We start from the raw sequence: 288358 nt of genomic DNA, 5'->3' as shown, positions 1-288358 counted from the left end.
TGGGGTTCTCAAGGCAAGAATACTGAAGTGGTTTGCCATGCCCTTCTCCAGTGGGCAACATTCTGTCAGACCTCTACACCATGACCTGTCCGTCTTGGGTGGCCCCACACGGCATGGCTTAGTTTCATTGAGATAGACAAGGCTGTGGTCCGTGTGATCAGATTAGCTAGTTTTCTGTGATTATAGTTTCAGTGTGTCTGCCCTCTGATGCCCTCTCCCAACACCTACCATCTTACTTGGCGTGCTGCGATTCATGGGGTTGCAAAGAGTTGGGACACGGCTGAGCGACTGAACTGAACTGAACTGAAGGGCGTGCTGGTCCCTCGGAGCCTAGTCTCTGAGCTGCAGGAAAGGAAATACAAATGTGTGCTGCCATGAGTAGACTTGCCCAGTCCCTAACAGGTCCTGTCAGTATATGCCCAGGAGTAGGAGACATCTGACCTCTGGGATAAGATGGGCAAAGAAGCCGTTCAGTACTTTGAAATTTTGTAAGTAAAGCGTACAGCAATCCACTAGGAGATAATAGAGCTCATAAGATTACAACTCGGGTCTTTTGATGCCACACTACCAAACTCCTGGAAACTGAATTTGCTCAAAGTAAAATTTGCCTTCAAAACTATGATAAACAGTTGTTGTTTAGTTGCTAAGTAGTGTCCGACTTTTTGTGAACCCATGGACGGCAGCCTGCCTGGCTCCTCTCTCCATGGGATTTCCCAGGCAAGAATACTGGAGTGAGTTGCCATTTCCTCCTCCTGGGGATCTTCCCCACGCAGGTCTCTTGCATCTCCTGCATTGGCAGGCAGATTCTTTACCACTGAGCCACCAGGGAAGCCCAGGATAAACAGTAGCTGAAGTCAAAGTTTTAAATTACACAACCCTATAGTTGGCAGTATATACATTTCATATAATGACATTTATATGGTTTATGGGACTTATCTGGGTTAGGGGTTCCTTTTTCTGTAAAGGGCCAGAGTGTAAATAGATCAGAGTTTGTGAGCCCTATAGTCTCTGTCTCAAATACTAAGCTCTGCTGCTGTAGTGTGCAAAAGTTTAAGGAGTGGGATGGCTGTGTTCCAATAAAATTTAATTCAAATACAAAGAGTTTGAATTCTTTGTAATTGTAGCATGTCACAAAATTGCACTTTTTTCCCCCTCACAGGTCATACAACAGGCATTAGGCCAGATCGGGACCACAAGCTATAGTTTGCCATCCCAATGAAGTCACTCTGAGGGCAGAGGAATACGAACAAGTGTGTTTTGGATATCCCTGAAGCAGACACCACAAGCTAGACATTTTATGAAGGTCTGTTTATCACACTATCAACTAAAGTACACATTCATTTTAATGAATTATTTTAGTAGATATTTATGTCAGCATTAATGAAAAACATTCAATTACTATATTACATAACCTTTCTAATCAATTTTTGAATAAATTAATGCTGCTTGGCTTTATCTGCAACACAATACAGGGTAATGTTCAATATTTCCAGTCACACAAACCTGTTTGAGAAAGGGAAATGATCCATTATAGTATGAGGCAGGACTGAAATCAGCCGTTTTTCCATAGCAGGTACTGTCTTATTTTAGTTCTGTAACACAGAAGATGGCTTGATCACGGTAAAATCTGACTATCCAACTTCCCAGCAATTAAGAAAGTGTTTTTCTCTCAAGTCCAGTGATTCTCCCTTAATGATGCTCAAGCCTCCAGCATGAACTGTTTATATCATGTTTTTCTCTATTTACGACACATCACAGTCGAGTCCTGACCCCCTGAGTGCTGGGTTCATTGAGTCAGCCTTTAATCTTCATGCTCTGATCTGATTAAAGCAGCACAAATAAATTCATATAAATGTTAAAACCCATGCCATCATTTCACAGTATGTTTCAAGCTCAAGATGTCTCCAGTAATTTAATACTCAGTCAAAAACAACCTGCTGCATTTTGCTTCCCATTCTATTTTATCCCAGTACTTAAATTTTGGAACCTTATTTGGGTTTTTTAAAAGCAAAGCTTCCTAGAAGCCTAGTAAATGTTCAAGCATAGGTTTCATTACTTTTCCTATTTTGCAAAATGTAGCATTTAACTGAATCTCTCCAATTTTATACCAAATGATGAAACACAGCTAAACTGAACCCAGCCCCTACTAGCTTGTTAATATATGAGATTTTGTACAAAAAGTCTGCCATGTCCATCCTGTTGCAGAAATAACCACCAATCCTGGGACCACCATTTGTTGCAAGGCTCTCAAACAGTACTAAATTTATTACTTGTAGTGGAATGTGTAAATTGGCCTGGTCTTTCCACACACCCACACCCTGCATCCCCTCATAGCAAAATTTGTCTCTCATATCTATTGTATGTTCATACTCAGAACAAGCCAATGCCAAAAAGGAGAGCGATAGCAAATGTTTTAACTTTTTATTAAAACGCTTAAGATACAGATTGACTCTTTTGTAAATGACTGTTTTACTTTTCCTGAAATAGGACATATACGCACTCTGATAAAACAGAATGAAAAGTCTCAATTCATGGGAGTTCCTGTACAAAGCTCTGATCCTAACTGTTAGGAGCAGAGCTCCTCACAGTAGCTTCTTTCCTCTATTTTATTATAGGAACTGTGTTTTCTGTGGGGCAAGAAACCGACAGGCGCCACTTGATTTTTCAATCCTAACTCTTTCTCCGGTGGCCAAAATAAACCACTTTCACAAAGAGCTGCCCTGTGTAGAATCCATAGTTTTCTAGCTTGCTAAAAATTGACTAGGGACAAATAGAAAAAAAAAATAATAAGAAAACTAACACTGAAGCAATCACACCTCTCATATTGCTGGATAGAGAAGTATGGGTTACCTTTAGCCAAAGGAAATCAAAGTATCCAAGTTAACTACCTAGTTCATTCACCATTAGCTAGATTTGTTCACTTAAGGCTTTACCCCTTTCCAAACCAGCTATGCTTGCTAAGAAATGAAAGACTTGCTCTTCCCAGCTTTATGCTTCGTTGAGCCTCTGCATTTGGTACCTAGCTGTGAAAAAGTATGCTTTCCCAACAGGTCAGTACTGAAGACTAACAATGTGAAATCCAACTAAAGAAAAATACTCTCACCTCAGGAATGTGTTATCCACACTTTCCATGCTCTCACATTAAAAGCAAGAATCCACTGAATTTAATTCAGTCCTCTGCAAATAAGCCTCAACATCACAATTTTCAGTTCTGAGAAAAATACCTCTAACTTTTCATTAAAGAAGATATCCTTCCACATGAAGACCATCTCTTATCCCTTCATCCTTTACTACAAAGGTAAAACATTGGTTAAGATCATGAAAATCCAATTTCACACGTGGCATTAGGAAAATGGAATGCTATAAAAATAACCCTCATCACACCGCTGGGGACGCTGAGGCTTTTATACCGGGTGCTAACTGACAAGTTTGCTGGCTCAAAAGGAACAGCTCAACACACAGTTCTTGGATTAGAAGATCCCCAGGTTATTTCTGGCCTGGAGAAAGACAATTTCATAACACCTCCCACCCACCCACCCCCAAAATCTGGAAAAGTTAACAGATGATAACCTTTAACGCCAAAAAAAAAAAAATGATAACCAATACAAAAAAACAGAGTTCATGAAGAGTCCAATAAAGAAACCAAATTCTGCAAGTGGAATAAATCTTTCCTAGCTTCAAACAAATGCTACAATATCAGATGTTGAAGTTCTTAACTCACAGAATTAAGAGTCCTTAAGCTGTTAACTTTGTCCTGTGTGACTCTCCTATTGAGAAAAAAATTTCCCCTAGAATTTGCAAAAATGACTGAGACACATCTACAGTGTGTGACAACATGGGAGATGTTCTCAAATCTTAAATGAGGTGAAAGTCACTTTTTACAACTGAAAATGAAAAAGGTGCTACAGAAAGAAATGATATTTTAAAACTGCATAAAAGCAAAAACTGGCTGAAATTGGTAACTTATTGAGTAAAGACAGTAACAGTAACCCACGCTAGAACTAACTCCTCCATAGTGACCCATCTGCTATCCATGCTGGGATGAGACATGACCGGAGCCCACCAGGGTGGAAGCCAGCCTCAGCTGTGAGGCTGGAGTTCTGCTCTTTCCTAGCGCTCTGTGCACAGGGTGGTACCACCTACTAAAGGCAGTCAGGGAGATGGGGGAGCCTCTCTCACCAGCCTGCTGTTCACTGAACTGAGCTCTGGACTCCAACGTGTATCCGTACATAATTTTATGAAGTATCTAAATGCCATTCACTAGATTAAAAAAAAAAAAGAAAACTCTGGACCAAGTATATTGTGAACTTTAAAAAAAAAATTATGAGGAGGGTCACCAATTACATTAACAACACTTTCTTTAAAAAATAGAATCACTTTCTTTTGAAATCAACCACAGTGGTGAGACGTGTTTTTCTTTCCAGGTGGCCCGTGATGGCACACAGCTCTACTCGACAAATCCTGCCACCTCCAAGTCCTGGGGTGCTGACCTGCACCAGCATGTGGGGCAGCATTACCTCCCAACAGTGTGGAGAAGAGCACATGTCACCACTGGGCGATGAGAGAGCAGACAGAGCCTCTTGGCTTCTCAACGCCAGACACGGTCGGAGAGCTTTCCTTGTTCTATTAGAAAAGTTCATGAGGAAGCTGTGAATAGGATCAGTCCAGAGAAGTAAAACTCTTTATTTTCACTGTCCAAACATCAGTCAATATACTGGGAGAGCCAGCGGAAGCCCTCGCCATATCCTTGCCTCTTGAGCACACTGCACATGAACACTTCCATGGGGCGGGCATTCAGCTCCTTCAGGGTCACATTCCCCTAGGGGAGGCAAAACCAAGATGTTAGCATTTCCATGTGGAAAAGCTTGCAAGGGTGATGACAAAAATCACTTTCTCCATTGCTCAGAAGCAAATCTGAGCAGGGATTAATTATAGAAATGTGGTCAAGGCCACTGGGTTTCATGCTTTCAGGAGAGTCCTACTCCCAGATTCTCTCACTGTGAAGCACCTTTGCTTTGAACACACCAACTGGTTCATCTGGAAAGCTATGGCAGCAAACCAGGAAAAGCATGTTCTCTTTTGGACAAAAGAAGTCCAGGATTTCTTAGAAATAAGAACATTCTTATTAATACAAGTATTCAGAAATATTACGAATGACAGGTTATGTCAAGAAAATTAAAAATTCACGTGTGTGTAAAATGGAAAACTAAATTAACAAAGTATTTCTAGAAAGAACTATATAACCAAGAAGAGGCAAGACTAAGGAACCATGCAAAAAAGTCAGGAAGTTACAGATTCTAGAAAAGGAAATTTTTAAAAATTAAATATACCAAACCTTATGCTGAAAAGACCAGAATTCCTATAAACTAGAGCTGTCCCAGATTTTTCTCTCACAAGCATACTTTTCTGCAACAAGATTCTACTGATGTGGAAGATTTGGGTTCTATTCCTGGTTTTATCACTGACTTGCTGTGTAGACCTGAACCAATCACTCTTAGTTTCCTCATCTCCAAACAGGGGTAACAGTCCTACCTCTCTCAGCAGGGAGTACAGAGAATAACCCAGTACTCTGATTTCAATGCTTGGAAAATGATATAAATGAGCACTCTTCATAACCTAAAACTTCCAGTCCAAAAAAATTTCTAGCTAAAGACTCTTTCAAAAGTGATCTCTCAAAACTAGATTTGAAAGCTAGTTAGAAAATTCTTAAAATGGCAGAAAAGTTTTACCATTTTCTTCATTCTCATATACCTGAGGAAAACTCTCATTAGAAAACAGGGGAAGAAAGAACATGCTCCAGCCTTCATAGTCTACAAATCACCTCTAGTACAACAAATGTTAAGCCCAGTTACTTTTAAAAGACAAGTAAAATCTAGATTGCAAAACGTGAATGTTTCAAAAGCTGTGAGTTGCCTTTATAATGTATCTGCTGAAGAGTTTTTCTCTTACCTTTCCTGTGGTCTGTCCATAAAGCCCAAATATCTCACGGAGTTTTTCTTCACTGATTGCATCTGTTCTGTCAATTTTGTTACCCAAGATAAGGATTGGCACGTTGGATATTGTCTCATCTGTCATTAAAGCCTAAAGCCAAGATTTAAAAACAGAGCTGGGTGAGGAATCTATAAAAGCCCACCAGACAATGAAGATAATTTTGACTTTCACTTGACTACAAGGTACCAGATGCAGAGTGAAAATCTGATCAGATTTATACTTGAGTGATTAACTAAAAGTTAATCTTGACATTATATAACACCCTTATCTTTAAGCAAAAAGCCCCTAAACATTACCTTGACATTAGTTACAAATTCCCCAAAAGCTTCAAAACAATTATAATGTAAAGTTGTGTCTATCTACAAAGCAGCAGAACCTTAACTCTGAGCTAAATCACTCAACCACAGACCATCCTCAGCTCTCCACTAAGCATTGTTCAGGAAGAACAAAGCTCTGGCTACAGAGCCTCAAAGATGACTACAGGAAACCCCAAGTATTCACTAGATGCCCCCTGTGTGCAACGTACCATCTCCAACAATGACAGGAAGACAAAAGAAAGATAAGACGCATCCCTGGCTCAAGAAATCCTCACTCTATGTTCATCTCTCAATAAAGCAAGGCAAGTGGATGATTAACTGTCGCAATGAATAGGAAGAGAATACAAATACTAAAAAGACATTCAGGAAAATAAAACGGTGACGTGGACTTAAGCAAAGTCTTAACAAATATGTGAAAACTAAACTGGACTCTGAAGGAGGGGCAGGGTTTGGATAGGCAGAACCCAAAGAATAAAGAAGATAAGCAATGGCTTTACAGTAGGAAGAGTTCACAAAGCCATATGGAGTATCACCTGGCTGGATTAAAGCATTTATGTTGATGTATCTTGACAGAGTAAGTGAGTTGGGATAGTATGACAAATATTAGGGTGCCAGTCTGAGAAGTTAGCTGGAATAGACCCTAAATCCAGGAATTATTAGAATCTACACTTCCAGTACAATGAATTCTCAAATAGTATCTGTGGTGCTCAGGTAAGGGGTGATGATCTAGCCTAAGATAGCAGCACGTACTGAATAGTGCAGCAAGCATTCCGGAGAAAGAAGTGAAGAGACTGATGTCTAAATGATAAGACAGACAACACAGGAGTCAAAGTTGGCAAAGATTTCAAGTCTGGGAATCTATTTCACTGACAGGAAGAGCTGGGAAAGGAGGGAAGAATTAAAAGGATAAAGGGAAACCTACTATGAACATCTCAAGTACCAAGAAATGTTAGACAAAATCAGAGTAAGAATGTCATTCATTCATTCATTAAATAGTAACAAAGTGCATATTATATGCCCAAGGCTTTACTAGATATGGACGTTTCACAAAGAAATAAGACAAGATCCCTACATCTAAGTTCCAGTGGGAGAGACCTAAGAAAATCAGTAAAAACAACAGATGCTGGTAAGATGGAGAGTCTAACAGTCTGAGAGGTCAGAGAAGGCTCCTCAGAAACAGTCATACCTGAAATCTGGGATCTCTTAAAGGACATTTAGAAATTTACAAGCAAAAGGGGGTAAGAGTCAGGTAAGAAAACCAGGCAGAGACAGTTACTTCTGAATACTCAAGGGAGGGCAAGTTGTTATCTATGTTTGGAATGTAGTTCAAGGTAGGCAATAGAAAAGCTGGAGAAATAAACAGAAGAAAGATTGTGAAAGATCGTATGTGCTATGCAAAAGAGCTGTAGATTTTATCCCCAGACTGATAAGAGATCTACTGAAGGATATTAAGGAGGGCAAACACAAGTAGCATGTGGCAGGGTGGTGGTGAAATCTATAGTAATTCACTGCATGTCCAGGTACAGGATGGGGAAGACGAATAGTTCCATTCTGGGAGAACAGAATCGGTAGGCAGAGTTTCTAATAAGTAGCACTATGTATGAGGTTGGAGCTCAAGAGAGATTTAAATAACAGAAACCCATTTAGGAGTCACTGGCATGATGGGTTGCAGATGAAAGAATGGGAGAAGCCTGGACCAGCCTGGGAAAAAGTACAGACCCTGGGGAGCACCGAGATTTAAGGGCTAAGCAGGGGAACGGGTGCTTGTGCCAAGAGTCAGAGAAGTATCAGCCAGAGAGAACACCAAAACCAAGAATGTAAAGGGGAGTTTAGAGAGAGAGAGAATGATGAGTGCCAAGGGGCCAAGTAAGGGAAGGATCGTAAGACTACAGCTTCAGATTCAACGAACATACTTACAGCAGAGAGAGGCTCAAATTGCCAGGAACAAGAATGCAGAGAGTTACAAATCAAAGAGAAAGAAGAGGCACAGAGTGACACAGTATGGATTACAAAGGCAACGTTACAGAAATTATCAAGACAAGAAAAATGCAATGTTGAAAAAGGAAAAAATCTGACGTGAATCCTAGTTAGTATCAAACAATGCACGTGACCAACACTGAAGACAGAACAGCCTGTTAAGGTCTGGGAAGTCACTCAGTGCCAACGGTTGGGCAGGTACAACCTGAGAACGCAGATTCAAAAATGCAAGGAACTCTAATATCTCCTTTAAGGTTTCACTATGCCAACACACCATAAAGAGTGAACACATGTGATGCATGAAAGAGAAAGACATTAATTATGCTGGGAAAACAGGCATTAACTGTGGAATGTCCTGAGCAAACTGCGCATAGAAGCACCCTATGATAAACTTAAGCAAAGTTAATTTACTTGTGTTCAAGACAAGTTTCCTCAGAACATTGAAAAACAATGTTTTTGATTTTAAAACACTTTCTTCCTGTAGCTAGGACTTTTACCAAATGTTAACTGGAATGATTAAGTATTGGCACTACTAAGTTGTATTTCTTAAAAGAAATAGAAGCCAAGAAAAGAAAAAGAAAATATAAACATACATTAAGCTCAACTTTGGATTCCATAAGTCGAGGATGATCTGCACAGTCCACCAGAAAGACAATCCCATTAATTGCTGGGAGGTAATTTTTCCAAACCCGACGTGCTAAAAGACAAAGTTTGCAGTTGCATCAATTTAAAAACATACATGATGAATACGAATAACCTAATGGTCTATGAAGTAGGCAAATTCTGGCCAGGTTTCAATAGCATTAAATTCTATACAGATTCTTCAAGTCCTAGCCAGTGTTAAGTCAGAACAGAGGACAAATAAACTGATGGTCCATGAACTGAATCTGATTTATTTAAATACTAAAATCAGAGTTTTCTGCCTGATTTTCTGAAAAAGTACATCATCTGGCAATCCCATGCCTATTAGTCCACATATACTGGGTGGATAATAATCAGTTGGAACTGAGTGGCGGCTGCCCCTTTACATGCTGTCTCAGTTCAGTCTGTCAAAGTTTCCACCACTTCCTACTGTCTCACTCCCAATTTCACTCACTTAAATGACCTAGCTCACCCCGGAGCCATTTTAGTTTGCAACTTCTGAGTTAGAGTATCAGGATGCAAATTATTTATCCATATAACTTTAGTCTCAAGTTAGTTCCTAACTAACCAATTTGTAAGCGTACTGACACTTTCATCTACTCAGCCCACAGGGAGACTAGGCTTGCCAGGTGGTTGAAGTTTCCAGGCCAATTACCTCAGTCTCCTAATTTAACCCAGTGTGCCTTATAAATTTTAATTTTTGGTTTATAACATGATGTGACAATGATCTGCGAAGCAGTGCTTTAACTGTTTTATAATTTATAAGCCATTCATTTCTATGGGACGATTAAGGAAGCATTTCTACATCAAACACTTAACAGTGGTCACCTCTGAAGAGTGGGACTGGGAAGGAGAAGTTGGGGGAATTTCACTTTTACCTTTCAGATTTGTATACTCATGGTATACTGAATTTGCTACATTAAGCCTGGACTACTCTTATAAGTTAAATTTTTAAGTTATACAAAAAAAAAAAAAGAAAACCTCTAAATATACAGCATCTCAGTAATTTGTGTAAAATGTAGCAAGGTTATTATGGAAAAAATGTTTCTGTTAAGTAAATTTTCCTCAAACAAAACTATGGACAAATCTTTCTTTATAATGGGGTTATATCCAGATAAATCCACTGTAAGTTGAAAATCTCCTAAGTCAAAATGTATTTGATAAACCTTACAAATACAGCTTAACCTAGCCTATCTTACGGAGAAGGCATGGCAACCCACTCCAGCACTCTTGCCTGGAAAATCCTATGGACAGAGGAGCCTGGTAGGCTGCAGTCCATGGGGCTGCTAAGAGTCAGACACGACTGAGCAACTTCACTTTCACTTTTCCGTTTCATGCACTGGAGAAGGAAATGGCAACCCACTCCAGTGTTCTTGCCTGGTGAATCCCAGGGACGAGGGAGCCTGGTTGGCTGCCATCTATGGGGTCGCAAAGAGTCGGACATGACTGAAGCGACTTAGCAGCAGCAGCAGCCTACCTTAAAAGTGCTCAGAACACTTCTATCAGCCTATAGTTGGGCAAAATCATCTAACACAAAGCCTGTTTTATAATGTGTTGACTCTCTCATGTAACTCATTGAATAATGTATGTTTGCATGAAATACTGTATGAAAAAAAGAATGGTGCATGGGCACAGAATGATTTTAAGTGTATCAGTTGTTTACTCTCGGGATCATGTGGCTGACTGGGAGCTGCCCAGCATGACGAAAGGCTATTTATCATAAAGTCAAAAATCCTAAGTTAAATCATGGTTAAGTTGGAGACCATCTGTACATAAATGCATTTCCTTTTCTACTCTATCAAAACCTGAAAGCTAAATTTATCACACCAAATAATATACAATTCCCAATTCAGGTATCTAAAAACACCTCATCCTTCTGCATTCTCCAGATGGTCTCAGTTCAGCTTACAACTATTTCATCTCTGAATTTAAAACTGTAAGTAGTTACAGATACTTTTGAAAGAAGCAGAAAAGATACCATGCACCGTTCTCTACCCGAATGAAAATGATACAAGCTCATTATAGGAAAAAAGGAAACAAGATCATCTGTAGCCCCCCATCAACACATAGCCACTGCTAATGTTTTATGTACATGTTCTTTCAATCACTTTTCTGTATAGGTATTTTATGTGCTGATGATTTTACATATATGATTTTGTAGGATATAAATATTACATGAATAAAATAAGTGTAATGTTAATGAAATCACTGACTATAAAGTCATGCCAAACATCAAATGGGCATCCATCAGATAAAGATGCCCCAAATTCTACATAAACACCAGATAGGAATCTGGGAACCAAGTGGACATAGGCTGAGTAAGGCACAAAGCACTGAGGAGAACAAGGCAGAAACTGTTCCACCAACAGCCCCAAATGGGGAGAATACACAAAATATCAGTTCAGATCAAAGTGATCACAAATAGTCACTGTACTATTTTTGCAACTGACAAATTTAAAATGACTTACAAATTACAAATAATTTCCTACATACACTCCACTGAATAAATGATAAAAAAGAGACATGCTTAAATTCGACATGTGATATTGTACTGGATCTTGTTTAAGAGAGGAAAAATGTTTAAAGGAGCTTACCAGAACAAATGACCAAAAAAGGCAGTATACACTATAGAGTAGATAAATAAAACCTTCTGGGTTTAACAATTATTATGATTACATAAGGGAATATCCATGTTATTAGAACAAGCAATTTAAAAGGTATATATGAGACTCTGCTTTGAAAAGGGGGAACAAAATGATCCAGAAGCCAATATCACCCTTCCACTGAATCATCTTTTACCTTGCTCATGCCCACCAAGATCAAAAGTTGTAAAAGTCATTCCAGCAATTGTCAGCTCTTCTGATGCTGAAAAATAAAGGAAGGAAATAAACTTCTCCATCCAACAAGGCCAAGCTACCAAAATTATAATCCAATAAAAACGTAAAACCTAATGAAGCTTTCACTTTGTGAAGAAAAGGATACAAGGGTGAAAATACTCTTCAATTATTTTAAAAAGCCAAGTCTCTTTTTCTCCAAAGTGTTTGCTACTCCTCAGAAGTAGATATGGGAGATGTGTTCCATGGAAGGACTAGTGAGAACAGATAGTGACAAAGTTCCAGAGGTCTTTAGATTCATGGGTATTTGACTTGGGTGTATCCTATAGAGAATTTTTTGTCAAGTCTTTCGGGGCTTCAGTAAATAAAAGCACTGCATCAACTGGAGATCCATCCTCCAACCCTGACACTGATCCTCAAATACCAAAAGGTCACTAGGTATTTTCAAACCTACTTGGATGTAATGTTGGAACATGCTGGCCCAGTCTGTCATCTTTGAGCATGTGTAGAAGAGTGGTTTTGCCTGCATTGTCCAAACCCAAGAATACAAGTTTTCCAGATTTCTTGTAGAGTCCTAAAAAACAAAATAATAATAACAACATAATTAGCTCCTACACACCAAAATCTACCTATATTTAAATTGTTTCAGGAAATGCGCAGCATTTGCAATGTGTATTTCAAGGAAATGGCTTTACCTAGGAACTGGAGCACACTGCTGAAGCCATTGTAGATCCACTCAAAGATGAAAGACATTATTAATGCTTATTCCTGTATAAAATAGGAAAGCAGCAAACATTAGCTTTCTGAATGCTGGTACATTTCTGGACACATTAACTCTCATTTGCTGGCCCTCATGCATGGTTACAGCCCCATGTTTTTGGACCTAAAAAAAACAAAGGATTTTGCACCCTGGAGGGAAATCTCTGGGGTACTCAGATCTGCATAAACTCCTGATTTTCTAACAGTTCCCAATCTATAATACTCAGAGGACTAGGCATTAAAGATACACTTTCTTCTTTCACTGTATGACTCATTTCTCCAGGCAGCTGCTCATTCACGTTCCCTAGATACACCACTGCTGTCTACCAGTTAACAAAACTTCTGGGAAATCAGCCTCATCGATAATCTGGATCAAAATGTCACACTGATGTGCTAAGTAGAAAACAAGAATAAAAGGCATATTAACCTGAATGAAAAGCATATTAACCCATCCTTGTAAACAACTCTAAAAAACAAGGTCGCTAAAATCCTACTAGCTGGCACAACTGGCACTGCTCCATTTACCAATTCCATCTCTTCTTAGACAGTATTTGTTTAACCTCTTTTATAGATGTGTCTCAAGTTAGAAAAAGATGACAGCACTATGTTGGAGAGCCTTGAAGAGGTTAAGAGAGTCCAATCATAATGTGAATAACTAAGACCCACCTAACCCATTTTATAAATACAGACTTTCTTAAAATAAGAAAATTCTTTCAGGACATAGAGGTAGGTTCCTACCCAAGTACATACTTCAATACTGATATTAACATCACTTTTTCTACGGTTTCCCATAAGCCTAGACAAAACAAAAGATGACCCAAAGCTACTAAAAGGTGTACATATACTGGGAATAAGCAAGAGGACCTCTAAATGTAACAGAATAGAATCTAGAGCCAATGGTGGGTGTTTTAGTTTTCTCAGAGTCAGCATAACCTGATCACACTGAATTTTTGCCTCAACACTCAAGATTTGGTGCAGAAAAAAGAACGATCCCCCACTTTCACTCCTCTCCAACAGCAAGAACACCTGAACACAAGGCTTTATACTAGATGTGGCCAATTGCTATCAAGCAAATTTCCTGAGGTTTTATTTTTTTTTTTAAAGTAAACAAAGGTTTACTGTAAAAGGGTTTAGCTACAAAAACCTACCTATACTCATTTAAAGAATGAGACAGTATATGTTAATTCTCTTTTTCATCCAATTACTGTTTTTGTTTTAGTTTGGTTTTCTTTATCAGGCCTGTGGCCTGACCTGTAAACTTTCAGGACTGCTTAGTGCTTATCTTCTATGGGTCAAAAGAAGCTTGGGAGTTTGGGTGGGGGTGGAGACTGAGGGAAAAGCTTTTATACAAAGATACTAAATAAGGATTTTTTTGCCTTCTTCAGCAACATCAAAATATATTTTGGTAGAAAAACCAAATTTAGTAGTTAAATAATAGTTTTGTCTGGAAACTTAGTCTCTAAGAAGTCCAATGACTTAAATACACTTAGGAAGTTCCTGTGCTTAAGTTTCCACTGTTGGTAAGTAAAAGAACAATGTGCCTCTCCTCAGCAATCCTACCAAACCAGTCATCCTTCCCTATTTTCTTTTTCTACCACTTGAAGAAGCACGTCTCACCTTTAGAAAGCACGTCTCATTAAGGTCACTCCCACTGATTTCAACTTAAAACCCAACACATATATTCATTTGTACTACACTGGTTTGCAGTCAGTACTTTATAGACATTTTGTAAAGTTTTACCACATCATTATAGAAGTGTTCCCAACTAGATAAATTCTCTGGAGGTGACAGAATGGTGGAAAATCCCATTTTAGGGAATGTTTCATAATTAACTGAACTACTTTAACTTTTCAGTTTATATTCCCTTGATATCCCCGTTTGAATAATCCTATAATTCTTCCCTCCAAAATGAAGGTGATGTTAAAAAATAATAAAACCCCTTATTGGACCCAAAGAGCCTCACAGTAGTGCTACCCAAAAAGGAAATGGCTCTGATGGTGCCTCCATCCTTGAGATCTTAGGCTTTGCACCCTCGAGTGAGTAGTTTTTCAGTTTATAAGGTGCCTGTACATACATCTCATTTCAGCCTCACACTAACCCTAGGAGGTAGGGATCCCTGGCTTCATTTAACAAGATGAGGGCGCTGATGGTCCCAGATTAGTTAGCTTAACCAAGAGAGCTCAGCTGAAAAGGTAACAATGCCAAGACTCAAACCCTCCTCTTTTAATGCCCAAATCAAAGCCTTTCCTTTTAATATCACATAAAATTCCAATGCAAATCACAAAACTGCTTTTAAAAAAAATAAAACTTTCTTAAACCACCAATTACACCTATGATAATCCAGTTTTCTTCCTTACAACTCATCACAATTTTTAAACCATAAGCTAAATAACTAGCACTTTCTTTCTTTTCTAGCCTTGATCCACTTTACCACCTTATGGCATCTTATGGCAAATTAGCTTAAGGGCTCTAACTACCAACAAAGACGGTGCCAACGTACCTAAAATTTGCAAATTTAAGAACGGATGATTCAAATAAATAAAGAGCACTAGACTGACGATCAGTCAATAAAAAACCTATGCATCACTTATATTGCACATACTCGTTACTTATATATGCTCCGAGCAACTTGAAGACACTATTTCAGACAGATTTGAGATAGCAAGCAGCTAGCTTTTGGCTAGGAAACTCTGCTTAGCTGCAGGGTAAACGTCAAAGGTCAGCCCCACTGCAAAACTCTGTAAAGCCCCCTGTCACAACCTAAACAGATGTACCGAAATAAAAAAAACACAAGAACAAGGGAGAATACTAACCGAGATTTTTCCCCATGCACTGAAGAGAGGGAAAGGGGGGGAGGCGGAAGAAGAAAACACGGGGTTCAACCCAGGACAGCAGATGATAATACACGACTGAAGTGGGGGTGGGGAGAGCCCTGGACTAGGAGCCAGGATATCTAGTTCGAACGGTCACACTTGCTATCTACGGGGTCTTGAGTAATTCACTATGCCTCTACAGGCCTTAATCTCTGTAAAAAAAGAATAATTATCAAGGACTTCAATCCACCCCACCGAGGGCTGAGGATCATCCGAGACAGGGGATGTAAAGCCGATTCGTAAACCGGGATGCACAGTAAAGACAGGAAAACTGGTATCCTGCCCAACAGCTGCCAAGACCCCCGAGCGAAATGCCGATGGACCCGATACCCGTGAGGCCGGCAGGGAACCGAGCAGACCCGGCCAAGCCGGCCCGTCCCCGCCCAGAACAAGCCCCGCGGCCCCACAGAACCGCCTGCGTGTCACTTCCTCCCCCAACCTCGCCTGCGCCGGCCTCCACCCTGACCCTCCCTGCCCGCCACCTTCGCGCCTCCGGCCCCAGCTCCCTCCTTCGCCGCGGCCCCCTGACTCACGGCCCAAGGGGTTCCTCCGGCGGCACCAGATGGCTTGGACCCTCCCTCAGAGCACAGAGCCCAGCAGCACCCGGGACCGCCAGCTACTCGCCGGATATACGTAACACCCCCTCCCCGGAATTTCCGGGCGCGTGCTCGTCCCCACCCCTTCGTAGCGTCACGGCGCTTGGCCATTCGCCGCCCTACCAACGACTGGGGCCGTGGAGGGACGGGCCTCGGCGTGACGAATCGCTCTGGGGCGGGCCCTAACTAGCCCCGCCTCCTCTCGTAGGGAGCTCGGGATGCGCGAGACGTGGCACCGCTGCAGCTCAATGGGTGGGGTAGGGTTCTGGAGTCTCGCAGCGAAACTAGGCGTTCAGTCTCGCGCCTTCAGATACGAGTGCGTGTTTTTCTAGACGCTCGGGGAAAGTCAGAAGTGGCGACCAGCGGGTAGGTAGGTTCTTGGAAGAAAGAGTTGACCTGAGAGCCCTCGACCTAAGATGGATTTCCGTAAGCTTCAGCGTTAAGTCACAGTTCTCTGGGATAACCTGTTTTCTAGAAGAACAGCTAATACTCATTGAGTACTTATGTTCCAGTTCACTGACTACTTTGCACGCCTCCTTTCATTTGACCCTTGTTACAGCCTTGTGAAGCCGATACTGTTGTTATCGCCAGTTTACAAATGAGAGAATCAAAGTTCATAATACTCTGGTAACCAAACTCAAGTTCATACCCTAGGAAGTGGCAAAGCACTTCCAAACCAAAACATTGGTTCCTGTTATACTGTCATTCACCTACATTCCCCAATTAATTATGAGGACAGCCCTATGAGATTGGTATTATTGCTCTCATCTTACAGGTAAGAAAATTGAGTCATATGGAAAGATGAATGATGCTTTTGGATAAGAAGACGCAATATAACGATCTCAATTTTCTGTAAGTAAAATTACAAATTTAACATAATTCTTATAAAAGTACAAACAGGATTAATTAAACTACCCTGTTTGTTCCTAAAATTCAAATGGAAAAATAAACAAGAATAGTCAGAAAACAGTCTCTGAAAAAGAACGTGGAGGGGGATCTAGCACTCAGATATTAAAACATTATCAGTTCAGTTCAGTCGCTCAGTCGTGTCAGACTCTTTGTGACCCCATGGACTGCAGCCCGGTCCATCACCAACTCCTGGAGCCTACTCAAACTCAATGTCCATCACATCTGTGATGCCATCCAACCATCTCATCCTCTGTCATCTCCTTCTCCTCCTGCCTTCAATCTTTCCCAGCATCAGGGTCTTTTCCAATGAGTCACTTCTTCGCATCAGGTGGCCAAAGTATTGGAGCTTCAGCTTCAACATCAGTCCTTCCAATGAATATTCAGGACTGACTTCCTTTAGGATTGACTGGTTGGATCTCCTTGCAGTCCAAGGGACTCTCGAGAGTCTTCTCCAACACCACCAGTTCAAAAGCATCAATTCTTCAGCACTCAGCTTTCTTTATAGCCTCAACTCTTTATAGTCTCAACTCTCCTGGAGTAGAGAACGTCTTTCTGTTTGTGACTGAAAATCCAGAAGCCATAAAAGATTGCTAAATTCAACCACAGAAAAATTAAAATATCTTGTATGGCAAAACAGCAATAATAATGACACCATAAACTCAAAAGATTGATAATAAGTTGAGAAAAAAATGTGTGTAATCTCATCATTGTTGTTGTTGCTGTTAGTCACCTAATCATGTCTGACTTTTTTGTGACCCCAGGGACTATAGCCTGCCATGCTCCTCTGTCCATGGTATTACCCAGGCAAGAATATTGGAGTGGGTTGCCATTTCCTTCTCCAGGGGATCTTCCTCACCCAGGGATCAAACCTGCTTCTCCTGCATTGGCAGGTGGATTCTTTACCAGTGAGCCACCAGGAAAGCTGTAATTACATCATAGGCAAGTGGACATTTTATATGAAAAAGATTTGTTAAAAAAAAAATAGGTAAGGAGAGAATCAGATGATTGCCAGGGAAGGACATGTAAATGGCTCTTAATCATAATAAACTCACAATAAAAGTATAGGTTATAGAAAATAATAAAAGTTAATAAATGTAAAACTCAGGTGTCTTTTATTTAACTTATATGCAAAGTACATCATACAAAATGCTGGGCTGGATGAAGCACAAGCTGGAATCAGGATTGCCAGGAGAAATATCAATAACCTCAGATATGCAGATGACACCACCCTTATGGCAGAAAGTGAAGAGGAACTACAGAGCCTCTTGATGAAAGAGGAGAGTGAAAAAGCTGGCTTAAAACTCAACATTCTAAAGACTAAGATCATGGCATCCAGTCCCATCACTTCATGGCAAATAGATGGGGAAACAATGGAAACAGTGAGAGACTAATTTCTTGGGCTCCAAAATCACTGCAGATGGTGGCTGCAGCCATAAAATAAAAGATGATTGCTCCTTGGGAAAAAAGCTATGACCAACCCAGACAGTGTTTTAAAAAGGGGAGACATTACTTTGCTGACAAAGGTCTGTCTAGTCAAAGCTATGATTTTTCTAGTAGTCATGTATGGATGTGAGAGTTGTACTATAAAGAAAGCTGAGTGCTGAAGAATTGATGCTTTTGAACTGGTGGTGTTGGAGAAGACTCTCGAGAGTCCCTTGGACTGCAAGGAGATCCAACCAGTCCATCTTAAAGGAAATCAGCCCTGAATATTCATTGGAAGGACTGATGCTGAAGCTGAAGCTCCAATACTTTGGCCACCTGATGCGAAGAAGTGACTCATTGGAAAAGACCCTGATGCTGGGAAAGATTGAAGGCAGGAGGAGAAGGAGATAACAGAGGATGAGATGGTTGGATGGCATCACCGACTCGATGGACATGAGTTTGAACAAGCTCTGGGAGTTGGTGATGTACAGGGAAACCTGGCGTGCTGCAGTCCATGGGGTTGCAAACAGTTGGACATGACTGAGCGACTGAACTGACTGAGATAACATTTTCACTCAGGTTGGCAAATGTCAGCCTGTTTACTGGTGGCAAAGCTATTGTCAAGGAAGGCCCCACCACAATGCCATTTGGAGAGGACCTGAAGGACATCTGGGGGTGAAATGTTCCAGGCTAACAGCAGAGCATGTTCAGAGGCCCCAAAGAGGAGTGTGCATGGCAAGTTCCAGAACAGCTGGGAGGCCAGCATAGCCAGGCAGGGTGTCAAGGTAAATAGTAGCATGAGATCAGGTGAGAAAAGTGTGGGGCAGACGGTTAAGAATTGAGAAGGTTCTGAGACTACTTAAAGAGTTAGCTAGGCACACTTCCATGGATACTGGCAAACACGAGACTCCTGGGGCAGAGATAAAGAATTTTATTACCTCAACCAAAGCAAGTAGCATGAGCTTCATGTTGATGTGTTTTGCACTTGCCCCCCTACCAAGTCCTTTGGGGGTGATGTAGAGCAGCCCAGAGTGGGTTTGCATCACAGCTGAAGAACCCAGAGCTTAGGGAACCCCAGTCTTTCATAATGGACTGCAGGTAAACCTGGCTGACTTTTGACCTAGATAGAGACAGTATTACACTGGCCAGCAGAGAGACCTATCCCTTGCCAAGATGGAGACTCTCTTCCAAGGCTGTTCTGTATCTAAACATCCTTGAAAAAAAAACATGGTTGAAATAAAGGCCTCTAGGACCTCCGCTACAAGAAGTACAGAAACATGAGAGATTCATGGAGAGTTGTCTCTCAATAGGGGCAAACCTTTAGAGCCTTGTAGGCCACTGTGAAGATTTAGCTTTTTTTGTGAGTGATCTGGAGATCGAGGGTTTTTGTTGAGGAGTTTTATGTAATTCTCCCCATTCTAGTCTTATTCCCCTACTCATGCTCAACATTAGGTAGACAGGAACTCAGAAACTGAAATGGAGACTGAAATGCACCTGTGTTAGTCAGAGTTCTCCAGAGAAAAAGAACCAATAAGGTATATAAATCTGTATAAGCAGAAATTTATTAAGGAGCAGGCTCACTTGGTGATGGAAGCCAAGAAGTCCCACTATCTGCAGGCTGAAGAGTCAAAAAAATTGGTGAAATAATTCTAAGTGTGAAGGCCTGAGAATCAGGGGGCTGTTGGTGTAAGTCTTGGAGTCCGGAGGCTGTGGAACAAGGAACTCTGACTCCCAAAGGCAGGAAGGTAGATGTTCCAGCTCAAGAAATGAGAGAGATTTTGCCCTTCCTTTGTGTTTTTGTTCCATTTGAGCCTTCTGCAGATGGATGATGCCCACTGACAGTGGTGAGGGCACATCTCTTTACTTTGTGTACTGAATCAAATGCTAATTTCTTCCAGAAACACAGACACACCCAGAAATAACGTTTCACCAGTTATCTAGGTGTTTTTTAGTCCAGTCAAGTCAACACATAAAAATTAACCACTTACTGAAATTGTTAGCATGGAGGCCATGGATGACCTTGATACATGCAGTTTCAGGGGAGTAACAGGGATAGATGCTGGACTGGAGTGACCTAAGGAGAGGCCAGGAGGGGAAGAAAGCGGGCAGTGACCCTAGACAGTGCCATTTGAAATGTGGCTATGAAGGAGAGGAGAGACCAGGGAGCCAAAAGGGCATGGATGATGAAAATTAGTGATTCCTACCTTCATTGAGCATGGTAAAAACTGGAAAACCATCTGTGTTAATATGTAAAAAGTCATTCAGCTCCTGAAAAGAATGTAAATGTTTAGCGTTTTATTAGCCAGAGGAATTCATATAATGCTAATTAGAAAAATCATTCTGAAAAGCAATCAATCTAAAATTTGAGGACGTAAAGTCTTAAGAGTTCTAAATGTTTTCCCTTTAACATAATCTAGAGTGCAATTTGGAAAAAATTTTAATTCTTAAGCTAATTGTATGTTCCCAACGTGTGTACTGTTGGCGGGAATGTAAAATTGTGCAGCCCCTATAGAAATCAACAGGGTATTTGCTCAAATATAGGAAATGCAATTACCATATGATCCAGCATTCCACTTCTGAGTATATAACTTACAAAATTGAAAACAGAGTGTCAAAGAAATATTTGTACACTGATGTTCCCAGCAATAGTGTTCGCAGCAGCCAAGAGGTGGAAGCAACACAAGTGTCCATCATTGGATAAATGGATAAACAAAATGTCATATTATTCAGCCTTAAAAAGGAAGGAAATTCTGACAAATGCTACAATATGAGTGAACTCTGGGGACATGCTAAGTGAAATAAGCCAGTCACAAAAAGACAAATACTATACAATCCCCTTTATACGATTCCATTTATACGAGGTACTAGTGTAGGTACTGAGAACTAGAGTTCTCAGATTTGCAGAGACAGAAGATAGAATGGTGGTTACCATGGCCTGGGAGAGGGCAAGAGTGGGGAATTATTTCAGGGTTATGGTGGCACTCCTGCCAATGCATGAGACATGGGTTCGATCCCTGGGTGGGGAAGATCCCCTGGAGGAGGGAATGGAAATTCACTCCAGTATTCTTGCCTGAAGAATCCCGTGGACAGAGGAGCCTGGCGGACTACAGTCCATAGGTTCACAAAGAATCAGACACAACTGATGAGACTTAGCACACACATAGTTTCAGTTTTGCAAGATGAATGCTGGAGATCTGTTGTACAACAGTGTGAATGTACTCAACACTACTACACTATACAGTACACTTAAAAATGGTTAAGATGGTAAATGCGTGTTATGTATATTTTACCACAATTTTAAAAAACATTTTTTTATTTCACTTGGTATCCCTAGCACCTTCATCTTTCTGTGCCTGGTCTGACTTGGCATTTCCATTTTTTTCAGGGTTATTCTCATTCTCGCCGCTGTCAGCTTTCCCCCCTTTCTTTTTGGGTCCCTTTTCTCCTTTCTTTACAGGGGTCTTTTCAGGCTTGGGTTCTGTCTTTGGAGGATCAGGATTAGCAGATAATTTTGCTCTTGTTCATGTTACAGATTTAACCCAACACTTACAACATACTATCTTAATATTAGTAGAATAATTAATAGTAGTTTTTAATTAAAAAGCATTAGTTGAGGTCCCCAAGAAGCATTAAGGATACAACAAATGAAGATTCCTTCCTTATATTGTGGAAATTCCAACCACCTCCATACGTGCAGAAAAGAAAAAGAAAAAAGCCTGAATATGGAAGCTTTTTTTTTTTAACAACATTTTTAACTATCCTATGATGACTGACTAGATTTAGTAAAATACTAAGTTAGAGTTCTCAGCGAACTCCAGAAATACACATTTTAGTTTGTGAATGCCCAATTAGGGTCTTATCTTGGTACATAAGTATTTCCCTTCAGGAAGCAGTGAAAGAATTTGTATTTTGGATAAATTCATTCATGAAGTACATGATATACGTGAAGACATATGCTAGGTGCTAGAAATACAGAGGGAAGCAAAAGAGATAGAGCCCCTGACCTCATGAGGCCTCATGAGGCTTAGAGTCTAGAGGCACTTGGAAATCACCTCCTAGATTTTGAATGACCCCACTGGAGGGCCCTCTAGCACCTCCAGAGAGCCTTGGACCCTGCTTCGGAAATCACTGCACAACTTGGTACTCCCCTCCACTGCCTCCCATGGGGCACCTAGCAAATGCTTGTGGAACATATCCAATGACATACCATACTAAGACCACTCCAGTATTTATAGAGGAGTTATGCATTCAGTAAATACGGTTGGACATTTCCTAATGAGAAGGGTATGGTGGGGAGGGGGAAATATTATCAAATAGCACTGCAGATCAGCAGGATTCCTAGAATTCTGTACCCATTACAGAAATAAGATAATAGTTGTTTCCAGCTATAAAAACTGTTGGTGCCTCTTGAGGTTCTCCTAAAGTCCAGGGTCTCTAGCAAGTCCTTTCATTACCCAATCCTTGCCTACCTCTCTTGCCTGCCCCTCTTCTATTCTCCAACTTGTAACCGGCATTCCAGCTACCTACAACACATTAGATTTCAGAAACATGTCATGCATGCTTAAGAATGTGTTCAACAATACACCAGTTTAAAAGAATTAGGTAGCATCTAGGACTTTCCTCGTGGTACATTAGATAAGAATCCACCTACCAATGCAGGGGACATGGGTTAAATCCCTGGTCCAGGAAGATTCCACATGCCGTGGAGGAGCTAAACCTGTGTACCACACGTACCGAGCCTGCACTCTAAAGCCCCTGAGCTGCAACTACTGAGTCTGCGTGCCACAACTACTGAAGTCCATGCACCTATAACCTGTGCTCTGCAACGAGAACACACTGCAATTAAGAGCCTCACACTGCAACTAGAGAATAGTCCCAGGACTCTGAAACTAGAGAAAATCTGCTTGAAGCTACAAAGACCCAGTGCAACCAGAAATAAAATAAGTAAATAAATTATAAAAAAAGAATTAGGTAGCATCCATAAATAATAACATGAAATTTCAAAATATATATAATAATTATGATCCCATAGATACTTAAAAATACTAAATTGTATATTTATATTCAGATATATGTGTATAAAAACATAAAGAAAAATCAAGAAAGATTCATATTGAACTGATAATAATGCTTAATTGTTTAAAAAAAAATTGTTAAAAGGGAGTGAGATTGACGGCAAGCATGGAGGAATTTATCTGTATTTTTTTTGAAATTTTAACATAAAAATTTGTGTAATTTAAAAAATAAAATACATTTAAAAATACATTAATGCAACAGTATGTTAAAAGGGCTGTACACCATGATCAAGTGGGATTTATCCCTGGAATGTAAGGATGGTTCAATATCCACAAATCAGTCAGTGTGATACACCACATTAACAAATTACAGAATGAAAATCATATCATCTTAATAGATACAGACAAAGCTTTTGACAAAATTCAACATCCACTTATGATAAAAATTCTTAACAAAGTGGGTATAGAGTGAACAAACCTGAACATAATAAAGTCCATATATGATAAACCTACAGCCAACATCAAACTCAATGGTGAAAAGCTAAGTCGCTATTGTTCTTTAGTCACTAAGTCATGTCTGACTCTTTGCCCCCCCCATAGACTGCAGAACACCAGGCTTCCCTATTCATTATCTCCTGGAGATTGCCCAAATTCATGTCCATTGAGTCAGTGTTGTTATCTAACCATCTCATCCTCTGTCACCCCCTTTTCCTTTTGCCTTCAATCTTTCCCAGCATCAGGGTCCCTTCCAATGAGTTGGCCCTTTGCATCAAGAGGCCAAAGTAGTGAAGCTTCAGCATCAGTCCTTGCAATGAATATTCAGGACTGATTTCCTTTAGGATTGACTAATTTGATCTCCTCACTGTCCAAGGAACTCTCAAAAGTCTTCTCCAGCACCACAATTCAAAAGCATCAATTCTTCAGCACTCAGCCTTCTTTATAGTCCAGCTCTCACATCTGTGCATGACTACTGAAAAAACCATAGCTTTGACTATATGGAACTTCTTTGGCAAAGTGATGTCTCTGCTTTTTAATACACTGTCTAGGTTTGTCATAGCTTTCCTTCCAAAGAGCAAGTGTCTTTTAATTTTATGGCTGTAGTCACTGTTGACAGTGATATTAGAGCCCAAGAAAATGAAACCTGCAGCTGTTTCCACTTTGTCCCCTTCTATTTGCTGTGAAGTGATAGGACTGGATGCCATGATCTTAGTTTTTGAATGCTGAGTTTTAAGCCAGCTTTTTCACTCGCCTCTTTCACCCTCATCAAGAGTATCTTTAGTTCCTCTTCACCTTCTGCCATTAGAGTGATACTATCTGTATATCTGAGGTTGTTGATATTTCTCTCAGCAATCTTGATTCCAACTTGTGATTTGGCATTTCCTCTAAGATCAGGAAAAGGACAAGGATACCCACTAGATGAAATACATAGAGCCTATAGCCTCGGGCCCAACACTTAGGAAGTGTTCACAAATGGGAGCTATCATCATTGCCACTGTTGCTGTGGTAGATGTTTGCTGGGTTATCTCATGCTGATCATACTAAAACCCCATGGGAAATTTTTCCTGATCTCTGAGACTTAAGACTAGAGCACTAGTTTCAAACATAGAGGTATGTTTGAATCACCTGGGGAACTGGTTAAAAATCAGATTCCGGGGCCTAGTCCCTCCCAGTCCTTATTCAGTATGTCTAAAGATACATACATACATATGTATATATATATATATATATATATATATATATATATATAATACATATATATATAATATATAATATAATATATATAATTAATATATATATATACAGCTAGAAGCCCCCTGCCACTAGTTGTGCTAAGCACTGTCCATTGGTATCCTTCTCATACTTTATTTTATTTTCTTTTAAAAAAATTTAAATCTTATACATGCTTTTAGAAAAACAACCCAAAGAGCATCAGTTCAGTTCAGTTCAGTTCAGTCACTCAGTCGTGTCAGACTCTTTGTGACCCCATGGACTGCAGCACGCCAGGCCTCCCGGTCCATCACCAACCCCCAGAGTTTACTCAAACACATGTCCATTGTGTCAGTGATGCCATCCAACCATCTCATCCTCTGTCATCCCCTTCTCCTCCTGCCTTCAATCTTTGCCAGCATCAGGGTCTTTTCCAATGAGTCAGTTCTTTGCATCAGGTGGCAAAGGTATTGGAGTTTCAGCTTCAGCATCAGTCCTTCCAATGAATATTCAGGACTGATTTCCTTTAGGATAGACTGGTTGGATCTCCTTGCAGTCCAAGGGACTCTCAAGAGTCTTCTCCAACACCACAGTTCAAAAGCATCAATTCTTCGGTGCTCAGCTTTCTTTATGGTCCACCTCTCCATACATGACTACTGGAAAAATCAAAGATTTGGCTAGACAGACATTTGTTGGCAAAGTAATGTCTCTGCTTTTTAATAAGCTGTCCAGGTTGGTCATAACTTTTCTTCCAAGGAGCAAGCACCTTTTAATTTCATGGCTGCAGTCACTATCTGCAGTGATTTTGGAGCCCGAGAAAATAAAGTCTCTCACTATTTCCATTGTTTCCCCATCTATTTGCCATGAAGTGATGGGACCTGATGCCATGATCTTAGTTTTCTGAATATTGAGTTTTAAGCCAACTTTTTCACTCTCCTCTTTCATTTTCATCAAAAGGCTCTTTAGTTCTTCTTCGCTTTCTGCTGTAAGGGTGGTGTCATCTGCATATCTGAGGTTATTGATATTTCTCCCAGCAATCTTGATTCCAGCTTGTGCTTCATCCAGTCCAGCATTTCTCATTATGTACTCTGCATATAAGTTAAATAAGCAGGGTGACAATATACAGCCTTGACATACTCCTTTTCCAATTTGGAACCAATCTGTTGTTCCATGTCCAGTTCTAACTGTTGCTTCTTGACATGCATTCAGATTTCTCAGGAGGCAGGTAAGGTGGTCTGGTATTCCCATCTCTTTCAGAATTTTCCACAGTTTATTGTGATCCACACAGTCAAAGGCTTTGGCATAGTCAATAAAGCAGATAGATGTTCTTCTGGAATTCTCTTGCTTTTTTGATGATCCAACAGATGTTGGCAATTTGATCTCTGGTTCCTCTGCCTTTTCTAAATCCAGCTTGAACACCTGGAAGTTCACAGTTCATGTACTGTTGAAGCCTGGCTTGGAGAATTTTGAGCATTACTTTGCTAGTGTGTGAGATGAGTGCAATTGTGCAGTAGTTTGAGCATTCTTTGGCATTGCCTTTCTTTGGGATTGGAATGAAAACTGACCTTTTCCAGTCCTGTGGCCACTGCTGAGTTTTCCAAATTTGCTGGCATATTGAGTGCAGCACTTTCACAGCATCATCTTTTAGGATTTGAAGTAGCTGAACTGGAATTCCATCACCTCCACTAGCTTTGTTTGTAGTGATGCTTCCTAAGGCCCACTTGACTTCGCATTCCAGGATGTCTGGCTCTAGGTGAGTGATCACACCATCGTGATCACATTATCTGGGTCATGAAGATCTTTTTTGTATAGTTCTTCTGTGTATTCTTGCCGCCTCTTCTTAATACCTTCTGCTTCTGTTAGGCCCATACCATTTCTGTCCTTTATTGAGCCCATCTTTGCATGAAAAGTTCCCTTGGTATCTCAAATTTTCTTGAAGAGATCTCTAGTCTTTCCCATTCTATTGTTTTCCTCTATTTCTTTGCATTGATCACTGAGGAAAGCTTTCTTATCTCTCCTTGCTATTCTTTGGAACTCTGTATTCAAACGGGTATATCTTTCCTTTTCTCCTTTGCCTTTTGGTTCTCTTTTTTTCATAGCTGTTTATAAGGTCTCCTCAGACAACCATTTTGCCTCTTTGCATTCCAAAGAGCATAGAAGCTTACAAAGTGGAAGGAAACTCCCTGGGCCTGACTGCTTCTGTACAGAACTCATTCCTACTCCTTGAGATAACCATTGTTGTCTGTGGTTAATTTTTGTCTGTTTGTCCCCAGAAATTGTCTATACCCATATAAGCAGATCCACTAATGTATCTCTTTCACCACCCCCTCAATGCTTCCTTTATAAGAAAAAACACAAAGAGGATCATAGGATAGAGCAAAAATTGGCAAAAGTTTTTGGTAAAGGGTCAAGCAGTAAGTATTTTTGACTTTTCAGGTCATATGGTCTCTATCCCAACTATTAAATTCTCTCTCCATTGTAGCTAGAAGTCAGTCACAGCAATTCATAAATGAACGGGTGTGCCTGTGTTCCAGTAAAATGTTTTTTCCAAACCTCCAGCAGGGTGGATTTGGCCCACAGGCCATAGCTGGCAGCTGTTGAGTACTACAACTTTCTCCTTTCACTTGGATTTTTTTGAACATCTTTTCCATATCAGCACATGCAGTGATGTCATTGACTGCTACATGGCATGAATATTTAGCCATTCCTCAGCTGGACTGCTGGATATTTTTTCCAGGTTTCATTATAATAAACAAAGCTGCCATAGGCTGTATGCCTGCTTGTCTATTCTTAGTCAACTAGCATGAATTCTTATAGCAGAACTGGTGACTCAAAGGGTAAAGACAAATTTAAAATTTTGATAGATTGCCAAATTGTTTTCAGGCTCTTTAAAAAAATTCAGATTGCCACATACCCTTGTGATTTTTATTGCTTAATCTTATTCCTGGTGAATATTTTCTGTTAATTTAACAGTTTTGTAATAACTAAAGGAAAGATCCCAGAGACAGAGGGAGCAATAAACTCTGAGGCAGTTGACTCGACTTAATAACTCTTCAATAAATACTTGCCATCATGAAGCAATTTGCACAGCTTTCTTGTCAGTGTATGGAGAAGGAAATAGCAACCCACTCTGGTACTTTTGCCTGGAGAATTCCGTGGTCTGGGCAGCCTGGTGGGCTACAGTCTATAGGGTCGCAAACAGTCGGACACAACTGAGCAAGTTCACCTTCACCTTCACCTTGTCAGTATAAAGGCAAATTCCCTTTGGCCCAAAAGCAGTGAGGGCAGCTGTTTTCCATGTAAAGAACATTCTGTGCAAAAGCACAATATAAGCCCATGAGTGGCAAATATACTGATTAGATAGGACTTAATTGCCATTACAGGTGCAGCATATGCAGGCCTGGGCTCAGGGATGGTGAAAATGAATTTTGAATTTCCAATCAGAGGTCTCATTTGGGCCCTTTATATAACTGGGCCAATGCTTCAGATTACCTGAAAAAAAAAATGCATTGATCATGCAGTGTTGCTGAGGGTACAATATTTTTAAAAAATTTTATTTTACATTGGAGTACAGTTGATTTACAATGTTAAGCGATTCAGTTATACATGTATCCATTCTTTTTCAGATTACTTTCCCATATAGGTTATTACAGAATATTGAGAGTTCCCTGTATTATACAGTAGGTCCTTATTGATTATCTGTTATATATATATATATAATCTGTTTTATCAATTTTATAAACAGTAGTGGGTGTATGGGCTTCCCCAATGGCTAGGTGGGTAAAGAATCCACCTGCAGTGCAGGAGACACAAGAGACGTGGGTTCAATCCCTGGGTTGGGAAGATCCCCTGCAGGAGGCATGGCAGTCCACTCCAGTATTCTTGCCTGGAGAATCCCATGGATGGAGGAGCCTAGCAGGTTACAGTCCAAAGGGGCACAAAGAGTTGGACATGACTGAGTGACTAAGCACGCACACAGTGGGTATATGATAATCCCAATCTCCTAATTTATCCCTCCTCTTCACCTTTCCCCTTTGGTAACCTCAAGCTTGTTTTCTAAGCCTGAGAGTCTGTTTCTGTTTAAAATGAGTTCATTTGTATCATTTTTTAAGATTCTACATATAAGTGATATCATATGATATTTGTCTTTGTCTGATTTACTTCACTAAGTATGATCATCTCTAGGTCCCTCTATGTTGCTACAGCTGGCATTATTTCCTTCTTTTTTATGGTTGAGTAAGAGCCTCTTGGAGAAGGCAATGGCACCCTACTCCAGTACTGTTGCCTGGAAAATCCCATGGACGGAGGAGCCTGGTAGGCTACAGTCCGTGGGGTTGCTAAGAGTCGGACACGACTGAGCGACTTCACTTTCACTTTTCCCTTTCATGCACTGGAGAAGGAAATGGCAACCCACTCCAGTATTCTTGCCTGGAGAATCCCAGGGACAGCGGAGCCTGGTGGGCTGCCGTCTATGGGGTCGCACAGAGTCGGAGACGACTGAAGCGACTTAGCAGCAGCAGCAGCAGCAAGAGCCTCTTGATGAAAGTGAAAGAAGAGAGTCAAAAAGTTGGCTTAAAACTCAACATTCAGAAAACTGAGATCATGGCATCCAATCCCATCACTTCATGGCAAATAGATGGGGAAACAATGAAAACAGTAAAAGACTTTATTTTGGGGGGCTCCAAAATCACTGCAGATGGTGACTGCAGCCATGAAATTAAAAGAACTTGCTCCTTAGAAGAAAAGCTATGACCTACCTAAACAGCATATTAAAAAGAAGAGACATTACTTTGCCAACAAAGGTCCATCAAAGCTATGGTTTTTCCAGTAGTCATGTATGGAATTGAGAGTTGGGCTATAAAGAAAGCTGAGTGCCAAAGGACTGATGCTTTTGAACTGCGGTGTTGGAGAAGACTCTTGAGAGTCCCTTGGACTGCAAGGAGATCCAACCAGTCCATCCTAAAGGAGATCAGTCCTGGGTGTTCATTGGAAGGGCTGATGTTGAAGCTGAAACTCCAATACTTTGGCCACCTGATGCGAAGAGCTGACTCATTGGAAAAGACCCTGGTGCTGGGAAAGATTGAGGGCAGGAGAAGGGGACGACAGAGGATGAGATGGCTGGATGGCATCACTGACTCTATGGACATGAGTTTGAGTAAGCTCTGGGAGTTGGTGATGGACAGGGAAGCCTGGCGTGCTGCAGTCCATGGGGTCACAAAGAGTCTGACACGACTAAGCGACTGATCTGAACTGAATATTCCATTGTATATCTGTATGTGGAAAAAGAAATACCACATCTTCTCTTCCCATTCCTCTGTCAGAGGATGTCCAGGTTGCTTCCATGTCTTGACTATTGTAAATAGTGCTGCAGGGAACACTGGAGTGCATGTATCTCTTTGAATTATGGCTTTCTCCAGATTTATGCCCAAGAATGGGATTGGTGGGTCATATGGTAGTTCTATTTTTAGTTTTTATAGAAACCTCCATACTGTTTTCCATAGTGGTTGTACCAGTTTAAAAACACTCCTACCGGTAGTGTAGGAGGATTCCCTTTTCTCCACACCCTCTTCTCTAGAGTACAGTTATGAACAACCAGTCTTCACTAAGCACCCACTATGACCCTGGCACTGGGCTAAGTCCTTCACCTATTTCCCTGTGATGATAGTGATATCACTATTTTAGAGATGGGAATACTAATGCTTCAAATAGGCTAAATCATTTAGCCATGGCAATATAGTCGCTCCTTTTGACTTCCAGGCCCATGGGGGGGAAAATGCAATTATATGCTGCATTGAAAACTGGCAGAAGCCTTGCAGAAAACAAAATAAGAGGAACAAAAATGTCTGTATTCCATGATCTTACAATCTACCCCTGGAAATTTTTCCTCAGAAAATAATCCCAAACGAAAAAAGTTATGCCTAAAGATACTTATAACAAAGAACTAAACAATGAAGTCTAACAAAAGAGAAATGACTAAGGAAATAATCAGTTTATGGATTAGTAAGTACACATTTTTTCTTTTTTAAAAATTTATTTATTTTTTAATTGAAGGATAATTGCTTTATAGAATTTTATTGTTTTCTGTCAAACCTCAGCATGAATCAGCCATAGGGATACCTAATAATGACTGTGAAAACCAAGGAACAATGTGAAATAGTGGGAAAACCCCTGATCTTAAAGTCAGGTAACTGGATTAAGTCATCATATACCATCTGAGTGACCTCGGGTGAGTTACTTAGGTTCTCTGAGTCTCTTTTTTCTCAAAAAAAAGAGATTACTCCTCTGTGTATGAATAAGATAAGGTTTCAAAGTATTTGCAGTCCCACTGTATGTAAATAGTACCACTTTATTCCATGGTTAGGCATGGCCATGAGGCCTGCATTAGCCAATGACCAAGAGCATCTATGATGTGTGTCACTTCAGAGCATTTAATCACCAGTGTGAGGCTCCAGCCCTTTCTCCCTCTGTGTGATGGTGATCATCAGGAGAAAGCAAACGTTAACAAGGTGGGCCAAGGCCAAGTTGTCACAGGGAGGACAGCTGCCCAGAGGCAGAGATGACTTTGTGAGCAGTAAGGAATGAACTATTGTTTTCTTAAGCCACTGAGATTTGGTTATTGCCAAACACAAGGGGCCTATCCAGATGATGTGAATAACCTCACCAGTCTGCTTATTACCACTCTCCCCACAGGATGTGAAACAGTGCCTGGCACAAAGCCAAATCTCAGGGTAGAATGACTGTTGTCCCAAGGGTTAGGCTTTCTTTGAGGCTTTAGTATGCAGATAACCCTTTTCCAGCACCAGTGATGAAGAACTTTACAGATGCCTGAAGTTGTTACGGGTTATTCTGTCCCACAAAAATTCATATTTCAAATTCTTAACACCCAGTCCTCAGAATGTGACCTATCTTGGAAACAGGACCATGATAAGTGTAATTAGTTCAGATGTCGTCATACTGGAGTAGAGTGGGTACCGTGTGTGTGTGTGTGTGTGTGTGTGCGCGCGCGCGCGCGCCATGCAGCTTACAGGATCTTAGTTCGTGTGTGTGTGTGTGTGTGTGTGTGTGTGTGCGCGCGCGCGCGCCATGCAGCTTACAGGATCTTAGTTCCCCAAGGAGGGAACCTGGTTCCCATGGCATCAAAAGCGCTGAGTCCTAACCACTGGCCCGCCAGTGAAGTCCCCTGATGTTCTTATAGAAGGGGAAATTTGGAAATAAGCAGACAGGGAGAATGCCTTGTGAAGATTAAGGATATGCTGCCACAAGCCAGGCACTACCAAAAGCAGGGAGAGGCCTGGAATAACTCCTCCCCAGGGAGCACGGGCCTGCTGATACCTGGATCTCAGACTTCCAGCTTCCAAGACAGTGAGACAAAACATTTCTGTCATTTAGCCCATCCAGTTTGTGGTACTTGGTTATTGCAGCCCCAGTAAGCAAGTATAAGAGTATTTTACATTTCCTTACTTGAACAGAGGAATGAAAGCTTTCTACAGAGGCGCTCATAATAGGAGAACTGTTATTGACATTTCTTCTGACTAGTGTTCTGTCCCTTGTGTCCCTTCCTTCCCATAAAATTGGGGTGGGTGATTTCCTATTTATTGGACCAATACTTGTGAAGTCCCCTACTTTGTATAGTCTTTCATTAGAAAACAATTTTTATCTTAACATATCACTTCAGAAATCACATGACTGAGGCAGCATTTAGAAACAGAACTTATAAAAGAATAAGAGAAATACTACTAAAGTCTGAATGCTGATGTTTCTGATTCTGGTCCAGACAAGAAGACATAGACCTGTTTTTCCCTGCTTCTGCTAAGCACAGCTAACAACCTTGGAGACAGCAAGACACAACCAAACAACTCTGAAAGGTGCTAAGAAGGCTTGCTGGTTTGGGACCCCAGGGCCGGAGCACAGCAGCGACAGGGCACATACAGTCCTATCACCCAACAGGAGGAGAGTCCAGAAGGCAGCCCAGATAGGCTTACACACCGCCTCCACCCACAGAGATTGGGGGTCCCCCTGGTGGGCATGACACCTCCTGGCAACGGGGTCACTGGGGACCCAGGTGGAAATAAACAACCAGAGAGGCACTCTCCTTCCCCACAAGGCCTGAGACTCCCCTTTTCCACCAAGAGTTACCAAGATAGGTGGGTGGACTGAGCCAGAGGGAGAAATCCAGTCATAATAGGTAGCCAGTTCAGGAAGCTTCTTTATCCCTGTAGCCTAAGACTCTCCTGCTCCGCTAGTAAATACTCAGCCTCCTCAGGCAGCACCAGCAGGAACCAACAGAAACCCCACTGGCCACAGATGAACCAAGCTGACCAAAATAACACTGCAAAGCTGCTGAAAATTAAACTGCCATTGAAACCACAGTCCACAAAAGTAGGCCAAGACCCATGTGCTAACTCTAAATAGGGTGATACTTGCTAAAAATAAAAGATTTAAATGGGTCCTAGCATCTCCTAACATACTAGACAAAATGCCTAGGATATTGTTAACAGTCACACATCATACCAACAACCAGGAAAATCACAAGAAACAGAGAAAACATTCAATGGATGCCAATACTGAGATGAATCCTGACAAAGATTTTAAAGCAGTCGTCTTAAAGCTGCGACTAGATTGCCAATTAGAAATTCTCTTGAAATAAGTTAAAAAAGAAAAACTCCCTGCAATGAAATAGAGGTTATAAAAAAGAACCAAATGGACATCACAGAACTGAAAAATACTACAACAGAAGAAAAACTTGCTGGCTAGGTTCACTATTAGATTGGAGAAGACAAAAGATAGATTCAGTGAACTTGAGGACGGAATAATAGGACTGACCAGTCTGAAAGAGAAAGAAAAATAGACTGGGAGAAAAACAAGAGCCTACATGCCTGTGGGACAATAACAAAAGATCCAATGTTCATAGTATCAGAGTCTCAGAAAGAGAGGTGAGTGTGGCTTGGGCTGAAAGAGTATTTGAAGAAATATAGTTGGAAAATCCCCAAATTTGGTAAAAGACACAAACTTCCAGGCCAAATCCCAAACAGGATAAAGCAGTAATTAGCTTGAATCTAAATGGTCTAACTATATCAATTAAAAGACAAAGATTGGATAAAAATGCAATTCAACTATATGTTACTTATAAGAAACTCACTTCAAATTGAACATATATAGGTTGAAAGTAAAAGAATAGAAAAAGATATAACATGCAAACAATCAAAAACAAGGAGTGACTATATCAGTGTCTGATAAAGTAGATTATGGAGCAAAGAAAAATACTTGTATTTTGTTGTATTGATACAATGTATGATACATTGTATGATACAATGATAGAAGGATTAATCCACCAGCAAGACAAAGACCCTAAATGTGTACACACCAAACAGCAGAGCCTCAAAATACATGAAAAGGCTGATACAGCTGAAAGGTAAAACAGACGAATCCATAGTTGTAACTGAAGCCTTCAGCACCTCCCTTTCATCAGTTGATAAAACTAGAAGAAAACCAGCAAGGATACAGAAGATCTGAAAAATACTACCAATCAACAGGATTTAGTTAAATAGAATATTCCACTCAACACCAAAATCCACATTTTTTTTTCTTTAAAGCAACTATGGAACATTCCCCAAGACAGACCACATCCTGGGCCATAAAACCACCTCAGCAAATTAAAGAGAACTGAAATCATATGAACTGTGTTTTCTGAGCATAATGGAAGCAAACTAGAAATCACTGACATAAACACATTAGGAGTCTAAACACATGGCTAAAACTCATCTGTAGGCTTAATGCAATGCCTATCAAAATCCCAGTAAGGATTTTTCCCTCAGCATAGACAATAGACATAGTCCAAATGTATTTTAAAATTTATATGAAAAGGCACATGCCCTGGACTACAGAATAAAGTGGAAGGAAGTACTCTATTTGGTAGTAAGACTTACCATATAGCTAGAGTAACCAAGGGAGTATGGTTCTGACAGGTTAGACTCATAGATCAGTGGAACAGACTGAGCACCCAGAAATCGACCCACACAAATACTCTCAACTGATATTTGACAGAAGCACAAAACCAGTACAGAGGGAAGAATAACCCTTCAACAAATGGTGCTGGAGCAGTTGGACATCTGTAGCAAGAATTAAAGAGCCTTGCCCTAAACCTCATACCTTATACAAAAATAAACTCAAAAGGGATCATAGACTTAAATGTAAAGTTATAAAACATTTGGAGACACTCTTTGGGATCCAGGTAAAGAATTCTTAAACTTGATATCAAGAGCATAATTCATAAAAGGAAAATTTGATAGACTTTATCAAATTTAAAAATCTGTTCTGTAAAAGCCCATGTAAAGAGAATGAAAAGTCACAGAATGGGAGAAAATGTTTGCAACTACATATCTGACAAAGGACTTTCAACAGTTAACGGTGAAAAAAAAAATCTAATCAGAAAATGCATAAAAGGTAGGAACAAATATTTAACCAAAGAAGATGACAAATAAACACAGGAAAAGATGTTTTATGTAATGCAATTAGAGAAATGCAAATGAAAATCGCAACAAGATATCACTACACACCTAACAGAATGGCTAAAATAAAAAATAGTGATAAACCAAACTCTGGCAAGGACGTAGAGAAACTGAATCACTCATACATTGCTATAGGAAGTGTAGAATAGTATAGCCACTCAAGAAAACGGTTTGGCAGCATTTTATAAAACAAAATCTATGCATCTATGAGACGACTTAGCAATTACAGTGCAAAGTTATATTGACACAAAAATATGTACATGGATATTTACAGCAGCTTTGTTATATTTATTTATTTGGCTGTACTGGGTCTTAGTTGTGGCATGTGGGATCTTGATTGTGGCATGTGAACTCCTGAGCTTCAGCATGTGGGATCTAGTTTCCTAACCAGTGAACAAACCTGGGCCCCCTGCACTGGGAGTGTGAAGTCTTAGACACTGGACTACCAGGTAAGTCCTTGCAGCTTTATTTTTAACAGTCAGAAACTGGAATGAGCTTAGATGTCCTTCACAGGTGAAACAGTTTATACATACCATAAAACAGTACATACATCTGGGGGAGAGGGTGTAAATATCACGCTAGGCCATACCCATATCTGCAGGTCTCCAAGGTGAACAGCCTCTGACATACGTAATGTACTACTCAGCAATAAAAAGGAATGAATAAAAAGAATGAACTATAGATACATGTAATGAGAGGTGGGCATGGTTATAAAAAGATAAAACCAGGGGTCTTTGTGATATTAGAAGTGTTAAGTATCTTGTAGGATACAGGAGCCTACACAGGTTATTATACAGAAAAACACACTATACAGATGAGTGTAAGTAAAACTGGGAAGTCAGAGGAAGCTGGGTAGACTATCAGGGCCATATCCTGGTTGTATTATTATACTGTAGTTTTACAAACTCTTACCTTTGGGGGGGGAAGGTATAGAGAAAGTCTATTATTTCTTAACAACTGCATGTGAATTTATAATGATCTCAAAAAAATTTTCAATTAAAACAATTTGAATGCTTCATAATGCCTTTACACAAAATTGCATCTCTTTTACAAATGAGGGAGCTGGAGTTGGGTGTTTGGTACCTGACCTGAGATTACAGAGCTAAGTAAGTAGATGATGTAGGATTTAAAACTCAGGTCTGCAGAGCTCCGAAGTCCACAAATTTAATCACAGAATATTCTGACTGATGGCTCACAATGGGACGACAGGAATTAGCTAAGAGCAGAGTATCAAGAACTACTGTAAATATAAGGGATTTCATTTTCAGGTGCCTAAAAAAATAAAGTCAGTTTTTAGTCTAATAAAACTGAATTATAAAATCAGTCATAGAAAGCAAATACCAAAGAGCACCCAAGCCTGCTTGGTAGTGTTAGGCTTCAGATTAAAATAAAAATATCATAAACCAAGTTGAAACAAAATAATTTTTATTTCCTAACCCATGGCAAACATATACATCCAATATGTACTTATCTTGCATACTGAGTCACAGATGACTTCCAAACTACAACCGCCTTGATATTTAAGCAGGAACTAAAAGTTACCTTAGTTGACATGACAAATGCTCTTAGATGGATAACATATGAATATATTGGACTGGTGACAGCAGAATCTGACTGATTAGTTCTGTCAATTTAAAGCTTGGAAAAGCTACTATTTTCACATCTAACACTTTCCAATAAGTAGGATGCAGCAATATCAGCTTGTATTCCAGAGAAATTTCCTTAGTTTTTCTGGTGATGGAACCACTTATCCACTGTAGTCAGGAAAAAGAAAAACAAATTAGAATCCCTGTTAAGAATCAAAATTACACCCAACATGTAACAGTGAATAATATACTTGCTTTAATATATCCTGCTATGGATTACATTAAAACAAATCTACATACATGCATAGCTTCACTAAATTACCAAAACACAGGTAATTTATCAGTGTTTTGTTTTAGGCTTCCTTACTCTTGTGGAGAAGGAAATGGCAACTCACTCCAGTATTCTTGCTTGGGAAATCCCATGGACAAAGGAGCCTGGTGGGCTACAGTCCATGGGGTCGCAGAGTCGGACACGACTAAACAGCTAAATATCCTTTACTCTTGATGGCTGATCCTATGGATAGGCAATTCTCACCAGAAGGACCTTACAGAGAATTCTAATATCTAAAGATGGAAAGAACTGTTTTCTGGGTGAGTCAGCCTGTGGCCAGACAGGGATGCAGAGCCCAGCCTGCTCCAGCCTCTACGAGGCATCTACCAGGAACTCAGAGAATAGTGGGTCATGATTTGGAAACTGCTGTCACAGGGGGTGGCACTAAAGGTGGTACGCACAGCCATCTCTTTCCCACATATGCCTCAAAACACTGAGAATGCTTCTTCTCCTCTTTCTCTGTATATATGTGGTATGTAAGATGTATCTATAGATATACATGTAATTTTCCCACACATACGCATAATGTTTAATGTAATTCTACTAGAATATAGATCTTACCATCTGTTGGTATTGTGCAGGCAGATTCACATGGTGGTGGTAACTAAAATACAATATTAAAATGTATTAGTCTAATTCCAGAAAAAGAATAAGCTAAAAAAAGTATATTGACAGAAAGATTAAAAGGAATGTGAACAGAAGACAACTATCTCAAATTTTAAGTTCTAAAAATAATTTACACCAGATGGGAACAATGCAAAGCTTGCTCTACTGCTAAGAAATGCTAACAAATTCAAAACCTCTTGGCCTTTAATGACATACAGTAGAATAATTAATAAAAATGTTTTTTTGAAATAATTAAAACACCAACATGTATATGTAGACTTTATATATACATACATATATATAAAATGTAGGCAGAATGTTCTTATTGAAAAGTAATGGTTGTTAACCAATGGTTGTTTCCCTTCTAATTTATCTCAACTTTGTCAAAATTTATATACAAATAAAAATAAATCTAAATGTACTGGCTTCATCATTAAATTGTCTTTTTCCCTTGTACTACCTTGTTTACAAGTCAGTAGTCAGACCTCAGTTTGTATTTCTCATTTAATATTATAAATGAGAATAATTTTAGACAAGCTTCAGTCTTTAGGTTAATCAAAATCAATTCTTTCTTTGATGGATGATTTATTACCTCACATGAAAGTCTCTCTAGGACTATAAACCACTCTTGCAATGGTACCTGAAATTTGATGACTTTCTCCATCCTTGCTATGACCAAGCCAAATAAGTTCCCATTGGTACTCTTGTGAAAAATGGCTTATGATAAGTACCCAGGCACTTGGATTATTTAGAACGTTCTAGAGTCATTTTGAGTCTTATACACTGTCCTACCTTGCTATCTGCCCAGGTTAGGGTTGACTAGGATTCTGCTCAGGTTTCCCTCAGTCCAATGTCTACTTGAGTTTATGGTTTGTAATTTCAAGACCTCACACCGTAACAGATGTACAGGACACCCTCAAATATTTATTGAACGTACTTTCCCTCCCCATTCAACACCATATTTTTTGGCCGCCGGGTGTGTTTTTTTTCCAGGAAACCTTTACTTACAGCATCCACAATGGCTTTGGCAGCATCAGGATCACACTGGAAGGGGCTCTCAGACACCGTGGTGTTCATGCTGTTACACAAAGGGAAAGTGTCACACTAACAAAAACTTCTCTCATTAACACTCATGTTAAAAATAACAAGTTGAAGCTGGTAGGTCAGGTGAGATTTAAGTTTGGTGTCATTGAAAGATTTCTCACCTATGTTAAACATTCTGATTATTTATTTTGGCAAGATACAGCTATTCTTAAGGTAGATTTTACTCAAATACTTTAACAAGTTCAGATTTTAAAATCAGACTGAGTGCTCTGTAATTCTTTGAAAGAGCTAAGAAATGCAAATTAAAATGAGAAGCCTATCTTTCCTAATTAGATAAAATGAAAAAACAAAAATCTGGTTTCTATCGGTGTTGACACCTGGCAGGAGCAACACCTGGTTCAATATTCCTGAAAAATAATCTGGTAAAATATGTCCACAACAAAATAAAAAAAGAAAAAAAATTTTAAAACCACCAAAAAAAAATTGTGTCCAAAACCTTTTAAAAAGCACATACACTTTGATAGACAAATTCCACCTCTCCAAACTCAGAGATTTAAATAATTACGTACAAAGATGTTCAACATACATGACTTCACTATTGATAAGATCGAAAAGCTGGAAGTAACCAAAATGTCCAACAGAGATGATTAAAAATGATTTACCCATCAGACAGAACAATATACAGATGGAATATTTATATTATAAAAATATTACATACTTAATGACATAACAAATGCTTGTAGCGTTAACTTTTCTAAACCACAAAACAAAATGTATATATTATATATGTGCGTATGCTTAGTCGCTCAGTTGTGTCTTACTCTTTAGGACCCCACGGACTATAGCCCACCAAGCTCCTCTATCCATGGGATTATCCCAGCAAGAATACTGGAGTGGGCTGCCATTTCCTACTCCAGGGGATCTTCCCAACCCAGGGATTGAACCTATGTCTCCTGTGTCTCCTGCAATAGCAGGTGGATGGATTCTTTACCACTGTGCCACCTGGGAAGCCCATATATTATACATACAATATGATTATTTTTGAAAATATACTTTAAAAGGACTGTAAAAAGAGAAAACTCTACATGTTACTAAGAGTATCTATGGAAAAACAGATTAAAGTGATTTTTTAAAAACTTTTTTTTGGTTAACTATGATTCAAAATTTCCTTCATATTGAATTATTGTATACTATTATGTGGTTATGGTCAAAAATATTCTATGAAAAAGAAAAAATACTCAGCTACCTGTTACTCAACATGAGCTAAGGCCATTTCCATAGAAATAATAGGATACCACAAAATACAGAAGTTATTAAAAGCAAAGTCTTATGATTGTACATTTTCATACAAAGGTGTGTGTGTGCTCAGTTTTTCTTATGTTTGTGGAGAGACAGATGTTCTTATTTTACAAGACATTATCCCAACTTACAGGAGATTCCTGAGAATTTCCTCTAGTTCTTTACTCCCTCCAGAAAAGAAATTTATAATATAAACAGATGCTGGGGTGTGTATGTATATCTTACTTTGCATAAGGGGGATCACACTATGATACGTATACTGCTATGGACTTTGTTTTTCTCATTTAATATATTTTGGACATCATTCCATATCAACATATAGAGAATAATGTGCCATATACTGTTCTATTATATGAACTGCTTAATCATTACAATTTGGTTGTTTCTAATTTTTTTGCTATTATAAATGACACTGCAATGAACATCCTTGTACATGCATCTTTCAGGACTATATCTATAGGGTACATTCCTAGTAGTAGTGCTACAAAGAAATACAAGAATTTAAAATTTTGAGATTAATGGCTGATTTACATGTTATACAGCAGAAACCACCACAACATTGTAAAGCAATTATCCTCCAATTAAAAAAAAAAGACACAAAAAAACCTCGGGACTGAATACTGTCAAACTGCCCTCACAAGGGCTGTACCCATTCAAACTCTCACAATTACATGTAAATGTTGCCACTCCAGGTTATCATTTAATTTTTAAAAATTTGGCAGATCTATTGAAGGATAACACTATCTTTCTGAGCTGCATTTTAAATTATAAAGTGAGGCTGCACATCTTCTTATATGTAAACTTACTTTATATTATTCTCTCCCTCTATTCTTTCTTCTTATCAATTTGAGTAAGTTATTTTTAAATTAAGAAATTTAGTCCTTTGTCAGGCGTTAAGAAAAAACTGGGACGAACTGCCTCCTGATACATAAAAAAATCATAAGTAAATCTTTCTTTTCTGGATTTTGAGTCTGTCTTCTGTTTAGAAAGGTCTTCCCTACTACAAGCTAATGAATTAAATTCACCTAGTCTTTTTCTAGAATTTTCTCACATTACAATTTATCTGTCTGGAATTAAACACTGATATAAAACAAGAGTTGCAAACTCATGCTGGCAGCCAGTGCCAATTAACATGTGGGTATAAAGTAGCTGAGGTTAAGAACACTGGTTGGTGCTGGGCTATTTGTACAGGGCACTTGTGGAGCACCTGCCTGGTTACAGCACCTTTCAGAAATGAAAAACAGACACAGCATGAGAGTGGTTGCCAGTGTACATATCTGGAGAAAGAAAGGAATGTAAAGGGCAAGATAGAGATCTAGCCTTATTTTCTTCTTAAATAGGCAGTTGGTGCAAACCTCACCACCACCACCCTTGTTTTTTTCAGGATTTCCCTCACTATTCTGACATGCAGTTTTTTTTCTAGATGAAACTGAATGTTATTCATGAATATATGATACCTTTCTATTTAACATCTTTTATATTTCTCTATAGAGTTTCAAAGTTTTCTTCTTCTGGGTCCTTCAGATTTCTTATTTATACTTTTTTTTCTTAAATACTATTCTACATGGGATCTTTTCCTCCATTATAGTTTCTGTTATGTTCATATACAAAGCTAGCAATGTGCATATATACTCATTTTGTAATCATCCACCTTACGGAATTCTTTTTTCTAGGGTTTTCTGGGTACACAGTCATATCATCTGCAACAATTTGCTCCCCCCTTTTCCAGTATTCCTGCATCTTATTTCTATTTACTTCATCAGCTAGTATTTTCAGAACAACACTAGTTAAGTGGTAATGGTGGCCATTCTCTTATAATCTTTAAAAGAGGGAGTATATTATACTAAAAATAAGCTGGGGCCACACAGACTTGGATGCGAGTCCTCACTCCAAAACACTTACTGTGGTATGACCTTGGTTAACCAAGGTATCTCTGTTGCATGCTTGGCAAATATTAACTGCTCAATCAGTATTAGTTAGTAGTAGTAGTAGTAGTAAATTCAGTGTGCATGGTAGATCCTGGTTTCATTGTGATGAATCCTGCATATTTACATCAGAGAATACCAACCCTTGCACTGAACCCTTTCTGAGCACCCTGATGCTAGGCAGTTTGCCCCAGTTACCCTCACAAAGCTCTGATCTCACTCTCCCCTGTATAATTTTAGTTTGTACTTATTCAGAGTATCTTTGTGGCATTTTGCTTTTACTTTCTGCAAAGAAGACAATGTTGCCTGCTATGTTCCAGCTCTACATGGATCAAGCCATTAACCACTACAGTCACCTCCTGACAATGTGCCCTGAGGGGAATTCGGGGTGGAGAGGAACATGAAAGATTTGGGTCTACTGGCCCCCAGATGGTTAACACGAATTTCTAAGAAAAAATTTCAAGTGACCCCAGATTCTTGGCTCTTCTCATACATAGAAAAGCACTGAAATCATTAGCTTGAGATGCCTCTTCTTTATGATCAGCAGTCATCTTTTTATGCTTGACTACATGTTTTCCCAGCCAAAAGAAAAAAAAAAATGTTTCTATCTCTCTTGGCTCCTCCCTTACATCTCTGCAGTAGTTCTTTAGGGCTATCTGAGAGGCTGTCTCCTGGGCTATAGTCCTCAAATAAATTGTAACTCACAACCTTTATGTTGTATGGTTTTTCTTTCAGTCTACACTTCCTATTGACTTAAGTTCTGATAAAACCAGTTATCCCTAAGTGAATGTAACACTACAATATGTTAAGGTTATTAATGTATCTGGAGTAAGCTAGTCTGCTTTGTGTGTTAAACATGGAGAAAAGAGTTAATGCTTACCAGCTGATTCCTTTTCCATCAGTTTTCTTAGTCACTAATGCTCTCCAATAGTCATGAGTGCTTTCAATAATGTCAATTGCAAAGTTCTATAATTTAAAGAGATATTCATTAGAATAACAGAAACAAGTTCTTTCCGTTCCTAATTTTGGGCACGGTGCACAGTATGTGGGATTAGTTCCCCAACCAGGGCTAGAACCCATGGCACTTGCAGTGAACGCAGAGTCTTAACCACTGGACCACCAGGGAACATCCCTGTTCTTTTCTTATTATCAACATTTTACCAAAGCATGATAGCTTCTTCTCTTTTGAATCATTTCCTTGTATCAAAAATGGAAGAAAACCATTTAAATGAACAGCAACATAAAGCCTGTCTTGTGTCTTTAACATCTATTTTATGGTCATATAGTCTTTAGACGGTAACAATATGGTTAAATTATGTCTCAATACAGATAGGCCTAAAGCCACAGTTCTGAGCGACACCTTACCTTATCTTTAAATTCTGCATTGAAAGCAAACTCGTTCTCAGGTTTTCCATCTGGAACCTTGTACCTCCGAAACCAGTCCACAGTAGCTTCCAGATAGCCAGGTTTCAGTCGCTTGACATCATTAATATCTAAGAAGAGAATAAGATTCTCTTATCAGATTGAAAGATGTATATGTAATTATTTATACATTCAATAAAAATACCAAGTACTTTGAAGAGCTATAGGATGGACTGTCAAAAAAGTTCAAATAATGTTAGAACTAACATCTTTTTGAGAAGAGAACATATATACACATTAAAAGGAAATCATCTAGTGTCTTAGAATAGCTGACATTAAGTACTAAGAGAACAATCAGTACCACGATAATTCCTATTAAATAAGAGGAGGGAGAAATGAATGGGGGCTGCATGAGAGAATAGTTTGGCAAGCGTATGTAACTTCCCAGGGCTCAAACCTGTGTCTCCTGCAATGCAGGCAGATTCTTTACCACTCAGTCACCTGGGAAGCCCTAAGAGAAGGATGTGTGTTTCAGTTGCTCAGTCGTGTCCAACTCGTTGCGACTCCATGGACTATAGCCCTCCAGGCTCCTCTGTCCATGGGATTCTCCAGGCAAGAATACTGGAGTGGGTTGCCATTCCCTTCTCCAAAGAGAAGGATGAAAGATACTAAAAAACAGGTTGAGGTTATGCTTGAGGATCATGCCCCAATGATATACTAAAAGACAAGAAAAAAATGCATTACATATGTTCACTGATAGGTTACTTATTACATGTGAATAAGCTTTCCTTACTCTACAGTATAGGCATTCAATATCACAAACTATAGTTCTGGCCAAAAAAAAGTGTCCTCTGTAAAAAAAAAAAAGTTTTTAAGTTTCTGTATAGTCATCAATGTCAAGCCTCAATGCCATCAAACTCAAGTTTAAATGACCAAACTGCTTTTCCATGCAAACAAATAGAAGATACAAGTACAAAAAAAAATCCATCAGGAAAATTGTAATTGGAAGGAGGAATACATTCAACAACAGCTTATTTATAATATAAACTTGGCTTAAGCCCAATTTATAATGTATATAGTTAAAGAAAATCATGCATTTTATTATCAGAGTACCACTTAAAGTAGGGAAAGTTTACAAGTGAACTGGGAAATGTTTAAACACTGATAAATTTCAAGGAACTTATAATTCACCTAAAAGGTATCATCTGATACAGAAACAGTTTGAAAATCCAGAAATCCAAAATGCAAGTGTATGTTGTCTTCCAACAAATTTCCCATCCGATTCTATTCTTTAGGCACCAAATGCAAGTCTGACAATTCAGTTCAATAATGACACTGACTAATGGAGTCAGGTCCCACAGTTAGAGGGCTCAGTTCCACAAGAGTGATCCCACTTCAGACGTTGATGGCAAATTCCAAGCCATGACCACCTGCTATAAATCAGTTTCCTGTAACTCTCTCCTTGGGTTTGATAATTTGCCAGAAAGACTCATAAAATTCAAGAAAACACTGTGCTTATGTTTACTGGTTTAGGATAAAGGATACGACTCAGGAACAGTCCAACTGAAGAGATGCACAGGCCCCAGTATGGGGGGCAGAGGGAGGCATGCCACCCTCCCAGCACTGCAGTGTGCTCGCCGTCTCAGAAGTGCTCCACATCTCAGGATTCCAGACTTTTCGTGGAGCCTCCCCTCCCAGTCCCAGGGGTCAGTGGTTGGGGCTAAAAGTTCCCACCCTCTAATCATTCAGTTTTTCTGTTGACTGAGCCTATCTGAGGCTAGCTAGGGGCCCCACCTTAAGTCACCTTATTAGCACAAACTCAGGTGTAATGAAAGGGGCTCACTGTGAATAAGAGACACTCATCACTGAGGAAATTCCAAGGGATTTAGTTCTTTGCCAAAAACTAGAGAGAAAAGATCTAACATATTTCTGTATTCTATCATAGTAAGGAAAAGATGTAAGAATTGATGAACTGTTTGACTTTTTTTGAACCAGATATTGAAAGGTATGCTGGACCCAGACTAGGGAACCCTGGACACCAGACCCAGGAAAAAAAAAAAAGTAGGAAAAACCTCAATTTTTCTTCCTCCTGTTGTACTTTATATATCAATTCTGTGCTGTTCCTTGGGTTCAGCCTCTAATCAGCCCACAACCATGATGAGCAAGAAATGCTCACTTTCCTGACTCCCACAACTGCAGCAGGCGGGTGGCTGGCTGTCACGGGCCCCACAATGTCAAAGAGGATCAACATGGCCAACCTGGTCGTTTTAGTGGGTAGGCCATCCTCCCCCATGGTTCCGTGTGTATTCCTCCCAAAGTTGTGGCTTGCCAAGTGCTCTCTTTACTTAATTCTCTTCCAGTTATAACAGATGACGGAAACTGCCTTACACTGACTTTTAAGGAAAGCTGTATACTGATTGCACCACCCAGAGAAACATTCAGGGTTCTAACAACATCGACTGCAGGGAAATGACACCCAGAAAATGCTGCTGATGTAATGATGGTGTGGCTTCAGTAACTGTGGCCAAAGCACACTATTTTAGCATGTGTACTCTTGGGTACATATCTCTGTGTGGAAATATCCCATGTCCATGGTCAGAGAAACCCCAGTAAGATGGTAGGCACTGAAGTGGCTATGAGGAGATACCCCACGTCCAAGGGCAAAGGCGAAGCCCCAGCAAGACACCTTGTCTAACTATGAGCCATGCCGTGTGGGGCCACCCAAGACAGACGGGTCATGGTGGAGAGTTCTGACAAAATGTGGTCCACTGGAGAAGTGAATGGCAAACCACTTCGGTATTCTTGCCTTGAGAACCCCATGAATAGTATGAAAAGGCAAAAACATAGGACACTGAAAGATGAACTCCCCAGGTCGGTAGGTGCCCAATATGCTACTGGAGATCAGTGGAGAAATAACTCCAGAAAGAATGAAGAGACGGAGCCAAAGCAAAAACAACACCCAATTGTGGATGTGACTGGTGATGGAAACAAGGTCCAAAGCTGTAAAGAGCAATATTGCATAGGAACCTGGAATGTTAGGTCCATGAATCAAGGCAAATTGGAAGTGGTCAAACGGGAGATGGCAAGTGAACGTCAACATTTTAGGAATCAGCAAACTAAAATGGACAGGAATGGGTGAATTTAACTCAGATGACCATTATATCTACTACTGTGGGCAAGAATCCCTTAGAAGAAATGGAGTAGCCATCATAGCCAACAAGAGAGTCCAAAATGTAGTACCTGGATGCAATCTCAAAAATGACAGAATGATCTCTGTCTGTTTCCAAGGCAAACCATTCAATATCACAGTAATCCAAGTCTATGCCCCGACCAGTAACGCTGAAGAAGCTGAGGTTGAATTGTTCTATGAAGACCTACGAGACCTTCTAGGAGTAACACCCCAAAAAAGATGTCCTTTTCATTATAGGGGACTGGAATGTAAAAATAGGAAGTCAAGAAACACCTGGGGTAACAGGCAAACTTGGCCTTGGAGTACAGAATGAAGCAGGGCAAAGGCGAATAGTTTTGCCAAGAGAACGCACTGGTCATAGCAAACACCCTCTTCCAGCAACACAAGAGAAGACTCTACACATGGACATCACCACATGGTCAACACCAAAATCAGACTGATTATATTCTTTGCAGCCAAAAATGGAGAAGCTCTATACAGTCAGCAAAAACAAGACCGGGAGCTGGCTGTGGCTCAGATCATGAATTCCTTATTGCCAAATTCAGACTTAAATTGAAGACAGTAGGGAAAACCACTAGATCATTCAGGTATGACCTAAATCAAATCCCTAATGATTATACAGTGGCAGTGAGATATAGATAAGGGACTAGATCTGATAGACAGAGTGCCTGATGAACTATGGACAGAGGTTCGTGACATTGTACAGGAGACAGGGATCAAGACCATCCCCATGGAAAAGAAATGCAAAAAAGCAACATGGCTGTCTGAGGAGGCCTTACAAATAGCTGGGAAAAGAAGAGAAGTGAAAAGCAAAGGAGAAAAGGAAAGATATTCCCATCTGAATGCCGAGTTTCAAAGAATAGCAAGGAGAGATAAGAAACCTTCCTCAGCGATCAATGCAAAGAAATAGAGGAAAACAACAGAATGGGAGAGATTAGAGATCGCTTCAGGAAAATTAGAGATACCAAGGGAACATTTCATGCAAAGATGGGCTCGATAAAGGACAGAAATGGTATGGACCTAACAGAAGCAGAAGATATTAAGAAGAGGTGGCAAGAATACACAGAAGAACTGTACAGAAAAGATCTTCACGACCCAGGTAATCACGATGGTGTGATCACTTACCTAGAGCCAGACATCCTGGAATGCAAAGTCAAGTGGGCCTTAGAAAGCATCACTACAAACAAAGCTAGTGGAGGTGATGGAATTCCAGCTGAGCTATTTCAAATCCTAAAAGATGATGCTGTGAAAGTGCTGCACTCAATATGCCAGCAAATCTGGAAAACTCAGCAGTGGCCACAGGACTGGAAAAGGTCAGTTTTCATTCCAATCCCAAAAAAGGCAATGCCAAAGAATGCTCAAACTACCGCACAATTGCACTCATCTCACACGCTAGTAAAGTAATGCTCAAAATTCTCCAAGCCAGGCTTCAACAATACATGAACTGTAACTTCCAGATGTTCAAGCTGGTTTCAGAAAAGGCAGAGGAACCAGAGTTCAATTGCCAACACCCGCTGGATCATCGAAAAAGCAAGAGAGTTCCAGAAAAACATCTATTTCTGCTTTATCAACTATGCCAAAGCCTTTGGCTGTAAGGATCACAATAAACTGTAAAATTCAAGAGATGGGAATACCAGAACACCTGACCTGCCTCCTGAGAACTATGTATACAGGTCAGGAAGCAACAGTTAGGACTGGACATGGAACAACAGACGGGTTCCAAATAGGAAAAGGAGTACCTCAAGGCTGTATATTGTCACCCTGCTTATTAACTTATATGCAGAGTACATCATGAGAAATTCTGGGCTGGATGAAGCACAAGCTGGAATCAGGATTGCCGGGAGAAATATCAATAACTTTAGATATGCAGATGACACCACTCTTAGGGCAGAAAGTGAAGAAGAACTAAAGAGCCTCTTGACGAAAGTGAAAGAGGAGAGTGAAAAAGTTCGCTTAAAGCTCAACATTCAGAAAACGAAGATCATGGCATCCGGTCCCATCACTTAATGGCAGATAGATGCAGAAACAGTGGAAACAGTAGCTGACTTTATTTTTGGGGGCTCCAAAATCACTGCAGATGGTGACTGCAGCCATGAAATTAAAAGACGCTTACTCCTTGGAAGGAAAGTTATGACCAACCTAGACAGCATATTAAAAAGCAGAGACATTACTTTGCCAACAAAGGTCCATCTAGTCAAGGCTATGGTTTTTCCAGTAGTCATGTATGGATGTGTGAGTTGGACTATAAAGAAAGCTGAGCACTGAAGAATTTATGCTTTTGAACTGTGGTGTTGGAGAAGACTCTTGAGAGTCCCTTAGACTGCAAGGAGATCCAACCAGTTCATCCTAAAGGAAATCAGTGCTGAGTATTCATTGGAAGGACTGATGCTGAAGCTGAAACTCCAATATTTTGGCCATCTGATGCGAAGAAGTGACTCATTTGAAAAGACCCTAATGCTGGGAAGGATTGGGGGCAGGAGGAGAAGGGGATGACAGAGGATGAGATGGTTCGATGGTATCACCGACTCAATGGGCATGAGTTTGAGTAAACTCCGGGAGTTGGTGATGGACAGGGAGGCCTGGCGTGCTGCAGTCCATGGGGTCACAAAGAGTCAGACATGACTGAGTGACTGAACTGAACTCTTGTGTAAATAGCACGTGTGAAAATGGACACTGTGATCAACAGGATCAGGACTAAATGAAGGAATGCACTCTCAATGTATAGAATTTAAATAATACAGAAATATCTGAAAGAAAAAGTCAGTCTCCATCTTTTTTTTCCCATTGCACTATTACAGGGTTGGTGTTGAGTCTTTTTTAAATGAGCTTATATATATAATCAAATATGCACATATTTAAACATATATGAGATGGTACTCTGAAAGGTAAAAATAACAGCAGAAAGGAATAATATAAGAGCTAAATTTATAAAATTCTTAGAAGGAAACAACTTCGTGACCTTGGATTAGGCCATGGTTTCTTAAATATGATACCAAAAGCACAAGAAATAAAAGAAAAAATAGACTACGTCAAAATGAAAAGCATGAGTACTTCAAAGGACACCATTAAGAAAACAAAAGGACAAATCCACAAAATGGAAGAAAATACAGACAAATCATATATATCTGATAAAGGTCTAGTATCTAAAACATGTAAGTATTCTTATAGCTCAAAAATATGATGATACACCCCATTAGAATGGCTATACTTTAAAAAGATAAATAACTAGTGCTGGCAAGGAAGTAGAAAAATTGGAACCCTTTCAAGATTGTAAGATGGTGCAGCTGCTTTGGAAAAAATCTGGCAGTCCCTCAAGGGGCTAAACATGGGACTTCCCTGGTAGCTCAGTTGGTAAACAATCCGCCCACAATGCAGGAGACCCCAGTTCAATCCCTGGGTTGGGAAGATCCAGAAGAAGGAAATGGCAGCCTACCCCAGAATTCTTGCCAGGAGATTTCCATGGACAGAGAAGCCTGGTGGGCTACAGTCCATGGGGTTGCAAGAGCTGGACTCGACTTAGCAACTAAACCACCACCAAGGGGCTAAACATTAAGAGTTACCGTTTCACTCAGAAACTCCACTCCTGGGTATATACACCCAGTCAGTCAGTTCAGTCGCTCAGTTGTGTTTGACTCTGCGACCCCATGGACTGCAGCACGCCAGGCTTCCCTGTCCATCACCAACTCCTGGAGCTTGCTCACTCGAGAGGATTAAAAATACATGTCCACCCAAAAACTTATACAGGTATGTTCATAGCAGCAGCATCATTCCTAATAGCCAAAAAGAACCCAAATGTCCATCAAAAGATGAATGGATAAATAAAACGTGATATATATCCACACCACAGAATATAACTCAGCCATTAAAAAAATAAGTACTGATACATGCTACAACATGGATAAACCTAGAAAACCTAAGTAAAAAGAAACCAGACACAGAAGGCCATATATTTTACAATTCCATGTATATGAGATATCCAGAATAGGCAAATTCACAGAGACATAAATAGATAAGTGATTGTCGGGGCCTCGTAGGAGAAGAGAACAGGGGGTGACTAAGTACTTAAAGGTACAGAGTTTCCCTTCGGGGTGATGAGAATGCTCTGAAATGAGGTAAGTGGTAATGATTGCACAACATTGTGAATGTACTAAATGCCACTGAATTCTACACTTTAAAATAGTCAAGATAGTGAATTTTATGCTATGTTAATTTTCCCACCAGAAAAGGGGGGGGATAAAGTACTGATACACATTACAATGTAGATGAAACCTGAAAACAGTATGCTAAGTGAAAGAAGTCAGATATCATGTGATCCCATTTATGTGAAATGTTCAGATCAAGCAGATCCATAAAGAGAGGCAATATGTAGGTGGTTGCCAGGGCCTGAGGGAAGGGGGCATAGGGAGTGACTGTTAATGCATGTGGGATTTTCTGTTGGAATGGTAAAAATGATCTAGAATCAGATAGTGGTGATGGTTAGCAAACTAGTGCATGTATCAAACCCATGGAATTGGAAACTTTAAAATGGTGAATTTTATGACATGTGGCATGTATATCTCATTAAAAAAAAAATAGAGCAGGTAAGTGCTAGCATGTGGGAAAGGAAAGAAGAAAACAGGAAAGACAAACTACCAGATTTCTTCTTTCCTGGCATGAAGGAGAAAGCTTACTTAGTTAACCAGAGGTCAGTAGCAGAAACCACCATGCTTTGTCAAATGTTTTGCTCCTCCACCCTTGAACAGTTTGAAGGCATGGGCTTAACGACTCTGTCATTACAGGTTAAGTCTGGTACTGGGTTAAGGTTCAGACCCTACATATTTTCTTACCATTATAATTGGCTGCATCAGGATCTTCCACATTAATGGCAATGACTTTCCAGTCGGTTTCCCCTTCATCAATCATAGCCAGAATGCCCAGAACTTTCACTCTGATAATTTCCCCTCGTGCACACACCTGAGAGTCAAAAACCACAGCTAGGTCAAAACTACAGAGTCAAACTTTGGAGGAAAAGTTTTACTTGGTGGATAATAGGAAATGAGGAAGACGCCAAATTTCTACAAACTTAAGATGGTTCCTGTAAGCAATTTTTAAAAACCTAAACAAGTAAATGTCCATTAATCCTATCAGAGTTGAGGGTGATTCATGTTTTTTAAACTGTCATTGCTTGTGCTGAAGAATAAGTGCTCCAGAGTTTGTTTCAAACACCTATTTTAATGCACCCTCTTTACCTTTTATTTTACAGAAGTCACTGAGTTAGGCAAGTCATACAATAAGCCTGAACTTTATGACTTAAGCAACTGAATGACAACTTTCTTTTCAGTTGCTTACTCTTTTCTTGAGGCTGGGAAAGATCATAAAGAAAATAACCATTAAAAAAAAAAGGAAAATAACCATAGTTAGAACCTTAGAGCAACTCTACTTGATCGAGGAATCCCTAGCATAAACCCCCAACACATGGGGTTATTTAACCCCCATGGGGCCAATTCACTAGTCACTCCAAATCCTGAGGCAGGGTTTGCCTTGTTGCCTCCTGGTACCCTTCATCCACTGACTCCTCATCTGCCTTTTAAAGCAATGCAGAACATGTCCAGTTCTTCCACACACATGCATATAATATGCATCTTTTCCTAGGCTAGGTTTAAATTACAAATTATAATGTACAAATGCTTAGAATGGAATGGAAGCCTTTATCACCCAAAGAGACATCATTACTTCACTGGTATTCATATATTTTATTTACAATGTTTTTTAAAGTAAGAACTTTGTAGATTTCATTGCTCTCAACACTAAAGAAAATATTTCAGATTCTATTACCTTGCTTCCAATTTCACACACATCAATTGGGTCATTGTCACCACAACAGCCAGTGTGTTTGTCATTGTGTCCTGGGTCTTCCCAAGTCTAAAAAAAATAAAAATAAAACTTAAGAGTGTATTATTCCTATATGTGTTAATGACAAAAGTGGATCACGTTGGCACTAAAAGATAACATCCCATGATCTTTCTGCAAAAATAGGAATCTTCGGCTATTTATTTCTCATTAAAATGAATCCTTCATTCATACCTTAACTACCACAATAACCTTAATTAAATGCTGGGCTCCTGTTAAGCACATAATGCTAAACTAAGTTTAAACTTTAAAATGGATAATGATCCTATTTTAAACAGAAAAAACCCAACTATCTAATAACTGAGCCAATATGCAAACACAAATGTAGACCCAGATGTTCACTTAAAAAAGTGGATTCAAAGAAAACTGCTTTGGTGAACTCTTAGTACTTACTCTATTAACTAGACTTTCTTTAAAAGATGTCTCCAAGCAGAGACAGGTAGGTGGTAATATCAAGATGGAAATGACATGTGCTGATGGCAAAAATGTCATCACTGGTCAGGATCAAGAATGAGAAGTTTAATCAGGATTTGCTGAAAATTTAAATGGCTGGGTTTCTTTCCTGCTAAACTGTGAGACAGAGTCCTCACAGAGCACGGCGCAGGGGAAAGGATGGGCTGTGCTTGTCAGGAAGTTCAGTCTGAAGTGCAGCTGCTGCTTTGCTTCTTTTCCCTCCCAACCCAGAACATGTTTCTTGGATTTGTTTGCTTACTCAGCTGGAGTAAAGGCAGGGAGATAAAAGTGATGGGGAAAAGGAGACCAAACCCAACAAAACCAAATTTGACCTACAGAAGAGTGAAGTATTTCAGCAATGTTTTCCCAGAGGGATGACGTTTCAAGGCTAAACAGTAAATCAACTGAAGCACAAGGTGAAGTGCTGTAATCAGACTTGGTGATTACCTCACAAGCTAGATGGGGCTTCCCTTGTGGCTCAGCTGGTAAAGAATCCACCCGTAATGCGGGAGACCTGGGTTCACTCCCTTGGTTGGGAAGATCCTCTGGAGAAGGGAACAGCTACCCACTCCAGGATTCTGGCCTGGAGAATTCCATGGACTGTATAGTCCATGGGGTCGCAAAGAGTCGGACACAGCTGAGCAACTTTCACTTCACAAGCTAGATGGGTTTGCCCTATGTTTTAGTAACTTATAGGTTGTTTCACAGTAGATTCCACTTAGTAGACTTAATGGTTAATAAAAACAAACTATCAGCAGGAAGAAAATAAACTGAATATTTAGAAATCTTAAGTGTCATAGCGTTGGTTTAATCAAACCAGAATTCAGTATACATTCAGTAATGTATACTGAATTCTAGTGATTCTTTATTCAAATATGAAATAAGAGCCTTTACAGATTGCTATTGTGCTAGGGATAAATTGGTAAGCAATGCAGATATCCCCTCACCTCAAAGGGGTGACTGTTTAGGAAAACAGAACTCCATTATTACTTTACCACAAAGAAGAAGAAATCTGGATGATAGAGATAAAAGTCAACAGCTGTGAGAACTTACATGTGCCAGGTTCTAAGTGCTTGATTCCTCAAACAACCACATGAGCTACGCACTAGGAATATTTCAGGGGGGAATACTACCATCTCAAGGAGGAAGAAGCAGAAGCAAGTTAGATAATCTAGAAAGTGGCAGACTTAGGATTTGTAGCCTCTTCTAGGTGGTGCAAAAAAAGCAGTGCTTTTAAGCTCTAGTTTCTCAATAGATCTGCTACTCATTCTGTAATGAAAGAATTTGTGTAGTATATAACCACTCCATATTAAGAAAAATAGATATTTCAGAGATGAACAAACTTTCAAATGTGAAATAATTACCTTTTAGTTTATCTTGAAAATAAGTTATTTAAGGAAGTATTAAAATGAGTTAATTACCCCCTAATGTTTTTATAACCTACTATAGGAAAAATTTTTTGTAGATGTTTGTCTTTTTTTTAAGTAGTAGGTTAAATTTTTGTAAGCTGAAAAGTACATTTCTTACAACTGCACAGAGACAGACCTGAGGGATTGCACCGTAGTTCCAGATATATCCTTTATAAGGAAACAGATTTGCAACATAACGGAGTTTTCCTTTCTTCACATCTTGTTTAATTGGGTTTAAAGGGTCCTTTGTAGCAATCTGAAATAAAAAATTTCAAATCATTGTATATTTGTATGTGAAATACTATTCAAATAGGGATTTAAGGAATTATGAAATAGGCATCCCCTAGTTCCACTTTCATGATGTATTTTTCCCCCGAACACTTTCATAATTTAAAATAAAAGTTTCATCATAATCAGCCTGTAAGTGGAAAATTTATTTGAGGTACACAGGAACGAACAAGATGGGAAAAAGAACATTTACTAATTCCAGAAAGCAAAAATTAAAATTAGCTAGAATAAATCCTAACATTTGAGAAAAATATCTAACTTCAGCTTTCCTTTAAAGCATTTAGAATTATTCAAATATTTATCTATTACATATGAAGTTTTATTACTGTCAAAAAGCTTAAGTGATAGCAAATGTTACGGATATCCACAACAAAAAGCCAAATTTATTAGGTATTATCAGAATAAATTAATACAATGTGACAGAAATTCCAGTAAAATTATTTTTATGGCTGGGCTGACTGAAGCAAGCCTGTTGAGTACATGGAGGAGTCAACAAAGGAGTTAAAGAGAAGACAGAAGAGAAAAAGGTGATTCTCGGTTTGGGGAGTGCCAGAAGCAAAGGCGTGGGAAAGGGAAAAGTGTAGCATATCTGCACATAGTAAATGGTTGAGTTTAGTTGGGGCACAGAAGGAGGACAGGCAGGCAAGGGGAGATACAACTGGAAAACTGACTGAGATTAGAAAGACGACAGCCTTGGACTTTAGCTGTTTAACCCTTGAGCAAATCGGTGTGACCAGATCAAAATTGATATCCTATATCTGACTAGCAAAGGTGAAACATACCTCCATTTTTGCATTCGACCAGCGTGGTACTTCAACCACCATGTGAAACACTTCCTGAAAAACAGAAAAGGGGAGATGGTCACTGGAGCTCATCTGTCCTCTTACTTCAATAAACATACTAAGTTTTTCTTAATAAAATGTAAGGATAGAATGGAAAGAATGTTCCTATAAAGAAAACTGTTTTAAACATAGCAGAACTTGTATCTCTGAAGAGGGCCATCTTCAAAGCAACCATCTCCAAAAGCTATGCATTTCCTCCAGCGACAGTGCAATTACTCAAAATGCTTTTGGAGCTTCTATCTCAGAGGCGGTTTATAAGACAAACCCCAAATCAGAACAAAAAAAATCAATCAGCTTGATTACCCACATTATTCTCCCAATTTTGCTGTTTTTATGTTTTTTAAAAATAATTTTATTTATTTTTGGCTGTGCTGGGTCTGCATTGCTGCATGGGCTTTTTCTCTAGCTGCAATGAGTGGGAGCTACTCTCTAGTTGTGGTGCTCTGGCTTCTTATTGTGGCGGCTTCTCTTGCAGAGCACGGGCTCCAGGCACACGGGCTTCAGTAGCTGCGGCACATGGGCTCAGTAATTGTGGCTCCTGGGCTCTAGAGCACAGGCTCAGTAGCTGTGGTGCACGGGTTTAGTTGCTCCACAGCATGTGGGATCCTCCTGGGCCATGAATCAAACCCATGTCTCCTGCATTGGCAGGCAGATTATTTACCACTGAGCCACCAGGGAAGCCTCAATTTGGCTGATTTTAAAAATCAGGTACTCCTCAAAAGACAAGAAGTGTGGCACTGGAGATAAAATAAAAAGTGAAATGTTAGTTGCTCAGTCATGTCCGACTCTTTGTGACTCCATGGACTGTAGCTCATTAGGATGCTCTGTCCATGGGATTCTCCAGGCAAGAATACTGGAGTGTGTTGCCATTCCCTTGTCCAGGGGATTTTCCCAACCCAGGGATAGAACTCAGGTCTCCTGCGTTGCAGGCAGATTCTTCACCATTTGAGCCACCACAGAAGCCCTTTTAAAAATCAGGTATGGTTAAAATATTTTTGGAACATAGTTATTTTACCTTCAGTGTCAAACTTCTTGTCATTTTTAAAAATCACTGAAAGACGCTCAGTCGTGTCCGACTCTTTGCAACTCCATGGACTGTACTGTCCATGGAGTCCCTCAGGCAAGAACTGGAATGGTTAGCCTTTCCCTTCTCCAGGGGATCTTCCCAACCCAGGGATCAAACCCAGGACTCCCACACTACAAGCAGATTCTTTACCAGCTGAGCCACAAGCGAAGCCATTTTAAAAAATCAGGTACTCCTCAAAAAGACAAGAAGCTTGACAATGCAGATAAAATCATTTCAGTGCAGTTGCTCAGTTGTGTCTGACTCTCTGTGACCCCATGGACTGCAGCACTTCAGGCTTCCCTGTCCATCACCAAATCTGGGAGCTTGCTCAAATTCACGTCCATCGAGTCAGTGATGCCAGCCAATCATCTCATCCTCTGTCATCCCCTTCTCCTCTTGCCTTCAATCTTTCCCGGCATCAGGGTCTTTTCAAATGAGTCAGCTCTAGACATCAGATGGCCAAAGTATTGGAGTTTCAGCTTCAGCATCAGTCCTTCCAATGAATATTCAGGACTGACTTCCTGTAGGATTGACTGGTTGGATCTCCTTGCAGTCCAAGGGACTCTCAAGAGTCTTCTCCAACACCACAGTTCAAAAGCATCACTTCTTCAGTGCTCAGCCTTCTTTACAGTCCAACTCTCACATGACTACTGGAAAAACCATAGCTTTGTCCTTTGTTGGCAAAGTAATGTGTCTGCTTTTTAATAAGCTTTCTAGGTTGGTCATAGCTTTTCTTCCAAGGAGGAAGCATCTTTTAATTTCAGGGATGCAGTCACCATCTGCAGTGATTTTGGAGCCCCCCAAAATAAAGTCTCTCACTGCTTCCATTGTTTTCCCATCTATTTGCCATGAAGTAATGGGACCAGATGCCATGATCTTAGTTTTCTGAATGTTGAGCTTTAAGCAAACTTTATCACTCTCCTCTTTCAATCAAGAGGCTCTTTAGTTCTTTGCTTTCTGCCATAAGGGTGGGGTCGTCTGCATATCTGAGGTTACTGATATTTCTCCTGGCAATCTTGATTCCAGTTTGTGATTCATCCAGCCCGGCATTTTACATGATATACTCTGCATATATAAGTTAAATAAGCAGGGTGACAATATACAGCCTTGACATACTCCTTTCCCAATTTGGAACCAGTCTGTTGTTTCATGTCTGGTTCCAACTGTTGCTTCTTGACCTGCATACAGATTTCTCAGGAGGCAGGTCAGGTGGTCTGGTATTCCCATCTCTTTCAGAATTTTCCACAGTATATTGTGATCCACACAGTCAAAGGCTTTGGTGTAGTCAATAAAGCAGATGTTTTTCTGGAACTCTCTTGCTTTTTTGATGATCCGACAGATGTTGGCAATTTGATCTCTGGTTCCTCTGCCTTTTCTAAATCCAGCTTGAACATCTGGAAGTTACAGTTCATATACTGTTGAAGCCTGTCTTGGAGAATTTTGAGCATTACTTTGCTAGTGTGTGAGATGAGTGCAACTGTGCTGTAGTTTGAACATTCTTTGGCATTGCCTTTCTTTGGGATTAGAATGAAAACTGACCTTTTCTAGTCCTGTGGCCACTGCTGAGTTTTCCAAATTTGCTGGTATATTGAGTGCAGCCCATTAACAGCATCATCTTTTAGGATTTGAAACAGCTCAACTGGAATTCATCACCTCCACTAGCTTTGTTTGTAGTGATGCCTCCTAAGGCCCACTTGACTTTGCATTCCAGGATGTCTGGCTCTAGGTAAGTGATCACATCATTGTGGTTATCTGGGTCATGAAGATCTTTTTTGTATGGCTCTTCTGTATATAAAATACTATGAAGTATTTTATTGTATTCTGTATATAAAATACTATGTATATTCGGTATATAATATTATGTATATTCTGTATATAAAATACTATGAAGATAAAATACTATGCTCCAAAAATGTTTTAACCTATGGCAGTTCTACTGTAATCAGTTTACAGCCTTAAATTTACTATTTGAAATTGAATGCTATATTACAAAAAAATCTTACTTATCTAAAAAAATGCTTACTATCTAAAAACCCAATTAAAGAAAAATCACTTCGTTACCTCCTTTGTATACCAGAGTCAAGTATCAACTTGAAAGAGTCTCTAAATAAAACTATGCTTTAAATGGTCATAAAATTAGTTTTTACCAAGGAATAAAATTTTAAATGCATTTTTCAGTTTAAAACTTCTATAAAAGGGCACACATGATGCCAAATCTGCCATTATTTTTATAAAAATGCATATTTTAAACAATGATTTAAAATGAAAATCACTTAGTGACACACTTATTAGAATTACTTCTTTGCTACTTTGCATCAAAAAACAGGGACTGATATGATCAGTACAGGAAGTAAGCCAAAGGTTTCCAGACAGTCATTACCTTGCTGCTATTGTGGCTAAGCAGAAAGTTACACAGATTTATATTCGAGGCTAAAACTTCTGTCACTTTTTTAAGTTGTTGGTCAAACTAAGGGAGACTACAGTATTCCTCAGTTTCTGCTCCAAGCCTTATGACACCCACTCTATACAACATAAAAAATCACAAAGAATGGTGCTATGCTGTGCTTATTTGCTCAGTTGTATCCAACTCTTTGCAAACTCATGGACTGTAGCCCACCAGGCTCCTCTGTCCATGGGGATTCTCCAGGCCATAATACTGGAGTGGGTTGCCATGCCCGGATCCAGGGGATCTTCCCAAACCAGGGATTAAACCAGGGTCTCCTGCATTGCAGGCTGATTTTTTACCAGCTGAGTTAACCACGGAAGCCCAAAAAAATGGAGACATTATTTAAATCCAGGACTCAGTAAACTGCTCTATCCCTGAAGTCATAACTGTGTGGTTTTAGAAAAAGTAACACATTATTCATGGGTAGGAAACCTCAGACTCAATATGTGATTACATGTCATTCTACTCATTGGAAGCATCTAGTAGCTAGCACCACGTTTATGCCTCAGGTGTTAAAATGAAAGATCTGCACATCCGCAAACAAGTCAGAACTTGAAAGTGTACACTAGTAATACCCTTACGGTCCGCAAGATGGTGCTGTTACTACATGAAAAGATCACCTGAGACCAGAACACCAAGGAAACTGGCTTTTTTTTTAAACTTTGTTTTGTATTAAAGTATAGCTGATTAACAATATTGTGATAGTTTCAGGTGGACAGCAAAGAGACTCAGCCATACGTATAGATTTATCCATTTTCCTCCAAACTGCCCTCCCATCCAGGCTGCCACCTAACATTGAGCAGAGTTCCCTATGCTACACTGTAGGACCTTGTTGGTTATCCATTTAAAATATAGCAGTGTGTACATGTCCATCCCAAACTCCCTAACTATCTCCTCCCCTCATTCTTACTTCCTGGAGACCAGAAGTTTGTTCTAAGTCTGGAATACTGGCTAGTCTTTTAAAATAAAATATCAACAAATAAATAAAACGCCTCAAGTAAAAAAAAAAGGAGCGATTAAAAATCACTGATTCAAAGTTTGGAAAATACATTGAACACTTTATTAAATGATAAATATATAGAGATCTTCAAAAGCCACATTATCTAACACTACAAACCTATATAAACTATTAAGAATGTAGAAGAAAAGAAAGAGAAAGAGAAAGAAACAACATTACAGGAAACAGAACATCCTTCAGGAAAAAACTACTGAAAACAGAACTCTGAAAGCCCGAAGGTTTGGTACTTCTTAGAAATTAGCTAACCCAAAAATAGCAAGGAGTATCCTGCAAGAAGCCTCAGAGACTATTCATTCATTTTTCGTCAACAGATATGTATTGAGCATCACTGTTTTATGCCAGATACAAGCAGTGAACAGATTTCAAGCTTTTTCAGCTCCCTAAGAGTTCGGATTTCTAAACCATATCACTTAGCTTACAAGCCTCAGGCTGTAGCCTGAAGTCCACACATCTAGGTGAGGGACTATGTAAAATGAATGTTTAGCGTACTTTCAAGTGTAGGTAGCTACTGTAGTGATTACTGTATCTTTTTTTAAAGCAATGAATGTGTAATAACTCTCAGTCACTACTTTCCCCATCAATTATTATCAAAAGAGGGTGTTTTTCAATTATTTTGATATTTAAAAAGGGAGGATGTTTTTATTCTTTAGAAGGAACTACTAGTAAAGAACAGTTTGTTTCTCCTAGACACCATGTCTACAGTTCAGGGAGCTGCCACTAGGTACACGATCATACTCAGGATTTTCAGGGCAACTGATATGAGAAATTCAACCAATCACTCCACTCTACTGGGAAAAAACAACAACACTTTTTCTGTTAAAACAGTATGCATTCTATTTGGAACTCTTGTGCACTGTTGATAGGAATGTAAAATGGTATAGCCACTGTGGAAAACAGTGTGGTGGCTCCTCAAAAAATTAAAAATAGAATTACCATATGACCCAGCAATTCCACTTCTGGGTATATACCCCCGCACCCCCAGAATTGAAAGCAGGTCTTGAAGAGATCTGTACACCCATGTTCATGGCAGTATCGTTCACAATAGCTAAAATGCAGAAGCATCCAAGTGTCTGTCAAGGGAAGAATGGATAAGCACAATGTGGTATGTACATACAACAGAATACCATTCAGCCTTAAAAAGTTAAGAAATGCTGACACATGCCACAACAGGGATGAGCCCTGAGGACGTTACACCAAGTGAAATAAGCCAGCCACAAAAAGACAAATTACTCTATGATTCCACTCACGTGAGGTATCTAGAGAAGTCGAATTCATAGAGACAGAAAGCCGAATGGTGGTTTCCAGGGTGTTGGGGATGGGGGAGAATGGGGAATTATTGTTTAATGGGTATATAGATGTAAGTTTTGCGAGATGAAACGAGTTCTGGAGATGTAGAGTGGTGATGGTTGCAAAATAAGATGAATGTACTTAATACCTCTGAGCTGTACACTTCTTAGTTAAGATAGTAGATTTTATGTATATTTTACAAATTAAAAAATTGGAAAAAATTATGCATTCTAGTATTTCCAATGTTTATGGCATTTAAAATAATGAGACAAGATTTTAGGAAATTTAGTACTACCTAAAAATTCATGCTTGCTTTCTTTAATCCTAACTGGTTTCAATTATTACTTAGCTCAATCCTGGATTTATTGTCTTGTTATTCCCATTGTTAAGGCTTCTCAGAACTGTTCTCCACTTCTACTGTTTTGGATTCTAAATCCCTGCTCTGGCATCAAGCTTTCAGCTCCCTATTTACAGTTCCAGAGAAAGAAAGAAAGAGGTTAGTATTCCTAGTAGGATGACCTTGACAAGGCTGTAGGAAGCAGGGGAAACACAAACCACAGCTTCCAAAGTCTGAAACATAGCAATCAGTCTGACTGCCCAGATTTATAATCATTTCATCAGTAAGACAAGAATGTTAATGCTATAGCTGTCCTGATTCTAAGGAGATTAGAAATTCTAAATCATAGCATTCCATTAATCAAAAAGATTTAAAATAAAATTGCTTTAGAAATAGAAGAAATCAACCTATATCTCAATCAGGTTTCTAACTTCATTGATTAAACAGGAGTATTACAGTGAGCATAGGCCTCATTTCCAAACTGGTGAATTTTCTTGTGAATCAAGTCAGTAGTCCGACAGGTCATTTACTAATAAATAGGCTATGACTATTAGGTAAGCTGTTATTACTAACATCATTAAGTACATATATAGGGAACATATTCTTAATTACATCCCATCCATGAATCTTAGTAGTAACATTAAATGTGTCTTTATTGGGAGACTTATGAATACCTCATCACTTATGATCTTTTCCCAACACTGGATCTGAAGTCTAGTGAACACGACATGCTGTACTGCAAAATTGCAAACATGGCTTAAATTAGCATTTCCATGTTGATTCTTCATGTGTTTCTCTAAATAACTTCAGAAATCAAGTAGATACCAGACTTCAGAAGAAATACAAACTCATCCTGATTCCACCATCCTTTTATTTTTCTGTTTTGCAATAAAATTTGGAAAAAAAAAAAAGTGGTGATAGAATTTTCTTCTAAATTTATCAAGAGTAGATATGGAGGAAGAGGCTAAAAAAAAAAAAAGGGCAGCTTGCCTTATTTTTTTTCCTAACCTCTAGAATATTTTTGAAATAAAAAATTCCTATCAGAAGAACCCATGTATTTAGTGAGGAAATGCTCTACTCCCATAAAGGTGCTTTTGTAAAGTTACAGCAGATATCATTTCTAACAGTATTTTTATCCTACTAAGTACTCCCTAAGTAACACCTGGTTTTAAGTTTTGACTTCAAAGTCAGTTCTGTGATTACAGGATATATACTAAGTTGTTAAAAGTAAATGAGTTCCTCCTGTGCACTGTTGATGGGGCTGTAAATTGGCCCACCATTATGGAAAACACATGGCAGCGCCTCAAAACACACACAAAAAACCTACCATATATGATCCAGCAATCGCACTTCTGGGTGTTTGTCCAAAAGAAAGTAAATCAGAATCCTAAAGAGGTATCTTCACTGCGTTGCTCACTGCAGCGTTATTCACAATAGCCAAGATATGGGAACAATCTAAGTGTCCATCAGTGGATGAGTGGATAAAGAAGATGTGATACACGTGCACAAACACACACAAATGGAATATTCAGCCTTTAAAAAAAAGGAAACCCTGCCACTTAGGATAATATGGATGAATGTGAAAGATACTATGCTAAGTGAATTAAGTCACAGAAAAACGAATGCTACATAATCTCACTTATATGTGGAATCTAAAAAAGTTGAGCTCATAGAAACAAAGTAAAATGATAGTTGCCAGGGGCTAAAGGGGTAGGAGAAATGGGGGGAATATTGATCAAAAGGTACAGACTTTCAGTTATAAGAATGATAAGTTCAGGAGACCTAATGTATAGCACGGTTCCATGAATTCTGCTAAGATAGTAGATCTTACCACACACGCCCAAAACAAATGAGGTGGATGGAGAAGTTAACTAACATGATTAAGGGGATCATTTCACAATGTTTACATATACCAAAACATCGCACTGAACACCTTAAATACAATGACTATTCGACAATTATATCTTAATAGAGCTGAAAAATAAATTTTTAAAAATGGGCTCCTGAATTCTTTCAATGACAAGTAACAAAAGTACTGCAGAAGCTGACACAAAAGAAATGTGATTACCAAAGTTCACTTGTGTGCCCCTTATTCATTTAGAATTATAATTTCACAAAGGAAAACATGATTTACATCAACCAAAAAAATTTTGCTCAACAAATTAAGTGTCCAGGGGAGATAGTTAACCCATTAAAATTTAAAAACAAACACGTTTCAGTAATGCTCATTTGTTTTCCAATCACACAAATTTTTACTCATAGCAGTTTCAAAAAACTCTTATTTGGTAATGCACACTGCCATATACCACACACATAGAAAGTAGTAAAACTTAATTGACATAACTAACAAGCTCCTATTTTTTCCCTTCAGATGAGCTTTAAGATGACTAAATTTTGGAAATAGATATCCTAACCATATCTGTTTACTTTCTTATCTTTATAAAATCAAGCAAGAGTCTGCATATCAAGCTGTCAACCTTTCCTATGATTTGCAATGACTAAGAATTTTGACCATAGAACCTTTTTCAAGAAAAATGCACACTTACACCAAACTGCAATTTCAGAAAGATCTCAGAACCTCAGAAACCCATCGATGAGTATTCCAGGGTCTCAAGGCCACCAACAATCCCCAAACTAGAAGACTTTATAGCCTTCCCAAATGAAAAACGTTCTTACTCATTTCTTTTGAATTCTAAGTTAAAAAAAAAAAATTAAGCAAACTTTTTTTCTGCTTTCCCCCTTCCCTTTTTTTCTTTATAAATATCAAAGAGATATCAACTGTAGAAAATCTGGAAAATACCAAAAAGCACAGAGGAAAATCCACCACCCATTCTCACTTGAGCCAGTGTGGCTCAATGGTTAAAACAACAGGTTTTAACACCTGGGTTTGCATCCTGCCACTGCTGCTTATGAATACTGGTTGGTAATCCTGGACAACTAAGTTTATGAAAGAACCCAGCTTGGAGATTGGAATGACGGCTAAAGGAGATAATCCACATAAGGGCTTTAGCATAGTGCTAAATGTAATCTAAAACACCCACTAAGACCAACAGTGCTCAGAGGTGAAGCAACTTGCTCAATATGACCAAAGCTGCTGCCGCTGCTGCTGCTAAGTCGCTTTAGTTGTGTCTGACTCTGTGCGACCCCATAGACGGCCGCCCACCAGGCTCCCCTGTCCCTGGGATTCCCCAGGCAAGAGTACTGGAGTGGGTTGCCATTTCCTTCTCCAATGCATGAAAGTCAAAAGTGAAAGTCAAGTCGCTCAGTGGTTTCCAACTCTTAGCGACCCCATGGTCTGCAGCTTACCAGGCTCCTCCATCCATGAGATTTTCCAGGCAAGAGTACTGGAGTGGGGTGCCATTGCCTTCTCCGATGACCAAGCTAGTTAGTGGCAAAACCAGGACTAAAACCAAGGTTTCTTACTCCCAGTTCAGTGATCTTTCTACAATAGAGCTCTGAAAGGCTTCAGACAGAACCAGTCATTGTGGTTAACATCATCATCCTATTGTGGGGGTTTTTTGTGTGTTTTTTTGTTACTGTATATTGAGACTTTATAAGCCAGGCATTATGAATGCACATTACATGCATATTTAATCATAACTTTTTTTTAGTCAAATCCATCCAAAAAATTGTCTTTTTACTTATTTTTTGATTGACATATAATTGACTTAAAATATGAGCTTCAGGAGTACCACATATTTATATATTTATATACATTATAAAATCACCATGATAAGTCTAGTTGCCACCTGTCACCATACAGAGTGATTACGATATTATTGACTATATTCCCCATGCTGTACTACATCCCCATAACTTATTTTAAAATAACTGGAAGATTGTACCTCAATCTCCCATAACTATTTCCCTCATCCCTGTTCAGGCAACCACAAGTTTGTTCTCTTTATATGAGTCTGTTTCAAGTTTGTTTTGCAACTTTACCTTTTTGACAAAATTGATAAACCAGAGATTATGGTCAGGATATGTTTTTAAAATTTAGCCATCTTAAAGCTCATCTGAGGGGAAAAAACAGGTGTTTATTCTCAGTTACATATGACATGCCAATTAAGTTTTAATTGTTATCAGTTTTCATCTATGTTCCCAGTTCGAACTTTGGTTTGGGAAACATAAAACAAAACTCCAACCAGTCTATATACATATAATGTTGGAGAAGAGGAACAGTATTTAAATTATTAATTTAGTGACATTCTTTAAAGTTTCATTTATAAAACTGTCTATAAAAAGAAAATTCAAAACAAAGCAAACCCTGTAAGGAAGTGAGTACCACTGACCCTTGGAACAACACGGGTTTGAACTCTGTAGGTTCACTTATATGTGGATTTTTTTCAATAGTAAATACTACAGAACTACATGATCTGTCAATTGAATCCCCAGATAGGGAGGAATACAGGGGGCCAACTGTAAATAAGCCAGTAGGGGCCTTAACCCCACATTGCTCAAGGGTCAACAATAATCTAAAAAGCATCCACTTGGGTGGCATACCTCCTCTAGAAATTTCAGGTATAGTAAGATAGTATCTTTAAAAAGTTAAGAATGGTACACAACTGCAGAAAATATCCTGTTCAGTTTCTAGAGCAACCACCCATTTGACTAGAAGCTTGGCTTTTTTTTAAAGGCGAAAAGTTCCATATTTACATATTCTCCCAACAGTCACCTGAAAAACATTACAGAAGCCTATATGGTTATAACTGGTATTTAACATAGAAGTTTAAGATATGGAATAGAAGACACCAAACTTCTAAAATTAGAACATCAACTCGTGATACTTGAGCACTTTAAGATTTTGATAAAGCTTTTTAATCTACCCAGTGTTTCACACAGTTTATCCTGATTATGTTTTGGATACTTAAATTTTCTGCTATCTCAGAAGTTTTAAGTCAGACTACACTTTGAGCTACAAATGCTTTTATATTTGATCCCAAAATAGACCCAGAGCAAAGGATATCCCTACAATTAAATATCCAGTGAGTCCCTCCTTCACTTTCACCCAATGGATTTGGAAATAACCCAAGTAGGGTATCCGAGTCACAAAGATCAACTATCTAATGACACGTAATAAGAAATCAAATACTTACTGTCCACTTTTGTTTTTTTTTGGCCTCGCCATATAGCATGCAGAATCTTACTTCCCCAACCAGGGATCAAACCCATGCCCCCTACAGTTGAAGCAGGAATCTTAAGCACTGGACCACCACAGAATTCCCAAATTCTACCTACACTGAAAGGTCCTGATGTGGAGTAGAATACAAGCCTTTGGGCATTTTTTCCTTATAGAGCTGAGCTGTGTTAAAGGCACATTCCCTCATTATCATCCCTCAAACTGCAGGGCACATTAGGGATAAAGTCTATGTGTACCCACACAGAAATGTATTTACATAAACTTAAATCATACTGAATTTTTTTTTTTTTTTCAAAAATCACACTCGTCTGTAACCAATGGAATTAATCAGATCTTCTATTTAGGCTAGAATCCAAAATAAGTTATGTGTACTACACCCATGTTTTGTATAGACTAAACTTCCTTAAAAACAAAACAAAAACAACTCTTTCCTGCCTCTAAGGCAGAAGTCTTGAGTTCACTGAGGTCTGGACCACTGGTGAAATCCATTGTCATTGCAAGAACTTGTGCTTTTGAGCCAGCCCAGGATAGTACAAAGGGGCTTCCCTGCTGGCTCAGAGGTAAAGAATCCCCTGCATTGCAGGAGACCGCCTGCAATGCAGGAGACCAGGTTCAATCCCTGGGTAGGGAAGATCCCCTGGAGAAGGAAATAGCAAACCACTCCAGTAGTCTTGCCTGGGAAATCCCATGGACAGGGGAGCCTGGTGGGCTACATACAGTCCAAGGGGTTGCAAGAGTCATACATGACTTAGCAACTACACCACCACCACCAGGATAGTACAAAGGCAGACTCTTCACTTGAATAATCCCAGATTATAGATACAACCAGTCCTGTGTAAGACATCAAGGAGTTGCAGGGTAACCAGAGTGAAGATGTTTTACACAACATCAAAAAGTAATCTCAGCTTCCTATTTTGGGGTAACTTGTAGCAGCAACAAGATTAGGCACCATAACTGCTATGATTTTTCTGGTCCTTGGCTAGAATATTGTCCAATAATTTACAGCTATGGGCTAAATGTTTCTGTCCCTCCAAAACTCGTATGTTGGAATCTCAACCCTCAAAAGTGATGGTACAGTAGGTGTGACCTTTGGGAAATGCTTAAGACATAAGGGTGGAACCCTTGTGAATGGGATCAGTGCCTTATAAAAGAGGCTCCAGGGAGATACCCAGCTCCTTCCACCACATAAACAGCTAGAACTCTGTGACCAAAAAAGGGCCCTTGCCCAGCCATGCTGGCACCCTGATCTCAGCCTTCCAGCCTTCGGAACTGCAAGCAACAAATTTCTGCTCTTTATAAGCTACCCAGTCTAGGTATTTTGTTACGGCAGTCCAAACAGGCTAAGATACTATGAACATACACACAGACACACAAAAAACCCAGCTATATGTCAAGAAAATAGTTTCCTTCCTTACTACATCTGTATGCCAAGATATCATCAATAAACTTAGGATCATCATTTTATATCTCTTGATTATTCAAAATGGTCTGAAATATAACTGCAAAGTACTTTGATATACATACTAATTATACAAGATAATTCAAGCCAACCAAATGATGCCAAGTCAACCAAAAGACACCAAGAGGAAAGAAGGATTGCAGTTCATATCAACTCCCAGGAAATCAGATATAACAAATTAAAAGGTTCTGAATAAGTACAGCTTTGAGAATCCCACTGGAGAACACATGCCAATTAGAGGTCTCTCCTGTAACTATACCACATAATTGGCCTTGGGCTGTTTGCTCCACCACCTCCAGTCAGAGCCCAGCTCAGGCAGGCTACTCAGAAGCAACACACATTAGATTTTCTGCCAGTGTCCAAGTGACAGGACAGAACTGTAGCAATCTTCCTGGTAGAAGTACAATGAATTTATCTTCTTCCTGGTAGAAGTACAATGAACTTATCTATTTCTGATAGTCCAGCACAGAAAAAAAGTAAGACTCAGAACACATAAGGATAAGATTCCATCTTTATTATTGCAGACAAACACTGGAATGTGATATTCACAGGTATTACGTATTAACATCTAAGAGATTTGCATTCACTGTAAGTCAAGTCTCCTGGCTGAATTAAAAAAAAAAAAACCTTAAAGGTATAAAAAAGAATCAGACATTTGTCCTTGTGTCAGTTCCTAAATATGTATAGTATAAACTTTTCCTATTGGGAGAGAGCATAAAACAAGCAATGGCTTTTTTAAAACTATTTAAATTTGCACAAATAATACATGCTCTTCAAAGAGAAAAAGAAGCATAAGGACACTTACTCAACAGAAACGTCTTTAGGTGAAGGAGCGGAACAATATGTCAATAGCATCTCAGATTGACCATTTCTGATGCTTGTCAGTATTGCCTTCAGAAACTGAGTGACTTTCAACTTGGGTATAGACAGTAAAGAACTGAAATGCTCACTACTCAGAGTGATTTGGAAATGTTAATGATTGTATAAATGTCATATAATTAATTTCCAATGGAGTATGTATTAAGTAAAAGTCTGTAAATATGTTAATGAGGCCAAAAAAAAAAAATACATGCTCTTTGCAAAAAGATTAGGAAATATAAAAAGGCAAAAATGAAAATAAAAACTAAGAGAGTTACCAGCAATTCTGGTGTTTCTTTTTTTTTTTTTTTAAACCCAGGCAGCTTTAATACATTTGTTTCTGTTCCTCTACTCCTTCTCCAAATTATAGCTGCTTCTTCTAACCAAAAAATCTGAATTTAAGACAGTCTCCTTTTTAGTCAATGCACCTTTAACTCGTAGCACAATGAGGCATTTTAAGCACTTGTTAAGACATATAAGAAAATCCGAATGTCAAACTAACTGAGCTGAGCAAAGAGACTATGGTCAGAGAATGAGGTCTTACCTTATCTGCATAAATTGGAATATCATGAAATGGAGAGATATATTGTCCTTTTTCATTTTCTGCAAAATCAATTAGAAAATGTTGTTACTTCTATTGGTTAATTACATTTCCAGATGCATGAAGTACACATTTTACAAGACTTTTCTAAGAGAATGTTTAGATTTACAATAAAATTGAGAAAAAGGTACAGAGATATCCCACATACCCTCTCCTCCCAATATTAACACCACTCACCAGATTTTATTCCCACCCCAGAGAAACTGGTTTTATACTTGACTGCTCCAAGACCAGGTTAGGTTTTCATTCTACATGTTCCTTAGGGGTCTAAAAGGTACTAACCTCTCTGGTGAGGGTGGTGACTGCTTTACAAACCTGTGTACCCCAGAGCCTGTCTGCAGTGTCTGGTATACAAAAGGCAAGCAAATTGTTTGATCTTACATCAGTTAACAGAGTTAATGACATACCTGGGTTCAGGAAGAAGGGAGGGGACCAATTTGTCAAATTATAAACCACGTTGCTTTAAGTGGTGTTTCCAGGGAGACAGAGCCATCTGAGATTATGATTTTTCTTAAGGATAATCTAGTTGTAACAACACTTTAACAGGCAATTTCTGTATTCTAGAGAACTAGCTACCATATCCAAAAAGTACTTCTAAAACTTCCTCTTTAGGAAACCTAAGGCTTAGTCCACATTGCATTCCTTCATGATTAAAAATCAAGGTGGAATAGGAAAAATTGAGCAGTGACCACCCCCAGTGACCCTTCAGAGTCAACAGTGACTTGTGATCCAACCCACTATCAGTTTTAAAAAGATTGGCAAATTAACATTATAGAGGTTAAAACTTCTCCTATTAAAGAAGGATGCTAAGAAGTCTATAATTTTTTTAAATTAAAATTATATAGTACTCACTACCCATGCATAATCTGAGTAAAAACTGTATTTCTTCTTAAATATAACTTGAAGACAATTACCGTAATCATCCCCGAACCTTCAAACTAGAGTCACTTCTCTAAGTCCCTCCTACAGAGAAATTCTGGAGCCAACACTAACTCCAGAAAAACTGCTCAGTGAATTATTTGTCAAAGGTTTCTGCACTGCCCTTGTTGCTGAATCCCAAAATTCATAAAATGGGTGGGGGAGGTCCCACACTTTTTTGGATTTTAAATGGCAGTCTAAACTTCAACGAGTTGTATAACTTTACAGCTCACTTTCCTTTTCCTCTAACACCAGGCTACTTTATGCTAGGAGCTTTGTTCTTTCAGTATTAACCATGTATCCCCTCTTCCCCTCTCTTTACTGCTCTTCATACCGGGAACTCATAGAACTCAAGGCACCTGCCCATTTCCTTTGGAACAAAATGGTGAAGCAGTTAAAACAGAAACGCCTCCGTTATCTCTAATAATCTTGGAGGGGTGGAACGGGGCGGGGGGGGTGGTAAGAAGATAAAGATAAACCAGAGATAGCTTTCCCCCACCTAGGAGGCTAAAGGAAAGCAGAGCCTGCAGCCTTTAAGTGCAGACTTTGGATGGCTACCCCTTAGACGCGATCCCCCGGCCCAGGGGCCAAAATTTGGCACTTTCTTACTCATGCTTGCCCGACTGACGTCACCTGTTTGATGGGAGGGGAACAGCTTTCTGTTTCATAAGGCATCTTTCCAGCATCAGGGCTACGGGAAAGCAAGCGGCAGGGAGACAGAAGCGCCACTGGGACCTCAGAGGGACCAGTCCAGTCCTCTACTGACCGCTCCTGATCCGGGCCTCAGTTTCCCCGTCTGTAGGACGTGGGCCTGGACTTGACCCGTCCAGGTACCCACAATCTGAGCTACAGTGGAGGAATTAAGGTCCTAGTGTGTCACCACCATCACCTCCTCTCCCCCACCCGTTCCTCCGAATTGAATAATCCTCTCACGGGGATGAGCTTACCCCAAGACACCTTATTTACGGTGGTCAGTGGTTTCGTTTTCCCATCAGACACTGCCTGAGCCGGACACCTGCAAAATTAGCCTGGCGCAGGTTCAGGTTCAGTCAGGCGTGTGAAAGGGGAACGCCTACCCACGTCGTCCGACGCGCGTGCAGGACGTGTGAAATGAGGGCCAGGCCCTCCCAGACCCGCCGCCCAAGTCCCCAGGACCGAAGGAGGAGGCCGGCCGGCGCCCGGGACAACGAGCCGAGCGCGGGCCGCAGCTGCTGGAGCGGGAGCCGAAGCGAGGCCCGGGAATGAATGGGCGGGCTGGCAGGGAGGGGCCGTGGGCCTCCGACACTTACTGAGGAAGACTCGGTACTCGAGCGTGAAGGGCGCCGCGCGCTCCTCGCTGCTGAAGCCGCTCATCCTGCGGGACACCAGCCGCCGCCGCCGCCGCTACTGCTACAGAGCCACAAGCCCGCACGCGGCGCCGACTGACAAGAAGTGAGCTCCGCGCCTGCGCACTGCGGAGACTAGCGCGGCTAGCAGGGCGGGGAGCCTCCTTTAACGCCGCTGGCTCGCTCCAGCCCACCCCGTGCGCAGGCGCACTTCGTAAGGCTGGCGAGTCCCGGCGCCCTAGCTCCACCCCTTCGGGCCGCGCCTCCGCTGACCGCCGCTCAGCTCGCCGGCTGGGCCACGTGGCTGGCGGCCGGCTCTGACCGTGATCCTTCTGACCTGGCGGGCTCTGTGCCTCTGACCCAGGAGGGTAACCAGTTCTCAGCTTGGACCACCTAAGAATTGACTGTCGACATCTCGCGCACACTGGGAACTCACCTTTGACTCACACACCCTCCTCCGCAGAGTAATTCCTTATTGCAAAAGAAGTTTAATAGGAGTCAGCTGCTTGACCTGACGATCTGTGCCAGGCGGGAGCAGTTTTCTGATCCGTTTAAGCAAAGTTAAGGCATATTACTGACACCCAGCTGGAATGGCTCCCAGCTAGGTAGCAGCTCCATCACTTTCTAGCGTGTGACATCGACCAAATTGCTGTTAACCTCTCACTCAGTTTCTCACCTGGGAAATGGAGCTGGTCAGAGTCAAGATTTCAGAGGTTGCAAGGATGATGAACCGAGTTGATGGACGTGAAGATCCGGGGGAGGAACATCCCTACATGTCCAGTGGTTAAGACTCTGCCCTTCTAGAGAAGGGGGCGCGGATTCGATCCCACGTGCCACGTGGTGTGGCCAAAAAAATTGCAAACGAGGAAAAGAAAGGAAGAGCTGTCTTGTAAGCACTCAGGAAGTGTAACTTATTATTCCCACCCTTATTTGCAGAGGATTTAGTCTGCACCCTCGACTTGCGCAACACTCCCCATGCCCCTAGGACTTCAAATGGAATCCGCATTGGAAAAGTCCAGGCCTGAACTCAAGAGTCCCTTGAGGACATTTCTCTCAGGCACAAGCTCTTTGAAGCTTATTTTTATACACTGTTTCATGGTGTTAGGCCAGCCCCCAAAAGCTAAAGTCTGATTGAGGTTATGGGCAGATAATTTACATCACTTACATCACTAGTTCTGTATGTTGGGTTTTTTATGTAAATTTCAAAATCCTCAAACTAAGCAATAATTATTCACTAATTTGATTACAAAATTATTTCAGAGAATGCCTAGTTTTATTTAAAAATTTTGATGAGTTGGGCCTCTTTAAATAATCTTGATTTTCTAGGACATTAAAGATAATGTGCCTCAAAGATATTTTGATTTAAACTCTTTTTCCCCAAAAAAACAATGTCTAATATGTAAAATGAGATGTTCCCTGTATTAAATGAAAACTTAGTAAGATAATTTTCCAGTTAGTGGGAGTATCCTTCCCTTGTCTCCATCCAAACTCTCATTAATCTTCAGAAGGCCATGACTCTGACCTTTTACACACTACACCACACAGCTTTACCTTAGTTGGAACACAAGGGCATGAAAAAGAAAATAGTAGAGCAGTAGTTTAGTCAGTAATGCAACACATTACTGAAAGCTAAAGGTATCTCTGCAGAGTAAACACTGAGTAGACTCACCTTCAGAGAGTTTCTTAAAAGGGTGCAGAAATTGAACTGTGCTGTCAGTTTTCTACCTTTGAGCGGATGGAGCTAGTTTTCTTAGAAAAACCCCAGAAATCATGTGTAACTGACTTGTGAACAGATCGAAATGATGCAATAGTGTGCCACATGCACTTTTCCTTTTGCTTCCTGCTGCTAAGAGCAAGAAAATAAAGTCTTGCTGACCTCTGGGCTTGCACACTAGCTCTTGTTTTATTGAATGTCCTGGGAGAGCCAATCAGTACCAACCCCAGTAAAGAGCCAAATCCTGCCTTTGCTGGGGCACAAGTCAGTGCTGTGTAACTTTCCCTTCCAGGCAGGTGCGGTGAGCCCCATAGGCCCTTTGGACCTTGTTCTCTTTCTCATACTTGTACTGGAGCCAAGTACAGTGCCTGGCCTAGAGTAGGTGTTTAATGACTCTTTGCCAGACCAACAGGTAGAGGAATTGATGAAAAGGAGAGCAAAAATACCTTCTTAAGTATAATAGTTTGACAAAGGATGAACCCAGCTGTTCTCAAATGTTGACTCTCTTGCTCTGTAACTGATTCCAATGGTTCTTTTTAGTCCATATCCTGCTGTTTGCTGTAGTTAGCCCTGTTAGGCACCTCCAACTTCCTGATGCCTCTCTCTTCTTTGGCTTTATGACTGCATTTTCTTCTGACATCCCTCCTACTTCTCCAGCCACTTTTTTCTCATTCTCCCCTTTAGCCATCTCTTCCTCTGGATCATCACTATTTTTCTAACTTCTCATGTTCTTTCTCTCTAGAGACACCCTCTCCCTAGATTATCTCATATATATGTTTGGTGTCAACTACTACCTATAGGTCCTATAACAGGAAAACTTTGAAATTTATAACTACGTTTTATTTAACACTCGTGACTGTTGTCGCTGCTAGGTGGTAGGAAAGTAGTACTTCAAAAGACATGGTTGTGGGCCCCACAGAACTTATAGTCTGAAGGGAAGACAGACTTCAACAAATACTTGCAATAAGTTTGGATAAGTAGAGGGTGTTCCCTGGTGACCTAGTGGTTGGAATTCCAGGATTTCGCTGCCATGGCCCAGGTTCAATCTGTGGTCAGGGAACTTATTAATAGATCCCACAAGCTGTGGGGGCAAGGCCACAAAAGAAAAAAGGTTTGGATAAGCAGAGTGATAAAGGAGGTACAAGGCTTTGCATTATAGGAGCAGGGAAACTTTTCAAAGAAATGATCCTTAATCTATGACCTAAAAGATAAGAAGTGGTTAATAAAGGGAAAAGGAGAAGATAGAAGCCAGAAAGAGTGTATTAAGAGATAAAACCAGAGAAGAGGGCAAAGTTAAATGAAGGAGGGCCTTGGAAGGCATGATACAAGGATTGAACTTTTTCTGAAGGAGCATTGAAAAACCTGTAAGTGTTTTTAGCAGGAAAGTGACATGATGAGAATTGCTTTTAAAAGTGGCTCTGGGGACTTCCTTAGTGGTCCAGTGGTTAAGAATCCTCCTTGCAATGCAGGGGATTCTGGTTCCATCCCTGGTTGGGAAACTAATATCCTACATACTGTGGAGCAACTAAGCCCAAACACCACAACTACAGAGTCCATGTGCCTCAGTGAAAGATCTATATGACACAGCAAAGATCCCACATGCCACAACTAAGACCCAACGCAGCCAAATAAATAAATAAAACACACAAATATATATTTTTTAAGTGGCTCTGTTAGCAGCTTGAAGCCTGGAAGTTTGGGAAGAACAGGCAGAGAGAATCATGAGAAGTCTATTGCAGTGACGCAGGTAAAAGATGGTGGTGCCCTGGACTTGGGTGGCAAAAGAAATGAGTGATTACAGAGCTGTGTTCAACATAGATTCAGTGGAATTGATCACTGGCTGGACAGAGTGGAAGATGAGCAAGGTGGATTTGAGGATGATTTCTAGGTTTCTGGCCACAACAACTGGTTGAATGGTGTGTCATTTACTCAGATAGTTTGGTAAGGATGGAGGGTAAGAAAAATGATGACTTTAGTTTTAGGAAACACTGCTAGTTGCTGCCCAATAACCATATCACCTTCTCCTGTCTAAAAGAATCCTAAATTTGTTCAGGAATCTATTCCTCTACGCATACCTTTGCTTCAGGGCAGCCAGCCCCTCCACTGTCTTCAAGGAATGCATTTTATTTATTTATTTTTTATTGAAGTATAGTTGATTTACAACATAGTATTAGTTTCAGGTGTGCATCAAAGTGATTCAGTCATACATATATATCTATCTATTCTTTTTCAGATTCTTTCCCCTTACGCATGCCTGTGTGCTCAGTCACTTCAGTCATGTCTGAGTCTTTGTGACCCTATGGACTGTCGCCTGCCAGGCTCCTCTGTCCATGGAATTCTCCAGGCAAGAATACTGGAGCGGGTTGCCATGCCCTCCTCCAGGGGATCTTCCTGACCCAAGGATCAAATCTGAGTCTCCTGTATTGCAGGCAGATTCTTTGCCGCTGAGCCACCAGGAAAGCCCTTTCTCCTTATAGATTATTGCAAAATATTGAGTATAATTCCCTGGCTATACAGTAAATCTTGTTGCTTATCTATTTTATACATAGCAGTGTGTATATATATTAACCCCAAACTCCTAATTTATCCTTCTTTCCCTATGCCCACAAAGAAATGCATTTTAAAAAAGCTAAGACAATCAAGGTTGTCAGTATTTGTTTCAAGCATGCAAATGTGATACAATTCTTCCCAATGGGATGAAGGGAAGGCTTCCCAGAGTGTTTCCAGGAAAGGTTTTATCTTAAAAGGAGAGTATAATTCTGAATACTTGTTTGAAGCCACAGAAATATTAAAAGTTGTTGTAACATCATAATCTGGGCTTCCCAGGTGGCTCAGTGGTAAAGAATCAACCTGCCAAGGCAGGAAATATAGGTCTGATCCCTGGATTGGGAAGATCCCCTGGAGGAAGAAATGGCAATCCACTCTAGTATTCTTGCCTGGAAAATTCCATGGACAGATGAGCCTGATGGGCTAGAGTTCATGGGGTGGCAAAGAGTCGAACATGACTAAGCAACTGAGCATCCGTGTGTGCATGCATAGCATCATAATCTAGCCAAAACTGACCAATACAAATAACTAAAACTGCTGTAGCCCTCTTATGAGGCATCAAACATCAAGAGAGTTTGCCTGAGAACCAAGCGGACATGCAGAGATTAGCAAATCAAATGATGGAAAGAACTTGAGTTCTTAAGATGTCTTTGAGCTACTGACTTAACTAAGCCTGGAGTTAGTTTGCTTCTGAATCTCTTACTGCATTAGATAATAAACTTCTTAGAGTTTAAACCTGCTAAATTGGGGATTTCAGTTACTTGAAGTCAAAACATCTTGACAAAATAGACAAATAGCCTGAAAAAGGAATGAAATCCTAACTCATGCTACAACATGTTCTACCCTCCCTGAATAGAGAAAGACAGGGGGCAGTGGGGATTAATTACTCCTCAAACTGAGAATGATTTAACACCACCACTGGCTATGTGACAGATAAACTAATTTGCTCAAATCACCAAGCTTGGGTTTTTCCACCCACATTTATTTGGTTGCTTACACATGACAATAGCAGCGTTTGTTGGTATTGGCATTCAAAGGCCTGGGCATTGCAGTTAGCAAGAAAATACAAATAACTCGAGGCCAGTTCAGCAGCTTTCATCTCATCAGTGACCCCAGGGCAGAAGCATCAGGAGGATAATTTCTTTCAGCCCATGGCTGCCATGAAGGCTTGACATGGTACTGAATCAGACTAAATCTACATCATTTACTTAAACTGCTGGTATTTTTTCCAGCTCAAATCTGTGGAAGCCACTGAATGTGATGAAAATATGGTCTTCTGGCCAAAACAGCAGTCTGGAACCTAGCTGGTTTTATTTTTTAGGATTAAAGGGGACTTCCATCAAGCCTCTTTCTTTCATTTTGAACCTGTTTCCCAAATATAGGAAGGAGAATTCACAGCAGCTTGTGAGAGTGGCAAAAATCTGGGCTTCCTGGTCAGATACACCAAGATTTGAGTCTCAGCTTCAGCACCATCTAGTTATGTGACCTTCGGTAAGTTACTTAACTTCTTTGAGACTTGTTTTTTCCATCTATAATATGGGAATAATTTTAAAATACCTGTTTATGTAATTATTTCATTAATTCAACAGACATTTACTGAGTGCCTCCTATGTCCCAGGCAGTATCCTAGATCTGAGTCCACAAAAGTGAGTGAAATAGACAATAGTTCCTGTCCTCATGGAGCTTATGCACTGTTATGAGAGATAAATAACAGTAATAAAGCATTCAGTACAGTGCCTGGTTTTTAACAGGCCCTCAGTAAACAGTTGGAGTTGACCAGAAATATAATTTTTGAAATTCAGTACCATTTTGATATGCATTAATTCCTTCCCTATTGATTCCTCTCCTATCTCAGGGCCTTTGCACATGATATTCTCTGGTTGGGTTGTTCTTTCCTCAGCTATTCCCATGGCTCTGTCTCTCACTTGATTCATATCTATATTCAAATCTCAATCCTTAGAGAGGCCATTCCTAATAACCTATTAAAATAGCCCTCCATCCCTAAACACCTTCTATCCAGAGGATCCTTTCAAAGGATCTGTCTTGTTTTAGAGGATGAGATGGTTAGATAGTATCACTGACTCAATGGACATGAATTTGAGCAAACTCCAGGAGATAGTGAAGGACAGGGGAGCCTGGTGTGCTGCTGTCCATGAGGTTACAAAGAGTTGGACAAGACTTAGCGACTGAACAACAACAAATCTTGCTTTAGACCCATTCTTGATAGATTTTTAAATCTTCTATCAGTAATAAATTCCTCTTAGACTCAGGGCATGTTTTTATACTAAAGTCTCTATGATATAATCATATTGTATAATTACATTTTAACATAATCATATTTTTAAAGATAGATTTGAAAACACTGTTAATAAAAGACATAAGAATGACCAATAATCATATGGAAAGATGCCCAGAATTCCTAGTCATCAGGAAAATTTTCTAAACACTGATACTACTCAGTGTTGGCAAGAACAACTAGAATGCCTGTACACTGCTGATGGGAATGCAAAATGGCACAGCAACTTTGGAAAACACTTTGGCAGTTTCTTGCATAGTAAAACGACACACTTACCCTCAACCCAACCCACTCCTAGATTACTCAATAGAACTGAAAACATATATACATATAAGGACTTATGTGTGTCCATAACAGCATTATTCATAATTCATAAATTCATAAAAGTGTTAACAACTCAAATATCTATCCACTGATGAATAGACAAATAAAATATCATAGAGCCATACAATGGAATATTACTCAGGTACAGAAAGGAACACACTACTGATTCATGCTCCAACATGGATGAATCTCAAAAGCATTATTCTAAGTGAAAGAAGCCAGATCAAAAAGCTACATAAGTAGATGACCTTCCAAAATCAAATGAGTGGTTATCTGGGGCCAGGAAGAGCAGAGAGTGTTGACTACAAATTGGCACAAGGGAATTTGGGGGAGATTCTATAAATATCTTGAGCGTAGTGGTGGTATACAATATACAATACAATAGCTAGAATTCATCAAAATGTACAGTTAAGAGGGGTGAATTTTACTGCATGTAAAGTATGCTTTAATAAAGCTGTTATAAATTTTTAAAACATATATACACATAGAAAATTATTCCACATTATCTCTTGTGGTTAGATTTGGGTGCTTTTTGTTTTCTTCTCTTCGTTTACCTAAATTTTGTAAAATTTCCACAATGGAGTATTTGTGTAGAGAGAGAAAAAGAGAAACAATAAAATGTCATAAACATAAATAATTGGGTTATTCAACAAGGACTCTATTGTTGATTCAACATTGTTTGCTTGCAGTGAAGCCCATTTGGGTCACCTCCTTCTCATTTGTCTTTCCTCAGTGGCACTTCTGAGGGGTGAGCTGAGGAAACATGCAAAAAGGTACAGTGCTTAATAGCAATGCTTTGTCTATCCAGCTCTCAGCTTGGCTCTCACCTGGATTTCTGGATGAATACACAGTAGACTAATGATAGGGGGGCTCTCATCCGACTTTGCCAACTCTGCCCTCCATTCCAACCCAAATCATGCATCCCCTGGGCCCCAAGAGAAAGTCCTTGGCCTAAGGCTGGCAGACTGTGGTGTGCAGGGCCCAGGCTGGGCATCCGCCTCCAGCTCCTGCTGGCCTGTTGCATGCTGCGTGGCCTTGGTGAAGTCAAGAGGCCATTCATCAGTAGAGACCCATGATTAGAATGATCGTTCGTGCTGCAAATGGCAGGACAAGACACGGAGTCCCTCCAAGAGTTCCTCTGGGGTGGGGATGCTCAGTGTCCACAGGCCTTTGGCCCTTTTCCCCCATCACACACCCAATTCATTTCCAAACTTGCTGCCTGTGAAAAGGCAGTCACCTTAGGAGACCCAGCCAACCTGTAGGCAAATGGCAGCAAATGGGCAGAAGTCCACATTGCTTACCCTTGTGTACCCTGGGGTAACTGGACAAGGCCCCTGAGAAGGCCCAGGTGTTGGGTCATAGGATACCAGCCAGAATAATAAAGCTATACTTAGAAAAATATCTTCATAAGATAGCATCTCATGGAGGGAACATACAATTTTCTAGCCACTCTGGTCAAGAAGTAAAACCTAGCTCAGAGCAGCTGGGGTGGGGTGGGCTAGGAGAATAAGACAAATCATAGCTTTCCTTGAACCACTGCTTCATCACCCATACCTGCCAAGTCGGAAGAGATCCTGGGTCCCAACCTGGGGCCTCTGTCCTCAGGGCTCACATAGACACTATTCTCAGAAACTACGGCTAGCATCTGAAACCTCCACACATTATTCACAATAGTCAAAATGAGGAAGCAACCCAAATGTCCATCGGTGGATGAATGGATAATGACTGGTATATCCATACAATGGAGTATTACTCAGCCTTTGAAAGGAAGAAAATGACACCTTCTACAACACGGAAGAACCTTGAAAACATTATACTCAGTGAAATAAGCCAATCACAAAAGGACACATCCTGTGTGATTTCACCCATACAAGGTACCTAGAGTGATTGAATTCACTGAGACAGAAAGTAGAATGGCAGTTACCAGAGGCAGGAAGAAACAGGGAGTTATTGTTTAATGGGTACAGAGTTGCAGTTTGGGATGTTAAAAAAAAGTTCTGCAAATGGACAGTGATGGTTATACAGCAGTGTGGAGGCACTCAATGTCACTGAACGTACACTTAAAAACAGTTACGTGACAAATTTTATGTTGTATATGTGTTTTGCCACATACACAAGAAACCAAACACTCCACAGATACCCACAAGGCCTCACCTCTCATAAAAGCATCAAGTCATGCCTGAATCAAATCAAATCTGAACAAGCAGACACAGCCTTTGATGGATTTTTTTAGAAAAGAAATAAAAATACCAGCAAACATATGAATTATGGCCTACTGCAATTTTTTTTTTTCTTTTGGTCAACCCAGTCTTTCAAAGCATGGCATCTTTGGGGAAAAGTGAAACAAAGGGGCCTTGATAGAAGGTTGGCTTGGGTGAATGCCCTGGTCTCCCCCTAGGCTGTGATTCTGTGGTTGGGGAGGCCATGCTAAGGGAAAAACACGCAGCAGAGGAAAGACCAGACAGTGTCTCCCAACAGATCCCCCCAGCCACAGGGACAAGCCTTTGGATTTAAGATGGCCCTTTCTCTGGTCTGTTTTTAGAGCCTGGAGTCAGAGTTCTTTACGGCAAGCAGCTGGGAATTCTCCAGCCTATTCTCCAGTGACACAGAACACTGATAGAGGACCAGAAGTGGGTCCCAGACACGTACTAGCTAATGAGGGACAGGATGGCACACCCTTTCCTGAGACCCTCGTCCATTATTCCTAGACACCTTGACCGGGGTGGGGTCATGATGGATCTTGGCAGCCTGCTCCATACATGGGTTATAGATAGCATACACGGAAGAGCTCAAGACAGATATTACAAGAGTAAACACAATAGACTCTCCTTTCCCAGACCAAGAGCTTGGGGCGGGAGGATGCGATTGTTGGTTCTGTGAGCATTCTGGCTCACCATCAGGCAAACAGCATTTGTGGGAATTTCCACCTCTCCTCCCCAATCCACTTTCCTTGAGAGGCAGGAACGGGCATGGGAAGAAACCATCAGAAGACAAATTCTAACTCAAACCTTGCTCCCCCTGTGGCCCTTCCCCTCTTGGTCCCTTTGAGCCTCAGTTATTTTGAGAACAGCAACATCTTCTTCAGCCCGTTTGTATGGATCAAACATGTCTGGGGACATGCCTGGAGAAAACACTGTACAATGGCTTAGGAGTTTTCTTCTGCCCCTACATCTAGTACTTAGAGTAGAGTCAACAGGGTTAAGTCATCGTGTGTCAATTAAGAAAACCAGTGGAGCCTCAGAGTCACATTCTCTGCCCTGGAAATGTTTCTTTTTTATTCACTAAAATTCTGGCAACAGTGTGTGTTCTATAGAGATGAGGGGGAAGTATCCAGTTAACTACAGATGACTGGGGCCATGCAAGGATCACAGGGTAATCCCAATTCCTCCCACCTCCTGGAGAGGAGCCTCTCTCTTCAAGGTGATGCAGGCATGCTGGGTGAAAGCCAGAGCAAACAAGGGGTGGATCCCATCCTTTTTTAGGGCACATGAGTTATCCATGCTGGGGAGAGGTTTAGTGTTTGTCATCCTAGAGGTCTCAGGGGACACTGTAGCTTTAGTTGGCCAACTTCTCCCCCACAATCCCCTGGAGGGAGCAGGAAAAGGCCTTGGGAACATTGTATGCTTGCAGTTCTAGTGAGCAGATATATTTTGGAAGGCTGAAAGTGGGTGCTCTGCCCTCCTTTCCTCCCATCTGTGAATAAATAAACTGATGCTTCTTGTGACCCTGCAGCTGCCTGTCACATTGTGAGCTCTGACCTGGGTCTGGGTGATGGTGGTGGGTCCTATGAGAGAGGAGGGAGGACAGACACCCCCTTCTCTGGGCTCAGACCCAGAGTGTCTGCAACTGACACAGGCTCCCCAGGGATTGTTCTGCAATTGCTCAGGCATCAGTTCAGCTCAGTTCAGTCGCTCAGTCGTGTCCAACTCTTTTCGACCCCATGGACTGCAACACGAGGCCTCCCTGTCCATCACCAACTCCCGGAGCTTGCTCACTCATGTCCATCGAGTCAGTGATGCCATCCAACCAACTCATCCTCTGTTGTCCCCTTCTCCTCCTGCCCTCAATCTTTCCCAGCATCAGAGTCTTTTCCAATGAGTCAGTTCTTCGCATCAGGTGGCCAAAATATTGGAGTTTCAGCTTCACCATCAGTCCTTTCAATGAATATTCAGGACTGATTTCCTTTAGGACTGACTGGTTTGATCTCCTTGCAGTCCAAAGGACTCTCAAGAGTCTTCTCCAACACCACAGTTCAAAAGCATCAATACTTTGGTGCTCAGCTTTCTTTATAGAGCTCATGCTCAGACGTGACATCCTGTTAATGGTACTTTGGGGAGAAGGGAATGGCCCTGGACACTTCTTGAAACAAACAAGAGGAAACCTACACAGAACACAGTGTTCTCTTGGGAAAGCATCCGGGGAGTGGCTTCAGTCATACACAGGAGACTCCAAGACAGGGACACCAAGCATCAGATGGACAGGCCAGCCTTACTTTTCACTTCTTCCCAGATGTCTAATTAGATCACATTTTTCACTGTGTTCTGCCCTAAGGGGCCCTTCTCGAGGCAGCTGGAAATGGTCAAAACCAGACAGGCAGGCACTGGAGTCATGCAAGCTCTAGTTGAGAGACAGACTAGTCTCATCTCCTCTTCCAGCCTCAGTTTTGCACCCGTAAAAGGGGTATGTTATTGTTGTTTAGTTGCTAAGTTGTGTCCGACTCTTTTGCGACCTCATGGACTGTAGCCCGCCAGGCCCCTCTGTCCGTGGGATTTCTCAGGCATGAATACTGGAGTGGGTTCCCATTTCCTTCTCCAGGGATATTCCCCAACCAGGGATTCAACTGGCATCCCCTACTTGGCAGGCAGATTCTTTACCAGTGAGCCACCAGGGAAGCCCCAGAAGGGGGATAAGAAAAGCTATTCCCAAAGTGTGAGAATTCAGGGAGATGATGCCTAATGATGACTGTGGCTTCTGCTGCAGAGGGTTTCAGGGAAACAGCTCCTCTCTCTTTCCACTCCTCTGCCTCTATCTGAGGGGGAAGGTGACGGAGAAGATTCCACTAACAACTGCTCACTGCCTCGTGTTTGAGAGCGAGACATATGGCAGCGTCTCCTAACACCACACCAGACGCTGTCATGCCTGAGTGTCACATGTGCGGTCGTGGCCCGCGGGTTCAGAGGCCTGCGCTCCGCATCCCCTTCAAATGTCCCAGGCTGGGATGGTGAGGGGCAGATGGGAGCAGCCGGGACCCTCGGCGGCCAAGCCATGGTGGGCCACGCGGCCATTGCGCAGCGGGAGACGGCCGGGCCTGGGGGCCCCGCTGCTCGGGCCCGACTCGGAGGGCAGGCCTGAGTCGCTGGGCTGCACCTCCACGAACACCCGCGTGCGCAGGAGCCGGCTGGCCCGCTGGGAGTAGGCCTCCCGGTGGCTCCCCCACGGCGGCGCGCAGAGCTGGACGCGGAAGGCGGCCTGGAAGCCTTGGCGGAAGTTCTCGTTGAAGTAGCCGTAGATGATGGGGTTGGCGCTGCTGTTGAAGAAGGCCAGCCAGTGGGCGAAGGGGAAGGCGTAGGCGGTAACCAGGTGTAGCTGCGGTTCGCTCAGCTGCCCGTAGTCGATGAGGAGCAGCAGCGCCCAGAGCGGCAGCCAGGACAGCGTGAAGAACAGCGCCATCATGACCAGCATGTGCACCACCCGCGCCCTGCGCCGCGCGCCGCGCCCGCCCTCCCCGGCCACCTCCTCGCCGCCGGCGCACGCGGGCCCCGGGGCCTGGCACAGCTTGCGGGCGATGCGCGCGTACATGACCACGATCAGCGCCAGCGGCGCCAGGTAGATGTGCGAGAAGAGCACGGCCGTGTAGACCTTGCGCATGCCCTTCTCGGGCCAGGCCTCCCAGCACGAGTAGAGCGGGTAGGAGCGGTTGCGGGCGTCCACCATGAAGTGATGCTCCTCGCGCGTGACGGTCAGCGTGACGGCCGAGGGGCACATGATGAGCAGGGCCAGCGCCCAGATGACCACGATGGTGACCAGCGCCTTCCGCAGGGTCAGCTTTTCGCGGAAGGGGTGCACGATGCAGCGGAACCTGCAGCGACGGAGGAAAGAAAAGCAGGGGGTCTGGGAGGGTCCCAGGGGTCCCAGGGATGAGCGTCAACCCCATGGAGGGCAGAGGGCTGGGGGCTGGCGGGGTTGGGGCACTTCACCTCCACCATTGCCCCTTAGGCGGTATCAAAGAAGGCTCGGGTGTTCATTACGTTCCTTGACAAGCAGATTGGTTCCTCACCTGTTGCGCAATCAACTCCAAGGTTGTGTGGCCATGGAACAAGACAAAAGGGCAGGTTTCACAAACACTGAATCCTGTTCGTGCATTTTGGAGGATAAACTGAGTAGCTGGCAGCTAGCAGTGACTTAGTTGGCAGATTCTATCCCTGAGTATGTCGATTGGGTAGGTGTATCAAAGAAAACAAATTTTAGCTGTTTGTGGCTTCTCCAGAAAACCTTGGGAGCTCAGGTGTGGAGTCTATGTGACAGGCTCTCCCTATACCATCTTAGCCAGCATCTTTCCAACAGTGCCTCCATAGTATCAAGACAGTTTTGCACCATTTCCTCCTTAGAATGTCTCAGCTGTGATTATTATTACACCCTTACTTTACATATGAGATTCAGAGGTGTTAAGTAACTGGCTCAGGGTCACACAACTAGCTAGTACCAAGGACCAGACTTGAATTTGTCTTGCTCCACTATGCCATATAAACTGGCAGCTATAAACCCTCACTGTGCATTAGAATCTCCTGAAGCATTTTAAAAATACCTGTGCCCAGTTCTCCTGGTCAAAGATGCCCATCTAGTTTAGGAAAGTCATGGGGCAATTTAAGGGCTAAACCTGCACTAGAACACAGGCCTACAGCTGACTCCCAGCCAGCTTTCCCAGAGCAAGTGGACTTCTTTCCACTTCACCAAACTGTCCTGCTCGCCTCCCTCCTATCCTTTCCCCCACTTGACAGCACTTTCCACTTCTCCCATAGCTTGTCTAAAGCCTTATTTTCTCAGCCTACCTGACTTTGGCCTCCTGGTTTCATAACATCAAATACTTAAGGAACTGCCAGAAAACAAATAATTCTTAAAGCACATAGTACTGGCTCTAAGTGCAATAGCACTTAATGAATGGAGAAGGATCCTAGGACAGACTAGGAAGAGTTCCCAGAGGAGATAGGAACTTGAAGAATACCCAAACACCACTGGGAGACGTCATCGTTAACAATGACAACAAAATAAAGACCAATGAAGGACTTCTCCCAATTACCCAGCTAATTAGTGGCCTTCCAGATGGGGACCCAGTTCTTTCTCCCCAGCTGCCTACTTCACTGGGTCACAAAAGACTGGATTTGATGAGGGCAGAAGTGGAGGCAGGATGAGGACACTAGATTCTAGGAAGGGTGGAGCTAGTAGTGCCTGAGTTTGGAAGAAGACAAGGAGGAAGGTGTGGGTGTAAAGATGAAATAGAATTCTATTAACTGCTGACATAAGGTCTCCATACCAGGTAGTATGTATCAGCTTTACAAACAGAAGTTCACTGAAGCCTCCCAGCCACCCAGTAGGGTATGGACTATTTGACAGGTGATAAAACAGAGGCTCAACGTAGTTAAATGACCTACCCAAGGTCATCCAGCCAGGCAGCCCTCCAACTTACCTGCCTGCCTCCCTTGCTCTGGGATAAGCACCCTTACTGAAAGGGCTCATGGAGAGGGAGGAGGACCCCCTTGCAACTGGGTCAGTTGTGTTGCTTACAAAGCAAGGTGCTTGGTCCCTGGCTCCATTCTATTAGCATACCCACGCTTATCAGAGACTCTGATGGAATCTGAGGCTGAAAGACCAGAAGCAGCAGAAGATGGTGGAGATGGGGAATCAGGGACCAGCAAGGAGGTGTACCGCTCAGGAGACAAGGACTGTCCCCAAGCTCCTCTTAGGGCCCAGGAATACCTTTTAAACATCCTCAGGAGCTTCCTCCAGGTCTTCCAGAAGGTGACAGTATTCTCTGCAGTCCCCCAATTCTAGAGGGCAGGCAGCCCCAACACCCTTCCCTCTGTGGCTCAGGACCATGGACTGCAGAGCAGTCCTGGCCTTCTAGCAGGCTCAGCAGTGGAAACAGCAGCTAGTCCTCATGCTGTGCCTCAGTCAGCCCAGGATAACCCAGCCAGGAACCCTCTCACCTTTCCACAGCAATGGCCACCAGCGTGAAAACGGAAGCAGACACAGACATGCCCTGCACCAAGCCGCTCATCTTGCACATGGCGTTGTCGAAGGGCCACCCTGCAATGACAGAGGCCACCACAGAGTGAGAGATGCCTCATCCACAAAGAGCCAGAGACCTCCAGCCATCTGGGCCAGTCCCCTCTGTGGTTTGTATCTTTCCTCCGGTTGAGCTAGGTTGTCATTCTACCTCTGCTTACATACTTCCAGGAGTGAAGAGCTGACTGGCCGGTACCTCCATGGAAGTCCTACTAGAGACAGCCTTTATACTGACCAGCCATTTTTCTCCATTAACTTTAGATCTATCCAGCCCTGCCTGGCTTTCTGCTCCCATAGCCCAGCTCCAAGCTCCAAGGCCAGTAGTTCTCAAACCTGGCTGCTCACTAGCATCAACTGAGAACTTGGAAAAGGATCAGTGCCCAGGACCATGCCAGACTAGTTACAAACAGAATCTCTAAGGGTGGGACTCAGACCACCATATTTTCCAAGTCGACCCAGGAGATTTAAGTGGCAGCCAACGTGGAGACCCACTAGGACAGATCCATCCTGACTCACAAGTGGGGGGAGGTATAAGCAGCTCTAGCCCATCGTACCTGATGTCCTCACTCTGATCCCTGAGCTTCTGCTTTCTCATAAGACCTGGGTTCCACCTGCTTTCAGGACTGGTAGCCAAGTTCACATCTTGGCTACCTAAGGCCCTGTGTTGGTAACTACCTGGTGTTTCCAACCCTCTAGGCCTGGGATGGGGAGGGGCAGCTTGTTCTTGTCTGTTGTGCCTGTGGACAAGAGTCATTTCCCAAGACTAGGGTCTTCTTTCACCAACGGCCTCTGCCATGCTGATTTTCTGTCTGCACCCTTACGAGGTACCAGGCACTGGCCCGTTCAGTCCTCACTACAGCTCCATTACTGTCTCCTTTTTACAGATGTGAAAATGAAGGGGGAGAGTAATTTACAATCTCTTTGTCTCTAAATCACTATGGATCAGTGCTGAGAGTTTGATCTGGGTGCCAGGGAGTTTAAATGTCATGGAAAGTCAATATCGCTGTAGAGAGCAGATGGAAAAACATGAAAAAATGTTCAAACCTCATTCATAATTAGAAAAACGCAAATGATACTTGCTGTTGAGAAATAGGAGCTCTCAGACATCACTGGTGGGAATGCAAATCATTACAGTCCTTCTGGAGGGGAACTAGGCAATGCCTAATTTATGCACTTGGCTTTTGATCTAACAATCTCACTCTACTCTGAATATACATCTCTGATGACACGAAATACATATGCACAGGGTTATTCATTGTAGCATTGTTGTAACTGCAAAATATCAGAGAAACTCTAGATGCCCACATAAAGAAGTTGTTGAGTAAACAGTGGTTTATACAGATAAAAAAGGACTGGCAGACACTAATGTAACCAACTAGTGACCTCGCCACACTATTCTTAACTGGTGAGTGTGCATGCATGTGTGCTCACCTTTATGTGTATGCACATGTGTGTGTGTGTGTGTGCATGCATATGTTTGTGTGTGTTTTGGGAATAAGGATGCACAGCCTCTGTTCAGCATCCCTGAAAGAACCTGTGATTCAGCTGTGATTAAAGATCCCACCAGGCTTAGCCAGAGGACAGCCAAGGGGAAAGTGACAGCCCTGGCTTCACTTTCTGGGTTTGTGAGTCCCCCAACCTCACATCATCTGTGGTGTGTGATAGTGTGTGCTCAGTCATGTCCGACTCTTTGTGATCCCATGGACTGTAGCCTGCCAGGCTCCACTGTCCATGGGATTCTCCAGGCAATAATACTGGAGTGGGTTGCCATTTCCTCCTCCAGGGGAGCTTCCCAACCCCAGGGATAGAATCTGCATCTCTTGTATCGCCTGCATTCCAGGCAGTTGCTTTATTGCTGAGCCACCTGGGAAGTCCAAATGGCTGGAGTAAGGGGGAGCATCCTTAGGTGGGCTCAAACCACTAGCCTTTCAGTTAACAGCCCAACATGCTAACCGACTATACCACAGAGACACCAAAGTCACTCCAGATGGGGCTGTCCAGGCTCTGAATCCTAAGTTTCTGGGAGCTCTGAGCTCAGAAGCTGCAGGCACAGACCTCTAGGGGTCTCCCCAGCTCTGGAAACTAGTCCTTCCCACTTAGACTCTGTGGCGCCTTACTCGGAAACAAGAAAGGTGAATCCTGGGAGAAGGTAGATGACAGTGGGATCCTTCTGACATTTTTAGATACTGGGCAGGAAATTAGAAGTCAGGTGGCCTAGTTCTGCTTGAATCCCTCTACCAGATCTCTGCTAAACAGCCAGCCAGTCCCTACTTAGACACTCCCAGTGACAGGGAGCACAATACCTGTAGGCAGGAACCCTTTTTTGGTGGAGAACATCTCAAATTAGTTTTTAGGTCCTTATTCAGAGGAAACCTGCCTCCTTACCACTTCTTCCTGCTGGTTCTAGTTCTGCCCAGAACTAGATGGGAGCTTCCTGGGAGAGTAGGACTGAACGGTGCAGTGGTTACAAATACAGAAGTGAGAATGTGGGACTTGACACTTAGTTGTGTAAACTACAGACCCGCCCCTTAATCACTCTGAGCCTCAGTTTCTCATCTATCAATTGGGGATAACAATAATGCATACTTCATTGGATTGTTGTGAGGATTAGTTAAAATAATGCAGGAAGAATAAGTCACACAAAGACTGGAACAAAGCAAATTATTAATTCATTGTATCTATTATTTCTAGTCTAATTCCTCAGCCACAAGACTGGGGAGTTTGAGACAATGGCACCTTGGCCAGGAGACCAGACCATCCATGATTTCAGGGGGAAGCTGCCTCTATTTCCTCTACTCACCAGTGATGAGGTTGTCCACAAGGGTGGTGGGCATGCAGAAGATGCCCACCAGCAGGTCGCTGATGGCCAGGTTGAGGATAAACATGTTGGTGACAGTGCGCATGTGCCGGTTCTTGAGCACGATGAAGCAGACCAGGGTATTGCCCACCATGCAGAGGAGGAAGATGAGGACGTAGGCCACAATGAACATGGCAGCCACCGGGGAGGAGTGCTGATAGTAGGAGGAGAAGGTGAGGTTTGCAGCTGGGGTGGCCTCAGCATCACTCCCATTCTCGCTTAGGGGCCAGCTGCTGTTGGAAGGCTGGGAGGGCTCCCCTAGGCGCAAAGGAGCACATAAGTCAGGATCTTAGGTGAAGAGAGATGACTGACTTCTCACCACTGAGAGATCCTTCTGTGCTGCAGACCCTGACCATGCCCAGCACCCGGACATGAGCTCAACTCCAATTGCAACTGGATTCAACGATCCAAGACTTTCAACCCCCAGCCACTCAGACCCTCATCTCACACCTCCCAACCCGCTTGTCCACCTCTCATTTCATTTCCCAATGTTGGTCGCTCTCCATTTGCACACAGTCCCGCTGTGCCGCATCCAGGCCCCGTACTTAGCCCTGCTCTCTGCCCCAGAGGCTGACTTCTCAGGAACCTATGTCAGCCAGGTTCCCTTGCTCTCTGGGTCTTTTTTTTTTTTTTTTAATTGGAGTCCAGTTCATTTACAGTGTTGAGTTTCTGCTGTACAGCAAAAGTGAGTCAGTTATACATATATATAAATATATATATCCAGTCTTTTTTAGATTCTATTCCCTGCCTTCAGGTTTTTTAACTGGGTTTCAGCCAATGGGAGGCACTGAAGGAGATTGAAGGAGTGGAGGGGAGAGAGGTCAGGGTATTCATCTTCTGATTCCCTCCCTGCCTGGACCAGGTCTGCCCATGGGGCTGTCTTTATGGGTACAGCTCCAGCTGGGTGACTCCTCTTCCACGGTTCCAGATCCTGAAGGGCTACCATGACAAGGTTCCCCCTCTGCAGTGACAGTTTCCTGTGATTGCCAGTCCCTGTGTGCATCACCATCCCGTGCTGGTTCTCTTGCCCTCCTCTCCCTGCTGTCAAGTTCTCTACTAAACTCTTCAGTTAAACCCTTCCTGAGTGCAGCACCTGTTTTCTTCCGGGATCCTAACTATTACATCCTCAGTATCTTTGATGTCCCTCCTCATCATTGCCACAGACAAGAAGGCAGTAGAGGGAGGAAGACTAAAAGGGGACTCTGAACCAGGGCTGAGGATCAAAGGCACACATTCAATTCTTCAGACCATCCAAAGCCAAGGCCACCACCCATCCTTCACCTTCTCCCATCGTGGTATCAGCTGCTCCATTTGCACAGCTTTTAACCAAGAGTTTCCATATCTACTGGGCTTCCCTCGTGGCTCAGATGGTAAAGAATCTGCCTGCAATGTAGGAGACTCAGGTTCAATCCCTGGGTTGGGAAGATCACCTGAAGAAGGGCAAGGCAACCCACTCCAGTATTCCTGCCTGGAGAATCCCATGGACAGAGGAGCCTGGCAGGATATAGGGGTCGCGAAGAGTCGGACATGACTGAGCAACTAACATTTTCACTTTTCCATATCTGTTATTTGATTCAATCCTTCCTGCTGTCTCATGAGGTAAATAGGTTAGGTATTAACCCCATTTAAAATGGCAGGACTGTGATCAGAGGGGTTCCCAGACTCGCTCAAGAGAACACTAGTCTCTGCAGCTGAGCTAGCATGGTTCTGTGTCTCCAATGTGTCTCAGGCTTCCGTGTATGTTCCTCCAGGCACCTTTGGAAGGAGTGGCTGAATGTCCAACCACAGCTCTTCTGGGAAGTCATTAGTTGTGGTGACTCATGATATTGTCTTGTAAACTCTCCTCCTGCTTTCCTCTGGGACTGAATGGGGCCTGTTCCGGAGGTGAGGAGTCTCTGGGGAGTCTTCTGTTGCATACAGAGCTCAGCCACTGGGACCAGAGACTAGAAAGACCCTGGGGGAAGCACAGGCCAATAAGCTGGCACAGTGGGACCACAGGGAACAGCAGGTGCAGGGGGGCACTCGGGTCAGAGGCGAAGGGTCTGCCGGTGGATGAGGAGACGCTGGAAGTTTTGGGTGCACAGTGAGAAAAGCACTGGAAGTTTTGGGCACACAGTGAGAGAAGGAAATGATACTACTCTGCTTAGGCCCTCCAGGGGCATCCAATTGTACCCAAACATCTTTATTTTAATGACAAACATGTACAAGAGAGAATGTAAGAGTGAATGTATATAAGAGTATATAGTTTAATGAACCATGACAAGAGAGAGAAGAGTATGAAGAACCTCCCAGCGTACATTATTCACCCTCAACAATTACCATCTCAAGGCCAATCTTGCTTCATCCATACCCACACCTCTCCTTGGATGATTCTGAAGCACAATCACTTCTCTTTTGTTAATAAATATTTCAGATTGTGTTTCTAAAATATAGGACTCGAAAAATCCATAACCCAGTATCAAAATTAACCATTTTGTCACAATATTATCAATTATCCAGCATTCAAAATTCCCTCATTGTTAGATTTTTTTAACTAATTTATTTTTTAATGAAGTTTTTACAGAATTTTTTAAGTAACTGGTTTGTCTAAGTGAGGATCCAAATGAGATTTCCATTTCTATTATGTATTATTATGTGGCAAACCACCCCAAAATCTAATGACATGGCACTGTGGTTTAGTCATCTGAGTGGCCCTTCTGCAGGTCTCTCTTAGGATCATATAAATGTCTGGGTCATTTGTCTGTAGAATTTCTCGCAGATTGGATTTTGCTGACTGCCCCCTCTTGATATCATTTTACACGTTTTGCTCTCTGTCTGCTGTATTTCCTGTAAATGACAATTAGATCTAGAGGCTTGATCTGATTATGTCTGGTGGACTCTCTCTCTCCCTTTTTTTTTTTTTTTTTTTTTGGCTGCAGCTTTGCAGAATCCTGGGCTGCAATAGTGAAAACCTGGAATCTTAACCACTAGGCCACCAGGGAACTCCCTGGTGGTCTCTTTCTTAATGCTAAGGTTGAACAGCGGGCTTAAGTGATGTCAGCTTGATCCCTCCTCTATCAAGTTCCCCATTAGCTTTTCACCAATGTTTTCAGCAGGAGCCACTAACAGTTGTTATTGCCTAGACTCCTCACTGCATCTCAAAGTACAACCCAAACTCCTTACTGCATGGTCTGATTCCTGTTGCCATCGATCTGTCCTTACCCCCCTGCTACCCTCCCCTTTGTCTTCTGTGCTCTGGTCCCCTCGTGATGCCTCCAACGCACTCTTGCTCTTTCCAATCTCAACGCCTTTATCTCTTCCTAGTCCCTCGGCCTTTCACCCTCCTTTAGCGTTCAGCTTAAATGCTGTCTTCTTGGAGAAGCATGATCTGATTATTTAATTTAGGTGCCCACTATTATCTCTCATGGCACCTTGCTTATTTTCTTCCATCTGCCAATATTTTTTTTTTGCTCCGAGGCTTATTGGATTTTTTTTTCTCCAACTTTGAAAATCAGCTCCTGGAGAGGAAGGATCTTTTCTTTCTCATTGATGGGAAGATATCCTCAGCATCTCAGCAGGACCTGATCATTGTGTTAATAAATGGTTTACTAAATGGTTGTTAAGTGGATAAATATGTGTATGAAGAGAAAAAGGAAGGAAAGGCGGATACTGATGTCAGGTGACAGGGTCCTGCTCAAGGCTGGCATTGCTAGTGTTGAGAGGCCTTTTCCAGGGTCACCTGGAAAGAACCCCCATCACAGTCTGTTGGAAGCCTCCTTAGTTAGCTCACTCTTGCTGAGCCTCAAAATCTACCTGAGTAACTTGGGGAAATCTGTGGGTGTGGATGAGTAGAGGAAATTGTCAAAACCTGCCCAACTAAATTCTAGCCTGTGTGTTTGCCTCACTGCCTTTCACCTGGTTTCAAGTGACTGCTTAGTGAGCTCATATTCCAAAGGCTGGCCCTGAGAAGTATCTGGGAGCAACCCTGCCCATGCCTGGACCCTTGGATGAGCCTGAGCATCAGTCTCTACATTTAGGACAGTTTCCAGCACTGTAGACTGATTTATTCTCAATTTATTTAAACTCCTTTCTATTTCTGGCAATTCCCCTGGCTGGTGGTGAGATGGGTTGGAGGCAGGCAGGCCTTCCACCCCATCTGGACCCCATACCAGAAGCTGGAGACCTCATTAACACATGGACTTTTCCTTCTGGGGATCTGCCTGGTGCCCTTGTGGATACATTACAGCCTGTGAAAATTTCATCTGCTGGACCCAATTATGCCATTCCCCTTTCCTCCAGGGAATTCTGATGATCTCAGAGAATAAGCTCTGAGCCACTGAAAGTCTGGGGCCAGAGAAGATGAGGAAGCCCTAGTTCTCAGTGTGTAGTTCCTGACCAGCAGCATCAGCATCATCTGGGACTTGCTAGAAATGCAGATTCTCAGGAATCACCCCTGATCTAAGGAACCAGAAACCCAGGTATCTGTGTTTTAATGTATCTTCCCCATGATTCCAATGGACACTCCAGTCTGGGAACCACAGAGCTGAAGTTCTTAGACCAAAGACCCTGGAGGTAGTCGATGCACATAGACTGGTAAGTCCCAGCTCTCTTTTCTCCTGACTTCAGGCAATAGACAGAATATTTGTGTCTCCTCAAAATTCATACCCAGTGTGATGGTATTTGGAAGTAGGGCCTTTGAGAGGCATAGCTGACCCTTGAAAAATGCATGGGGTGGTTCGGGGCTCTGACTCCTGTGTGGTCAAAAATCCAAATTTGACTTTAAATTCAGCTGTCAGCCCTGAATATAAATTTACAGTCAGCCCGGCGAATCCATGGATCCACATCCCTGGATTCAACAAGCCTCAGATCATGTAGTACAGTAGTATGCATCTATAGTAAAAAAAAAAAAAAAATCTGTGTATAAATGAAGCAGTGCAGTTCAGACCCATGTTGTTCAAGGGTCAGCTCTAATTAGGTCACGAGGACAATCTGTCATGAATGGGATTAGTGCCTTTATTTTAAAAAGACCGCAGAGAGCTCCCTTGTCCCTTCCACCACATAAGGATACAGGAAGCTGTGTATAAACCAACAAGAGGAGCCTCACCAGACACTGAATCTATACCTTGATCTTGGACTTTTCAGTCTCCAGAACTGTAACAAGTCAGTTTCTGCTGTTTAAAAGCCACAACGTGGCGCAGTGGTAAAGAATCCGCCTGCCAAGGCAGGTGACCACAAGAGATATGGGGTTTGATCCCTGAGTCGGGGAGATCCCCTAGAGTAGGAAATGGTAACCTGTATTCTTGCTGGAAAAATTTCATGGACAAGAGGGGCCTGGCGGGCTACAGTCCATGAGATCGCAAAGAGTTGGACGCAACAGAGTGACAGAGCATGCACACAGGCATAAAAGCCACCCAGTCTATGGTATTTTGTTACAGCAGCAAAACTGACTGAGACATCTCCTCATCTGTGTGGGAGGTTACTGTTCTTTAGAGTGGAAACACACAATTCCTGGCTGTGACCTCGGGCAGGTCATTTCACCTCTCTGGAAACCAGAGTCCTCACTAGTAAAATAGAGAGAAAGTGAGAGAAAGTGAAAGTCGCTCAGTCGTGTCCGACTCTTTGCTACCCCGTGGACTATACAGTCCATGAAATTCTCCAGGCCAGAATACTGGAGTGGGTAGCTTTTCTTCTCTCCAGGGGATCTTCCCAACCTAGGGGTCAAAGCCAGGTCTCCTGCATTGCAGGTGGATTCTATACCAGCTGAGCCACAGGGGAAGCCCAAAATGGAGATAAGCTCACACTTACTGAAAAGAGTGAGATAATATGTGAAGAAAACTTGACACAATGCGGGACATACAACACTCAATATGTGTTAACTCAGCGGCAGCTGTGCTGATGGTATTAAACTGCACAATGGATCCGAGGATAATATTTTATAATACTCTTGTTGCGGGCCTCCTTGAAAAGCCTGGAAGATGTGTGAGAGAGAAAGCAACACCAAAATGAAGGTCCAGAGCACGGAATCCAGCTGAGTACTCCAAGTTCACAGTTCTCCCACTAATAACTGTATCATTAGCGCCACCTACTGGTCTTCCCTGGTACCACACGGAGCTCAGCCCTAGATTCAGTTCAGTTCAGTTCAGTCGCTCAGTCGTGTCTGACTCTTTGCGACCCCATGAATTGCAGCACGCCAGGCCTCCTGTCCATCACCAACTCCCGGAGTCCACCCAAACCCATGTCCATCGAGTCGGTGATGCCATCCAGCCATCTCATCCTCTGTCGTCCCCTTCTCCTCCCGCCCCCAATCCTACCCAGCATTAGGGTCTTTTCCAATGAGTCAACCCTTCGCATGAGGTGGCCAAAGTATTGGAGTTTCAGCTTCAACATCAGACCTTCCAATGAACACCCAGGATTGATCACTTTTAGGATGGATTGATTGGATCTCCTTGCAGTCCAAGGGACTCTCAAGAGTCTTCTCCAACACCACAGTTCAAAAGCATCAATTCTTCGGTGCTCAGCTTTCTTTATAGTCCAACTCTCACATCCATACATGACTACTGGAAAAACCATAACCTTGACTAGACGGACTTTTGTTGGCAAAGTAATGTCTCTGCTTTTAAATATGCTATCTAGGTTGGCCATAACCTTCCTTCCAAGGAGTAAGCGTCTTTTAATTTCATGGCTGCAGTCACCATCAGGAGTGATTCTGGAGCCCAAAAAAATAAAGTCTGACACTGTTTCCACTGTTTCCCCATCTATTTCCCATGAAGTGATGGCACCAGATGCCATGATCTTAGTTTTCTGAACGTTGAGCTTTAAGCCAACTTTTTCACTCTCCTCTTTCACCTTCATCAAGAGGCTCTTTAGTTCTTCTTCACTTTCTGCCATAAGGGTGGTGTCATCCGCATATCTGAGGTTATTGATATTTCTCCCAGCAATCTTGATTCCAGCTTGTGTTTCTTCCAGCCCAGCGTTTCTCATGATGTACTCTGCATATAAGTTAAATAAGCAGGGTGACAATATACAGCCTTGACGTACTCCTTTTCCTATTTGGAACCAGTCTGTTGTTCCATGTCCAGTTCTAACTGTTGCTTCCTGACCTGCGTACAGGTTTCTCAAGAGACAGGTCAGATGGTCTGGTATTCCCATCTCTTTCAGAATTTTCTACGGTTTATTGTGATCCACACAGATTAGAGACCCAGTTATACCATTATGACCAACCTAGACAGCGTATTAAAAAGCAGAGACATTACTGTGCCAACAAAGGTCTGTCTAGTCAAAGTTATGGTTTTCACAGTAGTCCTGTATGTATGTGAGAGTTGGACTATAAAGAAAGCTGAGCACCGAAGAATTGATGCTTTTGAACTGTGGTGTTGGAGAAGACTCTTGAGAGTCCCTTGGACTGCAAGGAGATCCAACCAGTCCATCCTAAAGGAAATGAGTCCTGAATATTCATTGGAAGGACTGATGCTGAAGCTGAAACTCCAATACTCTGGCCACCTGATGCGAAGAATTGACTCATTGGAAAAGACCCTGATGCTGGGAAAGATTGAAGGCGGGAGGAGAAAGGGATGATAGAGGATGAGATAGTTGGATGGCATCACTGACTCGATGGACATGACTTTGAGCAAGCTCTGGGAGTTGGTGATGGACAGGGAAGCCTGGCGTGCTGCAGTCCATGGGGTTGCAAAGAGTTGGACACAACTGAGTGACTGAACTGAACTACACCATTCAGCGCCCACTTCCTGAGAGCCTCAGGGTGAACACCGCCTGACCCACTGAAGAACACAACACAACACAGTACAAATGGCTATAAACACATGAGATGAAAAGTTCATTTGTAATCAAAGAAATGCAATTTTAAAAGAACACTGGGTAAGCATGCCATCAATCAGACTGGCAGAGAGGAAAAGCACTTGGTGACACCAGAGGGTGGCTGTGCACTGTGGGGATTGGAAGGACACACATCAGCTCAGCCTTTGCAAACAGGGCACATCCATCCAGCACCTGATGCAAGACCCACTCCCAGAGCCAGCCAATCCACTTCTAGGGATATACTGAAGAAATAGAACAAGTTCTAATGGTGGGAGGATAATGCTGACCAATGTGGTAATGGTTACAAAATAGTAGGTAAAAGCATTATAAACTGTGTTCCATATAAAAGGGTGTGTGTGTGTGAACAAATGACCAAAAAAACTCAGAACAAACAAAAGACGTTAACAGTGCATAACAGTGCGTTTTAAGTAATTTCTTTTTCCTTTCTACTAACTTGAGATCCAACCTTTCTAATCAGAAGGAAGCTCTGATAAATATGATTAAAATATTCACAACAGCAGTGGTTCTCAATTCTGACAGTGCCACTGGCAGCATTTCTGGGGGCATGGAAAGCAGAACTCACCTGGATTTCCAAGAAATTTCTGTGTCCTGCACTGGAGGGAAACCAGCTAGTTTGCTCCTCTCTCTGGCAACATTTCCCTGCATGGGCCACTTCTCCACAGGTCACCCACCACCAGGCAGTGTGAGCAGACATCCTCCCTGCCTCTGGCCTCCCTCAGCCACAGAGCTCCCAGGCTGGGCAGGCAGCTGTGGAGGCTGCCAGAGGCTCTGAGGAAGCCACTAGACTGGGGCTGGGCTGGGAGTGGAGTGGGAACCATGCCCTCTGCCGACTCACTGCACAGCATAGCACGCAGCCAGGGCCCAGTGTGGAAGGCCTGAGAGGGACTCTGCAGGAGGACGGACAGACTGCACTGTCTGTCTGCAGGCTCTCAGAGATCCTCCAGGCCCTATTTTGGTCCAGCCACCCAAGAATACCTCCTTCTGCCCTCCAGTCAGTATCCAGACAGTCAGTGACCCTTGCTTAATGAGACCTGGCAAGGACACAGATTCTAGGCCAACTCTGAGTGACAGAAAGTTCTTCCTATTGTTGAGTTGTCTTACTGCAACTTGTCCCCCACCTGTTCCAGTTCTGCTCCTTGAACAAGAATGGGCCCCTGTCCCCAAGGTCATCCCCCTCTCCCGGCCTGTTTCCCCCACTCTGAACATCTCAGGATCTTTACAGTAAGTGGGAGTTTTGGGCCCACGTCCATCAGTCAGTTGGTTTTTATCTCCCCAGAAACTTTCCTCAAGATTACAAGCCAGGTCTCCTCTATTTGAAATGTATGCAATTGATTTTCTTGGACCTAAATTCAGGTCTTTGCAATTCACTTTACATTTCATTTTCTTGGTTTTGATCCAGTGTTCCAGAATGTTAAGATACTCTAATTTAAATTTTGAACCTGTTGCTATGTGGATGTTATAGCTCTTATCCACAGATTTGATGAGCATGCCTTGTATTTTCCCTCTCAATTATTTAACATCAATGTCAAGGTCAAAGTCTGAGGGACCTCTAAGCTGCATTAAAGTTTATAAAAAGTCTTGTCATCAGTCCTTCAGGCCCCTTGCCACAGCTCAGTTCACAGGGCTCTCATGAGAGATCTTAGCAGGCTCTTGCTGAAATCTCGTAATTCATCTTTCTACCTCTTAGAAACCCAGTGTGAAAGAGGAAATGTGGGAGGTTTAGCCTGAGTTGTTTTTAGCACTAATATTGGCCCCTAATGACTACTACATCACTACATTTTTTTCTTTCTTTTTGAAAAAAAAATTGTTTTTATTAAAAAAGGCAATATGTTTACTATAAAGCAGTTCTGTGCACTACAAAAGAAAAGAGTGAAATAAACATCCCTGAAATTTCACACCCAGAGATGCCCCCATGGCCATTGCCTTTGTGATGCTCCCAGCCACGTCCCAAAGATTCTGGCCAAGTTGACTGTACCCTGCATTTCCAGCATCTCATCAAGCCGACACCAGAGCTCTCTGTTTTGCTTTCTTTGAAGCCACAAAAGGGATCAACCTAGAAGTGTGGGAGCAGAGTAACCTTCAACTGGTGAAGAGGAACAAACAGCTGTCAGCTACCCATGGCTGTGGGGAAAATCTCCGGTGCCTTCTGCACTTTTCTCAGAAGGCGTCCAGAGAAATAGAACCCAGGTGGCCCACCACTAAGCCCAGTTCATCCACATACTCAGTTCTGTTCTTGCCTTTTCTCCTTTTCCCATCTCAGTCTCCTGACCTCTGCTTTCAGGCATCAGCTCCTTCTCTTAGGGTAAAATTTCAGAAGCAGGAGCACCCAAAGATGTTTGTGACCATCTCTTTGCATGTATTTTACATATACATTCAATAATTAGCCTATTTAATTTTGCATAAAGGGGATCATTCTACACGTGTGTTCTAAAGCCTGCTTTTTAAAAAGTTACTCACAGTAGGTAATAAATATATTTTCATACCAGTAAATAAGATCCTAAACACAACTCATACAGCATACTATTGCAAGTGCTCTCATCATTTAATTTACTTAACTTAGGGACATTAGATGATTTCTAATTTTGCACTGTGATGAAAATGCTTATGCACATATCTTTGCAAGTGTACAGGATGCCTCCTTTGAAAAAATTCTGTGATGTCTGATTGCTTTATTGTCTTCTAAGTCAGCAAAAACAAGACCTGGAGCTGACTGTGGCTCACAACATCAGCTCATTATTGCAGAATTCAGACTTAAATCGAAGAAGGTAGGGAAAACCACTAGGCCATTCAGGTATGACTTAAATCAAATCCCTTATGATTATACAGTGGAAGTGACAAATAGATTGAAGGATTAGATCTTGTAGACAGAGTGCCTGAAGAACGATGGACAGAGGTTCGTAACAATGTACAGGAGGCAGTGACCAAAACCATCCCCAAGGAAAAGAAATGCAACAAGTCAAAATGGTTGTCTGAGGAGGCCTTACAAATAGCTGAGAAAAGAAGAGAAGCAAAAGGCAAAGGAGAAAGGAAAAGATATACCCAACTGAATGTAGAGTTCAAAGAATATCAAAGAGAGATAAGAAAGCCTTCTTGAGTGAACAATGCAAAGAAATAGAGGAAAACAATAGAATGGGAAAGGCTAGAGATCTCAAGAGAATTAAAGATACAAAGGGAATGTTTTATGCAAAGATGGACACAATAAAGGACAGAAACAGTAAGGACATAACAGAAACAGAAGAGATTAAGAGGTGGCAAGAATACACAGAAAAACTGTACAAAAAAGATCTTAATGAACCGGATAACCATGATGGTGTGATCACTCACCTAAAGCCAGACATCCTGGAGTGTGAAATCAAGTGGGCCTTAGGAAGCATTACTACAAACAAAGCTAGTAGAGGTGATGGAATGCCAGCTGAGCTATTTCAAATCCTAAAAGACGATGCTATTAAAATGCTGCACTCAATACACCAGCAAATTTGGAAAACTCAGCAATGGCCATAGGACTACAAAAAGTCAGTTTTCATTCCAATCCTAAAGAAGGCCAATGCCAAAGAATGTTCAAACTACCAGATAATTGTGCTCATTTCACACGCTAGCAAGGTAATCCTTCAAATTCTTCAACGGTACGTGAGCCAAGAACTTCCAGGTTTACAAGCTGAATTACAGAAAAGGCAGAGGAACCAGAGATCAAATTGCCAACATCTGTTGGATCATAGAAAAAGCAAGAGAATTCCAGATAAACATCTACATATGCTTCATTGACTATGCTAAAGCCTTTGACTATGTGGATCATAACAAACTGTGGACAATTCTGAAAGAGACAGGAATACCAGACCACCTTATCTGCCTCCTGAGAAATCTGAATGCAGGTCAAGAAGCAAGAGTTAGCATGGAACATGGAACAATGGACTGGTTCCAAATGGGGAAAGGAGTATGTCAAGGCTGTATATTGTTACCCTGCTTATTTAAGTTATATGCAGAGTACATCAAGCAAAATGCTGGGCTGGATGAATCACAAGCTGGAATCAAGACTGCTGGGAGAAATATCAATAACCTCAGATATACAGATGACACCACCCTTACGGCAGAAAGCAAAGAGGAGCTAAAGAGCCTCTTGATGGAGGTGAAAGAGGAGAGTGAAAAAGCTGGCTTAAAACTCAACATTCAAAAAATGAAGATCATGGCATCCAGTCCCATCACATCATGGCAAATAGATGGGCACAGAGGGCAAATAGATAGGGAAACAATGGACACAGTTACAGACTTCATTTACTTGGGTTCCAAAATCATTGCAGACAGTGACTGCAGCCATGAAATTAAAAGACGCTTGCTCCTTGGAAGAAAAGCTATGACAAGACCAGACAGCATATTAAAAAGCAGAGACATTACTTTGCCAACAAAGATCCGTCTAGTCAAGGCTATGGTTTTTCCAGTAGTCATATACAGATATGAGAGTTGGACTATAAAGAAGGCTGAGCGCCAAAGAACTGATGCTTTTGAACTGTGGTGCTGGAGAAAACTCTTGAGAGTCCTTTGGACAGTGAGGAGATCAAACCAGTCAATCCTAAAGGAAATAAACCCTGGATATTCATTGGAAGGGCTGATGCTGAAGCAGAAGTTCCAATACTTTGGCCACCTGATGCAAAGAACTGACTCATTGGAAAAGACTCTGATGCTGGGAGTGATTGAGGGCAGGAAGAGAAGGGGATGACAGAGGATAAGATGGTTGGATGTCATCACTGACTCAATGGACATGAGTTTGAGCAAACTCCGGGAGATAGTGAAGGACAGGGAAGCCTGGCATGCTGCAGTCCATGGGGTCACAGAAAGTAGGACATGACTTAGCGACTGAACAACAAGTGTTCACAAGTGTTTGATAATTTATTCTGAAATTTTAAATACAGGTCAATATTTTTCTTAGCAGTTTAGGGCTTGATTTTGATCTACCTTTTCTTTCTTTCTGAAAATCAGGACACTTGCCCATCTTCAGTCTTCTGGCACTTCATTCTCTGCCATTTCCTCTAAGGCAAAGATTACATCGGAGAATGCCTCCAGGTCCCTGGGATGTTATTTATCTGAGCTTAGATTATACGTGGCTTGATGCCTTATCCAATCACTTGTGTTGGGCTTCAATCTCCTCTTTATGTCCCTCATTTCACCATTTGAAGTAAAATTGCCTGTGCGGCCTGCTAGGCTGCCCTCCCTTGTGTGTTAAGGTTACATATACCACAAGCCCAAACCCAATGCAGGTTCCTCTGCTATCCTTATGCAAACTTTGAAAACACTTTGCTCTGTCTCTACCAGTTTTTCTTGGCTTCTGTTCACTGAGGTTTCAGTGCTTTGCTAACACTATCCTTCCAGATCCCACTAATCTTCTAGATGCATCTTGAGTTCTGCATTTCTCATTGCATCTTGTGTGCATGCACTTTTCAACCCTAGCTCATTGGAAAGCAACAAGTGCAGCTGCACACAATGTTCTGTAAAACTCTCGTTTCTTTCTTGCCAGCCATGTTTGCAATTGTACTGGCGTGGAATTTCCAGGTTTTATTACCTCCTGAAGCAGCCTTCTTTTACCATATGATTTTATTCAACACATCTTGTCTCATTTTTACCCTCACAGCCACACTGTGAATCCAGCTGAAAGTAAGTTTCTCCATTCAAGAGATAGGTAACCAGCTGCACAAAGGCCGTGCGTGATAAGTCACATGACTCTTTGTGACCCTATGTACTGCAGCCCATCAGGCTCCTCTGTCCATGGGATTTTCCAGGCAAGAATACTGGAGTGGGTTGCCATTTCCTCTACCAGGGGGTCTTCCCAACCCAGGGATCGAACTCATGTCTCTTATGTCTCCTGCATTGGTAGGCAGGTTCTTTTTTTTTTTTTGGTAGGCAGGTTCTTTACCACTAGCACCACCTCACACAGAGAGATTTAGGCAAAACCCCAAAGACACCCAGCAAGCCAGTGGACCATCCCTGGATTCTCCAGTTTCTTAGCTGAAAGATGGTTTCCTTTGCCCACACCGGCTGAGACAGGAGTCTGGCCCCCCATCTGGTAAGGCTGGAGCAAACAGCTTTATGGAAGACAATTTTTCCACAGACCAGGACGGGGGTGAGGGGTGGGGGTAGCGGGGCGGGATGGTTTGGGGATGATTCAAGCACGTTACATTTATTGTGCACTTTTATTTCTATTATTATTGCATCAGCTCCACTTCAGGTCACCAGGCATTAGATCCCAGAGGTTGGGGACCCCTGCCTTAAAGTTCTGGAGCTCAGGTCCATAGTTCCCTCTCCTTTCTCCCAGGGAGGGAAATTTTGCATGGAGGAGACCTTGTCTAGAATTCCATCTCTCCGACTTGGCCGCCTGGAACGGATGACAATTCCTTTAACCCCAATAGGCAAGCTGCCCTCACCTGGTTTCAAAGGAGCCCCCTCTCAGGCAGGAGGGAGTGTGCTAGGCACTCGGGGCACAGAGGCTTCCAGGTCTTTCCCCTACCTCTCTTGCAGTCTCACACACACATATTCAGGCACACACTCTACAGAGCACTCTAGGTCTTTCTCCCTCTCTCAGTGTGTGTCTGACTGTCACACACACACACTCAGAGTCACAATGTTGGGCTCTGGACAGCCCTCTGCTATCAGAACAACCCCTCCCCTCCCCTTCCCTCTCTCTTGGCTCACAGCTCCTCAGTACCCATCCACTCGCCCCTAGCCTCAGCCCCGGGGTCACTCACCGTCCATCCGGCCCACTCCGCCCTGCTCCAGGACGGTCCCCGACGGAGGGAGGCAGCGGGCCCCTGCGTACCGGCAAGGGACAGGGGGTCTCCGGTGCTGGGTTGCTGGCGCGCGCCCTTGCCTCACAGTCCGGCGTTCGCAGGCCCCAGCCCAGAGCGGGATCCTCCTTCCCGAGCCGCGCGGAGGAGACCGTGCAGCGGCCGGGATGGAAGTCTCCCGAGTCGCGCAGCTGCCCGCCCGGCTCTAGGCTCTACTGCCCGCTGCCGGCTGCCCGCCGCTCGCGCTCCCGGGCCAGGGGGAGGGGGCTCGCGCCGCGCCATGCGGTCGTCATGGCACCCGGCACACCAGTGTCGTCGCAGCGCCCCCTTGCCCGCGCTCCCGGCCCCCGGCCTCTTCCCAGATGTGGCTCCCTCCGCACGAACGGAGCACCCCTCCAAAGCAGAGGACAACCCACTGACCACTGCAGCCCTGGCTGCGACAAAACTCTGTGTCCCTCTCCCTGTGACCCCCATCCCAGCGCCTGTCCCCTACTCCTTGTCGACGCCGTAGAGGAGCCTGACCCCCAGCCAACCACCCCTGTGGACAGGACACTGAGGCCCTCCTGAGAAGGGGATGAGAGGCAGCTGTCATACACCATAAGGCGAGGAAAGCAAGGGACAGTGTGTTGGTAGACAGTTAATTCCACGACTCTGGAATTAACTGGCCAGGCGCTCACTAGATGTCTCCTCCTGGGCAAGTGTCTTACTTGCAGCTGAGCCTCAGTTTCTGCGTTTGTGAAATTGTTTTGAGGGAAGTAAATGAGATAATGTCAAAGTTTCTGCCCAGCATGTAGTAGATGCCCAATATGTGGTCCCTTGGGCTGGATGGGAGGCTACCTCCCTCCCACCATTCCAGCCCTGGTCAGGCACCACCATAGACTTTTGTCATTTGAATGAAGATCCCAGGTTCCAGGCAGATGGAAGAGAGTGAATGGCCCAATCTTCCCTTTAGTGGGGAGCTCTGAGGTTTATTCTGGAGGGGCTCTGGGGAAACGATTTCCACCAGGCCACTTCCTAGCCTCCCTTATCCCTCTAGCCCATTCTCTGACCCAAATGGCTGGTGGAGTCTCAGGACTAGAAAGGCCTTAGAGGACACTGAGTATAACCCTGACCTCGGCAAGTGTCTTGATCCTAATGGCCAGCAATGGGTATTTCTGTCTTCCATTTGCTGTCTTCCCCAGGACAGCCCTTCAGAGAGCCTGCAGAAGGGAGGCGCCCTCTCAGGCCTGCCCTTCTGCAGGTGAAACATCCGAGTTTCTTTGGACTTTTGGCTTCCTGTGACTTGCCTCAGTTTCATGTGTAAATGGGGATGATAGCCTATCTCCTAGAGTTGTGAAGATGAAAGAAGTTCCTCTGTGTAAAGCTCTTGGAATAGCACTTGACACAAGAGATCAATATAAGTTGGCTATATCATTACTACCTTGAGTCCACCTTCCTGAGGAAGTGCTCAAAGTTTCCCTGACAGTCAGGACCCAGAACTGGGACGGGTCTTATCAGGCCCTTTAGAGCAATGCAGAGTTCAGGAAATGGCTATAAAATCTGCATACCCCAGCTCTGCCATTTATTTTATGTGACTTCGGGAAAGTTATATAACCTCATTGCACCTCAGTTTCCCTTCATTTACAAAATAGGGATGATAATAGTACCTGGTAGTGCTAAGTCGTGTCCAACTCTTGCGACCCCACCAGGCCCCTCTGTCCGTGGAATTTCCCAGGCAAGTATACTGGAGTGGGTTGCATTTCCTTCTCCAGGGTATCTTCCTGACCCAGGGATGGAACCCGCATCTCCTGCACTGCAAGCAGTCTTCTGCATTACAGGCAAATTCTTAACCGCTGAGCCTACCATACTGTAAAGCACTTAAAACAGTGCCTGGCATAGTAGGTGCTAAATAAATGTGAGCTATATTTATTACGTGGGCTTTTAAAACTTCAGTTTCACCTTTTTCGGTTTCTCCTTTTTCCCCCTCCCTTTCTTCTTTCTTTAGCAGCCACATCATTTTAGTGCATTAACGTAAGCTCATGATCAGCTCCCCCCACTCACCCTATTTTTTATTTGAATGGTTCTGAATCAGAGCCACTTTCCCGACCTTCTCTCTCCTCTTCTACAGACTTCTTTCTTTCACCATCAGAATCTTTGTGCCATGCCCAAGGACAAGTGGTACCATTCAAAACAAACTCAGCAGTTCAGCCTCTGAGGGCCAGGCATGGCAGTGCCATGGACAGAAAGACATGGGTGTGAGTTCAGTTTCCACCATTTATTACCCTTGCGGCCCTGTGTAAGTCATTTAGGCCCTTTAACCTCATTTTCTACATCTTTAAAAAGAAATTTATCATCTTCTTCTCAAGACTGCTGTGAGGATTAAAAGTCAAGGGCCACAGACACAGTGTCCTTCCTTCTCCCCAAGGTTATGGGTGGAGGCAAAACAGATAGCTTGAGTAAAAGCCCTTCCATGCAAATTTTAAAAGTGTCACCTCTCACTCCCCTCCCTACTCCAAAGAACCTCCCGGGAAACCTGCTCACTACTGCTCTGTTTCAGACCATGCCTCCTCCTAGGCTCACCTGACAGTCAGTCTGGGGTACTGCCAGCCTTGAAACTTCAGTCAAGCAAAGCATCATTGCTCCTATTTAACACGTGAAACCACTGAGGTTAATGCCTTACCCAATATGACACAGCTGGACAGTAGAGGAAAGAGCACTCCTAGGGACTCCTAGGGCATTGGCTTTGTTGCCCTTCACACTAGCCTAACTTCAAGCTTCTTGGCCATTTGGGAGCATCTGAGAAATTATGAGTGTGGTCACTCAAGCCTCAGAGGCAACTCCTGCTCATTTGGGGAGCCCTTTGTCTTTCAGGGGTTCCCACTCTACCCATTCTGGTCAAGCCCTTCATTTCAGAGATGCTGCTCCCCATCCCACCCCACCCCCAATAGCTGTAGCTGGACCCCTGCATTGTGTCCCTGGGAGTGTTCTAACCATCAGTTCCACCTTCCTGGAAACTGATTTTCATCTGAAAAGCTGGGTGCCAGGAGGTGGCAGGGGGCCATGGGATTGAGAAGGCCCTTGAAGGGAGAAGAGCTTCCTGTGCTGACTGGAACCTGTGTGGACACCTGCTTGGAAAAGGGTCTGAAGGGAAGAGGGAGGAGATAGAGAGAGATCTTAAATCAAGCTTTCTGGGGGACACTGAGGGAAGTCAAAGAGGCAAGAGCCTGAGCAAAGCAGTAACAACCGTCAGCCACGGGAGGGAGGGTTTAATGGGCTGTGGTGAATGTTGGGGAGCTGAGGCTTAGCCAGCAACCTGGCTGAGGTTCAGGCTGACAGTGTGCCATGTGTTAGCTTGTGTGATGCTGTGTCTGGGAGTCAGGTGCCTCCAGTTCTAGAGCAAGTTCTATTTACTGTGTAACCTCAAGCAAGTGGTTCAACCTCTCTGGACATCAGTGTGAAGAGGGAGATGGATTGGAAGCAAATCATTTGGTGATTGCTAATCTGGTCTCCCAGTCCTCGTGTTCCTAGCTCCCAGTGAACACAACACGGGAAAGTTCTGCCTCTTTCCAAATCGGCTCATCATCCTTCCCGTCCCCTGCTGGCTGTTCCTCCTGCTGTGCTGTCCTTCCAGGGAAAGACCCCCACCTGCACAGCCTGAACACTAACCAGGTGACAGACTCAAGGCCCTACGGGGGCTGGACAGGGAGGCCAATGCATAAATGAATGTGGCCAGGCGTGGCCACAAGGGCATTCCTGCCTGGCTTCTGCCACCCAGCTCCTGGAGATCGCTGCCATCAGAATGTAGGCTCAGGGTTGCCAGTTTTCTGATTTTTTTCAGAAGCCAGAAACCCAGATATTTTTCATGAATTTCAGCTCTCAATTTTAAATGGTTGGGCAACTAACTCAAAATTACTTTTAAACATTGTGCAGGCCAAACAAAATACATCTGTGGACTGAATTCAGCTCAAGGCCCTTTTGCAAGTTCTTGAATCTCTACAGGCCAGTGGTTCTCAACCTTGGCTGCACATTAGAATCCTACACAGGAACTTAAAAAAAAATAAAAATCACCAGTGCTGGGACCATAGTGTGGACCAGTTGAATCAAGTTTCTGGCAGGCAGAGCCTAGGAATCAGTACTTTTTCAAAACTTTCTAGGTGATTCTAATACATGGGCAAGGTGGAGACCCGCTGCAAGCCCCTTCTTGGCTTTTCCCCTTCCACAAAGGTCCTGGTCTCGTGGAGCTCACCATCAGCTATGGGGAGAAATGAATGAGTGAGTGAGTGAATGAATGAATGATCCCGTTGTCTGTGGTTCACCCCCATACTATTCCCAAATCATGAATCTAATTGTGCCCCTCCTGTGGACATCCAGGTACCTCCCAGAGTAAACCTTAATTCCTCCAGGGACTTCCCTAGTGGTCCAGTGGTTAGGACTCCCTGCTTCCACTGCAGGGGGCATGGGTTCAATCCCTAGGCAGAGAATTAAGATCCTGCATACTTCGAAGCCAAAAGACAAAACAAAACCTCCTCCATATGCCATACAAGCCCCTCACAACCTGCACCCTCGAGTCTTCCTGTTTCTCCCTTGATCACCCATACTTCCCTCAGCGAGCATCCCTGCTCTTCCTGTTTAAGTGCTCCATGCTTTTGCTGTGCTGTTCCCACTGCCTGGCTACCTCCTGATGTCCCACTCCTTATCTCTCCTCACCTGCCCATCAGCCAGTCCCTCGTCCCATCCTCTCTGCTCCCACATCTCTAGAGTAGCTATTAGACCAACCTTTCCCTGTTAGTCTCACCTTGGAGATTTTAAGCCCCACCCGCTCCATGCTGAGGCCACACCCTATACCAATTACATCACCAGATAATAGTTTTTAAAGATCCCCAGGTGATTCTATTGTACAACAAACTTTGAGAATCACTGTCTTGATACTGAAGTACTATTTCCCTTCCCACACCTGTCTCCCTAACTAGGCTATAACCACTCCTTCTCTGCCCCAACCAGGAGCAGAGATCCTAGGTCGTTTGCTGCCATACCCTAGCATCCTTCCTTGGTGGGTGGGGTGCACAAGGCCTGTGCTGGCCTCTCCTGGGCACCCCCTGTCCTCTAAGCATATAGAAGTGTGCTCTGAGATGCCCAAGGGAATTGGGAGGTGCCCACGTGGAGGGCTGACATGAAGCCGCAGAGTGCCCTGTGGGATGTCTCTCCAGTGGCAGGAAAGCCAGCATCTCCATTGGGAGACTTGATCTCTCTCCCTGGCTGGAAATGCATCCAGCCTTTGGGGTGAGGAAGGCCACTGGTGTTGCCACCATTTCAAAAATGATCAGAATCCACAGGGGAGGGGAAGGGGGTCTCAGCCTGGCGGCAACATGGCTCTCAGGAAGCAGTGACACTGCTAGCATTTTCAGCATCTGTTTGGTGTTGGGGGCAGGACTAACCCTATGAAGAGTGAGGCCAGGGGAGCTTCAGAGAGACTGAGTTTTAGGCCCGAGTGGGCTCCCTTCCTGGGAGTCAGGAGGTGCCTCTCTCTCCCCTTCGCCAGCCAACACTTCCTTGAAACTGCTTTAAAATGCTAATTAATGAGCTCTCCCCAAGGAAGAGTTATCTGCATTTATAAATGACAAGCCAAAGTGCTAATGGCTGACTCTTTTCTCACAGCACAGCCAGGGCGAAGGAGAGGCCAGAAGTGCCAAGCAGAAGAGCTCAGGACCCAGCAAGGACCCCAGAAAGAACCCAAGGCCGGAGCCAGAAGCCTGAGCATTCTTCTGGGCTCTGTGCTGCATGTCGTTGGGTAAGGGCTCCACTTGCTCTCTGGAACACTCTCTCTGGAGCTCAGTGTTCCCATCTATAAAATGGGAGAGCTACGGGCCAGAAGCGGAGAAGGCGATGGCAACCCACTCCAGTACTCTTGCCTGGAAAATCCCATGGACGGAGGAGCCTGATAGGCTGCAGTCCATGGGGTCACTAAGAGTCGGACACAACTGAGCGACTTCACTTTCACTTTTCACTTTCATGCATTGGAGAAGGAAATGGCAACCCACTCCAGTGTTCTTGCCTGGAGAATCCCAGGGACGGCGGAGCCTGGTGGGCCACCGCAGTCTATGGGGTCGCACAGAGTCGGATATGACTGAAACAACTTAGCAGCAGCAGCAGCAGCATGGATCAGAAGAACTTCCTACTCTGGGGTCTACCTTCTCTGAGAACCCAGGCTAAGGAGTCCCCTCAGGAGGAGGGGCTGGGGCCACACCAAGGAACTCCAGCTCTCTGGCTGGGGTCCTATGCCCTGAGGAGGGGTGAGTTGAAGGCTTCTAGGTCAAGGTGGGGTCAGGTCAGCATCACAGGACCAGAGAAATAATGGCAAATTGTTGAGGCCTTTTGGGAGAGGTGGGTAGCTCTCTGGGGGCAGCAGAGCCTCCTTCAGGCAAGATAGAGCCTTTGTAAACCATTTCCCAGGCCCTGGACACCAATCCCTGGAAATATGGACTTGGTTTGGATCCTGGTTGCCCCACCGATTAATGTCTGACCTTGACCAGGTTCTCTGTCGTCTCCAGTTTTCAGTGTTTCACCTGGAAAATTGAAATAAAAACAGTAGCTCCCTCTTGTGCTGTGGGGAAGTACTCTGCACTGTCACAGACGCGTGGTGAGCTGCTGGTATGGATTTTATTTTAGCAACTTTTCACCTCCTCTGTGCACCTCTGGTTCTTTCCTCTCCCCTCCAGCTGTGGATGGTTCCCATCCTTTACCAGAAACCCAGAGCAGGTGGTTCAGCTTGGTTCATCTTGGTGCCAGGAATATTAACATCCTTGCAGGAGAATCAGTCATTAGAAAAGAGTACCCAAAACCTAGAGATGAAGCCAAGATGGTAACTGCATGTATGCATGAAGCTCTGTTCAAAGGGCTTGCCCACGAAATGTTCCCCTGTGGCTCTGTCAGTTACCATTACTTAAGGGCACAGATGCTGAGAGGTTACATGGTAATTTGTGGATTTGTGTCCAGTAGAAAAGAATGTCAACCCCACTGTTGGCTGTTTATTGCCTTGTAGGACACTGACCAGTGTTGCATGTAACAGTGATCATATTCCAACATTCTTTTTTCTTCCAAGATTATACAAATACCCTGGGAATCAGCTTTACTGTCTTGGTTCCCTCATTAACTAATGAGCTGAATAAAATCTTTGACACATGATCATCCTATATTTATAAAAGTCTTGTTTTTATCTTCTGAAAATTACACTTTGGCATTGCCTATCACAGGGACTTTGAGAATATGAGAGAGGATCTCAGAGTCATCAAAAGTCAAGCTTCACAAACTTGAATATGTCCACGGATCATGTGAAAGTCGCTCAGTCGTGTCCGACACTTTGAGACCCCATGGAATTCTCCAGGACAGAATACTGGAGTGGGTAGCCTTTCTCTTCTCCAGGGGATCTTCTCAACCCAGGGATCAAATCCAGGTCTCCCACACTGCAAGCATTTCAGGTGGATTCTTTACCAGCTGAGCTGCAAGGGAAGCCCTTGTGAATCATGTTGGGGGAGGGGTGGTGGTCTGGGCTGCAACAAGTTGAGAAGATTGGGGAAGAGGTGTCCTCCTTCCCACTGAGCTCTCTGAGTTTCTGGGCTTGGCCTGCTTAGGACACCCTTCTTTAGAGCTTAGAGTCTGAGAGAAATGGCAAATATGGATAGTGATTCTAGGCATCTTCTCATCACTGAGGTAGATCATGAAATAAATCCTAGACCTATGAATATCCAGTTTGATTCATCAGATATAAGATCCAAAATGATCTGTATGTTTGTATGTAAAAGGAAATATATATGAATACGTTTTCTCACTTATATTTGACTTTTTAGACTAAACTCCGTGTCTCTGTCAGGGGTGGCTGACGACTGGATAAATTTTGGCACATTGATACAATGGAATATTTTTCACCCATTAAAAAGAAGCAAGTGACTTTATTACATATCAAAGTGGAACAAGTCTTCAATTAATTTTGTTAAATGAAAAAAGTGAAGTGCAGAGCAGTCAGTGTGTATAATATACTGCCATTTGGGTAAAGACATTAACAAGTTATATATAATGTGTATAAGTGAGTCTAGGGGAGTAAATAGGAAACTGTTAAGAGTGTTGCCTCCTCAGAAAGAAACTGAGTGCTTGAGGTGGGATGCGTGGCAGTTACTGTTAGATAAATACCCAACTGTTCAACAACCCCACCTATTCCTTGAACTTCCCTTTTTCAGTTTTCTCAAACTGTTTCCTCTTCCATTTCTGCCAGGACCTAGGGCTTTCTTACTCAACTCTGTGTGCCCAGTTTTTCTCAGAGAATTCACTCAAAAATTCACTCTAGACAATGCTTTGTAAATTATACTTTTTCTTCCTCCCCTTATTCACTAATGCTTATCTATCCTATTCGTGCACAGCCCTGTTGTCTGTTCAATGTTATAATGACAGAAAAATGCTGATTTTGTTAAGAGTCGAAGTAGTTTCCAATCCAGGAGATGAAAGAGGATTGGTTTAAACTATTCTTGATAATCCTGTTTCCATTTTCCAGATACTTAATTTTTTAGTCTTTTTTAGCAGCTTGAGGAGTATGAAATTTATCATATGAGAAATGTATCATTGTCCTTTAAAGTGACCATCAGATAAGATAATGAAATGAATCTTGTAATTTTCACTTGCAAGTTTCAATATCAGTGAATAGGACTAATGAATGCTGATTAAATGCTGATTAAAATTTCAGAATTTTCTTGAAAACAAAAATGCAGATTCTGATTCAGAAGGTCTGGGGAGGGACCCATCCTCTGGGTCTAACATTCCCCCAGGTGCTGTTGATGCTGCTCATCTGAAGACCACACCAAGAGCAAGAGCCCCTCCAACCTCTCAACTTTGTGTACAGGAATCCTTCTAGAAATCCTATCAAGGGTGGGAATAGGATCACAGGGAGAGGGTGATGCTAAACCGAAAGCAATGGTCACAGTGGTAGGCTAGTGGGGGAGACCAGAGGATCCCGCCCTCAGATCATGCATACTGGCCACCCGGCACTCCATTAGGAAAAGCCCAGCCACAACACCATGGCTTGTGAGGGCATGTGTGTGTGTGCGCTCAGTCGCTTCAGTTGCGTCCGACTCTTTGCAACCCTATGGGCTGTAGCCCACCAGGCTCCTCTGCCCAGGGATTTTCCTAGCAAGAACACTGAAGTGGGTTGCCCTTCTCCAGGGGATCTTCCCAACTCAGAGATCGAACTTGTGTCTCCCGCATTGGCAGGTGGATTCTTTATTGCTGAGCCACCAGGGAAGCCCGGTTTGTGAGGGATGAAAGACCAAAGCAAAGACTTCCTACTGCTTGTCAGTCCCTGGGATGACAGAGGCCCTGAGGCACGTGCACACTTGGGGTGTTGGAGGACCAGTGGGAGGCCAGTGGGCCCCCCAGTGCAGTGAAGCACAGTGAAGAAGGGGGACAAAGAGGACCAGAGAAGGAATGGAGGGAAGATCACACCTGGTCCTAGAGACCACAGTAAGGACTTGGCTTTTACACTGAAGTGCCATGGAGACCCTGGGGGATGTGGGGAGATAGGGACTTAGGATTTAAAAGGATCCTCTGGGGAATTCCCTGGAGGTCCAGTGGTTAGGATTCCATACTTTCCCCACCAGGGCCCAGGTTCCATTCCTGGTCAGGGAACTAGTCAATCCCTGCTCACAAGTCACACAGCACAGCTAAAAAAAAATTTTTTTTAAATAATAAAAGGATCCTCTGGGTGCTGTGTTGGGGAGAAACAGAGACTCTTTAAGGTGCAGAGGTGGGGGCCCTGCTTTGAGTCTGGTTTACGGGGGCTCAGGTGGTTTTGGAATCTGCATCTTAAAACATCCCAGTGACTTAGTCTCTTATACAGTCCGGAGATCCAGGACCACCCTTGTCCAACCCCCAGGGCCCATGCATGTTATTTTCTAGGTTCATTGAAGGGTTCATTCCTAGGCGTGACCTGCATGCTCTGTCATGTCTGACTGTTTTGCGACCCCACAGACTGTAGCCCACCAAGTTCCTCTGTTCGTTGGATTTCCCAGGCAAGAATACTGGAGTGGGTTGCCATTTCCTACTCCCGGGGATCTTCTCGACCCAGGGATTGCACCTGCATCTCCTGCTTTGGTAGGTGGCTTCTTTACCACCGAACCACCTGGGAACCCATTTTCTAGGTAACTGGTGCCAATGAGCTAGAATGCATCATGACTGGCACCCATCAGAGTTGTGTCGTGTGGCAGTTCTGCAGGGTCCACCCCTGAAGACACCTTATTTTAAGTGTTTTCCGTCTGGAGGAGAGAGGGTGTCCAGGTACCCTTGGCTGGTAAGAACTTGGATGTACACAGAGTAGCATGAGCCTCAGCTGACTCCTGGCCAAGGCTCTGAATTGTACAAGTTATTAGATGTCTTTGGTGGCCCAACGCAGAACCCCCTGGATTCCTGAGCTGTGAAGATGGGGGACCATCCCTCTCATTTCCTGTGGGATGAAACCTCCCATCAGCATCCAGATGTCCTCCAGGGATGTGTGACAAACAGCTCTGTGCTTCCCTGAGAGACAGGTTCTTGTCAGGGCACTCGAGTTGAGCCCACACAAGGGCTGGTGTAAGCAGAAGGATGAGGAAGCTCTTAGGTGTATGAAGAGGGCATAATGCTGACCACCAAGGGCTACTTACCTCTACCACCTGAGGCATGATGGGAGGCAGTCTTAGCACCCATTTTATGGCTGAGAAAAGCAAGGGTCAGGGGCTCTTCATAGGAACGTGATGGGAGAAAGAACATGTGAGTTGGAAAAAGCAATTGCATCTCCCATCCCAGCCAGCCTCCCAGTTCAAACCCCAGCTCTGCTTCTTCCAAGGCACACACTAACCCCTAGGCCCTAAGGCTGTCCTCATCTGCAGAGTGAGGACCGAGGGCGTGTTGCTGACAGTAAACAAGAAGACATAGCAGTGTTGCCCAGAGCTGATTAACAGTAGGGGCCCAATGAGTGCTCCTGCCCAGACCTAAGCAGCTGGACTTGTGCCCCTTTTATGAGGGACAGGTTCAGCCCACTCAGTCCTGAGGCTCATGTGCACAGAGTGATCTGACTGCTCTTGGACCCAGCCCAGCTCATGTCCTGCCTAGTGGCCCAGTGATGCAAACTCCCAGGACTGTCCTTCTTGGCCTTGGCATCTCTCCCAGTGCTCTGGCCAGAACTTCTGGGCCCCTGCTAATGCTCACCCTTCCAGGAACTGCTCCCCACCCCAGGGCCAGCTTTCTGAGAAGGGACAGGCATGTTTCACGTAAAGGGCAGCTCCAAAGTAAGGCCTAGGGTCCAACACTGAATCTGGGGGAGACTGAGATCATGGCATCTGGTCCCATCACTTCATGGGAGATAGATGGGGAAACAGTGGAAACAGTGTCATACTTTATTTTTTGGGGCTCCAAAATCACTGCTGATGGTGATTGCAGCCATGAAATTAAAAGATGCTTACTCCTTAGAAGGAAGGTTATGACCAACCTAGATAGCATATTTAAAAGCAGAGACATTACTTTGCCAACAAAGGTCCGTCTAGTCAAGGCTATGGTTTTTCCAGTAGTCATGTATGGATGTGAGAGTTGGACGGTGAAGAAAGCTGAGAGCCGAAGAATTGATGCTTTTGAACTGTGGTGTTGGAGAAGACTCTTGAGAGTCCCTTAGACTGCAAGGAGATCCAACCAGTCCATCCTAAAGGAGATCAGTCCTGGGTGTTCACTGGAAGGACTGATGTTGAAGCTGAAACTCCAATACTTTGGCCACCTGATGAGAAGAGTTGACTCATTGGAAAAGACCCTAATGCTGGGTCGGATTGGGGGCAGGAGGAGAAGGGGACGACAGAGGATGAGATGGTTGGATGGCATCACCAACTCGATGGACATGGGTTTGGGTAGACTCCGGGAGTTGGTGACGGACAGGGAGGCCTGGCGTGCTGCGATTCATGGGGTCACAAAGAGTCGGATACGACTGAGCGACTGAACTAAACTGAGAAACAAAACCCCCTATGTGTGGTGATGGATGTTAACTAGACTTACTGTGATGGTCATTTCACAGTTTATACACATAGGGAATCACTGTTATACACCTGAAGCTAATATAATGTTATATGTCAGCTGTATTCTCAAGCAAAGCAACCCTCTAGCCCCGTACATCTTACTACCAACATTAATACGTCTTTGTATCTCATCATATTCAACACAACAGTACTAATCCAGGAAATTCTTGCCCAGAAAGTAAAAGTTGTAAATCACTGTATTGTTCATTCTAGGAAATTCCTGAAACAATCATTTAAAGGAACATCAAACTGCCTAACTCTTTAGTAAACGGCATCAAAAGAGAGCTTACAAGGACTTCACTGGCCATCCAGTGTTAAGAAACTGTATTCCCAATGCAGGGGGCACAGGTTCAATCCTTGGTCAGAGAACTAAAATCCCACATGTCACTCAGCACAGCCAAAAAAAAAAAAAAAGAAAGAAAAAAAAACTTACATCTTTTTTCCTTTTAATAAATATTTCTTTTTTTTTTCACTTTTTTTAATTGAAGGATAATTGCTTTACAGAATTTTGCGGTTTTCTGTCGTACATCAACAAGAATCAGCCATAGGTACACCCATTTCCTCTCCCTCCCAAACCTCCCATCTCCCTCTCCATCCCACCCTTCTAGATTGTCACAGAGACCCTGTTTGAATTCCCTGAGTCATACAGAAAATTCCCGCTGGCTATCTATTTTGCACATGGTATTGTAAATTTCCATGTTTCTCTCTTCATACATCTCACCCTCCTCCCCTCCCCCTGTGTCCTTAGGTCTGTTTTCTATGTCTATTTCTCCATTGCTGCCCTGAAAATTAATTCACCAGTACCAACTTTCTAGATTCCATATATATGCAAGAGCATATGATAGTTACATTTCTGACTTACTTTACTCTGTGTAATAGGCTTTAGGTTTGTCCACCTCATTAGAACTGACTCAAATGTGTTCCCTTTTATGGCTGAGTAATATTCCATTGTCTATATGTACCACAGCTTCTTTATCCATTCATCTGTCAATGGACATCTAGGTTGCTTTCACGTTCTAGCTATTGTAAATAGTGCTGCAATGAACATTGGGGTACATGTGTCTTTTTCAATTCTGGTTTTCTCAGAGTATATGCCTAGGAGTGGGATTGCTGGGTCATATGGTGATTTTATTCCTAGTTTTTTAAGGAATCTCCATACCATCTTCCATAGTGGCTGTATCAGTTTACATTCCCACCAGCAATGCAAGAGGGTTTCCTTTTCTCCACACCCTCTCCAGCATTTATTGTTTGTAAACTTTTTGATGATGGCCATTCTAATGGGTGCGGGGTGGTATCTCATTGTAGTTTTGGTTTGCATTTCTCTAATAACGAGTGATGTTGAGCATCTTTTCATGTTTGTTAGCCATCTGTATGTCTTCTTTGGAGAAATGTGTTTAGGTTTTTTTCCCACTTTTTGATTGGATTGTTTGTTTTTCTGGTATTGAGTTGTATGAGCCGCTTGTATATTTTGGAAATTAATTGTCAGTTTCTCCCATTCTGAGGGTTGTCTTTTCACCTTGTTTGTAGTTTCCTTTACTGTGTAGAAGCTTTTAAGTTTAATTAGGTCCCACTTGTTTATTTTTGTTTTTATTTCCATTACTCTAGGAGGTGGTCATAGAAGATATTGCTTTGTCATCAAGTGTTCTGCCTATGTTTTCCTCTAAGAGTTTTATAGTTTCTGATTTTACATTTAAGTCTTTGAGAGCTTACATCTTAAGACTCTTTGAACCCCTTGCCTCAAAACATCTCCTTGTTGTGTCCACCAATTCTAAACTCTATCACAATCTTTATGCTATCCTAGTCGAGGCATCCTCCCCTGCACAGAAAGCCCCACCTGAAAACAGACTCAGAATCTCCTCATTCTTGTGACTGTGCCCTCCCTATGCTGGCACACTGGGAAGGCGTGGTAAAGCTCTCTCTGACCCGGAGAAGAGTTGTCTCAGTTCTGTCTGACCAATAGCTCTCGACCTGTGATATTTCTGGTGAGCCAGCATTCAGCAAGAAGAAATGGAGTCAGGGGGAGTCTTCTGTTTGACCTTTGGGGAGGGGTGCGTGGCAGCCTGAGTCCAGGCCGGCCCAAAAGATACAGCTATAGTGGAGCCCCCAGAACCACAGAGTGAGTTCTGGAAGGTCCCTTGGGGATCTCCTTACAGCCCCTTCCCTTTACAGACAGCAGAGTCCAGAGAGAGGAAAGGAATTTGTCCAATGCACAGAACTCACTGCAGTTGTTAGGTAGATTAAATGAGTTAATATCCGTAACGTGCTTAGACACTGCCTGGTGTGCACAAAGCTCTATATGTGTTTGTTAAACAAAAGTGATGGCAAGGCTGGCCTAAAACTCAAGGCAAACTTGGGCTGATCTCCCAGATTTAGAAAACAAAAACTGACTTAAACCTTGAACCCAGGAGCAGTTTCTCACTTGCATCAGAACACCTGGAGTTAAAGATTATTAAAGTGGAGTGCTGGGCTCCACCTCCAGAGCATCTGATTCTGTAGCTGTGGAGTTGGGGTGAGATCTCTAACCAGCTCCCTGACTGGTCCTGAAACCCCTCCTTGAGAACTTTGGACCCTGAGAAGTGAACCACTAAGGGTATAATTTCTGGCATCAGTCAGGGAGAAATGGCAAGGCGGGGACAGTGGGCCCCTTCATCCTTCTGCAGGTACCAGGTCCCCCCAGACTGTTTAGACCTCTGCAGCCACACAGCGTCAGGGCAGGCATCAACTCTGCCTGGCTGTGCCTCTGCCCACTGTGAATATTCAAGCTGCACTCGGGTCAAGCTGCTTTACCCCATAATTTCAACCAGAGGGGCAGCCCCTCCTCTTTGCTGATGGATGGGGTTGCCACCTGGGCCACATGAGATCTGTGCCATAAGAATGAATCAAACACCAACAGGCAGATGAAACCAATGCATTCTTTATTGCAGACTGAAGCGAAGGGCTCACTCACACAGTGGGCTTTGATTTGGGGCCTTCTCTGACTGCCCAAGCTTTCCCAGCAGGCATGGGCAAACTCTCCAAGCAGAGTAGAAAACAGCTTCCAGAAGCCACCCCGTCTAGGGGCCTTAGGTGACGACCTGGGGAAGCAGCAGAGGTTACCCAGGAAGGCCAGGCAAAGCCAGCTGTCCTCTCTTGGCAGCTTTGGGTCAGTCCCTTCACTGGGAGCACCATGCAGCCTCTGGAAAGATCGAAGGGGCCCAGGGTCTCTGGGGGCTGGTTTAGGGGGCATGAGCAGACTCAGACTCCACCAATGGTGCAGAGGGAGAGCCGAGAACCTTCACCCTCTACTCTGAGAATGTCCCCAGGATTGCCCCAGGCTCGGGCTCGTGGTATCAGCTGGCGATCTTCTGAAATGCAGTTTCTGGTTCCAGAAGTCTAGAATGGGGCCTGGGATTCTGCATTTCTATCGAGCTCCCATGGATGCCAACTCTGCAGGCCCACAGACCACACTTGAGCTGCAAGGCTCTGGCCATACAGTATCTTCCTGCATATCGGAAAAGTGCACCCCTTCTTTGACAAGGAAAAATATCACTCCAAGACACAGTCTAGGGTATCCCAACCAGCCTGGGCTGGACTGCAGGCTCACTCGTCCCCACCGTCCATGGCTGAACTCCAAAGCCCTAGAAGATCCCATTTCAGCCTCCTCAACCTGAAAACACTTTCCCCCAGAGCTTCACCAGCCAGGCCTTGGAAGATGAGCAGAGCAAACACTGATCATCCAGCAACGGGCCAACAGTGGCCCAACCAGTCAGCCTCTTGCCGAGACCAAAGGCCTGGGCAGGGGCAGGCCGTGGAGCCGGGGAGGGGGAATGGGCCTGGGAGCATTCTGAGAAAGGGTTAGTGCTCTGAGCGGTGGTCTGAGCTCTGAACAGCCTAACCTCAGGACGGGAAGAGGGCCACTAGTCCACAGATGTAGGATCTGGGTAGTCTGGCTTGCTGCAAGTCCAGAGGCCTCAGCCGTCTCCTGTAGACCAGGCCAGGTGGGCTCTGGGCTCTGAGTCTGCTTGCTCCACAGATGAGAAGGTGGGAGGTAGATATATCTGGGGATCACAGGGTCAGCAGTTGTCCAAACCACAGGTGTGGTCAGGAAGCCAGAGCCCCAGGCCCTGTGGAGGGACCAGTTGCCCGTTTGCCGGGTGCTGTCCCAGTGTTAGCACTGAAAGTCCCACGTCCCAGGAAACCCCTCAGCCCCAGGCAAACAGAGATGGTTGGTCACACAATTACCTGGCCACAACCTAGACTCCAGATCGAGGGCCTAGAGATGACTAGGTCATCAGGGCTCTGGGTGCTGGTGGCCTGGGAACTGGCTGGTCACAAATGCAGGTCATCAGGGCTCTGGGTGCTGGTGGCCTGGGAACTGGCTGGTCCATGGTGCCTTCTGCCCCAACATGGACCAATGACAAGGCAGCCAGACAACTGTCTGAGGGCAACTGTGTTGAGGGTGGCACAGGTGCAAACGGCTGTGTTTCTCTCTGGGCCGCCATTCCTGCAACAGGACTGATGCCAGGCAAACCTGGTCACCACGGGGGAGGGATGGAGCGGTGTGGACTTCCAGCCCCGCTGATTTCCTAGTCATGGGTAAGCACAGAGCCCCCTGCTGGTCCTTGGGCCCCTACACAGACATTCTCAGCCGTGCCACAGCGCTGGGCCACACTCTCTCTGTAGCTTTCCCGTGACTCCTAGTTCCGGTTCGCGCCAATCCAGGGGCCCAGAGGGCTGAGGATGGGGCACAGTGGAGGGCCTCATCCAGGTTGGTCCTCAGGAAACAATAAATAGATGGAGGTTGTCTTCTGTCACTCTGAGGGCAGCTGCCAGCTCTCAGCACTAGAAACAAGGCCTCAAACCCACAAGGGCCCGGAAAGTGCGCAGCAATGCTCATCCATGGGCCCAGAAGGTATTGATGACTTGAAGGTAACTTGGAGGTATGTGTTCCCCCAAAAGTCTTCAAGGAGCCAAAAGGAGGCAAAAGCCCCTGCCGTTGCCCCCTTTTTCAAATTGTAAGGCTGAGGACCTGCCCAGGTTTGCGCAGAAGCTGTGAGTGCCGGGAGTCTGGGCTCCAAGCCCCTCCTTGCCTCCTCCATCCAGGTACTCCAGGGCCCACTACTGCTCTACGCTATCTATCCAGGACCGCTGCACCCTCCCACCACGCGCTACTCAGCCCGCCCGCCCCCAGCCCCCCAAGCTTGGCCTCACACAGGCCCACGGGACTCCCTCCCCCAGGGCGCCAGGCCAGGTGGCCTCTGTCCCTTGCTGGGTGGGCACGAGGAGGCAGGCCTAGGGTGGGGGGGCCCGGGCGCCCTCTGGAGACATGAGCATGTCGAACTTGATGAGTGGTGGGGCGATGACGCGCACCTCGGCGTTCAGCGGGTTGAAGCGCAGGTTGATGCGGTGCAAGGCAGGCATGGCAGCCAGCTTCTCCACGGGCACGTCTGTCAGAGAGAAAGGGACAGGTTAGGGGGTCAGGGACACACGGGCCGAGAAGAAGGACGATGGGTTCACTCACTGTATGTGGGCTCAGCGCCTGGCACCCGGCTCCATGTGAGGGGCCATTGGGACCCACCAGGGAGATACAACCACAGGCAGGAAAGCATGCTATTAAACACAGGATTACCACTTATCCCAGCCATGCCACTCCTGAGTGGAACTCACCAAACTGCAAACAGGTACTCAAAATACTTCAGCACTATTCACAATAGCCAGTGTCCACCAATGATGAATGGATAAACAAAAAGCAGTATAGACAAACCATGGAATATTAGCTTGACACAGGCTACAACACAGATGAACCTGAAAAATGTTATGCTGAATGAAAGAAGTCAGATATAAGAGATCACAGAGTACATGATTCTATTCTTATGAAATGTCCAGGATAGGCAAAACCATAGGGACAGAAAGTAGACTAGCGGTTGCCAGGGACTGGGGAAGGAAGGATTGGAGAGGGACTACTTAATGGGTGCAGGGCCTCTTTTGGGGTGATAAAGTATTTTGGAACTAGATAGAGTTGACAGTTGCAGAGCAGTGTCAATATATCAAATGCCACTGAAATGTACATTTTAAAATGGGTAATTTTATCACATTTTCTTTAAAGCTATACTAAAACTTGGTAACATTTACAGTTCCTCACACCTAAACTTTAGGATCACTCGGTCTCTAGTTCAAGTCCCAGGTCAGCCACATAACAGCTGTGTGCCTAAAGCAAATTACTAAATTTCATGCCACATATATGGAAAAGACAGAAACTCTAATTTGAAAAGATTCATGCAATAATGTTCATAGTAGCACTATTTACAATAGCCAGGACATGGACGCAACCTATCCTATCCAACAGAAGAATGGATAAAGAAGATGTCATGTGTGTATATATATGTATGTGTATATATATATACATAATGGAATACTACTCAGCCATAAAAAAAACAATGAAATAATGCCATTTGTAGCAACACAGATGGACCTAAAGAATAATATACTGAGTGAAGTAAGTCAGATAGAGACAGACAAATACCATATATCATTTATGTGTGGAATCTAAAATATAAGACAAATTAAGTTATTTACAAAATAGAAACAGGCTCACAGACATATAAAGCACATTCATGGTTATCCAAGGGGAAAGGCGGGGTGCATGTGTGTGTGCTCAGTTGTGTTCGACTCTGCAACCCCACGAACTGTAGCCCACCAGGCTCCTCTGTCCATGGGATTTTCCAGTCAAGAATACCAGAGTGGGTTGCCATTTCCTTCTCCAGGGGAATCTTCCTGACCCAGGGATCGAACCCAAGTCTCCTGTGTCTCCTGCATTGGCACTGGATTCTTTACCACCAAGCCATCTGGGAATCCCAAGGCAGAGTGGAGGAGCAATAAATTAGGAGTATGGGATTAACAGATCCACACCACTACATATAAAAAAATAACAAGGATTTACTGTATAGCATAGGAAGCTATATTCAATATCTTGTAATAATTTATGTGGGTAAGAAACCTGAAAAAAGTATATATTAATATATGTATAGCTGAATCACTTCACTATATACCTAAAACTATACTTTAATTAAAAAATAATAAAATGAACTTCATATCAGGATAATAACAGTATATACCTCACATAGTTGTTTAAGGATGAAAGAGAATATCTGTGCAGTCATTCCTCAGAGACACTGCGGGTTTGGTTCCAGCCCACCACAACAAAGTGAATATCTCAACAAAGGGAGTCATCTGAATATTTTGGTTTCCCAGTGCATATAAAAGTTGTTACCCTACCCTATAGTCTATTAAATATGCAATAGCATTATGTCTAAAAATACATGCATGTACCTTAATTTTAAAATACTTTATTGCTTAAAAAAAAGTTCTCCATCATCTGAGCCTTCAGCAAGTCACAATCTTTTTGCGATAGTAACATCAAATATCACTGATCACAGGTCACAGGAGCTTGCTCTCCCTTTAGTACTTTGGAGTGACTGGCTCTGAGCTCCCTGGAGACTGGCTCTATCAATTAGACCAAGGGTCTAGTGCTGGAGGCAGGAGAAATTCTTAACCTCCTAAGAGTAGAGTCTTTTCTTTGTCCTTGAATCCCCAGGGCCAAACACCATAGGTGGCATGTAGATATGGTAGGCACAAAAAGATGTTCTGGGCAGCTGGCAGAGAGTTACTAGGGTGGGTCATGGCCGGGAGCTGGGTCCCAAGCAAGACTGGCTAGAGGGCTGCCGGCGGGCTCCATTTGACAGATGAGAACCTACATGATAGGTGAGAGGACAGGAGCCATGAAGGAGGTGATGGGGAGGGACCCAGAGCCCAAGGCAAACATGGAGGCTCAAGTAGGGAAAGAAGCAGAGAGAAGGCGTTTCCAGATCACTAGGTTGTGAGTAGACGCTGTTCCTGAGAGGGGAGGAAAAGCAAGATCAACTGCTATCAATGCCCACTCTGCTTTCTCTGGAGCACATCCGCATGCTAATGTCACATTACCCAGCTGCTAGCAGCCTGCTCCTCTATGCTCCTTACTAGGTGGGGGTGCTGCAGGAGTGGGAGCCAAAGGAAGGGGCTGCTTGTGGAATTCCTTGTCTCTCTTCATGCACAGTGAGCTCCCAAGTGCCCTACTAACAATGGCTGGGAAGAGAAGGACTAATGACTTGGAAGCTTCCCCTTCTCTGTATTAGCACACCAGCTTTGTAACAGCCATAGCCGACAGCACAGCCAGCAGCTGGGCACGCGGGACAGACATCATCCCCTCTGCCCCTGATGGCCCAGATAAGAAAATCCTCTTGCCTTGGGCTCTTAAGAAGTCAGTTCATGGACCGCCCTGGTGGCACAGCGGATAAGAATCTGCCTGCCAAGGCAGGGGACACAGGTTCCATCTCTGGTCCAGGAAGATTCTACATGTCTTGGAGCAACTAAGCCCCATGCGCCAAAACTACTGAGCCTGTGCTCTAGAGCCCTTGAGCTGCAACTACTGAGCTCCCGCACCCTAGAGCCTGTGCTCTGCAACAAGAGAAGCCATTGCAATGAGAAGCTCATGCACTGCGAGGAAGAGTAGCCCCCACTCACCACAACTAGCAAAAGCCCGCACACAGCAACAAAAGACCTGGCACAGCCAATAATAAATAAATAAATAATTTTCTTTTAAAAGTCAGGTAATCAGTGCAAGTTCGATGCATGAAGCAGGGCACTCAAAGCTGGTGCTCTTGGACAATACAGAAGGATGGGGTGGGGAGAGAGGTGGGGGTACATTCAGGATGGGGAGACACATGTGCACTCGTGGATGATTCATGTGGATGTATAGCAATAATCACCACAATATTGTAAAGAAATTATCCTCCAATTAAAATTAATTAATTAATGTTTTAAAAAACCAGGTCATTTCACAGGGTATTTACCATTATATCCCAGGTGACACAGGAGATAATCGAGGCCCAGGGAGGTTAACACATTGTTATTAATAAAATGGGCCCCAGAAAAGAGGCTGATTTTGGGAACTGATATTGGAGGCCCTGAACTAGATGGTCCTTCATAGTGACCCATTTGACAGATAAGGTAACTGAATCATAGATTCTCTAGGGTGACAATGATTCTCTGACTCTACTCTAGCTCCTCTGGATTTTTCAACTAGGCCTGACTTTCGCATTTCAGTGTTCATCTCTCATGTTCAATGTCAGCAAGAATTCTGCTAAGTTGGTTGAGCCAGAAAGTTTCACTCTCAATATCTAATCAGGTTCCGCATCATCCACTGTCCCCTAAGTGATGTCTGTTCACCCTGGCCTGCCTTCAAGCAAGAACTAGGGGTTGTTAAGGACTTTTCTCTCTCTGAACTATATGACTCCTCCATCCTGCAGCTAGGGAGGCCTGCAGGTTGCAAAGTGGCCAGTGCTCCTGAGATGGGGAGGAGGGTCTCCCTGTTATGCCCCTGCCGAGGTTTGCTGGGCATGGCATGAAGACCTGCTGCAGCCCAGCCTTAGAGCAAATCTGTGTGACTCCAGGCCTAGAGAGAGCAGCGCTCCCTGAGTTTTCAGCGCTCCCTGAGTTCTCAGCCTGTCATTTCCAAGTACCACCCACGGAGTTGGCCTCTTCAGAGTCTCCAGCGTTCTCCAAATGGCTCTGCTGGAGAAGAGTGATGGCGTGGGATTAAGTGTATCTCCCTCCCTTTGATTTAACCATGAAGATCATTTGAGCAGCTTAGAAGAAGAAGCAAGGGGGCCAACAGACTGCATTAAAGCTGGCAGAATCAACAACTGGCCTAGCCAAGCTAGCAAACAATAAGCCCAAGAGGCAAGTGGAGAATTTCTAGATAAAGCACAAAGGAGAACATTCAGTCTCCAAGCATCCTAACAAGAGAGGGACGTGGCTGGAGGGTGAAGGGAGGATATGAAATGATCTGCATTTTGCGGGTGGTAAAACTGAGGCTTGGAGAGATTATATAAGCTCCCTAGGGCTACATGGTACATTGGCATCATGCTGCTAGCAGAAGCCAGATCTTCGGACTTTGGCACACCTGGAGAGGAAGAAGAGCCCCAGCCCACCCCTCCTATGGGGCATATCCTCATCCCCATTCATTGAGTCTTGTGGATCCTCATATTCCAGCTCAAAGGCCCCCTCCTCTGTCACTCCCTCTGGTCCCCATCCAAACTCCCATACCACTTTATAAGAGAACATATCTTATATCACACTCTGGGACTATGTTTAAGTACAGTACCTGGCACAGTGCCCACAGGTGCTTAATAGCTATTTGTTAGATGAATGAATGAACGAATAAATGAATGAATGCTTTACCTCCTGAACTAGATCATAAGTTCCTTCAGGCTTAAAACCAACTTGGGCTGGGCACACAGTGGACCCACCATCAACACCATTTGATTAAACAACTCTAACTTCAGTACTTTCAAGAGTTGGGACCCTTCCTCTGACCTGACCCACTCTGGGCACATTTGCTAGTCAGGGCCAGGCCTCTGTGGGCCACGGTTGTGATAGGTTACTAGTTCTTTAGCACAACAATCCAATTTGGAAAATGAGAAAATATTGATGAGCACAAATAAAATCACCCATGTTCCACCATGTATAACCAATTACTTAATGTGAGGTATATGGCCTTACTAACTTTTTTACATGTGTATATGTGTGTATGTATGTGCGTTCACAACTATGTTTCAAAAATGGCCTCCTAGATACTATGCCATAACATAGTTTTTCTTGATGACACACTGTAAACATCTTTTCAGGTTACAAGTCAGTGACAGTATTATGGCCACTTGGTGGTCCAAAGAATGGAGCGATCACACTTTGGCAGATGTTTCTACTGTTAAAAACATTCAGGTTGTTTCCAACTTTCATTATTCCAGAAAATGAGAGATGACTTCAACCCTCTTTCCACCACAGACAGCCCTTCCAGACTCCTGCTTATGTCTGTGGAAGCTTAAAATAATCAATAATAGCAGCATCAGAATGGACAGTATTTAGAGAAAATTACTTCTCCAAGGTTAGCTTGAACTCTCTTCACTAATCATTGGCACTATTGACTGGCAAACTTGTTTCATGCCAGGGGCACAAGCTAGACACAAGATGATAAAAATGATCCCTCCACAGCATGATTCTTCATACGTATGGCACTTCTGGTCTAAAAGGATGCTGACAGGAGAAGGAGTCTGGGCCCAGGGAAATGGCAAGTGTTACTGAGTGAGCTCCAGAAGTCACAGCAGAGGCCAGTGGGACTTTTGATTCCCACTTTGGGTGGAGATGAGCCTCTCTGGCCCCTTCCAGAATTGGGATCAGAGGCTCCCCAGCCTGGTGGACTAGGGCCCCAGTCCGCCAGTTTTCTTGGCAGCTTAGACACAAATCATGGTGTCCTGTGGGCTGCCCAGGCTGGATCAACACTGTAAGCAACACTTAGACATGGCTGGCAGTCTCACTTCTGATTCAGAAGATAATCCTTCCAGCCAGAATGCCTGAATTTTCAGGATTTTTTCAGCATCTCTGCCTCAATTCCCAAGGAGTCCTGAGCAGTGAGTATGGAGCCTGATGCCTCCTTCAGTGGGAGCTGGGATGCTGGGTAAAGATGCAGGGTGGCGCCCCAGTCCTGGGCTTTAGGCTGGTGGGCAGCACATGGGGGCTATCTTAGTCTCCCCGGGGTGGGGAGGTCCTGCAGGCACATTCATGCTCAAGAATCCAGGCTGGCCTGGCAGCCAGAGCCATCCCCATACCTCAGCTCCAACACAGCTCCTGGTGCCTAGAGCCTGCAACAACTACGCTCAAGGATACCGAGCTTCCGGCCCCACTTAAAATGCCACAGGACCCAAGCAGGCAAACTATGGTAAACCGGTGGGACAGAGAATCATGCCTGTAACAAGGAGGCTCCTGGGGACAGGAGCTGGACAGCCAGGGCTGTCCCTTCAGAGGACCAGGTGGGAGCCATAACTGAGCCTCCTCCACCCCGCAGAGCACTGGACTGAGCTCTGGTTGGGTGGGGCGGGCGCGGCACAAGGAGAAAGCTGAAGCTGCCCCTGTGCTCCGGCAGCACAGGTGACACTGCGTGCACTCGACAGTCCTGCAGGCTGAGTCCCTCGGGGAGGTGTGTGCGGGCAGTTCTAAGTCCTCTGGTGAAGAGAGGCCATCTGGGGGAGAGGACAGGGCAGAGATTCAGGCCCTGACCTCGGATCTGCCACTTGGAGTTGTGCAACCTCAGGTGGGCCCCTAACCTCTCTGAACCCCAACTTCTCATCTTTAAACTGTCCTCTGCCTCATGAGGCTACAGAGGCCCACAGAAGGGACCAGACAGTGCTTCCCAAGAAGGTTCAGAGAGCATGGTAGGCACCCCATCAAGAGGATGGGGAACACAGAGTGTTTTAAGAAATCCGTCAGTGAACCTTGAGACACCATGTTTCCCTAAGGGCAGGGTTCCGGGGAAAGAAAACAAAGAAGGAGAAAAGCCCCACTGTGATTCCCTCCTCCTCACCGCAGGCTGGCCACCAAGGTGGGCCCGTGGGCTTCTAGTGCGGCTGCCTGCCAGAGCCACTCCCCAGCCCAGATCTGATATGCAGTCAAAGCCAAGTCATAACGATTCTCTTCAGAAATAACACAGTCAGGACTTTCCTGGAGATCTAGTGGTTAAGACTCTGTGCTCCCAATGCAGGGGGCATGGGTTCGATCCCTGATCAGGGAACTAAGATCCCGCATGCCAGAGACTGTGTCCAAAATAAATAAATAATACATTAAAAATAAAGAAATAACTTAGTCCTATTTCTGGCTGCTCTGGAGACAGCCAAGTAAGTAACTCAGATTGCCTGGCCTAAGCCTGGTAATTTGTCTTCCAGGGCAGATTTCCCCTTTTGCTCTCCTGTGTCCCTCCCCCTCCCCACTGAAGTCCCTGCACCCGCCCACCCACCCCTCTGCTCCTCCAACTGTTTCAGTTAGAAGCTCTGGGAGGGCCTCAGGAAACAATGGCAGTTCTGCTGTGGCCTCCCATTAAGTGTCTGCTGGTCCCTTCCTTGCAGCTGGAGGATGGAGGACAAGAGCCGCCTCATCTGCTGTGTGTACACCAGGAGTCTGGAAGTGAGGGGTGAAGGACATGTGGGATGGAAAAGGAATGGCCTCCTGAAAGCTCTTCTCCCGGGTTGGGGCGGACGTGTGAATGGCTCCTTTGTGGCTCCTTTGTAAATCCTCTCCTGCTCAGAACCTAAGCTTACTGCTACCAACTTTACAACTCTTTCTGCTCAGACTTAAGATCATTGTCAGCGAAATCAGACCTCCTTTATAAATTGGAAAAATAAGAAGAAACGCTCTTAAGATAAGCACTAGGTGGGAACGAGTAAGGGAGCGCCTCACCAGGGAAACCAGCTTCTAGAAAACAATGAGTTAAAGGTGGTGGTGGAGGGGAAGTGGGAGGGGTGGTAGGGTACCAACAAGGAAGTGATGTGCTGGCTAAGGTTTAACACTCCACTTCCTGGAGGGAAATGTCCCTGATCTGTGGCATTTGCCAAGGTTTTCTTTCTTTTTTTTTTTTTCTTGGTTGTACTACACAGTGGGATGGCAACCCACTCCAGTGTTCTTGCCTGGAGAATCCCATGGACAGAGGAGCCTGGCAGGCTACATACGGTCCATGGAGTCTCAAAGAGTCAGACACAACTGAGAGACTAACACACAGTGGGATCTTAGGTCCCTGACCAGGGATTGAACCCGGGCCCCCAGCAGCGAAAGCCCTGAATCCTAACCACTGGATCACCAGGGAATTCCCAGAATTTGCCAATTTTTTCATGGTATAAATATTCCTACCATGGTCAATTTCAAGTTACCAAGGTGAGGTCATTGAACTTGAGTGAGCATGGCCAGTACTGGGGAGCCAGGTCAAGCAGCCCACCCAGGCAGGACCACAGGCTCCCGAGCACAAGGTGCCAGAGCTCAGGCCCATTCCTCTCTACTTACACTATGATTCTTTGGAATAAACTTGAACTTTGGGAACTGGCCCACAGTTTTGCTATCTATATGTTCTCAGTTGCCTTTGGTTCATTTATAAATGAAAACACTAGGTGTGTAACAAGGAAATCAGGAGGGGCAGTTTGTGGGACAGCAGAGCACCATGCCCAGGGTCCAGTAGGGTCAGTGGGAAAAGAGGCCAAGAGGCAAGTCCACAGAGCTCACCTCTTTCACCCTCCCAGCCAACTGTCAGCTCTCATGGCTGGGCTGATTGCTCTTCTCATCCTGATGTAGCTAAGCACGCGTGCACGCACACACACACATAACTAACATAGGGAGGAGAAGGAAGGAGGTTATAGTTTCTTGAGGGATGGAATGTTTGTTGTTGGAAGGTTCTGGTTTAGTTCAGTGATTCTACCTTGCCTGCACATTGGAATCATTGGGGAGCTTTAAAAAAAAAATCATCAAGCCCCAAACCCTCCATCAGAGATTCTGACTTAACTGGCATGGGGTATGGCCTGGACACAGGTATTCTGAAATCTCCCAGATGATCTGAATGCAGAGCTAGTTTGAGTACCACTGGTCTTCCCGGTGAGGCTTAATGAGAGAATCTGGTGAAAACATTCATCTAGCACTTCCATCCTAGGATGCTGCCCATCTGCTGCACTGTGTGGTGCGGAGCCGTCAAGAGCCAGGCTGATTGCCTGAATTCATGGCTTAGGAAATCCTGCCTCATTACCTTACCCCTTTTCTCTCCACCCCAAGGGAATTTTTCTCCAACCAAAGTTATGTGCTTCAGCCAATTTTCCTGTGGCTTTCAATCTCCCTCCAACTATAGCCCCTCTTCTTATGCAAAGGACTGTCCTCAACAGCTGGGGTTCTGGAGAGAGACTGTCTGGGCTGGGATCCTGGTTTTGTCCAGGCAGCATGACCTTGGCCAAGTTACTTAACTTCCCTGAGCCTTTGTTTCCTCACCTGGGGAGAATAATAGTACCTGCCTCATAAGGGAAAAATTGAAGGCAAAAGGAGAAGGGTGCAGAAGAGGATGAAATGGTTAAATAGCATTGCTGATTCAATAGACATGAATTGGAGCAAACTCTGGGAGATAGTGAAGGACAGAGGAGACTGGCGTGCTGCAGTCCATGGGGTTGCAAAGAGTCAGACACGACCTAGGAACTAAACAACAACAACATAAGGCTGTCACCCACGTTAAACAAAAGCACACTTGAAAATGCTTAGAGAAGATCCAGATGTGAAGTAAACAGTCATTAACAGTCCAGGGTAACGGACACGCCATGAGCCCCACGAGAACGGGGAGCGTGCTTTGTCCATTTCCATCTCCAGCACAGTGCCTAGTGCAGAGCAAGCTGCTCAATCAAAAAACAGCTGGTGAATGAACATTTCCCCAATGCCTAAATCTGTGTCTGTGCCCCTGGGAGCCTCTTACTCCCTGAATAAGATCCTTGCAAGGCTGAGTTCTGAGAGTCAGAGCATTTGGGCTGCTCTCCAGCACTCTGGACAGAGACAGAGACAGACCGTCTCTTAGACTGGCTTGTCTAAGGCAGCATGGAATTGCTTTGTTTTAAGCAAATGTCAGAAAACTTTTCTTGGTCTTCTCTTGTGTGCTACTGATAGAGTGTTTTGAGCATCCTGGGCAATTGGAGGTTCTGAGTAATCAAGGTTTTACCACTCACTGGTTGGTTGGCACAGGGAATGCCATTTGGGCAGAGACTTGGCTTGCTAGTTCCCTCCAGGCAGACACACGTGGGCAGGAGCTGCAACGAGAGCTTCCCTCCCCTCCACGTCTGGGGGCCAAGTCTAATTGATGTTGAAGACTGTTTGTTTACTCCCAGCTTCTCCCTCAAGAGGCTCCACAGCCAGCAAGCACTCCTACACTGTGTCTAACGATGGCTTCACAACTGATGCATGCACTGACTGCTCACTGCCTGTGGGGTACACGGCAGCACTCTGCTGGTGCTGGACAAGGGCACACTGGGCAGAGGGCATGAGTCCACTGTGCCACACAGACAGCTGCCACCTTGGAGGGTGAATTCTCTTCTCCTGGGCACTGTAACACTTAGTGCTTGGTGGAAGGGGTAGGGCAAGGCTCAGACTGTTGTATGCTCGGGGCAGGGGGTAGGAATTCAAACCCTATCCAGAAGAGAGGCCTGAGCAAATTAAATAAGAATTACAGAATAGCAGTGTCAAGCAGCCATGGCTGTTAGATTTTGAAATCAGTGCAATTTTATCTTTTTTAGATCAAATAGAACATTACTTCCACTTCTGCTTTTCTAGGGTTCCCTCTATTTGAAAACTATTTCCTGGGCTCTTATGAAAGAAGTCTCCTTCTGTCCCCCCAGAGGCACAGAGAGGCTGTGCTTCAGAACAAAAGGACTGGGTCCCACTCACTCCTGCTCCCCAGGAAGCCCTTTCCTGCTCAGCTGCTACGTGGCCCTCTCACTTAGCACTTGGTACTCAGTGCTTGCGGCTCATCTCCCCACCTCCTCGAGAGTTCCCAGAACAAACAAACAGAGCCTGCAGAACCTCCCACTAAGGGGCAGCCTGGTAGAGCCCCACAGTGAAATAAAGCCATGCCTCTTTGCTCCTGTGATGCTGATCAACTAATTCTATGAAACAGGGTGAGGCTGGCACACTGACATCAATGCAGGGGGAGGGCAATCCTGAGGCCCTAGTGGGCACCTGTGCCCCAGGCTAAGGGAGGACACACTGGAGACTCTCTTCTATTGATGGAGACCAGAGTGAAGCTGTGGTTCCCTGCAGGGATCTGCCTCTCCTCCCCACCACCTTCCCAGAGGGAGAAGTTACTGTGACAGAGGGCCTGGGCCTCCAGAGATACATTGGGCCATGGCAGGCGTTCAGGTGTCCCCTTGGGCCAGGAGCGCTCCCTCCAAGTCTCCACAATGCCCCCCACCCTCATCCTTGTATCCCAGGGGATGAGGGTCCTGTACTTTGTGGAAACCTAATGTTTGAGGGCTGGCGCCCTAGCCCAGATAAACTATGATGAAAGACTGGGAGTCAGGGGTGGGGGTTGTGAAGTGTGAAAGGAAGAATCAGTTGCAATAGATGATTCAGGAAGCAGAGTGGGCTGTACTAGGCACTAGCTGGATAGATGTGAGGAAAGGAGAACGACAGAGACATCAGTTGCACAGAGATTCTCAGTCAACACACCACTGCCTCACCCAGGGTGCGTGTTAGAAAGGCAGATTCCTGGGTCCCATCCACACAAAATCTGATGTGGCGGGTCTGAGAGGAGACCCAGGAGCCTTCCTTTTTAACAAGTGCTCCAGAGGGGTCCAAATGGGGATCTGTGGTGAGTACCCTGAGAAATTCTGTGAGGCTCAAGGAGCATTGTGCTTGGGAGGATGGCAGGGCCAATTAGCACAGTCAGTTGCCCAGAGATGGCACTGGGGGCTTTAGGAAAAAGGTCCTGTTATGCACAGAAAGCACCTGGGTGTCTTTCTCAGGTGCAGATTATGATTCAGGAGGTTGGAGGTGAAGCCTGTGTGTGCTCAGTCACTTCAGTCATGTTCAACCCTTTGCGACCCCACGGACTATAGCCCACCAGGCTCCTCTGTCCATGAAATTCTCCAGGTAAGAATCCTGGAATGTGTTGCCATGCCCTCCTCCAGGGGATCTTTCTGACCCAGGGATCGAACTCACGTATCTCCTGCATTGCAGGCAGATTCTTTATGCACTGAGCCACGCCCCAAGAGAAAGTGTTAGTCACTCAGTCATGTCTGACTCTTTACAACCCTATGGACTGTAGCCCACCATGCTCCTCTGTCCATGGTTCTGAATTTCTAACAGGTGATACCCACCCTGCCACTGGGTGACACTTGGAGAAGCCAGAGCCTCGACAGGGGTTCTCAAATTTTAGCATGCATCTGCATCATTTGGGGGCAGGGTCAGTGATTATTCACATAAATTGCTAGGGAGTTCCCTGGTGGTCTGTTGTTGTTGTTCAGTCGCTCAGTCCTGTCTGACTCTGTGAGTCCTTCACCAACTCCCGGAGCTTGCTCAAACTCATGTCAATTGAATTGGTGATGCCATCTAACCATCTCATCCTCTGTCGTCCCCTTCTCCTCCTGCTTTCAGTCTTTCCCAGCACTGGGGTCTTTTCCGAAAAGTCCGCTCTTCACTTCAGGTGGTGGTCTAGTGGTTAGGTTTTAACACTTTCACTGCCATGGCCTGTGTTCAACCCCTGGTCCGGGAAATAAGATCCCACAAGCCACGTGGCAAGGTCCAAATGAGAAAACAAAACCATTTTCTGTCCACTTCCCTTCCCCAGTTTCTGATTGAGGAAGGTCTGGGGAGGGGCCTAAAAATATGTATTTCTATCAAGTTCTAAGGTGATGCTGCTGGTCCTGGGACCACCCCCGCCCCCACTGACTCTGAGAACTGTTGGCCTCAACAGTAAGAAGTGAAACTGTATTGGGAAGAATTAAGTAAATGCAGCCCAAAGCATCTCTGTGTAATACAGATACAGATGTACCCCACTATCCAAAAGCAGAGAGTTCACATAAAGGCTTTCATAAGCAGAAATGGTATAAAGTGAAGAAGCAATCACCTTAGGACACATCTTGTTTCCCTGATAGCTCAGCTGGTAAAGAATCCACCTGCAATGCAGGAGACCCTGGTTTGATTCCTGGGTTGGGAAGATCTTCTGGAGAAGGGAAAGGCTACCCACTCCAGTATTCTTGGGTTTCCCATGTGCCTCAGCTGGTAAAGAATCTGCCTGTAATGCAGGAGACCCCGGTTTGATTCCTAGGTTGGGAAGATCTGCTGGAGAAGGGATAGGCTACCCACTCCAGTATTTTTGGGCTTCCCACGTGGCTCAGCTGGTAAAGAATCCATCTGCAATGCAGGAGACCTAGGTTCAATTCCTGGGGTGGGAAGATCCCCTGGAGAAGGGAAAGGCTACCCAGTCCAGTATTTTTGGGCTTCCCACGTGGCTCAGCTGGTAAAGAATCCATCTGCAACACAGGAGACCTAGGTTCAATTCCTGGCTTGGGAAGATGCCCTGGAGAAGGGAAAGGCTACCTACTCCAGTTTTCTGGCCTGGAAAAATCCATCAACTATAGTCCATGGGGTTGCAAAGAGTCAGACACGACTGAGAAACTTTCACTTTCACTTACTAACAGACACACAAAATAAATGGAGATAAAACACAGATGCTCACAGACACAGTTCAAAGCAATGGCAGCTTGATGCTGAGTGGGGATCCAGGGAAGTAGCTTGGCGGGGCCACTCTCCCTGCTCAGGTTAGGAGCTTCCTCTGTTAACACTTGCTGCAAAATGAATGCTGAATGCTGTTTTCACTTTTCCTAGTTTTTCATAAAAATGAAAATCCTCTTCAGATTTCTTTGACTAGTGAAATCAAAGTGAAGTGAAGAGGTGTAAAGCAAACCTTCGAAAAGCCAAGGATATCTGTACTTTTCCTTTTAAAGGTATCCTTGCTCTATTTGTTAAATTCTTAACAAGATTTTCTTTTCCTATGATCTCTTGCTCTCTCTGGAACAGTGAATGCATCAGGTAAAAAACAAAACAAAACAAAAAAACAGTGAACTGAGGGTGACAAAAAGTGAAATTCTAGCTTAGCCAAAATAGTCTCCTACTTAGCAAAATGAAGGTTCTTCAATACTTGGTTTCCCTTCACCCCCACATGTTCCAGGAATGTGTTGAATTGCTCTGCAGCATCAAGTACTTCCAAGTTCTTAGGCGTGAACGCTGCTTCAGCACCCACCTTCAAGCCCTCTGTGACGGCTGCTGGGATAAAGCACTGGTTTTCATAGGATGAGTGACCCATCTTCTCCTCATGTCACCATTCACAGTCAGACTAAATGCTTCCACTTCCTCTGAAGCTTTCCCAGGGCTCTCTTGGGAACCCCACCTCACAAGAATAGTTGGATGGCCACCCTCAGCCCTTCTGACCACGTCTGGACTTTTTTTGGCTGTGCTGAAAGACATGCAGGATCTTAGTTCCCGACCAGGGATCGAACTCATGCCTCCTGCAGTGGAAGCATGGAGTCATAACCACGAGACCACCAGGGAAGTCCCCCGACCATGTCTTATCTAGCAGTTTACTCTCCACTTCCGCTCAGACCTCCCCTACCATCTGTAACCAGCTTGAGGTCAGGATCTGTATCTCCTTCATCTCTGTAGCCCCTACCTCTGCAGAGACTCTCTCCCCCAGCAGTCTTGTTTATACACACTCAGAAGTTTCCATATATCTCTTTTTGGTTTGGAAAATATAAGGACCATCCCATACCCCAGAAACTTGTGATGCACTGTTGTTGGAATAAACACTCTAAGCTACAAACCCTTTTCTCTTTCTCGGGAGTGCCTGGAGAAAACAACCATGTCTTGGCAGGCTTGTCTCCAAGGACGCAGGAAGCCTCCCATCTGGATGGGGGCACTTGTGGTGTGTGTGCTGGGAGCCAGCGAGCGGAGGAGGGAGAGTCCTGTCACTTGCACCACTTCCTGTTCATCTGTACCAGGCCGGGACCTGCACTCGGGGGGTTAGGACAGAGGCAGAAAAAATGATAAGGCCAGAGGCAGGACTTCTGGACTATGAGCTCAGGCCATGTCAGGTGTGTGAGGTGAGGTGGGGTGGGGATAGAGAGTCAGGTAGCTTTGAACCGACCATCTACCTGGCTCCATACTCAGGTGAGAGGAGAGCTGAGATCATCCTCTCAGCTGAGGCCCCACTGCCCATCCTCACACCACCCCCCAACAACTAGTCACCAGGAGGATGCAGTGGTGGTGACCAAGATGAACAGAGAGGTGGGTGGAGATGGGAGGAGGGAAGGATGCAGCGTAGCTGAGGGAGGAGAGCTGAAGGACGGGGAACTAGGCCAGCTGAGCACAGACCCCAAGTCACTGTGGGACAACTCAGAGAAACAGCTTTTGTTATTTTCTCATCGTGACTCACAGTAAGAAATACATTTTAGGACTGCCCTCGTGGTCCAGGGGTTAGGACTCCATGCTTTCACTGCAGGGGGCGTGGGTTTGATCCCTAGTCAGGCAACTAAGATCCCACAAGCCTCGCAAAGTGGCCAAAAAAAAAAAGAAATACATTTTACATCATGATCCAGTACCTATATTTATGCAGGCATACAGTAAAACTGAAATAAAGTCACAAAGCGGTGTGTACCATGCTACAAGTGAGGTACTCCGGCACATGCTGGTCTCACAGCTTACTAGTGGGTCACAGCAGGCAATTTGAAACAATCGGCCTTATTCAGAGTCAGTCGTTTCAGAGAGCCTTCGAGCCTTTGGGATTCCTGCTTTGCACTATGCTCCCAACCAGCTGCAAGCCGGCTGCATGCAGACACCGCACTCAGGCTGGCTCTGGAGATGACAGGACTCGAAGGCCAAGTCACACACAAACCAGAGGACTGTCTGTAGGAGGCAGCAGCATTGAGGCCGCCACGTGCCACCCAGATCCTCGACCTGAGGGCCTCTGGCTATGAGTAAGCACCAAGGATGAACATCCTCCCGCCATGCGCAGTTGAACCAGAAAGCAGAGGGCAGTGTCCCTGCCTCTCCCTGCCTGCAAACGCTGCTGAGGTCCTGTGTCTTCTCCCCTCCATGGACCTGAGCTGATCCTCTCCCTGCATCATGGCTCAGAGAGTGCTGGCCAGTGGCACTGTTCAGAAACAAGATGCTGCTGCCAGGGAATTCCCTGGTGGTCCAGTGGCTAAGACTCGGCACTCCCAGTGCAGGGGGGCCTGGGTTCAATCCCTGGTCAGGGAACTATATCCTGCATGCTGCAACTAAGAGTTTGCAAGCCGCAACTAAAGTCTCAGCATGCCTTGTCTGGAGATTCCACACACTGCAATGAAGACTGAAGATGCTGCGTGCTGCGGGTGAGACCCGGCGCAGCCAAATAAATAAATGGAAAAAAGAAAATATTAAAATTTTAAAAAAGATGATGCCACCACTCTTGGAAGCTTCCAGGCCTTCCTGAGGCTGGGCCAGAGGCATCTTTTGAGGAGGTCCCTTCAGATGCACCTGGGAGCTTGTTTCAGAGCTGCTTGTTCTCTACTTACCGAACTAAAGCTTTAAGGAGAGTCATGCACCTCCAATTTATTTCTTTAAAAAACATTTTTTTGAAAATCTTCCAATCCCCTCTGAGAGCTCTGAGGGGAAAAATAAGCCACATTGATGAAATCCTAAGTTCCTACCACAATTATCCCAATGAGCTCCTGTGGGAGATGAGCTACAACCAGTGAACACTGCAAAGCTATTTCCATAATGAAGGAGCGTGCAGCCCTCACCTACTTCACTGTGATTACAGCCCTCCTCCCTCCAACCTGGGCTGCAAAGGCTGTGGCCTGGTTTTCCACTGATCTGGGAGTCAGGAAACCATCCAAGTAACTAGGGTGAGCTGGAGAGAGGTAGAACGTAGAAGTGAGGAGATTCTGGCAAGGAACCACCACTGCCTCCATGTGCCTGTCTCTCCACCTGGTACGGGGAGAACGCCCAGGGCATCCCAGAGTGGAGCAGTCCTGGGATCAGCCAAGCACCTCTAGGAGCCGTTGGGCACTTGGGGAAAACTTGGAGGCAGGGGCATTCCCCAGTATCCCCATGTCCCCCAGGCCTGGGCAGCAGGAGACTGTCACAGACTGAACTGACTGGGAAATATAGCCCAGTGGCTGAAGTCTCTGTCATCTGGCCAGGTGTGCAATAGACACTTGACCATGAAGGCCAGGGGAATCTTAGTGCCTCAGTTTCTACATCTATCAAAAGGGATGATCACCCTCTTGTCTTGGGCCTGCACATGAGCATTCTTGGTAAACTGCAAGATGCTTCCATGTGCAGAGTTATTACTGTCACTCTGTAGAAAGGAAGAGATATGTGTACAAAAGAATAAGTCAAAACAGCTGATCTAGGTTCTGGGAGCTGTTGCTGCTAAGGAATGTTGTCAGCCTTGCTGGAAGGGGGAAGATTAGGGGATCTGTCACCCTGTACTTCTCATTTTGGAGAGAGTCACTTCTTATACTACAGCCAGCAGAGATGCCCTCTCACCCTGCTCTCCTGCTTGAGGAAAAGCCACCTTCTGGGGCAGGGGTTTGGGGAGGGTGGGAGAACCACCATGTGAAAGCTGAGAAAAAGCCGAAGCTTAGAGAAGGGATGCAAGTCTTTCAAAGCTACAGTCAGGAAGTGAGGAAGCCAATGGCCAATACTTACCCTGACCTGCCTGCCTGCAGCTACCCACCCAGCTCTGGTCTTGAAATTAGCCCAAACAAGTACCCCTTTCTTGGTTACTGCCCCGTTCGAAAAGGCAGCGACATCAGGAATGCCTCGAAGAACAAAAGGCAGCAGAGGAAGGGCCCAGCAAGGAGGACCTGGCTGAGAATGAAGAGCTCAGGGCAAGACCCCGGTGGTCTGGAAAGTGAAAGTGAAAGTTCCTCAGTCGTGTCTGATTCTTTGCAACTCCCTGGAATATACAGTTCAGTTCAGTCACTTAGTCATGTTTGACTCTTTGCAACCCCACAGACTGCAGCACGCCAGGCTTCCCTGTCTATTACCAACTCCTGAAGCTTGCTCAAACTCATGTCCATTGAGTAGGTGATGCCATCCAACCATCTCATCCTCTGTCATTCCCTTCTCTTCCTACCTTCAATCTTTCCCAGCATCAGGGTCTTTTCCAATGAGTCAGTTCTTTGCATCAAAGGTGGCCAAAGTACTGGAGTTTCAGCTTCAGCATCAGTCCTTCCAATGAATATTCAGGACTGATTTCCTTTAGGATGGACTGGTTTGATCTCCTTGCAGTCCAAGGGACTCCCGAGAGTCTTCTCCAACACCACAGTTCAAAAGCATCAATTCTTCGGTGCTCAGCTTTCTGTAAAGTCCAACTCTCACATCCATACATGATTACTGGAAAAACCATAGCTTTGACTAGACGGACCTTTGTCAGCAAAGTAATGTCTATACAGTCCACGGGATTCTCCAAGTCAGAATATTGGAATGGGTAGCCTTTCCCTTCTCCAGGGGATTTTCCCAACCCAGGGATCAAACCCAGGTCTCCCACACTGCAGGCATTTCAGGTCGATTCTTTACCAGCTGAGCCACCAGGGAAGCCCAAGAATACTGGAGTGGGTAGCCTATCCCTTCTCCAAAGGATCTTCCCAACCTAGGAATTCAACCAGGGTCTCCTGCATCGCAGGCGGATTCTTTACCAACTGAGCTATGAGGGAAGCCCTAGGTGGTCAGGAGCTTTATAGTAAACAGGTACTTCTGCTTAAAGACAGCACAAGGGCCCAAGTGGCCAGGGGGGGCCAACCCAGGGGTCAGCCACTCAGTGATCCTGGTCTTGGGATGGCAAGTCTGAACCAGAGCCCACCCCTGGGGCCTTCCCAGAGGCCAGACAAGGGAAGCCCTCTCCAGGCATAGGGCTGAGTTTTAGAATCATGTACTCTTAGCCCGGCATTTCTGTGGTTTCACTGTATAATCCCATGCTCTCTCATAACCTCTCAGAGCCTCAGTTTACACACCTGTAAAAGGATAGACCCCGAAATTCAGAGCTTAGCTGGTTCCCTCTCCCACTCAGCCAGAGCCTGAGCCCTGCAGGCAGCATCCTTGATAGAAGGGAGGCTCACCAGTGCACTAGGCAGCACCAAACCACCAGAGACCTCTTGCTTTTAATCTAATAGCATAATGCCTGTAAAAGAGCTTACAAAAATGAATGCATAACTGAAGGGGGTTATTATTAACCATCAACATTAGAGGCAACATAAGAGAAGCTGGAGCTGGAGATGGGCTTCCAGAGCCTGCCAAAGCAGCTGCAGGAGGAGCCGAGGAGGAAGGGCGCTGAGGGACCCTGGGCGTGCCGGGCTCTCCCTTGGGGAGGCTAGACAGCAGTCAGAGAGGATGCTCAGGCCTAATGAAACCAAGAGGTATGCAAGTGTTACAAAAGGAAGAAAGGAACCCCTCTTCCACCTCAGAGGAAGCCAGCTTGCCGGGGTCTGCTGTTTGCAGGAGGCACACCTCCAGCTCAGAGGGGGAGACCTTCTGCTTCCCTGCGGGGAGCATATTTGTACTGGAAGGCACAGAGAGTCTGTTCTGAACATGTTTGCCTAGGGGCTCCTGCTTAATAATGGCAAAGAGCTCCTGTGAAGCCAGGGAGAGAGGGCCAGGGACTCAGGCAGGAGTTAACACATAGAAGGTCTGAGTTGAAGGGTCGTAGAGGCAGCCAAGGCTGGCAGATGGAGACAAGAGAAGGAGAGCTTGAGGTCCAAGGTGGCCCAACTAGTTTAGGGCTCGCGGTGTGAAAAGCCAAGACTTTCTACCTGCCAGGTGAAAGCAAGTGTTCAGCCTGGCCCCTGGCAGGCAGCAAGACCTCATAATAGTTACCTTTCCAGGCTCAACGCCCTGTTCTCAGGAATCTCAGACCAGAAAGCCCAACCTTGCACTCTTGTCTATGAAACTCTGCCTCCAGAGCCCCATCCCTTGTGCCCCAAAAGGCCCTGTGAGCCTCATCTCAGGCAAGGGAGCTCAGGGCAGGCTCTGCAGACAGAGGAGGGGCAGGGCCATGGGCTGGGTCCACTCACCTACAATCTCATTCTCTTCCAGATTGATGTTCTCCAGTGCAGGCAGGGTGGTGAGCTGCTCGGGGAAGTCGTGGAACTGATTCCGGGACAGGTCGATGGCCTTGAGGTGCTGCAGGGTGCTGACCTCATTGGGAAGGCGGTGCAGGAAGTTCCCTTCCAGGCGGAGTTCTGCCAGGTGGGAAGGAAGAGTAAGGAGGGGGGAAGTGGAAACAACCCAGAGACCACAGTGACTGCTGGTCGCCTGGGCCAGGAAGGCAGCGAGGAAACCCAGATCCAAAGGAAGTCCTCCCAAAGGGTGAATTCCACATTCATGTAAAAGGAGGGGTAACCCCGACCACTGCCACCCATCATTCCAGCTGGGTGCCCTGCTTTTGGCTTTGGAAAGCAAGGCTCTCACCCCTCCTCAGGATGGCACATCTGGGGTCCTTCCTGAGGCTGGTTTAGGGGCCACAGCATCCTTGCACTGAGGTATCCAGAATGACCAGACAGGCTTTTCTTACTGCAGCTCAAACAGGCTCTTGATTTTGTTCCCCCCAGTCCCTCTCACCTGGGCCACTCTGGCAGCCTCCTCCCTGGACTCTTGCCTCCAGCCCCTTTCCAATCAACGCAGCACATTAGGACCTATTTCAATTCATGACCACAGCTCTGAGCTTGTAACTCTTCAGTGGATCCCTAAGGCCTCCTCCCCCAGGTAATCCAGGCCCTTTACAATCAGGCCGAGGATCTGCAGGTCCAGCACTCACACCCGGGTCTGGGCCCTGGCTGCCCTGGAAAGTCCTCTGGGATGATCTTCACACAACACAGGAGAAGTCATACAACATCATCTTGCTGGACTCTAGTGTGGTACTAAAGAAGTGGTAACAAGAGCTGCTTTTTCCTTTGTTACTTATTATGAGTCCCAGACACCACCAGGAGCAGATACTTATTGTCTCATTTGATCCTCAGAACAGCTCTGCAAGATTTGTCTTACTCTGTTCATTTGATGGAAGCAGAAATGGTGACTTAGAGAGGTTAAGCAATTTGCCAAGATCATACCTGCAGGTGGCAGAGAAGCCAGGATTGGGATGGCCTGGATGTCCTGGTACTGGTCACCAAACATGGGATAAACGTGACCAAGGTGACAGGAAACGGGTGTGAATATTTAACAAGTGATGCTATGTCCCAGGCAATGTATTAGTTGTTCATGAAACCTCACAAATATCTCCCAATTTACGGATGAGAGCACTGAGGATCGCAGAGGCCAAATAACCTGCCCAAAGGCACACACACCTGGCAGATCCCAACTGGTGGTCAGATGTTCCCCGTGTTCCCTGAGATTCACAGATAAGAGAAGGAAGGGAGGAATGGAATGACAGTCTCATTTCCTCAGGGAAATGGGGTCGGGGAGGAGTCCATCCAGGTACCGATATCAGGTCAGCGCTGAGTGGAGCCTTCAGGGAGCAGAGCCTCTGGGGGAGGCTGGAGACACCTCCGTGCAGAGCACAGTCTGTGAGTCTTGCCAGGGAGATGTGCCTGGGATCAGCTGGGGGCACCTCCGCAGTTGAGAAGATGAAAAGCTTTTCATCTGACTGACAGCGTTTTAATGAAAGCACAGCGTGGCCTGCCAGCTCTATTTCCTTGCTGTTCAATAGTTTTTCTCCACATCTCTGTCTTGCTGCATTCATGACTCAAAGGCTCTTTAAATTCCCTGCCATCATGTGTGGCTACAATGAACATCATCCCCAGGCTTTTGCCTCATCACGTCCTCTCCTCTCAGGGTTGGGGGAGAAGTGGAAGGGCAGGGATCTTTTCTGTTCAGGCTCAGAGCCTGACAGACCTGTGGGAGGGTTGCTCTTCCAAGCTTTACAAATCAACGTCAACTGCCCACATCCCAACACCCAGGTGTCAGAAGGTCAAGACTGCTCCCTCATCAGTGAGGTTAATTAAAAAGCCCAAGCTAGGACTTCCCTGGTGGTCCATTGGTTAGGTATATGCCTGCCAACGCAGGTACAATTCCTTCTCTGGGGAGATTCCACGTGCCTCGGGACATCTAAGCCCACCCACCACAACTACTGAGCCTGTGCCCTGGAGCCCGTGAGTCACAACTACTGAAGCTCAAGTGCCCTAGAGCCCATGCTCTGCAACAAGAGAAGCCCCCACAATGAGAAGCCCATGCACCACACCTAGAGATTAGCCGCCACAACTAGAGAAAGCCCGTACACGGAAAGAAGACCCAGCACAGCCAAAAATAAATAATAAAATAAGTAAATAAAAATTTTAGAAAAAACTCCAAGCCAAACAAGGCATTCCTTTTTCAGGAATGTTTGCTCAAGAACCACTCTGAACAGCGGGTTCTTCTTCCTAAGCTCTTTTTCTCCTTGTGACTTTCTGGCTTGATTCCACCCGGTTGAACCCCATTCTAGAAAAGGGAAACTTTCACTCCTATTAAATTACAGATTATTTGCTCACTAGGTGGTCCATCCCAAAGGTGCAACAGATCCTTCTGACACACGCTATCTGGATACCTCAGGTCCTCTTGGGAGGAGCCAACAGGATCGGGACATGACTGCACAGGGGACCAATTACATAATGATCAATAGAGCAAACCATCTTGAACACTCACCACATGCCGGTACCCTCTTTTCAATGTTACCATGTTTTACCTCAAATTAATCCTTACGATGACCCACTGAAATGGAGTAGAATGGATCGCATTACATAGATCAGGACATTAGAAAGAGCAGAGCCAGGTTCTGACCTGAGGCCAGTGTGGCTCTAGGTTCTGCAATTGAGAACTTACTGACTCTTACTGAGTCACTTACTGACTCTCCACACCCTCCTGACACACACACAGGGTCGCTTGGCTAACTACCATGGACAACGTTTGCAACTGGTTTATCCGGGAGAAGCTTCAGAAAGATGCGCTACTTAAAATTAGATGTTCTTGCTGAAATTTACTATCATCAAGGAAGATTATTGTTGCCACTGTTTTAATATTTTCCCCACTCTGTGCACATCCCTCCTGGGCCATATTTGTGCTGAGTTATCTTCTCAAGAAAATTCAGGTCTAGTCCTCCATCACCACCGAAGGCAGCAAGTCACCTAGCACCCAGGCCCGTGAACAGTGTGGCTCTAGGTTCTGCAATTGAGAACTTACTGACTCTCCACACTGCTGTCTTGTGCCAGGGTTCAGAGTCAAACAACCTGGACTCTCAGGACAGACAGGCCTGACATTCCCTTATTTACTATCCCTTCTGAACTGGGGTTTCTGGTGTCGACTAGATGGATCTCTCCTTCCCCAAGCTCCTCTTATTACTTCTGCATCATCCTTATCTTGGACAATTGTCAGGGCTGATTCAGAGGCCTCAGACTGACCCCAGGGGAGAGACAAGGCCTGCTGATTCCATTAAGGGACAGATGTAGCCGGCCTGTAGTAATTACTCAGCCTGGTGGTAAAGGAATGTGCCAGCTCCAAAAATACCTGCCCATTGAGGATCAATCAGCACCTTGGCTGCTGGGACCCTGCATCACTGAGCAATTACTGTTCTGCCTGCAAGGGCCCTCCTGCAGGGCAGGGTCAGTGGGTTGGGTGGGACAACGACTGTCCTTCAAATGGCCCATACTCAGCACTGAAGATGCTTCGCACAGAGACAGTTGCTGCCTGTGGGGGACAGAGGGGAAAGCAGTGAAGTTTCTGAAAGCCACATCCACTTCTTTGGTGGACAGAAAGAAGGGGGAGAAAACACTTCTAACTGACTAGTCTGGGACAGACTAAACTGAAGTGCTAATCATCCCACCCCCATGAAAAGGATAATGTGGGTCTCACTGTACTGACACGAACCAGTTCCTAAAATCTATTGCCAAGTAAAAGCGGCAAGTTGCAAAACTGTGCAGACACTTACTCCCATCAGTAGTTTATTAAGGAGCTCTAGATCTGGACCCACAGTCCTCACCCCATCCTCTCACTGTGTGACCTCGGGCAAGTTCCTTAAGCTCTCTGTGCCTCAGTTTCCTCATGGAAAACAAAGATAATAAGTGTACTGACTTCCCAGAGGCTCCAGACTTGGAGTAAACATCCCCTCACATTATGAAGTGGTTCTGTGCTTACATGCCTGCCTCCTTGGGAGACTGTGAGATCCTCAAGGACAGGTCTAGCTCTTGGTTTTCTTATCCTTCCCAAGTGTCACTGCTATTGTTAGGGGAAGCACACTGACTGAAACTGCCCACCCTGGCCAGGCACCATAGTAACCATTTGCATGAGTTGTTTTACGACAGGAGGTCCTGGTAAGGAACACGGAACTAATAAGCCACCACCAACCGGAAGAGTTCAGGAAAGGTCAAAAAGGAGACACCACATGTCCAACCACCTCCCAGAATCCTTCTCTCTGGCATCCATCTTGGCTGAATAAGGCGGGCACCACCAGGAAGGACTCTGAGTCAGAATGATTGGCTAAAGACAACCCGGAAACTAATCCCATCACCATAAAACCCGAGACTGTGAGCCATGTGGCAGAGCTCTTCTCCTGGATTCCCTTACCCTACTGCTGTCCATCCGGGTGCCCTTTCCCAATAAAATCTCTTGCTTTGGCAGCACGGGTGTCTTCTCAGACAATTCATTTCCAAGGGTCAGATAAGAGCCCAGTTTTGGGCCCTGAAAGGGGTTCCCCTTCCTGCAACAAATGGCGACTCTGGTGAGACTCTTCTTCGCTGCAACTGACATCCTGACCACTCAGGATACTCAGGGACCAGCTTGCCCGCCGATGGACCAGACCCAGCGGCCACAACTGGGACCCTTTTGTCCCTGGTCTCCTGCTGACGCAGACAACTGGCCAGAGTGCCCCGACAGGTAAAGAAAAAGAGACTTTATTGACCTCTCTCCCCTTCCCTCTTTCCTCTCCTTAAGCCTTCCTATCCTTCACCTTTTATCTAGTCCCCTGGTCCTGTATGCAGAAATCTGGTAGAAGGGCCTCAGCCTGAGCTGAGGATTGGAGACTGATCACCTCTTCTTGGCAGAGAACTCAAATTCTGGTTCTGGTCTGGTCTAGTTTCTGGTAGGGCCGAGTTCCCGTCCTCCCTTCTCTGGAGGCCCAGGGTAAAGTCCCATGACACCTGGGTATCTGCAGGTGGCAGGGGACATCTGTAAGGCCACCCCTTTTGCCTTCCTCTCCCGCCTCCTCCCCCTTCTTCTTTCAACCTGGCTTCCTCTCCTCCCTTTGAAATCTTTAAAGATCTGAGATATTTTCATTTACTCTGTTAGTACTTGGATCTGAAGTTCTGTGTCTCTATAGGAGGTTTTCTGAGAGACTGTATTCTTGTATTTAAAGGAGTGTCTGATGAGGACTGCCAGGTCTATGTGTGTGTTTTAACTCTGTGTTCTGTGTTGTGATTTTTGATGGCCATTTTGCTTTGTCTGGCCACCGTTTGGTTTAGACCTGCCGCCATTTTGTTAGAACTTGATTTTCTTTCCCTGTGCCTTGAGACCAGGGCTCTGTTCTCAAAAACACTAATCTAGACCATCTCTAACTCCTGACACGGAGGAAAAATGGGAAAAAGCCTTTAAAAATTTTATTTATTCCAATTATTTTTTGTAAACTGGTAAATTTTATATTGTAATATCTAATTCATGACTGAGCTTAGAAAATGAAGCTAGATCTTGTGTTGTGTCTGTCTAAATATGTCTCAGTGTGTCTTTGTCTCTGGATAATATTTTTGAGATTAATTTATAAATGAACTCAATTTAATTGACTTAAAAGTAAGCACTTACAAATCAAATAATTACAAATTAAACAATAAATTCCAGGTTCATGTGAACTCGGAAATATTCAGTATTAAATACCTGATACTAATGTTTGTTTGTTGACCTATCTAATATAGACATATCTTAGAGTAATTAAGTAGAGTATTTTCATGGTACCTAGGTTTACTATAAGTTAAATATGATCATATCTGTTACAAGTTTGTCAACAAGGAAATTATCTCGAGTGAAGATACTTCTAAAAAAATATATAAATGAGATATGAGCTTTTACATAAGCTCTATTAAGAATAATTCTTCTTTAGAAACATCTGTCTAAAATAGTCTCTCCAGATTGGCATAACTTGAATTTCTAAGGGTTGTGCTAAATGAAGTGTTGGAAGTCTATTGAATAGTTAGGTCATTTCCAAATAAAATAAGATTTTGAAATATTTACTACTAAACACTAATTTCCTTTTACAGAGAAACTAAAGCGATTGGGGACTATAAATGAATAATGTTTGGTGCCATCCTAAAATGTTCTAAAAAAGCAAGGGTTTTAGAAATTATCACTGCTATTTATGCTCATAAGTCTATAAAATGCTAATATAAAAGTTAGTTCCTGGTTGCTAAAGAAAAGTAGGAAGTGTGTTTTCAGTACAAGAAAAAGATATGAAAAAATACTAAAAAGAGTTATGCATGATCAGGATTTTCTAAAATTAGATTACAATTAGTTAGATAAATGGATTTTGTTAGGAATGACACAGCCATAGGAAAACTGGTTAAAGCCAACTAGGTCCAAGATGGCGAAGTCGACTTTCAGTAGACCTTGAACCTTGGTATTTATGCCCATTGTGACATATCAACAAGCTAAATGATACAGCCATCAACATTGACTAAATCTGACCAAATGTTTTAAACCCTTTTAATTGATTTTTTTGACAAAACTTCCTAAATCAAATTCTTTTGAAAGTTCCTTTGACCTCTAGCTAAGTTTGGAGTGCTTCAGAGGGCCCCTGAAACATCCCAAAGAAAGATATTAAACTAATTGTGTTTATTTGGTTGGTTAAATTACATGAAAAATATTATCAAAGGAGTAATAAATCCTCTCATGTTATAATATATGGTAGAATTATTAATATAGATATCCTAGAAATTATATGGAGTTATTTTCTTAACATTCTGATATGTCCTGGTATTCTAATGGAAAACTTTTTTTTTTTAATAAATTTATTTATTTTAGTTGGGGGCTAATTACTTTACAATATTGTAATAGTTTTTGCCATACATTGACATGAATCAGCCATGGGTTCACATGTGTTTCCCTTCCTGGACCCCCCCACCCACCTCCCTCCCCATCCCATCCCTCTGGGTCATCCCATTGCCCCAGCCCTGAGCATTTGTCTCATGCATCGAACATGGAATGGTGTTCTGTTTCACATATGATAATATACATGTTTCAATGCTATTCTCCCAGAACGTCCCACCCTGACCTTCTCCCTCAGAGTCCATAAGACTGTTCTATGCACCTGTGTCTCTTATTCTGTCTTGCATATAGGGTTATCGTTACCATCTTTCAAATTCCATATATATGCATTAGTATACTGTATTGGTGTTTTTCTTTCTGGCTTACTTCACTCTGTATAATGGGCTCCAGTTTCATCCATCTCAGTAGAACCGATTCAAATGTATTTTTTTTAATGGCTGAGTAACATTCCATTGTGTATATGTACCACAGCTTCCTTATCCATTCATCTGCTGATGGACATCTAGGATGCTTCCATGTCCTGGCTATTGTAAACAGTGCTGCGATGAACATTGGGGTACACGCGTCTCTTTCAATTTTGGTTTCCTCGGTGTGTATGCCCAGCAGCGGGATTGCTGGGTCATATGGCAGTTCTGTTCCTAGTTTTTTAAGGAATCTCCACACTGTTCTCCATAGTGGCTGTACTAGTTTGCATTCCCACCAACAGTGTAAGAGGGTTCCCTTTTCTCCACACCCTCTCCAGCATTTATTGCTTGTAGACTTTTGGATTGCAGCCATTCTGACTGGTGTGAAATGATACCTCATTGTGGTTTTGATTTGCATTTCTCTAATAATGAGTGATGTTGAGCATCTTTTCATGTGTTTGTTAGCCATCTGTATGTCTTCTTTGGAGAAATGTCTGTTTAGTTCTTTGGCCCATTTTTTGATTGGGTCGTTTATTTTTCTGGAATTCAGCTGCAGAAGTTGCTTGTATATTTTTGAGATTAATTGTTTGTCTATTGCTTCGTTTGCTATTATTTTCTCCCATTCTGAAGGCTGTCTTTTCACCTTGCTTATAGTTTCCTTTGTTGTGCAAAAGCTTTTAATTTTAATTAAGTCCCTTTAATGGAAAACTTGATGACTTCACAGAAGTTAACAAAAGGACTGAACAAATCAGCTTTTATGATTTCTATCTGAAAAATTACGGGTTTGAATCTTATGTTTTTCGGGACTAGGGAAACCCTTGCTCTCAAACTAATTATGACAACAATTTGGTAAAATTATACATTATAAACAAAACAATTATATTTTCTCTCTATCTGACTCTTCCAGAAATTGGAAACTCTTAGGTTTCCAGTAAGTTTATCAAATGAGTTAGGAAGGTTATCTCACTAACAGGTACAAAAATCTCAAGGAATTTTTGAGACCTTAAAAATGGAAGGAGTCACCTAGATTTGTTACGCGAAATCTGTGATAAGCCTTTGGTGTGAGTTTCCCAGCCCTGTTTTATTTGAAAAGTTCAGTCTAAGGCTCTATAAATGTTTCAGCAAAATAAAAAGTCTATGATCAATTATGGTTATATAAATCATCTGGCCAAAATTAGTGAGAGCAGACCTATTGTGCAAAGAAACTAGCCTTAATTTGGTTACATTTGATTAAAATGAGGGTAATTTTAAGGAGAAAAAGATGTTTCAATAAATGTTAAATCCCAGTCTGTTAATGGAGGTCTGCATCTAGTAAGACTCATTTCTTGGATAGGTCTTTGCTGTTATGTGATATTAATGTAGAAGAAGCGAGGCGGCTGCGACGACTCGGCGCAGAAGCGAGGCGGCTGAGACGGCTCGGCGCAGAAGCGAGGCGGCTGTGACGGCTCGGCGCAGAAGCTTGGCCGAGAGGAGCTAGGCCGGGCCGGGGGCCGGGGACCAGGGGCGGCGGCCGAGAGGGGCTAGGCCTAGCCGGGGGCCAGGGGCGGCGGCCGACAGGGCCTAGGCCGGGCCGGGGGCCGGGGGCGGCGGCCGACAGGGGCTACACCGGGCCGGGGGCCGGGGACGTTGGCTGACAGGGCCTAGGCTGGGCGGGGGGGCTGGGACCGGCGGCGGTGGCGGCGGCGGCGAGAGGAATTACCCAAGGCCCAAGGTAAGAGAAACCCAAGTAAGACGGTAAGTGTTGCGAGAGGGCATCAGAGGGCAGACACACTAAAACTAAAATTACAGAAAACTAGCTAATCTGATCACACGGACCACAGCCTTGTCTATCTCAATGAAACTAAGCCATGCCGTGTGGGGCCACCCAAGATGGATGGATCATGGTGGAGAGGTCTGACAGGAAGTGGTCCACTGGAGAAGGGCATGGCAAACCACTTCAGTATTCTTGCCTTGAGAACCTCATGAACAGAATGAAAAGGCAAAAGGATAGGACACTGAAAGATGAACTCCCCAGGTCAGTAGGTGCCCAATATACTAATGGAGATCAGTGGAGAAATAACTCCAGAAAGAATGATGGGATGGAGCCAAAGCAAAAACGATACCCAACAGTGGATGTGACTGGTGATAGACGCAGAGTCCGATGCTGTAAAGAGCAATATTGCATAGGAACCTGGAATGTTAGGTCCATGAATCAAGGCAAACTGGAAGTGGTCAAACAGGAGATGGCAAGAGTGAACGTCGACATTCTAGGAATCAGCGAACTAAGATGGACTGGAATGGGTGAATTTAACTCAGATGACCATTATATCTACTACTGTGGGCTAGAATCCCTTAGAAGAAATGGAGTAGCCATCATGGTCAACAAAAGAGTCCGAAATGCAGTACTTGGATGCAATCTCAAAAACAACAGAATGATCTCTGTTCGATTCCATGGCAAACCATTCAATATCACGGTAATCCAAGTCTATGCCCCGACCAGTAACGCTGAAAAAGCTGAAGTTGAACGGTTCTATGAAGACCTACAAAACCTCCTAGAACTAACACCCAAAAAAGATGTCCTTTTCATTATAGGGGACTGGAATGCAAAAGTAGGAAGTCAAGAAACACCTGGCGTAACAGGCAAGTGTGGCCTTGGAGTACAGAATGAAGCAGGGCAAAGGCTGATAGAGTTTTGCCACGAGAACGCACTGGTAATAGCAAACACCCTATTCCAACAACACAAGAGAAGATTCTACACGTGGACATCACCAGATGGTCAACACCGAAATCAGATTGATTATATTCTTTGCAGCCAAAGACGGAGAAGCTCTATACAGTCAGCAAAAACAAGACCAGGAGCAGACTGTGGCTCAGATCATGAACTGCTTATTGCCAAATTCAGACTTAAATTGAAGAAAGTAGGGAAAACCACTAGACCATTCAGGTATGACCTAGATCAAATCCCTTATGAGTATACAGTAGAAGTGACAAATAGATTTAAGGGACTAGACGTGATAGACAGAGTGCCTGACGAACTATGGACAGAGGTTCGTGACATTGTACAGGAGACAGGCATCAAGAAAATCCCCATGGAAAAGAAATGCAAAAAAGCAAAATGGCTGTCTGAGGAGGCCTTACAGATAGCTGGGAAGAGAAGAGAAGCGAAAAGCAAAGGAGAAAAGGAAAGATATTCCCATCTCAATGCAGAGTTCCAAAGAATAGCAAGGAGAGATAAGAAAGCCTTCCTCAGCGATCAGTGCAAAGAAATAGAGGAAAACAACAGATTGGGAAAGACTAGAGATCTCTTCAAGAAAATTAGAGATACCAAAGGAACATTTCATGCAAAGATAGACTCGATAAAGGACAGAAATGGTATGGACCTAACAGAAGCAGAAGATATTAAGAAGAGGTGGCAAGAATACACAGAAGAACTGTACAAAAAAGATCTTCACAACCCAGACAATCACGATGGCGTGATCACTCACCTAGAGCCAGACATCCTGGAATGTGAAGTCAAGTGGGCCTTAGAAAGCATCACTATGAACAAAGCTAGTGGAGGTGATGGAATTCCAGTTGAGCTATTTCAAATCCTCAAAGGTGATGCTGTGAAAGTGCTGCACTCGATATGCCAGCAAATTTGGAAAACTCAGCAGTGGCCACAGGACTGGAAAAGGTCAGTTTTCGTTCCAATCCCAAAGAAAGGCAATGCCAAAGAATGCTCAAACTACCGCACAATTGCACTCATCTCACATACTAGTAAAGTAATGCTCAAAATTCTCCAAGCCAGGCTTCAGCAATACGTGAACCGTGAACTTCCAGATGTTCAAGCTGGTTTTAGAAAAGGCAGAGGAACCAGAGATCAAATTGCCAATATCCGCTGGATCATCGAAAAAGCAAGAGAGTTCCAGAAAAACATCTATTTCTGCTTTATTGACTATGCCAAAGCCTCTGACTGTGTGGATCACAATAAACTGTGGAAAATTCTGAAAGAGATGGGAATACCAGACCATCTGACCTGTCTCTTGAGAAACCTGTATGCAGGTCAGGAAGCAACAGTTAGAACTGGACATGGAACAACAGACCGGTTCCAAATAGGAAAAGGAGTACGTCAAGGCTGTATATTGTCACCCTGCTTATTTAACTTATATGCAGAGTACATCATGAGAAATGCTGGGCTGGAAGAAACACAAGCTGGAATCAAGATTGCCGGGAGAAATATCAATAACCTCAGATATGCAGATGACACCACCCTTATGGCAGAGAGTGAAGAAGAACTAAAGAGCCTCTTGATGAAGGTGAAGGAGGAGAGTGAAAAAGTTGGCTTAAAGCTCAACGTTCAGAAAACTAAGATCATGGCATCTGGTGCCATCACTCCATGGGAAATAGATGGGGAAACAGTGGAAACAGTGTCAGACTTTATTTTTTGGGGCTCCAGAATCACTGCTGATGGTGACTGCAGCCATGAAATTAAAAGACGCTTACTCCTTGGAAGGAAGGTTATGGCCAACCTAGATAGCATATTTAAAAGCAGAGACATTACTTTGCCAACAAAAGTCCGTCTAGTCAAGGCTATGGTTTTTCCAGTGGTCACGTATGGATGTGAGAGTTGGATGGTGAAGAAAGCTGAGCGCCGCAGAATTGATGCTTTTGAGCTGTGGTGTTGGAGAAGACTCTTGAGAGTCCCTTGGACTGCAAGGAGATCCAATCAATCCATCCTAAAAGAGATCAGTCCTGGGTGTTTATTGGAAGGTCTGATGTTGAAGCTGAAACTCCAATACTTTGGCCACCTCATGCGAAGGGTTGACTCATTGGAAAAGACCCTAATGCTGGGTAGGATTGGGGGCGGGAGGAGAAGGGGACGACAGAGGATGAGATGGGTGGATGGCATCACCGACTCGATGAACATGGGTTTGGGTAGACTCTGGGAGTTGGTGATGGACAGAGAGGCCTGGCGTGCTGCAATTCATGGGGTCGCAAAGAGTCGGACACGACTAAGCGACTGAACTGAACTGAACTGAGCTGATATTAACGTAAAATTGAATCGAATTCTTAAAGAACACCCTACGTTCGTTTCTGAAGCTTATCTCAGTAATCTATCTTTGGATGAAGATCAGATGCCTCATAACCTGCAACCAGGACTGGAAAAAGACATAATTTAAGGGACTGTCTCCAAGCTGGATGGAAGGACTTTTTTATCAGGTACTCTTAACTAGCTCATGCACAATGAAACTAAAGGGAAATTGACTCTTAGATTAATTCCCACTTCCAAAGGCCCCTACACTGGACTGGTCTATAGAGAAGACAGCTGACCTGATCTCATCTTAAAATGATGCTCAGAGGAGAAACTACACTACACCAGGATGAGAAGACGACATCAGAGGTAGACAGCTTGCCCAAGATGCTGGACCTGATTTGTGTGATCATTTATGTTTTCTTGACTTCTTAGACCTTTGCATATAAATCAAATGCTTTTCTATCATAGGCCTGATCCTATACTAGTTTTAGAAATCAATCCAGTTGTTGGGTTTGTGGCCAATTACCTGTGTCTAGTTCTGGGGTACCTTGGTAAATTTCTCTACTACAAGGCTCTAACTGGTTGGTCCTGAGGAAAATTTACTTAAAAAAAAATTATAGTTGTATTCAGGTCTCTGTTGATATTACTGGATGGGATCCCCTCACCAGGCCAATTAATAATGCCTGCTCTGACTCTGGCCATAAATCTGAGCTTTCTTCTATTACTCAAGTTCAATCAGAGCAAAAAGCAAAGTTTCCACAAAGGAGGAAAAATCTCCCACAATTATTGGATGGATTTATATAGATAATAGCAGGCTATGGTAATTTATATTTAAAGTCTCCTCTGTGTTGGAAACAATCAAATCTTACTAAGGATAATCAGTCTAGTAACACTAGAAAACTGGTCTATGTGCCTTATAGACAATGCCAATATATAATTTCCCTGGAAGATAAAGATTAGTACAGAGTAGATGAAGTCAGATGACCTGGGATATACTGGGCTACATCTAACGCAAGCTCTTAACTTAAGTCTTACTTGTGACTTTACTAATACTGCTGGCTATGTTATTTGTATTTCACCTGTTTTACAAAATTGCTGTTTCTTACACTGCCAAATGTGTGACTGAGGCCTCTGATAAAATAATAAATAGTTCCCTGTGAGATCGATGATGGTAACAGTGTAACTCTAGATATGGGAAGAAGCAACAAAAGGGAATGTTTTCCTGGACCAAGAGGCTAGTAAGACAGGTGATCCAGAGAATTTTGGATACTGTTTTATGGCCTAGCCCAGGAACAGCACATTGAGAGGCCTGTCAACAAAATCTTTGCCAAACCTAAGAGTGGACATTCTCAGCACCATGGGATAAAATGGTCATGAAATGCCCCCCTCAAAATCATGGTCAAGTTTACTAGCAAAAAGGGGTTCTACCAACTGAAAACTGACACTTGCCATCTACGTCCACAAAGATTAAATCATGGCCACTGCAACTGCTGACCTTCAACTCCCGTGAAAGGAGTTCAGGGTGAAAATCAGGAATGAGGCACTCTGTGCTCTGGAAAAAACTGGCAGAATAGGCCTTCAGATAGTTAGATCTTTTCAGGCGAATATTTTATGAGTCCCAATTCTTGCATCTTCTCATACCTAGAGAAACACTGACATCATTAATGATGATATCTGCTTTGGCTATTAAGGAAAATTTTACAATTAAAAGTCAAAATATAGTAGCTATGGTTCAGACATCCTGGGAAATAACTAAGTGATACTATGGGTGTAATTTCAGACTAGATCTTGTATTGCTAAACACTTGAGTTTTCTGAGTTGTGTCAGGCTTGGATGCCACCATTCTCAAAACAATGTCTGCTGGAAGCTAGTAACTGCAACCTTACTTTTTTATAAAACTAGACAACTGGCTACCTGGCTACAAGTCTCCCTGAAGTGCCAAGTCCAGAATGGGTTTCAGGCCTATTCTTCTAAAAAGAAATGACATTTATTTTGTCTATTAAAATTCCAGTTATCACTCCTCCAGTTACTTCTAATTGGGTCTGTTACACCAAAATGGCAGACCAAGGGATTGAGATTTTAATCATACAAGACTCAGATCTAGGACTTGGAACTCAGGAATACTTCCAATTCAGTGTCTACTTTCCCAACTAAAGGAATCCTAAGCTCCATTTTGACAGGAAGTTATCACAGTCATAGTTGCCTAGTTCCCTAAATTAAAACTGAGCAGGACTCTGTGGGGCTCTGGAGTACAGATCTGTTCTGTGTTCTCCATTTCTTGTCTGTAGGATATAGGCTTCATTCAGCCTCCTTGACTTTCCCTGAGATCCAAAGGGTGGATTCAAATAATTGCTAATCAAGGAAGGGAGGGGATACAGAAACAAAGGAGAAACAATCAAATGGTGGTACAGCCTTGAAACAGGGTCCTGGTTCCTACTCAAAAAAATATGCATAACAATGTCTTTGAGTTCTTCTACAGAACTGGGGCCCCCACCCAGATGGAGGGTGGTAACTTCAGGCTGAGCACAAGATTCCTGGAGCACAGCTCTGTTGCCTCACCACCAACCAATCCAAATAAGGTCACGAACCCTGCAGCCCTCACCTCAACTGTTGCCTTCTGTTTCAGGGAATCAGAGATGACCAACCTGTTAGATCTCCTGTTTGGCCCCTGTCTTTCATCTCTGAGAGGAGCCAACAGTTTCAAACTAAATTGCTGTTATTACAAGGGTGAATGCTTGTTTCAGGCAAAAAAAATACCTTGACTTAGATCCGGTAGAGAGAGACTTCTGCTCTGCTAGGCAGGCCTACACCCATGCACAGCAGGAAGAAGTAACAGAAGAAAGAGACCTACGCCCCAATTCCCAAGAAGTATCTTGAGTATGAAGTCTCTTAGGGGGCAGTTGTTAGGGGAAGCACACTGACTGAAACTGCCCACCCTGGCCAGGCACCATAGTAACCATATGCATGAGTTGTTTTACGACAGGAGGTCCTGGTAAGGAACACGGAACTAATAAGCCACCACCAACCGGAAGAGTTCAGGAAAAGTCAAAAGGAGACACCACATGTCCAACCACCTCCTAGAATCCTTCTCTCTGGCATCCATCTTGGCTGAACAAGGCATGCACCACCAGGAAGGACTCTGAGTCAGAATGATTGGCTAAAGACAACCCGGAAACTAATCCCATCACCATAAAACCCGAGACTGTGAGCCATGTGGCAGAGCTCTTCTCCTGGGTTCCCTTACCCTACTGCTGTCTACCCAGGTGCCCTTTCCCAATAAAATCTCTTGCTTTGGCAGCGCATGTGTCTCCTCGGACAATTCATTTCCGAAGGTTAGACAAGAGCCTAGTTTTGGGCCCTGGAAGGGGTCCCCCTTCCTGCAACACTATGACAGTGAAATGAGATGACACATGTAAAACCCTCAGTGTGGAGCTGGGGGTGCTAAGTGCCCAGTGAATTTGGGTCCAGTGTTATTAGTCACTTGTTCATGCCCTTGACAGGCCCAGAACAGGTGCTCAGGAGAAGCCAGTGAATTGAGCTGAAAAGCAGGCTGTGAGACTGAATATACACACAGACAATGGCCAGACCAAGTATAAAAATAGATCTGTGACCCACAACCTGCAGCATCCTGTCCAGGAAATCATGTTAGTAAAGTAAAGCAACCACCCAGGAAGCTAGCCTTCTGTTATGTCAGACTTGTAGGCAGTCAGACTACCATCTCCATCAACTATCCAGGAAGCCAAATAACATCCTCTGTAACAGTTGGCCTCAAATGGCCAGATCTTGATTACTAACTGAGTTTCCCTAATGTTTAGGCCAATATCCCACTTAGGATCAACCGGAGACAGCCAGAAGTACATCCTAAGCAATCACATAGGACACCCTGCAGCCAGCTGGCCCGCCTGCCGCCAGCTTCCCTGGGCTCCCAGCCTGCCATCAGGCACACCTGAAGCCTTCTCCCCTTCATCCACTATAGAGCCTTCCCACTCCTCTGTCTGCCTTTGAATCCCTGCTAAATGCAAGTGACAGTGGCTGAATCCTTGGCTAGAGCAAGCTCTGAATGAAACACCTCTGCTGGTTCTCATTTGGATGGTCTTTGTCTATTTCTGCAGGTGTGTCTTGGACACCTTTGGCCTGGCAGGCTCAGGATACACTCAATAAAAAGACCTGAATGACCTGCATCGGGAGGAAGTGGAGAGATGGGAACATGGGAGGAGAAGACAGGCCAGAGGAGCCACAGCCAGACATAGGGACCCACTCGGCAGAGCCTACTTGCCCTTTGGACAGATACAATCTGTACCATTGTCCATCTCAGATCTTGCTTTTCCCCACTATAAGTTGGGTGAAAGATGTCAAGGGGATGTAACCATTAAAAACGACCCTGGTTGCCCAGTGGTTAGGACCTAGCACTTCCATTGCAGAGGTCGGGGGGCGGGGCACAAGTTGGATCCCTGACTGGGGGAACTAAGATCCTGCATGCTGCACGATGTGGCTAGAAAATAAAAAAATAAAGTGAAAAAAAAAGACCATCCAACTTCAAACGGGCCATGACTCCAGCAAAAGAAAGTGTCCAGGGTACCCACAGGAGACCACTTGACAGGCAGGAGGCACAAGCAGGGAGTAAGCAGGCCGCTCTCTCCCCAGCACTGAGGCAGCCAACCTTCTCTGTCAAGGGCCCACAAGAGGATGCTGGCAGGCGGTGAGGAGCCCAGCAAAGCCTACTCAAGCCTCCTCGTCACACTTGAAAAGAAAAGGGTTTTCTATTTGAAAGAGAAACCAGAATAAAGGTTGGGACCCAGAGCCATCACTGTGGGAGCCAGGTGAGTCTCTCTGCTACAGCCCCTCTATTCCTGGTCACCCTCCCTGGGTTCACTGCTGCCTCTGTGAAATCCAATCACTGGGCACACCAGGGGCCTTCTCTTTGTAATCTCTTTGTAATCCAAGGTGGTATGGAGGAGGCAGGAGTACCAGAGCACAGGAGGGAGGGCAAACAGCAGCCTTCTACAGACCTCTGATGGAAGGGTATCATGATAAGTATATTTTCACGACTGACTGATGGAAGGGTATCATGGTAAGTATATTTTCACTCCTGAGGCACAAATATAGGGACCCTAAGTGTATTTCTCTGGCACCTGCCGCTGTGTCCCCTAGAGAGGGCCTGCTCACTCATTCCACAAGGTGCTGCCAAATGTCAAGTCCTCTCCAGGAGGCCCTTGACCTAACTAATGCAGGTGGTCTAGAAAGGCAATCCCGGCTTCGGGGTGGGTGACGTGAGTATCATGCTAGAAAATCCTGGACACATCGCTTCTTTCCCTGACCTTCCTTTTCCACTGTGAGATGAGATGGCAGAAACAGCTCTAATATTTTATGAGAGATTCTTTCAACTGGTGGCCCACAGGCTAAGTCTAACTTGCAAAATGTGTTTTATTGGCTTCCACATTAAAGTAAAAATAGATAAATTTCACATAAAGATCCATCTTTCTAGCTTCAATTGAATAAAATAATCAGAACAATCCCAAGGACTTTCCTGATGGTCCAGTGGTTAAGAGTCCACACTTTCACTGCAGGGGGCACAGGTTTGATCCCCAGTTGGGGAGCTAAGTTCCCACATGCTGCACAATGTGGCCAAAAAATAGAAGGAGAAAAAAAAGAACAATCCCATGGCACATCTGGCAGAAGCTGAGCAGGGCAGGTACCAGTTGGCCACAGTCACCACCACTCCTTATCATTACCAATCTGAGTCACTCATAACTTACATGCTAGTCTCTTTGGCATTTGTGTTTATAACCCCTAAACTATGGCCTCAATTTTGGCTGCCAGCACTTTAGGATGATTGATTTAGGTTTTAACAGATGCCTACACCCAGACCCCAGAGAAGGCAATGGCACCCCACTCCAGTACTCTTGCCTGGAAAATCCCATGGACGGAGGAGCCTGGTAGGCTACAGTCCATGGGGTCGCTAAGAGTCGGACACGACTGAGCAACTTCACTTTCACTTTTCCCTTTCATGCACTGGAGAAGGAAATGGCAACCCACTCCAGTGTTCTTGCCTGGAGAATCCCAGGGACGGCGGAACCTGGTGGGCTGCCGTCTATGGGGTCGCACAGAGTCGGACACGACTGAAGCGACTTAGCAGCAGCAGCAGCAACACCCAGACCCACACCCAGACATTCTGATTCAATGGATCTTGGGGTAAAGCCGAGGCAAATCAATTCTAATTTCAGCCAGGCTGAGAGCTGCTGGTCCAAGGGCCCCACTGGCTGGGAGGATCCATCTCACCTGTGTAAAGAAGCAGCCACCAGAAAAGGAAGGATGGTAAAATGGTCCTGGTGAAAACTGTCCACAGGTGCTCCTGGGGAAACATGTCTTGCCCTGGGATTCCTTTACTCACCCTCCATCATGAACACTTAAACATTTTAGGCACAAATGCAATGAGCTTTGTGAGCTTCAGTCAGAAACGACCACACAGATCAATCCCTCCTCCCAGCCCTTGTGTCTGTACCCAGTCCAGGTCCCACCTGTAGCTTTCTCCCAAGCCACTGTCCAGGCTGCTTCCTGTCCCTGGCCCAGGTTTGCCAATTCATGCTTCCCTCTCCACTCTGGGCTCCGCCAGAGCCCATACCTCCTCTGGGAAGCTGCAGGAAATAGGCTGTTCAGGTCCCTCAGATTTCATCAGCAGCATTTTACATACTGGTTTCTCTAAACAGACTCTAAGATTCCTTTCATGCCCCTATCAAATAGAGAATTCCAGAAGGCAGGAATCACCTCTCCTGTGCCCTCTCAATTCTCCCTCCCACCCCACCATTTCACAAACACACACCAAGTGCCCAGGCTGCAGCTCCACCCCACAGGTCACTGGGCTGAGCAGCAGAGAACTGCGGAAGGATAAGGGACGCGCAGAAGGATGAAGGAGTGGGGAGTGGACACTCAGTGGCCACTGCATCCTGCTCCTCCATCCGGAGGAGAAATTTCACATGCATCTATAACACCCACCTGTCAGCCTCCTGCCCATCTGTCTGCCAAGCACCCAAGTCCACTTGCTCTGCATGTGCTCAGCAGAGAAAACAACATCCCTGACATGTCACTCCTGAACTGAAAAAGCAACACGCAAAAACAGTGCTAGATTGGGGGGGGTCCACAAGGGGGCTCATTAACAAGTCTACTGAGAAAAAACTACTCCAGAGCTGCAAGATCCCAAATACCCTGCTGGTCTATTCAAAACAAAAGAATCACTCCAGGACCCACGGCCTTAACGATGAGTCAATCTGATTCACAGCCAGCTAGAGGTAGGGGAGATATCCAGGCTGCAGGGAGGACACGGATCCACCCTTAAAGGCCCTCCTTGGGAATTGTTTCCTGAGACTAGCTGACCAGGGAACCAGCCCTGGTGACAGTCCCCTGAGACGGTCGGAGCCTTCAGGGTGAGAGCCAGAATGCCCTCCCAGCCTACCTCGGAGCTGACAGAATGTGGTCATGAACTTGCTGGTGAGGGACTTGAGCTCGTTGTTGGCCAGCGTGATGAGGTGAATCTGGTCGGTGACATTTCGCAGGACCTTGTAGATGCCGATGGGGAAGGAAACCAGCTTGCACTCGGCCAGGTCTGCAGTCAAAGGACAAAGACTAGAGTTAGCAGCCACAGCTGACCACGGACTTGCCCCCAACCCCAAAGACCCTGACCCTGTCTCTCCTACTGCCTCCTTTCTCTCCCACCCATCTTCCCTGTGCCAGGCTCGAGACCTTGTCCTCTCTCCTCCAAGAGCCTTCATTACCATTCACTACAGTTGTCCCCATCTAGCTCCCTAAACTTAGGGCTGATTCTAGCACATTCTCTAATAGCACTGTCTGCTAGCCAGAATGCAGAAGGCAGAGCTCTGCCAGAACAAAGGACCCACACGTCCCTCCGGGATCATCAGACTCAACAGTGAAGTCACAGTTTTAACAGTGCTTTATAACAGTCTACTTCTTTGAAAAGAGGCAATTCACACAGACTTTGTGGTTTGACCTTCTTCCCTGTCCTGTCACTCTGAAGATAGGTCTGTCCAAGAGGCAGCAGGGAAGCCTCTCTGAAGAATAATCTGGTAATTCTTTAAAAAGTTAAACCTAGTTAGCACATGACCCAGCAGTTCCAATCCTGGGTGTATATCTGGGAAAGATGAAACCACGAGTCCACACAAAACAGTACACATATTCACAGCAGCATTACTCATGTTGTTGTTGTCCGGTTGCTAAATCATGTCTGACTCTTTGTGACCCCAGGGACTGCATCACACCAGGCTCTCCTGTCCTTCACTAAGTTTGCTCAAACTCATGTCCATTGGGAGAAGGCAATGGCAACCCACTCCAGTACTCTTGCCTGGAAAATCCCACGGAAGGAGGAGCCTGGTAGGCTGCAGTCCATGGGGTCGTGAAGAGTCAGACACAACTGAAGCGACTTAGCAGCAGCAGCAGCAGCATGTCCATTGAGTCAGTGATACTATCTAACCATCTCATCCTCTGCATTATTCATAATAGCCAAAAAATGGAAACAACTCATGTGTCCATCCACAGATGAATAGATAAAATGTGGTATATTCATTTTGTTTGGCAACAGAAAGGAATAAAATACCAATATATACTACAACCGGAGAAGGCAATGGCACCCCACTCCAGTACTCTTGCCCGGAAAATCCCATGGGTGGAGGAGCTTGGTAGGCTACAGTCCATGGGGTCGCTAAGAGTCGGACACGACTGAGCGACTTCACTTTCATTTTTCCCTTTCATGCACTGGAGAAGGAAATGGCAACCCACTCCAGTACTCTTGCCTGGAGAATCCCAGGGGCGGCGGAGCCTGGTGGGCTGCCGTCTATGGGGTCGCACAGAGTCGGACACGACTGAAGCGACTTAGCAGCAGCAGCATATACTACAACATGTTGTTGTTGTTTAGTCGCTAAGTCATGTCTGACTCTTTGCGACCCCATGGACTGTAGCTCACCAGGCTCCTTTGTCCATGGGATTTCCCAGGCAAGAATACTGAAGTGGGTTGCCATTTCCTTCTCCAGGGATATTCCTGATCCAGGGGTCGAACCCGCATCTCCTGGTTGGCAGGAGGATTCTTTACCATTAAGCCATAGACGGGCCTTAAAAACACTATGATAAGTGAAAGAAGCCAATCACCAAGGATAATATGCTGTATGAGGCCATTTACATGAAAAGTCCAGAATAGGCAAATGTAAAGACAGAATGTACATTATTGGTTATCCAGGGTTGGGGGTACTGAAGGGTGAGGGGTGCAAATGTTCTACAATTGAATGTGGTGATAGTTGCACAGTGAATATACTCAAACCACTGAACTGTACACCTTAAATGGATGGACTACATGGTATGTGAATTGTATCTCAATAAAGCTGCTTCATATATACGGCAGCAGAGAGACATTGAAAGCATGGAGGCTCAGAAATTATCTGTCCAGCTCATCTAAGTCACTTACCTTTGCTGAGCCTCAGTTTTCTCATCTTTAAAATGGGGGCATCATTGTCTACCTAGTAATGCTGTCAGGAAAAGTAAATATAATAAAAAGTACTCAGTGGGGCTTTCCTGGCGGCTCAGTGGTAAAGAATTCACCTGCCAAAGCAGGAGACACAAGTTCCATCCCTGACCTGAGAAGATCCCACCTGCCACAGAGCAACTAAGCCTGTGCACCACAACTCGAGACTGTACTCTAGAGCCCGGGAGCTGTAACTGCTGAGCCCACATGCCACAACTACTGAAGCTGGTGCACCCTAGAGCCTGTGCTCAGCAACAAGAGAAGCACCACAAAGAGGCCTGTGCACTGCAGCTGGAGAATAGACCCCACTTACCACAACTAGAGAAAAGCCTCTGAAGCAATGAAGACCCAGCACGGCCAAAAATAAATAAAATTATATTTTAATAAAGTACTCAATATACTAACCAAGTGCCTAGCAGGTAAATAGTGGGGCTACTACAAATGTTGTTTCCCTATTCACCTTCCACTTTGCCCTCCCCTTTGCATCCTAGCCACACCTCTTCATGCTTCAAGTCCAGGTCCCATCCCACCTCTTCTAGAAGTCTTTCTGGATGCCCACATTACTGGTGATTGCCCCAGCCAGGAGCACTCACTGACTCAGACAACACTGATCCATCTCTCAGCAAACTGTGGTCTTTTCCCTCAAGAGGCCAGGCTTCCCCAGGCCTCTAAGCCTTTGAAGTTTGTTCCAAAATCAATACATAAAATTCAATAACATTCTTATATGCCAACAACAAGATACAGTTTTTAAAGATCCTATTCTGTGAAGAAAGTCAGACAGAGAACAAATCTTTCTCAGTTATGTAAGAGTATGACATCACTTATATGTGGAATCTAAATCATGGTACAAATAAACATATTTACAAAACAGAAATAGAGCCACAGATGTAGAAAACAATGTTATGGTTACGGGGTGAGGGGCATGGGGAAGAGGGATAAATGGAGACCGGGATTGACATAAACATAAACATACATGTAAACATATATGGAAAACATAATTAATAAGGACCTACTGAATGGTACAGGGAATTCTACTCAGTACTCTATAAGGGCTTATACGGGGAAAGAATCCAAAAACGAGTGGATATATGTTCATGCATAACTGACTCACTTTGCAGTACAGCAGAAACTAATACAACATTATAAATCAACTATACTCCAATAAATTTTTTTAATTTGTATTTTAAATATTATTAAGTATACTAAAAAGGAGAGGACAGGAAGGAAGGGGAGGAGGGAGGGAAGGAGGAAAGAAGAAAGAAAAAGATCCTATTCTGAATAGCAGCAATAATGCAAAGTCTATAGACATAATCAAAACTGAAGCCCTTCACCCTTATCTGCCTCACAGAATTTCTACTCTGACTCTAATAGCAGCTCAAATGTCACCTCCTCCACAAAGCCTTCCCTGACAACCCTAAGCTCCAGTCCCTGAGTCTCATATGGTGTGAAAGAGACCTCTTCATCCGGTACTGTATTAACCTCCTTTTGCATCTACTTTCCCAGTGGAGTAAGAAGAGCCCCTCAGAGCACATTACCAGCAGAGGTGGACCAGGCTCAGTGGGCAGGAGAGAGTTACTGGTGACCTCCTGAGCTGGTCTGAGGAAAGAAAGGGGACAGATGGGGGGTAAAGGCAAAAATCCAAAAGACCGAGGAACCAGAGAAGTAGGACATCCCATTAAGAAATGTCTTTAGGGACTCCCCTGGAGGTCCAGTGGTTGAGACTCTGCACTTCCACTGCAGGGGGCCCAGGTTCTATCCCTGGTCAAGGAACTAAGATCCCTCAAGCCTTGAGACTCAGTCAAAAAAAAAAAGTGTTTTTACTGTTTCCTCTGGTCCAGGGTGACTAGGTGACTCCAGCCTGGCTGCCGTCCAGTGTCAGGAACCTGCTCTTAGATCAGCAAGATGGGGTTTGCAGAAGAGAGTGCAAAGTCTTACGGGGAGGAATGGATGCCCAGAGGTCAGACTTCCAGTAAAAAGAGACCGAGGACTGGATCAGCCTTGCAGGCTCGAAATTTGGGGCAAGTTGAGGATTCTAGAAAAAGCAAACCTTCCAAACAATGAGCCCCCTAGTGCTTTGTGCCAGATGCTCAAAGGTCTAGAAAGGTTTCTTGTGGTTATAAATAATAACAGCCCCTGTGGATAAAATCAATGGATCTCAGAGCTGCTGGAAACAACATCAAGGAAAGTGTCAGAAGCTTTCCCTTTAAAACAAAGAGCAAAATAAGGATGCCTTCCATCATCAGTATCCCTAAATATGGTCATAGACATGCTGGCCAAAGAAATAGAAAGCATAAACATCATAAACAGATAAAATGATGATTATGTGTATATGAAATAACTGCATAACCTCAACAAAGCAGTCGTCTGACAAGGTACACAAATTAAAAAGATCTCAGCGAAGTGGCTAATCAAACTAAACATGCAATTTTCAATAATATCCCTATATGCCTACAATAAATATAGTTTTAAGCAATATAATATAAAATATAGAACTCAAAAATACAGAAAAATAAAAAAATTTTAAATAATAAAACAAAATATAGAGCTAATCATAATGGAATATGCATCTGACCAATATTAAGAAAAGTAGGAAAGTTCACAAATATATTTTTAAAAATGGGTTTGTACATTGAAGATATATAACATTCATTGACAACAAGTCAAAATACTGTAATAATGGTGATTTTTTAAGAAGTTAAATTATAGATTGTTTAATGCAATTCTGACTCAAATCCCAAAAAGCTTTTTTTTTTAACTTGATGAAATGGTTTTAAATTTCAACTAAGGAATAAGCAAGCAAGACTCTCTAAAAGAGAAGAAAGTAGGGAGGTAACCAATTTTATAAGGCTGCAGGGATTAAAACAGAGGGTAATAGGAAAAGAGATCATATAAAAGAAATCTACAGTCCAGAAAATACAGCCCCTAAATTCAGTTCAGTTGCTCAGTTGTGTCTGACTCTTTGTGACCCCATGGACCACAGCACACCAGGCCTCCCTGTCCATCACCAACTCCCAGAGTTTACCCAAGCTCATGTCCATAGAGTCAGTGATGCCATCCAACCATCTCATCCTCGGTCATCCCCTTCTCCTCCTGCCCTCAGTCTTTCCCAGCATCAGGGTCTTTTCCAATGAGTCAGCTCTTCACATCAGATGGCCAGTGTTGGAGTTTCAGCTTCAACATCAGTCCTTCCAATGAACACTCAGGACTAATCTCCTTTAGGATGGACTGGTTGGATCTCCTTGCAGTCTAAGGGACTCTCAAGAGTCTTCTCCAACACCACAGTTCAAAAGCATCAGTTCTTTGGCACTCAGCTTTGTTTATAGTCCAACTCTCACATCCATACATGACCACTGGAAAAACCATGGCCTTGATTAGACGGACCTTTGCTGGCAAAGTAATGTCTCTGGTTTTATATGCTATCTAGGTTGGTCATAACCTTCCTTCCAAGGAGTAAGCGTCTTTTAATTTCATGGCTGCTGTCACCATCTGCAGTGATTTTGGAGCCTCCCAAAATAAAGTCAGCCACTGTTTCCACTGTTTCCCCATCTATTTCCCATGAAGTGATGGGACCGGATGCCATGATCTTAGTTTTCTGAATATTGAGCTTTAAGCCAACTTTTCCACTCTCCTCTTTCACCTCCATTAAGAGGCTCTTTAGTTCTTCTTCACTCTCTGCCATAAGGGTGGTGTCATCTGCATATCTGAGGTTATTGATATTTCTCCCTGCAATCTTGATTCCAGCTTGTGCTTCCTCCAGCCCAGCGTTTCTCATGATGTACTCTGCATATAAGTTAAATAAGCACAGTGACAATATACATCTTTGACATACTCCTTTCCCAATTTGGAATCAGTCTGTTGTTCCATGTCCAGTTCTAACTGTTGCTTCCTGACCCGCATACAGGTTTCTCAAGAGGCAGGTCGGGTGGTCTGGTATTCCCCTCTCTTTCAGAATTTTCCACAGTTTATTGTGGTCCACCCAGTCAAAGGCTTTGGCATAGTCAATAAGGCAGAAATAGATGTTTTTCTGGAACTCTCTTGCCTTCTCAATGATCCAGTGGATGTTGGCAATTTGATCTCTGTCATAATCTAATAAGTGCTTAATGAGGCCTCACAAATAAATTAGGGAAGAAAAGAGTTAATAACTGATGTCAGAATAGCCAATGAACAATTCTGGGAAAATAAGAGAGAAAAAGAGACTCTTAACCTAAGAAAATAAAACTCTAGATAGAATTACATTTTAAATATTTTTTGAAATCAAACCAAAATATCAGAAGTAAACAGACTTTAACATTTATACAGCCCCTTAATTGAGGATGACTTTTTCAACGTAGGAGCCATAAAGAACTACAAAGGAACAGATCAACAAACCTAACTATAAAAAAATATAACACACCTGGATGCTTAAAAGAAGATAAGGCAAGCAGCAGATTGTGAAAAAGGATCTATAAATAGAATAAGTTGTTATCTTGATTATTTTAAATACTCAATATAACTCAATTTAAAAAGTTAATCCACCAGATGATAGATATTCACCAGGGAGAAAGTATAATTAGTAAACAAATATATAGCCCCTGATATGTGCTGTCAAACTGCTTTACAGAATATTTACATATTTACATATAACCTGGCCAACAAATAAGAGGACCATCAAAAAATCTTTGCTAATACGATCAGTGGAAATTATATCCTTTGCTGTCATAATGAGACTGATTATCTTTTATGATTAATTAACCGTTTTTATTTCGTTGATGGAATATCTTGCTTGGGTCTCTGGCTGTTTTTCAACTTGGAGTTCTGGCATTCCACATGCCTCACACCCTCTCCAGCTGTTAGTAGAGCTCCCTAAATAATATTATCAACCTACATCTGTTCATTGTTTTTCTTGTTTAATAGTTCAAGTTACAGCATTTAGGTGTTTTTTTGAAAACAGAATATAAAAATTATATGCACACAGTAATTTCAATTATGTACAAAAGTATACACGCCTGGGAAAGAAGACTGAAAGAAAAAATAAGCAGAATGTTAAATAGTTATTATAAAGGATTAGAGCAATTTATTACTATTTATAGTCCTGCTGTTTATTTCATATAAAATAAGTACCACTATTTATTTGCATAAAAATATTTTCAGTATATACAGTGATACTCTACCTTTAAAATTGAAAAATAAATGCATCATAAAAATAACTTTTTTTGGAAAAAATAACCTGGCATATTCAAGGATAAACTGAAGCCAGCCAGCTCTTTAATCCGAGAAACAGAGAAGGCAGACCCATGAAAAAAAGACAGTAACTCTCTGTCCTGGACTGAAGTAGAAGTTATGAGATGGAGCTTTCAGGACTCGAAGAAACATACACAGCACCCTGCTCTCCTAAGTGGGGACAGAAAGTGTTCTCGATGAAAGCAGAAAAGCCACAAAGCCACTCAACTTATTCCCAAGAATGCTCAAAGCAACTGTCTTCCCAAGAAGATGAAACAGGATGAAACGCGCAACCCACAGCCTCGTTCCTCCCACCTGGGCTGTCCACATGCCATCCCACCGTGCACCACCCCACTCTCCCACTCCCCAGTCCAAGCAACACGTGGCCTCCACAGCTTCACTTGCCCACGAATATTCACAGAAGCATAAGGCCCGGCACCTGAGGGGTGCTGAGGGCCCGGATGCATCCACACCCGCTGCTTTCATTTATCCTCTGCAAATAGCTATCCAGGCCCTACTGTGTGCCAGGCACCATTCCGCAGTGTGCCCTGTGGCTTCCCTATGATTATTTTGTTCTTGGGGACTCGTCTGTTTCCCTCCATCCTTTGGTGCACAGGTAGGAGGGTGCACCACGATGCTCCTGCTCAGAACAGTCTAGTTGCCTTTGATGGTAAAGGCCCCCAAGGATACCTGCAAAGAGCCCTGCTGGGATGTGATGCAAACACCCCCTCCAGACCATGTCACCAGCCACTAACATGGCCCATGAAGTGCCCTCCCCTGTGGGGAGGAGAGGCCTGTGATCTCAGGCACAGCTCTCCATGGTCACTGGGACAAGAGTATGGAGATCCAGGTACCCAGACACGTGGGAGCAAGTCACAGTCTTGCCCAGTCACCTTGCCATCTGTACAGAAGGTGCAAAACACCTCATGTCCATTCCCTGGGGATGGGGATATTAACCATAAATAGTAGCACTCACTATTTCATATAAGCTAGGCTGGCAGACCTATCCTGTCTGTGCACATGAGGAAACTACAAGTGACTTGCCCAAGGTCATTCAGCTAAAAGTAGTATAAGATTTCAATGCAGCTTGATCAGGCAGCCAGGGGTCCTAACCATTTTGCTATCCTGACCTGCTGAGTCAAGAGTGTGCCCAGGTGTCTGCTTCTAGGCCAGAGAACGGGGAGTCCCTGCTGAGCAGCTCAGTGGGAAAACAGGGCCTTGGCTACAAACTCCTGTAGGCCTTTCCAGTTTAGCACCCACAATCCAGGGATAGAGGCCTCTCAGCCTTCTTCATGAGCCCTCTGTCCTCAGGAACTTCTTCTCCAGGTCTAATTCAGAGGATGGGCACCCTTTATACCTACTATGCCTGTGTGAGGTAGAGACAAGCCCCTGGGTTGAGTTAAGTTCAATGTTCACAGGGGCACACAGCATGACTTCCAGAAAACACAGCCAGGATATAGCTGGGGGCCAAGTCCCACTAAGGGAGGAGGACCAGGGAAAAGAAGACCCAGGCTGGAGACAGGCGAGTCATCCTCCAGGAGGCACAGGAGGTCACCAGGAGTCCCATTCTCTAAGAGTCCTCAGAGCTGACAGGATGGGGGCTAGTTCAGCAGTCATAAGGAAAAGGCTCCAGGTGAAGAAGTGAGTGCAACATCATGGGGAGATCAGGCAGGGTTACCACCGAGAGGACTCCTGAACCAGATGGAGGCCAGGTGATCTCAAAGGTCTCATTCAACCAAAAGAAAACAAGTGGAGCTACTTGTACTAACTTTATGCCAGGCACAGTACTAGGCCCTTTTTATGTATTAACTCGTTACATTCCCATAACAACCCTAAATTACCCTCACAGGTGGATAATGAGGTCTGTAGTGATGGGTGAATTGTCCAAGGTCATTTCAGGGAGATGATGTGGAGTACAAAGAACTGGAACGCAAAGATTCCTGTAAGGTCATCAACTTGTCTTAGTTTGCCCAGGATGTTCCCAATTTTAGTACCGAAAGCCTGACAGCCTGGTGGACCCCTTGTTAATCCCTGACAACTCAGGACAACTGGTCACCCTAAATTCAGCTGCACGCTGACAGATGAGAGATTACTAGAATTAGAGAGGAGTGGGGAAGGTAACCCAGGGTGAGCCATGGCATGAGCAAAGACCTTCATTCCTCTGGGGCTCGACCTTTGAGCCCCGCCTCCTCCTGTAACTTCCTAGACCTCATGAGATAGGAAGGTTCCGGTCTCAAAAACATTTCAGGCTCCTTAGTAGTGCATACAATCCCACAGACCCATCAGGGGCTTAGGAATACTAACAATGGGGTCCTCCATCAACATCTGAATGGCAGCTGGATTCAAGTGTGCCTTTTCTCAGTGCCCTTGTCATTGACTCCTGAACTATAGTAGAGAACAGAGGCCTTTAGGCGGGAGGCACTGTAATAAACACAAGGCATAATTATCCTCATAATTATAACTATCATTGCAAGAAAGTCAAACTGCATGTCTCCAAATCTCTAATTAGGATAGCGTTTTGTGTTAATAAAGAACCTTTTTAATTCAAAATGCATGGGTCCTTCATTAAAGGTTATCCTATCAATTCTAATGAATGCCTGGTGAAAAGTAACTGGTGGGCAAAACAAGCAAAATCCTAGCAGTACACAGAACATTGTGTGGGAAATCAGGAGGGCTGAGTCAAGCTTGTATTGTTCCTTAGAAACTCAGAACTGACCCAGCTCAGTCCCTGCTGAGAGGTGGGCCTGGTGACAGGACCCCGTAGTGGGAGCAGAGAGGGTAACTAAGTCACAGGGCCTGAGGAGGAAGTGTCAGGGACTCAGGCCGGCAGGTGCATGGGCTCCTCAGCTCGATCAAGAAACAAGACTCCCCAGGCTGTAGAAGGAAAACTGCCACCAGTGTGACCAGTCCCACCCAGGATATCTTTTTTCACAAAATACCTCTTTTCACAAAGTCTTTTTTATAGAATCTTTTTTTCAGGATTAGAAGGTTGAAGGTCATTTAACCCATGTTTTCCAAACTTCCCATTTGGAGAGGTGGGTCCCAGGAACCTACCCTTGAGATTCTGTCTCAGTGGGTCTAGAATGGCAGCAAGGAATTTGTTTTTTAACAAGTATTCCTAGGTGACTGTTACCAATAAGCAAACTTGGGAAATACTGAGTAACACAGCCTCCCACCTCAGACCTGAAATTCTCTTACTGTCTCCACAGAGGGCACAGAGTTCTTCTTGAATGCCTCTGATGATGGGGCACTCACCTCCCTTTCACAGAATGGTTTTAACTGTTAGAGACTTCTTTCATGAACCGTATGGTAACTGTTACCCTGCCACTACCTAGCGGTCCTTCTGCCTTCTTGGATTACATATAGCTATCTGCCCCCAAGTGACAATACTTTATATACATGAGGACGAAGGACATGATATGTGTTTCTCCAGGCAAAACAGCCAGAAACCTCACTCCCTATGGTTTTCAATGCTCCCTTCAGGGTCAGGACTGGCCCAGCTCAGACCCTGCCGAAGCCAGAACTGACTCCTGAGCAGGCTTTCAGTCTGTAACACATGACCAAAGCCACCACTCACTGACACCAGCTATATGTCCGAAACTTCTCAGGGCCTCAGACCTACAATCTCATCTACTCCTCACAAGTACTTTGTAAGGTCAGTTCTAACTTACCCCCATTTAACAGAGGAAGAAACTGAGTCACAGAGAAGTTAAAGACTGGATTGCTCAAGGTTGCATGACTTATTCAAGGTCACCCAGTTAATTAAACAATAATTAACATTCATAAAGGGCTTCCTACATGCAAGCCACTTAGCATTGTCATACTACCTTTAAATTTTTTTTTATTGAGTTTTAGTCAATGTACAATATTTTGTTTCAAGTGTACAACATAGTGATTCACAATTTTTAAAGGCTATTTCTATCTGTATTTATAAAGTATTGGCTATATTTGCTGTGTTATACAATATATCCTTGTAGCTTATTTATTTCATCCATAGTAGTTTGTACCTCTTAATTCACTACCCCTATCTTATCTTTCCCAGCTTCCCATTCTCCACTGGTAACCACTAGTTTGTTCTCTATATCTGTGAGTGTGGTTTATTTGGTGGTGTTATATTCACTGAAAAAAAGAAAGTGAAAGTCGCTCAGTCGTGTCTGACTCTGAGACCCCATGGACTATACAGTCCATGGAATTCTCCAGGCCAGAATACTGGAGTGGGTAGCCTTTCCCTTCTCCAGGGGATCTTCCCAACCCAGAGATCGAACCCAGGTCTCCCACATTGCAGGCGGATTCTTTACCCTCTGAGCCACAAGGAAAGCCCAAGAATATTGGAGTGGGTAGCCTATCCCTTCTCCAGTGGATCTTCCCAATCCAGGAATTGAACTGGGGTCTCCTGCATTTGCAGGCAGATTCTCTACCAACTGAGCTATCAGGGAAGCCCATATATTCATTAGTTTATTTTATTGATTTTTTTTCAGATTCCACATATAAGCAATATCATACAAAAGCATGTCTTTCTCTGACTTATTTCACCAAGCATAATATTCTCCAAGACCATCCATGTTGCAAATGGCAAAATTTCATCCTCTTTTATGGTTAAGTGGTATCATACTATCTATTTGGGGGAGGGGGTTGTTGTTTCTATCTACTCATTTTTTTTTTCAGTACTTCATCTCATTTTACTTTTTATTATTATTTTTATTGGTGTATAATTGTTTTATGAAGTAGTTAGTCTCTGCTGTACAATGATTTGAATCAGTTATATGTATACATACATCCCCTGCCTCTTGGACCTCCCTCCCCAGCCCCATCCTACCCATCTAGGTCATCACAGAGCACTGATGATGAGCACCCTGTGCTATACAGCAGCTTCCCCACTAGCTATTTTACACATGGTAGGCTATACATATCAGTCCCAATCTCCCAATTCGTCCCACTCTCCCCGTCCCCTGCCCCATGTCCCATATTAACTCAATCCTCACAACAGCTCCATGAGATGGGAACTATTACCACCATCTCTGTTTTCAGTAGAAGAATCTGAGACACACGCCTGCGGCCTTGGTTAGTAAGTGGCATAGCCGGCCCTGAGCTAGTGCATCACTATGTACACAGCCTCCCTAGGATATGTAACTGTCACTCAGGATGGTCAGCTGCTCTGAAACAAAACAAGAGATTTTCAGTTCCAATGAACAGACAGATCTTACAAGATTTACAATGGATTGTTATGGACACTGGTATATTACAGTTACCGTGAAGCTATATTAAGGAGGCTTAGAGTTGAAAGAGCTGGCGAAAGAATTATCCAGTGCCTGGATGTGGCACTAAATTGGCTCTGGGACCTCAGGCAAGACCCTTTGGTTCTTATGCCCTTGGTGTGCGTCTCAGGTAAATGTCGAGGTTGAAGCTGATCGACTCTGAGACCCCTCACAGCTGCCATTGTGAAATCTAGCTGGTGGTTGTCAGACTTGGTGACACATTGAGCCAGTCACCTGGGGAGCTTTACAGACTCTCGATACCTTAGTCTCATTCACAGAGATTTTAACTTAAACAGTGTGAGCTGGGGCTTGGGGATCAGGGGTTCTCAAGCTCCCATGGTGATCCTAACACACAGCCAGGGTAGTGAACTCTGCACTACACCATTACCTCTCAAATTTGACTGTGCTAACAGATTACCCAGGGTTCCTATTAGGATAAGGCTTCTGATGGTGAGGTCTGTGTCAGGAACTGAGATCCTGTATTTCTACCAGGCAGGTCCAAGGACCACTCTCAGTAGCAAGGACTAGTCCAATGCAGTGGTTCTCAAAGCAGGGCCCCTAGACCACAGCATCTCCCCAGAATCCATTGTGAATGCACATTCTCAATCCCTATTCCAGACCTACAGAATCAGAAGCTCTCAGGGCAGGGCCCAGCCATCTGTATGTGTGTGTGTGTGTTTAAGATGTTTATTTACTATTATTATTGTTATCACTGATCACCTACTAGCAGTTTTTTAATTTTATTTATTTTTGGTTTTGCTGGGTCTTTAGTTTCAGCAAGCGAGGGCTACTATCCCCTTGCAGTGCGCCAGCTTCTCATTGAGGTGGCCTCTCTTGTGGCAGAGCACAGGCTCTAGGGCAGGCAGGCTTCAGTAACCGCAGTGCACAGGCTCAGCAGTTATGGTTCCCAGGCTCTAGAGCATGGGCTCAACAGGTGCGGGGCACGAGCTTAGCTGCTTGGCGACATGTGGGATCTTCCCAGATATGGGATCAAACCTATGTCTCCCGCATTGGTAGGCGGATTCTTTACCACTGAGCCACACAGGGAAGCCCCATCTGTGTTTTAACAAGTTTTCCAACTTGAATTTGAGAAATCACCCTGGATTAGAGAGACTGGGCCTCCCCCAGCTGCTGTCTCCTGGCCCTGATGGATGGTGATGAAGGTGACAATGAAAGCAACTCACATTCACCAGGTGCTGTCTGGTCTGTGCCTGTGTAGGGGCTTTAAGTTTGTCACATGTGGAACATTATTTTGCCCTGGGTGCCTCCTGCTTCTCATCAGATTGGGGAATTTCAAGACAGAGCCACTGTCTCTCCATCCTCTCTTGCTTGTTCATGTTTCTGACTCTGACAGAGGCACAGGTGACCTCTGGTATAGAAGCAGCTGGGCTGGGCTCAGGAGGCCCACATTCTCGTCACAGCCCCCCTGCTATTAGCCGTGGGGTCTCACGGAAAAGACTTCTCCAGGGGCCTTGTTTTCTCTTCTGTAAATGAGGGTTTAGACCATGGGATCTGGGGAGTCTCAACCAGGCTCGACATTCTGTGACTCTATGAGTCTACTGAACAAAGACCTTTGGCCAGTGCTCCTGTCAAAGAGGAGAGGCTGCAAGCTGCAGCTAAGTGTTCCAGAATTGTCCGTGCCTTAGAACATGCTGGAACATGTACTATAACAGAGGGATCTGAGGTTCAAGTCACCCAGGCCCACGAGTAGAGCTGGGATTTGAACCAAGAAACCCAACTCCAAAAGCCCATGGGTCTTTCCACAACACTACATCACATCAGAGTACACCACACCACCCTCTCTCCTTCTACCACGGTCAGGAGATAGTCCTAAAAAAGGTAACATAGGGACTTCCCTGGTGGTCCAGTGGTTAAGACTCCACACTTCCATTGCAGGAGGCACAGGTACAAATCATGGTCAGGGAACTAAGATTCCACATGTCTCATGGTATGGCAAAAAAAAAAAAAAACCCAAGATACTATAATAATAGCTTACCCTTATGTAGCATATCTATATGCTTGAGACTTTAAATAGTTGACACACTTTGTCAATTTTAATCTTCACAACAACCCCAGGAAGAAGGCAGTATTAAGTTTATTCTCATTTCATCATTGTAGAGTGTGTGTTAGTCGCCCAGTCGTGTCCGACTCTTTGTAACCCCATGGACCGTAACCTGCCAAGATCCTCTGCCCATGGGAATCTCCAGGTAAGAATACTGGAGTGGGCTGCCATTTCCTCCTGCAGGCATCATTGTAGAAACAGGGGCTAAACAGAAAAGCTGCAATGTGAACCCGGGCAGTCTACCCTGAGAGAGCTCAGTTTAGCAGAACAACACATGGGATGACGTGAGGAACTCAGACCAGAGGCCCTCGGTGGGAGGAGACTCTCATTCAGGAGGCTGGTATAGAGAAAATCATATTAAAAAGCAGAGATGTTACTTTGCCAACAAAGGTCCATCTGGTCAAAGCCATAGTTTTTCCAGTAGTCATGTATGGATATGAGAGTTGGACTATAAAGAAAGCTGAGCGCCAAAGAATTCATGCTTTTGAACTGTGGTGTTGGAGAAGACTCTTGAGAGTCCCTTGGACTGCAAGGAGATCCAACCAGTCCATCCTAAAGGAGATCAGTCCTGAATATTCATTGGAAGGACTGATGCTGAAGCTGAAACTCCAATACTTCGGCCACCTGATGCGAAGAGCTGACTCATTGGAAAAGACCGTGATGCTGGGAAAGATTGAAGGCATGAGGAGAAGGGGAAGACAGAGAAAGAGATGGTTGGATGGCATCACTGACTCAATGGATATGAGTTTGAGTAGGCTCCAGGATTTGGTGATGGACAGGGAAGCCTGGCGTGCTGCAGTCCATGGAGTTGCAGAGTTGGACATGACTGAACAACTGAACTGAACTGATAGAGAAAACAGATTTTTCTGAAACATGAAAATGAAAACTTAGACATAGGCCTGCTGGGAAGAGTCAGCATTTCTTCCAGAAGATCAAACTCCAGCACCTCGGCATGAATTCAGGGGCTGGGGCTAGAAGCTAGCATCCTGGCGTAAGAAGCAAAGGGCTGCCAGCCTCTGAAACGCCGTTTGGTCTCTAAAGCTAGGAGGTGTGGGATGCAGACAGCAGGTGAAACAAGTCATCAAGGACTGGCATCAATGCACCACTGCACAGTTAGGCTGTATCCTGTTATCTGCGCACAGCATTGACAGAGCTAACTAGCTGTAGAAGTTTTAAGACAAACAGGAGCGCTGGACGACTGTCTCCTGGCAAACCCCCTTCTCCAGAGACAACAACTTTAGGGATTTTCGGGGATTTTGCTGGTATTTAATTGCCAGTCCCTAGAGCAGCCTTTTCCTGGCCTTTCCCCATCTGTCTCATGCCACCTGGAAAGGAAAGGTCACAGGAAAGCTCACTGAGTAATCGCAGAAGTCCAGAAAGTTCCATTTCAATAGCAGTTATACTGGGCCCCGGCAGGGAGTTAGACAGAGAAGGGCAGAAAGGTACTCAGGAAAAGGGTAAGGTGCAAAGCATCTTCTGGGGACAGGGTGAGACCACTGAACCTGAACATGACCATGGGCCTGTTGTTTCTTGTATGTACTTTACAGATCTCTGTATTGTGTGATATTTTTACAACATTACTTCTTACAACTATCCTCAGTTTAAAGAAAGTAACATCCCTAACATCCAGCTACCCATGGGGAACAGGCTAGGTAGGTGGAGATCTCTCTTGATGGAGGCGGGGGGAATGGGGTAAATTCCTGAAGGGCCAAGCCCAGAAGGGCTACCGCAGAGCACAGTCGACAGCCCAACCACAAACACGGCACACGTGAGGCTCTGGAACTCAGACATGCTTTCTCCTCTACCTCCTGCAGGAGTCCCAGCCTCTCTGGGACATGATGGGACTACAGTGTCTGCCTCCCAAAACAAAGCTGAGCTTCTGGCCCTCAGCCAGTGGCCATCACACCCAATAGTCGGGAGATGCTCCAACTACACAAGAACAGCTAGAGAGATAAAGAAGGAAGAGGTGCCTGAGAACTTTCTCTTCCTCCAGATCCAAACTGAGGCATTTTTTGGGCCAAGGCTTTGGTGCTATGGGGTCTCAGGGAAGTTACTTAGCCCCAGCCTCAGTTTCCCCTTCCATAAAGTGAGAAAAAAAATTCACACAAAATCCTCTACATGCATGTTCACAGCAGCATCATTTGCAGTAGTAGAAGTAGCTCAAAAAAGTAGAAATAGCTCAAATGTATATCAACTGAGAAATGGATAAGCAAAAGGTGGTAGCTCCATATCACTTGGCCTTAAAAAAGGAATGAAGTACCAATACAACAGGATGAATCTCGGGACTTTCCCGGTGGCTCAGTGGGTAAGAATCTGTCTGCCAACGCAGGGAACAAGGTTTCAATCCCTGGTCCGGGAAGATTCCACTTGCCACAGAGCAACTAGGCCCATGTGCCACAACTACTGAGACGGTGCTCTAGAGCCCGCAAGCCACAACTACCAAGCCTACCTGCTGCAACTACTGAAGCCCGAGAACCTAGAGCCTATGTTCTGCAACGAGAGAAGCCACTTCAATGAGAAGCCCAAGCACCACAACCAAGAGTAGCCCCTGCTCGTCCTAACTAGAGAAAAGCCTGCCCATAGCAACAAAGATCCAGCACAGCCAGAAAAAAAAATTGATGAATCTCAAAAAAATTATGCTAATGAAGGAAACCAATCACAAGAGGCCATATACTGGATGACTTCCTTTACATAAAACGTCTCGAATAAGCAAATCTACAGAGACAAAAGGAGACTGGGGGTTGCCAGGGGCTGAGGGAGATTTGAGAAATCTGTAGTAATTGCTTAGTGACACAGGGTTCCTTTCTGGGTGATGAATATGTTCCAAAATTGATCGAGGCGATGGTTATACAACCTGTGAATATATTAAAAGCCACAGAATGTTACACTTTAAAATGGTGAATTTTGTGATATGTGAATTATTCTTTAACTTAAAAAAAAAGTGAGGACAAGATGATCTAACTAACCAACAGAGTTGTTCTGAGCATGAAAGAAAATGTCCACAAGGGGCCAAGCACAGCATGTCAAGCAGTGTGTACTCAGTAAACAAAAGATGCTGTTACAATGCTGCAAAGACATTGTTTTGATGTGAGAATTCATTACCAGGAGGTGCTTCAGCTCTGTTGTTCCTTGAAGGAGGAAGAAGGTCCCTGGCAGTCACTTATTCCAAAAACCTCACAGCAAAGAGACAACTGTGTATGTTATTGTGGAATCTGGGACTTGCCAAAACAATTCCTGTTTCTTCCTGGCAAGCCAGCTAATCACTTAAAAAAAAATCCTGTATTTAATTAAAATCAAAAGTTAATACCACACAGAATACAACCAAGTGATGCACAGTCACTGACTCGAGATATTAAATTACTTTGTTCAATCAATGACTCATCGCTAACACGCAGAACAAAAGGCGATAGAAACAGGAGCCACACTGATGCCAACAGCGTGGCCACCAACAGCTCTGAGGTGATCACAGTCAGGCTGAGCAGAGGTCAGGTGCTGAGTCAGACTTTGGAGAGGCCTGGGCAGGCCCTGAGGTCTTCTACAAAAACAAAAGCAGGCAACACTGACTGAGCATCACCTCATTTGATCCTGACAACAACCTCTGAGGAAGGGCAGTACTGTCAGTCCTCTTTTGCAGGTAAGGAAACTAAGGCTCAGAGAGGTTAAGAATGCGCTCAAGGTCACACAGTAAGTAACGATGGAGTGGAGCTTGGCTTCCTCTCAAGGACGTCACCCTGCAGAGTGAGTCTGGAGAACTGGATTCTGATCTGCTGTTGCTCTTAACTCATCAAATGACCTTGGGCAGGCCGCTCTTGGAGTTTATAATCTCCTTTTGTGTAAAATACAGAGAATAAACTCAGCCCATCTCTCTCCAAGGGTGGGAATGTGCAAATCTGGCAACAAAAGAACAGACTTCTTAAGTTGTAATGTGCCCATGGGTCACCTGGAGATCTTGCCAGGATGCTGGTTCTGAGTCAGCAGGTCTGGGATGAGGCCTAAGGATATGCATCTCTAACAAGCTCCCCCAGGGATGCTGATGCTGCTGGTTCTCAGACCACACTTTGAGAAGGACGTAGATGGTGATCACTGTGCAAATAACAATCAGACACACAGCAAGAAAGTCCCATTTCAATTTCTCAGTCCTCCAGGCCTTGCTTTTGCTGTTCAGTTGCTAAGTCGTGTCCAACTCTTTGCAATTCCATGGACTGCAGCATGTCAGGCCTCCCTGTTCATCACCAACTCCTGGAGCCTACTCAAACTCATGTCCATTGAGTAGGTGATGCTATCCAACCATCTCATCCTCTGTCATCCCCTTCTCCTCCCACCTTCAATCTTTCCTAGCATCAGGGTCTTTTCAAATGAGTCAGTTCTTCGCATCAGGTGGCCAAAGTATTGGAGTTTCAGCTTCAGCATCAGTCCTTCCAATGAATATTCAGAGTTGATTTCCTTTAGGATTGACTGGTTTGATCTCCTTGCAGTTCAAGGGACTCTCAAGAGTCTTCTCCAGCACCACAACATGAAAGCATCAATTTTTGGCATTTAGCCTTCTTTATGGTCCAACTCTTACATCCACACATGACTACTGGAAGTCCTTGCTTTACCTCCTCTTTAGTGGGGGAGCAGATTCAAGCCTAACCTAAGATTTCATAACAGTGCTGTATTTTAATATTTGTTTTTATGATTATCAGCTACTAATGAAAAATTATGTTGACTTTTCATTTATAGTAATGACTTAAGTTCTTTTTAAATTAATATATAAATGAAATTTATTCAAATAAAACTGTTAATCCTGGCAAAGCAATAAAGCTATCCTTTTCTACTTCACCCTCCAGAAAAAAGAAAGATGTTAAGTAATAATAATCATAGTTAATACTCTTACAGCACTGAGCATACACCAACCACCATTCTAAACATTCATGTGCATTACACAATTTTCATCTTCACAACTCTAGAAAGCAAGGACCTTTCGGAGATAAGAAAACTGAGACTTAGATCAGACTTCACTTGATCAAAGAGATCAAGTAACTTGTCTGAGGTCACACAGCTAATGAGTGGCTGAGCCAGGCTTCAAACCAAGGCAGCCTGACTTGAGAGTCGATCACGTTACTCTGCCTATGACTGAGAGTACAGCTGGCCCTCTGACATGGTCAAAACCATGAACATTACATGTACATGTTTAAAGGGAGGTAAACACTCGTTCCCTGCAGGCAGGGGCAGTGTCCTTTCCCCTCCCACCCTCCTCAACACCCCCAGAGCTCAGCACATTGCCCAGCCCACAGGAAGAGTCAGTGCACGTCCCAGAGTATCTTTCCCTAATCTGCGTTACTGGCAGAGGAGATCTGACAGTACTCTTACTATAGCTGAAGCTGCTGGCTGCAGGGCAAGAGCTCACGTGTGTGTTTGGGCATCTCCACAGGTGATGAGATGCCCGATGACTCAGCTTGGAGCTGGCTTCTGAGCAGGGCAGAGGACAAGAGGGCCGCAGCTGACAGCAAGGGAGACTGCACTTACCCAACAAAGGCAGTGCCCTGGGCATGGCACAGCAGCAGTTACTAACTGATTAGACTTTAACAATGCCTTTTCTCCTCCTCAAACAATCTCTCAGGCTTGAAATAATAAGAAATCCTATCCTGGAAGGAATGCTTTCTCAGAGCAGTAAGTGGGCTTCCTGAGTTCACAGCTAGACAACGAAATAGACCCAGGAAGTGGCAGCAAATGCCTCCATGTGCTCAGCATCTGACCCTGCCAAACACCAGTGCCTGGCTGCCAGCTCCAACCCCATCACAACCACCCACCTGCCAGTCCTTGATTTCACTCATCATCCAGACATGGCTCATGCCATTCCACAGTCTAGAATGCACTTCCCTCTCCTCTCTGCCTCCAAAGATCCTCCTGCCAGCCCAGCCCCACCTCCTCCAGGAAGGGTGCCCCAGCCTCCCCACCTCCAGCCTCAGGACACTGCATAAGTGCTTAAGCCAGACCATCTTCTCCCAACTGGTAAACATCAGCAGGCTTGCCTTCAGGATCCGTGAGCAGTGAACTTGACTGGAGGAGCATGTGTCCGCCTGCTGATGACCCCTCGGGCCCAGCACAGAGCTGGACAAACACTTCTGGACCTAACCATACCTCTCACCACCAGGAAGCTTTGTCGTGGGATCCCCCTTTATAAAATGGGGGTTCAAATACCCTTTCAGGGAATGAAGAAAAGAATGAACTAATATCTGTTTAGGCTTTGAACTCATGGTAAGAACCATCCTGTCAGTAGCAAAGATGTGATTATTCCATTATGGTTTTACAGTTAGCTGAAAGAAACCAGCTCGTTAGCCCTGAAATCCATCTTGACCATGACCATGGCTGCTTTCTCACTGAGGAATCTCTCTCCCTGGCCTCCACACCCTGCCCCTGGCCCTCCACCCCCATCACCTGAACACCTCTCTCCATTCAAGAACCTGCAGGCCTCCCCAGCCACACAGGATGAACCCAATCTCTGCAGCCTGGCATTCCCACCAAGGGATCCAGGTCCAACCTCCTCTCTTAGGTACCCTGCTTGAGACTCTACTGCCCCCCTCCACCTGACCCAGACTGTTTTTGGCAAACTCCCTTTATTTTTCCACCTCTGTATTTCCGCTGCTTTTGTTCCCATTAAGTAGAATGTGCTCCCCTACCCTCAAAATCCTTCTTTCCCATCAACACCATGTTACAAGATCTTATCTAAATGTCACCTCTCCAAGAAGCCTCTGCCCATGTCCTCACATGATGGAACTGCTCCTGCCCTTAGGTTCCCATTGTGTGTTTGCGCCTCTGTCAGGGCACCTCGCCAGTGTGTCTTTTGTGGGAATGACTAACATGTATGTCTCACTCTTCCTGGCTGGGTGGAGAGCTCCTTGAGAGATCCCACTGAGGCAGGAGAGGCCGACAGACTCAAGTTCAAACTCGAGCGTAAGATTTGCTGGCTGTGAGAATCCAGGTAAACCACTGCAGCTCTCAGAGCCTCAGCTTCCCCTTTCTATGAGTGATGTGAAAACACCACCCATCCAGAGTTGTTGAGAATATCAGATGCAATCATTTATGTGACAAAGATCTCCTGCGTATCTAGTACATGCTAGGGAGAATACAGTGGTGAGCAAGACAGAGTCCCTGGCCTCAAGGAGCTTACACGCCAGTCTGGGGAGAAGAGTGGTAAATACGGTGGCAAATACTGAAAGAATGTCAGGCAGTGACACTGCTCTCAAAAAAAATAAACTGGTGTAGTGGGAAAGCAGGTAACTGAGACAGAGGCAAAGGCAGCAACCTCATTAGGGTAGTCAAGGAGGGCTTCTTGGAGGAAGTGGCATTTAGCTGAGACAAGAATTAAAAAGAAGGAGCAGGGCATGCAAAGATCTGGGCAAAGGATGATCCAGGCAGCAAGACTAGCAAGTTCATAGAATAATGCTACATCTGCTATAGCTCAGTAATCAGCCTCCTACTCCTCCTCTCGCCTTTCCATCCTCTGCAGAGCGTTACACAGATACAGCACACAGTGAATACATGTTACCAAAATGAACTTGACAGAATTATAAAATTCTGGAGACAAATTGAAGCATGAAAAAAATATGCATCCTAACAAAACACAGTCAACCATGATGAGGCAAATGTCAACTAAGCAGCTCATAATTAAACAGCTCTGAATAAACTACAATTTCTTAACATCTAAAGGAAAACACAGACCACTCATTTCAGCCTGGGTCACCACACTTATAGCTTGGGATGTCTCAGGGCTCCATTCCAACAGGACTGGCTTTGCCAGGCCCCTGCCTCACCTCCCCTGATTTCCAGCTGTCTTGTCACCCAGAGCCATGCTTGCATTTCTGAAAGCATTTAATTTTAATAACCTTCTCAGCCTTGCTAAATCACCTCCCCAAGTCTAAAAATTGAGTAACGCAAGCTTTTGATAACACTAAATTATCTATTTGATTACCCTTCTGAGCAGAACATTTTCGTTCTTCTACCAACATACATTTTTTAAAGCTGCATAATTATCCATGTGGTTTCAAAGGATATTCCTCTTTGTCTTCAAAAAAATGCATTTCCCAGTGCCAAGGACACAGGGCAGCCAGGCAGCCTGTTTAACCACCTGCTTCTTAGGACGCCTGCTGGTCTGTCCTGGTGGGAGGGATGACAGATACACTGGGGCTATCAGGGACACCAGAAGTAGGGCCTCTCTGGGGCAGCAGCGCTTCTGCCCTTACTTCCCTGCTATGTGCTTCTTCAGGGGTGTCCCTTGGGGACCCCGACTCATCAGAGTCCCGTTATCCACCCAAACAGCCCGGGTGTCCCTGTTTCAGTTACATCGTGACCATGTACACCCCCCACAACCAGTCAGCTGCCCAGCCCCATCCACAGCCTCTCCTTCCTTACACCCTCCCGCCAGTTCCCTCTCTCAGGTCAAGACCACACCAGCATAGGCCCAGCCATGGAAAATGCCTCTTCCTTGCTATCCCTTCCACAATCTTGCATCCATCCTATGCCCTGCGGTGCTCCTCCGGAACCCAGCCCGGATCACCTCATACCACTCCCTGCTCAGAACTTGCCAGGGGCCCCCCACTGCTCCCCAGACCAGCAGATGGAGCCCCCATCTAACTTAATGAGCTCAGATGCTGCGTGTGACACGAGTGTTTTTGAAGTGACATGTTTCCTACATCAGGGTGTGCTCTCCCCAAGCCGGCAACATCACCTGGTCCCCAACCATCAAAATAGTCTGCCCCAGGCTGCAGGTGAACACAAGGGTAAGAACATGGGCTCTGCAGTCTCAGCACCTGGTGCAACTCCCCAGTCTTGTGGAAGTTGCTTAGCTTCTCTGTGCCTCAGTTTCCTCCTGTGGGAAATGGGGACAATAACAGCAGTTACCTCCTAAGGCTGAGTGACGATTAAATCACAGGGCGGTTGTGAGGACTGAATGAGCTGTGGGTATTAAATACTTGTAAGTTCAGGGGTTCCCCTGGTGGTCCAGTAGTTAAGACTCCACGCTTCCACTACAGGGAGCATGGGTTCAATCCCTAGTTAGAGAATTAAAAGCCAGCACGCATCACCATGCAACCAGAAAAAAAAAACACAAAAATACATGGAAGCTCACTGTTATTTGTCATGAGTCATTTTGACTCTGAAGATCACTTTTCAGGCTCTCTTTAGAACTTAACCTCTGTGTAAGATAGAAATGTCACTGGAGGAATACTTAAGGTGGCATTCGAGGCCTTCTGAGATCTGAGCCACCCTCTACCTCCCCTCCCCGCTCAGCTCCCTTGGCTCTCCCATGTCTCAGTCTTGCTATTCTCATCACCAGCACCTACCTGCATGCTGCCCCACCTTTGCTCAGACATGCTCACTGAGACCATCCCTCTCCTCACTCCCATCCCACACCTACTTCCCTAAACCTGCTCCATCCTTTAGGTTCAGCTGAAATGCTGCCTTTTCTGTGCAATCCCCTCAGCACATATGTTAAACCATCGCCCAATGTGTACACATCTCAAGACAGTAGAAGGGGAACTCGTCCTTATTTAGTTCACTTTAGGTTCTGCAAGTGTTTGACACGCGATGCAATTGGCTGACTGCCCGGCGGCCATCTCCAGGACTTGCAGCATCTCCACAGGTCACCACAACACCTAGGTCCCAGTGTCCCCACTGTGATGAGACCTCCACCTCCCACTGGGCTTCCCTGGAGGCCCCTCATGGCTGGACTGGCTCTCATAGCTACAGCAAACAGGGACTCAAGGAACAGGTGGGCTATTGCTTGAGAAGATCCACCATAGACCCCCCCAATCCTTATCCTCCCTCCTTCCAGAAGTCTGAGGTCTACAGCACGGCTGGGAGGGAAGAGGTGGGGCTCGGGCCGTTAGAGCTTCTTCCCCTGAGATGGGGACTCAGGGACCCCACCCCCAGTAGAGAGACTTGAGCCACAACTAAAGGGCTTTGGGATCCTGTCCCACCACTGCTATAAACTGAAACAACCTCATGACCCATCCTCATCTCTAGCACTCTAGAACCAGCCAGGGTAACGTCGTAACAGTCCCTCTAGTTCCATAAGACACTGTGCTGGGGGACCAGTGGACCAGAGGACTGGATGGGAAGAAGCTTGGTCTCTCTGTTTACTCTTTGGGCCTTGTACTTTGTGCACTAGGGACATGTAATACTTACTGTTTTAGGTTAAACATATATAGATTTTTTAAAATTGGAATATAATTGCTTTACAATGTTGTGTTATTTTCTGCTGTACAGTGTGAATCAGCTATACGTATAAATATATATCCCTCCTTCTTGAGCCTTCCTCCCACCTGCCTCTTAAGTGAAGTGAAAGTATTAGTCACTCAGTTGCGTCTGATTCTTTTACAACCCCATGAACTATGGCCTGTCAGGCTCCTCTGTCCACGGAATTCTCCAGGCAAGAATAATGGAGTGGGCTGCCAAGCCTTCTTCCAGGGGATTTTCCCAACCCAGGGATCGAACCCATGTCTCCTGAATTGCAGGCAGATTCTTTACCATCTGAGCCACTGGGGAAGCCCAACCACCCCTAAGTTAAACATATACAGTTTTAAAAGTATTTCTCAGAGGGCAAACACCCAGGCTGGAGCCACAGAACACATTTCTCTCTCCATCTTATGAGCTGCCTTCCAAGACTAAGCTGTTCCCTTTCCCTCCATGGCCCCTTCTATACGCAAGGCTGGAGCTCCAGAAAGGTCCCTTCAATCCAAAGGTCCCTGCCAATCTGAGCACAAACAGTTAATGCCAGACCGTGGCATGGTGCAAAAGGATAGCCAGAAATCCCTACCTGAGCCCCTCCTCGCCTGCCTGAAAAGTGGGCTCAGTCCCGCCCACCTGGACACGGCACTCTGTGTCCACCTCTCTGGGTCAGTTCAGAAGCAGCCAAAATGCCACAGGCATGCTGGGCTGGGCTGACATCACTCAATCATCTCTGAAATGAGAAGGGCAGCCCAGGCCCAGGCCCTGCATTTCTGCACCACAGGCTACTGCCTTGTGCCAACTCAGTGCCAATGAAACCCATAAGCACTCTGAAAGCTCTATTAGCTTTCCTTTCCATACTGGTTATTTACCCCTGAATGATACCCTCACACAGCAACCCCCCGGCATGGTCTCACCTCCACCCCTCTCTCTGCACTAGCACATCCTGTTAACACAACACTTCCTGATCCCCCACCACCAGCCACCCACATTTTGCTCTCTCCAGAACTCAAGGGCCAAAAACTAAAGAAGAGCAAGATCAAACTAAAGAAAAGAAGGAAAAGCTCATCACGACAGTTAGGAGAGTGGTTACCTCTCAGGTGGGAGGGGCTTCTGGAGATTCTGGCAATATTCCATGTCTAGACTTGAGTGGTAGTTACATGAGTATTCATTTATAAATGTTTGCTGAACTAAGCACATATGATCTTATGAACTTCGCTACTTGTGTATACCTTTTCACAGCTTTTTTTTTTCTTTTTAAGAAAAATGATTGGGTGAAGGCCACTTAGAAAAGAAAGCCAGGGAGACCTCTCTAAACAAGAAACATTTAGTTTGAACCTTAAGGTATGAGAAGGGTCCAGCCATGAAGAACAAGGAACAGCATCTCAACAAAGAAAACAGCATATGCAAAGACCCTGAGGCCGGAAGGAGTTTAGCAGATAAAGGAACTGAAAGGTGGCCAATCTGGCTGGATATAATGAGAGGAGTCCTGAAAGGCCCAAAGTGCAGGGGAGAAATTGGCAGGTGTCAGTCACCCCCAGGTTTGTAGTACCAGCCTGGGTTTTACTCTCTGTGCAGGTGGAAGCCAATGAGGGTTTAAAAGAGAGAATTACAAAAGCTCAGGGCTGGAGCCTCACCTTTACAGACAGAAAACTGACCCATAGTTGAGGTTAGGGTGAGATCCAGAACCCCAGCTTCCTGATTTCTGGATCAGAGCCCTTCCCACAAAACAGAGCCCCCATCTTCTTCCCAGCTCACCAACCACACTCCACTTGGCTCCAGTCCTGCCACAATAGAGCTGACTGTATGGGCCATCAGGCTCAACAACTTACAGACATGACCTCCTAGAGCAGTTGTTCTCAGTGGAGGGGAGTTCTGCTGCCAGGGGACACTTGGTAGGGCCTGGAGACATGGTTGTCACAACTTAGGGGGAGAGCAACGGAGGGGACTACTAGCATCCAGTGGGTAGAGACCAGGAAAGCTGCGGAACATCCTACAATGCACAGGTCAGCCCCCCACCAAGAATCACCCAGCCCCCAGAGTCTACAGTGCCAAGACTGAGAAACACCCACTGAGAGATATAAAGCCTTCGTTTCAAATAAGTGCTGAGCCCTCAAGGGAGAAAATCCCTCTGCTCAGGGGTATAAAGGGGAGGGAAGGATCAAGGTCAGTTCTCAGCCTCCCAGGACCCCCTATCCAGAGAGATCAAGTCTAGAGGTGGAGTTTTAGGCAGAAGGCTTCGAGTCACTCCCTCACATCACGCTGTCTAGGAAACAGAGTGGGGGGAGCAGCAGGGGCTATCCCCTCTCTCCTGGCAATGCCCCCCGGACAGCCTGCTTCCCCTTTTGAGAGGCAAGAAGTAGAGGATGGCAGGTTTGAAGCTTCCAGCCTTCATGATAAACAGACAGGCAGCCCCGGCCAGGCTGGGGGCTGCCCTGTGAAAGCCGGCTCCTCACTCCACGCCTTCAGAGCTGACCTGTACCCAGCTGACCCTCTGGACTCCCCAGGCCAGGTGACACAGCAGCAAAACACAAAACACACATCCCTCCCCCACGAACAACACCAGCCTCCTGGGCTCTAGGCTAGGAACTGTAGACCCACAAGCCCCTCCTGGGGCAAGAAAGACTGCTCCCACCACAAACCCTGGCTGCCTCCCTCCCTCGGGGTGTGTGTGTGTGTGTGTGTGTGTGTTTGTGTGTGTGTCTGCCTCCTCCTCTAGACTGGGCACTTCTGGGGCACTTGAGTCCTCCGGGGAAGGCACATATAGTACGTGCTCATTGTGTGTTTGTTGACAAAGGAGCCGGTGGCAGTGTCTGACCCAAGGGAAGATGTTATTCTGATCTAGTGAGAATGTACGGAGTGCTTCCTGACACTGCACTTCCTCAGCACCCTTGCTCAAGAAAGGAGCTACCAAATCAGATGGCTGTGGAGTCAGCTAGGACTGGAGACACAGAGTGTGAGCTGGCCTGGGGGGGAAACCCTTGTCGGGACCAGGCCCTCACACCCAGCGACAGCCTGGCCAAGTCCTGGGCTCAGCTGCCTGTCATCAGGTCAGCTGGTAACAGGGTGCCATCTGCTGGTGAGACAGGAGAAAAGTGGCCCAAGTGTGAGTGAGCCTGGGAGGAGAGAGGGAGGGCTGGAGGGGAAGGGGGAGAAGGGTCCTGGAATTCTCACTTGGTTATCTCACAGCACCCAGCCTAGCCCCTCAATTCCCTGGGGATGCATCAAGTCCATGTTCATATTCATTCTCTGTCTCACACACACACACACAGATATCTAGAGACCTACCTGGATAACACCTCCAACCCCCAGCCAGTTCCCTATAACACACCAGGAAAAGAAAGTTCCAGATCGTAAACAGTAAGCCAGTGGTTCCCCAAATTCAAGGCAGGGAAGAATCATACAGAGTTCATGTTAACAAGTAGGTCACCATGCCCACCTTCTGAGATTCCACTGTGAAAGCTCTAGAGTGGGGTCTACGGGTTTGCACATAAGTAGATATAGCTCATTGGGGCGACCCATTTCTCCTTACCACCTAAGACTCTTAAATGGCCAGGCAGATATTAGACTCTCATTATTTCCTTTCAAAGGACAAGGTAGGCTGACTGTGGTTTCAAAATGGTGTGGGAGGAGAGGCAGCCTAAGGAGGGAGGAGGGTTACTCAGGTCTCCAAGTTCTCCTTTTCCTAGCTGCCCCCTCTCCACAATGGGGGCAGCAGGGGTGCACGGGAAAGGCAGGGCTAAGCTACTCAGAGCTGTGCTGAACCTGGCTCCACCTCTAAACAGCTGTGGCACTAGTAGGTCATTCACACCCTCAGCCTCAGCTCCAGCATCTGTTAAACAGAGGAAACTCCTACTTCATTTCTTTTTTTCACCTTTTCGGCATGTGGGATCTTAGTTCCCCAACAAGGAATTGAACCCACACCCTCCTTATTGGAAAGCAGAGTCTTAAACACTGGACCACCAGGGAAGTCCCGAAGCTCCTACTTCAAAAGAAATACGGCAGAGGAGACAAGCTAATGCTAGGGAACACTTAGAAACACTGCATAAAAAAGTTCAACACTCCAGTTTCTCCATCTGTAAAATGGGGATATTAATGTCACCTCTGGCTTACAGTTGTGAGAATTAAATGAATCAAAACCAGTAAAGTGCTGACGGCAATGCCTGGCATTTAATAACTGCTCCTACCACCTTGATGAGGGAGGCACAATTACCACCCCCATTTTATAGATGAAGAAATCAAGGCTCCAAGAGGTAAGGCAATCTGCTGAGGTAGCAGGCTAGTAGGTGGCAGACTAGGGGTTCAAACCCAGGCCATATCAGTGGAGGAGAGCCTTGAGCACTCAGGTAAGTGCAACCACATGAGTGACCAGCACAGGATTCCAGAGTTCCTCTCCTGAGGGCCCACAGCCCTCAGCTCCCCACGCAAAAGCTCTCCCCTCCCCCACCCCACACAGCCCTCTGCCAGGCCTCCCTCCCAAACCAAAGGCCGAGTTTTGCGGTCCAGGGGCTAAGACTCCACGCTCCCAATGCAGGGGGCCTGGGTTTGATCCCTGGTCAGGGAACTAGATCCCACATGCCACATGAACCCACATGCCACAGTGAAGACCGAAGATCCCACGTGCAGCAACTAAAAGCTGACACAGCCAAATAAACGAATAAATTAATAAATTTTAATAATAAATGAATATTTTTTTTAAAAGCCAATGGCTATCTTCAAGTCTGTTTGCTGGCAGAGATGTTTCTCTCACTATTGTTCAGTTCAGCCAATACCACTATGTGCTTACAAAGTGCCGGACACTGCCGTGGCTCTAGGCAGGTGGGGGACAAAAGACACAGGATCTCTGCCCTCTAGGGACACTGAATGAGTGCTCCAGAGGAAGAAGAGAGCAAGGGGTGGATCAGGTAGGGCTGAGGGCTTCCTGGAAGAGGTGGTGACCGAGCACATCTTGAAGGCTGAGTATCCCTCTACTTTCTGGGCTGCCACCCCCTGCCCCAGGACTCTTAGACACACCTGACCAAAGGCTACTAGCAGAAACATTCCACCTTTCCAATCTCTGGGTTGTTAGGCAGTAACCTTTCTGGAAATGCTCTTCCATGAGACAGACAGACAGACAGACACAAGAACACACATGCCTACCTGCCAGTGAAATTCCTCTCTATGAGCCAAAGGCCCAGCTCAAATCCCAACCCAACCACTTGTACAATCATCCCCCGGGCAGCTCTGCACTCACCTCCTCTGTGTTCTTGCCACATACCTGTGACTCTAAGGGGGCACTTACATCCCAGTGGATCACACACACAGACCACACACACACACTCTTATATATGGTGGAAAGTCAGTAAATATCTGAAAGTGAATGTGTTAGTCGCTCAGTCGTGTCCGACTCTTCGAGACCCCATGGACTGTAGCCCACCAGGCTCCTCTGGTCCATGGGATTCTCCAGGCAAGAGTACTGGAGTAGGTTGCCACTCCCTTCTCCAGAGGGTCTTCCCGACCCCTGATGCAGGGATCAAACCTAAGTCTCCCGCATTACAGGCAGATTCTTAACCATCTGAGCCATCAGAGAATCCCCAATAAATATCTACTCAATTCAATTAAATGGAATGTTTTGCCTATGTGCTTACAGCCTTAGGGTAGCTGCATGGGCTTAAAATGCTATGACCAGTTCAACAATATACGACAGGATTCAATCAAAACAGTGGAGTGAAAAGGGGCCTCTTGGCTGGGTGACCTGGAAAAAGCCCACTTGGCCTTCACCCCTCCATCTCCTCATCTGAAATCTGTGGCTAGTCATGCCTGGTGGGTAACATCCATCATGGGGAGGCTGTGAAGATTCAGCAAGGTCACACTCATGAGGCACCTGCGCACGTCCTGGGGCTACTTGGAGTGTCATCTACCATCACCTGGTCCAAGGGCACATACATATTTGCAGCTGTCAACAGTCTAAGGGCAAGCAGACAGGCTCCCAGCAAATGACATCCCTACCCGGTGCTTTCCAAACCTCTTTGATTATGACCCATAGCAAGAAACATGTCTTATGCTGGGACCCCATATATACAAACTGAACACAACTACAACAAAAGACCATGGAACACTGCCCTTTATGCCGAAGGGTTCATACTCATACTGTGTCTTTCACCTTCTCCTTCTATCTCATTTCCAGACTGATTCAATAAACCACGGAGAGGAGGCCCTGCAGCTGTAAAAGCCATACCCTCACTCACCCAGGGTGTCGGAGCCGCTCTCCACGGTCTCGTTGACCTTTCTCGCAACTCTGGCCACGGCCTCACCCATCTTCCTCAGCATGCAGATGTGGGTATCCTGTTGCCAGCCACCAGGCTGGTCTGCTGCTCACAAAGGAACCTGCGCCTGGGAAGACACAGAGCCATGAAGTGCCCACCCACGATCAGCCTAGGACCCACCCCTGACTCACCTTCCCCGGGGACCCAGGCTGCAGGAAGTCTGCAGGGAGGGCCCCAGGCCACTCACCTCCTCCTGAGGGGCCCAGAGCCCAGGTAACATCTAGCTTGGCCCTCAGAGCGGTTGATCAGCCCATCAGCCCGGCCCTACCAGCTTCCTGGAAGGGTTAACACGTGCGACCTTGCCAAGACCTCAACCCATGTCCAGGCAGGTGTGAGGACTCTGGTTTGCGCTGGCCTGTGACTCACTGAACTGGCAGGGCAGTGGGGAGGAGGCAGGGTGCAGGCAGGTGCAAGGAGAGACACCTGTCCCTCCATCCCACAGCCTCAAAGGCCTGTCCACTCCTCCAGCTCCCAGTTCTCCTCACCCACCTCTGCCAGGCTCCTTCAGCAAGCAGGGAGTGGGTACACAAAATCTCTGCTGGGTCGGAGCTCACTGTTTGGAGAGTGGGTGGTCTCTAAGAATTCCCTCCCCATGAGGCAGTAAGGAGGGAAGGTTACAGTTTTAGTTGCAGACCTAATTGTCACCCTGATGCTGAGTTTATCAGCAAGACCCCAGGGGAAAAGAAAGTAGGGGCAGGAAAATGAGAGACGGGAGACTGGATCACTGGAGAGAAGAGGCTTAAAGAAGGGTGAGGATGGGATTTCCCTGGTGGCCCGGTAGTTAATACACCATGCTTCCACTGCAGTGGGTGTGGGTTTGATCCCTGGTCTGGGAATTAAGATTCCCACCTGCTGTGTGGCAGAGCCAAAAAAAAAAGAATGAGGACACAATCAAAATGATCAAGTGTTGAAGACATAAGGGACTCAGGAAATGCCTCCAACTCCTTTTTATTACAGAGAAGGAAACTGAGGCAGAGAGAGGGACTCAAGGAACCGGACCGAAGTCAAACAAAGTAAGGAAATGGCAATAATCTAACTGAACTCCATATCCAGTGCTCTCTTCTTTACCAAAGTCAACCACATTGCCAGCGGCGCCCCATGGAGAAAATGAACTTGAGGCCAAGGTCATTGCCCTTTTTTGCTCCTGGCTCCCAATCCCAGATCCACAGACAGCTCAAGGAGCTCTAATGAACACATCTGAGAGTCAAAGACAGGACAATGTGAAAGGCAGAGAGAAGGGGGTGAGGGTATTGCTCAGAGCTGCCAACAGATACCAAAGAAAAGTCCACATGAGTTCAACTGGACAGGGAGGCCCAGTCAAGCCCACTCAGCTGCTCAGGGGGAGTCAGTGATGAGTTCAGTGTGTGCTTGCATCTCACCAAGGATATACACAGGCCTAATGGCCAGCTCTAGTGTTTCCTAGTTGAGAAGCCTTGGGAAAGACTGTTAACTACTCCAAGCCCCAGTTTCTTCATCTGAGTAAGAGATCTAGTAATACCTACCACCCTGGGTTCAAACGAGGATTGAACAAAAAATACATACCTTTCTAGATCAGGGCTCAGGACATGTTAAGTTACTTCCTAAACGCTAGCTGAAAGGATGAAGCAGGACACGTGCAGATGTGACGCCAGCACCAAATCCCAGTTAAATATCCATATGACTCTGAACAAACAAGTCAGTGGAACTCATCTTTAAGGAATGAGTAGAACTTCTCATCTCTCCACCTCCAGGAAATCTTCCTAGATTGCCCCAACCCTCAGCACTCTCTCCTCCCTGAGTTTCAGTAGCACTTAAAGCCTTAGCACAAACCTGGGTTATTTATGAGCTTTTAAAAATATACATACTTGTCCTCCCAGTTGGCCTGCAGGCAACTTAAGGCAGGGAGCAGATAATATACTGTGCTTTCCCTCTGCACTTTATACCACATACTGGAAACATGCTCAGTTGGTATCCCCCAATAGTGACATCAATCAACAGCCATTATTTGGGTTTCAAATCTAAATACAAGTCTGCTGACTCTTACAACAAAGATACTGTCTAAATAGAAGGGTCATGAGTCAAAACAAGGCCAGGTGGGCAATTTGCATAAGATGTGCCAGGGTAGAACAGTAGGGAATAGTTCAGACTATGGCAAACTGGACTCAACACCTTCCCCCTGCCACCTTTAAGACCATCCCCCTAAGCCTGAGTCACAGCAATGCTGCTGGAAACTTGCGGACTCAGTTGAATGCCTTTATGAACGAGAATCCTGAGGACCCAAGAAGAGAGGTAAATCAGCTAGATAGAAACAAAAAAAAACCTCCTAACTCCCAGACTAGGTTTCTTCCTACACACCATTCTCCCTTCTTTACTCATCTCCAGTATTCATCATCAATAATCACAAACATGTATTGAGCATAGGTTAGGGCTTCCCTGGTAGCTCAGATGGTAAAAAGTCTGCCTGCAATGCAGGAGACATGGGTTCGATCCCTGGATCAGGAAGATCCCCTGGAGAAAGAAATGACAACTCACTCCAGTACTCTTGCCTGGAAAATCCCATGGACGGAGGAGCCTGGCGGGCTACAGTCTATGGGGTCACAAAAAGCGACTCCACCACTGAGCAACTAACATACACAAGGTACAGGGCAAAAGCATGGAGAGTAAGGAAATATAAGAAATAGCTCTGACTTATGATTCTGATGAGGAAGGCTTTTCTAAGGAAAATCACTGAGGCAATCATGGCCTCACAAAAGAGGGTAAAGGGAAGGTAAATCTCCAAGCTACCCAGGGTCTGTGCTAATTCTAGTGAGATTGTCTAGGCTGACTACTTTCAATCAGGCATTATACCTGCCATTTCTACCAGCTGCCACCAGGTGGGAGCAGTGATGCCTTAAGTCAGAGCCCATTGATGAAAACCAGTTGGGAGAAGGCAATGGCACCCCACTCCAGTACTCTTTTGCCTGGAAAATCCCATGGGCAGAGGAGCCTGGTAGGCTTCAGTCCATGGGGTCGCTAACAGTCGGACACGACTGAGCAACTTCACTTTCACTTTTCACTTTCATGCATTGGAGAAGGAAATGGCAACCCACTCCAGTATTCTTGCCTGGAGAATCTCAGGGATGGGGGAGCCTGGTGGGCTGCCATCTATGGGGTCGCACAGAGTCAGACACGACTGAAGCGACTTAGCAGCAGTAGCAGCAGCAGTCAAATTAAAAACCTCACCAGGTGGTGGCAAGCTCAGACATCCCATAGTGTGGATCAGAGATTGGACCTCAAAGCAGGAACAGGAACAGCCTGTAAAATTTGGCTGTCAAAGCAAATGACTAGAAGAGGCCCCTTACATTTCAGAGGATGCTTTGCATACAGCACAGATATGCCCTAGACTCCCAAGAGGTTCCAACTGCCTAAAATCACCACTCCACTATCTGGGTAGGAAACCATGCTTTCTTCACCTAAAACCACCCCTCCACCAAGGGAGAATTCCTTATAAAGTCCAGCTGATAGTCCCGCTTGCAGGTCAGGTGACCAAGGCCTATTACTCTTTGGCATAGGCAGGGCTGAGATGGGAGGGTGACAGGACCACATGCGTATGAGGCCCAAGATGAGTAGGAGGGCCCCAGAATTGAAGGAAGAACAAACTTGAGATGATGAGAGTCTAGAGTGTGTCCCCAAAAGGGGTCCTACAAGGTTGCCCAACTTCACTGACAGCTCCTTTCAGGACCAACCCAACACTGGACCTCTTTGACCAAAAAGTAGCAAGAATTTATTGAGAATGTAACAGGAGCCGACAGAGAAAGGAGTTGGGCCGGGGGTTGGGGGTGGGGGGTGGAATAAAGCAAACTGCACTTCTTTTCTTTTTGGTTTTAAATTGTTTTTAAGAAAAATAGAGAATTGTCTGAGTCACACATGAGTGATGGAGAGAGGTATGGGCCCACTCTTTACTAAGTGTGAAGCCCCCTAAGGCAGGGCCGCCCTAGGATGTGAGGGGCCCCTGACTAAACAAACAATTTGAGTCAACCAAAATCATCGTGTCAGCACCACCACTCTGGCTGCCCATTCTCATTCAGTTCCATGAAAGGAAGATCATGCTAGCCAGTGGGAGCAATCGGTGTGCAACGCAGCACTCCTGGAACCAGACCCCAACCACAGCACCCCAAGACAAGTCAACCCCACAGGCCCAAGTTCTGGGCTCCTTGAGACATCTGGTCAATCCCAAAGGCAGGGAAAGTGGTAGCTGAAAATCAAAGAGTGTCCCAAAGGAGATAAACAGGACCCATCAGCCCACACAGGTCTATTCTGGGCTTGGGGTCCCAAGCACCAGAGGGCGGCCTTAGAAAATTTCAAGGAAAGTGCTCTAAAGCCTGGAGACCCTTCAGCACAAGGTCCAAACTCATACTCACACTACTGCTGACCCAGCAAAACATCCCTCTCCAACTCCTCTTTCCTCAGAGTGTGCACCATTCCTAGGAAATGTTTAATCCAACAAACATGTCCTGGGCCCTTGTATAAGGCCCACACTGGAGGAGTAGAGGTGCAGAGACAGGACATAGGCCAGGATGAGCTGCCCATCAGGTAAGAGAGACTCAATGACAAAAGACAGAATGAGCCACATGCTGGAGGTCACAACGCCAGCCTGAAGAGCAAGTGTGCCCTCTGCCATGAGGGCACAGGGCATGGTTGGGAAGAAGGAACAGAGGCAGGGGATGAGCAGAGGGACCCAGAATGACAAGAGAAAGAGGGAAAGAGGCAGCCAGTCTGTCCCTCAATTCCTGGGGGAGGGGCTGGAGCCCATCCTACAAGTCTGCAGACAACTATGGGAAGTTTTTTGAGGAGAGGCGACTAATCCAACCAGAGTTTTGGAAAATTATCACTGTTATGAGCAGTTCCAGTTGTCGGCTGGAAATACCATCCTCCTCACTGAGTTGTTTTGAGAAGTAAATGGTACATAACTTTTGAGAAATATTTGCAAACTGTTAAGCACTTGCCACACTAAGACATTACTAATATGTGCTTAAACCACTTCAGATGGTAAGTTGCTGCTGCTGCTGCTGCGAAGTCGCTTCAGTTGTGTCCGACTCTGTGCGACCCTATAGACGGCAGCCCACCAGGCGCCCCCGTCCCTGGGATTCCCCAGGCAAGGACACTGGAGTGGGTCAGATGGTAAGTTAGGATATAATAAATGGAATACCAGAAAAGAAGTTGTCCTGCTTGGTGAGTGCTGGCAATAGAGCCCTCTTGTATCTATAATCTGGTTTCACCTAGATACAGGTTTGGGGAGAGATGATTTTTGCTTAAACGCTGACCACAGCCCTCCACCAGGGCTCCTGCCCTCATCAATGAGAATTCTACCTTATCTGAAGCCCCGAGATCTGTGCAAAGGAGCTGCTGCAACACCCCGTGCGCACCAGCTGCTCCTATATTTAGTTACTGGTGTGGTCACTTGGGAACTTTAGAGCCTGGCAGCCGCCCCGAAGGGCAACTGGAGCCTCTTACGCCATGTGTGCAAGCTCCTCCACCCCCACCGCTGGCTGCAGCGGGTCCTCTGGACCTCGCCAAATTAAGGAGCCACTGGAGAAGTGAGAAGTACTCGGCTGGATCGGACCCAAGTAGCCCCGAAGGCCCACTCGAGGCCAGACAGAGTTGACCCACTTCTCCACCCAAGGGAAGGAGCCCGCTGGGGCGAGAACGCGAAGGGCTGGCCGCCCTGTTTTTGAGCCACGGAGTGCGAAGAGCCTGGTGCACGCTTCTGTATGGGCATCTAAGCATCCTCGGGCCGCACCTCCCAGGACTGAGCGCGGTGGCCAGGGCAGGGTCCCCAAGCCTCGCTCTAGCGGCCCGCCTCACTGTCTTCCCCACCCCCCGGCGCCCGCAGCCAATGGCTCCTCGTCGCCGGCTCTCCGCTCGCTCGGCAGGCGGGGACTGGGAAGAATAAAGCCGGCAGAGGGGTAGAACGCTGGTGATCGCCGAGGGCTGGGGACTCCCGCGGTACCCCGAGGCCGCGAAGAACGCTCTGGGACAGGCAGTTTCCCAGAGCGGAAGCAAATCCTGAGAGGGTGGCTTCAGGGACGAAATTTACGATAGCCTCTACGAACAGGGGCGCCTCCCACGGGGAACGGAGGCCCTCTTGGAACGGCTTCCCCGGGCTCCCCATTTCCTGGTGCCGCGGCGCCCGCTCCCCCGAGCCAGCTGCGGTCCAGCCGCAGTCTGCAAGCCAGAACCGGCCTGGCGCCGAGCCCCTTGGCACTGCAGAAGTCGCAACTGGTGCACCAATGCTCCTTCACCGGGTGACTTGGGGGAGGGGAAGTTACTCTCCAGAAAAAGGGACATTTCTCTCCCTCTCTCCCCCAGCCCCTCCAGCGCTTAGCCTCAGACTACGTTTACTTTGCCGGGCACGAAAGTGGTGCCCGATTCTGGGTTGATCTCTGCTCCACTTACGGCGACAATGCCTCCTAGCGCCCTGCGCAGCGCAGTCACTCTCCCTCGGCCGCCGGCGGCGCCCCATGCAACAGCGGCTAGCTGAAGCCGGCTGGGAGGGGCTCGAGGGGCTGCGGGCTCTGAGCGCGCGGCCGCTTGGCCAATAGTTGTGCCAGGAGCGGCCGCGAGGCTGGAGCAGGCTGCCTTGTGCAACCAATCAGCGCGCCGTTCCCCACGCCGCGCCCGGCAGCGGTGCGCTGGGAAAGGCGGCCCGCGCGCTCGCGTCCGTAGGGTGGATCCGCTTTGTGTTGGACTTCTGGAGCAAAAACGCTCAGGAGGGCTGGAGTGTCGAACCGAATGCGCAACAGTTTCCGGGATCAATAGGACTGAGTGTCCGGATTTGCTTTTCTCAAGGCAGCAGAGTTGAACTAGCCAGATCAGGGAGCTGGGGACAAGGAAGCTTTTCTCGTAATGCCTCAAGGCATCCATTCAGGTTTTTAGAGGCAGTTAATTCTGGCTACTGCTAAGTTACTTCTCCCCTCTAGATCCCAATGTTCTCTATAAAATAGCAATTAAAATGTGTAAATGTCTACTTCACAGGTCATTGTGAGGATTAACACATGAAAAGTTTAGTGGGGTGCCAGGCATGATGGCTCAGGGAAGGGTGGCTGCTTCATAGACCTAAGTTTACAGAGGATTTCCCACAGATTCTTTTTTTTTTTTTTTTGAAGATAAACCAAGACCTGGCTGCATCAGGTCTTTGGGGGGCGGGAGGGATCTTCCTTGCCTCACGCAGGATCTTTCATCGTGGGTCACAGACTCAGTAGTTGCCCCACCACACGCGGGATCTTAGTTACCGGACCAGGCATCAAACCCACCTCCCCTGCATTGCAAAACAGATTCTTAACCACTGGCCCACCAGGGAAGTCCCTTCCCATATATTCTTTTAGGCACTGTGGGGAGGGCCAAAGAGATGAGGCCCAAACTCAACCAGCAATGGTGGTCAATGAGTCAAATGCTCCAATAAACAGAAGCGTGTGTGTAAATATGTGGGATCCCTGAAGAAATAATGTTTATATTATTCTGCCCCTGGGGATTGGGCCAGTTAGATGAGGACTACACATTCACCTGGGTCTCGATGGATGTTATCAGTTAAATTGCATCTTCCCTCAACCAAAAAAAAGAAAAGGTATGTTGAATTCTTAACTCCCAGTACCTGCAAATGTGGCCTGACTTGGAAATAAGGTCTTTGCAGATATAACTAGTTAAGATGAGATCATACTGGCATAGGGCGTGACTGATGTCCTTATAAGAAGAGAAGAAACACATAGACACAAAGACACATAGACACATAAGGCCTTGTGAAGATGGAGGCAGGGTAGAGTGATGTGTCTACAAGCCAAGGAATTCCAAGGATTGTGGACAAGGATCAGAAACTAAGAAGAAGCAAGGAACAGGTGCTCCCTCAGAGCCTCCATAAAGGAACCAACTCTGCTGACACCTTGATTTCAGAATTCTAGCTTCCAGAAATGTGAGAATAAGTTTCTCTTGCGTTAAACTACCTAGCTTGTGTCAGTTTCTTATAACAGCCATGGGAAACTAATTCAGTGGATGAGTAGGAATAAAAGAAAGGGAATTCGAAACACCTGTGAAAAAGTCTTGCCAAACTGAACACCTAGTGTATGCAAGGCCCTGTGTCATAGGGTGGACCAATATGAATCAAACACAGACTCTGCCCTCAAGAGACTGCCACTCATGGGTTGGGGTTGGGGGGAGGGTGGCCAGCAGCCAGGTTTTCTGACTCCTTGTACCTTCCTGGGAAGATTACAAAGGCCTCTCCCCACCCTCGTCATCACCCCATCCCTGCCACACACATGCCAGGAACCAGATATAAATAACAAGTAGATCAAGTCCCATCTGCCCAAGCCAAGATTCTCACTACTCTGGACAAAGCAGACTCTGCTGCTCCTGTTTCAGTTAAAACTAGCCTGACATTTCTGGCCAACTTCTACATACAGTTGCCGAAAACTTGGCCTCTGTTCACTGGTGCCGAATAGAAACGTGGAGATTGAACTTTGGAGGAGCAGAAAAAAGTAGCTTTCTCACTTTGTCAGGCAGAGGTGGCTACGGCAGGCTAAGGCCCTCAAGATTGTGCCTCACTTCCTGGGAAACAGGAAGTGGTCTTGTAGCTTCAGAGTGGAAAATAGGCTGTCGATAAGGATCGGGACTGATGTAGTCTTGCATTCTTTTTCCTCCTGGAGACATTGAGATCATTAGGGCTGGCGGCAAGTGGTTCCAGAACAGGTTCTGGTGGTCCTTGAGGTCATCATTCTGTGACCTTCCTTCTGACATGAAGAATGCTCACAAAGAAAAGGAGTGTTAGGGAGTGTTGTCTTCAAGAAGTAAACATCAGGTACATAGTACAACTCTGGCTAGAAAGCAATCATTTTCAGAGTACAATTAAGCAAGAGAGGGGAAAACAAAACATCTGTAGGAGACTGATTGTATGGGCAGAAAGAGTAAGAGCTGAAAAAGGGCTAACATAATGGGGGTGCCTCAACTAATTTCTGCTACAGCAATTTGGCTGTCTTCTCTCTCCTGCTAGGCCTCATGCAGACCTGGGATGGCCTGTGTAATGCTTCCATGCACAAGGTAAGTGCTCAGTAAATACCTCCGATGGCCCCAGCCTGGAATTTCCTATGTTCTTGCCTTACCTCACCCATTCTCCTCTCTCAGGAATTTCATCCTGGACCAGCCTACTCCACAGGGACATGACTCCTCCCCATCTCACATGCCATCTCTTCTATTCCTCGTGAGTTTGCTCTCCACAGCACTTTCTGCATCAAACCCAATATGGCACATTTGCACAGGTCTTTGCTCCCAAGACTCTGCCTGCTTTCAAATAGACCAGAGCCAGAGCTTGGCGTGTGGTAAGTGCTTGTATCAGTCAATACATTTTTAGTTTGGTTTTTTTTTTTTCCCTGCATGTTAGAATACCCCAGAACTTAGAGGTGGCTTTAAAACATATTAGTTTATTTCATGATTTTTGTGGGTCAGGATTTTAGGTTGGGCTCATCTGGGTAGTTCTTCTGGTCTCAGCTGGACCCGCTCATGCTTCTGGGGTAGTTGCTAAGCAGCCAGAGGCTCTGCTTCTTGCAGGTGGCTATCAACTGAGGTAACATGAGGCCACATGTTCCTCATACATCAGCAGGCTAGTCCAGGCTGGTTCACATGGAGCTGCAGGGTTCCATGAGCAAGACTGGAATCATGCAGGTCTCTCAAGGCCGAAGTCAGAACCTGGACTGTGTCACTTCCATAGTTGTATTGACTAAACCAAGTCACAGCAACACCCTGATTCAATCTTCTGACGGCAGGAGCAGCAAAGTCACATTGCAAGGAACACAGATACAGGGATGGATAGAGAGCTGGGGCTAGTTTTGCAGCCTACTGCTGTACTCAAAAATATTCCCATAATATCTACCACATAGTGGGTAGTCAGTAAATATTTATTGACAGTGCTAAAATTTCCAATCACAATGTTTAAAAACTTCATTCAATGCAATTAATTGGCAGAATTTTAGCTCTCACTCATAAGCTATCCATTACCACCTTCGGTTTCAGAATAGCAAAAGAGGGCATCAGACAAGACAAGCCTGTGTGAGGGGAAGTCCCACTAAGGCTTCTCAGGGAAGAAGTTTGTTTGGCCCCAAATAGCCTCCACTGAAGAGATCCAGAGCATCTTTAGAGAACTGAGTCCCTAAGGGACCTGGTCCAAACCTGGTCACCTGACTGAAAGCCATCTATCTTTACCTGTGAATAAAGAGAGACTTAGATGTTAGCCAGGGCACAAATGCAGTCCTTATTAAACCTGATAGCCTAGCAAGCTGCCTGCCATATAGGAGAAAATTTTGTGTGATGACAAAATTGTTATCTGACTGTTTCCTGGAGGGTCTAACCCTCCAATGAGCAGGATAAATTCTCAGGGCACTTGTGGAAGGGACATATCCTGTGGACAGAGCAGCAGCTCAACTCCTATGACTGAGAGCCCTGATGGGGAACACTTCCCATCAGAGAATCACTAGAATCAATCTCCAGGCCTGCAGCAGTTTGAACTGCATTCTCCCCAAAAGATACGTTGGAATCTTTACCCCCAATGCCTCAGATGACATTATTTCAAGATGGAGTCTTTATAGTAATAAATTAAAATGAGGTGAGCACCATAGACCCTAATCCGGTAAGACTGATATCCTTGTAAAAGGGAGAAATTTGGTCAAAGACAGACAAGCATAAAGGGAAGATAATATGAAGGGGCACAGGGAGAAGAGGGCCATCTACAAATCAAGCCAAGGGTTGAGACCTGGGACGAATCCTTTCCTTATGACTCTCGTCTTGATTTGTCAATCCAGCTAACATCTGGTTTCAGACTTCCAGTCTCCAGAACTGTGAGATAGTAAACTACTGTTGCTAAGCCATCCAGTTTGTGGTCCTCTGTTATAAAAGAGACACAAGGCCTTCAGTCTCTCCTTTTCCATTCTGTTCTCCTCATATTTGTTCTTATCATACACCCCTTGAGGGAAAAGTACATTTGGGTAGAAACAAAACATGAAGTCTCAGTGATATGGATGAGGCAGACCCATGCATCATCCTTTGCCTCCCTAAGTCTTCCACCTGGGGCCACACCTCTGCCTGGAGCCAAGTTACCATAGCCATAAGCTCAAGGTCACTCCAAGTCACTGCCATCCTAAACAGAAGAGCAGTTCACCCCAGTCCCTCTTCCAGAAAGCTCAGCCTAGTGAAAGGTACCCACCATGAGCCCCCCTGTAGATAGTGAAGGCTTTGCAAAGATGATCAAGAAGCAGTCAGTTCACTAAAGATGCTTGCTGTTTGCTATGGGGAATAAGATTCATACAAAAAGTGACTATAACAAAGTGTTTCTCAAGCTTCAGGCATTGCCATAGCACTTCCTGGATATTTACTATATCTGAACCACTCAACAATGAGCTTGAGTCACTTGTATGTGCATCCTACACTTCTTTTTCCAACCCTGCATTTAGTGGCATCATGTAGGTTTTTGGAAATAGGCATGGTGACAAAATTTACAATGTGGAAACCAGCACACACTACAAATCAGGACTTTTTTGGAGGGAGGTGGTAATACAGTTTACTTGCTGCTGCTGCTGCTAAGTCATTTCAGTCGTGTCCGACTCTGTGCAACCCCACAGATGGCAGCCCACCAGGCTCCCCCGTCCCTGGGATTCTCCAAGCGAGAACACTGAGTGGGTTGCCATTTCCTTCTCCAACGCATGAAAGTGAAAAGTGAAAGTGAAGTCACCCACTCGTGTCCAACTCTTCTCAACCCCATGGACTGTAGCCTACCAGGCTCCTCTGTCCGTGGGATTTTCCAGGCAAGAGTACTCCTTTAAATTCATTTTTCCTTTAACTTAAAAAAAATGTTTTTTTATAGCCAAGACATGGAAGCAACCTAAATATCCATTTACAGATGGATGGATAAAGAAGATGTGATATATATATATGGAATACTACTCAGACATAAAAAGAATGAAATCATTCCAGTTGCAGCAACATGGATGAACCTAGAGATTATCATACTAAGTGAAGGAATTTAGACAAAGACAAATTTCATACGATATCATTTATATGTGGAATCTTTAAAAAATGATACAAATTAACTTATTTACAAAACAGAAATAGACTTACAGACTTAGAAAACAAATTATGATTAGGGATGAAAGGGAAGGGGGGGATAAATTAGGAGTTTGGGATTAACAGATACACCCTATTATATACAGAATATCCAACAATCCCACTCCTGGGGATATATCTGGAGAAAATGGTAATTTGAAAGGATGCATGCACCCCAATGTTCACTGCAGCACTATCCACAACAGCCAGGACATGGAAGCAACCTAAATATCCATCAACAGAGGAATGGATAAAGAAGATGTGGTACATATATACAACGGAATATTACTTAGCTATAAAAGAAACAATGCCATTTGCAGTGACATGGATGGACCCAGAGATTGTCATACAGAGTGAAATAAATCAGAAAGAGAACAACAAATATCATGTAGTATCACTTACATGTAGAATCTAGAAAAATGAACTTATTTGCAGAGCAGAGACAGAGTCACAGATTAGAAAACAAACTTATGGTTACCAAGGGGGTAAAGAGGGAGTGGGATGAATTAGGAGATGAGATTGACATATATACACTGCTGCTGCTAAGTCGCTTCAGTCGTGTCCGACTCTGTGCGACCCCATAGACGGCAGCCCATCAGGCTCCGCCGTCCCTGGGATTCTCCAGGCAAGAATACTGGAGTGGATTGCCATTTCCTTCTCCAGTGCATGAAAGGGAAAAGTGAAAGTGAAGTCGCTCAGTCGTGTCCGACTCTTAGCGACCCCATGGACTGTAGCCTACCAGGCTCCTCCGTCCATGGGATTTTCCAGGCAAGAGTACTGGAGTGGGGTGCCATTGCCTTCTCCGATATATATACACTAGTATATATAAAATAGATAACTAGTAAGAACCTACTGTATAGCTGCTGCTGCTAAGTCGCTTCAGTCGTGTCCGACTCTGTGTGACCCCATAGACGGCAGCCCACAAGGTTCCCCCGTCCCTGGGATTTTCCAGGCAAGAGTACTGGAGTGGGGTGCCATTGCCTTCTCCGCTACTGTATAGCACAGAGAACTATATTCAATGTCCAATAATAACCTATAATGGAAAAGAATCTGAAAAAATACATATATATGTATGTACATATATATGAGAATCACTTTGCTGTACACCTGTAACTAACACAACATTGCAGTAATAAGTCAACTACACTTCAAATTTTTAAAATTTTTAGTTTAAAAGAAACTTTGTATCATTACTACAAGTGGAAACTCATATCATTTGCTATGGAAAGTAACATTAAAAATAAACAATAAGTCAATTGTATCTCAATAGAAGTGGAAAACATTTTAAAATGTAATTAAAATGAATCAATGTTATTAAATTATAGCAAATTATTGTTGCCTGCTAAAGGCCTGCTTCTGGGACTTATAAAGACTTGTTCTCTTTATAAAAGAGTCTAGCAAATGTTAGGGAGATAGTAAAGCATACCAGTGCCTTGGTTAATTCAAGATGATTGAACGAGATTTGAAAAGGGAGTAGTTCTCACATCAGTGCTCCTGGAGCTCCAGGAATCAGCTCCTTGGGAAAGACTTGTCATATTGCAATAACAAGAAATTTGAGTTCAGCAGTACCAAGTAAAGAGTTCCAAAAACAGGCTGTTCCCAATGTGCTCACCAACTGCAGGGAGTAAAAAAAATAGTACTTGAACAAATCTTAGGGTGAGTTAAATTTCAATAGGCACAGAAGAAGAGTGAGAAGCCAGTGAGAGTAGGAAAGGAGTAGGACAGGGAAGACCATTCCTGGAGGAGGGCTCAGTTTGAGCAAAGGCTCAGAAGTCAGCAAGTTCAGTGCATTCCTGCCCGAGGCTTGGGCTGGGGGTTGGTGGGAAGGAAACAGTGGGAACAGTAGGAAAGGGTGCACTGATCTGCCCATGAGAGCCTTCATTGCCAAAATGACGAGGGCGTACTTCATTTACTTACTGGATGTTTCACTTAGCTGTTGTTTTGCAACAAACCTCACTGAGCATGAGTGGCTTACAACCATAAATTATTTCTCTCAGTTTTGTAGTTAAGCTGGGCAGTTCCATCTGAACTGGTTTAGCTGATCTCTACAATCAGCTGGCACCTGGCTAGGGCTGGATGAGCTAGGACAGACTCACACCTGCATCTGTCAGTAGGGCTTGCTGTTGGTTGATGGGCCTCTGCTCTACATGGTCTCTTATTGCCCAGGGGGTCAGCCCAGGCTGAAAAGCAAGCCCAGAGTGAAAGCACTTTTCAAACCTCTGCTAGTGGCACAGATTTTCTATTACCTGATTAACCAAAACATGGCCAAGCCTGGAGTCCATACGGAAGGGCACCAAGGGCGTGGATAGAGGGAGGAGTAAACATTTTGGTACCGTAAAGGCATCAGTCTCCCATAATAGGTAACAGAAGATCTCTGAAAGCTTTTGAGCAAGAGAGTGGTGTGACTAGGGAAGCACCCTGGGAGGAAGGAACAGAGCATGGGATGATTTGAAATGATAATAATGATAATAATAACAATGATGGTTTATACTAAAATGTCACTTTTTCTACTAAGCTGTTACTTTACTCAGTCTTTACATACATACATACATACATACGTACATACATACATACTTACACAGGCACACACACCTGTTAGTAGCCCCATTTTAAAGATGAGGAAATCAAGCCATGAAGAAATAAAAGAGCTTGTCAGAGGTCATAGAGCTACTAAGTGGAAGCATTAGGATTCAGTTTCAGGTAGCCTATCTCTATAACTCTGCATGTATAACTATTGAACTGTTGACTGAAGAAAATGCAGAACCTAAAAGTTGCGAGTTATGTTTTATTTGTCAGATAGTCTTAGGATTTCAAGCCCAGGAGACAACATCTCAAACAGCACTGAGAGACTGCTCCAAAGAAGAAAAAGGGAAGCCAGGGTATACAGGAGTTTTTGCAGCAAAACCAGGTAGTCGGAACATCAAAAGATTATTGTTAATAAAAGAAAACCAGATATCTCAGGTTAAGGAAGTTAACACTTCTCTGTGTATAGGAAGGTGCAAGAGTCTGGGCTCACTAATATCATTCCTTTGATATGCACCTCAGCTATCTGGGGACAATGTCCTCTGTTTTCTCATCCTAGGTTTCCTCAGGTGTGCTATGGGGTGGTAGTGATGGGGGTGACTGCTAGATGGGGTTGGCAGTGGGCTGCCCGTTTGTCTCCTGAGCTCCCTCAGGGCTCACCATCCAGGCGGCCATAATGTGATGGCTTGGTGGCTGTAATATCCTTTGTTTACTGATACAGCAGACAACAGTTTAGTTCTCAAAACTATGGAAAGACTCATGAGAAAACCCTTTTAATGGTCGATGTGAGGAAGAGAAGGGCCAAATTTAGGGTAGGTGTAGAGGGGACAAAAAAAAGGACAGATTCAACAGATAATTCTGAGATAGACCCTGCAGCACTTGGAAACTGATGTGGGGGAAAATGTATGGGATGTGAGAGCTGGACCATGAAGAAAGCTGAGTGCTGAAGAATTGATGCTTTCGAACTGTGGTGCTGGAGAAGACTCTTGAGAATCCCTTGGACTGCAAGGAGATCAAACCAGCCAATCCTAAGGGAAATCAACCCTGAATACTCATTGGAAGGACTCATGCTGAAGCTCAAATTGTTTGGCCACCTGATGCGAAGCGCCAACTCTTTGGAAGGGACCCTGATGCTGGGAAAGATTGAGGGCAAGAGGAGAAGGGGGCAACAGAGGATAAGATGGTTGGATGGCATCACTGACTCAATGGACATGAGGTTGAACAAACTCCAGGAGATGGTGAAGGACAGGAAAGCCTGGTGTGCTGCAGTTCATGGGGTCACAAAGAATCAGACACGACTTGGCAGCTAAACAACAACAACAAAACATATGGGAGAGGTGTCAGGTGTGGGGGCTAGACTGTGCCTTGCACAGGATTAAGGTACCTGGAGGTCTTGTTGGTGTAGGGTGAATAAAGAGGAGGATGTAGAATATGCTGAGAAGAATGTTAAGGAGATGTCCGTTTGGAGCTGTCCAACAAAGTCTTGGAAGTAGAGGTCAGGAGGTGCAGAGAGAGACCAGGGCTGGAGGTCAAGGCTGCAGTCACATAGGTCAGAGGCCCTGGCTGAAAGCTGTGCAAGGAGAAGGATCCTCAGAGAGAAGAGAGGGGAGGGCATGGTGAGAACTGGCAAGGTCTGAGAATGGACACTAGAGCAACATCTGAAGGTGGATGCTGGGTGTGAGAGAGGAGGAGTCAGCCCGGCAGAGAGGGCAGAAAGGGCTCATAAAAGGTGCGGGTCTGGAGAGCTTCAGTGGAAACTTGGGCAGCAGAGAAGCCAGATGCTGCAGGGAGGCAAGGAGGGAAGAACTGAGAAAAGTCGCTGAGTTTGATCATTTGGACGTTGCCGATGAACACTGCTAGGGGCTGCTGCTGCTGCTGCTAAGCTGCTTCAGTCGTGTCCGACTCTGTGAGACCCCATAGACAGCAGCCCATCAGGCTCCCCCGTCCCTGCGATTCTCCAGGCAAGAACACTGGAGTGGGTTGCCATTTCCTTCTCCAGTGCATGAAAGTGAAAAGTGAAAGTGAAGTCGCTCAGTCGTGGCTGACTCTTCTCAACCCCATGGACTGTAGCCTACCAGGCTCCTCTGTCCATGGGATTTTCCAGGCAAGAGTACTGGAGTGGGGTGCCATTGCCTTCTCCAGCTAGGGGCAGGGCCAGATAACTATAACAAAACCACAGGAATAACAACACATAGCACTTAGTATGCATCAGGCACCATTCTTAGCATTTTACACATATTTATTTATGTACGCCTTATAACGTCTTTGTCCTCCTCCCGCCTTTCCTACTCTCAGACTCCTGAGTAATCCTCAGACTAACCACAGTAGACATAAGACATGGTTTGTGGCTGCTTTGATTCTTCCCCTAAGTAGAGTTCTTTGTGGTCACATCCTCCTCTCCCAAGTATTTCTGAGTGTGGAAGAATCCTTCTGCATCCCCTGTGAAGGCTGTATTTCCCCCTATAAGGAATCCCTAAACAAGATATCTCTGTGCTCATCACAGTGGTCTGTCTCAGCCTGGATGAACCTCTCACTTACTTCTGTCTTTGAACTCTGCCCCACAAATATATGCATCCTATTAAATTGCGGATCCTCAAAAAACACTTAAAGCTCTTTGAAGGCTATGACCAGGACTTATTCATCCTCAATCTCTTTTTGATGCCCCCTGCCCCAGCACAGGACTTGCATCTAGAACTAGATCAGTGTTTTTTCATTTATGAGTCAATACTCATCAGCAAGTTGAGAAGCCAGTTTAGTGACTATATTAGTTTTCTATTGCTGCATAACCAATTACCCTAAACTTAGTAGGTAAAATAACGTTTCTTCTATCCTGGTTTCTGTGGGGCAAGAATCTGGGCGTGGCTTAGGTCGGTCCTCTGGCTCTGAGTCTCTCAGTGTCTTTGGAGGCTAACCCAAGAAGAACCCTCTTCCTGCTTCACTCACACGGTTGCTGGCAGGATCCAGTTCCCATGGGCTGTTGGACTAAGACTTCAAATCCTCATGAATTGTTGGCAAGAACCTCCCTCGGTTCTTTGCCATGTGGGCCTTTCCAAAGAGCATCCCTCAACATGGGAACTTGCTTTATTTAAGCAAGCAAGGAAGGGGGCAAGAGGGAGCGTCAGCAAGAGAGAGTGCTGTCAGTACACAAGTCACAGTCTTCTGTAACCTAATCCAGGACTTCCTGTCACTTGACACCTCACCATGTCTGCTGTGTTCTGTTGATTAGATGCAGGTCAGTAGGTCTAGCCCACACTCAAAGGGAAAGGATTACATAGGGTATGAATATCAGGAGGTTGGAATCACTGGGAGCCATTTCAGAAACTGCCAACCACAGTGGGTAATAATAACATTTCTTGTGAATGGAATAGAATAGAATAGAACAGGATAGAATACAACAGGGAGGTTCACATGTGATAAGGGTATTATTTAACAAAACTTTTGTTTCAGTTTTATACAAATGAATGAATGTACCAAGTCACGATAATAAGTGTGGGACTTTTTAACTGTAAATCAATGTCAAAAATGCTTATCAGCCACTGTCCTAGATGATGGCTCAGTTCTTTCAGCATTTTTTAAATTGAAGAATAGTTGATTTACAATGTTGTGTTACTTTCAGGTGTACAGCAAAGTGATTATTATATACATATAATTTTTCAGATTCTTTTCCATTATAGATTATTGTAAGATATTGAATATAATTCCCTATGCCATATAGTAGGTCCTTGTATTTATCTATTTTATATATCATAGTCTGTGTCTGTTAATCTCAAAATCTTAATTTATTCCCTCTCCCCCCTTTCAACATTTTTAAAATTTCAGCTTTATTAAAGCATAACTGAAATATAAAATTGTGAGATTTAAAGCACACATCGTGGTAACCTGGTATAAATATACACTGTGAAAGGATTCCCCCTATCTAGCTAATTAACATATCCATTACCTCACAAATTTATCTTACTCTTTAGTGAGGACAGTCTCTTAAGAAATTTTAATTTTACAATATAGTGTTATCATCATGTTTTATATTAGATCCTTACCTTTCAACATTTTGAGTGGTATTCAATGAATGTTGGATGAAATGATGGATGGACAATTGGGCAAGTGGGTGGATGGTTGAGTGAATGAATGGATTTATGAGTGGATCGCTTTATGGGTAGATGGATAGCTAGATGGATGCTTACTGCTCTTCCAAGATGATTTTTTTATAATTTATTCATTTTTTTTTTTTTTACTACATTAGGTCTTCTTTGCTGTGTGTGGGCTTTCTCTAGTTGTGGTAAGCAGGGGTTACTCTTTGCTGTGGTGCAAGGACTTCTCATTGTGGTGGCTTCTCCTGTTGCAGAGCACAGGCTCCAGAGCATGGGCTCAGTAGTTGTAGCGCACAAGCTTTGTTGCCCCAAGGCATGTGGAGTCTTTCCAGACCAGGGATTGAACCCATGTCCCCTGCATTGGCAGGCAGATTCTTATCCACTGGACTAGCAGGGACGTCCTCTTCCAAGATGATTTATCAGGCCAAACTAGCCCACAATAAATTCTCAGTGACCCAAATTCCAATATGATTTGCTTCGAGTTTATATAGCACATATATTAACATTCAGAGATTTTTTTATTCTGATATTTAACTAATTCTTTTAACAAATATTTTATTTAACGTACACTTTGCCCCAGGTAACTCACTGGGTGTTATGGAAACAGTAATGAGCAATAGAAATATGGTCCCTGCTTTCCTGGAGTGTTGGTATTAGAGACAGACATTAAAAGGACATTCAAATACATCCTGATCAGGGTAGTTTGTGAAAAGGGCTTTGAAGGAGAGTACAGGGGAAGAGAGCAACAGGAGGGCCTGCTTTAGACTAGGTGTTGTGGGGTGGGGTGGCTCTTTGTGGAAACCGCATTTAGGCTTGGGCTTGAACAAACAGTATGGGTGAGCAGGGCCAGGCCAAGAAGGGGAGAAGAGTATCTGGGGCAGGTATTCTGAAGCTCAAGCCTCTGAAGCTACAAAGCACTGGTGTTTTCAGGAAACCAAGAGAAGGTCTGTGAGGCTGGCATGCAGTGAGAGAGAGGACAAAGGATGAGAGTGGTACAGAGAACAGACTGGGCAGACTGGGCTGGGCTTGGTAGCCTTATATGGTCTAAACGCAATTGGAAGTCAAAAAGGGTTTTGAACAGGGGAGTGACAAGAGCTGATTTCTATTTTACTATTCCTGTGGCTGCAACGTGAAGAAGGATCAGAGGGGGCCAAGAGTGGACATGGGAAGAATAATTAGGAGGTGCATTCAGCCTTCCAGGGGAAAGATAATGGTGATAGGAGACAGAAGGATGTTAAGATAGTTAGAAGGCAGAACCATCAGGACATGGAGGTGGATTGAACTGAGAGACTGAAAGAGAGGTAAGCCTTTCCTGGGTGCTACCATGACCTAGGCCTAGAAAGGAACAGATTGGGGGTGGGGGATGATTAAGAGTTAAGCATGTCCAGTACTGTGTTTGAGATGAGGGAGACACAGCCTCCAGGGCATCAATAAGAATGCCACCACTTACCCCTTGTTGAGTCATCTCATGCCAGACTGGCATCCACATTTCACATGCATCTTCTTACTGGCTCCAGAAGATCACTGTGCTATAACTTCCAGTGTTATCTCCATTTTATGCATGTGAAGATTGAGCAGAGAGACGAAGTAACTTGCCCAGAGTCACATGGCTTGTACCTGGCAAAGTCAGGGATTGAAATCCTGTCCATCCGACTCCTTCCACGAGGGTGTGGATTCCCTGAACAACCCCTGGGAGAGGAGGCAGAAGGTGGGGAGGGGCCTTTAAATTGTCATATCCTGTCCTACAGTGCCCTCAGAGAAGACCGCACCCCAACAGGCCTGTCCCAGCCTCTCTGTAGATTCAGACATGTGTATGCCTGTCTGAGAGGTTTGTGGGGTGAGACTCTGGGGGGCTGTTTGCATGAGGGATCAGAGAGCCTCATGGGAAAGTGCTATCCAGAAGGAAAGAGGGCAGTAAGGTGCTTAGCCTAAACACAGTGGGTCATATTTAAATATAACGTTATTTCTCCCTAGCCACAAAAACATGCTTGTCAAGTGCAGAAAATGTGTACAACACAAACACAAACACACAAACACAATGGAAAAAATAATCTATAACCCCATCTCTCAGAGATAACCTCTGTTATCATTTGGGTGCATGTCCTTCCTGTCCTATATTTACATATATGATCATTTTGAACATATGGTTTAGAACCCTGTTTGTTTATTTCCAAAGGAAGAATTCCTAGCAATTAGGACAAAGAACAAGCATATATTTAAGTTTTTAAATGAAAATGCTATGATTTCTGGCAGGGCTGAGACTAGAGTGGCTTAGGAAAACTAAAGTTCCTAAGGAGACTTAGGAACACAACGATGCAAAATTTAAGGAGGGCTCATGTGCCCACAGCCACTGAAAGCCAAACCCTGATGGCAGGTATCTGCAGCAAAGTTAGGGTTTATTTGCAGGATGCGCAGCTAAGAAGTGGGAGACAATTCTCAGATCCACTTCAACTCAGTCTTCGAACGAGGGATGTTTTAAGGGGGAAGAACAAAGAGGCTGGGATTAATCATCGTCTTGTGACATTTCTTAATCACAGTTTCAGGAGTCAGGATGTCTCTAGTTTACAGTTCTCAGCTAATTGGCCCATGGCTAAGAGGTCTGTGAGCTCATCTTGCCCTGGAGAAACAGCCTGAATTTGTACGCTAACGATTTCTACAACAGCAATTTTAGTACATTCACGATATTATCAACAACAGCAGTGTTAGTCATCTGACTCCGGTTAATGGGTGTTCAGTTACCACAGGATTGAGGTCAAAGGGGACAGGAAAAGGATTGAGTTCAGAGGAGGCAAGCAAGAGAGTAAAGTTTTGGATAGAGATATTAATCATAAAATTCAGGAAGGGGACTCAGTTTTACGGGAACTCGGTTTCACACTCACTCGCTGCTGCCAATCCTACACAGGTCTGAAAGTGCCTCTTTAGGTCTTGCCCCACCCAAACGCTGCCCCTAGCTTCTGGGTCTCAGTGAGACACTGAAAACCAGAGACAGGACTGGTTTGGAATCAAATCACATGCAGGATACGTCAGAGTGGAGAGTATCCCATCTAACAGTGTAGAAGGACAAGTATATCTGAAAATACACATGGGTCACCCCTACTTTATTCTCATGGAATATATCACTTAGGGTTCATCTAGGTGGCTGTAAAAGAACACCTCCAAATACTTCAGCTTAAATAAGATAGTTTCTCCCCTATGAAAAAGGTGGTCTAGGCAAGCTCTGCTCCAAAAGATCATCTAAAAATCAAGATGGCCAGTTACTCTGTCATCTTCAATACATTCCTTCTTTCTCTGGGTGCAAGGCTACTATTGCAGTTATACTATTTCTAAGCTGTCAGGGAGAGGAAAAGAAAGTGTCTGGAGCAAGCCACTTTGCCTTTAAGGAGCCTGACCCACATGAGCACTCTCTTTTACATCCTGTCTTAGTCATGTGATCACCCCTAACTACAAGCTGCTAAATCGCTTCAGTCGTGTCCAACTCTGTGCGACCCCATAGACGGCAGCCCACCAGGCTCCCCCATCCCTGGGATTCTCCAGGCAAGGACACTGGAGTGGGTTGCCATTTCCTTCTCCAATGTATGAAAGTGAAAAGGGAAAGTGAAGTCGCTCAGTCGTTTCCAACTCTTAGCGACCCCTAACTACAAGGGAGGCTGGGAAATGTAGTCCATGGCTGAGTGTTCTAGTGCCCAGCTAAAACTCGTGAATTTTATAACTATAAAGAAGGGGAAAATGGATACTTGGGAGCAATTAGTGATCTCTGCCCAAAGGATGGATTTAGGGTAGGAGGGCCTACATTTTATAAACCATATTTTCCTGGGCACTGGCAGTTTGAGCAAGAAAAACAAGATTTATTTCTTTAGCTTAGTCTCCACCTATTAAAATGTAGGTGTACATGTGTGCTAAGTCGCTTTCATGCTTAAACTTCTGGGGTCCAGGAAAATATGGTTTATAAATGAAGATTTTATGTTTACAGTCTAATTATGAGCTGACTGAGGGAAGAGTCAAGACTGACTGTGTAAGTATCCTCTGCATGGCACAAGACTGAGACCCTACATGCTTAGTAACTGTTTATTGATCAATCATTCATTTATCAGCAGGCCAGGAAATCAGTCATTCATCCATTCATTTCACACCGTCTTGTAGATTGGTTTTTCTTGCCTCTGACTCCCCAGGACTTTGGCTGATGCTATTGGTTGCTACTCCAACATCCACCTTCTTTTTTCTCATCAGTAGAATTCACTTTTTTTTGGGGCAACAGGGTAAAAAGTAAAGACATTAGTTTGTTGACAAAGGTCTGTATAGTCAAAGCTATGGTTTTTCCAGGAGTCATGTACAGATGTGAGAGCTGGACCATAAAGAAGGCTGAATGCCAAAGAATTGATACTTTCAAATTGTGGTGCTGGAGAAGACTCGTGAGAGTCCCTTGGACAGCAAGGAGATTGAACCAGTCAATTCTAAGGGAAATCAACTCTGAATACTCACTGGAAGGACTGATGCTGAAGCTAAAGCTCCAAAACTTTAGTCACCTGATGCAAACAGCCAATTCGTTGGAAAAGACCCTGATGCTGGGAAAGATTGAAGGCAGGAGGAGAAGAGGATGGCAGAGTATGACATGGTTGGATGGCATCACTGATTCAATGGACATGAACTTGGGCGTACTCTGGGAAATGGTGAGGGATGGAAGACTGGTGTGCTGCAGTCCTTGTGGTTGCAAATAGTCAGACATGACTTAACAACTGAACAACAACAGACCAACTACACACTCGTTTTCCCTGCCCTAAAGACCCTGATGCTGGGAAAGATTGAGGGCAGGAAGAGAAGGGGACGACAGAGGATGAGATGGCTGGATGGCATCACCGACTTGATGGACATGGGTTTGGGTGGACTTAGGGAGTTAGTGATGGACAGGGAGGCCTGGCGTGCTGCGGTTCATGGGGTCACAAAGAGTCAGACACGACTGAGTGACTGAACTGAACTGAACTGTTGAAACTAGGGGAAACCTTGTGTTGTGGTCTGGTCAATTGTAACAGTTTCCTAGAGCTGCCATAACAAGGTACCAAAGACTGTGTGGCTTAAACAATGGAAATGTATTGTCTCGCGGTTCTGGAGACTACAAGTCTGAAATCAAGGTGTCAGCACGACAATTTCTTTTGGAGGGCAATTTTAGTACACTGGGAGTGAAGGATCTGTTCCAGTGTCTCTCCTTGGCCTGCAGATGACCGTCTTCTCCCAATGTCTCTCTGTCTTTTAAAAAAATATTTACTTATTTATTTGGCTGCACCGGGTCTTAGTTGCGGCATGAGGAATCTAGTTCCCTGACCAGGGATCGAACCTGGGCCCCCTCCATTGGCAGGGCAGAGTCTTAGCCACTGGACCACCAGGGAAGTCTCTCCCAGTGTCTCTTTACATTGTCTTCCCTTTGTGTCAATGTTTCTCCTTTTTACACAGACATCCCATTGGATTAGAGCCCACTCTAATGACTTCATTTTAACTTGCTTAATTCTTTAAAGATACAGTCTTCAGGGAATTCCCTGGTGGCCCTGACTCCAAGCTTTCATTGCTGAATGCTTGGTTTTGATTCCTGGTCAGGTGTGGCAAAATATATATATATATATATGTATGTATGTATATACAATCCAAATAAGGTCATTCTGGGGTACTGGGAGTTTGGACTCCAACATACCTTTTTGGGGAAGGCCATAATTGAACCCCTAACACTAATGAAATAAAAACAGAAGTCAGCTGGGGGTATTTTGCAAATGTTCACTTTCCTGATACAATAAGACAAACTTTCTTCCTGCCTTAAATGTAAATATAAGAGCTGCAGCCTTGAGTACCATGTTCTGACCATGACAGAGAGGCCCTGAATCAACTCCAACAACCTCAGAGCTCTGGACTTCTTTTTCTTTTTTAAAAAAATATTTATTTAACTGTGTCGGGTCTTAGTTGTGGTACACGGGCTTTCCCCATGGTATGTGGGATTCTAGTTCCCTAACCTGGGATTGAACTCATGTCCCCTGTATTGGAAGGTGTATTCTTAACCACTGGACCACCAGGGAACTCCCTGGACTTCTTATTACATGGCTTTTAAAGAGAGATCTTTTTTTATTATTATTATTTTTTAAAAAATGATTCCAGGGACTTTTCTGGTGGTCCAGTGGCTAAGACTCCACACTTCCAATGCTGGGGGTCCTGGGTTCGATCCCTGGTCAGGGAACTAGATCCCACATGTTGCAACTAAGAGCAAAGATCCCATGTGCTGCATCTGAGACCCACGTGCCAAAAAAAAAAGGATGATTCCATAAGATGTTACAGAAAAAAATCTGAATGAACTTTTTGGCCAGCCCAATATCTGCAGGTGTGAATGCAGGAATGAATTCCTAACTGGACTGCCATTTCCCTGGACTCTCTTTAGCTCATCTGCATTTGTTAGGGGAACTTCAGAATCTTATAGAAGAACATCCCATTCATCTGTCTTCTGGTGTTTTAAAGCTCATGTCACCTCCAGAGCAACAGCAAGGCACAGGCACACACAGTCTTGACCAAAATGCCTGAAAAGGCTGGGCTTTGAGGAGCCCCACTATTGGAATACCGGGAGCCTTATAGCTAAAGGCAGAACCAGAGGAGTATTAGAAACACGATGATGATGGGGTGGACGGAGTAGATGAGACAGGGAAGTGAGAAAAGAGGCAAAAAGCAGATGGGTTTCATAATGCTTCTTACTGAGGAGACTTGGGAAGGTGGATTTACTGGGATCAGTCAGAGAGGGGAACCTAGAGAAAGTCCCAAGGGAATTTCCTCCACTGCCTACATACAGTGATGTAAAAATCCCAGACTGGATGAAAATTTGGGAATATCTAGTTTAAGTATAGCAAACTCAGATGCTTCTGGGGTCCAGAAAGCAGCATGAGGGATTGAAGCAGGCGGGGGAAGACTGGAAAATGGCCCACCACGTGGGGCAGCTGTAAATCAGCATCCAGTCTAGATGCTCTTGCTCTGGGTCAAGAATTATTAAATCTCATTTTTCAGGAAGAACCAGAAATCCACTTTTTATGTTGAAATCTCCAGGTTTTTGGTTTTTTTTCTTAGGCTCACATCTTGCATCACTTCTTTATTGATTCAGGTACTGTTTTACCACAGTCTCTCTAGGGAAGAGGAGTGCACGCTGGTGAAGGGGGTGGAGCACAGGCAGAGGGCACCCCCCCACGCCACCCCCACAATTTGGCCTCATAAGGCAGCCTCCTTGCTCCTTGAAGGTCCAGGCAACAGAGCTGGAGAGTCCTCCGTGGTCCTGTCCCCCTCAAGGAGCCTGATTGGCTGTTCTGCACAAGAATCTCCAGGTTTTTAATGTGGGAAACTCATTAGGTGATTTTGAATGATATGTTAGCCAAATAATAACATCTGTGAATTAGATGTGATCAGCCAGAGTGCCACACTGTTTCCTCCTCCCCTTGCATTGTCCCTTCTCTGACCATGAAGGTGGAAACTCATAGTAAGGACACTGTCAAGAGAGTTGCCTGGTGATCAAAATACAAGCTATTCTTCTGGAAGGAGGAAGAAGTCTGGAGCTTTGAAGAGAAACATCCTTATGCCAAGCCATGGGGTGGCTCATGTGACTATTGTATGGACACATATTTTTCCTATCAAAGATGCCCCCAAATGCATTTTTAGCTTTAGTTGTCTAGCTCCGTCACAATAAAATCAAGATTTTTAAAAAATACATTTGTTTATTCATTTGACTACACTGTGTCTTAGTTTTGGCACATTGGATCTTCAATCTTTGTTGCAGCATGCCAGTTTTTTAGTTGCAGCATGTGGGATCTCTTTCCCTGAACCAGGATACAACTCCGGCCCTCTGCCTTGGGAGTTTGGAGTCTTAGCCATTAGATCACTAGGGAAATCCTCAAAGTGAGTTTTTAGTACTACAAAATCCATTTTCCACCCAAGTCATTTTAACCTCTAGCCACTGAACAATCCAGCCCCTGTCTATACCCTAACCCTTTTTGACCCTGAATGTTCTGCTACTGCTAAGTCACCTCAGTCATGTCCGACTCTGTGCGACCCATAGATGGCAGCCCAGCAGGCTCTGCCGTCCCTGGGATTCTCCAGGCAAGAACACTGGAGTGGGTTGCCATTTCCTTGTCCAATGCATGAAAGTGAAAAGTGAAAGTGAAATCGCTCAGTCGTGTCCGACTCATAGTGACTGCATGGACTGCAGCCTACCAGGCTCCTCCATCCATGGGATTTTCCAGGCAAGAATACTGGAGTGGGGTGTTTTACAAATCACATATTTATTCAACAGATATCTACTGAGCACCTACCTGTGCTAGGCACTGCGCTAGTCTCTGGGGAAATACAGAGACCATGACAGGCTGCTTTCCTGGCACTTACAATCTGGGGGAGGGGGGCAGCTATTAATTAAATAATCATACACTTATAACTATGTAAGTCATGCAGTGGCAAGGCACACAATGGCCTGAGAACCTCTAATAAGGAGACTGGCCTTAGCATCTTGGCTGATGAGAAAGCTCAGTGGGGTGGGAATGGTGAGGGATGAGTGGGTGTAAACTAGGTGAATATTAGAGAATATATTGGTTTTCTGTGCTGCATATAGAAAATAGTAATGCATTTACCCAGCTTTTTCTTTTTAAACAACAAATATAACTTAAAAGAATACCTTTGAGGGAGTTCCCTCAAAGGTCCAGTGGTTAGGACTCAGCGCTCTCACTGCTGAGGGCCCAGGTTCAATCCCTGGTTGGGAAATTAAGATCCTGCAAGCTGTGCACTGCCATCACCGCCCCCCGTCTCCCCGCCAAAACAAAAAGAATACTTTTGTTATCTCACAGTTTCTCTGGGGGTGAGGCATGGCTGTGTTCTGACATGGAGATCTGACTAGAGAAGGGTCACAGGCTCTAGCAAGATGGAATCTTACATACTATAATCACAAAAGTGACATTCTGTCACCTTTGCCATATTCTATGGGTTACAGGCAAGTCACAGGTCCTGCCCATATTCAAAGGTGTGAACACCAGGAGTTAGGGATCGTGGGGTGGGGTTGGAGGGGTCACCTTAAAGTCTGTTCATCACAGAGAATGACCCGACATGGGGAATAGCATTTGCAAAGGCCCTGTGATAGGAGGAAACACAGTCTGTTTGAGGAACAGGAGCACAGGAAGGGAGGAGAAAGACAGGAGATGATCCCAGACCATGGAGGGCCTTATTCAGGATCCTAAGAGGTATGGGAAGCCACAGGGTGGTGGTACAGATTACCAGGAGAAATATCAATAAGCTCAGATATGCAGATGACACCACCCTTATGGCAGAAAGTGAAGAGGAGCTAAAGAGCCTCTTGAAGAAAGGGAGAGAGTGAAAAAGCTGGCCTAAAACTCAATATTCAAAAAACGAAGATCACGGCATCTGGTCCCATCACTTGATGGCAAATAGATGGAGAAACAATAGAAACAGTGACAGACTATTTTCTTGGACTCCAAAATCACTGAAGATGGTGACTGCAGCCATGAAATTAAAAGACACTTGCTCCTTAGAAGAAAAACTATGACCAACTAGACAGTATACTAAAAAGCAGAGACATTACTTTGCCAACAAAGGTCCATCTAGTCAAGGCTATGATTTTTCCAGTAGTCATGTATGGATGTGAGAGTTGGACCATATAGAAAGCTGAGTGCCAAAGAATTGATGCTTTAGAACTGTGGTGTTGGAGAAGACTCTTGAGGGTCCCTTGGACTGCAAGGGATCCAACCAGTCCATCCTAAAGGAGATCAGTCCTGAATATTCATTGGAAGGACTGATGATGAAGCTAAAGCTCCAATACTTTGGTCACCTGATGCAAACAACTGACTCATTGGAAAAGACCCTGATGCTGGGAAAGATTGAAGGCAGGAGGAGAAGGGGACAACAGAGGATGAGATGGTTGGATGGCATCATCGACTTGATGCACATAAGTTTGAACAAGCTCCAGAAGTTGGTGATGGAGAGGGAAGCCTGGCATGCTGCAGTCCATGCAGTCACAAAGTCGGACACAACTGAGCATCTGCACTGAACTGAACTGACAATACAATATACACTGCCAGCCATTGCTACTCAGGGTTTCTGATGCTGTGGAAAGATGAATGGCCCCATCTAAATCCAGCCAGAAGACCTGGATGCAAGGACTTGAATGACTCCCATGGAAGCTGCATGAGGTCTGCCCTGTTCACCCCAAACCCAGAGTTGATGGAGACATGGAAGCCAGGCAACTTGTCCAGAGCCCACATGGAGAATCAGTTCAGAATCCACATGGAGAATGCACTTAACTGAGTTAAGTCATCCACTCTGAATCCGACAGCACCACCCAATGACTGCTAAATGATTCCCATTGGAAACCGTAGCCTCCACCCAAGAGAGGGCAGAAGTGCCTCTTGACTCAACTTACTGAGCACCCACTCTTAGCTCCCAGGCTCCGAAAACTGTGTGCTTGCCTTTGGGCTGTGGCTGGCACAGGGCATGGCACATCGTTCATTCTGGATGACAGTGCATTTCCGTTTTACAAGTGCTCTCTCTGGTTGGAGTTCAAGTCATCCAATCCAGAACACACCATTGGATGTGATGTGGCTTTAAGTGAACTGTCCACTTTCACTCTGCAGGCCAGGGGTGATATAGGAAGGATTGTATTCATGAAGAATCTTCTAGTAAACTTTGAGATGGAGAGAAAATGATGAATACAGGTGCTGAACTGTAGTAAACAGGCAGATAATAAACCAGCTTCAACAGAGGACTTTATGATACCTAATAACTCTGAACAAACCCTACCTCATGACATCTACAATTGCAGACTTTTGTTGGCATCACCTGACAAAGCCTCTGAAGGAGGAAATATCTAGACTGAAACATGGACCCTAACAGTCAGATAGGCTGCCCTCTGGCCTCCAGGCCCCCATCATCTTCTTGGACCGGGATTGGTGCCTAGTCGTCATTCCCATCTGCCAAAATGGGCTGGGCCTGACATTTAATCCTCAGAAGAGCACTCTGTGAATGAGGGACCCCTCCTATTTTTCAGATAAGGGAACTCGATGAGACTCATGGTCACATGGCAAGCAAGTGGGAGACCCAGCATGTGAACCAACGCACACGCGAGGTCACAGTGGAGGGTTCCCAACCACAACGAGGATGGAGAATTTTCAGAGACACAGGTGACGTCAGGCAAGTTAGCCTCTCTGAATGTGCCTGTGTGGGCTCAGTCCTTAAGTCGTGTCTGACTCTTTGTGACCCCATGGACTGTAGCCTGCCGGGCTCCTCTGTCCATTGGATTTCCCATGCAAGGATGCTGGAGTGGGTTGCCATGTCCTCCTCTGGGGGTTCTTCCCAACCCTGGGATCCAACCCGCATCTCTTGTCTCCTACATTGGCAGGTGGATTCTGAGGCTGCTTTCTTATCTGTAAAACAGGCATAATAATACCACCTTGTACAGAAGTTGGCAGTATTAGAGATAAGATCTGTAGAAGGCCTAGAACAGCATGTGACTCAGCCTCACTGTCTATAAAAGTTATCTATGATTGTTATCACCATCTGAACACATTCGGTATTTTATGTGTCAGGAGCTCAAGAATGACTACTGCTCATCCCCACATGAGTTCAGCAAATATGACAATAAAGAACGGGTACACCCAGGGGGTACCTTACCTCTTTATGATGCAGGAGGCCTGTGGGTACAGTAAGAAGCACATAGAATGGCCAACCAGAAGCTCAGGAAGTCATAACCTCTTCGAGTCACAGTTTCTTTATCTGTGAAATGTAAGAAGAATAATACCGATAATAATAATGAAAAGAATAATAAGCAGGCTGCCTCCATCACAGGGCTGTGGCTCAGCTTAAGTGAGATAATGGTCTGAAAGTGCAGGAAAAGTGTTATCAAGGGGCTATTATCCTTGTGATGATACAGATCGAGTGTGGGTGGCCTCAATACAGAGGGCAGGGGAAAGAGCCCCCCTCTGCCCCTGGGAAAGACGAAACCAGAGAGAAAGCTGGTAGCAGGTAGGTACAGGGGAGTTAAAAGGAACGAATTTGGGGAAGGCCTGCTGGCTAAACACTGGAATAATAGGCTACAGAAGGAGAACCCCTAATCTGGGGACACCCAGGTCACTTCCGTTATTTGAAACCCATGTTATATTAGTTAACATTAAAATTTCCAAGAAAGGGCTCTTCAGATGTGGTATATATTGGACATTCTATCCTGGCAGTACATCAGGTATGGATCCAGAAGTCACAATTGCATCAGCAGCTTTCAAATCACCAACTATCTAGATAACCTCTCTCAGAGATAAGATTCTGCCCCCAATTCCGATATGTTTTTTTTCCCTCACCACCAGGCAATTCTCCAAAACCAATTGGGTGCCCTATACATTTGGTTTTGTTTTGTTTTGTTTGTTTAGCTGCACCCCGCAGTATGTGGGATCTTAGTTCCCCAACCAGGGATCATACCCATGCCCCTAGCACTGGGAGCATGGAGTCTTAACCACCAGACCACCAAGAAAGTCCCTATTTTTTTACACTTGTTTTTTGTTTTGGTAGGTACCCTATAATTCAACTTAATTCTAACACTACCTGGAGATAGCATCAGATGCCACAGATTAAGGGCTCAGTCCTATAAGACTGCTCCCCGCCTCCCAGCTTGAGATGCCAATCTAAAGTCCAGGTTATCACCTGTGTTTCTGACCAACTGACTATAGATCAGCAATTCCAATTACCCACCTCTTGGGTTTTATTAATTTGCTCAAGTGGCTCACAGAACTCAGAGAAACTTGCTATTTACTAGACCACCAGTTTACTATAAAAGGATATAACTCAGAACAGCCAGGTGTATAACTAGTAAGAAGCTGCTGTAAAACACAGGGAACTCAGCCTGGCAATCTGTGGTGACCTAGAGGAGTGCAATGAAGGGGAAGGGACGCTGAACAGGGAGGGGGTGTATATAATCAGGACTGATTTGCACTGATGTACAGCAGAGACCACCACAACATTGTAAAGCAAGTATCCTCCAATAAGAAAAAAAAATACACTATTAAAAAAGAATAGCCAGATGGAAGAGATGTATAGGGCAAAGTATGAGGAAAGGAAGTGGAGCTTCCATGCTTTTCCTGGGCACACCACTCTCCTCAGATCTCCACATGTTCACCAACCTGGAAGCTCTTTGAGCCACTCTCTGTCCATCGTTTTTAGGTCTTTATGGAAGCTTCATTACACAGGCATAACTGATTAGCTCATTGGCCATTGGTGATTGAACTCACTCTCCAGCCCCTTTTCCCTCCCCAGAGGTCAGAGGGGTGACAATGAAAGTTCTAGCTCTCCAAATCACCTGGCTGGTTTCACTGGTGACCAGTTCTCCTTCTTGGTTGCCCTAAGGGCGTTTCAAAAGTCACCTTGACATCACAAAAGACACCTAGATCACTCTCATCCCTCAGGGAGTTTTAATGGTCTTAGGAGCTCTGTGCTAGGAACAGGGACTGAGAACAAATACATATTGCTTAATATAAACCACAATATTCTTAATATAAGAGATAATACACAGCCTGTACATTTGAGGCCGCCACCCAAGACCCTCTTAATTCCCCATGGTAGGTTCTGGGAAAGGGAACAACAGATATTTTTCCCTTAAATTCTCATCTGATAAACTGTGGTATATCCATAAATGGAATACTACTCAGCCATAAGAAGGAGTGGATTACTGATATAGCAACACATTGTGCTATATGAAGAAGCCAAGTGTAAAACAATACACACAGTGTGATTTAATTTGTATAAAGTTTTAGAACAGGCAAAGCTAACCTGCTGTGATAGACAGCAGATCAGTGATTATCTCAGGCTGAGGCTTGGGGTGTGAAGTGATGACTGCAAAGGGAACTTTTGGGTGTGAGGAAATGTTGCAGATTTTCAGTGTGGTGGTGTTTACAAGGATGTAAAATAAACATTTGTCAACATTTGTGGACATGCACTCTAGACTTCTTAAGGTCAATTCAATACTGCAGACCACAGGCTGATTCTGAGCTAGGCCCCAAACTATGAGGGAAGGATGGGCCCAGTCCTTGCCTTTGAAGTGTTCAGTCTTGAAGGGAACCAGAGGCATAAGTAGATAACACTCATGCATAAGGTTGGTACAAGTGACGTCAGTGTGCACAGGGCACTATGGGAGCTCCCAGGGGAAAGAACCAACTCTGACAGCACAAGGAAAGTCAAAGCAGGCCAACCCACATGCATGTGTGCTAAGTGGCTTCAGTCATGTGGGACTCTTTGCAACGCTATGGACTATAGCCTACCAGGCTCCTCTGTCCATGGGATTCTCCAGGCAAGAATACTGGAGTGGGTTGCCATGCCCTCCTCCAGGGGATCTTCCCGACTCCGGGATCAAACCCACGTGTCTTATGTCTCCTGCATTGGCAGGCAGGTTCTTTACTACCGAGCCACCTGGAAAGCCCAGTGCCACCCACACCAAGTATTAAATAGGAGTCTGGGTTAGGTAGGGAAGGGAAGGGAAGGTGGGGAGGACAGCCCCATTTCTCCAAGCAGAATGTTCACTCCACTGAGCCTCTGTCTTGTTTACTGCTATACCTTCTCCCCTAGAAAGTTCCTGACACACACAGTAGGTGCTTATTAAAGATTTGTTGAATTAATGTATAATATAAGCAAAGACAGGAAAATTCCCTGGTGGTCGACTGGTTAGGACTGGGTGCTTTCACTGCCTGGGTCCAAGTTCAGTCCCTGTTCTGGGAGCTAAGAGCCCACAAGGCCTGCACCTGGACCAAAAACAAAAACAAAGACAGGATCTGCAAACCATGGCCCACAGGACAAATCCAGCTGGTCACCTGTTTTTGTCAATAAAGTCTTACTGGATCCAAGCTCATTTATTCACATGTTGTCGAAGGCTGCTTTCTCGCTAGAGCACCAAAAGTTGAAAACTTGCGACAGGGACCATAAGGCCTGTATAGCCTAAAGTATTTACTCTCCGACTTTTTATCGAAAAAATTTGCTACCCTTTGAGTACGGTGGCACCATAAACCATTCTGATCGTCTTTTAATACATGCACGCATTCCTTTCATTTAATAATGAACAGTTAAAAGTAAAATAACACTTTTGCCTCGATATAGGAAACAGAAGTCAACTCAAGTAGTGTTGATTGACAATAATAATAATAATAATAAACCCACACAAGTTTTCCAAGCACACCTACGTTCAGTTCACAAACACTTCGCATAGGTTCAGTCCGGTTCGCGTCCCCCCCCTCAGGGCATAAGCCCCGCCCCGCCAGCCTCCTTGCCGCCCAGGACCCGCCCTCGTGACGTCACGTCCGGCCGACCAGCTACCCTGGCCTCCCTCTGGCTCCCGCCTTCGCCCGCTTCCGGTTGTCGTCGTCGTCGTCGCCGCTGCTGCCGCTGCTCCTGCTGCTGAGGCTGCTGGCGGAGGCCGGAGGATCGGGCGGCGGCGGCGGCGGCGGCTGAGAGGGCGGCGGCGGGAGCGGAGCGGGACGAGGGAGCAAGAGGAAGCGAGCGAGGAGCGAGCGGAGCGCGCCTAGCCCCGCCCGCCCTTCAGCCCGCCTGAGCAGCTGGAGCAGCCCGGGCCCTCAGCCGCCGCCGCCGCTTGCCTGCCCGCCCGCCGGACAAAGCCCGAGAGCCCGCGCCCAGAGCCATGTCCTCGTCCGCCGGCAGCGGCCACCAGCCCAGCCAGAGCCGCGCCATCCCCACCCGCACCGTGCCCATCAGCGACGCCACGCAGCTACCTCATGACTATTGCACCACGCCCGGGGGGACGCTCTTCTCCACCACACCGGGAGGTGAGCGTCGGCGCCCGCGCGGCCCTCACCCGAGCCCGCTGCCGGCACCCGAGCGCGCCCGCGCTAACCTCCGCGGTGTCGCCGCAGTTTCCCGCCACGGCCCTTTAACTCAGGGCGTATCCACTCTGGGCCTCTCGGGCCACCCCGGCTCCACCAAAGCCCCTTTCCTGGGGCTTCCCCTGAAACCCCCTTGAGACTGCTTTCGAGAATCTTAACTTCGCGTTCTCTCCCGCAATTCTGTTCAGCGCGTGCCCACTCTGGGAACGTGGCTGGCTCTCCTCTCGTGAAAAAAAAAAAAGCCCCATTCCCGCTTCGTGGCAGGTTTACGCACTCGACCCAGTTTTCTCCTTCCCCCGTCCCCCGCCCTCGTACTCCAGGGCAAATTCGTCTACACTTGGCCTTGCACTCGCTCCGCATTCCCTCTGCCTCTTAACATATAGTGTCTTTGTGCACATTGAAGCTTGATTTTGGAGCTGTCTCTTGGCGTTTTTAGAAAGGAAGTTGGGGAGAGTAGTTTGCTCCTGGGACCCTGCGATGACTTGTTTTGCTGCTTTTAGAACTCCAGGAGGGGGGAGGCTGGAATGCGGAGTTTGGAAGCCTCGCCCAGTGTTATCCTGCTTTGACAGCATTGTTTACTTTGCTGGACGAGGCCCCACGGGTGGGGGGGAGTCCCCAGGCTGGAGGAGGAGTGATAAAATCATGCTCAAGTAATAGCCCAGGGAAAGGATCGCTGGCAGCCTTGAGGGTGGCGTTTTGGCGGCGACGCCTGTGGAGGTAGGTGAAAGACGGTACCCTCCCCGGCGGGACTGCTTCGTCCGGGGGAAGGGGCCGTGCAGAGCGGGGTCCCTGAGCACTGCTTTTCAAAGTGCGACCAAGACTGTTTACAAGGAAGAACACTGGGGTAGAGGTGAAGATTGTGGAATTAATTGGTCACGGGAAAAGGGAGCTCAAAGGTTGTCTGTCCCCTGACTGGGCTTTTCTCCAGAGAGAGAAGATCTTCAGGGACCTCATGAGGGGACTGGTGCTTCATTTTTAACTTGGTTACTTAGCTTTTTGATGGTGGCCTTTGGCTAGAGGTTGGGACTTTGCTGGCAGCCCTTGCTGTCTACGGGATTGCTAGCTTGGTTCCTGTGGGCTGGGCTCACCAGTTGTGCTCCAACCAATCCCTTGCTGTTAGGCCTGGGCCATTTTTTAATCGTTGCACAATATCAAGATGGTATAGTAAGAAGATCTTCTTGCCAACAAGGAATAAAAATCTTAGAGAGAGCTCTACAGAGGAATCCACCCAGGCGACTCTAGGGGTGGCGTGGCTGCCTTGGAATACGTTTAAAGGATCCAGGCAGGAGATGTCAATATGAATTGACATGTGTGGAGGACTGGGCTTAAGGAAGTTGTAACTTTGTAGAACAGTGGAGTTTCTAGTGAGGTGGCTTACCTCATTGGAGAAACCTCCCGCCTGACCTCATCTGATCAAGGCCAGCCTCTGAGCATGCTGAAATCTTCTTGCCTTTTAATCGTGAAAGATTGGGCAAACCAGGATCTGCTCTCCATAGGTTGCCTTGAACTTGAACTGACAGCTTTTAAGAAATAGATATTGTTTTCCAAGGTGATGGAAAGAAATTTATAACTTCTTCCAGAATTCCTTGTGAATTCTGTAATGCCTGTGCTTCCAGCAGTTTAGAACCAATGTCATAGTAGCAGATAATTATTTATTTGAGGAAGGAGCTAAACTTTTAGCTGTATATTAATCATTATTCCCCTGAAGGAAAAACCACAGGGGCACCTTTAGGCATATTTCAAACACCCAAGCTTCTATGCTTTTAAAGTGAGGGCATAGTCTTTAAGTGTGCCTTAAAGATACAAGCCTATCTGATAGTCTGAATTAGTTCCTACAGTTTTGGGAAAGATTCTGCTGGAAATACTGAATCATTTATCCTTCCTCCCTACATACATAATCCTCAGCTACTTTCTCAAATATCACCCTGTCTCCAGATGGTTTCTGCTTTTTCGTTGCAGATTTAAATAGTTACATCTTAGCTCATCTATTATACAGAGCTGTTATTTATTAGTAGAGCATATCGTCATCTTTAAATTTTTAACACAAAGACTTACCTACTATGTTTATAAGATATAGCACTGTTGCGGTTGGATTTAAACACCATTTTATAGCAATTACCTCAGTGCCACCTAGATATTCAGTACTTACTGATTTAATTCCCCCCCCTTTGGAAAATTTCCAATTTTCTGAAGATTTGTTCATTTCTTTTGTTACATTTCCCTTTCTTCTATTTAATTTTCCTTCCCTGAATCATGGTTGTTATTTGGTCACCTTTAGGCACCTGAATTGATGTGGTTAGGTATCTTCAGTGAGTTTTGTGGGTCCAGGGCAGTACTTTGCACAAAAGGGGACCACAGACAAAAGTAGGAAGTGCAGTCTTTCAGTGGTCTTAAAATCTTGGTGGGTAGAAAAACTTTTTAGTTCTAAAATGAAAAACTTCTAAAGAGTCAAATGCTAGTTAAATATTTCAGACTTGAAAACATTTAGAAAAGTGATAGTAGGCTTGTATTGGAAATCTCTATTTAGTAGGAAGGAATGGGATTAGAATTTCCTGTCTCAAGCTTCTAGAGTGTCATACACAGGTCAGAGCATTCCAGATAACCGTTGATGTGCTAAATGCCCTGTATGATCAGACTGGGCAGAGACATTGACAACATAATGAACTTGGCATGTCACCACAGAGGATGCAACTTACCCTTGAAAAGATTTCTCAAAATTGCCTTCTGTGGTTGGAAAATGAGAGTTGGGACATGAAATGAAAACTTTCTGTAACCTCTTCTATTTCTCATATTTTTAGAAGTGTACCTTTATCTCATTATTAAGGAAGAACAAAATTTTTGAGCAAATTCAAAACAAAACGCCCTTGGATTTTATTTTGTTTTGTTTTATCTGCCTCTGGAATGGGGATGACATTTGGTTCATCCTTTGAGAAGCTGCTTCTAGCCTCAATGAAAGGTAAAGTTACTGTAATCTGCTTAACTTTTGTAACAGTCTGGTTAGCTGGAAGGGACCTAATGCTTTCCTTCTATAATTGAGAGAAATTAAGTAACTTGTTAGTGTCATACAGCTAATTAATGTCAATTGGTAGTCTCAAACTTAGTGTCCTGACTCCTATTCTAGGTTTTTCCTCTGCTGTCTTAAGATGCATATTTTCCTAGGAAAGAAAGTTTGCAATCATTTAAGAAGACTCTTCTACCTCTGGAATGCCAGATAATGTGATGCTTTTTGCTACTTTATTATTTATTTATTCATTTTTAATGAGTTTTGAACTGTCTCCTTGTTGAGAGGGTTGTGCTCTGGAGAATGAACAAAGAGACCTCTTTGAGCCTTTCTTTTTGCCTTACTTTTCCTGCATAACGTCCTCCTCAGCTGTGGAAAAGTATGCTGTTGCCGTAACAAGAGTGCCAGAGGGAAACTGTTAGTCTGAAATCTTGTTCATACCCTTGTGCATCCTCTCTGCCAGCTGAAGAGTTGCTCTGATTGGTTGGTTCCCTCAAGGCCATTGAAAGGGTCTGGGGATAAAGAAGACAGGAAGAAGGGAAAAGAATCTACTTGGTGTGAGCCATAATAAAGTAAGAGTATCTGGGGAGAGTCCTTAGTGTATCTAGTTCCTTTCTTGGGAGAAGTGAATAGAGCTCTGTAGATATGGGGAAGGAAGGCCAGTTTCTCACTGTTATAAAATTTATAATTTAGTGACCTGAGTTTATTCTAGTCAAAAATTTCTGAACCAGGAAATGTACTTGTTTGGCTCTCTAGTTTTAGTTATTAACCGAAAGACTTCATGATTACATGTAAGAAGTGCACGAAAAACACATTGGAAGTTGTTCAGTCACTTTGCCTTGTGTTGAAGGAAGATGGCATTTACTTACCTCAGAGTAACAAAAATTAACATGTGTTGTCATTCCAAAGGAGATTTGGCTTTAGTCCCATATTCGTCAGCCACCAAAGTATGTACCAGAAGATGTAGCTCAGTTTTGTGGTGGGTGCACATTTGTGTTGGGTTCATGTTTGCTGATGAGAGACTGCCTGGGGAGGCAGCAGTCTTCGGCTGCAGGACATGCAGCAGTGTATTGTGAGCAACGGAGCGCCTCTGCCTGCTCCAAGTTAGACACAACCTGATGAGGGAAGATGGAGCTCGTCCAGGCTGGTAGTGCGCAACTCCCTTCTACTCTCCCAAGGCCTACGGGTGAAACGGGAAGGGTGAAACGTGCATCTGTAAACTGGCACTACTAGGGTTCTGCAAGGACTTTCTGAGAACTGGTGTCTTAAAAATGATTTTATGGGAGGGGTCTTGAATGGTTTGGAGACAACTGTAGGCTTGACTACGTGTGTGTGTGTGTGTGTGTGTGTGTGTGTGTAAAGAGTTGCAGATCATGTCCTTTCAATTTTTTGATAGTCTGTCTTGAGTAAAATTCAGGCTTCATGGATTTGTGTGGACAAAAAATATTTTGGTATGTGGACATGTCATAACCAATAACTAAGGAATGTCAGATTTTCTATTTTTATATCGAATCAGCCAAAATAATTTTGGGAACTCAAATAGCTACAGTAGTAGTAGTGAATATCGGAGATTCTTCACTGCCAATCAGCAGTAAAGGCTGTGATGTGATGAAAAAAAAAATAAGATTTGCTGATCAGACAGGGTAAAGTTAATGTGGGAAAACTAGTTCACTGGTTGGAAGGAAGCGAGCCCCGAGCAGAATAATAGTTGTTGGTAAAGAATAGAACTTTTTCTTGGCTCCCAGGTCTTTAGATGAAAATTACTGTTTCAAAGATATTTGCTACTCTATTTACAATAGAACAAAAGTCAGTTGAGACTTGCCATCATTTAGCTTATTGAATAAGTAAGACCTAGGCTACCATTTTCAAATTTGTTCATCACAGACTTTGTTTTGTGAAGACCCCTTAAAATCTGTGTTTTAACAACCCAGCAGCTATCTATCTGATATATGACTAGTTTTTTTTTTTTAATTGAAGGATAATTGCTTTACAGAATTTTGTTGTTTTCTATCAAACCTCAACATGAATCAGCCATAGGTATACATATATCCCCTCCCTTTTGAAGCTCTCTCCCATCTCCCTCCCCATTCCACCCCTCTAGGTTGATACAGAGCCCCTGTTTGAGTTTCCTGAGCCATACAGCAAATTCCCATGGGCTATCTATTTTACATATGGTAATGTAAGTTTCCATGTTACTCTTTCCGTACATCTTACCCTCTCCTCCCCTCTCCCCATATCCATAAGTCTATTCTCTATGTCTGTTTCTCCACTGCTGCCCTGAAAATAAATTCTTCAGTACCATTTTTCTAGATTCCGTGTATGTGCGTTAGAATATGATATTTATCTTTCTCTTTCTGACTCACGTCACTGTATAATAGGTTCTAGGTTCATCCACCTCATCAGAACTGACTCAAATGCATTCCTTTTTATGGCTGAGTAGTGTTGCCAGTTGAGCTATTTCAAATCCTCAAAGGTGATGCTGTGAAAGTGCTGCACTCGATATGCCAGCAAATCTGGAAAACTCAGCAGTGGCCACAGGACTAGAAAAGGTCAGTTTTCGTTCCAATCCCAAAGAAAGGCAATGCCAAAGAATGCTCAAACTACCGCACAATTGCACTCATCTCACAAGCTAGTAAAGTAATGCTCAAAATTCTCCAAGCCAGACTTCAGCAATACGTGAACCGTGAACTTCCAGATGTTCAAGCTGGATTTAGAAAAGGCAGAGGAACCAGAGATCAGATTGCCAATATCCGCTGGATCATCAAAAAAGCAAGAGAGTTCCAGAAAAACATCTATTTCTGCTTTATTGACTATGCCAAAGCCTTTGACTGTGTGGATCACAATAAACTGTGGAAAATTCTGAAAGAGATGGAAATACCAGACCACCTGACCTGTCTCTTGAGAAACCTGTATGCAGGTCAGGAAGCAACAGTTAGAACTGGACATGGAACAACAGACTGGTTCCAAATAGGAAAAGGAGTACGTCAAAGCTGTATATTGTCACCCTGCTTATTTAACTTATATGCAGAGTACATCATGAGAAACACTGGGCTGGAAGAAACACAACCTGGAATCAAGATTGCCGGGAGAAATATCAATAACCTCAGATATGTGGATGACACCACCCTTATGGCAGAAAGTGAAGAAGAACTAAAGAGCCTCTTGATGAAAGTGAAAGAGGAGAGTGAAAGTTGGCTTAAAGCTCAACGTTCAGAAAACTAAGATCATGGCATCTGATCCCATCACTTCATGGGAAATAGATGGGGAAACAGTGGAAACAGTGTCAGACTTTATTTTTTTGGGCTCCAAAATCTGCTGATGGTGATTGCAGCCATGAAATTAAAAGACGCTTTCTCCTTGGAAGAAAGGTTATGGCCAACCTAGATAGCATATTTAAAAGCAGAGACATTACTTTGCCAACAAAAGTCCGTCTAGTCAAGGCTATGGTTTTTCCAGTGGTCATGTATGGATGTGAGAGTTGGACGTTGAAGAAAGCTGAGCGCCACAGAATTGATGCTTTTGAACTGTGGTGTTGGAGAAGACTTTTGAGAGTCCCTTGGACTGCAAGGAGATCCAATCAATCCATCCTAAAAGAGATCAGTCCTGGGTGTTCATTGGAAGGACTGATGTTGAAGCTGAAACTCCAATACTTTGGCCACTTCATGCGAAGAGTTGACTCATTCGAAAAGACCCTAATGCTGGGTAGGATTGGGGGCAGGAGGAGAAGGGGACGACAGAGGATGAGATGGTTGGATGGCATCACCAACTCGATGGACATGGGTTTGGGTGGACTCCGGGAGTTGGTGATGGACAGAGAGGCCTGGCATGCTGCAATTCATGGGGGTTGCAAAGAGTCGGACACAACTGAGCGACTGAACTGAGTGTTTCCATTGTGTGTATGTACCACAACTTTATCCATTCATCTGTTGATGGACATCTAGGTTGCTTCCATGTTCTGGCTATTGCAAATAGTGCTGCAGTGAACAACGGGATACATGTGTCTTTTTCAACTTTGGTTTCCTCAGGGTATATGCCTAGGAGTGGGATTGCTGGGTCACATGGTGGTTTTATTCCTAGTTTTTTAAGGAGTCTCCATACCGTCTTCCATAGTGGCTGTATCAATTTACATTCCCACCAAAGGTGCAAGAGCATGTTCCCTTTTCTCCACCCCCTCTCCAGCATTTATTGTTTGTAGACTTTTTGATGATGGCCATTCTGACCAGTGTGAGGTGTTATCTCATTATAGTTTTGATTCGGATTTCTCTTACAATGAGTGATGTTGAGCATCTTTTCATGTGTTTGTTAGCCATCTGTATGTCTTTGGAGAAATATCTGTTCAGGTCTTTTCCCCACTTTTTGATTATTGGGTTGTTTGTTTTTCTGGCATTGAGTTGTATGAGCCGCTTGTATATTTTGGAAATTAATCCTTTGGCAGTTGTTGCATTTGCTATTATTTTCTCCCACTCTGAGGGTTGTCTTTTCACCTTGCTTATAGTTTCCTTTGCTGTGCAAAAGCTTTTAAGTTTAATCAGGTCCCACTTGTTTACTTTTGTTTTTATTTCTGTTACCCTAGGAGGTGGGTCATAGAAGATCTTGCTTTGGTTTATGTGATATAGGGCTGGTTTTTAAAGGCCCTTCTCACCTGGTTCTCAGGCCACAGTTTGAAGCCAAAAGCTCAGAAATTTGTGAGTATTTTTGTCTAAATAAATGGTCTTTTAGATCTTGAGGACAAATGCCCTGATGAACCAAAGCTGTTCATGTCATTGAGTCGTTTTAAAAAGTAAAATGCTTAATAACAAGTATCAGTAACTGGAAAATACAATTCTTGTAGATTCCTTGGTATTGTCTATATACAAGACCACAGTCATCTATGCATAAAGATAGTTTTACTTCCTCATTGATCTAGGTGCCTTTTTTGTTTGTTTTCTTACCTAATTGCCCTGACTAGACTGGAACCTTCAGTACGGTGTTGAACAGACATGTCAAGAGAATGAGAACAGATACCATTGACCTGTGTCCGGTATTAGGGGAAAACCTCCAGTCTCTTATCATTAGGTAAAATGGTAGCTGTGGTTTTTCATAGATGCTCTTTATCAGGTTCAGGAAGTTCCCTATTATTCCTAATCTGTTGATTATTTTTATTATGAAAGGGTGTTAGATATATCAAAGGCAGTTTTTTTGTTTTGTATCTTTTGGAATGATCCTGTGATTTTTGTTTTTTACTTTGTTGTTATGATGTATCATGTTAATTATTTTTGGATGTTGAACCAGCCTCATTTCTGGAATAAGTACTGTGGTATATAATCCTTTTTGTATGTTGCTGAATTCTGTTTGCTAATAGTTGGTTGAGGATTTTTGCATCTATATTCCTAAGAGATGCTTGTCTATTCTTCTTGTGGTATCTTTAGTTTTAGTATCAGTGTAATACCTCATTCACTTTTAATTTTTTTTAAGAAATGGCCTGATGTTTATAGCAGGTGAGGACTGGTGAAGATAGACCATTGATTGCTGTCTAGGTTCTAAGGCCAGGCTCCTATCCATGGGGTTTTCCAGGCAAGAATACTGGAGTGGGTTGCCATTTCCTAATCCAGGGGCTTGAACCCATGTCTCCTGCGTTGGCAGGCAGATGCTTTTCCACTGTGCCACCTGCAAAGCCCATTCTAAGAGGTACCTATCAAAAGTTAGCTAGGCTTGTGATTCATTTTTAAGATGTTGTAATTAATTCTTTGGGCCTCAGAGAGGTGCTCATCTTATCACCAGAGAATGTTTATGTTAGAGTTGGGCTGCTTTTACATTGAAATGAAACCACTCTCTGGTCTGATAAGTTCCTCAAACCATAATGAAGAGGCAGCACATAAATAAAGTGACCTAGACCAGTGATGTTCAGTAGGCTTTTGCCTCTTACGAAGTTTATTGATGAGTTCAAGTTCCTTACTGTAAGTAGAAGATATTGGTAGATATATATTATGCATTGTTTTTATTTTTATTTTTTTAAGTGCCCAAGAGGAGTGAACTGGGAGGAAAACAAGAAGTGGGAGTGAAGGCCAGGCTTGAATCTGAGTGCTTTCCCCATACCAAAGCAGTGAGCCCTCATTAATTATTAGCATTACAGAGGCTGAACCACAACGTGTGAAATCTAATCCAAAGAATTGATCCAGGATACTGTCAACAATCTGGCACATCCAACCAGCATTCTCCTGGAACCAGTACCAGGTAGTTCTTGTGAAGAAGATTTATTTCAAGATGAGTGTTCAAACCCAAACAGACGTGGACATATCTGATGTACTTTATTTTGATAGTCTTTTTTGTTGTTGTTGTTGTTTTGTTGTGTTTTTTTTGATAGTCTTAAAATCAGTTGGCATTTGAGATTAATTTGTGGTTTGTATACCACTTTGTACCTGGTACTAACTAAAAAAGTCATTTGTTTCCAATCACTTTTCGGCCAGACTCAAGAAAGGCAGATTTGCTTAGACTGCCTTGCTTATTTGTGTTGGTCTCCTGACTCCTGTGTCACTCACTGTGTGATCTTTCTTTGGATGTTGTTTTCTCCATCTGTAAAATGACAGGCTTCCACCAGATGCTGTCTAAGGCCTCTTCTAACACAGAACCTTCTGAATAGGAGCATGGTCCTTATCGACTTCCCGTTCAGCCTGGGTATGTGTTCTACTCTGGCAGTCCTGTGTGATTGGGTAGGGAGCCTTCTTTTGACATTAATGTCTTGGAAATCTTTGCTCCTGGTTATGAGAATTGGACTTAATCAAAGGACAGTAAAATTGGCTTTTCACAAACCTTGGATGTCTTCCATTTGCCATAATTATTTAGCCATACTAAGTTATAATGTCCTCTGGCTCTAATTATGCCTTTTGCTGATGTAAAAATTGTCCCTCTCTTAGTTTTATTAGCACTTTAGAGATTTGATGATTGTACACACTGAACTTGATTAGGCCACCATCAGCTTCCCTGGAGGATACAGGGTCAAGCAGCTTTTAGCCTCCTCTGGGTTATCTGGCACAGAGCTTTTAGAAGTCTTGTCTTTTCCATCTGGAGCCTCCATGTACAGCTGTGTAAAACTGAAATGCATTTACAGTGTTCTCTAACATAGTGAAACACAGACCTTGTTAATCACCCTCCTAAGCTGGTAGAGTAAAAAACAGAGAAAACCACTTTCTTTGTAAATCCTTTCTGTATCTTATGTTCTCTTCTTACTATTGGGATGGAGCTGCGGGGGAGAGGGGAAGAGGCCGACTACCTTTCTGAGCGTATTGGAAACACTTGTTGCTTGTTCGGAGAATGAAATGGCAATCCACTTCAGTAATATTGCCTGGAGAATCCCATGGACAGGAGAGCCTGGCAGGCTACAGTCCATGGGGTTGTGGGGAGTCAGACACAGCTGAGAGACTTAGCACATGCGCACTTACGCTGCTGTTTCATCTTGTGTCTGTTTCTGATCTCTTGGTGAGGCTTTATATGAGGCATAGGTGGAGGATGTTAAAAATTCCTAATGGAATACTGAGGTTACTTGCCAAGTGCTTTGTTGTTTTTTAAATTTCTAGATTTCCTCATGGCTCTAGTGTCAGTCTGTTATATATATATATAAATACTTAGAAACACTCTTTTGAGTCACTCACCGCCCCCAGTTGCTTATAATGGGGTTTGCTTGTTTATTTCTAAAACACTTTCTCTTGATATTAAAAGATAATTGTGTGGGGGGAGGCTTTAAACAAATTTATTTTCTTTTATTTCTGGAGGCTAGAAGTCTGAAATCATGTATATTTCTTATTGTGTAAATAACATAAAATTTACCATTTTAACCATGTTAAGTATACAGTTCCATGGCAGTAAGTACATTCACGTTGTTGTGCAACTGTCACCACCATCCATCTCCAGGACTTTTTTCATCTTCCCAGACTGAAACTTTATACTCATTAGACAATAACTCCCTATTACTTGCTCACCTCCAGCCACTGGCAACCATCATTCTACTTTCTCTGAATTTGACTAGTCCAGGTACCTCATATATATGGGATCAAAAGATACTTGTCTTTTGTGACTGACTTGTTTGACTTAGCAAAATGCCTTCAATATTCATGCAGTCACTCTGTTGTTTTTCTACCTATGGAAGTAAAATTTAAAAGTCATATAGTATTTGTTAGTTCAGTTCAGTCACTCAGTCGTGTCCAACTCTGCGACCCCATGGACTGCAGCATGCCAAGCCTCCCTGTCCATCACCAACTCCCGGAGCTTGCTCAAACTCACGTCCATTGAGTTGGTGATGCCATCCAACCATCTCATCCTTTGTCGTCCCCTTCTGCGCATGCCTTCAATCTTTCCCAGCATCAGGGTCTTTTCCAGGTAGTTAGTTCTTCGCATCAGGTGGCCAAAGTACTGGAGTTTTAGCTTCAACATCAGTCCTTCCAATGAATATTCAGGACTGATTTCCTTTAGGATGGACTGGTTGGATCTCCTTGCAGTCCAAGGACTCTCAAGAGTCTTCTCCAACACCACAGTTCAAAAGCATCAATTCTTTGGCACTTTATAGTCCAACTCTCACATCCATACGTGACTACTAAAAAAAACATATCCTTGACTAGGCGGACCTTTGTTGGCAAAGTAACGTCTCTGCTTTTTAATATGCTGTCAGCGTTTCTTCCAAGGTGTAAGCATCTTTTAATTTCATGGCTGCTGTCACCATCTGCAGTGATTTTGGAGCCCCCAAAAATAAAGTCAGCCACTGTTTCCACTGTTTCCCCATCTATTTGCCATGAAGTGATGGGCCCATGTGCCATGATCTTAGTTTTCTGAATGTTGAGCTTTAAGCCAACTTTTTCACTCTCTTTCACTTTCATCAAGAGGCTCTTTAGTTCTTCTTCACTTTCTGCCATAAGGGTGGTGTCATTGCATATCTGAGGTTATTGATATTTCTCCCGGCAGTCTTGATTCCAGCTTGTGCTTCGTCCAGCCCAGCATTTCTCATGATGTACTCTGCATATAGTATTATTAGGCTAATAACAAAAAGCAACAGTCTCACATCCCATCTCATCTCTAGTTCCATTCTTGGAGAAACCATTTTAAACTCTTTCAGCTATTTCTTCTAGCATTTACCTCTGGATTTCTGAATAACATGATTTAATGCTATTTCTCAGTTTTAGATACTAACAGTTTTCTACTGTGGAAAATAAGGATTTAAATTTAGGTAAATATTAAATACAGATGTGACTGACAGTATTGGTTTCCAGCCCAACAGCTGTTCTCTCTTCTTTCATGCTACCCCAGATTTCCTCATTATTTTAAAAGTAGTGTGCCAAGCCCCAGAAAATATACCCTGACTACTCTATGGCTTCCCTAGTGTCTGGGATGGTGGGCATCTGACTCAGTTCTGGCCTAATGATCATAGCAGGGAGTCCACTAAGGTTTTATGAGAAACAGTTTTCCTCTTTGATGAGGAAAGTCCCCTGAGGGAAGCCCTGTTTGACTCCACACTCTCCCTTCTTGCCTGGGATATTGTTGGGAAGGCATAGGTTAATCTCAGCCTTCTTGGAGGATTTTGTCACCACCACTGTTCAGTGTGGGCAAGTTACTGTTTCTTATTCTAAGATGTTTATTTGCATGAGTAGCTGCTTAATTCTAATTATGGAAGCAGCCTTAAACGGTTTTATGGTCTGAACTCTGCGAAAGTATAGTAACTGCTACCCTTGTCAGTTAACCATGTTACAGAGGACTTTGTCTAGGCAGTTTTGTATCAAGTTATACAATTTCTTGGGTGTATATAGCTTAATTATGGATTGATTATCATTTAAACTAAGCTTCTTGGTCTTAAAAGAGACCCTTAGACTTCAATGACCTTTTTTCTGTACTAACCATCTTGGCAAGCATAATTTTGGATCTCATTTATTTGCCTCTTCTTCCTTGTCATTTGAAAATCACTAATTTTTAGATTAAAAAAGTAGAAGCTTTTTCTCCTTACTCTGTTCTCCATCAAAAGGACTCAATTTTACTCTCATGTTTTCCTAGTAATGTCAGCATTTAGAAAGTGCTAGGTCAGGGTACTAGATTTATTCAAATAACTAGTCACCAAGGAATGAAGAATGTGTATAGATATCTAATGTTAACCTAGATCTAAAGATCCCTATTTATTTTGAAATCCAAACATGAAGACTAAAATATGCATGTTTTTAAAACAAAATAGAAAAAGGAAAACTGAACAGAAGCACCTAAAATGCAAAGTAAAATGCCAATAGACTGCTGCTTTTAACAGTTTCTGTTTGTAGTGATTTTACTGGTGAGCCACTGTTGATATAAGTAATATATATTTATACCACAATTTCTTGATTTCTTAACATTAGAGGATACTGTTGACTCCCTGTTATGAAAATGAGAGATATGGGACACTTTCATTACTTTCTGTACTTCTTATTTCCTCTCCCTCTCTCCATTTACCAATTTCTGTAAATTGTTTTATTGTTTTTGGTTCTTCTGAGTAGTTACCTTTATTTATTTTTAGTATTTATGTATTTATTTTTGGTTGTGCTGGGTCTCCGTTGCTGTGTAGGCTTTTGTCTAGTTGGGGTGCGTGGGCTTCTCCTTGCAGTGGTTTCTCTTAGCGTGGATGGAACACGGGCTCTGGGGCACTCAGGCTTCAGTGGTTGAGGCCTGTGGGCTCAGTTGTGGTTCCTGGGCTCTAGAGCACAGGCTTAATACTTGCGGCACATGAGATAAGTTGGGCATGTGGGGTCTTTCCAGATCGGAGATCAAACTCATGTTTCCTGCATTGGCAGGTGGATTCTTTACCACTGAGCCACCAGGGAAGCCCTGGGTAGTTACCTTTAAAACTCTAAATAAATCTAGTTAAACCTCTGTTTCTCAGTCTCAGTTTTAGCTCTCCACCATATGAGATTATGGGGCTTCCCTCGTGGCTTGGCAGTAAAGAATCTGCCTGCAATGCAGGAGACCACGTTCGATCCCTGGGTGGGGAAGATCCTCTGGAGGAGGGCATGGCAACCCACTCCAGTATTCTTGCCTGAAGAATCCCAAGGATGGAGGAGCCTGGCAGGCTGCAGTGCAGTCCATAGGATCGCACAGAGTCGGACTCGACTGAAGCAACTAAGCAGCAGCAGCATATGAGATTATGCTATCTACCTGTCCCGCCTTTACTTCCCTGGTATGTCTACTTTTCCATTAGAGATTTACTGTTAACTTTTCTCTAGTTAGTTATGGATGCGTTGGTTGACATTGAATTGGGCTAACATAAATGTGACTGGCAGTTGAAATTGAATTACTGGAAGTTCTTGCTTCCTAAGCTGTGTCTATGCATGCACATTTTTAAGAGACCTTGAATATTTTAAGTTTTTAAATTGTCTTGGAATTTATATAATTTCACAGTAAACACAATATCAAAAAAGGAAAAAAAAGGTTTTTTGCTGGCATTTTATTTATAGTCAAGTCTTAATGTTTTTCTTTTGATAGTTTTGGTTTTAGGAATATTAAATGCTTTTGAATTACACCACAGACTCCTTAGTTACTGACAGGTTGATTCCTTTTTTTGCCATATATCTGCAACAATTTTTTTAGCTTCCAGTGATCTAAAATTCAAACACATGAAGTACTGTGGTTTTGTATTCCTGTTTTCCCTGGCCATATTTGAGAATATTAACAGCATCATTAAACTCGTAATTCTTCAGGATGTCATCTCTTCTGAATTGTTTACTTTGTGTCCATTTAAAACCAAATGTATCTTAAAAATTCACTAAAAAACTGTTAAAATTAATTAGTGAGTGAGTTTAGTAAAGTTTCAGGATACAAGATTGGTATACAAAACCCAATTGTGTTTGCATCTTTCAATGAACAATCCAAAAATGAAATAAAATAATTCCACTTATAATAAAAATAATAAAATACATAAGTATAAATTTAACCAAAAAAAGAATGAAACTTGTACTATGGAAACTGTATAACATTCTTGAAATAAAGATAGACATTTATCTATAAATGTCTATATAAATAGACGGTCCATGTTCATGGATTGGAAGACTCAACATTGTTAAGATGGTACTACTCCCCAAATTTATCTATTCAGAGCACAGTCCCCATCAAAATCCCCACTGGCTTCTTTGCAGAAGTTTACAGGCTGACCCTAAAATGCAGGTATGGAACTTTAAGAGACCTAAAATAACCTCAAGCAATCTTGAAAAAGAAAAACAATGTTAGACTCACCTGGTTTCAAAAGTTGTTACAGATCTAGAGAGTGTATTACTGTCGTAAGGATACACATTGATCAGTGGAAGCCCAGAAATAAACCCTCACAATTTAGCCAGTTGATTTTTGACAAGGGTGCTAAGACATTTAAATGGGGAAATATTCAATAATAGTCTTTTCAACAAATCATGCTGGTGCAACTGGATGTCCACACACAAAAACCAGAGTTGGACCCCATGACTCCAGGACCTAAATGTGAGCGCTAATGCTGTCAGACTCTTAGAAGGAAACATAGGCACAAATCTTTGTGACCTTGGTTAGGCAAGTTTCTTAGGTATGACACCAAAATCACAAGCAACCAAAGAAAAAGACATAAATTGGACTTTATAAAATTTAAAACTGAAAAAAATTGAAAAGGCACCCCACAGGAGAAAATACTTCTGAATCATCTATGAGTACGAAGCTTTTATACATGTATATATGTAGCTGAATTTGGCAATAAGGAATTCATGATCTGAGCCACAGTCAGCTCCCAGTCTTGTTTTTGCTGACTGTATAGAGCTTCTCCATCTTTGGCTGCAAAGAATAGAATCAATCTGATTTTGGTGTTGACCATCTGGTGATGTCCATGTGTAGAGTCTTCTCTTGTGTTGTTGGAAGAGGGTGTTTGCTGTGACCAGTGCGTTCTCTTGGCAAAACTCTATTAGCCTTTTGCCTGCTTCATTCTGTACTCCAAGGCCAAATTTGTCTGTTACGCCAGGTGTTTCCTGACTTCCTACTTTTGCATTCCAGTCCCCTGTAATGAAAAGGACATCTTTTTTGGGTGTTAGTTCTAAAAGGTCTTGTAGGTCTTCATAGAACCGTTCAACCTCAGCTTCTTCAGCGTTACTGGTTGGGGCATAGGCTTGGATTACCGTGATATTGAATGGTTTGCCTTGGAAACGAACAGAGATCATTCTGTCGTTTTTGAGACTGCATCCAAGTACTGCATTTCGGACTCTTTTGTTGACCATGATGGCTACTCCATTTCTTCTAAGGGATTCCTGCCCACAGTAGTAGATATAATGGTCATCTGAGTTAAATTCACCCATTCCAGTCCATCTTAGTTCGCTGGTTCCTAGAATGTCGATGTTCACTCTTGCCATCTCCTGTTTGACCACTTCCAATTTGCCTTGATTCATGGACCTAACATTCCAGGTTCCTATGCAATATTGCTCTTTACAGCGTCGGACCTTGCTTCTATCACCAGTCACATCCGCAACTGGGTATTGTTTTTGCTTTGGCTCCATCTCTTCATTCTTTCTGGAGTTATTTCTCCACTGATGATCTCCATTAGCATATTGGGCACCTACCGACCTGGGGGGTTCCTCTTTCAGTATCCTGTCATTTTGCCTTTTCATGCTGTTTATGGGGTTCTCAAGGCAAGAATACTGAAGTGGTTTGCCATGCCCTTTTCCAGTGGACCACATTCTGTCAGACCTCTCCACCATGACCCGTCCGTCTTGAGTGGCCCCACACGGCATGGCTTAGTTTCATTGAGTTAGACAAGGCTGTGGTCCGTGTGATCAGATTGGTTAATTTTCTGTGATTATGGTTTCAGTGTGTCTGCCCTCTGTTGCCCTCTCTCAGCGCCTACTGTCTTACTTGGGTTTCTCTTACCTTGGACGTGGGATATCTCTTCACGGCTGCTCCAGCAAAGCGCAGCCGCTGCTCCTTACCTTGGACAAGGGGTATCTCCTCATGGCTGCCCTCCTGACCTTGAACATGGAGTAGCTCCTCTCGGCCCTCCTGCACCCACACAGCTGCCGCTCCTTGGTCGTGGGGTTGCTCCTTTCAGCCACTGCCCCTGACCTCATGCGAAGAGTTGACTCATTGGAAAAGACCCTGATGGTGGGAAGGATTGGGGGCAGGAGGAGAAGGGGACGACAGAGGATGAGATGGCTGGATGGCATCACCGACTCGATGGACATGAGTTTGGGTAAACTTTGGGAGTTGGTGATGGACAGGGAGGCCTGGCGTGCTGTGATTCATGGGGTTGCAAAGAGTCGGACACGACTGAGCAACTGAACTGAAATGATATGTAACTGAATCATTTTGTTGTACACCTGAAACTAACACAACATTATTAATCAGCTATACTGCAATATAAAATAAAAATTTTTTTAAAAAGCTTGTATTCATAATATATAAAGAACTTGTACAGTGCAGTGGTAAAAAGACAACCCTTTAAAAAATGAACTAAAGACATTTCTCCAAAGAAGATATTTGTTGGAATGGCCAATAGGCATATATGAAAAGATGCTCAACAACTTTAGCTATCGGGGAAATGGAAATTAAAACACCATGAGATACCACTTCACACCCAATAGGATGACTGTAATAAAAAAGATAAAAAGGGAATTCCCTGACAGACCAGTGCTTAGGACTTCATGCTCTCACTGCTGAGGGCTGGGGTTTCATACCTGTTTGGGAAACTAAGATCCTGCATGCCCTGGGGAATGGCCAAAAGGAAAAGTGAAAAATAAAAAAGGAAAGTATTGGCTACAATGTATATAAACTGGAACCCTCATATACTGCTGATGGGAATGGAAAATGGTGCCACCACTTTGGAAAACAAGTCTGGTAGTTCCTCAAAAGGTAAGCCATATAATCCAGCAAGTCTCTTATGTACCCAAGAGTTCACACAAAAACTTGTACATGAATGTTTACAGCAACATAATTCAAAATGGGAAAAACCCAGATGTCCATCAATGGACAGATTGATAAAATGTGATATACATTAATACATACAGAACATTATTTGTCAATAAAAATAAATTAAGTACAATTGATCCTTGAACAACATGGGGGTTAGTCCACATGTTACTTATCATTGGCCCTCGGCATCCATGAATTCAGCCAACACTGACTGTATAGTACTGTAGTACTTACAATTGAAAAAGTGCTAACTTGCATTGTTTGAGGATCAGCTGTACTGATAAATGCCAAACATGAATGAATCTTAAAAACCTGCAAGTGAAAGAAGCAGTCACAAAAGGTCACGTATTACACAATTGCACCTATATGAAATGCCTAGAATAGGCAGATCTATAGAGACAGAAAAAATTCTTGGTTGCCTAGGCTGCCAAGGGTGGAGGAAAGTGGGGAGGGACTGCTAAATGTATATGGGTTATCTTTTGGAGATGATGACAGTGTTCTAGGGTAGATTGTGGTGGGAATTCCCTAGTGGTCCAGTGGGTTCAGTTCCTGCTTGAGGAACTAAGATCCCACAAGTCATGTGGTACAGTCAAAAGCAAAAAAGAAAAAGACTGGTGATGGTTGCACAATTCCAGGAGTATACTAAAAACTATTGAATTACACACTTTGAATTGTACGTGAATTATATCTCAAGGCAGTAAAAAATATTTTTTATTGCCTCTGCACAGTAATAGGAGTTTTTCAAACTTTCTGTTATACTTGACATGTTTAGGTTGAATCTCTACTACTTATTTTCTACTTGGTTCATTTACAGTGGTTTAATGTTTACATTGTTGCTGATATATAATTTAGAAATAGAAAGCTTGCTTTTATCCTATGCTCTTTTTTCACCTCACCCCAAGAGTTTCTGAGTTTAGTATACTACAGAAGTAAGAATAATCTTGTTCTAAATTGCAATATGAATGTTAGTAAGAACATCTCACAGTAAAAATCTCACCCTTCTGAAACCTAGCCATGAATAAAAGGTTGGGGGTGCTGGTGACAGAACAAAATCCATCCACTGAAGCTCCTTCCCTTAGATCATTGGAAAATCATCAGGCTCCTTCCCAGCCTGTTTGCTCTTATTTTACATAGTGTTGAAATCAGATCACCAATTTCCAAACCCAACAGATTAGACACATTAAGTTAGAATGAGTGTAAAGCATGTGCTGTAGATTGAATTGTGCTCTCCCCATTCATATATTGACACACTGACCCCCACAATGTGATATTTAGAAATGGGGCTTGCTTGCTAAGTCGTTTCAGTCATGTCCTACTCTCTGCCATCCCATGGACTGTAGCCCGCCAGGCTTCTCTATCTATAGGATTCTCCAGGCAGCAATACTGGAGTGGGTTGCCATTTCCTTCTCCAAGAAATGGGGCCTTGGGAGGTAATTAGGTTCAGGTGAAGTCCTGAGGGTGGGGCTCTCACAGTGGGATTAATGCCCCACCAGAAGAGACACTTGCTTCCCTCTCATGAGAGGACACAGTGGGAAGGTGTCTACATGTCCGGAAGAGAGCGCTCAGCAGAAACACACTGAACTGATATCTTTGTCTTGGAAATCTCAAGAACTGTGAGGAAATACATTTCTGTATAAGACACCCAGTCCAATGTGTGGTATTTGATTATGGCAGCCAAACTGACTTAAGACATGGAAAAAAGATGGTTCTTAGCCAAACAGTGAAGGAGACAAGGAAACTGGTGGGGAGGGCCACAAGCACAGCCTTGGCTATCTGAATCCTGTCCGGTCTAAGGAGAATACAGATCATCAACTGAATAGGCCCTGAGACTTCCTAGGTCACAACATAGTATAATAAATGAATTTCATGATCACCCTGATTCATCAAGAAAGAGTTGGATTGTTTTCTGTTTAAGGTGGTAAAAAGTTTTAAAATTTGTATTAGAAAACTTTCCATCCTAAATAACTCAAACTTGACCTAAGTTTTCTGCTCTCCAGAATGATTCATTCTTCATAATTTCAGCTGCCTTTTCAAACTGTTATTCTTATTTTTCAAAGCAAAGAAAGTGAAGTTAATTTTCTACTTTCATTGGTGTAAAATTATATTTGAAACAGGATATAAAACTTCCGTCTTCTTTAAACCCTGTTTTCCAGGAACTCGAATCATTTATGATCGAAAGTTTTTGTTGGATCGTCGCAACTCTCCTATGGCTCAGACCCCGCCCTGCCATCTGCCCAATATCCCAGGAGTCACCAGCCCCGGCACCTTAATTGAAGACTCCAAAGTAGAAGTAAACAATTTGAACAACTTGAACAATCATGACAGGAAGCATGCAGTTGGTAAGAGATGCTGGTGTTAGGGACCAAGAGATAGCTCTGGGATTCGGGTCAGTCTGAAAAAATGTTGCTGCTTTAGTTATAACTGATGTTCAGTCATACATCTCTAAGGTTCCCCCACTGCCCTCACCAAGACTTACTGAGATGTTCTGGAGACCCGAGTTCTAAACCATAGCCAAATCTAATCTAGGAGAGGGGTAGGGATGAGGAAGAATCCAAAATCAGGGAATGGTAAATCCCAAAGATGACTTCTTGAACCTGGACTTTGTTGGACTAGGGATAACACACACACACAAAGCAGAATTTAATAACTCCCATTTCCATCACCATCAGGAAATAGACCTTGCTTCTTATAAAGTGAATGTCATTTTTATGGTGTAGGGAAAAGCAGTATTGTTTTTCACCCCATTTTCAGGACAGCGTATTTCAGTAAACACACCTCCCCTCCCCCTGCCCCGCACACTCACACACACGTTTACCGTTAATAATAAGTCCTGTCCATGTCTGTGGAAATGGCCAGCTCCTGAAGTACACGTTGGGTTGCACTCCATGACCCCTGTACATGAGCCAACTTTCTATTTTCTCAAATTCCAAAGGAGTTTTTGATGAACAGAGTGTCATTCCGAGCAGGGCTAAAAGTTCAGAGCTTCCAGAAGAGTGTGCTGACTCGATAAATGGCCGAGAGTTCTCTATAAGCTCCTGTTTGGTCAACCGCAGACAAAGGAGAGTGAAACTTGGAAAATTTTCACTTGTATCCTTTCCCATAATTGCTCCTGCCCGTGGGTGATGTGATTGCCACTCTTTTGTTGCCCGCCCCCCAGATTAAAAAGACCAGCCAAAGCAGAGCAGAATAGTTGTTTGGCTCTTGTGCAGAGGGAATGTTAGTTAAAATTGTTTTGCTTTTCCTTTTTTTGCCCAACTTTTCCTTTTCTTCATTCTCACCAGGGGATGATGCTCAGTTTGAGATGGACATCTGATTGTCCTTCGAAGATCAGAAGAAAAGCAGCAACACTGATACATGTGTGTACCTGATTTGGCTGATAGGATCATCGATGCAAAGACAGAAGAGGCAGTACCAGCAATCCCCGTTGCTGTCTCCTCCCCCTCCTCCTCCCCCTTGTGCCAAAGGATGCAAAGATGAGCTGCATCTGACCGTTTCTTCTCCCTGTTTCCTATTCCCCTTCCCAGTTAGACAGTTAGATTGAAGACTCTTGACATACTTCTGTAGAACTAAGCAGCCCATAGAGGAAAACAGTTAAACTCTCGTTCCCTCCCCGCCATTTTTTTTTAATCCCAAATCCAATATCAACCTACTAATAACTGACTGGCTGGGGAGTCTGGGGAAGTGATACAGCGGTTTGATGGGTTCAGCATCATTCCTGTTCTTTCTCTCCTCACTGTCCTGCCCAGGTTTCAGTCTTGCAAGAGCCTAGGTTTGGGGGTCTTGAAAACCATTGGAGGGAAATGGTAAACAGGAAGAGAGCTGCTTTCTCTTTTACTTTGCGGTGTTTGTCCTTGGGGATAGTACACAGTTTGTACAACTCTAGTAGCATTGCCCTGGGGCACTGTTTTGAGGTCCACTTCCCTTCCTTCCCCTGGGAGGAATGTATTCTGTCTTTAGTATTATAGTTCATCTTCCGTTCCTTTCCTTCACACAGTTGTGCAGACATTTTCTAATTCTACATCAGAAGGGAGTCCTCTGTCACCAGTTGTTCTTTGCTCCCCTTCTCCCATCCCTCCCTGCTTGCATCTTGTTGCCTGTGGTCCTTTTGTATCCTGAGCTATCCAAGTGATTTCTCCTGCTCCCGAGCAGGTCCTTTTCACGGGACAGAAGGACTTTGGATAAGGCCTAACAGTATACTCTGCAGGATGATACCCAAGAATGACCTCGGAAGACGTTGAAACATTTGAGTACCCTACCCGGCTCAGTAGTCATTCTTTCTCAGTCCAGTGAGCATTGTGATATTTATTATCTCCGATTTTTGAGTTTAAAGTTGACTTTGAGAGTGCTCTTAGCAAAGAACTACACTTTTTTCCTTTGTGGACCTGCTTTGTTTGGCTGCTGAGATAGATAAGCATGAGCTTAAAAATGTGTTCCTTCCGTTTTCTTACCTTTCCCATGGTACTCTGAATTCCCCTGTCTTTCCCTTCCTGCTTCCCTTTTCTCTGCCAGGCCATTTTTCAGATGTACATCCAGGATACCTCACATGTTGGTATCTGATAAGATCTGTCACTCCTCTTATCTGAGGAGTGACCTTTTATTTTTAAGATGAGTACAGACCTATTTTTAGATATGTTTTCAGTACAATTATGAACAGCAACTTTTTAATTATACATCTTCCAGTGTTAGGAAGGTGAGAACTGTTCCTTGGCGAGTCTGCTGTTCCATGTCACTAGCCCTTGTCTCCCTTGGTCCCTTATGAACTTGTTCCTCTCGCTCGAGTGTTGGCTGTGCATGTTTGGAGTTCATAGTGGGTGGACTGTGAGATTGGACCATTCTGCCTTCCCTGGGTGGTTCATGGTAGCCTCATTCTCTCCCTTTACCCTGTGCTGCTTCGTTCCCCACCCCGTGGTCCTGACTGTTGACTGGCATGGGAATCCTGGGAGCGTGACTCCCCTCACGGAAAGACAAGTAAACTAGCCACTGGTGTCCTGGGAATTTCTGGTTGGATTTGGTGCTCCGAACCCTCTTTTTAAGAGATTAGATCCCAGGGTGAGAGTACCAGGCCAATTGGCTAAGATGGAAAGCTGTTTTTCTTTTGAACTCTGAAAAGACCCAGTTTGGGAATACATTTTAGAAGAGAAGAAGAATGTCTGAGGAACTTTGTTCTGTTTTCTGCTACAAAATGTGAATAGTTCAAAGAGTGAAACCTTTTGTGATGGTTGATGTCTCAGGAATAAGCTGGATCTCCACGGTTTTGGAGATGCTTTCAGTCTCAAGAATTGATGATCAGAAAATATTTCTTATTTGCTTTTGTAATGTATCTCTGTTTTGATTTTTATTAAACTCCAAATTTCACTTTACTTACTCTTGAAAAAACTTAAGGTGTGTTGGTAATTTCCATGACAAGCTTGCACAGGACTTCATGGTCCCCTGGGAGCTTGATTCTTTGGGAATGAAGCTTTCTTTCTCCACATCCTCTGGAACATGACTTCCACTGCAGCGAATAGTCGGTCTGTCAGTGAGCAGAGTGCGTGCCCTGTTGGGTCTTTACTGCTGCATGTGAAAACTCGGCTTTCTCAATTGAATAGTGGGAAATTAAAACACCAGCTTGAGTAGTCTCAAGACGCCATGATCCCCTTTTTTGCTATCTTGAGTCTGCACATGGCCTCCTAATCAGAGGCTGTATTTGTAGTATGTCTTGGGAGCATCACCTGTATAATATAGAAGCTGCGCATCCTGTAGCCATCTTTGTAAGGATCTCCATAGTGCTTGGTGCAGTTCTTTCCTGGAGGCCACTAGATTTACTTTGGCCTCCATAAATTGGCGTTTTAAAGATAATCTCATAAGGCAATAGATAAACTTTCAACAGATGAAACCTTTGTGCCATGCCTCGTAGAATCATTTTTCAGGGCAAGCCAGAATCTAGTAAGTGGTTTGCTCCTGGGTGTGTTTGTGTGCTCAGTCGCTCAGTTATGTCTGACTCTTTGTGACCCCGCCAGACTCGTCTATCCATGGGATTTCCCCGGCAAGAGTACTGGAGTGGGTTGCCATTTCCCACTCCAGGGGATCTTCCCGACCCAGGGATTGAACCCACGTCACTTGCGTCTCCTGCATTAGCAGGTGGATTCTTTACCACTGAGCCACCTGAGAAGCCTCCTGAGTGTTTGGAAGGAATCATCTTAACAGTTGAAGCCCTAAATGAATGATCTATCTGGGCCTTTTCCTGGAGAGGGAATACCCTTAGGGTATCATTTGAGTGAGACGGTTCTTAAAATCTTACTAATTATTTGTACTTTTCTCCTTAGGAGAAAACCATGTTTCTGTACTTCTGGGGACAATCCATCTTAATGAGAATTGACCTCCTCCCTCCAAATTCCAGCAGGAGATGTGCATTGTCATGGTTCTACCTCCTTCATAGTGTGGTGACTTTAGTTCACCACTCTCTTGTATCCTGTGTGAATAGCTACTGTGTTCTCTAAAGCACAGTGTAGAGAAGCCACCTTCTAGCTATTAGGCTTCCAAGCCAAGAGTTTAATCCTTCATCTTTGTTATCTATTGCTATTTAACAGGTTATCCCCAAACTTAAAATCCCTTTTAGAGCAAACATTATCTGTCAATTTCTGTGGTTAGGACCTGGGAAACAGCTTAGCGTGGTGATATTGGCACCATAGGAAGTTGCAGTCAAGACTTCAGCAGGGTCTACAGTCACTTGGGCCTTGAGGATCCACTTCCGGGCTCTCTTTGTGAGCAAGATGTCTCAGTTTCTCCCTGTGTGGGTCTCTTTAGGGCAGCACGAGTGTCCTCACAGCATGGCAGTTGGCTTCCCCTGAGCACGCGATCCCAGAGAGGGCAAGGAGGAATCTGCAGTGCCTTTTATGTCAGTCTTCGAAAGCAAATCATCACACCTTCCTATCCCGTTCCTTAGAAGCAAGCCACTAAGCCCAGCTACACTCAAGGGAACTGGGGTTACACCCCACCTAGTGAATGGAGCAGTGTCAAAGAATTTGTGGATATACATTAACACGACCCCTCCCCTAACAGAGCGTGAAACTAGATCAGCAAGAAGGGCTAGGTTTAAACTAGATGCTATACTGAGAGAGGTGGTGTTGCTGAGAATAGTTGTTTAAGATATACATCAACAAACAGATGAAAAATGGACTGTCCATAACCACCTGTCAGTTTTGAGAGGGTTGGCCAGAAATGGCAATTTCCAGGGTAATTGTACATTTTCCTGTTGTATACTACCAGTGGCCCAAGGATGCTTAAGTCCTTGACTTGATACCTCTAAAAGACAATACTGCTTGCTTGCTTTCTCCTTTAGCAAGGAATTGACAAAGGGCATTGGATCCTTCTCGTTGAGCCACTCAAATGGATCAGTCGGGGTTGTCAAACAAAGGGAGCAAACATGAATTAGATGGTGGGTTACTGGGCTGAAGAAAAGCTAACCATTCAGATTCAGAGTAACATAGCTAATAGTATCCAGAAGCCAGGTCCCCACCAGTTGATGCTTGGCACCTGCTCTCTCAAACCACGCCAACTAAAGCAGACTGGGGTCAGGTCTCCCACCCAGAAAGCCACCTCAGTAAATGGGAGGATGTCTGGGAATAAGAGATCTCTATCTGCTTGATTTTTACATCCAGTAAAAGTTAACTCTGCACACCTGTCTCACCCTGGGCTTCCTGATGGAAACACGTTCTTAAAAAGAACCAATCCTGTCTTCACCCTTGAGACAAGCTTCTATGAAGCTTGTCAGTTTAGCATATTTTTAGTGAATGTCTGTTTCTGTGTCCCTGACACCGATGCCAAGTTTTTGGGGATTTCGGACATCTTAAGGATGCAAATTCTTTATATTTACGCTCTGATACTTCCCAGCATTTTCTTATCTGTAGCCCTGCTTGCTTTAGAGTATACTTGAATAAAAAGCAATGCTGCTAAGGCAGCTATTTAAAAAAAGAAGAAAAGGTACTTTTAGAAGTAAGGAACTTGTCTTTAAAGCACCTTCAAGCGAAATTTTTTACTTCTGATTTTAAGGTGGAGTCAAAATAGGTGGTCTTTTATTTTTGCTGTCTGGGTTACCAGTTCTTTGCATCTCTCAGATCTCAACTTCCCAGTTCAGGCATTTCCTGCTAGATGGATGGGCTTCACCCCAGAGGCTGTCGCTCAGCCAGTGTCTGCTTTGCATCAAGGCACCTGGTGTAAGGTTCTCATTGTATTGGCAGCAATATTCCAGAAACAATCCTTTTCTATTCTCATCTTGGAGACTTGATGAGGTATCAGTATCATCGCTGTTTGAAGCCAGGGCCCTCAGCCCCTTACATTCCCCTCCAGACAGGAGACCCAGTGCCTGTCTCTCTGGGTCAGAACTTACCCTTCTTAGCATGTCTCTGGACTATATGCACATGGGCAGCTATTTATTAATCTGCGAAACCCAATCTCTTACCTATGCATGGCATCTAGGAGGGGTTAGTGTCTGTTTTAAAGAAGCAGTGTTTACTTGGGAGGGCAGTTTCTGTCTGGACTTCACAGGGGGCATAGTTCCAATACAGTGGTACCCCTACCACCACCAACTTCTTTACCTCCCAGCTTTAAATAAAAGATGACATCAGATCTTGAGGCAGCTGGGTCACAATTATTTAGAATGCTTACACCCCAGGCACATTTCTTGCTCTAGTCATGTTTTCCCAGTTGAGAATTGGAGTTTCCCTGAGCCTAGCTCATGACATTTCTGACTGCAGTCTAAGGAGTGATACAGTCAGTTCGTGTCACCTTTCCCACCCTGTGGAATTGACATTTCTTTCTCTGGATGGGCCTGGAAGTTGATACCTTTTGGCAAAGCTTAGCTTTAGAAGTCTTTCAAGTCCCTTTTCAGATGATCTGTGGTCTCTCTTTGCTTCTTCAGCTTGCAGCCCTGGCAGACCATACTGCCTGGATCCTGAATGGAAAATAATACTGAGATGAAACACATTCTTGGGGTATTTAAACTTTCACTCTGCCACTTTTCAATGAGTGGGAGGCTGGCAGAGAGATGCTGCAATGCTTGAAATTTGGCCACATTGAAATTTCCAAAGGGAGCTCTTACCGGTGCTTAAAACTAAAATTTCTGGATATCTGAGATTGCGTGAATCTAGCGGAGTATCTCTGCTTGCCCACAATGTACCCTCTTCCTCTCCCATCTTAATCTTTAAAAAAAAAAAACAAGCCCAAGCCAAGGGTCATTTGTACTTGAAACCAGGAGAGTGGGGGAGGAACACTAGAGCTGAGGGGTGAGCTGTGGGGTGAGGCGGCCTGCTCCTGGTGTCTGTTTCAGCCCCTGAAGACTGTGAGCCAGTGCCTTTCCTTCACCTGGAGATGGAACCCATCTCTTCTCACCTGGGTGAGGAGACCCTCTGCTACCCAGGGGTAAACCTTAAAGAGGGTGTCTTAGAGAGCCCAGAGGATACCCACATATTCAGGTGTCCATTTTAAGCATCTTTAAAATATTTTATATATTAAAATGAAATGCCCTTCCCTGTCTTTGTGCCACCAGTGGCCCAGTTCCATCCATTCTGAGTGGAAAAGTGGAGACTGCCAGTACTTTCCTTGGTCTTCCCTTTGTCTCCCTTGATGTGGGTGTCCCCCCCCCCCGCCCCCCATCCATCTCACTGTCGTGGATGGAGAGCAGAGGGCACCATGTAGTCCTGAGGCAGCCCTGTGTGACTCCATGGTCAGGTTTTTGTTTCTGATTTTCCTAACTGTCCTTACAAACCAGCAAGTGTTTGGAAATTACGGAAAACATTAAATTTTCAACAACGGTTGCTGTTACAGTTGAATCAATAAAGATCTTGAGTATCAACTTGGTGTTTTAATTGTTTGTTTTTTTAAATTTCAGGTGAAATCCTGTTGACACATTTTGGGCATCTTGGCTGATAAAGAAGATGGGCAAAGGCAGTTGGCCACTTCATGTGTCAGTTATCATCATTTACAAAGCACTTCCTTCATCTGTCTGGCCCTGTATGTGCCAGGAGGTCATGTGTCCCTTCCCCAAGGAGCTTGGAAGTGAACACACACATGCTGGGGCCAGATGTACCCGAGAAGGCCCATCACCAGGCCTGCAGGGAGCCCAGACCACAGCTTTCCTGGTGAGGGCTGCCTCTGCCCCTCAGGAACACTTGTTAGAAATCCATCATAGCTGATGTCTTAAACTAAACTACACCGTGCTGCGTGAGCATCACATTCCTTGCTATTATTAATCTTGCGAGGCCAACATATTAGTACTGAGAGCAAGAATCCTGTCCTTTCATGTCTCAGATGGTGTCAACAGAAGTCCACAGAACAAAACAGGAGGGAAGTTCAGGGCTCAGGCTTTGGAGTAAGATAGGCTTGCATTCCTGCTCTGCTACTTAATAGCAGCCAAATTCTCTCCAACAGGATTCTCAGTCTCTAAGCTTTGGTTTCCTTCTCTAAAATAGGGTTAAGATAAGTAGATCTTACCAAGGTGGTTGTGGAGCTCAGGTGTAATTATGGAAAGCACTTAACCCAGTGGCTGGTAGATCTAGAGCTCAGTAGCAGCTCAGTTGGTGTGACAAGCAGAGGTGGGTCTGTATTCCCCAGGATGTGCAAGTTTGGGGTGGAGCATGTTTGTGCAACCCCTAGGACTAAGTAATCTCTTCATGGGAAGTTGGGGCAAATAATTTGGAAAGTCCTTTCATACAGCCTTTACTTTGCCCCAGTGGCAAATAGGATATCAACTTAAAAGGCAGTTTAGGCTAGAGGGATAAGGTTTTACTGCTAGTAAAGGAGAGACTGGACAAAATGGAGACCAACGCGACTGCTGCTGTGTGAGTCACAACTGCTCCCCAGTTTCTGCTTTTAACTTTTCTCCACTCATTCCTGGGCCAGGCCCCCCCCACTTCCCAGGCCAAGGAATAATGCATCCAATTTCCACCAATTGGCTACTGACTTCGCACTACTACAGGAACAGTAGGAGGAGACCTCTGCCTAGAGAGTGAGTTAAAATACATCTGACTGGCCTCTGAAAGCCCCTTCTTGACCCTTAGCGTAGGGCAGGACTCGGTGCCCAAAGGCAGCATTTCCTCAGACTTAATAAAGCCTACACCAGCACGCAGGGTCCAGGACACAGCTGTGCTGCCAGGCTGGGCCCCAAATACCTCTGACCAGGCAGCAGATCATCCATGCTGCTGACACACTGAGCTTTCATCAGAGGTCAGCAAAATGTCCTTTCACACCTTTGTGCCTGCACCTTCTGCTTGATATGAGGCACTGTCGTCTCGTCAGTGGGGTTTGTTCTGTGAGTTGGTGGAGCTGCTAACTGTAAACGCTCCCACAAGCTGTAGCCACAAATAGCTTGATCTCTCACTTTCCTGGCCCCAGTCCCAGAAGAACAGTTAGGCACCCACTTGGTAAAGGGGATGCCCTAAAGCCCTGGGGTGGGACTTTCACTCCCAAGAACCTAAGTTTGGTAGTGGAACCAGGATTTCACATGTCCTGTTCTAAAGGCTAAGGCCTTGACCCAAAACCCAGGGAGCAAAGACCCCTAGACACTATGAAGGACAGTGCCTCTGGGGCTCCAGAGACCAGAGCTCAGCTCTCAGCCCTGCCACTCCTAGCTGGGGCATCAGGCCACTAGGCCTCACTGGGCTCTCATTTAGGAAAGAGGATGGGACAAAAGTTGACCTCACAAGGACTCCCACCTCTACTGTTGCCTAAGTAGAGTCCAATGCAGAATCCTATTGTGATTCTGAATTGTGGGGAGAGTGGGCTATTTCCACTCCAGGGAATGAGCAACCAGATCAGTTGTTGCTGAATCAGGGCATTGGGGTTTCTCAAGCCCAGGCCTGACTCAAGCCAAGCCAACCCTGCCTGAACCAGGATGACAACCTTGATTCAACCAAGTCAAATTTGAGTCACCTCTGAATTCAACAAGTATTCCCACATGATGGGAATCATTCTCCCAAGGTTGAAGCATTAGTCAATCAGCTTCTTGGGAAAGCAGACTAGGTTTACTGTGGACTGATATTTCTGATAAAATGGCCCCTTCACCCTGCCAACAAAAGAAAAATACATCCCCTGTTTTGGCAGTGCTCAATGAGGCCAACTGGTAAAGGAAAAGTAGAACCACGGGGACACACTAGGATCCACCTGCTTTCATGTAATAAGACGAGGCTGAGCAGTGAATTACTCACCTGAGGTCACAGCTGCTCAGTGGCTAAGCTGCAACCATAACCCAAGTCTTTGCCACCCAGGGCAGGGTCCTTACCTCTATGGATAGGAAACTCAGGGCCCTCGTTAATAACACGCATTGACCAGATTGAGGTGAACTGTCACCAACTTTAATAGACTTGGATTATGCCTGCCAAAGCAGACTGACTTGGGAACACCCCAGGGCTCCAGCTTCTGTAGTCCAAAGTGGCCAGTTCTCTTGGACAAGTTCCTGCCTCGCCCTTCAAAGGCACCAGCTGGCCTAGGAGGACTATACAATGGCTTTATTGTTTGTATAACTCATTAGCAGAGATCGACTCCAGAGAGCCTCTGGACAAGATTGCTACAGGCCAGCCAGAAAGCTGCAGGGGTTCCCTGACCCAGCCTGAGGCAACTAGAGCCAATGGACTCGTTAATTTTACATAGTGATACTTAATATTTGGGCAGTGAGGGTGGGTGTATGTCAAAGGCTACGTTTGAGAATACACAAAAGTTACAGACAACTTGTCCCTCCTCAAAAATAAATGCACATATGCTTCAACTCTTGCGTACAATTTCTGAGGGTTCAGAGGTTGAAAAAAATCCACTAAAGGACTCCTGCACTAGTGCCCTCATGCGTCACTATCTGTTCAGCAGAGAGAAAACCCAGCAAGGCTGCTTCACAGGCTTCCTCCTCCCTCTCCTCTGTGCTCACCCAGACTCCACAGAGCCTTCATGGACAGGGCGGCAGCCATTCCTCCTCAGGTCTGGTGGACAGAGCAACTTTTCCCCCTCTTTGTTTCTCCTCATTAGATTAGATGGTTACTAGGTCTTCCAGGAGCTTCCCAAGCTTCCAGGATACAGGCAAATACAACACACCTGCAGAAGCTCCTCAAAGGCACCCACATTCCTCCACAATCATGTCTTTATGATGGTCTAGAAGCACTCTGCCATTGTCCACATACAGCATACTCAAGGGCTTGGTCTTCACTGGGGCACAGCAGGTGGAAGGGACTCTGTGGGGTTGGTACCGCTTCAGGAGACTCTGTGAAAGGGAGGAGAGGAAGGCCAATTCACATCCCAATGGTCAGGTCAGCATAGTGTCATTTCTGGGTAAAGCCTGAAGTTACAGAGTTAAAATCAGTTTCTATGTGGAAAAATAGAAAATTCTTTTCATAAAGGAATCAATGCCAATACATCATCAACTCTAATATCTAAGATAACTTTTTTTTTCTTTTTGCTAAAATAATTATTTTAAAACAGCCTTTAAACAGAAGACTCTGAAAGCTGTGTCTGGGTGAAGCAGTAGCTAACTTATATGTTCTCCTATTGTTCTAGTCTAGAGTGAATACCAGCTTTAAAAATATTCCAAGAAACTCCTGGTTTAGTTCCAGAAATATGAAGCAGAAGAGAGTCATGCGGAAATTCACATGGGAGTTGCTTTGTTGCCCAGAGAAGGGCAAACAGAGTCAACAGGAGAAAATGTAATACGCTCTTGGCATTCTGGAACTGGGCCCTGTCTCTGGGGTCCAGTGGTGGCTTTTCAGATCAGCATTAAGATTTAGTGACTTGGCGGTTATCTGAGTCTCTAGTTTCCTCTGATCTTGCTGCAGGTAGACTGGTGGACTGCAGGGGGGCCTGAGAGAGACTTGGGAGGGCCTGTGCCCAGGACAGGTCCTCTAGGGCAATGGCCCCCACCACTGCCTCCCTTGCATGAACTCAGCTCACATGCTGCCCAGAGCCTCTGAACTCTGCCTGAGGCTTGGCATGGAGGATGTATTACAGGTCCAAGAGAGTCTCAGTCTAGGCTTCATAGAGTAAAATAAAAACACTTTGGTCTCGTATGACCTTTGAGAGTGTGTCAGGACCACCATGTTAGGCTCTATGCTGCTTTTTCCATCTCATTTTCCTTCCATTCCTCCCCCTCCACCACCTTCTAGACCGTATAGGCTGATTAGTGGCACCTGGTGGTAGCCTCTGGCTTTACTACTCCTGCAAAATGGGTGGTCAGCTCCTGTTTTTAGGCAGCAAAGTACAGTGGCTGGATATTATCTCTAACTTGGCCTCATAATCATGGCTCCATTGCACCAATGAATTACAGTCTTCTAGTAATGATCATATAACATCATACCTGTTACCCACTAACTTACATGTGCGGTATACATATCATCTCGTGTGACCCCACAACAGCCCTAGAGAATATGGCATTGCTATCCCCATTTTACAGGTGAGAAAACAGGCTTAGACAGAGTAAGCAACTTGATCAATATCACATAACCAATGAGTAGGATTCAAACCTATCTATACCCAAACGCCAAATCTTAAACTTCCTTTCCTGGAATGTCAGGGCAGGGGAAGGAGCTGAGACACTCCAATCTACATGCCCCACTCATAATTTTATGAAAGAAGGAAAAAGCCCCAGAAAAGCTAGGTGTTCAAGGCCACCCAGTGGGGCATGACTCCTTGTAGGCTTTCTGAGGATGTTGTCGCTGGTCATCTCTCTGTCCTTAAAACCTAGCACAGAACCTTATATGTGCTCGAGTAACTGTGAATGAAAGAACAAGGGAATTTAACAGCAATTTAAAGCTGGAGTCCTGTCCCCTTGATGTTGAAGAAAGGACACTTCACCCCCACAGCTTACTGCGTCCCCTCTCCCCAGGCCTTGGCTGCACACCTGGATGTATGCATGGTTGGTTGGGTGGAACTCTTCCCCTACGGGGTTAGGACACTCGCCCTCGCAGCGATAGGCATTGTACTGCTTGGGGTAGATGATCCAGGAGCCCCATCCGATCAGATTGAAGTCCACCTGGAACTTGACCTTCCGACACAGTTGGCTTCTGTCCTGCACATGATACCGGCGGTGCCTCGTGCCCCTCTCCCGGGAGAGCTGTCCCTCCTGGGCCCGCCAGGAGCTCTCTGCTTCCCACAGCAGGGTGGAGCCACCCAGCTGCCTCTGCTCCAGGGAAAGGTTGGAATAGAGCAGGAGGAGCACGTCGGTGACAGGTAGGGTGGGAGGCCGCCGCCAGCACTCTCCAGCCAAGCTGGACATCTGCTCCCTCAGCCCCCCCGGGTGCTTCAGCCACTTGGAGAGTGGCCTGGTCACCTCTAGGACCATGCTGCCCAAGGAGAAGGTAACCTGGGACAGAGTGACAGTGAACAGGTCCATCCGAAAACGTTCCAGGCAATCGGGTGGGTTCTTATCCAGCTTCCGCTGGTGGAAAATCTCAATGGAGAGCGGGATGTTGGGAGGAAGGGCCACGGGGCTGGACAGCTGCAGCCGGAGCTCGGCCCACTCCAGATCCTCTTCTTGGCTCAGGAAGGAGAAGTCAAAAGCAAAGGTCCAGTTCTGCCCATCCACCTGCATATCTGGGTGAGAAAAAACCAGAAGGAAGCTGGTGAGTGGGGGCCTCCTGCAGCCTCAGTTGGTGTTAACAACCACCATAGCTCATGATTGAGCCCTTACCTTATGTGTATCGTCTCTCTTAATCCTCACCCCAACCCTAGGAGCTGGGAATGGTATTGAATCCATTTTTAAGATGAAGAAAATTGAGGCTCAGAGAGATTAAGTTACCTGCCCAATGTGTCAATTGTTGGAAGGTGGCAAAGCCAAGAATAAGCTCAACTGCAAAGCCTAACCTCCAAATCACGGTTCTGCCACTCCTGCTTCAGACACTCCAGAGAACAATTGGTAAAAATTGCATGAGTTTGTCTCCTTCTCCTTTCTCCCCTCACACATGCAGTCTAAGGCCAAACCCTGAGCTTTCTGACAGAAACGCTGGGCTTCCACCCACCCTTGGACCCTGGAGCAAGTCAGCTTTCCCGGCTCTGTCTTCTCCTTCGAAAAGGTGGCCTATTTCACAGGCACAATGAGGCTGCTACGCAGATCATAGAAAGGACTGGAACCCCCAGGAAGACATAGGCAACAGAAGCCAAAGACTGGCTACCCTTTCCCCCACCAATTCCTACAGACAGAGGCAGAGACTCCAAGAGTTCTTGGCAAACTTACAAATAGATTTCTAAAGACACTCAAAGCTTGACTGGGCACTGATCTTGTACTTTTCCACCCAGTGGTCTCTCCTACCTAGCAGAGTGTTCACCCCTTCCCGCTCCAGGTCATCTACGCATCTGGGACAGACAGCAATCACACACCCAGCACAGTGAAACCCCAAGTGAATTAAAAGGAATGGAATGGGGAAGCACATTCCATTCATTTTAGTCCTGGATCAATTTGGTCTGACGTTTGGGAACAGCACACATGGGTGGATCTTTCAGGTCACCTAAAAGTGATCTTTGACTTTTTTCGAGCCCATTTTGTTCTTTGCAATGGGAATAGTAATGTCCTACCCTTCCCTGCATGACATGAGGACCCAGGGAAATGAAGATGTTTCAAGGTCTATTCTTAAATAAAAGGCAAAGGTTATTCATTAGAAATAAAAACAGAAACCCTTTTGTGAATCAATCCTGAAGGTAGTGATCTCTGATTTAGGTCCACTCTGGGCAGACCACGTAACAGTTGTTTCTTTTTTTTTTTTTCAATTGTCTCATAGGACATCTTTGGTCAGTAAGTGGATTTCTCTGGTTAGTCCAGCCTGTCTTAGAAGGAGGTAATTCCCAGCTTCAGCCTCCTGAAGCTTCTCCCAGCCCATCCCTAGCTATTCTTTTTCACTTAATCTCCACTTCCCTTCTCATTAGCACCTGCAGGGGACAATAACCAGTCCCTGACTAGCAACTTCTCAGAGGTGTGGCAGGAGGCTGACATTACCCACAGCCCATCTCAGCACCACCTGGCCACCTGGGGATTAAGTGGGACATGTAGCAACTCCTCTACAACTCCACCTACACCAGGATTTAAAATTTATTATCTCAAGTACCCACAAATGGCTTTTTAAAGGAAGGCATTCCAGCTCAGTGTTTAAGAGCAGGGGCCTGGTGTTTCCCATGATGAATTAAATTCTGCCACTTGCTGTTTAAGACTGGGCTGCAATCTTTGGGTCTCGGTTTCCCTCTGGGTAAATGGGAGATGGTGACAGTATCCACCTCACAGGAGTGTTGAGATTTACTGAGATAATGTGTGTAAAGTGCTCTGCCCAGTGCAACCACCAAAGTGCAATAAATGGCCATCATCAACTGTCTCATTACTCAGGGCCAAGTTAGAAATGAAGATGTCCAGGCAGTGAGGGGCCACGGCAGAGGAACAAAATCATCTGTTGCTGGGGTGGTAGTGCAGATGCAGGGGTGGGGAGGAGCATATTCCTTCCTGCTGGAAGAGTCTGCAACCCCACAACTCTACCCGCAGCCAAGGACTCCCCAGGACACAGTGCTAGCAGGTTCTCTTAGATCTGGCTTTGGTTCATCTTGGAAGAATGGGGTGTCTAATCTTTGAGGATCACCAATGCCTGATAAAAGCTAAGAATGCTGTCCCCAGAACAAACTGTATTTCCTACTTACACAATAAATGTGATTGGAGGGTGATTATAAAGAAGGGGTTCATGGAGACCCTGAAATTGAACGCAGACTTGGCCACATGGGCTCCAATTCCTTGGAATTGGAAATCTTGACCATTTCCAATTCTAAAGAAAGAAGTGGTTGGGTTCATAACCTTGGGTGTTGAGTTAGACTTGGGGGCTCTGTAGAAAAAGAGGGTGGGTGTGACACCGAGTTCCCACCCTACATTATTATAAATTGTGAGGCCAATTACTATTAACTGCTTCCCTCATGCCAAGTATTTTACAAGCATTGTCTCCTTAAATCCTCCCCACCATTAACACCGTTTTGCAGATGAAGAAACTAAGGTCCAAGGTGAAGATGGTTAAACAGTGAAAGACCTAATTTAGGTAGACTCCAACACCCATTTCCCCTTATCCTGTGTAGCTTACAAATAAACTCAAGATGGAAAGGAGCCAGTGTGGGACATCCCTTCTCCATCAGGCTCCCTCCAGGCAGGCTCTTGCTGCTTTTGAAAAACAAGCCAATTCACAACAGTGTGTATATACTTGAGGTCACTGTACACATAACAAAATTTGCAATTTTACCCTTTTTATGTATTTTACACCATACTCACACAAATGAGGTAGAAAGAAAGCCGGGCCCTTTATTTTTACAAAAGGGTAAACTAGAAAAGTCAACTGACATGCCAGCGACACAGGGGTAAGAGGGGAAGCAGAGTTTGTGGGACCAGAATCTAGTTTTCTAGATTCCCAGACTGTCACATTACTACAAATCTTCTGGAACTCTGGAAGGAGGGAGAGAACGGGAAAAGTGCATCTCTGCTGCCACCACCCCCACCCCAGCCCCACCTTTCTGGCTGGGCGGAACACGCCAGTAATTTTCAAACTGCTCCACCCCCAGGGTGTCCCCAGTCTGGCTGGTCCCCAGACGACCCTTCTAGAGAGGGTCACTGGCCGTCTGACCCCAGACGCGGCAGGCCAGCGAACTAGGAGCCCCCATCCTCGGATCACAGGGGGCCGGCGGGTGGCCGTCAAATCAGATTATCGGATGTGGATTTCGCCGGAACTCTGGGGAGGGCCGTCTGGCCCCACCAGGCGGAGCGAGGTGCAGGGAGGCAGGGGCCACCCCCCGCGCTAGGATGTGGATTGCCTAGCGTAGAAGAGCCCCGCGGGAAGGGCTCCCTCTTCTCAACATCTACCTACATCTAGTGCGCAGAAGGCACGCTGCCGCATCCCCGAGGGCCATACTCCCAAAGTCGCCATGGAAGTGACCTCAATCCCTCCAAATCTAGGCCCTGAGCCCTGTGTCACCTGGGATACTGACACCTACCAAGCCTGCCTCAATCCTCGATTTCGGGGAACCTCATCTCTAATTCCTAACTTCTGAAACCTAATCCCTGATGTTCATGCTTGACACCCTTTTTCGAAGCTGGGTCTCAGCCTGAGAAACTCTCCACGGCAGACCCAGGGGCGCATTCACCTTTACTAGTGAAAAGAAAAAAAAAAATTCAACAAAATAATTGTAACAATAATAAGGACAATTTGTTACTGTGCCTGGTTATGTGTTAAGCATTTTATGTGCATTGTCAGTAGCCCTTGCCAGTCCTATAAAGGAGGCACTATTATTCCTATTCTGTGTTGTTGCTTAGTCCGTCAGTGGTGTTCGACGCTTTCGCGACCTGTCAGGCTCCTCTGTCCATGGGATTTCCCAAGCAAGGATACTGGAGAGGGTTGCCATTTCCTCCTCCAGGGGGTCTTCTCCACCCAGGGATGTCTCCTGCCTTGGCAGGAGGATTATTTATCTCTGAGCCACCTGGGAAGCCCTATCCCTGTTCTACAGATGTGCAAACCGAGGCGCCCGGAGATTACAGTAGTTGAAGACCACACAGAAAAGAAGTGGCACAATCAGGCTCCCACCCTATACTCCGCGCTCTACCCGCTCTAAACAAGACCTGAACGCTGAGCTCTCGGTCCGGGACACACACCGAATACCACCAACCCTGCGCCTCGAGACAACGTGGACGCCGAGACCCTCAAGCCCAGCCCCTGGACGCGCCCTTCAAGCGTGCGGGTACGTCCTCAAATGGCAAGTCCCCGGCACGGAGCCGCAGCCCCTGCTGCTCGAGGGCCCTCCCGGAACCTGGGGGAGGGAGCGCCCGAGGCGCCCCGGGTGTTGAAGGGAGCAGGGCGGGGCGGGGCTGCCTACCTTGCGCCTGCAGGCTACGGATGATGTCCGCCCGGGGCAGGGGTTCGCGGTATAGACTCAGCATGTAAGCAAGGGGGGATGGCGACGAGGGCTGCCCCCACGTTCGAAGGGGCACCGGGGCCACCATCGCGGCTCCCGCCTGGAGGAGAGCCCACCAGGCGTGCAAGAGGAACAACCACAGGCGGTGGGCGTGCATGGTGGGCTGGCTGGGCCCCAAAGGCAGCCTCCGCCTCTTATATCCTGGGCCTTCCCGGCCGCCCCGCCCCTGTCCTTCCTCCCTGGGGGGGAGCTTTGAGATCATATAACACCCCTACCCCACTCCCCCACACCGTCACCCGGGGTGGCCCCCCCACAGGGACCACCTGCTGAGGACGGGTGAGACCTGAGCCTGTAGGGAGGAGACTCCAAAACTATAGGAGCTGTTAGGTTCAGGGGCCGTCTAGTTTGCCTAGTCTGGTCACCCTCGCACGGGGCTATTCCAGGCTCTGTTTCCCAGATACAGCCGACTTCTCCAAACTGCCAGGTCAGAATTATGGCTTCCTTACTCTGCCCCACCTGGGATCCCTGCCCTTTCCTCTTCCTCCAGGTTCCAAATAGACACCTAGCTCAACCAGCGGCAGGTGGAGAAAGGAAGCTGTGGATACCAGCGGCTCTCAGGCAGGGTGCAGCCCCACACTGGCCCAGGAGACTTCAGCCCAGCCTGGCCCTGTGCAGGCTTCCAGGATACTGTCCAGATGGCCTCTGGGAGCACCCCTGGCCTTATCTGGCAGGGCTTGTCTGGAGAATTAGCCTCTGAAAAAGTACTGGGTACTGGGAATTGCTGGAACAAAAAAGATGAGTGCTAGTGGAAGTCCACGGGGACCCGCTTCAAATAACTGAAGCTCCCTTCTGGGAGAAGACAGAGGGCAGGAGTGACCAGGATGAAGGACGGAATTCTCCATTGGAAAAGGAAGTGTTTGGAAGCTGGAGCCCAGGGCACAGCTAATAGGGTGATCCTGGCCGGCTTGAGGGGAGTGTCTGTGATGGCATCAGGATCTTCCTTCACAGATGCACTTCACCCCAGGAATTTCAGGGAAAAGGTGTTGCCTGTGTTGTCCTCGTCCCGCAGTCCCTGCCTCCCCTGGAGACTCACTTACCCCAGAGACCTGGATTTCAGCTCAGGGACCCTCACTATTTTCTCTCTGGGCCCTGCTTTCCTCTCCTACACTAGAGTAGTCCTTGTCTGGCCTCTGTTCAGCTGGAATTACCTGTAAAGAAATGTAAATCTCTGCACCCAGCTGTTCTCTACACCGGAAGCCTTCTTCCCCTTCCCTCCCCCACCTGCCCTGTGCCCCTGGTCTTTTCCTAGCCCTGATGTGCGTTTATTGAAACTACATGTGGACTTCCCTGGTGACTAAGACAGTAAAGGATCCGCCTGCAATGCCGGAGACCTGGGTTTCATCCCTGGGTTGGGAAGATCCCCTGGAGGAGGGCATGGTGACCCACTCCAGTATTCTTGCCTAGAGAATCCCCATGGACAGAGGAGCCTGGGGGGCTATAGTCCATGGGGTCACAAAGAGTTGGACATGACTGAGTGACTAAGCACAGCACGGCACACACGCCAGGTACACCTAGGCTTCTTTCACAAGATGCCTTCATTTCCAAAGAGCCACAGGCTCTGCCCTGAGCAGGTGCTAGACAGTGGAAGGAGGCCCAGCAGGCTCAGCCAGGAGTTCTAAACCCAAGTCTGGTGGAAGCCAGCCCAGCCAGCAGGAAAGCATCGCACCTAGGAGAGACGTGGGTTGTAGACCCTAGATGACTTCAGGACCAGGACAATCTCCTTAATCAGATGCCTGTTAATTCCTTTCAAAGCTAGAGAATGTCTTGTTCATCATGATCTCCTTATAGTACACGTCATATTTGAGAAAAGAATCTTAGCTGAGTAAATTAATCAGTGAATGGCACTGTGTCCAAACTTTCCTGAAGATAAGTATCACCTGGGGTGTGTGTAAACTACTGATTCCTGAATCCCAACTAGGCCTTTAGAATTAGAACTTGGAGAGAGACCTTGGTAATCTACATATTTAACAAACACCCCCTTGATTCTTACCAGACAACTCTGAAAACCTGGATGAGTCTAGGATCTTGTTGCAGTTTGGAACCAACCTCTCTGCATTCAGTTTCCTCATCTATAAACTGTGACTGGAGATATCTCCTTCCATGCAGATTCAATAAAGCAAATTGTAAAATCTTTTGCAAGCCCTTAAAACCTGGTGTTTTTGTAAAGCCTTAAGCATACAGATATTATTATGGGGGCTCTGTGGTTGTCATTCAACTTCCCCAGCCTGGGGGCTTGCAGGATGGGGATTGTCTGCCTTGTCCCTCTGCATCAGACCTGTCCCCAGAGGCAAAAGATGCCCTCACCCAAGTGATGAATACATAAAAAGCAATGAGGGACTTTCTGGTGCAGAGGGCACAGGTTCTATCCCTGGTTGGGGAACTAAGATCCCGCATGGCTGGAGAAAAAAAAAGAGATTGGGGTTACACAGAGGTATAGCGGTCAGCCTGCCTCAAAACTCACATGTCTTAGAATCCAGGTGGTTCCCGTTTAAACAGGGGCATTCAGCACCAGGATTGGGAAGGAACAAAATAGATGATCTCTTTCCCGTACAGGACCAGGAGCAAGAAATTAAGCTTTATTCATTCCATGTCTCCTCATACTATGTGGTACCTGGTAGGTGCTCAGTAAATATTTCAGTTAAAATAAATGATAATAATAATAGCTAACACTTACTGAGCACCAAATACAGTAGGCATCCTGATAAACACTGCATCGATTTTATTCTCATCCTCACTTCAGAGATGAGAAAATGGAGGCTCAGAGGGAACCAGGTGACTTGCTCAAGCCCACACATTTACAAATGAAAACAGCCAGTCTGTGAAGGGCAGCTCTGCTGGTTACCCAAATCCATGCTTTTAGCCCTCTGGCTTCCCCAAAGATGAGAAGGTGGACATGGGCTTGTGTGTGTGTGTGTGTGTGTGTGTGTGTGTGCACTCAGTCACTTCAGTCTTGTCTGACTCTTTGCGACACCATGAACTGTAACCCGCCAGGCTCCTCTGTCCATGGGATTCTCCAGGCAAGAATACTGGAATGGGTTGCCATGGCATCCTCGGGCCTTGTACTAAGACTTAAAAAAAAAAAAAAAGAAAACCTCTCAAAGTTTTGTTTTTCCCAGGGTCTGCAGACAGAGCTCATTTCTGATGTGTATTGGCCCAAAGCCATGTGGGGACCTGCAAGAGGGATTCTGTCAAAGCCCGTTCATCACTGGATTTTTCCAGCTGGGGCACTCTTCAGGACAGAGGTTAACAGTCATTCTCATTTGTAAGAGGTATTTGTTCATCCAGAACCTGTTTCCTGCAAGAAAGACCAGGAGTGCCTTCTTCCCAGGAGGGGAATGACACCTTCTCGCTTCCCCTGCCCCAGACGAGCTGACCGGCAGATCACCTGACCTGGGAGATAACCTTTCAGGGTCAGCCCAGCTAGCTGGAGGGTGAGGAGCCAAGGCCCTCGAAGTTCTCGAATGCTTTCCATCCGGCCTTCTGGACCCTTCCTCCCTGTGAGCAACAGTGTGCCGGGTTAAGTGCTGGAGCTTTGAGGTCAGGCCACCAGGAGGCAAAATCCTGGACATATTAGATCAGTTACCATCTTGAAGATTTTGCTCCTCAGCTGTAGGATGGAAACAAAGAATAGTATTTACTTGACAAGAATGCTGTAAGCAGTAAATGTGTGTAAAGTGGCAATTGGTCATTTGTTTATTCATTCATTGAACAAACCTGCTTATCTAGGAGTCTCAGCAAGATAACTGCAGGTGTTAGGTTCTCAGGAAGTCAAGACAGGAAGACATTTCAGTTCTGCACATATTTTTTCCTTATTTATTTATTTTTGGCTGCGCTGGGTCTTCATTGCTGCTCGTGGGCTTTCTCTAGTTGCCGTGAGTAGGGACTACTCTCTTGTTGCAGAGCACAGGCTCTAGGGTGCAGGCTTCAGTAGTTGTGGCACATGGGCTTAGTTGCTCTGCAGCATGTGGGATCTTCCTAGACTAGAGATTGAACCCTTGTCCCCTGCATTGGAAGGCAGATTCTTATTCACTGAGCCACCAGGGGAGTCCCTCTGCACATATTTAATGAGCATTTCCTATATGCCAGTGTGACCCTGACTGTCTTGGCATATATGTAGCCTATAGAAGCCCATATAATCCTAGTCACTCCTCCCTGAAGCTCTGAGGCATATAAGGTATTTCAGAGATGGGGAAACTGAAGTACAAAGGAATTAAATAGCATCATCATTTTGAAGGTGGAGGGTGTCTGCTTTATTATGCACCTCCCATGCCAGGCGCAGCCCCTGGTACACAGAAATCAGTAAGGATGATTGAAGGAGAGCCAGATTCCCGAAACACGTTCCCAAATCACACCTCTGCCTTTCATGTGCTCCTTCTCCGTACAACCTCCTGCTGTTTCCACTGTTATCTCCCCGATAAACTCCTTCTCACCTATCAAGACATGGCTTAAACATTGTCACCTCCTCTACAAACTTGTCACTAGCTCCCCAGGTTTTGGCAGAGTTCTCTTCTAACTTCATGGAGCAGTTGTCCAAGCTCTCATGAGTAGCTGCAACCAGACTGTGAGCTTCTGTGAGCAGGAAGACTCCTGACTCTCTGAAGCTTCGGTTCCTGGTTCCTAATTGACTGTTGCTTGCTGTTTTCCTCAGCTTAAATGAATGGATGGAGTCCTGCAAATGGTGGAGGTGGGAATAAGCACAGGTGTCTGGCCTCCACCTCTAGTACTTGTCTCCAGTACTTTCTGGACCCCACACTGCTGGTCTTGGAGGGACTGCCTAGGTGCCTCTGTGGGCACACTTGGCTGTCTCTCTGTGATCTGGAGACCTCAGCTCTCTGCTGCAATTCCCTTGTACCCTAAGTGTATCCTGGCCCCATGGAAATGCCTACGCTTCCCCTAAGTTCAAAGCTGTTCTTCCTCTGCCCAGGATGCTTCTACCTCCTCTTCCTTCACACAAAGTACACCTAGTTATCCCAGAGAATCCAGCTCAAGGGTCTCCTCTTCGACGTGGTCTCCTTCCCCCTTTAGGCTCTGGTCCCTGGAGACCCTAGGAGTTTTCCACCAGGAACCTGCTGTCAGCTGGCTCTGTATTCTGCAGTGCTCAGCCAAGGGCCTGGCCTCGGTAGATGGAGCTTGTAAACCTGCCACCAAACCACCTTAGTTGATCTGCAGCGTTTTACCTGCTCATAACAGTGTTTTGAAAGGTTTTTATTTAGTTTTAAATTTTTATTTAATTTTTGGCTGTGGTGGATCTTCATTGCTACATGTGGGCTTTCTTTAGTTGTGGCAAGCGGGGGCTACTCTTCATTGCAATGTGCAGGCTCCTTGTTGTGGTGGCATCTTATGTTGCAGAGCACAGGCTATAGGTGCGAGGGCTTCAGTAGTTGTGGCATAATGGGCTTAGTTGCTCTAGACATGTGGGATCTTTCCGGACCAGTGATTGAACCGGTGTCCCTTGCATTGCAAGGTGGATTCTTAACCACTGGGCCACCAGGGAAGCCCTGAAAGGTTTTTTATTTAAATCACCGATGCTGAAAGTTCATAAGTGTTTAGTCGCTCATTCGTGTCTGACTCTTTGCGACCCCATGGACTTAACTTTCCCCTAGGGAGCCCCCCAGGCTCCTCTGTCCATGGGATTCTCCAGGCAAGAATACTGGAGTGGGCTGCCATTTTCTTCTCCAAAAGTTCATAAGATTTTGCAAAAAATATTGAGTTAGCCAAAAAGTTTGTTCGAGTTTCTCCATTACATCTTAGGGAGAAACCCAAATGAGTTTTTTGACCAACCCAGTAGTTTGTTTTCATCATTTAAAAAATGGAAAGGTTTAGGCCTTCATTTTATCAAGGCAAAGTATTCCCTTAAGTTGAATAGGAGCTACTTCATTTAAGCAGGGTCTGTTCTCTAAAGAGCACCACAGTCCCCACCACACTTTTTTTCTTTTCTTTTCTTTTTTTTAATTATTTCATTTATTTATTTAGGCTGTGCTGGGTCTTCATTGCGGTGTGCAGAGAGCACATGGTCTTCAGTAGTTGTGGCACACGGGCTTAGTTGCTCCATGGCATGTGGAATCTTCCTGGACTAGAGATCAAACCCATGTCCCCTGCATTGGCAGGAGGATTCTTAACCACTGGACCACCAGAGAAGTCCCCCCACCGTTCCTTAATATACTGCACCTATGTGCCTGGCCTAAAGACAAATTACTTTGAGACCCCTGCTGTATGTTGGATGAGAGAAAGACAGTCCAGAATCAGTTTGGAATTGCAGACTCGGGAGTAGTCCACCTCACCTCATTGTCCTTTTCCACAGGGACTAACCCAAGGATTGTGGGTACCTGGCCCAAGCTGGATGAAATAGAAATAATCTATTATTTAATAAGTACTTCCCATAATTGCTTGTGGAGAAGGCAATGGCACCCCACTCCAGTACTCTTTTGCCTCAAAAATCCCATGGACAGAGGAGCCTGGCAGTCTTCAGTCCATGGGGTTGCTGAGTCGGACACGACTGAGCAACTTCACTTTCACTTTTCACTTTCATGCATTGGAGAAGGAAATGGCAACCCACCCCAGTGTTCTTGCCTGGAGAATCCCAGGGACGGGGGGGCCTGGTGGGCTGCCGTCTATGGGGTCGCACAGAGTTGGACACGACTGAAGCGACGCAGCAGCAGCAGCAGCAGCATAATTGCTTGAATTATCTAATTTACCCTTCCTATCATTCCCACTAAGCAGATTGGATATTTACTCCCATTTTACAGGTGTGAAAGAAAACTGAGACTTTGAGGTGTTTGGCACCTTTCCCAGGATAGAGCGCCTTGCAAATGGTAAGGCTGTGATGGAAACTAAGTCATTCTGACTTTGGAAGCCAGACCGGATATTACCATGTCCCAACACGGTCGTTTATCACCTCCCTCACACGGTGAGGCCTTTCCCCTGTCTAAACGGACCTCCTGCCCTCTGTCACGTCACCCTGCTCATTTCCTTCACAGCACTTCCATGGATGGAAATTACATTGTTTACTTTGGTACTGTTTGTTGATTTTTTGTCTGTTCCCCTCCCCCAGCACTCGGCTTTCAGCCAGACTCCTGTCTGTTCAGTTCAACACTGAACTCCCAATGCTTAGCTCAGTTCTCAATACAAGAACTCTGTATGTATTTGTTGAATGAATACTTTTAACCCAGTCCCTGGACTGGGGGACATGGAGGTACGAAGGAGAGTTCTTTCTCCATCCAGTGGCCACCAAGACAATGTGAGCCCCTCAGGTTACCGGCTTTCTCTGGTTTCAAGTTCTTCACTCTCCTGTATGCATGTGGGGTACATAGTAGGTGCTCAATAAGTGCTCAGTACACCTGCTCTGGCATGCAGATGTCTTGACATCAGCGAGAGAACGCTTCTCAGCGCTCGGGGCTCCTTATGAACACAACTCACATCATTACACCTTTTGCGTGTGTTGCTCATGCCGCCCTTCAGCCTCCATCCTTTCCCCTGATCCTTGCAGGGCTGGTCTAACCCTCTGAAAGAGTGACTGGCTGTAGATGGTAGAGCTGGTAGGGGCCAGGCCTGTCTGACTGTGAATCTCCTGCTCCCTCCAGCTCCCGTGACCAGACTCTCGTCCCTGGCCCCTTCCGGGGTGGAGCCCAGGCCCAACTTGTGCTTCCCACAGGGTCAGGAGGTGAAGCCTCAGCCTGCCCTGGGAAACAAACAGAGAGACCACCAGGAGCTTCCTAGAGATTCCCACAGCACAGTCTGCCACCCCTGCCTCTGCCTTCCCACCACCCCATTGCCCTTCCGTGGAGGCTCAAGGCTGCTGACTTTGCTGACCCAGCTGAGCCTGTGCTGGGAGAAGGCTCTGTGCCTGTGTGCATGTGTGTGCGTGTGTGTGTGTGTATAGAGGGCAAGGAAAAGAATCACAACTAAGAACAAACACTTAGGGGAGTGCTTACTGTGGGAGTAAGGAGTGCTTGGGGAGTACTTAGAGCAGGCCAAGTACTGATCCTGCTCAAGCATTTATGTGCACTATGAGCTCAGTGTCTCTCCAAATCACTTGACCATAATAATCCCCTGGGGCGCTTATTAAAAGTAAATGGAGTCCAAAAGGCATCGTGTACTATTTTTAGTACTCTTTTAAGCTGTAATAGCCTCAAAAGTCTAAATGATAGAAACTTACAAAAACCATCCGTTGATAGTTTAATTTAAAAAATTCCTTTTACACTTATTTAGTTTTGTGAATTTAGTGATATATTTTTAATTAAAACGATTCCAATCATATAATCATCATCTTGATGAGAGTGGGTATATGGAATCATTTAGCCACTGACTTCAGGGTTGGAGGGATCCAAGGCTGGTCCATCCCCCATTCACATCAAAGAATCCCAGACTTCAAAGGCATCTTGAAGGGAGATGCACATACCTGGCTGGGCATGCAGGGGAGCCCCAGAGAGCTAATATGATTAACCAGAGACCCAATGGGGCAGGACCAGTTTTCACAAAGCAGATAATTCAATGGAAGCAGTTTGAATCCATTCTCACCCTCAAGCCTTTCATTCTATGGCTACTGACAGGACCTCCAGACACCTGGGAATTGGGGGTGAGTTGGGGACTGTGCCAGATATGTGTCCATTTCATAGAGAGAAAAGCACGTCGAAAGCCAGCTGTTACCTTTGTTCCTGGCATAATGCTAAGTGCTGTGTACCCATGCCATTTATGCACATCTCTAAGGAATTCCTTTCACACTGTGTTCTATAGGTATGGTGGTGGTTTAGTCGCTAAGTCGTATCCAACTCTTGCAACCCCATGGACTGTAGCCTGCCAGGCTCCTCTGTCCATGGAATTTTCCAGGCAAGAATACTGGAGTGGGTTGCCATTTCCTTCTCCAGGGGATCTTCCTGACCCAGGAATTGAACTCAGGTCTCTTGCATTGTAGGTGGATTCTATAGGTATATTGATTCCCATTTTACTGATAAGAAAACTGAGGCCTGAACTGCTTAAACACTTGTGTGCATTCCAAGTTGCTTCAGTCGTGTCCTACTTTTTGACCCTAAGGACTGTAGCCCACCAGGCTCCTCTGTCCATAGGAATCTTCAGGCAAGAACACCGGAGTGGGTTGTCATGCTCTTCTCCAGGGGATCTTCCTGACCCAGGGATCAAACCCAAGTCTCTTATGTCTCCTGCATTGGCAGGCAGGTTCTTTACCACCAGTGCCACCTGGGAAGCCCAGCTTAAACACTTGCCCAGGGTCAAGTTGGTGCCAAGCTGCTGAGCTGGAATTGGAGTCCAGATCTGTTTTGACTTTAACCTTCATCCTCCTCCCTGTCATTCAGAGAACAAATAGCTGCGGCCCCAGGTGTTCTCCTCATCTTTCCTCCACTCTAGTGGAGGGCGGGAGGCGTAGAGTGCTCTTGGTTTGCCCACTTACCACACTGACATCTTGAGAACAGGGACTGACTGGGCAATCCAGTGCTGCGAGAATGTGCCCATTATTTGAGATGTTATGTCCACAAGCTCCCCAAACCACCCCCATGCCCCTACCTTATCCTGTGGCTCTTCCCTCCATCCTCCAACCCCATTCACCCTCGGCAGATAGCTGACAACCCCCTCTGCTCTTTCAGGGCCTGAGGACCAGGGTCATGTGGCTTGAGGGAGGCTGTGCCTCCCCAGATCCAGTCTAGGCCACACTGATTCCCCTCCCAGGGAGACCCTGGCCCAATGCCCCTTCCCAGCCTACTCCTGGCTCCCAGCACTTTGCCCTCCCCATGCCCACCCCAAACCTCAGCTCCCCTTTTCCATCCTCCCTGTGGACTATACCCCTCAGAACTGTGTTCCTTCCCACTGGTAAGAGGGCCCTGCCTAGCCTGGGAGATTAGTCAAGAAAACTCCCAGAGAGCAGGGTGGGAGGGGAAGAGGGTGTTGGTCTAAGTCAGTACCAGTTAGACTTGACAGGAGGGGGTGTGTGTGTGTATGTGTGTGTGTATGTGTAGGGGGGGGGACTAGGTCCTCCTCTCAGCTCAAGCTGGACCAGCATGTGATCTTGGCCATGCCGCATGGCCAGGTGGCCTCACTGAGCCTCAGTTTCTACATCTGGGATGGCCCCTGGCTCTGTCCCCCACTTGGCCATCCTGGACTTGGTGGAGCTCTGAGCCCAGTGGGTGAAAGTGTTTCCTGACATTCAGGTCCTGCCCTGGTGGGCTTTGCAGCTTCTTCCTCCTCTCTTCATCCTAACTAGTTGATGAAATGTTAACAAAAATTTCCCCCTTAGTTCTTACATATTGTGCTTGTAATATACATTAATTAATGTATATTCACTGAAGAAAATTTACTACATAACAGTACACAGAGAAAAAGAAAAATCCTCTCTTATCCTGCAATCCACATGTAACCCTGGTTAGTATTCTGGGTATGTCCTTCCGGTCCTGCTCCACCCCACCCCCACCTCAGGCGTTTATGTACACATATATCTTTTACTTAGAACAATCCACTGTGTGAACTGTTCTGTAAACAGCTTCTTTCATGTAACCTGAACATCTTTTCAGGCCAATAGGCACCCTTCACCACTATCTAGAAATAAATATTGCTTATTTTAAAAGACTGCCTCCACCAGGAAGCCAGCTGAGATTTCTCCAGTCCGATCAACCCTCACTCAGGACCCTCATATCATGCCCCCTATTACCCACCTCCTCTTAGATTATGAGCTTGTAGGAGACAGAAGTCTCCTCTGGACCCCTGGGTTCAGTGCCTGGTGTACAACAGGCACTAATAGATGGGACTGAAAAAGAGTACTTTTCTTAACAGAGCTTGCTTTCCCAGACAGGTTGCTTGCTGTCACTGGGAGGTGGCGGAGGCAAAGGAAAGGAGTACTGGACTTGTGTTCGAAGCCGTGCCCTTTACCGTAGGTGCATGCCTCTGGTTTTGCCCTCTTGTTCGTGGAGGACAGTCCTAAAGGGATGTGTGCGGGGCGGTGCCCAGTCTTGTCGGCGAGTCTGGCCGCTGCGCCCGCCCTCGTGGGAAAGCCGGCGGAGGCGACCCGGAGGAGGGCTCGGCAGCCAGTGAGCAGAGCGGCAGAGCCGGCTGTGGCTTGAGGGAAGAGAAAGGAGACCTCAGGCAGCGGTGAGTGAGCGGAGGTGAGCCGAGCAGCGGGGCGCCCCCTCCCTAGGCCCTGATCTAAGCGCCTCGGGTGCATGACTTGGCGCCGCTTCTTGGGCAGCTCCCTGGCTCTGCGCACCCTGGGGTCCCGGACAGGAGCCCCGCGAAAGAGGGGCCCTCCGGAGTGAGCCCCCCACCTGGGCCGAGGGGTCGAGGCTCTGGGGTCAGCGGGATGTGTCCTCTTCCCATCTATCCCGTCCTCTCTCTGGGCCTAATTCTGCTGTGGGGGTGGGGGGCGGCATGTGCCCACTCTCCAAGCTGGGGGCCCTGTTAGGAAGTTATGGCTCAGGGCCCTCTGCACAGCCCCTACTTGGTGCCAGTCTGGCTCTGGGGTGGGGGCAAGGCCAGTGGGGTGGGTCACCACCACCTTTTTGTCCTCCACAGTGCGTCTGAGACTCCTGACCCCAGGGGAGCCCAGTTGACGATAGCTACCACCACAGTTTGTCAGAGCTCACCTGGAGACCCACCAACAGAACACTTTGCACAGTTATCTCATTTAGTGCAGGGCAGGTATGAGTACTGAGAGGTGAAGGCAGCTGGAGTTGAGTTACCTTGAAGCTAAGGAAGAGTAAGTTTCACACCCTTCCAAGGTCCCCAGCCCTCAGTTGTATTTGTATTTTTATGTTCTTTCTTTCAAAACTCCCTCCCTTGACCATTTAAGGTTCAGGCCCCATAACAAGTGATCTTTCCTGGGTACCTGGTCTGTCTGCTTTCTCTGCCACACTGCCCAGGGCGGTGGGGGTGGAGAGTTGCTGGAGCTGGGCTCATCTCTCGCCTGGGCCTCCTGGCTGGTTCCCACAGTCCACTCCTCCCAGGAGCAGCAGTGGTGCACACAGGACTGCAGCACTTCCCTCAATAAAACCCTCAGAGCTCCCGCTGCCTTGGGATCAGATACAAGCTTCTGAAGCCTGAGTCTCGGGCCCCCTTGCCCTCAACCTGAGCTGCCTTCAGCCCTTTTTGAGTTCCTGGAATCTGATGAGCCTTTACCCTCACCATCCCCTCTGCCCTAAGGCCCTTTCTCCCACTCTGCCTGGCAAACACCGAAGATCCTTCAAGTCTTGCTTAAATATAACCTCCTTGGAGAAACCTTCCCCTGCCACCCTATCTAAAGGTGACCTCACACTCCCTCAGAGCGCCCTGTGTTTTTCCTTCAGGGCACTGTTGTCAGCTATGGTTACGCCTTTACTTGTGGGGCTGTTGGTTCATGTCTGGCTCTCCCAGAAGACTGAAGGTGCCACCAAGTGTGTTGGGCTTAACATCTGGGTTATTCTGCATCCCTGCACTTAGCATGGTGCTAGAGCACCCGGGAAATAACTGCTGTGAAGAAGAGGAGGCCAGCCGCCGAGGCTGTCCTGCTGCCATTTGTCCAGCAGGTGGCGTTCCAGGGCTGAACTTCATCAGTCCCCTGACTCTAGGAGGGCTCCCCCCACTCCATTCTCCAACCTCCCCCACCCCACCTCCCCGCCAGAGCCCTCTGCACTCTGCTCACTTCTTTGAGTCTTGGGGTTGCGCACTGTGGTTATGTTTACCCTCATCTCCTGCAGGAGGCTAGTGGCAACTCTCCTGCTAGAGGCCTCTCCTGCAGAGGCCAGATCAAACCCCTTTCTTTTTCCTTGGTGCCTGTGCAGAACTCAGAAAACTGAACCGCCAGTGGGAAAAGCAAATGATTCAATCCCATGGAGAGAGGGTGCCCCTGGTGGTGAACATTAAGGTTTGGAGCCTGATTGCGTGCCATACCAAGTTGCTTCGGTCGACCCTGTGGGCTGTAGCCTGCCAGGCTCCTCTGTCCATGGGATTCTCCAGGCAAGAATAATGGAGTGGGTTGCTGTGCCTTCCTCCAGGGGATCTTCCCGACTTAGGAAACGAACCCGCATCTCTTATGCCTCCTGCATTGGCAGGCTGGTTCTTTACCACTAGTGCCACATGGGAGGTTTTGGAGCCTGATTTCTGGGCTCCAGTGCTTACTCTTCTGCTTACTAGTGTGAGACTTTGGGTGGATTACTTAACCACTTTGTGCCTTTTTTCTTTCTCTGTAAAAATGAGAATAGTTCCTGCCTCATAGGGTGTTTTGAGACTAGAATGAGGAAATACATGGCAAGTATTTAGGATGGTACCTATGTGTAGTTAATGCTCAGCGAATGACAGTTTTTACTATTGAACAATTCTTTGCCCACTATGGAACCCCCATTCCAGATGTGGGAGAGACTGCCTGTGCTTGTGCATAGCGCGAGCGCGCACACACACACATATACAGGGAAAAACACAGCAACAACACACACCTCTTCCAGCTGTGGGCTCAGGCAGGCTATGGTGCCTCCTTTGCTGGGACAGGGGAGCCCAGCAGATGCCCTATCGCCTTCCTGGCACTCTGCCTCCTGCATTCAGTGCCAGTGGCTTGGCAGGACAGTTGCCATGGCAGCAGGTAACCAGGCCTGCAGGCGGGGACAGTGGCAGGGCTTTGGCTGAGCTCTCTGGCTCTTTAAAGGGGGTGGCTTCCTGCCAAAGCACAGGCTCTCCTGCTGCTCAGACATTCAGCTGGCATGAGCAGCCATGGCCACACCCAGAGCCCACCAGTCTCCTTGCCCTGGGAACTGGGAGGCTGAGCCAGCTACTCACTCTGGGTCTTCCCTCAGAAGCCCTGGAGGGTCGTGCCAGCACTTTGTTGGCTTCGCTCTGTTTGTGGGGTGAATGAAAACACACAAAAATGAATTCCCTCTCACCACCTTGAAGGGTAAATTTTTGAGACATAATCTTACCTTCTCTAAAAATGGCCTGTTCATCCCACAAGTTTTAGTATCTACTGTGTGCCAGCCATTGCTCTGGATGAAACCAAGATTTGAACCCAGATAGATACGTTCTTGCTGTCAGGTGCTGACATCCTAGTAGGGAGAGAAAGCCAATAAACAAACAAACAGCCAGAACAAGGAAAGTATCAGTGATGGGTGCTGTGCTGAGAATTTTAACAGGGGGACGAAATAGCAAGAGAATGAGGCTCTAGGTGCAGGCAACAGGGGCAGCCTCTCCAAAGAGAAGACAGGTGAGCAAAGACCTAAGTGGAAGGAAGGAAGATCAGGAGGAAGAGCATCCTAGGAAGTGGGATCAGTGAGTGCAAAGACCTGGAGGAGGGACCACAGCTGGCCAGTTTGAGGAACTGAAAGAAATTAAGCTGGAACTTAGTGGGTGAAGGGAATGATGAAACATAATACATAAAGTGCACTGATTTAAAGTCATAACTGGATGAGTTTTCACAGATGTATACATCTGTGTAACCCCTATCCAGAGCAAGACATAGAACATTCCCAGTGCCCCCAGAAGGTTCCCTCAGGCCCCCGCCCAGTCACTGTTGACCTTTACCCAGAGGTGGCCACCCTTCTGCCCTCGATCATCATAGGCTAGTTTTGCCTATCCTAGGAGTTTGTCCAAACAATGGAATCTTATGCAACATTTTTCATTGGATCTAGCTCTTTTCACTCTCAAGTCTGATGTTCGTCCATGATGCTGGTGTATCAGTAGGTCATTCATTTTATTTGTTAGGACGTCTTCATTATGCCATCACACCACAATTCATCCAGTTTTCTCTTGATGGACATTGGAGTTGTTTACATGTGAATATTTTGGGCCATCCTGAATAATGCTGCTAGGAACACTCTTGTAAATGGCATGCCCAACCAGGTATTATATACATCCTTTCAGGGTGTTATATACACTGGTGAAGGGTCAGTGAGCTCTTTCATTTTGCAGGTGGAAAAATAGGCCCAGAGAAGGAAATGGATTCACCAGGTTACTCAGGCAATCAGTGGGAGGGTGGGTGAGTGGGGAATACTGCTGACCACTTTTTTTTTTCAAAGGGTAGCTTTATTTATTTTTAAAATATTTGTTTGGCTGCACTGGATCTTAGTTGCAGCAAGTAAACTCTTAGTTGCAGCATGCGGAGTCTAGTTCCCTAGCCAGGGATTGAACCCAGGCTCCCTGCACTGACAGCACAGGGTCTTAGCCACTGGGCCACCAGGAAAGTCCTACTGCTGACCATTTTTGCACCACTCGTGCTAGGCAGAAGGCTCTGGGCCCCTGGTGGGGAAGAGGAGAGAAAAAATATTTTTTAAGCACCTATTATGTTTTAGGTCCTTCAAGTGTATTATATCATCTATGCTAATCCTCAAAAAAACCTTACAAATTAGACATTATTGTGCCCATTTTACAGATGAGGGCCCTAGCCTAGAACCATATATAGAGAGGCAGAATCAGAACTCAGCCAGGCTTGTCTGATGCTGAAGCCCTACTCCTCCATGGCATGCCACCACCTAGGGTGGTGAAAGCTCTATGTGCCAGGCAGGGCTGCAAAGGCCAAGTGCAGAACCTGTAGAAATGAGAAACTTGGGGAGCTCCTCACATCAGCAGGGTGTGCCAGGCAGGATGAGAAGCAGTGGGGAGAAATAGCCCAGGGCCTTCTGTTTTAAAACCCCACCAGACCCCAGCGGGCCTGCGTTTCTCTGCTGAGGACAGCTCAGGGTTAATTCAGATCACGGGACTTCAAGCCCCAACTTCATGGTTATCTTGCCGTGTGACCTTGGGCCAGGCACTGCCTCTTGGTGCCTCTGGTAACTTCCAACCCTGCCCAGGGGTTGGGACTCAGGGTTTTCAGGCTTTCACTGGCCTGACAGGTGCCCTTTTTCCCAGGGGGTCTCTGTCTCCCACACAGTGGTCTTCCTACTCAGATCATGACCTCGAGCTTCTTGGTGAGCCCTTTTGTGTGTGGGGGGGGAGAAGGGGTGGGATGGGGCAGTTTTTTTCCCCATTTTGTGTTTATTATTATTGTGGTAAAGTATACATAACATATCATAACAGATCATGGCATCTGGTCCCATCACTTCATGGGAAATAGATGGGGAAACAGTGTCAGACTTTATTTTTTTGGGCTCCAAAATCACTGCTGATGGTGATTGCAGCCATGAAATTAAAAGACGCTTACTCATTGGAAGGAAAGTTATGACCAACCTAGATAGCATATTAAAAAGCAGAGACATTACTTTGTCAACAAAGGTCCATCTAGTCAAGGCTATGGTTTTTCCAGTAGTCATGTATGGATGTGAGAGTTGGACGGTGAAGCAAGCTGAGCGCCGAAGAACTGATGCTTTTGAACTGTGGTGTTGGAGAAGACTCTTGAGAGTCCCTTGGACTGCAAGGAGATCCAACCAGTCCATCATAAAGGAGATCAGTCCTGGGTGTTCATTGGAAGGGCTGATGTTGAAGCTGAAACTCCAGTACTTTGGCCACCTGATGCAAAGAGCTGACTCATTGGAAAAGACCCTGATGCTGGGAAGGATTGGGGGCAGGAAGAGAAAGGGATGACAGAGGATGAGATGGCTGGATGGCATCACCGACTCGATGGACATGAGTTTGGGTGAACTCCAGGAGTTGGTGATGGACAGGGAGGCCTGGCGTGCTGCAATTCATGGGGTCGCAAAGATTCAGACACAACTGAGCGACTGAACTGAACTGATACATAACATAAAATTAACCATTGTAACCACTGTTTTTTTGGCCACGCTGTATGTGGCATCTTAGTTCCCTGATCAGGGATGGAACACAACATTTCTTGTATATTGATATGGCAGGACAAATATTCACTTCACAGAAGCGCGGAGTCTGATGGGCTACAGTTCATGGAGTCGCAAAGAATCGGACACAACAGATCGACTAACACCTCACTTTCGTTAAACACTAACATTTTGAATAGTGGTTTTTGGAGGGGAGTTGGGAGCTCGGCGTCTCTGAGTGACTAGGGAGAAGCTGTGAGAGGAAGAAAGAGAATGTGGAAGAAAGAGAATGAGGAAGGCAGGGATTTGTGGCAGAAACTGGGGCGCCTGAGCAGACCCTGCCCTGTCCTGATCCTGCTGTCCTGATCTCCTGCCCGGGGAGCGAGGAGGGGGGGGCTTTATTTCTTTCCCACCAGCCTCTAGCTGCCTGCACCACCCCCATCCTGGCCTCTCCCTATCTCTCTACAGATAATGGACATTTTTAACTGCTTCACTGCCTCCTGCCAGCAGCAGCTCAGGCTGCATTCCCTTCAGAGATTTGAAGGAGGGGGTGGCGGTCACAGGCTGGAAGGTGCGGGGAAGGGGAGGCTCCAGAAGGAGACTTGTCTGCAGGTTTCTGACTTCAGATGTCAGCTAGGTGTGAAGTCAGAGCCGGGAGACCAGCTTGGGGGTTGGGGGGGTGGGAGGTGCTGAGTAATGAGAGAGAGAAGGGTTTCATTCTCTCTGGACTTCCTTGGGAAAAAGCCCTGGGGTGGGGGTTGGAGGTAGAATAATAGTCAAGGCCTTTTTGGGTCTTGGAAGTTCCCATGGACCTTTGAAAGCCCTGGGATTGTTTAGCTGGAGACGTCTGTGGTCAGGGTCTGAGATAGCATTTCTCAAATATTTGAAAGGAAGAGTTATGTACCTGTGTACTGGTGTCCCAGGATTGGGGAGACAGGACCAGTTGGGGACTGGCTGGGAGGTGGAGGTCAGATTCATGTTAGGAGGGAGAGGAGGGATGCTCTAAGGCCAGCATAGCTCTGCAGAGAAATCTCCCTAGAGAATGAGCTCCTGTCCCTGGGACAATTAAAGTCAGGCAGTACTCTGGAGGCTGAATTCAAGGGCTCTGGAGTCAGAGATGGCTGGGGGACACTGGGCAAGTTCCTCAGCCTCTCTGTGCCTCAGTTGCTACATTCGAAAAATGAGGATGGTAGTGGAATATGCTTTTCCAAAGTGAGGCATGGGATTGTGGATCTGAAGTCCAATATACTACCTAGCACTTAGCACCCAGTGAAGGACTGGAGTATTGTGAGGAGCACTTGTAGGTGAGGTGGGGAGTTGGGTTAATCCCTACAAAGAGCCCGTTAGCCCTGCTTTTCTGTGGAAGGAGAACCATGGGGTTCATTCTGTCAGTGCCCTAGAGCTGTCTGAAGTTTGTCACTTGTCACTAAATGGGCAATTTGTCTCACCACAGATGGGGTCTGAGAAGAGTACCCGTGTTTATGTGCAAGGAAGAATTATTTCTCTCATTTTACAGATGAAGAGACTGAGGCCCAGAGAGGCTCCTTGACTTGCCCAGTATAGACATGGTAAGGCAGTATCTTGATTAGGGCTTGACTCTCCAGAAGCCTGGCCAGGGGCCCTGTCCACCCCACCTGCCCGGTCATGGCCCTTACCAAGCCTGGCCTCTAGGTGTTCCGCTCAGTTGGAGGGGTTGCCTGCCTGTCTTGCTGGAAAGAAGGTGGGGTGAGGGGCACCAGGCAAGGTTAAGGAATTTCTTTTCCCCAAGGCCCAAGTGTGGACCCCCCTTTCCCTGCTCTTGCCCCCTGAGGGGCCCCTGCCCAGGGCTTCTTGTGGACTTGTTACAGGGGATTGGGCACAGCAGGCTTTGGGGTCAGGAGAGCCACCCTGGAAGGGAGTGACATCACCACCCTGAGCGTCAGTGCCTGGGGAGATGGGCGGGATACCTACCTCTCCAGGAGGCTGAAAACAGCCAGCACCTTGATTCTGAGCATGCCCTTTGTAACCCAGAGCAGACTTGAGTCCACGCATGGTATGGTACAGAGGACTGGACTTTCTTGCTTCCTCTGCCCAAGACCACCTCTCACAGTGGAAGCAGCTGTCCTGAAGTGTTTGGAGGGTTGGCCTGGCCAACCATACAAGCACTTATTAAGCTCCCAGCTTATGCCGTGCCCTGGGCTGGAATGCAGTGATGAACAGTAGGCGCTCCTCTGCCCTCCGGAAGCTCACTGCCTAGTGGTGGAGGGGACAGGCAAGCCAATGGGTCATGCAGGGGTGGCAGCCTGGAGGTGCTCCACTCTGAGCTCCTTGTGGAGAGCTTGCTGCAGGATGCAGTTAGCTGACTGCCCTCAGCTCACCCCCCCACCCCCCCCACTCGCCTTTGGGATCCATTGCTGCACTCACATGGAGGCCACCACCTCCCTGGGCTCCTGGTCAGTGGCTGAGCCCAGTGGGGTCCCGGAGCTTTTGTTGTGGATAGGAAAGGGGAGCTTCATGTTTTAAAATTTGTATTGGGGTGTATGTGTGTGTGTGTTAGTCACTCAGTCATGTCCAGCTCTTTGCAACCCCATGGACTGTGTGACGCTAGTGGTAAAGAATTTGCCTGCCAATGTAGGAGACACAGGAGATGCGGGTTCAGTCCCTGCGTCAGGAAGATCTCCTGGAGGGGGAAATGACAACTCACCCCATGGACAGAGGAGCCTAGCGGGCTCCATTGAATCGCAAAGAGTTGGACACAACTGAAGTGACTTAGCACATAATTGACTTACAATGTTGTGTTAGTTTCTGCTGTACAGCAAAGTAGATCAGTTATTCATATACACATCTCCACTTGGAAAGGGGAGCTTTGAAGTCAGGTTGCCTGTTGTGAATCCCAGCTGAGTCCCTTACCAGCCATGTGCCATGGGGCAGATCACTGCCTCTCCCGGAGCCCCCATCTCCTTACCTGCTAAGGAGGAGGTAGGAAAGGAGGAGGAGAAGATGCCTCCTGCCTCATGGGGCGGGGTGAGGCTGCAGTGGGTTCACACATGTGAACTGTGGCGCAAAGGAAACACTTAGTGTCTCCCTGACCATGCAGGGACGGTGGCGATCTGCCATCTCTGAATCTGTGCTTCTGGCTTCAGAAAACACCCTGGATTTGGGGATTGTCTATGCCCCTCTGAGCCTTGGTCAGCACACTCTTGAGAGTGGATGGCATCACCTAGTCCCCTGTCATATGCAGGTGGGAACACTACACCCTGGCTTGGTTGAGGGGCAGGCCAGAATCTCGGTACAAAGGCAGGCTGCCAAGAATTGGATTGGCCCATGGCAGTGGAAGAAAGGCCTAGGAGTCATTTGCCCCAGTGGTTCCCAAACACCAGACAGTTGACTGTTGCCTTAGAGCCCCCCAGGGGGCTTTCCCAGGCCCCAGCCCTGGACACCCTGGCTTAGGAGGGCGGGAATGGGAATCTGTGATCGAGCCCCTCCCGCGGGTGATTCAAACGCACATGTAGGCTGGCTGGGAACAACTGCCTAGTTCTGGTCCCAGCTTTACCCCTGACTGCCCGGACAGTGAATGTCTGTGTCAGATGGCCTAGTGGGGTGGTTGTGGGGGCGGGGGGTGTCCGGAGAGGCCTTCTAAACTAGCAGGTCTTCAGTGGCCTCCAGTTAACAGGACTGTGCTTGGCGTGCCGTTATGCTTCTGAGTTTGTTTTGGAAAGGAAGGGACTCTAATGAGCTGGGCTATTACTCTGTGGCTTCGAGCTGCCCCTGCTCATGGTTGGGTGCCTCCAAGACAACAAAGGCAGTGTGGAGGGGGGAGGTGTCTGCCACTTCTGAGAAGCCTAACTCTAGGCCATTAGGACAAAGAAGGAAACTGGGTCAGGAGTGAGCTCCTTGTCTCTGGGGACAGTCAAGCAGAGACAGGGACCACTAGCCCTCAGAGATCTTGTATTGGGGGGGTGTCCCTCTTATCTGGCCTCTGAGACTTCATGTCTTCAAGATGTGTTTATTACATCCATCATATTCTGATGGAGGTTGGAGTGAAATTGTGTGATATCTGGGGGTTGCTTTAAAATACTCCAGAAAGAAAACCAAAAGAGAGAGAAAAAAAAAGATAATGGTCAATGAAGCAAGTGTGGCAAAATCTTGATAACTCTCATATGTGATAGTGGGTATATAGAGTCAGTTATGCTGTTCTCTACTTTTGTGCATATATAAAGTGTTCAAAATGAGCATTTAAAATGACATTTATGAGGAAATTCCCTGGTGATCTAGTGGTTAGAACCACCACCAAGGTCCCAGGTTCGATCCCTGGTCTTGGAACTAAGATCCCACTAGCTGCATGGCACATACAAAAAAAGTTATGAAAATGACAATTATTAGACTATATCGTAGATGCCCAGGGTTAAAAAAAGAAAAAACTGTACAAAAGGATAGTGAGTGGACGGCAGGTCTGCTTCTCCTCCCCAAGCCTCCTGCTTCCCCTCCCCAGGCCTCAACTATCCCACGAGGGCTGAGCCCTCTTCCCAGCATCTTTGGTAGCCTTCCAGAGATTAACTCCATGTATACAAGCCTATCAGCTGAGAATTGTTGTCATTATTTAAAAATAGGATAACACATCCAAGTGGAACAAAATTCAAATGCACAAGAAGGTATGCAGTGAAAAGTTTCCCTCCAGCCACCCAGTTCCCTGGAAAGAAAGTGAAAGTCGCTCAGTCGTGTCTGACTTTTTGCAACCCATGGACTACACAATCCATGAAATTCTCCAGGCCAAAATACTGGAGTGGGTAGCCTTTCTCTTCTCCAGGGGATCTTCCAAACCCAGGGATTGAACTGGGGTCTCTTGCATTGCAGGCTGATTCTTTACCAACTGAGCTATCTGGGAAGCCCCAGATCCCTGGAGGTGACTAAAATCACCAATTTCTTATCTGTCCTTCAGAGACATTTAATGTACAGTTGACTTTTGAACATTGCAGAGGTTAAGAGTGTCCACCTCCATGCAGTCAAAAATCCTAGTGTCATTTAATTTATAGCCGGCCCCTAGCAGTATCCCCTGTTCTCCATCTCCAGATTCAACCAACCATGAATCTTGTAGTATGTATTCATGGAAAAAAAATCTGCCTATAAGTGGTGCCCTGCAGTTCAGACCCCTGTTTCAATGGTCAACTGTAGTCTACATGTGTATGTGTATATAGGCAACCCTCCGTATCCACATGAGCTGATACTACTGTATGTACTGCTGATAAGGCTGTTACTATATAAGGGACTTGAGCATCTGCAGATTTTGATACCCAATGGGTCCTGGAACCAATCCCAGTGGACCTTGAGGGACAATATCTATGCAGCTCCCAAAGTGCTAGAATATTAGAGACTCTGTCCTGCAATTTTCTCTCCTCCCTCCCCCCTTCTCTCTTTCCTTCTCACCTCAGCTGCAGAGTTGAGTACATAATTTTCCTTAAAATATCATCATCAGTACATTCAAGGCCTTTCTCTTACATTGTTCTCTTTATTTCATTTCCCCTTCATCGCATTTCTTTTTCTCATAGGCACCCAGGGTAGTGTGTCTGATAAACGTTTTTGCATAATGCACAGATTCGCATTAAAAAAAAAAAGCTATGATGATTTTTCTGTGTATGACTGTGGTTACTTTACATCAATGGGTATTGTATGGCTAATCCAGCTCTATTATTTTATCACAGGATACTGTGTTTTCAAGCTCATTCCACATTTCTGTGTGTGCACCTGGATTGTTGGGTGTTTCTGTTGAATGGGATTCTGTGGTTGGAATCCATGTGACTTATCTATTCCCTTAGAGATGGATGCCAGGGCTGGCTCCAGCACCACTGTCCAAACCACAGCGCGCCCGCTCTCTCTGTCTGTGTCCACTCCTGAACTTTGCTCCCAGCTCTAGAGATCATTTTTTGTCAGCCCACATACATCTGCCTCATGTTTTCAAATATCTGTATGGCATTTCCAGTTTCCTGGATGTTCTAGAGTTTATCTAGCCTGTCATCTCTCTGTCCACAGACTT

At 45.0% G+C, this 288358-nt stretch overlaps 6 protein-coding genes, 2 long non-coding RNA genes and 2 other non-coding genes across 18 annotated transcripts in view; 4 read left to right on the top strand and 6 right to left on the bottom strand.

Annotated features, from left to right (window-relative positions):
* The window catches only part of LOC145539763 (uncharacterized), a 9534-nt gene extending 1179 nt beyond the window's left edge, over positions 1–8355 (top strand). The window contains exons 1-3 of the long non-coding RNA XR_014077940.1: positions 1–488; positions 1160–1303; positions 4425–8355. The exon at positions 1–488 is cut by the window's left edge and continues 1179 nt beyond it. This is a non-coding gene — a long non-coding RNA (uncharacterized LOC145539763). The remainder of the gene's footprint in view (positions 489–1159; positions 1304–4424) is intronic.
* SAR1A (secretion associated Ras related GTPase 1A) lies at positions 4292–16026 on the bottom strand. Its single transcript, XM_081573892.1, has 7 exons — positions 15927–16026; positions 12457–12529; positions 12216–12335; positions 11727–11792; positions 8879–8982; positions 5950–6081; positions 4292–4819 (listed from the first exon to the last, which is right to left on the bottom strand). The coding sequence occupies exons 2-7, from the start codon at positions 12512–12514 to the stop codon at positions 4703–4705; spliced, it is 597 nt and encodes a 198-aa protein (XP_081430018.1). The 5' UTR covers positions 12515–12529; positions 15927–16026; the 3' UTR covers positions 4292–4702.
* A 51-nt stretch (positions 16027–16077) lies between these two features.
* Positions 16078–36231, top strand: LOC145539765 (uncharacterized). Its single transcript, XR_014077941.1, has 5 exons — positions 16078–16359; positions 16765–16841; positions 30932–31042; positions 31138–31268; positions 32817–36231. It is a non-coding gene; the product is annotated as an uncharacterized LOC145539765 (long non-coding RNA).
* A 727-nt stretch (positions 36232–36958) lies between these two features.
* On the bottom strand, positions 36959–72305 carry PPA1 (inorganic pyrophosphatase 1). Of its 2 annotated transcripts, none has more exons than XM_081573891.1 (11): positions 71852–72305; positions 69930–69988; positions 55715–55768; positions 54781–54900; positions 52708–52794; positions 51720–51846; positions 43707–43834; positions 43222–43307; positions 39082–39151; positions 38029–38071; positions 36959–37304 (listed from the first exon to the last, which is right to left on the bottom strand). In XM_081573891.1, exons 3-11 carry the CDS (start codon positions 55754–55756, stop codon positions 37273–37275), a joined length of 735 nt encoding a protein of 244 aa, XP_081430017.1. In that variant the 5' UTR covers positions 55757–55768; positions 69930–69988; positions 71852–72305; the 3' UTR covers positions 36959–37272. The 2 variants fall into 2 exon arrangements, with proteins under 2 accessions (XP_081430017.1, XP_081430016.1); XM_081573890.1 differs by having other exon boundaries at positions 72194–72305.
* Positions 72306–84309: 12004 nt separating this feature from the next.
* On the bottom strand, positions 84310–91541 carry NPFFR1 (neuropeptide FF receptor 1). Its single transcript, XM_081573624.1, has 4 exons — positions 91532–91541; positions 90194–90508; positions 87315–87414; positions 84310–85189 (listed from the first exon to the last, which is right to left on the bottom strand). Exons 1-4 carry the CDS (start codon positions 91539–91541, stop codon positions 84310–84312), a joined length of 1305 nt encoding a protein of 434 aa, XP_081429750.1.
* Positions 91542–119786: 28245 nt separating this feature from the next.
* On the bottom strand, positions 119787–228009 carry LRRC20 (leucine rich repeat containing 20). Of its 7 annotated transcripts, XR_014077938.1 has the most exons (7): positions 227209–227284; positions 223667–223768; positions 193206–193350; positions 162181–162330; positions 142355–142522; positions 121110–122314; positions 119787–119962 (listed from the first exon to the last, which is right to left on the bottom strand). XR_014077938.1 is itself a non-coding variant. In XM_081573880.1 (6 exons), the coding sequence occupies exons 3-6, from the start codon at positions 193285–193287 to the stop codon at positions 122160–122162; spliced, it is 555 nt and encodes a 184-aa protein (XP_081430006.1). In that variant the 5' UTR covers positions 193288–193350; positions 223667–223768; positions 227877–228009; the 3' UTR covers positions 119787–122159. The 7 variants fall into 7 exon arrangements, 6 of the variants coding, with proteins under 6 accessions (XP_081430006.1, XP_081430007.1, XP_081430008.1 ...); XM_081573880.1 differs by lacking the exon at positions 227209–227284 and adding an exon at positions 227877–228009 and having other exon boundaries at positions 119787–122314; XM_081573881.1 differs by having other exon boundaries at positions 119787–122314; positions 227209–227288.
* On the bottom strand, positions 217299–217371 carry TRNAG-GCC (transfer RNA glycine (anticodon GCC)). Its single transcript has one exon. It is a non-coding gene; the product is annotated as a tRNA-Gly (tRNA).
* On the top strand, positions 220676–220750 carry TRNAE-CUC (transfer RNA glutamic acid (anticodon CUC)). The gene has a single exon. It is a non-coding gene; the product is annotated as a tRNA-Glu (tRNA).
* Positions 227369–258494, top strand: EIF4EBP2 (eukaryotic translation initiation factor 4E binding protein 2). 2 transcript variants are annotated; one of them, XM_081573886.1, is made up of 4 exons: positions 227369–227808; positions 247909–248094; positions 249037–249111; positions 255624–258494. In XM_081573886.1, exons 1-3 carry the CDS (start codon positions 227664–227666, stop codon positions 249066–249068), a joined length of 363 nt encoding a protein of 120 aa, XP_081430012.1. In that variant the 5' UTR covers positions 227369–227663; the 3' UTR covers positions 249069–249111; positions 255624–258494. The 2 variants fall into 2 exon arrangements, with proteins under 2 accessions (XP_081430012.1, XP_081430010.1); XM_081573884.1 differs by lacking the exon at positions 255624–258494 and having other exon boundaries at positions 249037–255587.
* Positions 258063–265787, bottom strand: NODAL (nodal growth differentiation factor). The gene is made up of 3 exons (XM_081573877.1): positions 265586–265787; positions 260607–261298; positions 258063–258977 (listed from the first exon to the last, which is right to left on the bottom strand). Exons 1-3 carry the CDS (start codon positions 265779–265781, stop codon positions 258825–258827), a joined length of 1041 nt encoding a protein of 346 aa, XP_081430003.1. The 5' UTR covers positions 265782–265787; the 3' UTR covers positions 258063–258824.
* Between the last annotated feature and the right edge of the window lie 22571 nt (positions 265788–288358).

The sequence above is a fragment of the Giraffa tippelskirchi genome, chromosome 2, assembly GCF_054371585.1.
Source record: "Giraffa tippelskirchi isolate mGirTip1 chromosome 2, T2T-mGirTip1v1.2.pri, whole genome shotgun sequence".
NCBI lineage: Eukaryota > Metazoa > Chordata > Mammalia > Artiodactyla > Giraffidae > Giraffa > Giraffa tippelskirchi.
Note: the sequence above shows the minus strand (reverse complement) of the source record. Positions and strands in the feature narration are given on the sequence as shown.

What these genes read in the sequence shown, in the direction of transcription:
- SAR1A (XM_081573892.1), bottom strand. Translation starts at nt 12,514, where the DNA reads ATGTCTTTCATCTTTGAGTGGATCTACAATGGCTTCAGCAGTGTGCTC. An exon ending in AATCCAAAGTTGAGCTTAAT is followed by an intron (nt 6,082 to 8,878) that starts GTATGTTTATAT and finishes TCTTGGCTTTAG; the next exon opens with GCTTTAATGACAGATGAGAC. An exon ending in ATGGACAGACCACAGGAAAG is followed by an intron (nt 4,820 to 5,949) that starts GTAAGAGAAAAA and finishes TGCCTCCCCTAG; the next exon opens with GGGAATGTGACCCTGAAGGA.
- PPA1 (XM_081573890.1), bottom strand. Translation starts at nt 72,257, where the DNA reads ATGAGCGGCTTCAGCAGCGAGGAGCGCGCGGCGCCCTTCACGCTCGAG. An exon ending in GGTCGAATGCAAAAATGGAG is followed by an intron (nt 54,901 to 55,714) that starts GTATGTTTCACC and finishes TTTTTATTTCAG; the next exon opens with ATTGCTACAAAGGACCCTTT. An exon ending in CCAAAGCCATTGTGGATGCT is followed by an intron (nt 38,072 to 39,081) that starts GTAAGTAAAGGT and finishes ATTGTATTTTAG; the next exon opens with TTACCACCACCATGTGAATC.
- NPFFR1 (XM_081573624.1), bottom strand. An exon ending in TGTGGACAACCTCATCACTG is followed by an intron (nt 87,415 to 90,193) that starts GTGAGTAGAGGA and finishes CTGTCATTGCAG; the next exon opens with GGTGGCCCTTCGACAACGCC. An exon ending in GTGGCCATTGCTGTGGAAAG is followed by an intron (nt 85,190 to 87,314) that starts GTGAGAGGGTTC and finishes CCGTCGCTGCAG; the next exon opens with GTTCCGCTGCATCGTGCACC.
- LRRC20 (XM_081573880.1), bottom strand. Translation starts at nt 193,287, where the DNA reads ATGCTGAGGAAGATGGGTGAGGCCGTGGCCAGAGTTGCGAGAAAGGTC. An exon ending in CACATTCTGTCAGCTCCGAG is followed by an intron (nt 142,523 to 162,180) that starts GTAGGCTGGGAG and finishes CCCACCTGGCAG; the next exon opens with AACTCCGCCTGGAAGGGAAC. An exon ending in GGAAGAGAATGAGATTGTAG is followed by an intron (nt 122,315 to 142,354) that starts GTGAGTGGACCC and finishes TCTCTCTGACAG; the next exon opens with ACGTGCCCGTGGAGAAGCTG.
- EIF4EBP2 (XM_081573886.1), top strand. Translation starts at nt 227,664, where the DNA reads ATGTCCTCGTCCGCCGGCAGCGGCCACCAGCCCAGCCAGAGCCGCGCC. An exon ending in CTTCTCCACCACACCGGGAG is followed by an intron (nt 227,809 to 247,908) that starts GTGAGCGTCGGC and finishes CCTGTTTTCCAG; the next exon opens with GAACTCGAATCATTTATGAT. An exon ending in TGACAGGAAGCATGCAGTTG is followed by an intron (nt 248,095 to 249,036) that starts GTAAGAGATGCT and finishes CATTCTCACCAG; the next exon opens with GGGATGATGCTCAGTTTGAG.
- NODAL (XM_081573877.1), bottom strand. Translation starts at nt 265,781, where the DNA reads ATGCACGCCCACCGCCTGTGGTTGTTCCTCTTGCACGCCTGGTGGGCT. An exon ending in CCGTAGCCTGCAGGCGCAAG is followed by an intron (nt 261,299 to 265,585) that starts GTAGGCAGCCCC and finishes TTTCTCACCCAG; the next exon opens with ATATGCAGGTGGATGGGCAG. An exon ending in CCAACCATGCATACATCCAG is followed by an intron (nt 258,978 to 260,606) that starts GTGTGCAGCCAA and finishes TCCCTTTCACAG; the next exon opens with AGTCTCCTGAAGCGGTACCA.